At 35.5% G+C, this 237,076-nt stretch overlaps 10 protein-coding genes and 1 long non-coding RNA gene across 31 annotated transcripts; 5 read left to right on the top strand and 6 right to left on the bottom strand.

The window, feature by feature from the left end:
• Window positions 1-4,647: 4,647 nt before the first annotated feature.
• Window positions 4,648-66,099, bottom strand: LOC117331130 (protein FAM13B-like). 6 transcript variants are annotated; one of them, XM_033889734.1, is made up of 30 exons: window positions 65,985-66,099; window positions 61,167-61,294; window positions 57,835-57,944; window positions 46,843-47,038; window positions 46,398-46,607; window positions 45,817-46,000; window positions 44,651-44,774; window positions 43,808-43,906; window positions 30,598-30,749; window positions 29,740-29,793; window positions 28,931-29,043; window positions 28,314-28,389; window positions 27,842-27,998; window positions 27,376-27,440; window positions 26,828-26,894; window positions 26,163-26,538; window positions 25,732-25,864; window positions 24,478-24,552; window positions 21,512-21,574; window positions 12,962-13,023; window positions 12,687-12,745; window positions 11,975-12,056; window positions 10,793-10,968; window positions 10,405-10,488; window positions 10,187-10,270; window positions 8,333-8,416; window positions 7,093-7,340; window positions 6,559-6,660; window positions 6,067-6,121; window positions 4,648-5,855 (listed from the first exon to the last, which is right to left on the bottom strand). In XM_033889734.1, the coding sequence occupies exons 3-30, from the start codon at window positions 57,904-57,906 to the stop codon at window positions 5,787-5,789; spliced, it is 3,321 nt and encodes a 1,106-aa protein (XP_033745625.1). In that variant the 5' UTR covers window positions 57,907-57,944; window positions 61,167-61,294; window positions 65,985-66,099; the 3' UTR covers window positions 4,648-5,786. The 6 variants fall into 6 exon arrangements, with proteins under 6 accessions (XP_033745625.1, XP_033745619.1, XP_033745631.1 ...); XM_033889728.1 differs by having other exon boundaries at window positions 61,178-61,294; XM_033889740.1 differs by lacking the exon at window positions 24,478-24,552 and having other exon boundaries at window positions 61,178-61,294.
• LOC117331194 lies at window positions 19,335-20,304 on the bottom strand. Its single transcript, XM_033889795.1, has 2 exons — window positions 19,958-20,304; window positions 19,335-19,800 (listed from the first exon to the last, which is right to left on the bottom strand). Exons 1-2 carry the CDS (start codon window positions 20,229-20,231, stop codon window positions 19,619-19,621), a joined length of 456 nt encoding a protein of 151 aa, XP_033745686.1. The 5' UTR covers window positions 20,232-20,304; the 3' UTR covers window positions 19,335-19,618.
• On the top strand, window positions 20,683-21,179 carry LOC117331203. The gene is made up of 3 exons (XR_004533446.1): window positions 20,683-20,723; window positions 20,778-20,921; window positions 21,084-21,179. It is a non-coding gene; the product is annotated as an uncharacterized LOC117331203 (long non-coding RNA).
• Window positions 66,100-66,410: 311 nt separating the features above from the next.
• Window positions 66,411-77,587, top strand: LOC117331119 (STAM-binding protein-like). Its single transcript, XM_033889717.1, has 10 exons — window positions 66,411-66,765; window positions 67,720-67,951; window positions 68,367-68,442; window positions 69,065-69,157; window positions 69,484-69,923; window positions 71,375-71,564; window positions 71,768-71,905; window positions 72,030-72,142; window positions 74,673-74,775; window positions 75,195-77,587. Exons 2-10 carry the CDS (start codon window positions 67,725-67,727, stop codon window positions 75,255-75,257), a joined length of 1,443 nt encoding a protein of 480 aa, XP_033745608.1. The 5' UTR covers window positions 66,411-66,765; window positions 67,720-67,724; the 3' UTR covers window positions 75,258-77,587.
• A 2,096-nt stretch (window positions 77,588-79,683) lies between these two features.
• On the bottom strand, window positions 79,684-107,239 carry LOC117331028 (target of Myb protein 1-like). Of its 9 annotated transcripts, none has more exons than XM_033889627.1 (18): window positions 107,170-107,239; window positions 103,488-103,572; window positions 100,775-100,859; window positions 99,942-100,088; window positions 99,010-99,144; window positions 98,422-98,481; window positions 97,599-97,628; window positions 96,060-96,392; window positions 95,429-95,507; window positions 94,890-95,080; window positions 94,419-94,506; window positions 92,008-92,149; window positions 91,596-91,671; window positions 90,632-90,658; window positions 89,562-89,582; window positions 88,287-88,352; window positions 87,728-87,773; window positions 79,684-84,853 (listed from the first exon to the last, which is right to left on the bottom strand). In XM_033889627.1, the coding sequence occupies exons 1-18, from the start codon at window positions 107,222-107,224 to the stop codon at window positions 84,705-84,707; spliced, it is 1,815 nt and encodes a 604-aa protein (XP_033745518.1). In that variant the 5' UTR covers window positions 107,225-107,239; the 3' UTR covers window positions 79,684-84,704. The 9 variants fall into 9 exon arrangements, with proteins under 9 accessions (XP_033745518.1, XP_033745533.1, XP_033745552.1 ...); XM_033889623.1 differs by lacking the exon at window positions 79,684-84,853 and adding an exon at window positions 86,920-87,277; XM_033889642.1 differs by lacking the exon at window positions 89,562-89,582.
• A 160-nt stretch (window positions 107,240-107,399) lies between these two features.
• On the top strand, window positions 107,400-114,827 carry LOC117331085 (dynein regulatory complex subunit 3-like). Its single transcript, XM_033889685.1, has 11 exons — window positions 107,400-107,506; window positions 108,184-108,373; window positions 109,199-109,315; window positions 110,404-110,570; window positions 110,723-110,869; window positions 111,249-111,368; window positions 111,475-111,587; window positions 112,191-112,365; window positions 112,500-112,631; window positions 113,173-113,367; window positions 114,109-114,827. The coding sequence occupies exons 2-11, from the start codon at window positions 108,214-108,216 to the stop codon at window positions 114,358-114,360; spliced, it is 1,578 nt and encodes a 525-aa protein (XP_033745576.1). The 5' UTR covers window positions 107,400-107,506; window positions 108,184-108,213; the 3' UTR covers window positions 114,361-114,827.
• Window positions 114,828-116,356: 1,529 nt separating this feature from the next.
• LOC117331097 (ATP synthase mitochondrial F1 complex assembly factor 2-like) lies at window positions 116,357-125,247 on the bottom strand. The gene is made up of 8 exons (XM_033889695.1): window positions 125,111-125,247; window positions 123,831-123,875; window positions 123,135-123,280; window positions 122,692-122,789; window positions 119,422-119,502; window positions 118,984-119,096; window positions 116,980-117,095; window positions 116,357-116,580 (listed from the first exon to the last, which is right to left on the bottom strand). Exons 1-8 carry the CDS (start codon window positions 125,244-125,246, stop codon window positions 116,446-116,448), a joined length of 870 nt encoding a protein of 289 aa, XP_033745586.1. The 5' UTR covers window position 125,247; the 3' UTR covers window positions 116,357-116,445.
• Window positions 125,248-125,348: 101 nt separating this feature from the next.
• LOC117331108 (glucose-induced degradation protein 4 homolog) lies at window positions 125,349-129,157 on the top strand. The gene is made up of 5 exons (XM_033889706.1): window positions 125,349-125,521; window positions 126,444-126,611; window positions 127,064-127,165; window positions 127,633-127,763; window positions 128,159-129,157. Exons 1-5 carry the CDS (start codon window positions 125,381-125,383, stop codon window positions 128,220-128,222), a joined length of 606 nt encoding a protein of 201 aa, XP_033745597.1. The 5' UTR covers window positions 125,349-125,380; the 3' UTR covers window positions 128,223-129,157.
• Window positions 129,158-137,747: 8,590 nt separating this feature from the next.
• On the bottom strand, window positions 137,748-151,571 carry LOC117330996. 8 transcript variants are annotated; one of them, XR_004533438.1, is made up of 4 exons: window positions 151,239-151,566; window positions 149,562-149,594; window positions 139,936-145,945; window positions 137,748-139,815 (listed from the first exon to the last, which is right to left on the bottom strand). XR_004533438.1 is itself a non-coding variant. In XM_033889592.1 (3 exons), the coding sequence occupies exons 1-3, from the start codon at window positions 151,493-151,495 to the stop codon at window positions 145,762-145,764; spliced, it is 474 nt and encodes a 157-aa protein (XP_033745483.1). In that variant the 5' UTR covers window positions 151,496-151,566; the 3' UTR covers window positions 137,748-145,761. The 8 variants fall into 8 exon arrangements, 1 of the variants encoding a protein (XP_033745483.1); XR_004533437.1 differs by having other exon boundaries at window positions 137,748-140,741; window positions 140,956-145,945; XR_004533441.1 differs by lacking the exon at window positions 149,562-149,594 and having other exon boundaries at window positions 137,748-140,341; window positions 140,374-145,945; window positions 151,239-151,571.
• A 583-nt stretch (window positions 151,572-152,154) lies between these two features.
• Window positions 152,155-214,083, bottom strand: LOC117330984 (regulator of G-protein signaling 6-like). The gene is made up of 15 exons (XM_033889583.1): window positions 213,869-214,083; window positions 200,944-201,049; window positions 184,124-184,299; window positions 173,254-173,308; window positions 172,531-172,595; window positions 171,251-171,327; window positions 171,045-171,126; window positions 162,975-163,076; window positions 161,948-162,009; window positions 159,344-159,463; window positions 158,715-158,918; window positions 158,393-158,491; window positions 157,858-157,992; window positions 152,988-153,224; window positions 152,155-152,206 (listed from the first exon to the last, which is right to left on the bottom strand). Exons 1-15 carry the CDS (start codon window positions 213,935-213,937, stop codon window positions 152,170-152,172), a joined length of 1,626 nt encoding a protein of 541 aa, XP_033745474.1. The 5' UTR covers window positions 213,938-214,083; the 3' UTR covers window positions 152,155-152,169.
• A 2,735-nt stretch (window positions 214,084-216,818) lies between these two features.
• Window positions 216,819-228,095, top strand: LOC117330974 (THO complex subunit 4-like). The gene is made up of 6 exons (XM_033889573.1): window positions 216,819-217,146; window positions 219,515-219,664; window positions 220,707-220,854; window positions 222,096-222,219; window positions 225,579-225,708; window positions 226,151-228,095. Exons 1-6 carry the CDS (start codon window positions 216,913-216,915, stop codon window positions 226,163-226,165), a joined length of 801 nt encoding a protein of 266 aa, XP_033745464.1. The 5' UTR covers window positions 216,819-216,912; the 3' UTR covers window positions 226,166-228,095.
• Window positions 228,096-237,076: the final 8,981 nt, after the last annotated feature.

Genomic DNA, 237,076 nt, shown 5'->3' with positions numbered 1-237,076 from the left:
AGTCAATTAAAGATTTCAGCCTATTTCACCCTTGTGACCTTGAATGTAGGTCTAGGTAATTCCTTTGAACAAACTTGGTAGCCCTTCACCCAAGCATGCTACAGGCCAACTTTTTTCTTTTGATATAAGTCAATGGTCAAAATTAGATCAGTGACCAACTTTTGATACTTGACTCACCGCCTCATCTAGGCAAACCCACAACCCAAGTTTGACGTTCCAGTGACAAGTAGAGATAGAGCTTGGACAAGATAAAGTGAAGGACAAAATGACACCTTGAAAAATTATAGTCCCCTTAGGAATCAGTGGGAGATTGATAAACAATAGGCCTTTTCATGTTATTCCAACATTATCAAGATCTTTTGGTCAAAGAGCAAGTTTGGTTTATGTATCTTCTGTTTAGCATTTTATGACATCAAATGGAAATATTGTAATCAAACCATGATAGGTCAATGTCATTGAGTCAAGGGTGAAATTAGGTATCATTTTGGATTTTTAACTACTTATAAAATCCTATTGTGATTTTGACGCAGGTATGATCTCTTGTGGTATCTTTCCACGAACATACAAAGCTAATTAAGCTCAATTATAACAAGATTGAATAGTAAGCTGACTTCTACGTAATGTAACACAGGCCGCCATTTTGTATACAGTACGGAAACAAGTCTGCAGTCGTCGTGCTGGTCACAACTTTTATATCAATGAATTAACATGTGTAATGGATAAATCTACAGTGCAGACGAGTAACCCGGTAGTTTTCACAGTCCTATCGTATTTTATAAGGCCAGTTGGTCAGTGACTGCCGCACGAGATCAAGGCATTAGTGTTACCCGAGCCTAATTGCGCATGCGTGCTGTTACAGCTTCCGTAAATAAACAAGTTGAACGTTATCAGTTTCTGGCAACATTCTGGATTTATAAGGTGATTAATTTAGAAGTATGAAATAACTAAGTTCTGCTATATCATTTCAAGTTTTGTTTGATGTTAATTGAGATGTTATACGTCGTTTTGGACCTGAATACGGGAAATCCTTGACAGCCAAACAATGCTGTTATAAAATTATTCAGATTCTCAAGAGCTAAATATACTTGTGCAACTTCCAATTGTGTCCTTACTTATCATTTTAATATGAAACTCTTTTGAACAGAAAATTAGTAACGTAGCATACTTCCTTAAATCTCCATGTCATAGGTGTCTTACAACCGTAAGTTAAACAGCTGATGCTGAAACAGTTCCTGGTCCCTGTCAATTCATTAGCTTGTTTTTTTTAGAGATCCTAACGTAAACAACAACAATACATAACATCTTCAGAAAAGGCTTTTTATTAAGCTTTCATCTGTAAATCAACAAAATTGGTCTCTCCCTTATAGTTGGGGAAAGACATACATTATCATCTGTTGTATACACATAGTTAACAATCATCTGGGAGCTGTAACAGGCAGCAATTCTACTTAGTAGTCTACAGCACTTCTTGGCAAATAACTATACAAAAAATAAGCTATCTGGTATTTGTCTATGAATAGTGGTGAAACAATGGACGCAAATAAAACATTGTAATAAGAGAGGTACAAGTTGTGTTCATTCAAAAAGGTACATATCTATTCTCTCATTCACAACTGGGAATGTTCTCCCGGGTTATTTCTGAATATCATCAAGGAGAGTAAACACTTGTCTGAATATATTATATGCTTTGTAAGAAACAAGGAAGTTTAATCTAAACTATCGATAATTATTGTTTGTATGTCAATTGACTTCCTTTCTTGTGATATTATGATCTGTACAATTGGCTACTGGTACAAGGCAAATGTCTGCTGTTACTATGGTGCTATTGTATGTGTGCTGTGCCACCAGATTGAAAGATAATCTTTCTTTTGTACATATTTCAGCCATATTTTTATCCACAAAATTCTGATTTATTACAAATAAATTAAAAAAAGTTCTTACAAACTGTGTTGAAGAGTTTTTATAGCAAATGGAGTCGTGACAGTGTTGTGTATATGATGTCACTATAGTGTTGTGCATGTGCATAATTAGTTTCACAGAATTGTAATCTAGCACAACAAATGGCCTCCATTATAAAGAGGTATATTGGATTTACCTCATCAAACTGAGCTCTGGTGTTGCATATAATACATAAAAACAATGTTGTTTAACTTGTCAAAAATTAGGAGTTTAACATAACATGATGTAGAACGGAAAATTTGAACTCTATACAAAACGAAAATCACAAAAAACAACATAATCACCATATCTGTAGCATGTTGTTCATGACAAGGGTGCCATGATACTTATAGAAGTGATTAGTTTAGCACAATGTGGCATTCACTTGGTAATATGTAACAACATGGCATTAACAGTAATCTTAGTAGCATTGTAGGTGTGTGGGTAAAGCATTCATGAAGCTTGGTATACATTTTATCACCAGAATATTGAACATTAGAACACTGCACATCTGAACCACTGGGGGTGGAATTTGTTTGGTTATGTAGGTGTTCGGGAATGCGTGAACAATGTTCACATCAAGTAGTCTATTATGAGGGACAGAGAGTTCAGATAACTGAAACTCATATGTATCATTCAGATGTACAGTATTCTACTGTACTAATCACAGGGATAACATATAAGCAGGTGTGGGATATATGGACGAAGTGTGATAGGTCACACAAACATCTTGGAAGCTCTGTTAAGTGCAGAACTACATTATAAAGACTACCTCCTGCCTGGTGCTGACATTATCTATACCAACATGTGGATCAGAACTACATTATAAAGACTACCTCCTGCCTGGTGCTGACATTATCTATACCAACATGTGGATCAGAACTACATATAAAGACTATCTCCTGTCTGGTGCTGATATTATCTATACCAACATGCGGTTTATACAAAACTGGTCTCCTAATGTCTCCCAAGAAGTAACTGAGACAAAATGTATACCTATGAGATCAATTAAGTATATTTAGATATACACACTATCAATACAAAATATAATGCTAACCACATATGTAGTACCCAGACACATGTATACCATACCCGTACACACCATTCTCATGGTATACCACATTTGTCACTTACCATACAATTATTTATACTCAAATAAGCCCAGGGAGCTAACACATTAACTAAGGCATGAAGTATAGAGTAGGCTTATTGTAGATCAATTGAAAAGGATCTATTTGCATTTTTACTAAACTGAAATAGACATGAGTGGGCTTATTTCCAGACATGGAAAAGTATGTAGACTTTATAAATCATGTTGTCCTTGAAAACACATACATATATACATTAATTTTAGTTTTGATATGGTGTTGCATATAGTTATCTGACAGAAATACTTTGATCACATCTGCATATACTTTGAAACTCTAGGATACGTTCCAGTACACTTATACTTTGAAACTCTAGGATACGTTCCAGTACACTAAGTGCACTACCAAAAGGGACTGTAAAATATTAATGGATTTCAGTTTTTTCATGTGTTAATCTCTTCTCATCCCGTATACACTCACTCAAATATATACATAAAGCTGTATGTACCATCATGTCCTTTTGTTCAGTGATACTGATTCAGGTTCTGGGGAAATACATAAACATCAATGCTGGAAACCAGATAATAATAAATGAATTTGTGTCATAACTAACTGAACATAAAAGTTTTATCATATCTGCCCTCAATTTAGAAGCAGTTCAACAGAATTACCTTTCAGTGTAGTTTTGCAAAAGTGCAAAACAAAATAGATAAAAAAAAAAAGAATAAAAGTTATATTTGTCTCATGAATTGCATGATCATATATAGACATGTAAATCTTAATGAATGAATTCTGCCAAAAAGGTCACTTACGTGTGAACAAGTTTTTAGCTGTGAACACATGTATATACATGTACTCAAACTGTGAACACGTGTATATACATGTACTCAAATACTCTCATACAATACATTATAAGGAATATTTTTATTGAAAGTAAATATAGACTTTTCATATGCCCTAATACATAAAATGCAAAATGCAAAATGCAAAAAAAAAACACAAAGAAAATTAACTAACAAATGAATGACTACATACATCATTATCTACAGTTTGTAGTGTGTATTAAACAAGAAAAGTGAAAAGAAAATTATTGGGGATTCTAAAGGGGAGATAACTGAAGTGGGATCAAATTTTGATGAAATGATAAATCAAAGAGGCTAGACTAAGGAATATTGTTACATTGTCTCTATCATGGACGATGTGGACGTTGCCCACTTTCTCCTTGGCCTCCTCGTTCTGCTGCCTACTGAATATAACTTAAAGGAAAATATTCTGTAACTCAACCAAAACACATCTGCATTACTGGGTAAGCAATAGCCAGCATCTGGTCTTTCTTGAAAAGACAGTGGCCAAACCAAAGTTCTCCCTGCTGTTCCAATAGACAGGGCTATTTCCTTATAACCCTTGTATTAACACAGTCTGTTCCAATAGACAGGGCTATCTCCTTATAACCATAACTTGTATTAACACCAGACTATAAGTGTTTTGGTAAAAGTGACAGAAAAAGATCCTTTAGGTGTCGATCACAGCCATGTAAGCTTGTTACATTCATTACTATCTCTCACAACACTTCCTCTTTCAACAACCTTACACAAATACTTCAAAATTAAAAACATCATCATGAAAATATACATATAGCACACATGTAGTTATACATATGTGTTACTTACACAATGCATTTCTCAATGTCATCTGGTATGTGATATGATCACTCTAGTTTGTCAACTCCAATAAATAGAACGTGTTTTACCTCCTTACAGGATAACTTAATTTTACATCCTTCAGATGGCTGGCAAGGTCCCAATTTTGTCTGGTAGTCTAACCTGGCTATGAACAATCAAGACATTTTTGCTACAAACAACAGTGATTTCTTTGGGTTTTTTCTGTAGCTGAATTGTCTTTGTTTATAAACTTTAGTAATGTTTTATAATACATCATGAACAAATAGAACCTGGATCCAATTGTTGTTTTCCAATCTATGAAATGAACAGGAAATTAAGATGGAATTGATGTTTTCCTGTGACAAATACTTGCCAGGGTGCAAATTGAATTCTTGTCTTCAGCAAATTTTTTACCCTCCAACAAAATGACATGTTATTTTCTATATCAAAGACCAAATCAGCAGTCTAATTTCCCTATTAAAGCTGGGATAGTATGCTATGTTCTATCTTGTGAATCACTCCTAGCTGCATACATTCAGTAGGACTACAAATTTAGTCCAAGGACCAAGATGCCAAAGGACAAAGAAACCCAAATACTAGCTGGACCAACAAAACTTTGTCCTTATCAATGATCTGCTTACAACAGCCGGTTGTGTAGGATCTTCAAGGTAATATAAGGTAATAGTTCTATATTACACCTCGTAAATTGTTGGACTTCACAAAAAGAGCTTAGTTTTACTCCTTAGCTGTCACATACTGAGCAGGATAGCGCCACTGTAATGGTATTCACAGAGAAAGTAGAGAAATCCAGTGTTACACATTCCTGAATCGCTGGGTGTCCCACATAGAGTTGAGAGTTTTTCTACTATGCTTTCACATGCTAAGCAAGATAGTGCAATTTGTACTGGTATTCACAGAAGCAGCAACTGTTTCAGCCGAGAAAGGCTTTGTTAGGTTAGCATCATCCTAAGGAAATGTCTCGTGAGATCTGTACCAGTTCACAGGAAATAGCGTGGTCAGGCTGGTACCACAGGAAATGGCCACATACGGAAAATACACTACAATGTTTATCGCATGAAAAGGGGAAAGAACTCCTTCGCTACGCATCTGAGGACTGTTGATATTTAGAGATCAATGCTTCTAACAACTTTAATCTGGCCTTCGTTTGCTGAAAATTAAAAGAAATTATTAATATAATTTGTTCATAAAATGAAATTACACATTGAAAAACTGTCTGTGTGTCTATATAACTAGTCTTTGCCTTCATATTCAGTACTTCATAATAAAGGAACAGGTTAAAATCTAATAACAAAACTTCATATTTTACTAATTTTCCTGTGTACATAAAAAGGTTTCTTGATAAAGGGTTGTAAAATTACCTTGTAACCTTGATATTCTGATTGCAAAGGAATTCTGTCCTCTCTCTGGACTTTTCTATAAAAGAAAAAATATTTTACATAAATATGACTTATAAAATTACATATACAATGCATTATACTAAACACTATAAAAGCCAGTATCAAAATATCCATTCTAAAATTTACAGCATATTTGATAGTACAGCTGTACTTGTGTAACATTTGGAAAAAATAATGAACTACTGGATCAGACTACCAGTCATAAACTTCATCAAGTTATTGTTAGGTATCATCAAAATACCAGTAGAAACTCTCAACCAGAACTTTTGTTGTTGTTGTTGTTTCATTTTCTGTAAGTAAACTGACATAGATGTCCAAAACTGGAATTCATTATTACTACAACTGATACAGCGGTACCATTCATCTTAAAATGCTAAATACTCCACTACTGTAAACAACAGTTTCAATTAATACAATTATTACGAAACATTTCAATCAAAATATCCAATATACCTATCATTTTTCTTTAAAAATTCCTCTTCAAAATTCCTGAGTAATCTTCTTAAACGTTTTTTCTCCCCTCGGGACCTAATCAGTTCATCTTGAAGTTCTGGCCTGTAATGAAAAAAGTCATATTCAAAATAAGTCAAATGTCAGTGATGAAAATTAAAAGCAATTATTTTAGTGACGTGTCCACCTAATAGGATATTTATCAAACAATCTGTTCTTACAATCAGGTATAAATAAACATGTTAACACATGTAAACATGTAAACACAGATCATCAGCTCATAAGACACAGATTCTACACCTCTGATATGTATTCAAAGTAATTTTTGGTCTTGTCAATAAAAACCACACCTTACCAGTAGCCATTCATGTTCTGCAATAATCTACATTAGAAAATGACACACTACCTCTTAACTTGTAACTATGATCATGGATTTTGTATATGTATTCCAATTTCATTTGAAAGAAGAAATTTCATTGCATGGCAGAATAATAACTTAGCAATAAAAAGCACTTCTACTGTTCTCAGCTGACTTACACAGACATTTCATGAAGGTTTGACTCTGCACTTTTAGAAATGATATCTTCATCTGAGAGGTCAAGTTTTCTTTTCACTTTTGGAGAATGACCATTCCTTTTCTCATTCGCTTTGTTTGTTGATCGTAGTGGATCCGTTAAGATGGAGAAATCCCGAGTGACAGCAAAGTCCATGGTACCTAGTACCTCTAGTCCCCCACCATCCTCCTCCTCCTCAACATCTGCCGTCGGCACATGGATAGGATTTATCTAGTCATAAAAATGATCAGTTACATACAGAAACTAATAACATTGACATTTTTCATGTTGAGATCCCACTTACCCATCTGATATTTTAAGCTGAAAAAATCAAGAGCATATTGATTTGAGACAATAAAATTGCTGATGATGTACATGTACCTGGTAATTACATAGGTCAATAATGCAGTTACATTATACACAGCCAAATTGTACAGCATACAGTCAAGCCTTGACAGGGTGCATAAGTTCTGGTCTAATCATATTCAAGGCCATCTCAATGCTTAATTCAATTTTATAAGGAACTTTTTTTTATATACAATTCACATAAAAGAATTTTGAAATGTGCAATGTCTCATACTTTTCAGATGTCAACATTTTATTTTCTTGAAGTCTATAAATTTTCAAAACAAATTTCAATGCAAGTATCTTTTAAACCGTCAACTTCGAACTAATTGGCCAAAGAGTTAAATAAAGAGTCATGTTACAAAAATATTGGATGTACATTTCAACATACTCTTGTTAAATAGCAATATACAACTAAAGGACTTCAGTATCCACCCTACTTGAAAATCGAGCTCTGAATGATTTAAGCAACTGGAATAGTTCATCCGTAGCTGGTTGTGACAACAGCCTCTCCTTATTGATAACACACATTAACTCCTTATTGATAACAAATATTAACACAATGTATCAAACAAGACAGTAAGCATTATAATCTGATTACACTAACACTTGGGGGAGAAAGTGCTGCCATGCTAAGATAACTTAAGAAGGACAAATCAACATGATTAGTATCAACTCAGTTATTTTGTAAAAAAAAAAAAAAAGATTAAAATGAAAACCAAATCAATTTCGACTGTTGTTCGACAAATTGTTGGTTCTATTGTGATCATTCTTTGTTTAAAAGTAAGAGTTCCATATATTAAAACAATAAATACTATTTCCTTATAAAGTTAGTTTTAACAATGCAATGTGTGACAAGCTACAGAAACATGACTTACAAACTTGGAAGAGCGGGCATCAGCAGGATTGAGTTCAAATGGTTGGTCCTCCGGTACGGTTTGGAGCTCACTTTTATCTCGTGGCTACAAAGTAAAGGTTTCAAACACCATGCTTACAAATACTTCACATGCAAAGTTCAGCCACCACTTAAGTTATGAGTATGAATAACAAAGGCTATCCATACTGAATTTATTGCTTCTTTTCCAAGTTATCATAACTTTATTTCTAAGTTATCATGTCTTAATTTCCAAACTTTGATTTCAATGGCACAGCTAAAAAAATATCAAGAGTTCTTAAAATCTCATACAAGAAATACCAATTTAATAATTTCATTGATCATGCAAAAAAAAACCAGTGTAATCCAAGGGACACAAACCATTCTTTTCAAAACAAGGAATGGAGGAAATTGAATCTGGTTGGTTGTTGTAAAAAAAAATCCATAATGCAAAAGTATAACAATGTTGAATGAATGCTTTAAAACAAACTAGAGACATATTTGGAGAAAAAATTGAGCTGATGATTGTGACAATTGTCAAGAGATTATATTACACTGTACCACCTTATTCACACAAAACTACATGTACATACTAGAATATATATATAACCACGAGGGTGAATTAAAAGTCCAAGTAAAAAGGCCTTGAAATCATTCGTAAAGTTACCATATTAGTCCATGTTATGTTTTAAACATTTTAAAAATTGATTTTGAAAAGTATGTTCAATTCTGATAAAAGTAAAAGAAATGCCAGGTTATTCCAACATTTTCATGGTTTGAGAAGGTAATAATTTGACCAAGAGCAGTTCGAGCTGATGACTGCATTTAAACTAATGATTGAACAAGAGGCCAAGAGGGCATGTATCACTCACTTGGATTTTACAGTGATTATGGAAAAACACTACAATTCTACAGAAGAAGGATTTCAAATAATTTGCTCAATTACCCCTATCATTTGGACCCTAAGTAAGCTTGGGCTGGGTAAGGTTGGGTTCAAATCCATCGTTCATAAAAATTTGGTTCTTCTTCATGCAAGGATGGTTCATATCAAACTTGGTCAAAGTCCATTATGTTGTTCATGACTAATGGTGTTTGAAAGGAAATACCACTATTTCCAATCCTGGGCCTGGCCCCTTCTGCCCTTGGGGGCCAGAGACATCTTATATGCAAAATTTGTTCCCCTTCCTCAAATTACCCTTTTCAATGAATTTGATCAAAATCCAATCAGTTCTCTATGTCTAGTAGCAATTTAAAGGACTTTCCTCTATTTCCCCCATCAGTCCCATGCATCTGACCCAAGGGGCACCAATTACAAAAACTTTGTTCAACTTCCCCAATTATGCTTCTAACTGAATATGGTCAAAATCCATTCAGTTCTTTATGCCGAGTAGCAATTTAAAGAAAAAGTTCATGGACGACAAAGGCCACACCATGGCACAAGCTCCTTCAAACCAGATGAAAATGCAATCTGAAAAGGTGGCACACCGATGGAACATTTAGCTGGGGAGACTAGTACAATGCATGCCAGACTGAGAATCAGCTGTTCATAACTGGTATTACTTACTGACAGAAGAAGTTTTTTTCCCTAAGAAATGTTGTTTACTGAGGAGGGTTTTGACATCAGTTTTTACCGTAGTGTTACTTACTGAGGAGGGTTATGACAGCAGGAATACTTAATGAGGAGCTAGAGGATTTTGACGATAGTATTTAATTATGGAGGAGGCATTTGACAACAGAGTTACTTACTGAGGAGGGTTTTGACAGCAGATTTACTTACTGAGGAGCTGGAGGGTTTTGACCATAGTATTTAGTTACTAAGGAGGCTTTTGACATCAGTTATTGCAGTAGTGCTACTTACTGAGGAGGGTTTTGACAGCAGTCTTTTAATAGTTCTGTATCTATCATACAGTGGCCGCATGAGGTCTTTATCATCCTTTGTCCGCTGTGAGGAAATAGATTTATATAAATTTTCAAAAACTTCATATACATCTTAATTCACAATCCACACATTTCATCAATTAATTTTCATGGATATATTTCTTAAGGTATTTAACATGATCTAAATAATAAACTTACTGGTCGGCCATGAATGCTTTCAAAGTGTAACAAAGCTTTCTGCACGGACAGTTTCTCATCCTGTACTTGTTCTCTGTTCATAATCTACAACAAAATACAGGCACTTGTAGCAATCAGGCAGTAGAAAACATAAACTGTCAAATATTATCCCCCTTCAATTTTACGAGTAATAACTATACAGCATATATACATGACATAGGAAACAAACTTTCAAATCAGAAATGTAATAGCGTTATCTTTATTGCAATAATCCCTTAAACATACTGTGCAAATATTTAGTTTACGTCAGTAGCTTAAATTCCCGACATCACCACCATGTCCTAAGAATATGGGCAACTGTTGTAGTCTGACAATTGTCTTTACATGACATGTTGTTCAGTCTACTTACATTGACATCCTCCGGCCGTTGAACCTCCTTGCGTTTTTCCTGCAGTCTCTGTAGAATGGCCATCAGAGTCTGCTCCATGGTGGGAGGGAGATCTGGGGGCTCACCTCTCTCACCGCTGGACGAGGTACCACTCCCATGTCGACTTCTACTACCCATCTCGGCCTCCTCTTTCAGCTCTGACAAACAGGAAGGAGTTGATTTATATAATAGCAGTATAAGATAAAACAAATTTTCCAGTCTGATACTGAATTACGTTGACGATATATATGTGCATACCAAGTCAACAGATCCTCTTAGTAACATTCCTGTTACAGATGTACTGTAGTATATGTTTTATGAAGCAATATTACTTTGGACACCTCATGAATGATATACTTATATAAAGCGTGAACAAAACATATCATGGATGACACAAAATACAGGCGATTGCATTCATAGCTCATAGCTGCTCACTCAGCCAATAAAATATTCTAAGGCAGCTTACACTAAATACCTAGCTTCCTAAGACACTTGACCTGACAACTTGTTTTTACTGCCGTTTAACCCTATCTGTAGAAAATGACCAGTGTTGATTATATTGAATGTGCTGACACAATCAGAAAGCCACATATTCCCACTGTACAAGGCGGTGGCGATTGGCTATACCGGTACTTTAAGTAGGTTATGTTCAAATATAATGTTAACAAAACCAGAAAATGAAATTCGGCACATGATTTTGTATTCACACATAAAGTCATCATCAAAATAGTGACAGAAATAGAAATATGGAATATCTAGTGGATCAATAATATCGACAGTGCATATCGTTTGTTGTTCAGATTACAGATAGAATATATTTGTGTATTGCCATGATCAGGCCACTGATTGTACCAGTACTGTTGTGACTAAGTCCACAATCTTTATTGGTATGGTTATTTATTTTGCATTCAACCATAAGTTTGAATTCTCCCTACATGGTTAAACCCATGTACATAGCTGGACACACAAGCACATAGCACAGCAAGATGGTGTCGTTCAAAAGGCCTAAATCCTGCCTACTTTTCTTCCAGAAGCCATGGTTTATTTGTATGGGATAATGTATAATTGATACTGATCACAAATGTGTTACACTTTTATCGTCCACAGATATAGTTCAATGGCAGTAATTCAAATTTGGACATGCAATGACAATTTCCCACTTACTTTTGATCTCTTTCTTGGCCTTTGTGATGTCTCCCATCCACCTCTTCACCTCAGGTTTGTTCGTTTTGTCCACGTGGGATGGCTGAGAGTTAAAAATGTAGTTTTAAAATTCTCTCCACTTTTGCTCTACTTTTGTGAAGTCTTTTCAAACTCATCATTGCAATATATTTATGACAAATGAACCTGAATTAAAACACCACCTTTAATGGAAGACCACTTCAACACATCCTTAAGGTGGTCTCCATTTTAAATATCAAAATACTGATTTCTCTGTACACATAAGTTAAAGTAAGGAAGTGTTTTAATGATGAATTACAGTTCTAATTGAAACATTTAACAAAGAATTTCTCAAACTGGAATAATGAATCTATGCTACAAACAATCTGTGCCCAATTGGAATAATGAATCTATGCTACAAACAATCTGTGCCCAATTGGAATAATGAATCTATGCTACAAACAATCTGTGCCCAATTGGAATAATGAATCTATGCTACAAACAATCTGTGCCCAATGGTCTATTCTAGGCAATAATGATCCTTCAATTTATTCAGCAAAAACATTTGATGAATTAATCCATAGAAAATTATATTTGAGGTATCTGACAATCAAATCTCAAGAAAAAGATCTGGTTTCCTTTAGAGTCCAGTAGGAATTCTTATGGTAAGGATAACTATGCTCTGTTGAAGATATAACTTGCACACTTCATATACCTTGAAGCCATTTTCTCTTTCAAAGTTTTCTTCATAGTGCCTAATTTTCTTCTTTAGACCTGGCAAATAATGAACAATGATTCCATTAGTTATATTACTACATGGTATATATATTATTATAAGAAGGTAACTAGGTATGTTACATTAATAAAATTAATGTTCTATATAAATTTAAGATCTTAAAATCAAATATTTTAAATTATCTCAATAGCACATCTGCCTTCAGTACATAATAGTGCTGAATGTGGCCATAAGCAGTTATTCCTTGTACTCACCTTGGATTTTCTTAGTATACATTCTAAGTTTGACTGTATATTCATCATCTGCACTGCCAGTACTGAAACAGAAAACATACATTTTTTTGTAAAAAGATTTCTCAGTGAATAAAAGTGAAGTGGGTGGGATATCACATGGATATGATGCCACCTCCCGCATCAGTAAATGGTGTAGTATGATATTAACATGGCACTGAGGAGCAGGGGGCCTCGATGGCTGAGTGGTTAAGGTGTCCTGACACTTTAACACTAGCCCTCCACCTCTGGGTTGCGAGTTCGAAACCCGTGTGGGGCAGTTGCCTGGTACAATGTACTGACAATAGGCCGGTGGTTTTACCCCAGGTATTCCGGTTTTCCTCCACCTCCGAAACCCAGCACGTCGGGTGGCACAGTGGTAACACACTTGCCTTTCACCTAGGCAGCTGAGGTTCAATTCCCCAATAGGACGTGAAAAAGTATGGGGTCACCTGCCCGACCTCGTGGGTTTTCCCCAGGTTTCCTCCCACAGTAAGACCCCTGGTGCGCTTCCAATCAGGCAAACAAGCATGATTAATATATGTTAATATAACTTGTTTGCAATGGTTGTAAAATAAATAAAGTTTACATTTAAACCCAGCATGCCCTTAAATGACCCTGGCTGTTAATAGGACGTTCAACAAACCAAACCAAACTGAGGAGCAGTTTAGTTCAAAAGTTGTCAAGTAGGACCTTTGACCCTTTAATCTTAATTGGTGACCAAAGAAATCAAATAAATTGTTGAGTTTGGTTTGATCATATGTAATCATGTATGTATATGAATTAAATCAGTTGAGAGGTACTTAAGAAATCCATATAAGGTTTTTTTTCTACAACAGGCAGATGCAGATAACTATATATCCCACTTTATTAGGTGGAGCTGTATAGCAATTACTGTATACCCCACTTTACTAGGTGGGGCTGTATAGAGAGGTGTGGCTGTATAGAGATTATACCACACTTTACTAGGTGGGGCTGTATAGAGATTATACCCCACTTTACTAGGTGGGGCTGTATAGAGATTATTATACCCCACTTTACTAGGTGTGGCTGTATAGAGATTATACCCCACTTTACTAGGTGTGGCTGTATAGAGATTACTGTATACCACACTTTACTAGGTGAGGCTGTATAGAGATTATACCACACTTTACTAGGTAGGGCTGTATAGAGATTATACCACACTTTACTAGGTGTGGCTGTATAGAGATTATACCCCACTTTACTTGGTGGGGCTGTATAGAGATTACTGTATACCACACTTTACTAGGTGTGGCTGTATAGAGATTATTATACCCCACTTTACTAGGTAGGGCTGTATAGAGATTATACCACACTTTACTAGGTGTGGCTGTATAGAGATTATACCCCACTTTACTTGGTGGGGCTGTATAGAGATTACTGTATACCACACTTTACTAGGTGTGGCTGTATAGAGATTATTATACCCCACTTTACTAGGTGTGGCTGTATAGAGATTACTGTATACCACACTTTACTAGGTGGGGCTGTATAGAGATTATACCACACTTTACTAGGTGTGGCTGTATAGAGATTATACCCCACTTTACTAGGTGTGGCTGTATAGAGATTATACCCCACTTTACTAGGTGGGGCTGTATAGAGATTATACCCCACTTTACTAGGTGTGGCTGTATAGAGATTATACCCCACTTTACTAGGTGGGGCTGTATAGAGATTATACCACACTTTACTAGGTGTGGCTGTATAGAGATGATACCCCACTTTACTAGGTGGGGCTGTATAGAGATTATACCCCACTTTACAAGGTGTGGCTGTATAGAGAGGTGTGGCTGTATAGAGATTATACCACACTTTACTAGGTGGGGCTGTATAGAGAGGTGTGGCTGTATAGAGATTATACCCCACTTTACTAGGTGTGGCTGTATAGAGATCATACCCCACTTTACTAGGTGGGGCTGTATAGAGATTATTATACCCCACTTTACTAGGTGTGGCTGTATAGAGATTATACCCCACTTTACTAGGTGTGGCTGTATAGAGATTATACCACACTTTACTAGATGGGGCTGTATAGAGATTATACCCCACTTTACTAGGTGTGGCTGTATAGAGATCATACCCCACTTTACTAGGTGGGGCTGTATAGAGATTATTATACCCCACTTTACTAGGTGTGGCTGTATAGAGATTATACCCCACTTTACTAGGTGTGGCTGTATAGAGATTATACCACACTTTACTAGATGGGGCTGTATAGAGATTATACCCCACTTTACTAGGTGGGGCTGTATAGAGATTATACCACACTTTACTAGGTGAGGCTGTATAGAGATTATACCCCACTTTACTAGGTGGGGCTGTATAGAGATTATACCCCACTTTACTAGGTGGGGCTGTATAGAGATTACTGTATACCACACTTTACTAGGTGGGGCTGTATAGAGATTATACCACACTTTACTAGATGGGGCTGTATAGAGATTATACCACACTTTACTAGGTGAGGCTGTATAGAGATTATACCCCACTTTACTAGGTGGGGCTGTATAGAGATTATACCCCACTTTACTAGGTGGGGCTGTATAGAGATTACTGTATACCACACTTTACTAGGTGGGGCTGTATAGAGATTATACCCCACTTTACTAGGTGGGGCTGTATAGAGATTATACCCCACTTTACTAGGTGAGGCTGTATAGAGATTATACCACACTTTACTAGGTGTGGCTGTATAGAGATCATACCCCACTTTACTAGGTGGGGCTGTATAGAGATTATACCACACTTTACTAGGTGGGGCTGTATAGAGATTATACCCCACTTTACTAGGTGTGGCTGTATAGAGATTATACCCCACTTTACTAGGTGTGGCTGTATAGAGATTACTGTATACCACACTTTACTAGGTGGGGCTGTATAGAGATTACTGTATACCACACTTTACTAGGTGGGGCTGTATAGAGATTATACCCCACTTTACTAGGTGTGGCTGTATAGAGATTACTGTATACCACACTTTATTAGGTGTGGCTGTATAGAGATTATACCCCACTTTACTAGGTGGGGCTGTATAGAGATTACTGTATACCACACTTTACTAGGTGGGGCTGTATAGAGATTATACCCCACTTTACTAGGTGGGGCTGTATAGAGATTATTATACCACACTTTACTAGGTGTGGCTGTATAGAGATTATACCCCACTTTACTAGGTGTGGCTGTATAGAGATTACTGTATACCACACTTTACTAGGTGAGGCTGTATAGAGATTATACCACACTTTACTAGGTAGGGCTGTATAGAGATTATACCACACTTTACTAGGTGTGGCTGTATAGAGATTATACCCCACTTTACTAGGTGTGGCTGTATAGAGATTATACCACACTTTACTAGGTGGAGCTGTATAGAGATTATACCACACTTTACTAGGTGGGGCTGTATAGAGATTATACCCCACTTTACTAGGTGTGGCTGTATAGAGATTATACCCCACTTTACAAGGTGTGGCTGTATAGAGATTATACCCCACTTTACTAGGTGGGGCTGTATAGAGATCATACCCCACTTTACTAGATGGGGCTGTATAGAGATTATTATACCCCACTTTACTAGGTGGGGCTGTATAGAGATTATACCACACTTTACTAGATGGGGCTGTATAGAGATTATACCCCACTTTACTAGGTGTGGCTGTATAGAGATCATACCCCACTTTACTAGGTGGGGCTGTATAGAGATTATTATACCCCACTTTACAAGGTGTGGCTGTATAGAGATTATACCCCACTTTACTAGGTGGGGCTGTATAGAGATTATACCCCACTTTACTAGGTGGGGCTGTATAGAGATTATACCCCACTTTACTAGGTGTGGCTGTATAGAGATGATACCCCACTTTACTAGGTGTGGCTGTATAGAGATTATACCCCACTTTACTAGGTGGAGCTGTATAGAGATTATACCACACTTTACTAGGTGGGGCTGTATAGAGATTATACCCCACTTTACTAGGTGGAGCTGTATAGAGATTATACCACACTTTACTAGGTGTGGCTGTATAGAGATTATACCCCACTTTACTAGGTGGAGCTGTATAGAGATTATACCACACTTTACTAGGTGGGGCTGTATAGAGATTATACCACACTTTACTAGGTGGGGCTGTATAGAGATTATACCCCACTTTACTAGGTGTGGCTGTATAGAGATTATACCACACTTTACTAGATGGGGCTGTATAGAGATTATACCACACTTTACTAGGTGGGGCTGTATAGAGATTATACCCCACTTTACTAGGTGTGGCTGTATAGAGATTATACCCCACTTTACAAGGTGTGGCTGTATAGAGATGATACCCCACTTTACTAGGTGTGGCTGTATAGAGATGATACCCCACTTTACAAGGTGTGGCTGTATAGAGATTACTGTATACCACACTTTACTAGGTGGGGCTGTATAGAGATTATACCACACTTTACTAGGTGTGGCTGTATAGAGATTATACCCCACTTTACTAGGTGGGGCTGTATAGAGATTATACCACACTTTACTAGGTGTGGCTGTATAGAGATTATACCCCACTTTACTAGGTGTGGCTGTATAGAGATGATACCCCACTTTACTAGGTGGGGCTGTATAGAGATGATACCCCACTTTACAAGGTGTGGCTGTATAGAGAGGTGTGGCTGTATAGAGATGATACCCCACTTTACAAGGTGTGGCTGTATAGAGAGGTGTGGCTGTATAGAGATTATACCACACTTTACTAGGTGGGGCTGTATAGAGAGGTGTGGCTGTATAGAGATTATACCCCACTTTACTAGGTGTGGCTGTATAGAGATCATACCCCACTTTACTAGGTGGGGCTGTATAGAGATTATTATACCCCACTTTACTAGGTGTGGCTGTATAGAGATTATACCCCACTTTACTAGGTGTGGCTGTATAGAGATTATACCACACTTTACTAGATGGGGCTGTATAGAGATTATACCCCACTTTACTAGGTGGGGCTGTATAGAGATTATACCACACTTTACTAGGTGAGGCTGTATAGAGATTATACCCCACTTTACTAGGTGGGGCTGTATAGAGATTATACCCCACTTTACTAGGTGGGGCTGTATAGAGATTACTGTATACCACACTTTACTAGGTGGGGCTGTATAGAGATTATACCACACTTTACTAGATGGGGCTGTATAGAGATTATACCACACTTTACTAGGTGAGGCTGTATAGAAATTATACCCCACTTTACTAGGTGGGGCTGTATAGAGATTATACCCCACTTTACTAGGTGGGGCTGTATAGAGATTACTGTATACCACACTTTACTAGGTGGCGCTGTATAGAGATTATACCCCACTTTACTAGGTGGGGCTGTATAGAGATTATACCCCACTTTACTAGGTGGGGCTGTATAGAGATTATACCACACTTTACTAGGTGGGGCTGTATAGAGATTATACCCCACTTTACTAGGTGGGGCTGTATAGAGATGATACCCCACTTTACTAGGTGGGGCTGTATAGAGATTATACCCCACTTTATTAGGTGGGGCTGTATAGAGATTATACCCCACTTTACTAGGTGTGGCTGTATAGAGATTATACCCCACTTTACTAGGTGTGGCTGTATAGAGATTACTGTATACCACACTTTACTAGGTGGGGCTGTATAGAGATTACTGTATACCACACTTTACTAGGTGGGGCTGTATAGAGATTATACCCCACTTTACTAGGTGTGGCTGTATAGAGATTACTGTATACCACACTTTACTAGGTGTGGCTGTATAGAGATTATACCCCACTTTACTAGGTGGGGCTGTATAGAGATTACTGTATACCACACTTTACTAGGTGGGGCTGTATAGAGATTATACCCCACTTTACTAGGTGTGGCTGTATAGAGATTATACCACTAGTGTTGGGAAATCGGTTGAAAATCATAATCGATCATCGGTTGGAATCGGATACCCTATTCGATCCGATAATCGGTGAAATAATCGGTTTACTTTTCCAATGCATTTATAACTTTAATATCTTTAAAATTCCATTGAATATTAGTAACTTAGCATGGAAATAAACTGTTTTCAGTTATCTGCCTTTGTTTACTTTATTTTGTGTTGTATGTGTACTGTATGCTTCAGCCCCTCTGTAGTATGTGAAACATAACTTCCTGTTGAACATGATAAAGTCTCTAATATGTTAATGCCACTTAATGAATCACTTAACCAGTTCCTTTAAGCACTATAGAAAAGGGGTGTTCCAACTTTATATGTTTTTGGGATTTGAGGATTCCTCAAAATAATTTTAATTACTGATCATGAGGACACATCAATCACAAAAAGCTACAATCAAGAAAAACAATATTTTTATTAACAATGAAAACAGCTCAATTGAGCTATTAAACTGATAAACAATATCAATTTAGTATAACAGACCAATAACTAAACATTCTTGACTAGACAATTGACAGTTTTTGACACACCATTTTTTTCACTAGAAAATAATAGTTAACATTTATTGAACATGAACAAGGGTGAAAAACTCACAAATGCAAATACAATACATGCACTCAAATCTCCCTGGAAATGATTGTTTTTGTTTTTGTCTTTGCAATTTGGCTACTGGGGTAGCTAGATACTAGTGGATAGTAGATAATGTTCTGTAAAATCCTGATACAACATCACATCTTTTGACAAATGCAGCCGATATTGTTGGTTGAACTAATTTTGTTTCAACTTTGTCTGATCGTGATTGTGTGGAATTTCCCGACGGTAATTTGTGTTCCCCGTCAATATGGGCTCTGAAATTCGTAGTATTTCCTGAAAACGACGGAAGAAAACATTAAGTTGATACTTGTTCAAAGATAATAAATATACAACTGACAAGCGTTCTAAACGTCTGATACAATTTTGAGTTTACAAATGAAACACATGTTACGTCTGCCGTACGAGTTTGTTAGCTTGGTCTAGAACTTACCTGTATTTCTGTAAATCTTGCGGCATAGACGGCAAACAGCTTGCGTTGTATCCAAATTCTTTTTTGATGGTGGTTCATTATCATTAATTTTATAAAATCCGAAGAATTTCCAAACATCTGATTTCGTTTTGGAGCCTGGGTTTGGGTATATTTCCCTTAGATTTTCTTCAGCGGCCGCCATCTTGGTACGGGCGCGTTCGATTACATATACTGAGGTTCGTTCGTTTCGGTACCTTTTTATATTTGCCGATGATCGATTGTTGATGTTTGCCATCGATCATCGGCATCGAGATGCTATAAACGATCGCTAATCGATCTTTACCGATCATCGTCCCAACACTATATACCACACTTTACTTGGTGGGGCTGTATAGAGATTACTGTATACCACACTTTACTAGGTGGAGCTGTATAGAGATTATACCCCACTTTACTAGGTGGGGCTGTATAGAGATTATACCACACTTTACTTGGTGGGGCTGTATAGAGATTACTGTATACCACACTTTACTAGGTGGAGCTGTATAGAGATTATACCCCACTTTACTAGGTGTGGCTGTATAGAGATTATACCACACTTTACTAGGTGGGGCTGTATAGAGATTATACCCCACTTTACTAGGTGAGGCTGTATAGAGATTATACCCCACTTTACTAGGTGGGGCTGTATAGAGATTATACCCCACTTTACTAGGTGGAGCTGTATAGAGATTATACCACACTTTACTAGGTGGGGCTGTATAGAGATTATACCCCACTTTACTAGGTGAGGCTGTATAGAGATTATACCACACTTTACTTGGTGGGGCTGTATAGAGAGGTGTGGCTGTATAGAGATTATACCCCACTTTACTAGGTGGGGCTGTATAGAGATTATACCCCACTTTACTAGGTGGAGCTGTATAGAGATTATACCACACTTTACTAGGTGGGGCTGTATAGAGATTATACCCCACTTTACTAGGTGAGGCTGTATAGAGATTATACCACACTTTACTTGGTGGGGCTGTATAGAGAGGTGTGGCTGTATAGAGATTATACCACACTTTACTAGGTGGGGCTGTATAGAGATTATACCACACTTTACTTGGTGGGGCTGTATAGAGATTATACCCCACTTTACTAGGTGGGGCTGTATAGAGATTATACCCCACTTTACTAGGTGGGGCTGTATAGAGATTATACCCCACTTTACTAGGTGGGGCTGTATAGAGATTATACCACACTTTACTAGGTGGGGCTGTATAGAGATTATACCACACTTTACTAGGTGGGGCTGTATAGAGATTATACCCCACTTTACTAGGTGTGGCTGTATAGAGATTATACCCCACTTTACTAGGTGTGGCTGTATAATCATAACTTACATAATTAATACTTACATCAATACAGTTATTGCTTTAAATAGTGAATTAATAAAGGGATATATCTAACTCTAAACATGGTCATTTAAAGTACATTTTGTATTTCTGTCAGATATTTATGAAGCAGTTAAAAGAAAGGTATGGAGTGGTGAGCTTCGACTGACCATCAACAACAGAGTATGGGACCTACCTGTGTTTCTTGTATTGTTCCTGTCCAACAGGGGGTGAGGGTGGAATGTCTGTATTAGCAATACTGTCCAAAGGAAACAAAACAATTAGTATCAAATAGATAATGTCCATCTTGAATGAAAACATGTTTTGAAATGATCCACACAAGTTTACTGATGGCCTGTACCACATACACAGTACTCACACAGGATCAGGCAGTACACAAGTACAGACCTGTATGACAAAGGAGGACGATAGATAATCATTCTTAAGGTTTGGATCACTCTCAATTAAGTAGTGAAAATCAAATGATGTCAATTACAATATACTTTATTTTAATTAAAACATATAAAGCAATTACTATCGTTTAGCATAGTAACCTGTGACATATTTCTTTGTTTACTGGTAGTAAAGAGTATACATTTAGCATAGTAACCTGTGACATATTTCTTTGTTTACTAGTAGTAAAGAGTATACATTTAGCAAAGTAACCTGTGACATATTCCTTTGTTTACTGGTAGTAAAGTATAGCGTTATAAACTCAGATACCTTATGGTAAAATTAGTTTCAATTACCCCATGCACCTATTTAAATATCAGCATGTAAGCAGCAAGTAATGACCTCTGACCCTTACAAATGCTGACCTTCCCAACCTCCACGACCTCTGACCCCAGGTAAGCTGTACACTTGCTTTTTCCTTTTTTGTCTTTGTGTTTTTTTCCTTCACATGCTTTATACTTAGAGTCGTACATCACTTGTGCTATACATAAGTTAGTATTTACTCATCAATATTTTGTTGGATTACAAAAAGGAGTGTAATAATAATAATTAAAAAAATCCCAACAAAGCATGTGTTTAAATATGTTTACAGGTGTATTAGAATATAATGTTTCCCTCTTACTTACTTGTATCAAAAATACTGTAAAAACGAATTATATCTGATTACAATCATGGAGGTATGAACAAATCACTACGGAAGGTGTATGGGTACAATTTACTTATCTAAATGCAGATTTAAATATGTTCATCTTAGATTATTATAAAACATAAGAAAACCTCTATTTTCGAAGCACTCTGGTACTGAAACTGTTTACAACCAACGTTCAAAGCCTACATGTAGTGTGTAATAAGCAGGTGATATTTTCCTTAGCAGTGTCAATATGTGTCGGCCAGGAAATCATCTACAAGCATGGATGAAGCAAAGGAAATTGTTTTTGTGATTGAAGACATTTAAATGTGCTATTGTTATATCCTAATCATAAATAAGCAATGCTAGACATCTTGTATGATGTTATGGATAAGTTATTGTACAGTCACCAGTTTATAGAGCCAAAGCTGCTGGAGCTTCAAATACTGAACTACCGGTAAACCAAAATGGCATCATACATGTCACAATGATTTTAAACTTCCTGTGATACATTATAGATGAAAAAAAAAAAAAAAAATTGGGTAAAAAATGACAATAAAAATGTAATAATGACAGCCCGAATATCTGGATATCTTCAAAGACTTTTAACCAGGGCAATAAGGTCCATTTCCTGAATATAAAAATACCCCATGAAGATTAAAAGATTGTGTGTATTGAACTTGAAGAGGGTAAATAACATCACTAGTATGAATAAAAACAAATGGTAAGCAAATCAGGATACTAGAAACTAGAAAAAAGTACAATAAAGAAAAGAAAGAAAATTAATAAAAGTATAATATGAAAATGCTAAAAGATAAGAATTATATTGTATACACTTAAGTGGATGTGTTGCTTATGTGGTCAACAGTAGATAAACCAATTTTCTATTTATGGTTACCAGTGACCTTGACCTAAGACTGTCAGATCTAGAAAGCAAGGTTAAGCAAACACTTTCTGTAACTAGGCACTGAACAAGTTTGACCTTTATACAGAATTTAGTTTTCTATATATAATAAGTGACCCTGGCCTTTGACCTCCAGACCTGAAAAGCAATTCCAAGCAAGCACTTTCAGTAACGAAGCACTGTATGATGTTACGAGTCTTCCAGGCCTAGGTGAACGCCAGATATTACATAGAAAGCTTTGTTTTGGCCACCAAGGGACACCACTGACATTTAATCCCTGGGTGACACAAAAACATTGATTTAAAATTCTTCCCTGTTTGTCCTATTGATCTATTTTATAGTGGGGACTTTTTTTAATCTGAGACACAATGTCAAAATAAGGAGATACAAAAACATGTGGTTTAACATAAAATACATAAAGTTTAAATATCTAGGGTATACATTTTTTAACATTAATAAAATGTTGTCTTAAGGATTTCAGGTTGAGTACTCTGGCTTTCCAAGACTTTGTTATAATGGGGTATATGGGATGGTATGGCAATTAAAGTATAACAGTATTTCAACAATTAAAAAAAAAAAAAAGAAATCAAACTGAAACTTCTGGCCTAATTGATTGCAAATCATTTTAAAGCATCCATGACACATGTATTTTGTAATAGTTTTGCTTAAATTTTAATTGTGTCCAAATAAAGTAGAATTTATACTGTGTATCCAAATCACCAGGAGACATGTATTGCTTTCCTAATTACCCAGTGTGCACATGTTAAAGCATGCGCTTTTTTTAACAACATATTTGTATAAGCTTTATGTATGTTGGGGACATTGGAAGAGTTAGCATAATTAAATATATGAGGAATTCTATTGTCTGCTAGTAAGTATTATAGTTTCAAATCATTTATATGGAATATAATTTATAACTTTTAATATCTATATATTTCTTATGTATGATACAGTAAATGATACACCATAAAAACAAGAGTTTTTAACCTATGGCTAATCACCACTCCCAGTAATATATAATATAGTTTTGTTACACAAGTGTTACTAGAGTGTAACTACTGTATACATAACTATAGATGTCTAGGGTTGGCACAAGTACAGCATATCACACCACACAATGTTAGGAGAAAGTGCTAGAAAAATAGGTGCATTAAACAAAAAATTTAATGAGTTTCACCTCGTGGAAAGACCAGTCTGACAAGCACTCGGAGAAAGCTGGGCTTCCAGGTCAGCAAAATGATTGTCAGGCACACTAGATAGTGGATACAACATAAATCTAGGTCAATTCTCATAAAACAGTTGTCGTCCAAATCAACCACTGACCCGTCAAATGTATCAAATGTTTGAAAACCAGACATTTTCTAACTGCTACACACAACTGTTAAAAGCATCAATACACAACTCAAAAGAAGAACAAAATGGCTGTATGCAAACACAACGACCATACTGCTACTATTTAGTGGAGGGTACAATACTGCTATGTAAAAGCTATCATCGGCTATATATATATAGATAGTCATGGAGTTAGTAAATGTTAATGGTATAGATGATTTAGAGGAGGGTTTAGATACATTTTACAAGTACATTGTGCTTGGTATAATTACACCCCTGTTTATATATCAGGATGATAAAATTTTACAGTGTAACTTTCACACCTTGTGAACACAATGATTGAAACCTGCTGACAATGACACCAAAATACTCAATATCTTTGCATTGCCAATGAATTTCTTTTTAAAAATATTTTTTCAAGCAGAAATTGATTAGTTGAAAATATTTTACATTTCCAGGAGCTTTTCTTCTCATTACAGATTAGATAAACTTGTGTTTAAATCTCATCTTTCACACTTTAATGTATAGTGACCTATAACAAAGTCATTATTACCCTCCAGTAAGGGTGACATTGAGATTTATCAACCTTCAGGATTTCTCAAACTGTAGATAACTACATAACAAGAGGTTGATTGGTACTGTAAAAAGAATTACACATTATCTTTCTTAACCGATCTGAGAAGCAATCTTCATCTATATGAATACATGCCATTAAATTCAATATTTGTGGTTTTTTTTTAAAAATCAATTGCATTCATTTTTTAAACAGAAATGCAGAAAGACAGAATAAAATGGACGTTCTACACACTCAAATGGATTAAAACAAACATCTACGAACTTAACTTGCTGACATAAGACAAGGCTGTACTGAATTTAATCACCTACAGAATGATCTGTCTAAGAATTTCGATATGAGAAGTCTATCTAACCTATCCAGGGTAAAGATAAACATACTACAAACTAAAAGCTGTAAAAAAACAAACCTCATTTACCTAACTTCAGACTTAATATTCCCCCACTTTAATATGAAGCACAACAACACCGTTTTTTAGAAGCACAATACACACTGCCAGAAAACCAACAGGGAAGGAAATCTTACTCTGATTTGCGTTTGTTGAGTTTGCCTGAACGTGGCGAAATGACAACATGAGTGTCGGTGATGTCATCACCATTAAGTTGTGATTCTGCGCGCAGGTATGACACCGATTGCCCCTTATGGGCCAGGATAGCATCTGTGGAAAAGAAATCAGACAATCAACACATGCCGTCCCTGTAATCAAGAATACTCTGACTTCACTAAATCTTATAAGTACAATAAAATGTGATTTGATATTGTTGTAAGTGATTTCATAAAAATCTGGATGTTAATCAATATATCATATCTAACAAAATAACAAAATTCCAGTATCTTGTTTCCACTTATTTCCTAGTTACCTAACTGGAAAGGTAAAACAAATTTTATATAATGGAAATCTATGGTAATTTGTATGACTCCTCCCTAGATACAATAGTGTGCTGAAAATAGCTAACCTGAGCTGTCAATATGTTGATGGAGCGTGGAGAGATCGAGAGGAGGAATAAAGGGCTTCCGGCTATTTGATGGTGAATCGTTGGGGGATCTGTTTGGAGATCTGTTTGGAGAGCCACCATTGCGTCTAATCTCTGTTGCGGCCAGTTCTAGAAAAGCAACACGAGGCTTAGGAATGCCCCCATTGACAAGAGCTGCCTCCTGCCTGGTGGCAGCTGCGTTCTGAGTGGAGTTATGAGGTATGGTCTCGATCACTACCTTAGTTCCTGTATCTTCCAATAGCTGATCAATGTCCTCATCAAAGTCCACTTCCTCGACACTGGTGCGATGTTTGCGGGTCGGTGAGCGTCGGTTAGCTGGTCCGGCAGGCCTCTTAAACTGTAACAGAAATCAGTCAGTTTCATAGTAAAAAACAAAAGAAATTATCCATGAACAGATCCGAAAAACAAATTTAGATATCTACAAAAATATTAACATAAATATCCCTGAAATATAAACTTAACATTCAATCACCAACTGGAATCTCATCAACCCAAACTGATATAAGATGATCCATCACTATTTGAAAACTGAAAACCACTGTACACAAACAGAAATTCACTGTAATGAACATTTCTATACCCCACCCCGATACCATTACCAAACCACTTCGTAGATTAACACTTACACTTGAAAGTGTTCCAGAGTTCCTCCTGCTCACAGTTTCAAAGTCATCATCTTTGTCCTCGCTGCTCCTTCGTGGAAAAAAAAAAGTTAAATGCAATGTCATCAAATAGGAAGAAAAGATACAATAAGATCAACCATCCATGTGTTGGTATCAGATAATGCTTGGGAAACATGTATGCTTCCATTCTCACTTTAACGGATAAAACTAAATACGAAATTCAAAAATGTCAAATAAAAAAATCAACTTATCCAATGTGACTATACAGCAATATGGTTGGATCCTAAAACAATTTTCTTGTATAATATCAACATCCTATCACTATCGATGAGTGTATGTTAAACTCTCGTCATGAGACCAAATGACTGTCTGTACATGTACTACGAAGAGTGTATTTTGAACTCACGTCACCAGACCATTGGACTGTCCTGAACTATCACAATTAATGAGTGTACGCTGAACTCTCATCATGAGACCAATAGACTGTCTTGTACTATCACATATCATGTCATATATAAAGCTCAAGATTTTTTTTTTTTTATCATATATACCTCATTGCTTTATCACCATTTTCTTTTCCATCACCAGCGTCTTCATTATCAGCATATTTGGGTCTCTGATGATCAAAACATACAACTCTAAAGTGTTTCATTATTTTAAAATTTATTACAAACTTGAAATATGTTTACATTTTAATTTTTTTGCCAAACCAATCAAAGTCAGTTAAGAAGAGTGTAATTCAGTTGTCTACTTACCTAGGTAATGGCAATTTATGATAAATAAAACAAGATTTGTTCTTTAAGGAGGTATGCTACCTTTTAACAGTGTTTTGTATTAGAGTTATCCTCCTTACACTATTTAGAGATGAATATTAATATTTGATAATTGACGACTACTACAATTTCATCAATGAATGCAATGTCATGCACATTTTATATATGTTGTGTTGTTTTCAGTGGGGAAATCAGTTTCTAAACAAGAGTATTTTCTATTTCTGAAAACTTCTGACTTTCCAACCTGTGAGATAATGATCCCCTTCTCTTCAAAGAAATTGAAGGCAGAAGAGCTTGGCCTCTGTTTGCTGACTTTGGTAATGTCCGAACCCTCTGATGGCCTGTCCTCAAATTGTTTGATCCTGTCCCGAACAGCAGGAACAGCCTCTTCATCCATCCGACTGAAATAGTATTCAAGTGTTCAAATAAAACTACCAACTCTATCAGATGGTGTATAGGTCTGTGTGCTGTCACAACCTGTCTGGAAACCAGTCTGGAAACAAATCCCATTGACCACATATGTAACAACATATGCTAAGTCTTGTATTATGGTTTTCAGGAAATATTCATTCATTGAATTTAATATCAAGTGACTTTAGTCAGAAAACTTAACAATAAGCCGATACAAATCCTCAGATAAATTAAAATGAACATGGAATTAAACCAAGATCTTTGAGGTTGTCTTGAAGATTGATTTGTTATGATAGTAAGCTGACCTGTTACCACTGGAGTCCTCCTGGGTGTCCATCCCTACACCTCCTGACTGGCCTATTGATGTGTCTGTTGCTGTATCTACAAAAAGAACTTTAATCTGACAGATGTGTCTGATGTACCCAGAATCCCTTACAATGTTAATCTAAGCAATTGAGAATTACAGCCAAGTTTATTGATAAATGTCATTGTGGACTTACGAAGTCAGAAATAAAGAATAGGACTATGTTGTAAAACTGTAACAGTAGACTAGTTAATGGGAAAGATTGCTGGGTACATGAACAGGTCATGTGTTTGACAAACCTATCTACTGTAATGTCTGTCTTGTGACAGCCACAGGGAATCACGTAATTACATACACTTATACAGTCAGCAGAAATCACCTATATTATGTAGATCATAAGGAAATCTATTTTAGTGTCACATCAACTGAAGAACTGAGATGCATAGTATAACAAAGATAAGTTTTTACAAACCAAGGGGCCAAATGGGCCTGTAGTGATAATGGAATTTAAGTAAGAATTTCTGACCACCTGAATGGTTACAAAATGTACAAAATATATCGCAATTTCTAACTAATGTAACAGGTTAAAAAAATGATGTAAATTGTGCTGAAACTCACCTTCCTCTGTGTTAGGCTCTCTTGGGAAGTCCAGACTATCCCGGACAAAGGATCGGTCCTCGTCACCAAATAGTGTGTCTGTAATGGTCTGTGTGATGACTTTCTCCACCGTCCTAAAATGTCAAAGTCATTCACAGTCAACATTTTGTCATAAGTGTAATATGAACAACAAGCATTTATATCCAAATACACCATGTAAATCCCGATTTTCTTGAACTTAATCCATTTTGATAATCAAAATTTAATATCTTCTTAATTTGTAAATTTAGCATAATTTCAATAATGCAAATTTAATGAAATTCTTGAACTATTAACATAAATTGAGCGTATTCCAACAGACATTCTAGCATATGTAAACATACAATGTTATTACAATAAATTCCTGTAAATATCTCTACACTTAAGATCCAAACACCATAAACATCCTTGGAAATACAACAAAAACATGCCTGATTCAAAAGTCCTGTTAAAAAAACTGCTGTGTCTTCATCAGTTTGTGTGACAAACAGTATGTAAAGGATCTAAAAATTTATACAATCACTTCATGAACCCCGATACAAATATTTTGTTTTTACTTCCAGGTTATCGTATTACGATATGAAGAATAACTTTGAGTTTCCATTCGAATGATTCATCCTGGTACAAACAAGTGGAGATGATGACCCTACTTAACTTATATGCTCAGTCCAATGTAAAAATAACTGACATAAATACACAACACAAAGAAAAGCATGTCACATGTCAACCATCAACATGATGTATATTTATAAAGGAGATGAAAAGGACTGGAGATAGAGAAGCAGACTTACTCTGATGTCCTGGCTGATGGTATAGGGGATTCTATTATACTGTATCCACCATCACTGCAACACAAAACACAGTCATATAAAACGTGTCATACACATATCTATCAAACCCAAGGTCTCGGACCCCGACAGGTATAATTAATTCAAGGACTTTTAGTGATTGTTGTTGAGAAGATTTAAAAACCTGAAAAAAGTATCACTTTCACTTTGCAATTTTGAGTTGACTGGAAATTTTAGGAATTATCACCAAATTTTTCAGACTTTGTAAAGGATTTTGTGATTTTAATGAAAGTTTATTATCAGTACTTTGGTATTGTTGATAATAATTTTTTTACAATTATTCATAGCTTCAAATATTTCAGATGTTACATGTCATTTTTTCAAGGCCAAAGACTGAATTGAAGACTTTAATTAAAGGTAGGTGCCAATATTTCAAAGGCCTTTCCAAATCACCCATATACATCCAAGTTAATAATTGATATAGTCCACCAAACTAAGATTCGTACTGCCTTAAACATCTAATTTTGTTTTAAATCATCAAGTGATCCACTATATGACCTTTTATTCTGTAGTCTATGAAGTCTAATTATTTATCATAACTAACATAGAAGCAACTCCATAAGATATTTTGTCGATGAGACTTCATCACGACACGCTATTTCAAAAAAATTTATTTGATAACTTCCATTTATTTTGCCTGGACTGGATACCTCAGAAATTTTTTTTTGCACCTGTCTAAAACAAAAAGATAAATGACTATGTACTGTTATAAACAACCTCACCATGCCTGCTACATTAAACTTGACCAGCAATTCTTTTAACAATGAATAAAAAACACACAAACAAGTTGACAAGGTTTACCTGTCAAGGATGAATGGCGAGGCACGTCCAGCGACCAACTCGTCGTCACTGAAGCGTGGACTTACAGGCCGGAGATTAGTTGAGGATGAACCCTCACTGTGATCCCAGTCATCATGGTCCTGGTAATGGGTGCTGTCATAATCCAGTTTGGACTGCAATACAATGTACACTGTGCTTTACCAAATGTTTACTGAAGTCCTAGCTAACATCGCACAACTGTAGCTATCACTGTCTGTACCTGTAGTACTGTAGGTGAGGAATATCAAGGAGTACCGACCAACTCTACCGATCACCGAGTTCCAACAGGCTTGACTACCTGTTCTATATACCACTGATGGCATAATCGAAAGATGTTTATAGCAAAACAGTTTATTACAATGTTGTTTTGTACAGTTGTCAGTTATTTGGCAATTGGTCAATTTGGTCTGCAGACCACCAAAGTTATACATAACAGTGGATGTGACTTTCCTGTTGAGATATAAGTCATTTTCGTTTCTAAAGTTTTATCACAATTCCCTGCAGAGATCTAAGTTTACATTTTTTAAAGTATTTATAACAAAATCTACATTTAAAAAAAAAAAAGTACTTATAACAAAGACCAATTTAAGCTCACTACAAATATATCCGATGTGACCTCTACCCGACATTACACAACAAGAGGCCCAATGGGCCTGTATCGCTCACCTGGCTCTACAGCAACTTTGAAGTTGATTGAGGTCATTTCTACAGATACTATGCTGATTATCATAGAAAGCTAGGTTTATTCATATTAATAAATTTTCTAGTCCTTCATTCCAGCATTTTATTGGCCTAATATCTGGTCTAGGAGGCTCTTGGCTATCGCAAAATTATTGTTTACAGATTTAAGCCGATTTCACCCCTGTGACCTTAAATGTAGGTCAAGGGTCATTAATTTGAACAAACTTTGTAGCCCTTCACCCCAGCATGCTACAGGCCCAATATAAAGTCCCTGGGCCTTTTGGTTATTAAGAAGAAGTCATTTGAAGAATATAGCCTATTTGACCAATATGACCTTGAATGAAGGTCAAGGTCATTTATTTGAACAAACTTAGTAGCCCTTCACCCAAGCATGCTACAGACCCAATACCAAGTCCCTGTGCCTCTTGGTTATTGAGAAGAAGTTGTTTAAAGAATATAGCCTATTTGACCCATGTGACCTTGAATGAAGGTCAAGGTCTTTTATTTGAACAAACTTTGTTGCCCTTCACCCAAGCATGCTACAGGACCAATATGAAGTCCCTGGGCCTCTTGGTTATTGTGAAGAAGTCGTTTGAAGATTATAGCCTATTTGACCCATGTGACCTTGAATGAAGGTCAAGGTCATTTATTTGAACAAACTTTGTAGCCCTTTACCCTAGCATGCAACAGGCACAATACAAAGTCCCTGGGCCTCTTGGTTATTGAGAAGAAGTTGTTTGAAGAGTATAGCCTATTTGACCCATTCGACCTTGAATGAAGGTCAAGGTCTTTTATTTGAACAAACTTTGTTGCCCTTCACCCCAGCATGCTACAGGCCCAATATCAAGTCTCTGAGCCTCTTGGTTATTGAGAAGAAGTCGTTTGAAGATTATAGCCTATTTGACCAATGTGACCTTGAATGAAGGTCAAGGTCATTTATTTGAACAAACTTAGTAGCCCTTCACCCAAGCATGCTACAGGACCAATATCAAGTCCCTGGGCCTCTTGGTTATTGTGAAGAAGTCGTTTGAAGATTATAGCCTATTTGACAAATGTGACCTTGAATGAAGGTCAAGGTCATTTATTTGAACAAACTTTGTAGCCCCTCACCCCAGCATGCTACAGGCCCAATATCAAGTCCCTGGGCCTCTTGGTTATTGAGAAGAAGTCGTTTGAAGATTATAGCCTATTTGACCCATGTGACCTTGAATGAAGGTCACAGTCATTTATTTTAACAAACTTAGTAGCCCTTTATCCCAGCATGCTACAGACCCAATATCAAGTCCCTGGGCCTCTTGGTTATTGAGAAGAAGTCGTTTGAAGATTATAGCCTATTTGACCAATTTGACCTTGAATGAAGGTCATGGTCATTTATTTGAACAAACTTGGTAGCCCTTCATCCCAGCATGCTACAGGCCCAATATCAAGTCCCTGGGCCTCTTGGTTATTGTGAAGAAGTCGTTTGAAGATTATAGCCTATTTGACCAATGTGACCTTGAATGAAGGTCAAGGTCATTTATTTGAACAAACTTTGTAGCCCTCCATCCCAGCATGCTACAGGCCCAATATCAAGTCCCTGGGCCTCTTGGTTATTGAGAAGAAGTCGTTTGAATATTATAGCCTATTTGACAAATGTGACCTTGAATGAAGGTCAAGGTCATTTATTTGAACAAACTTTGTAGCCCCTCACCCCAGCATGCTACAGGCCCAATATCAAGTCCCTGGGCCTCTTGGTTATTGAGAAGAAGTCGTTTGAAGATTATAGCCTATTTGACCCATGTGACCTTGAATGAAGGTCACAGTCATTTATTTTAACAAACTTAGTAGCCCTTTATCCCAGCATGCTACAGACCCAATATCAAGTCCCTGGGCCTCTTGGTTATTGAGAAGAAGTCGTTTGAAGATTATAGCCTATTTGACCAATTTGACCTTGAATGAAGGTCATGGTCATTTATTTGAACAAACTTGGTAGCCCTTCATCCCAGCATGCTACAGGCCCAATATTAAGTCCCTGGGCCTCTTGGTTATTGAGAAGAAGTTGTTTGAAGATTATAGCCTATTTGACCCATGTGACCTTGAATGAAGGTCAAGGTCAATTATTTGAACAAAGTTGGAAGCCCTTCACCCCAGTATGCTACAGGCCCAATATGAAGTTCCTGGGCCTCTTGGTTATTGAGAAGAAGTTGTTTAAATGAAAAAGTTGACGCCGGACGGCCGGACGGCCGGACAGACGGCCGGACGACGGACGCCGCACCATGGCATAAGCTCACTTGCCCTTCGGGCAGGTGAGCTAAAAATAAACAGCCTGAAAATATTCTTGGGTAGGGATGCCTAACTTTTCATGTTTTCTGTTTAAACCCCAACATGACAATTTTGAGATAAACAGACAGCCTGAACATATTTTTGTGTATGTCTCAAAAATATTTGTCTTATTTTCTCTTACTTTCCATGACAATACTTATTCTGAGATCAACAGACAGTCTGTACATGTTTTGTGTATGTTGTATCGGTTTATTTTCTCTTACTTTCCATGACAATACTTATTCTGAGATCAACAGACAGTCTACATGTTTTGGTGTTAGCTTCGTTTTATTTTCTCTTACTTTCCATTACAATACTTATTCTGAGATCGACAGACAGTCTACATGTTTTGGTGTTAGCTCGGTTTTATTTTCTCTTACTTTCCATGACAATACTTATTCTGAGATCAACAGACAGTCTACATGTTTTGGTGTTAGCTTCGTTTTATTTTCTCTTACTTTCCATGACAATACTTATTCTGAGATCAACAGAGAGTCTGTACATGTTTTGTGTATGTTGTATCGGTTTTATTTTCTCTTACTTTCCATGACAATACTTATTCTGAGATCAACAGACAGTCTGTACAAGTTTTGGTGTTATCTTCGTTTTATTTTCACTTACTTCCCATGACAATATTTATTCTGAGATCAACAGACAGTCTGTACATGTTTTGTTGTAAGCTCCGTTTTATTTTCTCTTACTTTTTGTAATTTCAGGGTAATGCCCCTACATGACAATAATTCTTGTTGAGTAGACAACCAGAACATATACCTATGTACATCAGGGGATATACAAGGTCCTGAGGTTATGTTTCTTACATACAAACACAAAGTACATTCAACCTGAGAAATGTAGCTCTACGTCGACCAGCTAAGAAACAAAGGTCAACAAGATCCTTTATCCTTTGTATACTACACTGTAAAAGGTATACTACCAACTTTAATGAATGAAATATATTTCCAAATGCATTTTTCATTAAAACAATCTTACCGCTGACTAAATTAGTCTAGATATAGTCATTAAACCAATATAATGATTATGTATAACAAAGTCAGTAAGTAGAGATGACTGTAACAGTCCCCGAGTGTTACTTTCACTCTTAAAACAGCATTAAAGCATTCAATGCATGTCAGCCAAAATAGTTCTACTAGCCTAAGGCAACATTTGTATTTCAGTAAAAGTGGTGTTCTTCCAATTCTGTCATATGGTGGTAAGGCCACAGCAATTCATGTTTTTCGGAAAATGATACTTTGAAAATGGGAGCGAACAAGCAATTCTTTTCTTTTAGATTTCAAGATTTTGATAACTGAAAAGAGCATTAAATGTTTTCAGTTGTTGGCATTTGTCATGGTATTCTTTTAAACTATAATAAATCTAATATCTAAACAAGCAAACTTGTTATTACCAGTAAAATGGGAATAGGACTGTTAATTAAGCATGCATGTCGGAAATATTCATGAAATTCAAAGTACAAGTATAAGGAAAAAATAAGCAGCTTGGAGAGTTGATTCCGAGCTACTCAACCCATTTCTGTTTACTTTTCAATCTGGATTTGATTTGTCATCAACATGAAATTCACTGTAGCATCAATAAAACAGCCACTACACCATATCTTATGCAGAACTGCTGGTAAAAGCCTTCTGTCAGAGGAGAATAAATTTAAATGTCCATGAGACGATGTGATATAGAATTATAAAAGTATCTGTATCTACTCCTATAATAACAGGAGGCTGGTTAGCCAAATTATTATTGGACATTCAAATTCTGACTGCAACATCATAAGAATCTGTTTTAAATAGCTTGTCATGACTGTGTTTATCAGCCTCTAATATGACTGTCTATCAGCCTTTAATACGACTGTGTCTATCAGCCTATAATACAACTGTCTATCAGCCTCTAATACGACTGTGTCTATCAGCCTCTAATACAACTATCTATTAGCCTCTAATACGACTGTGTCTATCAGCCTCTAATACGACTGTGTCTATCAGCCTCTAATACAACTGTGTCTATCAGCCTCTAATACGACTGTGTCTATCAGCCTCTAATACGACTGTGTCTATCAGCCTCTAATACGACTGTGTCTATCAGTCTTTAATACAACTGTATCTATCAGCCTCTAATACGACTATGTCTATCAGCCTCTAATACAACTGTATCTATCAGCCTCTAATACGACTATGTCTATCAGCCTCTAATACAACTATCTATTAGCCTCTAATACGACTGTGTCTATCAGCCTCTAATACAACTGTGTCTATCAGCCTCTAATACAACTATCTATTAGCCTCTAATACGACTGTGTCTATCAGCCTCTAATACGACTGTGTCTATCAGCCTCTAATACGACTGTGTCTATCAGTCTTTAATACGACTGTGTCTATCAGCCTCTAATACAACTGTGTCTATCAGCCTCTAATACAACTATCTATTAGCCTCTAATACGACTGTATCTATCAGCCTCTAATACGACTGTGTCTATCAGCCTCTAATACAACTGTGTCTATCAGCCTCAAGGATCAAGAGGAACATCCATAGGAAGATTGAGAACTATCCTTGAGAAAAATCTATCACAAACTTCAACTGTCAAAATCCAATATGACTGTCTGTCGGCCATTTTGTCTTTCTGAGTAGACTCAATATCAAATGGGCACAACAAGGGACCAAACGGAACCTACATGCAAGTTTGAGAAATATCCTTCCATCACTTTTCAAGAAATAGCCATAACAAACTTCAACTGTCAAAATCTGAGATGGCGGTCTGTTGACCATTTTGTTTCCCTGAGCAGACTAAAAATTGAATGGGCACAACAAGGGACCAAGTGAAATGTGAGAAATATCCTCTCAGTACTCCTCAAGATATAGTAATAACAAGAATTTTTTAACAACAAACCACAAATTCAGGGTGATTTAAATAGCCCACCATCTGATGATTGCAGGCTAAAAATTGAAGAGCCATAAACAAGAAATAAAATTGGCATTGCCTTATGAATTTTTTTGGGTATTTAGGCGATTGTGCTCAGTGTTTGGTTAAATTCGTTGTAAGCTTGATAGTCCCCAGTTACCTAAAAGCCCTTCCATTACTGCCTCTACATGTATTGAGGTCTCTAATTTGACAGCTATGTTCTACCTTGCAGAAAGAGAGTAATAGGTACAGGGCAAACATATATATCTCTGTACTAATGTGTACAAATTGCACAGTCAGACTTTTTTCCCTGCCACCTTCCCAAGGCTATGTTTCCCAATATGTGCATTTATACACATCAAATCTGAAGTCAGCCTATAAAATCAGTCTATTTTTGATTGGCTCTAACTAAATCTGGCATGATTTGTCAACCATCAAAAGAGTACCACTATCATACAAACATCAAATGTGTATATAGATTTGACAGAAGACCAGGCATTTAGTTCTAGCCAGTCCTGGAGCAGACAAGGAAGTCCATATATAAGTGTAGATAGTCACATCACCAGTATTGTAGCAGGTGTTTCCCAAACTCACCTTCCCTACCTTCCCTAACTTCTACACACACCTGCTAGTAGCTGAGCAATGGGTATTAATGGAACCAATAGATTCCACATAGCGTACTGCAATAAGCCATAGAGGCCAAGACAATCTGCCGCAAAGAAGGGGGATGGGCTTATCACAAGGCAGTGAAAATTGCATTTGTTGGCACTGCAAATGAACATTTATAAATCAAACTGGGCTTATTCCAGGGTAGTGAAATTGCACTTATTGACATATTGCAAATGAACAGCAATATAGATAAGGGTGGGACTATCCCCGGTACATAACTTGGATAAACACAATAATAAGACTGACAGATGGCTCTATACATAAACAAGGTATCTGATATTATTACAGTCAGCGGTCTGATATTTTATGATATTTTATATAATATGTGTAGGCTTGAGTATGTTGACATATCGTAGATATAACATGTTTTATATTGTCATAAAACATGATTTATATCAGCATTATTCTTTATCTGTAAAAGGTCTTGCTAACCTATCTAAAATATCTTTTTCAAAAGGGATGAATACTAGCAGTATGGTTCAAGGCAGAAGTCATCAGACCACACTGACAGCCATATACGAATGGAATAAGAACATATGCCATTATCAGTGGGAAATGTGTTTTATACCAAAAATGGGATGTTTTGTTGATAAACATTTAGTTGCAAATCATCCTGTGTATTTTCCAAACTCTCTTTTTAAACACAATTTTAAGTGGCTTATATTGATAATAAAAGAAATATTAAACCAGAAGTACGTACATGTTTTAAAAGCCATAGGTTGATGTACTCTAGATCATAGTGTGGCTTTACCGAACTTACAATATAGGGATTTATCAGACACACTTGACCTTCAAAGTGATATCTATCCAAATCTACCATACATGTAGTACAGACATCACAAGGGTTCACACATTCTAACCCATACATGTAGTACAGCATCACAAGGGTTCACACGTTCCAATCCATACATGTAGTACAGACATCACAAGGGTTCACACATTCTAACCCATACATGTATTACAGACATCACAAGGGTTCACACATTCAATACATGGATTTGAAAATCTTATGGTACAGTAGTGATCCAATCTTGTTCCTAAACTTAATCAGGAACTGTGATGAGTATTGTTTGTTTTTTTAAATCCATATTTTTGCTGAAAATAGCACTGAAATTTTCAGAATGTACTTCATGACATAAGAAATACTAATCACTATCTTCAAAACCAAGAAATTCGTTATTCCTGCCTCTTCATATAATTGTTGAATGCCGATCAGACAGACAAAAACAACTTAAACAAAGTTTAATCCGCAGTGAGCTAAAAGAGAGTATATAAATATATATATGTCAGTCCAGTACTGAGTATATATATATGTCAGTCCAGTACTGAGTATATATATATGTCAGTCCAGTACTGAGTATATATATGTCAGTACAGTACTGAGTATATATATATGTCAGTCCAGTACTGAGTATATATATATATGTCAGTACAGTACTGAGTATATATATATATGTCAGTACAGTACTGAGTATATATATATGTCAGTCCAGTACTGAGTATATATATATATGTCAGTACAGTACTGAGTATATATATATATGTCAGTCCAGTACTGAGTATATATATGTCAGTCCAGTACTGCATGAGTATATATATGTCAGTCCAGTACTGAGTATATATATATATGTCAGTCCAGTACTGAGTATATATATATATATGTCAGTCCAGTACTGAGTATATATATATGTCAGTCCAGTACTGAGTATATATATATATGTCAGTCCAGTACTGCATGAGTATATATATGTCAGTCCAGTACTGAGTATATATATATATGTCAGTCCAGTACTGAGTATATATATGTCAGTCCAGTACTGAGTATATATATATATGTCAGTCCAGTACTGAGTATATATATATGTCAGTCCAGTACTGAGTATATATATATATGTCAGTCCAGTACTGCATGAGTATATATATGTCAGTCCAGTACTGAGTATATATATATATGTCAGTCCAGTACTGAGTATATATATGTCAGTCCAGTACTGAGTATATATATATATGTCAGTCCAGTACTGAGTATATATATGTCAGTCCAGTACTGCATGAGTATATATATGTCAGTCCAGTACTGAGTATATATATATATGTCAGTCCAGTACTGAGTATGCATATGTCAGTACTGAGTATATATATATATGTCAGTCCAGTACTGAGTATATATATATGTCAGTCCAGTACTGAGTATATATATATGTCAGTCCAGTACTGAGTATATATATATGTCAGTCCAGTACTGAGTATATATATATATATGTCAGTCCAGTACTGAGTATGCATATGTCAGTACTGAGTATATATATATATGTCAGTCCAGTACTGAGTATATATATATGTCAGTCCAGTACTGAGTATATATATATATGTCAGTCCAGTACTGAGTATATATATATATATGTCAGTCCAGTACTGCATGAGTATATATATGTCAGTCCAGTACTGAGTATATATATATATGTCAGTCCAGTACTGAGTATATATATATATATGTCAGTCCAGTACTGAGTATGCATATGTCAGTACTGAGTATATATATATATGTCAGTCCAGTACTGAGTATATATATATGTCAGTCCAGTACTGAGTATATATATATATATGTCAGTACAGTACTGAGTATATATATATGTCAGTCCAGTACTGAGTATATATATATATGTCAGTACAGTACTGAGTATATATATATATGTCAGTCCAGTACTGAGTATATATATATATGTCAGTCCAGTACTGAGTATATATATATATGTCAGTCCAGTACTGAGTATATATATATATGTCAGTACAGTACTGAGTATATATATATATATGTCAGTCCAGTACTGAGTATATATATATATATGTCAGTCCAGTACTGAGTATATATATATATGTCAATCCAGTACTGAGTATGTATGTCAGTCCAGTACTGAGTATGTATATGTCAGTCCAGTACTGAGTATGTATATGTCAGTACTGAGTATATATATGTATATGCCAGTGAAAAAATATATTAAATCAAATCTACTGGCTATAACATAGCCTGTTTTATTAAATACATCACTAACAATTCTATGTGAATGATCAGACTCCCTGAATGGACAAGTCACTCTGTAAAGTGTGGCTATTTTTCATACCCAATAAACTCTCACTTTCAATAGAGATCACTCCTATCAAATCCATTCAGCAGCTCAGGTCAGGCATGAGCAGTGAGTTATCAACTGTTTGAAAACATCTGAACCCTCCATACTGATAGAGCTTGTAATTCTATATCAGGGTCAAATCACCCAGTGCCAGTCCTTTGGATAGGCTCTAAAACAATAGATAACTTATAATTACTGGGAGGAAAGTGACCAAGGCCTAGAATATCCATTCCGGCCATTCTTAACTTAGTTTTTATCTACCTATCTATTTATCTATTTACTTCAAGGTATCTATTCTCAAAAAATAACGAGTCGTAGAACTCTGTTAGGTAGCTACTATAATTGTCATTAAAATGTAACCAATTCATAATCACATTACTAATATTGATTGTATTATCTAGTGTATTTGCTGGACTCTGTGTAGCATGTTTAACCTTATTCCTCTCCATACATATGTGATGTATTATGTAAGTGTCCCTGACCCCAGTTAAGCAGGCTTGTTTTATCGACACTCAGTGGTTTAGTGTGACCTTCCTCTCTGACCTTATCGAGGAGCTAAGTACTGGTATAATCAGTCAATGGTATACCTACACAATCAATAGAACTGTCTTGTCAAGTCTGCTGGCTTTGTTATGTACAAATTTACACCACAACAACAGTAACTATTAATGAGGGAAATCGTCTCTCCACTGGTATAGCATTTATTAATCAGGATTAGACTCATTCAAGTGTCAGTTCACAGGGACAATACACACATTATCTAAATCAGTTCTCGTGGATTTTTCTTCTTATATCAACAGGAATGTCAACAGGGCATAATTACTGCTACATGTACACAGAAAAATTCTATTGTATCTATAAGAATTTCAAATCAGGTAAGAAGCCTGACAGTGAAATTGAACACTGCATGTCTACATTAGCAATCTCAAAATATTATATATATGGCAATAATCAGTTTGGAAACAAAAAGGGGATGGGGTGGGGTAGCTGGTAATATGCCGAGCTGGAACAAATTTAACCCCTCCCCCAATTTTAAGCCTCTGACTAAATGCCTAGGACAGGAGAAAGTCCTGGCAGTTAACTAGAATATTGACTATAATAAATACAATGTATATGACCAATACAAGTGGAATCATCATTTATCAACAAGTGGCTATTCCTCAGTAATCTGTAGTGGTAAATATCACAAAAGCACAAAAGCATGATACTTTATTGTACATGTACATTGTTCTGTTCAGATGTCGAGACCCATGATCATTACAACTTAAGCTGCTTACAAGTTGATATCATGTAGACATTTTTTCCTATAATGGAAAATCTCGTGAGAGTATGGAAGAAAAACCTGTATATTTCTGAAGTTTTCATTATACACAATCCTTCCATACCTACATCAGCACATATTGAAGTACAGGCACCAGTATATAAGGCTATGAACAAGATTACACTTGGAGACCTGCCATTTACAGACCAATGTGTGTACACCTATATCTGGGTTATATACCCCACGAAATGTCAAGAATGTCCGGGATATAAAATGTTCCAAGAGTGCATGTATAATAATACCCCTATTTGACCAACAAATGTGAGTACCCCTAGATAGGATGAACCTTGATAGAATGAATTTCTATAAATATTTACTCAAGAGTACTGTGAATGCAATCATTTACTCCTCAATATTTTCCTTAGCTTGAAATGTGAATCAGTAAAATAATCACTTCCTTATTTACTTACATAATCATAATCCGGCAGATCGAGAGAATGTAAAATACTAATATATCTTTATTGGAGAAATAAGTATAGGTAAACAAAACTGATATATCTCCCAACAACTAGTAGTATTGTTTACCAAACAAACTGGCCTGATGTAAATCTGTGTGTCTATAACCTATAATCTCTATGATACACCTGACCTTAAACATCGTTCAGATCAAAGCATCACCTAAATAATTTATTAGCCAGGAATGAAAAAAAAATTCTTACATATAATTGACTTGATTCATTAACCGATATTTTTCATAGTAGAGTTTTTGTATCCCCTAAAGTAGAGGAATGATATACATACAAATACAAAAGATGCTAAAAATAGCTTGTAATACAAGTAATTAGTGTAAGTATGCACTAGGGTTACAATGGTACTAACAAGCACTGTAAATAAACATCAAAGGTGATCAAGAAATAAGGTGAGTGGAAACTGTTCATCAGCCTACAAGATTAAACATACTAGCACCAATTAGCATGAAGAGAATAGCACAATCAAAGTTAATACTGAGTATCAAACCTCAAAAGCATGCAGTACATCACAAGATAATTGGACAACTGTACTTTTAATTTAAGGGTGTATGTTACATTAATGTGAAATGTTATTTTCTTTACCAAAAGAGTTCGAACCTAGATGACATAGTCGTCCATATCCCAAATACATGCACGAATTTAGTTGTTTGCATTAAGTGTGATATTAAGGTTTTTAACCATTTGTTATCATGGCTACAGAAAAATATCTTGGGGAAAAGCAAACCACTCCATATCAAAATTAAAAGGCACCACTAGACTACTAGAGCAATGCATGTACAACTACCTGGTTTGTGAATTTATCTTTAATGGTTTTGGAGTTCGCATTGCAAATGGTAATATTTAGGGTTTTCATTGAGTGAGGTGTAGGGAAAGAGCCCAGTTTCATAGCCCCACAAATGTGTTTGTGGCAGATAATTAAGAAAGCTGTATATTATCTTATCTGTTATAAAAGTAGATTTGATCTTCAGTTAATTTGATTGAGAATTTATTTGTTGGTTTCCTAAGAATGCTTGCATTGATAAAACGTGGTAATTCTGAATAAAAAATATTGGAAATTGATTTTCAGAAGAAAATTCTCACTTTGCAAGGACAATAAAAGGCAGCTAGCATACACCCTTAAAATATTGTTTCATATACAATGTATTTGTTTCAGTTATTACTTCATTGAGCTGATTAGTAGACAATGTCACCTAGATAAGGTGTAGCCTTACTACTAAAATCATTTTTTAAACTTGTCATTAACTTCATTAACATCTACTGATAAATCTACTTTCTGTCCATCACAAGTCTTTTTTTCTTTGTTTACAGATAATACAGCACTGTTGATACTATTAACACAATGCCAAGACAATAATCTATCCAAACATTGATGAAAAAGCCCCATGCTCATTTAGTATTAAGTAATTAGTCACAGAAATATACATGTAGTGATAGACTGGGAGGCGAAGGTAGTGTTCATGAAGGCAAATGTGAGACAGGTACCGTATTTATCCTGTAATAAGCCCAAGGGGACATTATCATATATATAAACACTGAATCGAAGTAAGAATAAGGTTTACTGCAGGACAATGAAATAGTTAGCACTTTTACTGAAATGCAATAGCTATGGATGGGCTTACTAGACATGCCCTTATTGCTGGATAAATACGGTAAGCCAGAGAGAGGTGAGGTGATGGACATCAAAACAGTAGCCATGGCCATCACAGTGGATGCCTACCTTTCTAGGAGTGGCCACGGGTCGCGCCTCTACGTCCACGACCTGAAGCTTGGGAGGGGGAGGGCGTGGAGGGGGAGTTTTCTGTTTTCTTCTGTGCAGCTGTCAGTTAGGAAACATGTATAAATATTGCGATATACTGAGTTTCTGTGTGATTCCAGCTAACAAATATGATGTGCATTATTGAAAGATGTAAATTAGCTAACTAGCTGACACAACACTGTATATAAGAAAGTATTCTGTCTTCCCTACTTAAGCAAGAACTATTCCACCTAGATGCGCTCTTTGGTCCTCATTTTGGTAATCAACTTTTCCATCTTAAGTCTTAAACTACAATTTTCAAACAATTCTGATGTTAAGTACCATACAATTACGTTTGTTGATGTCTGAAATATGCCATCAAAATAATAAAATCATTGAGAAAATGCTGTGATTTTTTTGCAAATATTTTTAATGTTAATAAACCGTTTGTCCAACAGCTTTTCTCTAATATGATCATGGGGGTATTTTATGTGTTATCTAGAAAATTTACTAAATTACTAAAATTTAATGAAATCCATATAATATTCAACAGAAAGCAGCTAAATAGAATCCATAGATATACACAATCTCAAATAACAATACCAATTTACAAACTGAATATATTTACAATTCTTAAACCATGCATTATGCATCACCAATCTCTATTTGAAATATTTGTGACAGGGATATATATAATATTACAACTAGGCTACAACACTGCTGCAACTTCAACAAAATCATTAACTATTAATACAATCCAGATCACTATAAAGCTATATATCACATCAACATCTACGGTATATAGGTTATATAAAGTATCCTTACCCAGAAATCCTCTGGACTGTTCTCCTGTTCCAGCTTAAATATGGCGTTGTAATGGAAGATGAACTTGTAGACAATCTGGTTGACTGTTCCTTGGTCCTTCAGACCCACCACTCCCATTCCACACCTGTAATGACGAAGGTATCTAATATAATACAGTCACACGTAATAGGTGAAACCTGTACAAATCTACTTGCTACAGTTGTGTATTAATGTGTATAATTAAATTTTTGCTGTGTCTCAACATTTGTGGTTTCCGTGGTTAATAAGAATCTCAATAATAACCAGAACAAATTAAACTTCCTTTGTACACAGGGCTATCTATAAAGCTTCAAACTTTTATATTGTACAGAACAACACTTCACTAGAATCTAGCTCAGAGTATGTTTTATGAAATGACAGTTATTTGGACTCCTGATAATGAGGAAGGGCATAAATTTGACAAGGAATATATTTTATGACATAAGGCTGTCAATTCACCTTGATTCTATACTGACAGTATGACGCATGACATTATGTTGACTGAAATGTCTACTTAATGACAAGACACCAAGCTGACTAGGTTACTTGGTGATAGGAATATGACATATAACATTAAGTTAACAAAGGAATCTATAATATGACATATGACATTTTATGACCAAGCCGACTAGGTTACTTAGTGATAGGAATATGACATATAACATTAAGTTAACAAAGGAATCTATAATATGACATATGACACTTTATGACCAAGCCGACTAGGTTACTTGGTGTTAGGATTGACATATAACATTAAGTTAACAAAGGAATCTATAATATGATGTATGACACTTTATGACATTAAGTTCACAAAGGAATCTATATGACATATGACAGTCACTGTACTAGGATGCTGAACTATGACTTATGACAGTGGAGATTTATACAGAACCATGCCCAGTAATAAGCACACCCACATATTTTACTGTATAACAGTTGTATTTGTCCTGTTACCAGTCTGCACTCCTATTTTGAGTCAGAGATGTTTACCTCTCAGGCTTATTGCAGGATACATACAGTAAGTTGAGAGTAAGTTAATTAATTTGATGTCTCAAATAGGTCACATATGAGAGCAAAATTATATGATTTAGTAAAGCATGGCAGAATATTTATTACATCATACAATTCATCACAGGTAGGATACCTACTTAAATAGATTTGGCCCAAACACAATGGCCAAAGCCATAGGACTCATCTTGTTCTGTTTCTCGTACGAGGCTACCACGACCAAGAAACTCATGATGTACTTGAGCAGGTTGTAGTTGTCCTTGGGCAAGTTTATGACAGCCATCTTTAATTTGTAGATACAGGCAGACGTGTCATTCATACAAGCTGTACAAAGGACAAGATTAATTAATCTCAAGACCACACACTAATGCAGTGAAAGCATGCCTCAAATGTTACCTGGCTTTAACTGCCATCTACATGGAGAATTACGTACAAAACATGCATAAGTTATAGATTTGCATTTTTCCTTTGAATTCATATACAGGTTTATTTAGTTCTGCAAAGTAAAACACAACATAATTAAGTTCATGATGAACAAATAAAAAACAAAAATAAAGTACAAAAAATAGAAATTCTTAAATCGTTTTTTTTTTTCAATTGTTTCCTGGAATTTCAAATGACAAACTTGAAATATAATGAATTATCAGGGTTAGGTTCATGTTTAGGTATATTTCTAATGGTTTCAATTATTTTTCATTTTTATAGAAATTTATGTACACACCTTCCTGTATACTGACAAATTGCTTTGTAAGTGAAGAGGGTATCACAGCATCAGGTAACTCTCGGAGGAAAAGCTTCAACAGGCCTGCAATGGCCATGATGTCATTGTCTTCTTCCAGGTCAGCATTTCCTTGACTGTCAAAACTGGCACGCAGTTTCTCCACGACACGGGCACTTCCATTGATACGAAAAATACCCTCATGATCAAAGCCTGCATCACACAAAACAACGATAGCTTCAGACATGTTATTAGCAATCAATTGGTGTTAGTCAAAATCAATTTTCTTTATAAAATATATTCATTAAACAAGAATTTATTGAAAGAAAAAAAACTCATTAATATAAGTTACATTTATTATTGTCACATAGCATGCATTTTTTTTTAATTTTTCTAGATATTCATAATCCACAGATAGTATTTTTTTAACACTTTTGCAAAAGCTTACCTTTATTTTGGATATGCTCGCACACTCGAGTCACCAGGAAAGGCACAATGGATCCCGTGGGAGCTAGCTGAACAAGCTCATCCAGGGGAACTCGAAATGTTTTACGGGCATTTGATGTGATTTTCCTCCTTGTCCCAGGACTTTGCAGCAACTTTCTGACCTTCTCCATAGAACCATCAGTGTTAAGTCTGTTAGTCTGTAAATCCATATTAGTATACATGTCAGGCTAACACAATAATGAAATTATCTACAGAACATACAGAGATACCAGAGTTTCTACTCTCTGTTATATAGGTCATCAAGCTACATCGCCTGGACATATAAGGAAGACAAACTTAACCTGGACACTATATATAAGGAAGACAAACTTAAATGATAAAACATATCTTTCCCACCTGACAACGTAACTATCTACTGCAGTGTTTTCACAAGGCAGCCCCCTATCTAACTACTACAGGGACAGATCAAAGCTTTCCTGCATACCTTCCCATCCATTTTGCTTGGTAGAACCATTATGATAAAATGAAGAGAAATGAGCTACAAATGACTATATCAGCTGCCCATCTCCACATGGTAATAAGTGGTTCAAGGCTAAGACTTGAGGGCAGCCGGACCTATCTGTCTGCCAGTCCACAAAAAAACACAGACACATGTCCTATCCATCTTCAATAACCTCATCTTGCTTGGATAGTGATGGACATTTATCTAGCTACACAGACCAATGTGTGAAGATGCATGTCCATTCATCTGTCTTTTGGCCACTCTACCTCTTTGTGATTGTTTTTCCTATATTTCCCCATGTAGGCCGGACTAGAGTACAACACCAAGTCACATGTACCTCAGGGGTCAGAAATATATAATTATATAAAGAATGTATTTCCAGATATAATTACATAAGACTTTTTAACTAAATAAAATTAAGGTCATTTTACAATTATTTCACTTTTAGATTAAAAAGAGTTCCATTTCAATATTACTATTTCATGTCTAAAATGAGAAAAAGAATCCCATTTAAAACCAGTAAAATTGTACATAAAACATGTTTTAAATTAGAAAATCATTTTCAAAAATTAATTATAAGCGTTGATGTCAATTATTTTTTAGTTTCATCGGGGTATGCCCCGATGAAACTAAACAAAAATGACATCATGATCAATGCTTAAATAAATATATATAATTACTTTCATCCTAAAATTAATTGCTCTGCTATTAAACTCATATGTAATCATAAAATTTTAATGCTATAGAGCCATCAGATATCATTTAGCAGGTGTGTGAATTCAGTTCATAAATATATGAGCATTAAAATTGTTTCAAACATCAATATATATCAGGTACTATATTTAATATGTAGAAAGATTAGACCTATGTACTTACGGTATGTCACTTCTAATTGACAAAATACAAAAATAATAGGATGTCTTGGGTAAAATAATCTACAGGTAAAAAACAAAAATTCCAGCTACATGACATTATATACATGCTTCTGAAAATTTTGTGAAGTGTCTTAATTCCTTTACTTTGCGTGAAATGTTACATGTTGTTTTTACACTTATAGCATCAACATTATTACCTTCATCCCACTGGTGACATGGATGGATAGGATATCATAAATTTTGACCTTGACTTTGTGTATAATTTCAGATAATTAAGATTGATGCTGACAACCTCTAAAACGGGTTCATTGATTACCACGGTATGTAAAAACAATGTATGTAAAAACAAAAACAAAAGATGAAAAGAATGAATTGTTCAAGGTTTCCACTTTTCAAAAGGATGCAAGGGAACAGAAGTATGAATATAGCTTGTGAAGTGTATATACACACACACAGTGTTGGATGTACTCTAGTGATACAGACATTTATCTCAGGTGGAACAGAGAGAAAACAGACATACAAAATGATTGTAACAAGCTGCTATAATGGGACATCACAACAAATAAAAGATAAACTAATGAAAAACCAAATAGTCTTTAGATTTTCTTTTTGTAAGAAAAGACATAATGAAATCTACTTGTTGCCATTTTTTTTTTCAAAATACATATTGTACTATATTTCCAGCTATTCTTAATCCAACTGATAACCCAGCTACTAAAAGGTTATTTGACAGTTTAATTCTGATGATTTGTTGTGCACTGTACCTATGAGCTGATGTAAAACCAGTGCCACACCTTACAGGGAGTGTTGATATCCTTCAAGTGGATATAAACGTCACATTAGTAGTGTTTACTAATTCAATATACTTTGTGAACAGCAGTGTTCAATATTTTTTTCCATAAAAACAGTATTTAATATTTTTTTAAAGAAAAGTTATTGTTTTTCTCTCAATGATAATGTTATTTCTGTTAATACTGCCTAATGAAAACAAATTCAATAATATATGTAACAAATTAACAGTTATATTACATAATCTTATGGTAAACAGTTAGTCTCAACCCACAAGAGAGTTATTGGGGAGTGTCTAGTACCACGTATTTACCTCAAATACACTTGTGATGTATGGCCACGATCTGCACAAACACATATATCCATGCAATAATTCAGACTATAGCTGGCATTCACACACAGAATACAACATTTAATTACTTTGATGTCATTGATCTAAAGACAAAAACATTTTTTGTAGGTTTCATTATATAAAAACAACAACATAATGATGAAAGAATTTAATGAGATGTACTTTGAAAAATAATTACAAGAAAACACTTCAACAAAGAAAATCAACCAATAAACTCTCTCTGTAGTACATGATTATACTGTCGCTTCACTTATGCCTGTTTTTTTTGTATCTAGGATACTTAAAACAAATTCCTTAAATCACTAGATGAAGCCAAACAAGTAATGGCAATGATTATTACTTATATTATAGTAACAGTGACTTTGACCTGATAACGATTATACCTTATATAGTAACAGTGGCTTTAACCTTACGATGATTATTCCTTATATAGTAACAGTGACTTTAACCTTACGATGATTATTCCTTATATAGTAACAATGACTTTAACCTTACGATGATTATTCCTTATATAGTAACAGTGACTTTGACCTTACGATGATTATTCCTTATATAGCAACAGTGACTTTAATCTTAGATCTTAACTCTACAAAGTCAACTCATTTATGTATTGAACTTGAATTATTGTTTAAAAATTGGAAGAAAAATTTAAACAGTAAAACCATTTTTATTTTATATAAGTGACCTTGACCTTTGATTAACAACTCTGAAAAATGCACTCATTTGAGGTATTAAACCAGGAGATTGGTATATTCAAATTACCTAATTAAAATTTCATATAAATCAAAAGAAAAATTAAAACAGAATTATAAGTGGTTTCGAATGATACTTACTAGAATACAAGAACTAGAAACTACGGATATAAAAGAAACAGTACAGAAGCATATTCTATTTATAGTAACAGTGGCCTTGACCTTGGATACATAGCCCCACCCCCACCCCCCAAGCGAGATGACCTTGTATTTTTCTACCTGTGTAATGAGGTGACAATGATTCAATGTAGGAATTGAGGAAGCATGGAGTTATGTATATCAATCTTCATTTCTCCTACATTAGCAAGCCTAAATATACACATTCACTTCAGTTGTATTTATCAGACCACCATCTTTGACCAATACTGTAACCGGCACTGTCAATATATAACTAATTACATATACTGACCATTGTCCAGATCTAGGTCAGATAACCACCATAGGAATTAAGCCAATTTACACATCTATTCCTGTTTTCTCACAGGGTATTGTCATCTTATTAGCTCATTTGGTACAATGAATATTGTTGCATTACCATTTCGAAAACATGATTTGTGGTGGATCTGTGCTCCATTCTAATTCACCATTTAAAAAGGCTGGCTAAGAAGTAATTAATTGACTGTATAATGAGTGGGTTAACAACATCTTTGTCTATTACAGATGTTGACTAAACAAACCAGTACTAACAATCTTTCAATGTCACAAACTTAGAACATACTATCTATTTACAGCACCAATATACAAGAAATTCATTGCAAGCCATGCAGTACTTTATAAGCTAAGCTAGCATCTTCACAATTACACACTGCAGCTAGCCCGATGTACGCCTTGGTCAACATGATGAGATCGGGAAATTGAGATATTTTGTAGGCATGCCATTAAAGTCTACACAATATATATATATGAATGTGTAAATTTTAAATGTTACAGTTCTGAAATATCAAAATTAATCCAGGATCTATACCAAAAAAGGATTAAAGTAAAGTGCCAGTGTGCAGCCATGCATGAAACGACTTTCTGTTGACTGGCTGATCTATGAACATATGGCTATATGCAGTGTTAAAAAGCTGATCATGTTGACAAATTTAAAAGTTGAAACACAAATTAGGATTACAGGATACACTTAGCACCAGATGATAAGACCAGCAGGTATGAAACCTACATCCCCACAGAAACTGGCACTACAGGTAGATCTAGGCAGGTTAATCACCTATTCTGTACAACATGCCATCCAACCTTCACATCCAATCAGAGGTCTTATGGTATAAACAATGTGAAACACAAGTGTATGCACAGGGTGCTTTCAAAGTCATAGTGTGTTTGGTACTACACATGCTACAAGTATTAATCTCTGAATAAATGTCACTGTAAAGGTGAAGTAACATTCTCTTTACCAGGCATGCAGCAATATACATTCTACTTGGTCCAGATCTATATACACCTGGGGAATGGCATTGTGCAACAAAGGGAATTCAAAGCTTGCAGCATAATCATAGCTTGATAAACAATACAGACACATGGGTCAGACACTATATTTGCTTGGCAGATATATCATGACATCAACTACATGGCTACCGGCATGCTTGCCAACCCTCCATATTTTGGTAGGGAGACTCTTGATGTTTTACAGAAATTCTATTCTATTTTAGGTTATTGTTTTTATTGCGTGTGATTTAAATGTTAACACCATTTCCACGACTATAGCAAGTGAAATATGTTGTTTTAATTAAATGACCTTATTTTGGTAAATTTAGAACAAATGCGAATCTCCGAATGGAAATTCCAGTGATTGGCGTGGACATACCAGCAACTAAATTTTTGCAAAAATTGTACATGTCCAACTATAAGACAAACTTATTTAATTATCTCTAAATAGTCTGAAACTTAAAATCCAAAAGACAATTGAAAATTGAAGTCTCATTTCATCTTGACAAATTCAAGATCAGAGATGTCTAGATCTCTTATTACAACAGAATTTTGATAAAGCCAATCAACATGCCAAATTCCGTCATCTTATACAGTTTTGGAAAGTATTATTTGCATTTTGATTTTAAATTAGATTAGAAACAAAAGACTATTTGGGTTTACTGATCAGTATTATATTGAAATCTAACAGTGACTGTGTATACATATATGACTAGCCAGCTAATGTAGGTGTCAGACCCTGGCTATACAAATACATGCAGGAATATATCTCAACTCCAACATGTAAACAACATATATACTGTGATAGGAGCGATCTCTCACATACAAACATACTTCTATATCAAAGCATGCCCACTGACCTTGTGATAGCTTAATCTGACCCTGAAATAAAATGTTTTGTTGATACTGAGCCAATATGGTTTGAATTACTAACATTTTACATATTAACATTAATAAGAAGCTGTCAAGAATCAACAGATAATGGATAATAATTATAGCACTTGTCGATGTGAATCATTATCGTGGTGAACAATTATCTTATTTGTCCTCTTCATGACCAACGTATTTCCCACATGTGTTACAATTTCACCTCGTATGTTCCCATTCAGTGTGATTCAATCATACCATGAACATCAGAAAAGATCCAATCTTCTCACTACACACTTGCCCCTACACCTCATCCAACACTTTTTGAGACATTACAAAAAATCTCTCCATAGCCCCTGTTATCTTCCTCAGTACACCCTACGACAAATGACCTTTGCATAGTGCAGCTCCTTCTTCATTCCTTCCACTCCCTTTGTTCCCCTACACCCCACCCCCACTGAACATCCCACCCCTAATACTACAACCCATCCCCTCATATAAATCCCATCCAACACTACACCCAACTCTACTGTACATCCCACCCCTAACACTACACTCCACCCCTACTGTACATCCTACCCATAACACTATACCCCATCCCTACTGTAATCCCATCCCATCCCTAACACTACAACCCATCCCCTCATATCAATCCCATTCAACACTACACCCAACTCTACTGTACATCCCACCCCTAACACTACAACCCAGCCCTACTGTACATCCCATCCCTAACACTACAACCCAGCCCTACTGTACATCCCATCCCTAACACTACAACCCAGCCCTACTGTACATCCCATCCCTAACACTACAACCCAGCCCAACTGTACATCCAACCCCTAACACTACACCCATCCCCTCATGTAAATCCCACCCCTAACACTACATTCCACCCCAACTGTACAGCCCACCCCTAACACTACACCCCACCCCTACTGTACATCCCACCCCTAACACTACACCCAACTCACCTGTACATCCCACCCCTAACACTATACCCCACCCCTACTGTACATCCCACCCCTAACACTACACCCCATCCCCTCATGTAAATCCCACCCCTAACACTACACCCCACCCCAACTGTACATCCTACCCCTAACACTATACCCCACCCCTACTGTACATCCCACCCCTAACACTACACCCCATCCCCTCATGTAAATCCCACCCCTAACACTACACCCCACCCCTACTGTACATCCCACCCCTAACACTACACCCCACCCCAACTGTACATCCTACCCATAACACTATACCCCATCCCTACTGTACAACCCCTAACATTACACCCACACACATACTGTACATCCTATTCCCACCCCTAACACTACAACCCACCCCCACTGTACATCCCACCCCTCACTGTACACCCCAACCCTACATCCAAACCTCTCCCAGTACACCCCACCCCCTCACTGTACACCCCAACCCTTCATCCCACCTCTCCCAGTACACCCAACCCCCTCACTGTACACCCCAACCCTACACCACACCTCTCCCAGTACACCCCACCCCCTCACTGTACACCCCAACCCTACATTCCACCTCTCCCAGTACACCCCACCCCTCACCGTACATCCCACCTCTCCCAGTACACCCAACCCCCTCACTGTACACCCCAACCCTACACCACGCCTCTCCCAGTACACCCAACCCCCTCACTGTACACCCCAACCCTACATCCAAACCTCTCCCAGTACACCCCACCCCCTCACTGTACACCCCAACCCTTCATCCCACCTCTCCAGTACACCCAACCCCCTCACTGTACACCCCAACCCTACACCACGCCTCTCCCAGTACACCCCACCCCCTCACTGTACACCCCAACCCTACATTCCACCTCTCCCAGTACACCCCACCCCTCACCGTACATCCCACCTCTCCCAGTACACCCCACCCCTCACTGTACACCCCAACCCTACACCCCACCTCTCCCAGTACACCCCACCCCCTCACTGTACACCCCACCTCTCCCAGTACACCCCACCCCCTCACTGTACACCCCAACCCTACATCCCACCTCTCCCAGTACACCCAACCCCCTCACTGTACACCCCAACCCTACACCCCATCCCTCACCGTACACCCCAACCCTACATCCCATCTCTCCCAGTACACCCCATCCCCTCACTGTACACTCCACCTCTCCCAGTACACCCTACCCCCTCACTTTACACCCCAACCCTACATCCCACCTCTCCCAGTACACCCCACCCCCTCACTGTACACCCTAACCCTACACCACACCCCTCACCGTATACCCCAACCCTACATCCCACCTCTCCCAGTACACCCCACCCCCTCACCGTACATCCCACCTCTCCCAGTACACCCCACTGTACACCCCAACACTACATCCCACCTCTCCCAGTACACCCCACCCCCTCACCTGTACATCCCACCTCTCCCAGTACACCCCACCCCTCACTGTACACCCCAACCCTACATCCCACCTCTCCCAGTACACCCCACCCCTCACTGTACACTCCACCTCTCCCAGTACACCCTACCCCCTCACTGTACACCCCAACCCTACATCCCACCTCTCCCAGTACACCCCTACCCCCTCACTGTACACCCTAACCCTACACCACACCCCTCACCGTATACCCCAACCCTACATCCCACCTCTCCCAGTACACCCCACCCCCTCACCGTACATCCCACCTCTCCCAGTACACCCCACCCCTCACTGTACACCCCAACCCTACATCCCACCTCTCCCAGTACACCCCACCCCCTCACCGTACATCCCACCTCTCCCAGTACACCCCACCCCTCACTGTACACCCCAACTCTACATCCCACCTCTCCCAGTACACCACACCCCTCACCGTACACCCCAACCCTACATCCCACCTCTCTCAGTAAACCCACCCCTCACTGTACACCCCACCCCTCACCCTACATCCTACCCCTTCATGTACACCCACCTCTACATCCCACTCCTTACCGTACACCTCACCCTTATCTGTACCACTCTCTCCTAACAACAAGACATGATGAAATTACATCCTGTAAACTGCTGATAGCTGCTGACTGGTAATGTCATTTGTTTTAGTGGAGAAGTTTCAACAGGTATCATATGGAAATAATTACTACTTCACATTTCTAGAAGAACCTCTGAAACAGCACAATGCCTGTTGTGGGGTACATAAAGTACAGTGTGAAAATCCTACTGAGCATCACAGAGAAATCAAATCAATGATTTTTTAACAATCCAGAAATGTGTTACTATTACATATTTAGTTTTACGAGATGATTTCCCCCCAGTTTTTGTTCTTCATATATATTATTTGGAAGCTTACCAGTTCAGATGGATATGTTACAAGCAGCTGATCTAAACACTGGGTTTCTCAGGTGTAAATCTGTTATTACAATGGCATTTTGCCATTTCTATCACTTTTGTACATGAACAGCAGAAATCTTGTCAGAAACAATATTTGCCAGACAAAAATTATTTCTACTTAGGATTTACACTCATTATTGTAAACATATGGAAATCACCCCGATGGGAAAATCACCCCGATGGGAAAATCACCCCGGTGGGAAAATCACTCTGGTGGGAAAATCACCCAGTTGGGAAAATCACCCATTTGGGAAAATCACCCCGGTGGGAAAATCACCCTGGTGGGAAAAGAAAATCACCCTGGTGGGAAAAGCACTGTTAAGTTCATGTTATTTGATTTCCTGCACTTTTAAAATCGATCCATCCAATATTTCATTTTAATGAGATTTTATATCAGCTATAAAAGTCATTACTTGAAGCAATAAATGAAACAATGCCATTTAATTTGAATAGCAATTTCTACAACTGTTTCAGACAATCAGAAATCTGACACTTAGCATGTCTTTATTCACATGCCAGTATATATATATAACGTAACTAATTATATATAGCAATAAACTAATTAACTAAATCACCCTGGTAATTAATATCAATTAACTAGATAATATATAGTGTTCAACACACTGATTTTGAAATGAATCAAGAATATTTTGTCTTTCAACAAAGAAATTTGTCAAACCAGTAGATGAAATGTAACAATTTGCAGTTGTAGTAATTGATCAATAAATGATTTTATTGTGAATCACGAAGAAACCTTTGTCAGAAATAGTCATGGCTGCATCTGTATCGTTTGCCTCATAATGCAGTCGAGTGAATTTACATAAAACATGCTTATTGCAAAGGCATTTTAATAACAAAGCCATTCTTGTGATTCCCGAGTATGAATTTGAACCCCATCACTACATTTCCTAACACTTTTGGCCTGTAATAGTTATTTTATCTAGATTTACACACACACCCAACCCTTCTCACAAGGACATACACTTAACTTTAATACACACTATAAAGGCACAAACACCAATAGTCTATCGTACTAAAACTGATTTCTGATACAGTAATACAAACTCGTCAACTGATATCCACAATTTCTAACTCAAAGAAATTAAATCTAAGATTTTTTTTAACTGAAAGTGAAAAATAACTCTTCTATTTACAGTTAGTGATACAATCAAGTTCTACTGTTTCCTCTTTTGTACAATATTACTGTTGTTGCATATAACATAATCTTATATCAGCAGATGTTTTCATTTCCAAATGCATTTTTCAATAGATTTATCTGGGTATTATTAATTCTTATTTCTTGAAACTCAGCAAATACAATAAAACAAGATTAAAATCTCTTATCAATTAATGATTTTGTCTCAAATGTTGTGTACTGAGGGAATTATCTCAGATAAACAAATTCAAGTTGAGTCTATAAATGTCCAGTGATCTTGCTGTATTATCTAGAACTGTGATACATAATCTGATACCTATGGTATATATTTATCTAGTTAAACACTTGTATTAATGATGGTAAATATTTACATCTAAATATAGATATCTGTGTAACTAACTGTCACCTATTTCTTTGATTGTAAGAACCTCTCAAGGTCAATAACAGTGTGTTATTTGATATATCCATTATATATCCATGAAGAATATCACTGGATGTTTGTGAAACACCAGCTTTGACAGACATGGAGCTATGATGTCTGATCCCACAAAATATCAGCATCCTATATTCCTAGCTCTATTGTAAATGTCAAAACCTGCAATATTTCTAAACAAACTTTTGACAAACATTAAAAGTCGAAACCTGACAAAACTTGAGGGGAAAATATCCAATTTGATATCAAAGCATAAGATGTCATCCCTTTTATACAGACTTTAGTAACAACATATAGAGTACATACAAAATACCAGTATACTGCAGTAGATTGTTGATGCTGATCTTTCTATATATACCAGTTCACAATATTGATTCATGATGGATAATTAACATGAATTTACCTGAAATAAAATCACATTAACTATATATATATAGCTAGTAATGTATAGTACCAGTAATGTCATCACATGCTATATACCTACCATGTTTGTAATGTCTGATATTGTTTTCATGTGGTTCTCTTGGTATCCTCTTGAGTTGGTATGTAGTTTCATTTCCTTGTATACTTGAACATTGGCTAGAGTTGGTGTATCTGCAGAGCAAAAGACACAAACTTAAGGGCACATGTTTACGTTATATGTCTAACAGACTGAAGAGCACTGGCCTGCATGTATATTACAGTACATCATATATACGAATTGTAAATAATCAAGTGGGCGTCTATACTTACAATAAACTCGGTTATAGATATACAGGTGAAAGGTACCAGGCAGGACCAGCACAGGTAGATATAGAGGACAGAATGGTAGTAAATGACAGAAATGGAATATAGCTGTGTACATTCTAACAGAATTACCTCACTCAGGAAGATATCTTATCATTATTTCAGTTAAACCTTGTTAATCTCAGTGGACCTCCAAACACAGTCCTACAAGGTTCTTACTGATTATCTATATAGACTAGAAATGTGAAAGGCTTAATAATGCTGTAATATCGAGTAACAAATGGATTACATTATAAAGTCTGTATAGACAGTAGCATTTTCCGCTTGTATATACTATATATGAATAATTGCAAGCAGCGAACAGTTAAGAAAATATAGATAAATGCCTCTGCTGCACTTTGATGAAAACTAAGCTAATTAGTCTAACTAAATTATATCTACAACTAGTGATGAGAACTGATTTCAATTTCATAATCAAATGCACATTACTGATCAATTATAATCAATGCTACAGCTGTTTAACCCTAAGTTGGTAGTGTGTTAAGAAATATTTTATAATCAAAATTACTATTTTCAGAAATTTTCAAAAATGTCTCCTTATTGTAATATATCTAGATATTCCAGTCATCGTTTCTAAGGAGGCATATAGGTCTAGATGTTTTGGTTGAATCCTTGTTTGGTAACAATTATGAACATCCAAAGGTATAAAAGATGTGCAACTGGTCAAGCCATCTAATGTAAGGTTCAATACAGTAGTGCACAAAATATGAAAAATGTTTTTTTTTCTAATGATAACTTACTTCTTAATCTTTTGAGATTTTATCAGTTTTTCATTCAAACTTTGGTGAAACAGCAAAATCATGAATCATTGTACATGAGGAAACAAGCAAACAATAAAACTTAAGGACTAGAGAAAGCTTAATCACAAAAAAGATTGATTTGAAAACAAAATAACATATTTTCACATCTAAATTTTATGATGGGTGATCAATCAATATAGCCTAGCCATGACCAGACAGTGGCAATTATATGATGAACCATGGCATGAAGATGTCGTAAAAAAACATTGAGCACACCTATATATTTCATCATGTTTTATTTACTGCTATCACAGAAGTTTAATGATGTCTGCTGGAACTAGCTTTGGCTGTGTACTGATTGTGTGTATTAGTTTTTAACCGAGATTTTCAAATGTTGATCAGAGATCAAATTACCTGCATGTTTGAACACACAACACTTGTTTCCAGTTGACTGCTCTCCCTGCCCAACACCTTTTTGTTGACAAGATTAGAGACCAGATCTGTACTACACTACACTATATACTTGTAACAGCTTAAAACACTCTCTGTGAATCCACTATATCCTACATTTTAACTTTAGTACATACTGCCTGGTATATTAATGTTTTAAATAACAAAGTGTCATACCATTTTACAATGCAGGATTGTTATTCATAAACAATATGCATGCTCCAAATTAAATTGAGAATGCTATTTTATCTTACTCCAAATATTGCATTTATTAAAAGTTAAAACTGTTATGTCATACAGTAGTATTGTTGATATTATGCAATTCCATATCAATTATCATTTACTGATTTTGAATATTACACATATAATATACGACAAGTTGGAGATGTTATGAAATTATTTGAATTATTGAAATTCACGTTTGTACTTTACAAATGTATGAATGACATATGTATACAAAAATTATGGTTTTGATGGACATCATTATAAATATAGGAGAATGGATTCCATTCTTACATACTTCTATTAACAACACCTAATGTGAGGAATTCCTACACAAATGTACTGTATATAAACATGTATACATGCATGAGAGCAGACAGCTGACTGCTGGTATCATATATATATACACATTCATCCAATCACTTAAACTGATCAATTGTAAAAATGGACAGCTTATCTACAAAATTAAGTGCCTGGTATCAAGTTCATAAGAGATTAACATTTTAATATTGTGAAAAGCTAGAGCATTATCAGGTCAGAATTAATGGGCCCCATAGAATGTTCAGATGTATAGTGTGTATGATAAAGACCATATAGGAATGATAAAATGAATATAAGAAGTAAAAGAAGGCATGGAGATATCGTTTATAATCAAGAGGCCATTTATGTAATGACTGAAATGAACTAGATTTGAAACTAGGAAAATGACTTAAAAGTTATACCATAATTGGAAGTTAGAATTTGTTTAGAAGAAGTTGAATTTCATGAAAGCTGTGACAGAAACATCTGTTTTGACTTGTACGTAAACCCTCAAAAATGAGAGAGGCCTTAGCGATGATCAGTTTGAAAGCAACTATGAGAGCTGAGATATCTGGATAAGAACACTAACTAGCTAAGCTCAAACATTTGAGATTTTGAAAAATTATGTTTATTCTTTAAACGAAATTCTCCATTCTTGAGATAATCATTTATACTGATATATATATTGATGATCTCCCCCCACAATAGATTTCCTTCTCAATCATCCATCTGTAATGTAATTACTGTTAGACATATATGCACATAATTTATATTTTTCTGTGGTCATGACCTGTACAACAGTATGCTATGTTTTTTGTAAGAAATATATACAGTGTATATACTATCTGGGTATTTGTAGTCACATCAATTTTTAAAAGTACAAATCATTATGGTTTTAGCAAACCAATGACTTTTCATGCAGGTGTGTGCAAAATACATCTTTCATCACTACTGTTAAGAGAAAACAAATTTGACCACTTAGGAATGAAAAGGCAACTAACTACCTATTAAGGATTAATAAAATCTTTAAAAAAGTTATCATTTATCAGGTAATTATAAGTCAAATAGAGTCAATGAGTCGTTATATTCACAAGCATAAGTACGGAGGTACTATTATCAGAATTGATTGCAATTGGAAACACCTTGTGTGTATCGGCAGCTTTACGTTATTGCAAATATTTCTTCTAAAATGAAAGTTGCCCACACAGGAATTTTCCAATAAAATCATTCTTTGAACCGTCGTGTTCCCTGATCAGTATAACCCGAATATATAAAATCTGTCCCATGTACACATGTATATATACAGGTAGGTATTTACCTGGAACTTACCTGGTTGTACAGGAGCAGTGGATGCTGACTGGTTATGGCTGCTTCAGTGACCTACAGGACAGAATGCGTAGTCCCAACATCCAGACCAATCAATAAATCCAGACACTGCCACCAAAACTGCCAACAATTAGAAACAGTTTTAGACCAGCCAATATATCCTAAACGAACATCTATCTTCCTTTTCTCTACCGACTGTCAGACCAGTGGCTAGCTGTACTGATGACCTGTCAGACCAGTCACTATTATTAATATTAGCATTATCTTTATGAGCATTTGGTGATAAAAGTACCATAAATGTCCTCCAATTATTACACACCACCAACAGAACTAATTATACTGTACCATTTATATCCTACACCATATATGACACTAAACTTTAAAGCTACTCTTTCTTAGGTACATACCTGTTGTGATATGAGATCCTACATCACATACACATGATACAGTTCATCAAATGTACAATGCACATGCATGGAAATTGAAGTAATCATTTCATTTGAAAAAAAAGGTATCTTCTAGATTTCCAATCCTATTTGTATTTAACTCAAAGAACATGAAGTACATATGTATTGTTGAATACTTAAATTCCTATATATATACAGGAAATAAGTTGTAAGATGACAGAAGAATCTTAGCTGCACAAATGCAAATGCATGCATTTTATACTATATGTACAGTGGTGATAATTACAGCAATCATAGTCCATGATAATATGTACATGTTCAACTCATCAACATATAGTTTGTGAACCAATTTGAAATAGCTATAATTATATATGTTGTTATAGCACTGTGATATAGTGGCATAATATATAACACCAAATTATATCATTATTATTATTATATATTAATATAGTCTATCATTATATTACATATATATATATATTATTTGTAGATGTATATATATAAACAATCCCCCTTTGATAGAACCATACTTAAACATACAGCCAGTACATGGAATACAAGCATACACTTAATTATCATACAAAATGCATGGCCAGTATCACATATCTTTTGCTTCTGAGAACATCATATGGGTGTTTATTAACATCTAAAAACATAAAATATATATAGGAAATACCTGCCTACAAAAGGATCACATCTTTAATATGTGTACTGTAGAATGTTTACTGAGCCCCCATAGATAGATGTTGTTGATGTGATAAGTGGACTTGAATGACTTCCAATCCCAAGCTGGACTTTGTCCAACTTAACAAAAGGTCTGCACTAAACCAATTTGCCAAAACTAACTATTTATAACTCTAGATCTGGGCTCAAGTCATCATTTAAATACTTAATGCATACCATAGCACAGTCTACATCTATTTTATAAAAATCTCTTCAATTTCTCTGTCCGAAGCTCTACAAACTGATCAATACTATGGCAGTTCATTTTCCTTAAGGGTTACATATATATATATACAGTCTACCCTCGTTATATCGCCACATTTTGTCCGTGTCAATTATGGCGGTATAACGAGGGTGGCGTTAGTATCGAATCATGAAAATTACAACAGTAAAAGATAATGTTGTACCAACGTTTTAATAAATACACAATGAGTTAACATATAAGACACCATGGTATTGACCGTACATTTCGTAGCTTACAAATACACATTTACATATGTAATTTCTGAAAAAAATCATTAAGTTGCTTTTGTCTCACGCCATCTGTTACAATCTGTCGAATTTTATTGGAAATTACGCGGCACTGGATCAAGTCCGATTCGGTGGTTTTATCCGATGTTTCGAGAAATCTTACAACGATTTCCATAGCTGCCTTGGCTTCAGCAGCACTGGGTGGTACAGGTGGTTCATCGTCATCGTCCTCGTCATTTTGATTGTCATCGCCTCAACTTGTCACCGTGTCCACAATTACGTCCTCCGTCAAAATTTCCGAAACGCCCGTCTGCCTGTCAATGTCAACAAATTGTCTCACAGTCAGTCGGAGGTCCGGGTTGAGATCAAGGTCGTCTTATATTCTCGTCAGTAGTCTCGCGAGATCGGAATCATTATCATGGTCACCTGACGCAGCTAATTCTTGTGTGTCATGTACGTGTGGGATAAGTCCGCTATGCTTCCAACAATTGTTGATCGTCTCCGCCGTTACATCGTCCCATGCCAATTTTACGCACATATATAAACATTGATACATATATCTACATGAGCAATAGAAACTCATTCAAGCGTATAACTAAGTTACCTATGAAAAAGGAAATACCATAATTCTATAAATAGAACACTAAAGAGTTCCTCGATCGCAGAAAAAACGGACCAAGATGGCGATATTGTCGAAGGTAATATACACTGATTCGGGACGTTTGTATTGTTATGAATGTGGCGGATGACGGTATGCAAGGGTGGCGAACTTAACAAGGGAATTATATAGAAGGGAAATCCGTTCTAGGGGTGTAGGTGGCGGTATGCGAGGGTGGCGGTAGATTCGGGTGGCGATAGGTCGAGGGTACACTGTAGTTATAAGTTAGTTTCTGGTTACCCTTTATATGTATTGCACTATTGCTAGGTTTCGTCTCACTAACCATATATATCATGTTCTGTTGGCATCACCTATATAAGGATGGACACTGCCAATGTAACAACTGCCGGTACTTCTATCAACTGATGAATATATAGTGCTAGAGGTCTCAATTCCATGACAGTTTTTAATAATGGCAGCATCATGCATAAACATTGCCTAAAATGAATCAGTTGTCCTATCACTCATATCATGGTATATTAGCTCTCAGCAACCTTTTTTTCGCTAAATATTTTTGATACTTCTAAATAGAACACTAATCATACATTTGCATTCGGTTTGCATTCTAGCTTTAAGCCTTATTTAATTAAACTAAAATTTGAAATTATATAATTATTAGTGGTGCAACAATTCACAGGTGCAGCGATGTATTGAATCACAGAGTGGTGCATCAATGTATCATCTATCCTTGATTTGCATCACAATACCTGAAAATCTGTAGTAATCTCCCTGACATAGCTGTCAAGGCCATTCCTGCGGCTTATAAAGCTGCCTGTTGGAGTTCATGCAAATCCAAATTATCTAAATTCAAGAACAGTTTGTGGGAAACAGACAAAAGGTATGCTTTTTGTAACAGATGTAGACAACGACTCAAATATTCAGGAAATACCACAAACAGTCCAGTTTCCCAAAACAAAGGTTCCAACGTACCCCAAAGACACAAATGAGACCCTTTGCCACCTGTGTGGGTATATATTTAATTGGGTGCAAAATGTAACAGAAGAGGCAAAATGCAATGACAAGACCAGGAGTCTAACCCAGAATCTCTAAACTATAGACAGATGGCCTAGCTTCAACCATTTGAGCTTTACCAGGCCACAGACGTTCAGCTCAGTTCAGCTACAAACAAACATACAATATTTAATTTGTGGAATTTAAATCTAGGTAGATTATTTTACAAAAGTAAATGTGGCCCTGATAGCATCACAATAGGTAATCGTATATGTGTTTTATTTAGTCACCAACAGTATGAAGACAAGAATTAAGCATATCATTAGTGAAGCAATACAATTGTGATACCAGCAGAAATTGGAATCAAAAAGTGTGCATGCTAGGGCTGGATATTAGAAAAAAATATATTTGGTACAATACAATATTTTGAAAATCATTATTCAATAACCAAAACAGTAACTGAGGTGACAAGACTTTCTGCGTATGCATGAAATACCTGTAGCATGTGCACGCATGCATGAGCGCACCTTCATATAGGTCAGAAGTCATGATCATCTATAGCTATTGACAGGCAGTTATGACTTTCATTGCATACAAAGCCATGTCACCTCATTTACTGTTTTGGATATTATATTGATATATGGAAATGAATGTGTTTTTTTTTTATTTTTCTCACCAGTTTTTTCCCAAGTACAGGATAACACATGTATGTTATCTTCCATTAAACATGCAAGAATACTGCAGCCCATATGCATGAACGCCAACAAAGTATTGATAACTTAAAATGAAAACAACAAATTTCACTTTTGCCAACATTTCCCCATCATTGTAGCCTCTATTAACGTAGGTGAATAACTATTTTTTTTGCGACAACAAACATTTCTATGCATGTTTTCTGAATAACCTGTTTTCACTTGATAATGTGGGCACTCGGCAATACCCCATAATAACAGCCAGATGCAGTTGAGTATGGAGTCAATAATGTAATGAATATTGAAACAAAAATATTTCAAAAATGGTTTGTTTTTGTGTCTCCGTGTACATGTAGATTAAATGTTTGTTTATATATACATATTTGACTTCTGATATCACATTAGAGTAGTTTTCTATGTAAAGGTATGTGTATTAGAAATGAGCCTTAGTTTTGTAGACACGCCTTTCCTTTCACAACAACAATAACACACTGTTAAGTGCATTGCACATTCCCAAATATTTAAACTGAAACGGTCAAGTGTTGTCAATCATAAAAATGGTGCTAAAATGAGAAAAAAGTGTATACTAGAGTCTAAGGCTTAAATATACTGCAAAAATTATATCAAGATAAAATCAATACAATCCTTTTCCAACAAGAAATACTCGATCAAAGACAAAAACTGTAGGTATAATCCATGCTAGTCAATGTAAATAATAACTTCAAAGTAAATGAACGATGCTGTAAATTTTCGCGGTTTCATTGATTCGGCTAACTGACAGTTCTCATGTAAACATGACTCAGATTTTCACCGACTTTTTCAGACATTATTCGGACATTTTCGTTAGTAACGGTAAATATTATTAATTTTCAATCTTGACAATACCATGTGCACATCTTCATACATACCTTCAATGTTGATATTCCTTGTAATCACGTAAATGTTATGCGGTCTATATCGACTGTTGGTATCCACAGGCACAGATATTTGTAACTTTGCAAATCAGCAAACGCAAGGTCAAGACCTATCCTGTTTCAGCCAATCGAAATCGCTGAAATCCGAATATTTTTCGTACCGATGCCATTAAAGGTGATAGGCCACATTAGCAAAATCAATTCGTTTAATATAACAACACAAAATGTTTTCCTATAATTTTATTATGTTATTCACAATGATTTGTATTTAAATGAATAAAATAGATAACACTAAATCATTTCTGGTGGTATTAATCTGTATAAATTATCTACGAGGTCATCACATTATAGATGATAACATTGATAATCCAAACGCAATCATTTGTAAATGTAACAGACTTTCAATCTGAAGGCGTACACTTTTGGGGTTATTCTCCAGGAAGCATCACCATCACAAGGCATATTTTTGTGAACCATTGTCATCGCTACATTTATTGCCATTGATTAGATATCGTGTGTTGTCATTAATGCGTTACTGAATGCATATGTAATTTATCTTGTATCTGGTCTTCAGAAAATAACAACGCGGGTGTAGGACACACGGGTGTTTGAACAAACCTATCTAAAATATTGTAATAGATATAGACTAGTTCTCATCATCATTTGAGTCAGAAGGTACTGACTTTGACAATGTGTAATATTTTTATATAAATCATGCTAATCAAATAAACACAACTAAGATACTACACATAAAGGACTTGGTAATATAATAAAGGTAAGTTCTGTGTATAATTCATTTTTAAAATTATTGGATTATAAAGATTAATTCTACTTGAAAAGGAACCACTTGGAAAGGTTTGAAAGAGTAGTGGCCAACTGACATGTTGATATAAAGATTCTTAAAACATGCACAAAACATTATTTTGAAAATTTATAAAATACTTAAGAGAACAGTGGTCATTTCCATGATAACATTAAAAGTTCATCTGGACATGACATCTGACAGGTTTGATTTTCGTCATGATCAGATCCTTCACACTATTTTTATCAAAGAAGTTTTAGATGATGTGCAAATGCCAAAATATCTTTTTGAAGTACGGAAATGATTTTGTGAAATACTCTATATATATATATATATATTTCTCTCGGTACAACTACGACAGGAAATTCAAATCTATATCTTCGGATCACCAACACATGGTGCATATGATACATTGTGCTAATAAATAGATATATAGCTTAGAAACACAAATGACGAAGGAAGACAACTTTTTGACTCATACCCTGACCGGGCCTCGAACTCACGATCTACGGCACCCAATCGCCTAGCCAGAAATACCCGCAGCTTATACCGCTGCGCCACATCGGCGTTCTTAAAAAAGAACGTTTCAATGGTGCAGTGATGGTCGGCCCGATACCCTGACATGATCATTGTGGAAGTCGACTATAAGATGATATGAATACCTGGATCGCAATGTATTTACATACATGGATACGAATTGTACATATATTATATATATTTCTCTCGGTACAACTACGACAGGAAATTCAAATCTATATCTTCGAATATACATATATCATGAAAGTAATGCAACATCTCTGTCCAAGTTATAGTCCGATATTTATTTAATTCTCCATGATACTGTTAAGGACTAATCTAGACACTTGAACATTGAAAAAATATGGATTACTTAAAATATTTGTTAAAATGATAAACTTGTTTTTCCAGTAATCATGGCATTAGCAATGCATGGTGGTGATTCGTCACTGTTTTCTGACATCCGAGACCCAGGAGCCCGTGTTCGCAAGCTTTGTGATTATGCATGTCAGGTCGAGGTTGACACGGCTATCCCTCCAAAACGTTACCTTAGATCTGGTCTAGAGATGATCCGAATGGCAAAAGTCTACGACGAGGAAGGGAATATAGAAAGTGCATTTGTCCTGTACACAAAGTTCATATCGTAAGATTTATTCAAGGTGACATGCAAAATTGAAATATGGTTGTCAGCAAAGTTGTTCACTTGAGTATAACCTATATTAGCCCAAAAAATGGGTAATTAATTTTATGGGTAAGAGTATAATATTCCAAATTACTTATCAAACCATTTAAGACTATACATATATTAAAATGTGTAGTGTTTATTTCTTAAAAGAAAAGTCTTTTGACTTTTTGATATCTTTGATTCGTTGTGTATGTAGTAGCAGGTTTTGTTTTCAAAATGTTTGTATTTTTGAAAATATACTTTTTCACAAAATTTCCATATGAAAATACGATGAAATGGGGTTGACTTTATTAAAACTGTAAAATTCAAGATATCTGTTTGAAAAAAAAAATCTTTTGATAACCTTCAAAAATAATATTTACTCATATTACAGATTGTTTGTTGAGAAGCTTCCAAAACATCCAGAGTTCAAAAGTGCTCCATCAACTGATATAGCAGCTGTTCGCCAGGTAACATGGAAATAATTTTGTACATCTTTTTCAAACATCAGTAAAATAGGGCATATCAATGCTTTGTTTTTTAGGTCATCTGACCCAAAAGTGTCGGAACACTTAACCACTCAGCCACTGCGGCCCCTCGGTGGAATTCAGCTCTAACTTACCTGAAATGATTCCAAGATAATCCTTACCAAATGTTGTAATTTTTCAGGTCAATCTGAAATCCATGGCAGACATGGTTGCCATTTTGTAACATGGTTATGCAATCATTGTTTCCTTGAACAACACCTATTTCAAACTTCTTAAGTTCCACTAATGGGATTCAACTCAAACCTGCCTACAATGATATTGAGATGGTCCTGACTTATTTTTTTTTCCAGGTTGTTAAAAGTCTAAGTTGGCCGCCACGGCCAAAAGTACTACTATACTTGTTAATGAATATGTTTACTACAATAGTACAAGGGTTTTTTAGTGTCGGATAACTGTTACGGCCCATCGGCCTCTTGTTAGTTTGAAATTTATATCCAGATTTGGTAGAATGACAATGATTTCATTCTCAAAAAAAAAAAAAAAAAAAAAGGCTAAACTCTTCTAGCAGATTTGAAGACTGATTTGCATGTTGTTTCATTTGTAGAAAGTGAAGTTAGCTTTCCCAGTTGCTGAGCAAATTAAGGGAAAACTAACCAAGAAATATGCAGAAATTGAACGAAAACGCCAAGCAGAAGAAGTAAGTGTATTGTTTAATTGCTCCAAAGAAGTAAGATGTTGAATCAACAGTTTTTCACTGTACAGTTTGGCTATAGCTATCTCATTACAGCTTCATAATTGTTCTAAGGAATGATATATATTTGTTACCTGGTTGATTCCTAATTAAAGTTTATTAAATTGTCTGTTTAAGGAAAAAACATTGTAATTTGTTTCTTGGGACTTAAGTAACACTTGAAGAATATTTTCTTTAAGATATATTGATATATTACATAAAATGATAATTACGATATACTTCTAAGCATACAATATCAGAGAGTTTAGAAATTTATCTTTTTATAATTTTAGAGGAAAATTCAGGAAGAATTGGAGAGACAACAGGACAAAATTCGCCAGGAGGAGGAATTAAGGCGTCGACAACAAGAGGAGGAAGAAAACTGCCTTCGTCTGGCATCTGAAGCAAAATGGATGCAAGAACAGGAGCACAGGCTGCTGGAACTGAAGGAGCAGGAAATGATGAAAAACATTGATTCCCAATCCCAAATCCATGGTCCTGCTGTGGCCAACAATGCTGACAAAACTGGGCTGAACAATCAGAACACCAAACCAAGTGCACCACATGGAGCCCTTGGACTGGCCTTCATTCCCAACAACCTGGATGATGGTCGACCTAAGATTGAAAAGAACCTTCTGAATGACCCTTCAAGAATTTCTTCCAGTGTGCCAAATATACCAGACAGAGAGCTGAAGAAAAACCTAGTCATAAGTGATTCAGATTCACGTCTTGGGTGAGTTGGTTTTAAGGTTTGGACAAAGTTGAAATTAATTTAGCCTCCTGATCCCTCCACCAGTTATTGCATGAACATGTTACGATTTTCACTAAATAACAACAACTTTTATCTGGGTACATCTTATAAAAAGTTAGCGGGGCCACAGTGGCCGAGTGGTTAAGGTGTCCTGACACTCTATCACTAGCCCTCCACCTCTGGGTTGCGAGTTTGAAACCCATGTGGGCAGTTGCCAGGTACTGACGGTAGACTTGTGGTTTTTCTCTGGGTATATCAGCTTTCCTCCACCTCCAAAACCTGGCATATCATTAAATGACAAACAAAATCAGCCAAACCAAGCTAAAAACTTAGCAGTATGATATGAAACTGGTGCAGTTGGAAAAAAACTAGAGCTTTTTAAACAATATATATATCTATCAAGCTGTTATCTTGCTTCATCACACTCAATGTTGATGAGATGTTGTAATTTGTTATTGTCTTACTTGTAAGTGTACAGTGTGTGATTGACAGGAGACATGGTACTGGTAGATGTTATTGTTTAAATGAATAATGACAACTTCATATACTTAGGCTCCGGATAAAATTGCCCTCCTATTATAAATACTGGGTATATTGATACATATTCTTAACTAATTTCTGTGCACTAGTTTTGGTTTTTAAATGATAGAGTTCCCCAAATGAGGTAGATGACTTGTTAGTTTTCTGCTGTTTCTTTTTTTCTCTTATCAACCACTTATAGCTTGTTTGGCTGCCATTTTTCCATGGAAAGTACTTTTCTGTCATTTATGAAACTCAATAAATTTCAACTTCATTTGGTATATAGGTATTTATGATTCTACAAACATGACTACACCTATATATAGGTATTTATGACTCTACAAACATTACTACACCTAATTTGGTATACATAGGTATTTATGACTCTACAAACATTACTACACCTAATTTGGTATATATAGGTATTCATGACTCTACAAACATTACTACACCTAATTTGGTATATATAGGTATTCATGACTCTACAAACATTACTACACCTAATTTGGTATATATAGGTATTTATGACTCTACAAACATTACTACACCTAATTTAGTATATATAGGTATTTATGACTCTACAAACATTACTACACCTATATATAGGTATTTATGACTCTACAAACATTACTACACCTAATTTGGTATATATAGGTATTTATGACTCTACAAACATTACTACACCTAATTTGGTATATATAGGTATGTATGACTCTACAAACATTACTACACCTAATTTGGTATATATAGGTATTTATGACTCTACAAACATTACTACACCTAATTTGGTATATATAGGTATTTATGACTCTACAAACATTACTACACCTTCCATTGGCATGATTTATTTACCAATGTGGGGATACTGGTACAAATGGGATGTGTAATGAAAGTGTGTATTGTGTTTATTTCAGACCTCCTGGTGTTGACAGGACATCTAAGCCAGCATTTGACCACTTCACCAGTATAGGTGTACCAGGTCATAACAAAGGAGGTCTTAGGGATGTCTTCATACCGTCAGATCTTGTCAGAAAGTTTCTTGGCATGGCAGAACACAACACAATGAAAAACATAGAAACATGTGGAATATTAGCAGGAAAACTAGTAAGTAAACAAACTGATCAATAGTTCATCATGAGATTGTCTTTTTATGTGTGGTAAATTCAGTTAATGTCTTTTTGAAAAAAATTGCAAAATCATTTATTAATATCATTGTTCTGACATGTTTGATACAATGATATATTTTTGTGATTTACCCACGTATGAAGTAGGTAATGCTAAAATTTGGATTCTGTTTAACTTTACAGTCCAAGAATGCGTTTTACATATCAGATGTACTGATCCCAAAGCAAGCAGGGACATCAGACTCCTGTGTGGCTGAGGATGAGGAAGATATCCTCATGTATCAGGACCCTCGGGACCTCATCACCTTGGGTTGGATACATGTAAGTAACTTACAAATGTCAGGAAAGTCTAAAATGAATAAATAAAAATTAAAAAACCGGAAGTAAATAAATTTGAAAGCTAGAGTTTGATAAGAGTTTGATATGTTTCTGATTTATGTTACAGACTCATCCGTCACAGACTGCCTTCTTGTCTAGCGTAGACATGCACAACCAGTATGGTTACCAAGCCATGTTACCCGAGGCCATAGCTATTGTTTGTGCTCCAAAGTTCAATGAGTATGTAAAGAGTGAATTATGTGGATTAAAGTATTTCTGTAGTAAAACATATTAAATTTTCAAATATTCATAAGTTCATAAAATTAGTGTAAATAAAATCTGTGACATATACATGTTAATGAAGTGAGTGGGTATATGAAATTTTTTTTTGGAAATATATTATTCTTTGTGAGTGATAAATACATAAACTACCATGATCATGATGATATAAGTAAAAAAAAAAATTATATTTGAGCAGCATGTTACTACATGTGTTTCCTTCTCATTAAAGAAGAAGTTTACCTTATATCATAAAACAGTAACAGTTTACCTTGTCTCATACATCATTTACAGTTTACCTTGTCTCATACAGCATTTACAGTTTACCTTGTCTTATACAGCATTTACAGTTACAGTTTACCTTGTCTCATACAACATTTACAGTTTACCTTGTCTCATACAGCATTTACAGTTAGTTTACCTTGTCTCATACAACATTTACAGTTTACCTTGTCTCATACAGCATTTACAGTTTACCTTGTCTCATACAACATTTACAGTTTACCTTGTCTCATACAGCATTTACAGTTTACCTTGTCTTATACAGCATTTACAGTTACAGTTTACCTTGTCTCATACAACATTTACAGTTTACCTTGTCTCATACAGCATTTACAGTTACAGTTTACCTTGTCTCATACAACATTTACAGTTAACCTTGTCTCATACAGCATTTACAGTTAGTTTACCTTGTCTCATACAACATTTACAGTTTACCTTGTCTCATACAGCATTTACAGTTTACCTTGTCTCATACAACATTTACAGTTTACCTTGTCTCATACAGCATTTACAGTTTACCTTGTCTTATACAGCATTTACAGTTACAGTTTACCTTGTCTTATACAACATTTACAGTTTACCTTGTCTCATACAGCATTTACAGTTAGTTTACCTTGTCTCATACAACATTTACAGTTTACCTTGTCTCATACAGCATTTACAGTTTACCTTGTCTCATACAGCATTTACAGTTACAGTTTACCTTGTCACATACAACATTTACAGTTTACCTTGTCTCATACAATATTTACAGTTTACCTTGTCTCATACAACATTTACATTTTACCTTGTCTCATGCAACATTTACAGTTTACCTTGTCTCATACAGCATTAACAGTTACAGTTTACCTTGTCTCATACAGCATTTACAGTTTACCTTGTCTCATACAACATTTACAGTTTACCTTGTCTCATACAGCATTTACAGTTGCAGTTTACCTTGTCTCATACAACATTTACAGTTTACCTTGTCTCATACAGCATTTACAGTTTACCTTGTCTCATACAACATTTACAGTTTACCTTGTCTCATACAGCATTTACAGTTTACCTTGTCTCATACAGCATTTACAGTTACAGTTTACCTTGTCTCATACAGCATTTACAGTTTACCTGGTCTCATACAGCATTTACAGTTTACCTTGTCTCATACAGCATTTACAGTTTACCTTGTCTCATACATCATTTACAGTTAGTTTACCTTGTCTCATACAATATTTACAGTTTACCTTGTCTCATACATCATTTACAGTTTACCTTGTCTCATACAACATTCACAGTTTACCTTGTCTCATACAGCATTTACATTTTACCTTGTCTCATACAACATTTACAGTTTACCTTGTCTCATACAACATTTACAGTTTACCTTGTCTCGTACAACATTTACAGTTAGTTTACCTTGTCTCATACAACATTTACAGTTTACCTTGTCTCATACAGCATTTACAGTTTACCTTGTCTCATACAACATTTACAGTTACAGTTTACCTTGTCTCATACAGCATTTACAGTTTACCTTGTCTCATACAGCATTTACAGTTTACCTTGTCTCATACAGCATTTACAGTTTACCTTGTCTCATACATCATTTACAGTTAGTTTACCTTGTCTCATACAACATTTACTGTTTACCTTGTCTCATACAGCATTTACAGTTTACCTTGTCTCATACAACATTTACAGTTACAGTTTACCTTGTCTCATACATCATTTACAGTTAGTTTACCTTGTCTCATACAACATTTACAGTTTACCTTGTCTCATACAGCATTTACAGTTACAGTTTATCTTGTCTCATACAGCATTTACAGTTTACCTTGTCTCATACAGCATTTACAGTTAGTTTACCTTGTCTCATACAACATTTACAGTTACAGTTTACCTTGTCTCATACATCATTTACAGTTAGTTTACCTTGTCTCATACAACATTTACAGTTTACCTTGTCTCATACAGCATTTACAGTTACAGTTTACCTTGTCTCATACAGCATTTACAGTTACAGTTTACCTTGTCTCATACAACATTTACAGTTTACCTTGTCTCATACATCATTTACAGTTTACCTTGTCTCATACAACATTTACAGTTTTTAATATTGTGGAAATAGTATTGTCAGGAAAAAGTTAAGAACAATGTGAGAGAAAAAATGTGCCATGCTTAGTCGAATTATATGCAAAGTTATTTAGAGATATTTGTTTTACAGGACTGGTATATTTACCCTGACTCAAGACACAGGTATGCCAGATATTGGTAATTGTAGAGAACGTGGATTCCATGACCATCGTAAAACACCTCCTTTATTTGAGGTAAGATCAATTCAAGATTTTTGTCTTGCCTTTGACGAAAAGTTGTAAAAGAAAAATTATGGCAAACGTTGTGAAAGAAAAATTATGGCGTTGATTTTTGCTGGTGGGGATGGTAACATCTTAAACATTTCACTTTAATTTTGTGTTCAGATCCTTTGCTCAATCTTAAAATCATCTTGTCATAAGTTTAAGAAAAGCAGAGATAAGTGACTCTTATATTTCCACAGTTTTTGTTTGAGGGTTATAGCATTCATATCGCTTCAAAACACAACTTTAGATGAGTGGTAAATGATTTAACAATAGTGTGTCTCTTGTTTCTTTAACTAAACAAACTGGGTGATGCAGGCTTGGTTACAGTTTTTATATTTCAATAATTCTCACATATTGCTTGTACAAGTATGCAATGATTTTTCTTTCAGAGTTGTAGTAACGTGAAAATTTTAGACGAAATGAGGGTAGAAATGGCAGATTTGAGAAAGTGAGTTTTAGAAATCTTGAAACTGATACAGCACAGTATTGACAAGGATCTGAGGAGTTTAGGAGGACGTCACACGGCATGTTAGTGTGTATTAGCTGGTCTTCTGGTGGACTTCTCCATACAGAGCCTGGATATCTAAATTAAACCCTGTGTTACATGGAAAACTTCTAAACCAGTCCTTTGGATCCTACTCCTCACCTCTACAATCCAGTAGTTGTTCCTTCTAAATATCATGAGGAATCATTTCCTTTATTTGGTACGACAGGAAAATATCAACCTACAGCTGATCTAATGAAGGACTTCTACATGCAGAGCCTATAGATACCTATAATCCATCTAAATCAAACCCTTTGTGATGTGTCACTATTCAAAGATGTAAAATCATTGGGCATTGCTGAAAACTGACATTTCTGAATGTTACCAGAAGTGCATATTTTACTTCAAATCATCTTAAATATCAATTGCTTTTTATGACATGCCACGTTTTTGTTGAACAATGTGTGTAGCATGTTTTTACCTTAACGTATGGATGAAATACCTGGTAAAATGGTATGTCCATCTTAAAATGATTTTTAAAATTTTGCATTTGTTTAAATGTTAGTTTGACAGACTAGACAGTAGTAATTCTCTCGACATGATGGTTGTAGTGCTGTATTTTAGAGACCAAGCATTTGTAGTTTGTTTATAAGTAAAGTCTTCTATAGAGTATAGGGACCCTGCCTGATGTAACCTAGATATGATGTCCTGGCTAAATACAAAGAGAATCACAATGTTAGGTGTCAAGTGGTGCAACATTATTTTATAGTTTAAGTGTACTGTTTTGTGTTTGTTGGTAATGAAATTACATCGGTGTTGTTTGTAGATACATTTAACCAATGTTAACCTCAACCTTGCGTTAACTTTACCCTTTGTGTGGAAGGCTAGGATCTTCTGAGAGTCTTCCAGAAGATTTTCAGTAACTTGGTAACAGAATCACATGGAAAAGGACTGCCAGTCGTGTCATGCTCTTGATGTAGAACCTCACTTAGATTGCAAAATAGCACAGTTCATTGCACATGTGTTAGCCTTTTTTAGTGATGGCCGCATGCACCTGTTGTAAAGTCATGACATCAAATCCAAACAAAGCTATTCTAGGTGTGGATTATCTTGGTACAATGTCCTGACAATATGTTTATCAGTAGGTTAATAAGGAAAGTATGTTAATTGTTGTGCTGAACACATTTTCCTTTAAAACCTTCATTTAACTAGTTGGCTATGATTTGTTAAGACAATGTTATTAACTTTGATGTATCATAAATCATGAAATATCTTTTTTGGGGAAATAATTTACACCATTGTCCAATGTTAAAAGTAAAGTTGTTTTTTTTCTATTAAGTTGTACATCTTGTACCATATTCTCTACATGTTCTTATTAAAACCAGTCACTTATATCCATAAGTACATCACATGACAGAATACTGACTTCCCATTGGCTAAACACACAGATACTATGAGGCAGTAGTCAGGCACTTTCATTTGGCACAAAATTGAATCTGGTTACTAGTGGCTTCATTTTATGTGTTTACATTGTCACCAACGGAAACATGACACATTTACGCATATTGAATGTTTAAAGTTTCACCATGTTGCCACATACTCGCATTGGCATTTTAAAGATTTTTGGCAATACAAACAAAAAAGTTTTCTAATACAATGCTATGGAAAAGATGAGCTTGTACCTGGCAGTATCCACAGTGACAAGTTAACATGGAGTGATATATTGACTTGACTATCCTTAACATCCTTGATATATATGATCATTGTAGCTATAGTCATATTAAGATTCTATATAGAAGTATACCTGTTTATAGATTTATCTGCTGATTGATATTAAGTGTAAAAAAAAACCCTTAATCATGATGAGAAACCTGCTTAATTTAGCATGAAATTTATAAATTACAACACAGTTAATCCCGTAAATTGTCGGGTAATTTGTATGCAATTAATGCATTTCTTTACAGTTAATCGCATAAATTGTCGGGTAATTTGTATTTAATTAAGGTATTTCTTATTGTTGCTAATTATTATGCATTGCTTATTCTGTGATACAAGTGTTTAAAGTAATAAACTGTAAATGAAATGTTTAACTATTACGTCCTTGAATTTGACACAAACTTGTACATACTCCTGGTAATACCAGGACATGGGCCAATTTCTTTCTGCAACAGAGAAGTTTATCTGATGTTCTTAAAAAAGTTAGAGTAAATACCCGGTAACAGTGAATGCCAAATAGGGAAGATAGATATCACTAGGTAAATATTTAAATGTGATTTAATAAATGGAAAAAGAAACTTATTAATTGTTCTGGTTGTTAATCTAATTTGGTGAAGGTAAACATATAAATCAGGGTCATTCATAATTCTGTACAATGACTTGAGGGCCGATCCAGTAAAATATGTATACCCCATCAACAGGGACCATCAAGAGAAGCTGCATTTTCTCCAGAACCCAATGTGCACAAAATTTCTTTATTTCTGAATTCCCTTGTGAGGTAGATACTTTACTGAATAGCCCTTTCTTCTTTTGTAACATTGATCACACTATTTCTCAGTACCCTATGTAGAGGCAAGTACAACACTTTATTGCATTAGATAAATAAATTGGTTATTTTGCTGTATTTCTGAAATATTCAGACTAGTTTTTGACAAAATATTCAAAAATTGCGTTGATCATTCCTTTCAAAATGGCACTGTCAAGTTGACATGGAGTAACGTCACAAAGAGATGACATCATGAATTATGTTACTGATTCCCACACTTTTTGACACTATTAATTTTTCAATGTTTTTGATTTGTTTTTAAGTATATGAAATGCAATTATTAGAAAATTGAATGGTTTCCCGTTTAATATAACATATATTTCACTCATATGACAGAATATTTAGATATTTTTCACTTGTGCTTTGAACTTGTGAAAATATTGATAGTCTGTCATACTTATGAAATATGTTACCCGGTATATTAAATGGGAAACAATTTAATATCCTCTATGAACTTGTCTCCATAATTTTTCAATTCCATCTGAAGCCAAAGTTTGGGCTGAAATTTTGTTGTCAATTTTTATCACAAGAGCTTGGCACAAAATCCATGAAAAATACAATCATACCATATATATAATCTTGATATACATGTATAAGATATGGATCATGAGTTGGAAATAAGTGTTGAGCCTTTGTGGATTTAATTTTTAGCTCATCTGTTCCAAAGGACCAAGGTGAGCTTACGCCATACCGTGTCAACAATTGATTCCACTGATTAGAATTCAACCAAATTTGGTAGGAAGCTTGCCAGGGTGGCTTGTATTCAAATTTATACATATGATGGGGCTGACCCCCAGGGGCCTGAGTGACGGGGCCAAAAGTGGTCAATTTGGCAATATTGATATTAACAACTTCTTTGAAACTAAGCAATGTATGACATTGATATTTCAGTGGTACCGTCCCTAGGTGACTGGGATTCAGATTTATACAACTGATGGACCCCCGCAGAGGCATCAGGGGTGGGGCAAAAGGGATCAATTTGACGATACAGTATTGCTATAAAGGACTTCTTGTATTTTTGAAACTTTTGAGATCCCTACCCCCTAATCATATATAGCATTGCTAGGCATCAAAAGATAAACATATGCATGTTGTGAAAATAGGTTCTGGGGTCTTCCCAACCCTTGGAGACTTATTTATTTTGTTATTTCTTTGAAACCATTCAGATCCCCACCCGATAACCATAGCATTGCTGGGCATCAAGAGATAAACACAATCCTGATGTAAAAATAAGCCCAGGGGCCTTCCCCACTGTCTTGGGACTTTAGTTTTCTTTAAACACAATCATGTTGAGTCTTGACTTCGTTTCTGGTTTAAGTTCACCTTTCAACCACCTAGTGTCAAAAATGAGGTCACTGTTGATAAATATTTTTTGATTTCCTCAGTCTATCAACTTTAATTAATGATCAAATTGTCCTGAACTTTGTAAGTAATCATATACACTGTACTTATAACCATCATCTCTGGTACAAGTTTCCATTTCAACCACCTGAGGTCAAAATTGAGGTCAATGTCACTATAAAAATTTTTAGACCACTATTACTATAAATAGATGGTTGACATCCTCACTAACGACTTAATTACCACGTATATCTAATTGTCCCGTAAGTTCATACACTTACAACTATGACCTCTGCATTCTCCAGGGATCCAAATTATTGTCGTCCTTGCTCTTCCAATTCTTACAATCTTTTGTTATGTATTGGTCAATGTTAAACAGTAATGGATTTTTATTCCACGAGATGCCATGTTAAGAAGGCAATGTCTGAATTAGAATGAACGACAGACACCACACCACAGCATTAGCTGTCCTTTACACAGATAAGCTTAAAACAAGAATGGACACAGAAAATATAAATCTTAGTTAATATTTATTGACGATAGGTTTACATTAATATACAGTATTATCTGCATATATACACATTTTCACAAGAACCTGCAGTGTGATTAGATTGTGATTTATGGGCTGATGCCCAGCAGTGTAATTTGTTCTGAACAGTGACAATCACATACTACAGGAGCAATACAAACAGTCATTGAGGATTCATCATACACAGCACTTTACTACGATTAACATTACAACTGCCTCAATGGTTTTCTGTGAAACTTCTGTCTCAATGTCAACCAAGAATCAAGCAAATCTGTAACAAGTCCAAAAGGTAAATTTGTCCAAAAGCAACATATCATCAACATCCATCTGAAAATGTACTTTTTAAACAGAATAAATATTTGGGCAATTCTCCCAAAATTATTATACATATATACCAATTCATATTTAAAAAAAATTACTATTATTTGAAAATACTATACACGATAGTGGCGTAATAAAACTAGCAGAGGTATGATCGATATACTGTGAGCATATTGTGCTAGCCAAGTGTTATACACTTAAATCACCACGGTTCTAACAAAATGTTACTAGAAACTACAGGGGTCCACAATATGTGCATCAGTCAAGTTTACCGTGTATAACGACACACTGCAAAACAGGCCAGAAACTGAACAAGTTACCGATCTTAGTTATCTATTTTGTATTCAGGACAACTTCCCAAAAGGTAGACCGGAAAACCACCCCACTCCTCAGTCAAACTCCAATCACAAACTACAGTAAGACATGCTTATTCCAATACAGGTTCTATCACACCCCAGAATTGTAAGTAAATCACATCAGTTATATATCATTTATATCAGTCATCGGCCTTTTATCAGCAATACGTTTCTAGGCCTCCTTAATTATGTTTCTCCACACCCTGATGGAGCTCCTTAATTTCTTAAAATCTACAATAATTCCATTATAGATTTCCCATGTATGAATTTATCTAAATATTATAAAGCAGGAGTGGAAACCCCTTAATGAGATGATGGAGAAGATAGAGGTGTTAATGAAGAAGCCCTGGAAACAAACGTCCTTTGTGCCCCAATGCAAGTAACATTCTTATGATAAAACATATGTAACAATGTATGTTTTCTACAAACTAATTTCTTTGGTTGACAGGACCTAATAAACATGCTGTAGTAATTACTTTACTGAACCTACAGGTCCAGGGGTATATATACAACACCAATAAATTTAACAATTTAACGTACAAATTGATGTGACCAACAGATAACCATATATGTATAACAATAGAACAGGTTCTGTAGTGACCCCTACAGGAAACTAAATATGAATCTCCAACCTTTGGGGATGACAGACCAAATATCACAACAAGATACCTATCTGTGTACCTACACTCACAGACTTATACTCAGGTGAAATGTTGATGTAACCCTCATGTACACTGAATTCTATAAGTCATTTAAACATACAGGAGAATAAGATATCAACTACTCCAACAATGTTAAGAGGATAACAGGGCGAGAAAGTTAGGACAGGTACTGTCAGTACCGAAAAATAGCCAGAGACCTTTAGCTAGCTGAAGTAGATACCAACAAGCTTTCCAGAGATTTGTACTGTAGTCCACATGACCTTTAACCTTATTTGATTACACATGGATGATGTACCAAATACAATGTAAAACTGATTGAATCAGTAATTCAATATTAAAGATTTCAGACAAAATAAGGCAAATTAATCTTAGGTTGTAGTAAAAAAAAAAGAAGACAAATCTAACAACTATTTAAATATATGCCGTTAACTCCGTATAGATGATCATTCTACATCATAAAACCAAACTCGATAATTTATCAGCACTGCTGGACATGTATTAAGTTCCACAGTTTCAAGGAAAGGTTACAAATATGGGTTTAAACAGTACAGGGCACTTTAATAAAGGCGGAGTCGTGACCTAGTACAATGTACTAAAAAAATACCAATAAGGATTTCACAGCTATAATAGGAAAGGTACCTTATCAAAATGTTCTACTGAAACAGTCATATTGTAACCCTTTGTAGAGGTAGGTGTTATACATCGTATTTGTCATGTTGAAATTCTAGCTAGTATCAATAATCATTATACTTTAGTATCATGAGAATCTGGCCGCTGTGATAATAGGATAGATTGGAGTAAACATACATTGTAAATTGTGACAATGTATATACTTCAAGTGTGTATTTAGCCAAAACACTCAACATGCTTTTTGTTTGATAGAAAACAATGTCAAAACAGCCCATTTTGAACACTTAACTATCTGATCAGTCAAGTGCCATTCAGATCAGATACTTTGTATACCACCTGGACTGTTCCAACCAAATAAATGTATGCAGCCCTGTTATCTGTATGAGTACTTGTGTACAGATAAACTACCATGTGTTTCTGTAAAATATTCTGGTTTAATATGGAAATACCATATCCATTAATGTTGTGCTTGGCTGAAATTTGAAGATGAGAACATTTTCGGCACTGTTGTCATACAAGTTAACAGAGTGGGAATAATATCATAGACAAAATTTAGACAATAAATGTGTTAGCTACATCGTAAATGATGTTGTTGATTCAAAAAATACATATTTTTTGTATTCCCATATACAGAACGGAAACCAGAAGTATAGAAGGACATGACCCAACAATGATTCTGAATATGTTCCAATTAGCATGATTTTGAGTAACGAGAACAACAGAGAAAACACCTTTTACGATAAACAGGAGATTTGGATGTATACACTTTGCGACAGTATTATAATTGCTTGATATAATAACATCCTTACCTTATTGATAAACAATAACATTGTATTTCGAAAATACAAACTGTACAAAAATATCCATACCCAGCTTACAACTTTATAACACATCAAATCAAGATAAAGTTGTTGTAAACAGTCCAAAGCCACTCATCTCTGAAATATCTTCTATATAAAAAATTAACAATGGTCAAAAACTCTGTAATAGTCTACTGATTTTAGTATGGGATTTTCCCATCTTCCTAAGTTGTACACATAAATTGAACAACAAGTGAAATTGTATGTGTTAGGTCCTTGTCATAATGATGTTTGGTTAGCTAAAGGCCATATAAAACACAACAATGATTTCAGTTTGTGACACAATAATACTCCAAAATATTCATTAACAATGACATACGAGACCAGAAGAGGTTACTCTCGGTCATCAAAGGGCCATAATTGTTGTGTGTGAAGTAAGTGTAGTCACCAATTTCACTTCTCACCACTCTCCAATATGAAGAGGTATTTGCAAACAAAACTTGAAAATTGTAGGCTACAATGTCACTTTATGTACACGTAACAGTAAAACTCTGTATACATGTAAGATTGGACACTATGAGACCAAATCTTAGTATACAACATTTTGCCAGCCCAAGAGGTACATTTATTGCATGCAAAATTTGGCAAATGTAGATGAAAAGTATTAGCCAAAATAAGGTAGGCAGTCAGCATTCAAACCTAAGATAATTTTTAATGGGCAGGATATACTAACCTGATGTAAGCTAAATAATAGAGTATATAATTGTACCTTCTCTGGATCTAATATCATATGATATATATGTAAGTTGAATTTTGTTTACTTTCTTTTAATTTAAAAATAAACACTTTAAATAGAATAATGGCACCAACATTATTTGATTGCTGTACCTGCAAATCTGATGGTTGATGAATGCAGACTATTTTGTAGTTGGCTGTAATACTTTTCACACTGTAAAAGGTTTTGTAGCCACATACAAAATGACACATAAACAAAAATATCTTAGACAAACTGATTACAAAGCAGAGTACATGACTACATATTAAATAAATGAAAGCTTAAATGTTTTAATGCAGAACTTTAACTTTAATTTCAATTACAAGACCTCGAGAGCATGACTGCAGTTTATTCATAATATACCATAGTGAATGCTTGAATGCAGAAAATCAGTAAAATGAATCCATGGCCTCGAGAGCATGGTTACAGTACATTTTTAGTACAATGAATGCAGGACCATTGCGAGCAGGGTTGCACACACTTGCAGTATATCCTTTTTTCAAGACTATTTTTCTAGTACAATTGATTTATAACTGATCTAATTCAAACACTACCTATTCTACTGGGTAATAATATCACATATAACAAGAGATTTATCTAGGCACTCTGAGCTGATAAAGACCACACACTGTCTCCATCCTGTCCATACACTCCCATCACTCACCCTAAACATAGGTAGCAGATGTGGATGATTTCAATATATTGCAAAACTCATTATTTGCATCATGCAATAGAAATTCATTACGGGATACATGTATAGTCTTAAATAATTTATGACACTTGATTTATGACAAGATAAATAAAAAACAAACTTCCTACACATTTATGTGTGATTATTATAGAATCAAAATAAACATAAAAAAAAATAAACAACCAAGAGATTGTCCTACTATCAGGACATGATATTGCATGCTTGTTAGATAAGCAGCATTTGATGCCCAGCTAGGACACAAAATCTCTCTACTCACACACCGGTGGTGACAAGACAGACCAAAACACAGACAACTGGACACAGACACACTCTACTTCCTTCATCCCTCTCCTTCCACTTCTCATCTACTACTTTCTTCCCACACTCCATGCCCCTCCCTCCTAGGCCTATCCTTGCCTAATTATAGTAACTATAGACAATCTTGGTATATCTATCTATGTTTCCTTCTAGAAGTCTTTCTTTTTTCCTGATATTTTGAATAATTCTATGTTTTACATTTTGATTGGTGGAGTAGATTCAGTGACTATGAAAATTTCAGCACACTGATCCACACATCTTAAGTAAGATATAATGTTTCTGCCAACAATACAGGCTTTCTTATATCAACATTCTTACCAGTTTCAAAAAATAATAAGTATACTTATATATCAGTTCATGACAGTATTAAAATTCTAGATTTTTAAAAGGAATTCCAGGGAGATTTTACAATAAGTATTTACATACATTCTCATCCACACAGATATTTAACTACAGAGCAAACAACGGATTCTCGTCCTCGTCCTTCTGTTTTAGCTGGCGATTGCGGTTCACAGAGCGCGGCTGTTGACCAGTTTGTGCCGATATGCTGGGGAGGGTATCAGCGGCTGCCGCTCGCTCTGCCAAAAACTCATCAAATTCTGAAATATCACATAACAACTACTTTCATTGTGTTAATAATTGGAAACAAGAGGCCCATGGGCCTTAACGGTCATCTGACAAACACTTACACTTACAGCAGGGACACACCCCTCAATCCAGCATTATTAAATGTACCATAAATTATTTATCGCAGCCAGTTATGTTTTGGATCAAATTTGGTTTTTATCCATTTAGCTTGTCCAGGAAGAGCAGCATCATAAAGCAAAATTTTAGCCAAGTTCCCATTTTTGGGGCATGCCCCTCTGTCCCAATGGGTCAGAAAAGACTCATTTATATCAATTAGGATTGCCTTTCCCCAATGATGTTTCATACTAAATATGGTTGTAATCAATTAAGGCATTAAGGAGGAATTGCATTTTTAAGAAATGTTTAACCTAAGCGCTCCTTTTGCCCCATCTTTTTTTCCCCAGGGGTCAAACCTGTCTCATTAAAAAATATGATTGCCGTCATCTTATGTTTCACATCAAATTAGGTTGTAATCCACCAAAAGGTTAGGGAGGATTAGGATTTAACAGCAAATATTCACCACCCTTTTGGGGCCCTGCCCCTCAGGCCCCAGGGGTCACACTAGCCTCGTTTATATAAAATATGACCACCCTTCCCAAAGGATGTTTTACACCATATTTCGTATTAATCCACCCAAGGGTTAGAGAGAAGTAGGATTTATAGCAAAAATTCACCAAAGTTCACCTTTTGGGGCCCCGCCCCTCTGGCCCTAGGGGTCAAACCAGCCTCATTTATATAAAATATGATTGTCCTCCTCCAATGATGTTTCACACCAAATTTGGTAATAATTCACTATGGGGGTTAGGAGGAGTAGTATTTTAAAGCAAAATTTCATCAAAGTTCCCCTTTTGGGGCCCGCCCCTCTGGCCCCAGGGGCCACACCAGCCTCATTTATATAAAATATGACCACCCTCCCCCAATGATGTTTCACACAATATCTGGTTGAAATCCACCAAAGGGTTAAGGACGAGTAGGATTTTATAGCAAAATTTCATCAAAGTTCCCTTTTTTGGGCCCGTCACTCTGGCCCCAGGGCTCACACCAGCCTCATTTATATAAAATATGACCACCCTCCCCCAATAATGTTTCACACCAAATTTAGTTGTAATCCACCAAAGGGTAAAGGAGGAGTAGGATTTTATAGCAAATATCCACCAAAGTTCCCTATTTGGGGCCCGGCCCCTCTGGCCCCAGGGGTCAGAGGGGCCTCATCTATATAAAATATGATTGTCCTCCTCTAACGATGTTCCACACCAAATTTTGTAATAATCTACTTTTGGGTTTTGGAGGAGTAGTATTTTAAAGCAAAATTTCATCAAAGTTGCCCTTTTGGGGCCCCGCACCTCTGGCCCCAGGGGTCACACTAGCCTCATTTATATAAAATATATGACCGCCCTCCCCAAATGATGTTTCACAACATATCTGGTTGAAATCCACTAAAGGGTTAAGGAGGAGTAGGATTTTAAAGCAAAATTTCATCAAAGTTCCCCATTTGGGGCCCCGCCCCTCAGGCCCTAGGGGTCACATCAGCCTCATTTATATAAAATATGATCACCCTCCCCAAATGATGTTTCACACAATATCTGGTTGAAATCCACCAAAGGGTTAAGGAGGAGTAGGATTTTATAGCAAAATTTCATCAAAGTTCCCCTTTTGGGGCCCCGCCCCTCAGGCCCCAGGGGTCACACCAACTTCATTTATATAAAATATGACCGCCCTCCCCCAATGATGTTTCACACCAAATTTAGTTGTAATCCGCCCAAGGGTAAAGGAGGAGTAGGATTTTATAGCAATATTCACCTAAGTTCCCTTTTTGGCGCCCCGCCCTTCTGGTCGCAGGGGTCAGACCAGCCTCATTTATATAAAATATGATTGCCCTCCCCCAATGATGCTTCAAACCAAATTTGGAAGTAATCCACCCAAGCGTTAAGGAGGAGTAGCGTTTTGAAAGAAAAAGTTTACGGACGGCGCACGGCGGACGGCGCACGGCGGACGACGACGGACGAAACACGATGACTATAGGTCATCCTGATTTCAGCACACTGATCCACACATCTTAAGTAAGATATAATGTTTCTGCCAACAATACAGGCTTTCTTATATCAACATTCTTACCAGTTTCAAAAAATAATAAGTATACTTATATATCAGTTCATGACAGTATTAAAATTCTAGATTTTTAAAAGGAATTCCAGGGAGATTTTACAATAAGTATTTACATACATTCTCATCCACACAGATATTTAACTACAGAGCAAACAACGGATTCTCGTCCTCGTCCTTCTGTTTTAGCTGGCGATTGCGGTTCACAGAGCGCGGCTGTTGACCAGTTTGTGCCGATATGCTGGGGAGGGTATCAGCGGCTGCCGCACGCTCTGCCAAAAACTCATCAAATTCTGAAATATCACATAACAACTACTTTCATTGTGTTAATAATTGGAAAAAATACAACACATGCAGTGATTTCAATCTAAGGAAGGCTTCAGTGCAATATGATGTAGAAAGTGGTAGCCTAAAATGTAATGTCCTGGTCATATGACACTGTATAGTGGAAATTTTACTGAACGTATGTACACTGAGATCATCTAAGTTTGGTATTACTATGAATATATCAACCATCCTGACCATTACTTTCATAAGGTCCACTTCTTACAATTTTTGTCAACCTCCTGGATATACCTCTACAAAACATTATTTTAGAGTAGCATTGAATGGCATTTTGTCCCTGTAATTTCTTCTCATTCCAATGTGACAACAACTTTCTGTACTTTATTTTGTATAAGCTTGCTTGCCCTACCTCAGCATACAATGGCCCATTACAATACCACAGTATTACTTAGCATTACCTGAACTAGTGATGGATTCTTGTGGCTTGCTTCTTGTGTTTTCTAACTGTAAACATAAAATTTTGATTAAAACTGATGCTATGAGGTGAATATCTGTATTGTCTGTAATCATGCTAAATGAACATGCTAAAACCTGCATCAATTTACAGATACTTGTACTGCAAAGGTTGTTATAGGTGAAGGGATCTATTTTTCCATTTAATTTTTCAAGGAAAGATTAAAACTTTAAAAATTTGAATTTTCATACTTTTTACAAAAAAAAAAAAATATCCATTTAAATTCAAAACATTTTGCAAAACCATGAAACATTGTATTCATTATAAGAACAACCTTTGCACTAACACATCACAATCAATCAAACAAGAATTCTCAAAGTAAAGTCATGGAAAATGGACAATCAAAACACATGATCTTGATTAAAACATGCTTAAAAACCATGGAATTCAAAAATGCAGAAGAGCTTGGCAACAGAATAACTCCATGCAGTCCTGTTTATGTTTGTGTGTATAAGTTTTATCTACAAGGAACAGCCTGTCTCAATACTATCGCTATAACTTACATCTTTCCTCTGTTCATCAGTCAACCATTGTTCCATTTCATCATAATCATTTTCCCGATCTTGCAACTACAAAACAATCATCATGGGAAATTCAAATTCTATTTCCTTACATACTTTTTTTAGGTACATATATCTACACAAGAAAGTTGTTTATGTTTGTCTATTGATTATCACAGCAAGTGATCCTGGTTTCTTTTCTATAGATAACATACAGTATTATAAACCCTTTTTAATCTTCACCGAATTAATTACAGTATTAAGTAATTAGCTCAAATTCATAGAATCAGCACTGGCTTATAGAATATTGTTAATTCTGTAACACAACTTATAAGTTTGTAAACACTACAGGCATTATTATACATTAAATACAACCCTTTTTAATCTTCACCGAATTCTCTGTCGTCATACATTCTCGGTAATGTATGGTGATACATTTACAACTTTATATATACAAAAATGTATAGCCATTTTAGCTCAAATTTTACAAAATGTTCTAACGGAGATATAAATTCTACCATATACATAATTAATGTATATAAATAGGTTTAAGTATCTAGTCTAATAAATACAAAACCAACACCATACACAAGGATATGGCAGACATCAAAACCCAGGTTTGATGACAACCCTAACACAGTAAAAGCATCTAGGAATGGATAACCACATCACAAACAGCAACTTGGCCATATGTTTGTATATCACATTTTGTTATTCATGTTTAGACGATTAAACAAATCTGAAACAATGCCACTCTTTCTACATACACGTGTGTCACATCTATCCTAGCCAGACAAGTGTTTTAATTGCAGAAGTTGTCCCAAGAATTCTATTGGTCCACAAGCACACTGACAAAGCATTGGGGTATGGAAGCATGCATTTAGTGTTTGTGTGTTAGTGTGTCGGGTACGGAGTGTTTGTGATGGATAGGTGCATTGTTATTGAAAATTTAACAATGAGTAGCTAGGACAATGCAATTACTTTGAGTCAAAATTATTGGAGTATTGAAATGTATACGGTACATGGCAAGCTTTTTTCATTGCATTTGATCCTACTTAATATTTCTTTAATATCAAGTGTCAAGTTGGAACACTAAAACAAATATGTTTACAATTTATAATACTCAATGGAAGTCTCATTAGTTTCTGGGGATCATAAGACAAAACATCTTTAACCTATATCATTACCTATGAAAATGTAAATGTCATTTATTTGAAAATACAGACAAAATCTACGGACATTGTGAGGGAGTTGTTTGGCAGACAAGATAAAACCAACCTTAGACGATGGATTAACAGGCTTCGGACAAAAGTAAACACACAGAAATTAATAGACACTAAGCATAAACATAAAACATAAATTAATAGATGTTATTAAAGCTAAAAAGACTGAGTGCATGCACTGGTTATTTTTTTTTATCTGGACCCATGCTCTTTATCTTCATACATTGTAATAGGAAAATATTTCATACCAAGTTGAGGATTTCAAAGAATTTTGAAAAGTATCTTTTCCAAATCCAACTCAAACGCTTTTAAATTACATAAATGTTATACTGTATTATAGGGTTATAGAATATATTTACTTTATTTTCAAAAATATGTCCAGAAATAATAATTATACAAGATGTGTTAGAATAATGATATTGTCTAATCAGGCATGGTAGACCTACAATTATCCTAATTTGTTAATAAATCTAATTCTACAACTGATTGTGACCGTTTTTTCAAATAATTATTCCCTTCAAATTTGAGATACAACTGGGAGCTACAGATTTCATTATACCATATTTCATTTCTGATCCCTTCCTGAGAAATAACGATAAATGTTAATTCCTATCTCAATGCCTGATAACTATTTTGTTTTTTTTTCTTTTCTGAGTTATCTTATACAATCTACATGTATTGGAGCCTGAAGAACAACCGTAGAATCAAAGGTGATCAGGCATGCATACCAAAAGATTTCTGAGATAATTTATGAAAAAATAGTGTTTAACAAATATTTTGAAGACAATGGCTAAAAGTGAGAACTGTATACATACACATTTTGTGTACTCAATTTTTTGCACATTAAAGTAAAATCTTAAAGGTTGGTATTAATGAATTATAATATCCACTATATTTGTAATACAATGAAATGAAATTTTGATTCGTGCAATCATAATTTAACATCACAAAATCACTAAAATAAGACAAAAATACAAACATTTACAGTATATTATTATTAGTTCCACACCTAACATACACCAGTGATATATAACATCAGTGTGATCTACAGATAATGATATAACAGAACATGTCAGTAAGGCGCTTGTGATCTACAGATATGTATCAGTAAGTAAGAAATGATACCTTCAACACCTCCTCAGCATCATCTAGCTGTAATGTTTAACACAACTTCACTAACACATGCTTGTACAACATCAATAATATTTTAAAGTAAAGTTGTTAAAGTGGCCTAAATGTCAAATCACAATTCCCTAAACTGTACAGCAATAAAGCCCAGGGTGTGGATATTAACGAATCTTATCCCTTGATTCAGATTTCTTTATCATACGCTCGTCGAAGTAATGACTTCAACTTCTTTGCTGTTGGGGACAAATTTTTACCTTGGCACATTATAATCGCCATATTTAACAGCTTTAAATACTGAAGTTTTCAAATTGATAAATACACAAAAATAATAATCGTTTTGAACTGATTTGATGTACTAATTTAATATATTTGATCATAACATATACTATCTACTGACTATATTTAAACCAGGAATGGTTTGACAATTATCATTTCTTAACATTTTGGGAACACAATCATGATTATTATATAGAGTACATAATAGACTTTTTGTCTGAAACTACACCTGTCTGATTATGTAAACCAAGTTAATAGCTATTGCTTATCAGTAAACAGTAATCTGTAATTAAATAATATCTGTAAGGTGAATGGAAGGACTTAATCTATCTTCTATTAATATATGGCAGCCTTACAGATTAATTCTTATAACAAATTCAGATATAAAGCACCTGGACTTTGATGAGCATTACATTGGAACATTGGCCCTCAAATTATCCAGAATTAAAGTTTTTGAATCTTGATTGGTCCCTACATCACTATTCTGATCTGTTGGTGACTTCTATTATTAAATCAAAAATTTATTTGTATAATCATTTTAGTTACATCAAATGAACATATGTAATTTTCTACTTAATTGTAAAAATAAAAGTAGCCTGACTATATTTTCTCCTCTATAAAGTCTTGATAGTAAATTTCACATGTTGTATTTATAATACACCACGACAAGCAGATAAGTACATACCCCAGGGGCTACTTTGGCATTGACAGCTTGGCTAAGTCCTCCTCCATACTGATCATCTCTCTGGTTGGAGTATGTTCTATAACATATGATAAAACAATCAGTAAGCATGCTTTCTGTGTCTACTCAAAGGAGACATGTTGACAGGATATTTACCAGGGGTGAATTATGTATTTCAGACTATGAAACACCAAAATTACATACTTTCTAATGTAAATTTGATTCAAATTTCAACAGAAATTATTAAATGGACGAATTGTTTTCATGACTGATCTGATTTTAAATATAATTGATTTTCCTGGTATTATTCTCTCCTCAAAATCAGTGAAAAATAAAACCCCTTAAATACAATCTTTACAAGTCACAACTGGACCATATATCAAACTAGTCACACAAGGAAGTAATGCATACATACCCCACTGCTTTTTTATTCTGGTCGAATGACTGACGTGATTGGGCAAACATGTCAAAGTCGTCGGAGGAAGGATGGGTACTGTTGGTGGTTGCTGTTGTGTTAAGTTGGCCAAGGGTGTTGCTTACACTTCCAGCTCCTAGTCCTGAACCAACACAAAGTTAAACGACACCCCTATATCACTAACTGGTTTTATATTGAAGTAATATCGGTTAACCATTTTATTCTGGTTCAAATGCTGAATTTAGTTTTCTTCTATACTCAGGATAAGGCAGAGCTATTTTCAGTTCTCTACAATGATTTTTGCAAGGAAATATCAAGTCCAAATCAACTACCATCTTGCTTTCTGAATTTCTGTAAAGTGACTTGACAATCCGCGATCATGTTCCACTAAAAGAAAGTCATCAATATGGGAAGTTATGAGGCTATTCATGAAATAACTATACTATTTTTAACTTTTATCTTGGGTGTCATTTTTTATGTTTGAGGTCTCTATAATGGCACTGAAAAATCTTAATAGTTACTCATGTATATGATATTATATCAGCAACTGACAGTGCAAATGGAATCCAGGAAAATCAAACGAGTAAGCCTTTAAAATCATGTTCATAAAAATTGAGGAAAAAAGGGTTAATATAACTACAGTGGAACTTCGTTAACTCGAAGTCGACGGGACCACGAAAAAACTTCGAGTTATCCGAGTGTTCGAATTAAGCGAGTTATCGTTTTTGGTGAAAAGTTTGGTCAATATTTGTCAACATTATATAATCATTATAACTTCGCTCTGTCGCTCATCAGTTTAGTGTGAAGACTGGTCAATACATGTAAATATATATGTAATGTTTCGTTATGTCACTTGTAATTTGGTGTAGTTTTGCCGATATACAGTCACGATAAAGTTTCTTTCACTTAGTCACTTCAATAACGATCTGATGTGAAAGTCATGTTTGCGATAAAACCTGCGATAAAACGGAATTCGACAAAATAACAAGTTATTAATGTCAAAACAAATAACCGTTTAAGTTTAACACAGATTGCATACAAAACGTAACAGAACCATTACCTTTTATTGGACATATATAAAATACTGTTTGATCGGCCTAGATAATCTACTTACTTTTTATTGATAACCACGCCATTTCCATGTGTATTAGCACCGGAAGTTGGGCTGCGCATGTGCGTATAAAATGTTACTGTAACTGAGTTGGCGTTTTACCCGATTTAATAGACAGCACTGACCGTTACAGTTGTACTCTGAACACCTCGGCAGTAATAACGCTATTGTTTCAGCAGTTTAAAGATTTAATAGGCGCCGGTGACCGTGTCATTTCTACACCTGTAAAAACATCAGCCGGGTAGATCTACCGGTGTGTCAGAGATTAGATCCGCTTGAGCGAACGGGTAGATGAGTTGTTGACTATCGTGTGTACTGATATCGGCGACCGCCTTGGGAAATTACCTGATGTAAGTAAAGCAGTACTTTTTATCACCAAGACTTGTTGTTATAAGATTCAACCGACAATTTCTTTTATGAATTTATGAAACACTTATAATAGCATGTAGGTTAGTAGTGCCGATATGTTCAGTATTACAAACGGAATTTAGCTCTTAAAAAATGTCGGCGTTTGCCACCGATCGACGAAAATTATACTTCGAGTTATTCGAACATTTCAAGTAGGATTTTTATTGTTGGGACCAAATTTTTACTTCGTATTATCCGAGTTTTTCGAGTTATCCGAATTCGAATTATCCGAGTTTATTTTACTAAGATAAAGAGAGAATTCGGCCGGGACCGGCGAGGTACTTCGAGTTAAGCGGGGTATTCGAGTTATCCGAGTTCGAGTTAACGAAGTTCCACTGTATATTAGATTGTTTGTTTCTCCTTTGTTGCATGACCTTATTTATACCATCTGTCCAACAAGAAAACTGATATAAGGACTAAATGAGCCTTTATACCAAAACCTGTGTATATTGACCAGATCACCATGGCAAGTAAAATTTCCACCAAAAGTAAAAGGCATACATATATCTATATATGGTTCCTAATATTCCTATGTAGTTAAATTCTAACTAGTTCACAATAGGAATTAAGTCTGTAAAAGAATTGTAGAAAATAGCAATTCTATTGATTACCATGGTAACCAATTGTTTTTCCAAAAAATATTACCATTGTAATTGCGATTGTGATTTTTACGTCATTTTGATCATGCGCTACAAATGAATCAAACTCATCGAGGATTCTGATCACCCACAGAGAGTACTGGTAATTTGATTTAAAGATACTATTCTTCAAATTTTAAAAATAAAGGATGTATTCATTTAAGAAAGACAGGTGCTATTCTATTTATCACCCAGATTGCATTTATATTGACAACAATACAATCAAACAACTGTTAAATTGTTAAATATATTACCCATGTCAGAGAACTGAGAACTGAGGCCTGTTGATGAACTCTCTGGTCCAAGGTCGATGAGGTTAGCAACACGGGGTCCCGCACTTCCCTGTACCAAACAGGAAATATGTTTAATTTATCACAGACAGAATGTGAAGTATTCTCTCAGCCTAAATAATTGATATATGATAATAATAAATGTTTTATGATAATATTGTAGATACGGGTCCTTATTCTAACAAGAGAAAGTTTGTGAGACACTAACATATTTATGAATGCTGCTTATATAATTACTTACTGCAATAATAATGTCCAAGCCTGATAATAAATCCATTAATTAAATGTCTCTTGCAATTTAGAGAACATATCCTGTAATTTTCCCACCCATAATAGACGTAAAGGTTTTGGCCCTCCTGGACTATTACAGGAGATATATGTGTATATAAAAGCAGTTGAAGACATTATTTGGTCAGTACATCTGACAATGTGTACCTGGTTGGAGCCTCCGGTGACAATCTGGTCATAAGATGGGGGTGAGGTGGAGTCCTGAGGGGAAGGCTCAGGCGACACCTGGCTACCAGGCTGACTGGCTTGCTGACCAGTTTGTCCAGTCCGATATTTTTCAAATCTTTCATATCGCAGGAACACATTATTGATGTCATCATTAATCCGAAGAAGTTCATCTTTAAAAGCAACAAATGGTTGATTGATTAATCCGAAGAAGTTTATCTTCAAAAGCAACAAATGGTTGATTTAAAGATTTTATTAAACCAACTTCACAAATCAGACCACAGAAATAAAATATCTACTCCTGTAGTAATGAATAACACAAATATTTAGCGTAAATTTCCATGCTCACAGTTTGTAGACTTGCATTTATGACTAGAGTAGCCAGAGACAATTTGTTATTTGGCTATATATATGTAATATAACAAGGTGTGTTCTCATTACCTGTCTAGAATTTCTAAAAGAAACATGCATTGAGTAAAAACTTTACTAGTTTGAGTTTTGTCATAGCAATGTATACATACTTGTTATTTCTTCATTGGCTATTTTATCCAGGAGATCCACCAGTCTTTGTTGCATTTGTCGATTGGTGCGATTCAGTTCCTGAAGAGAGAGAGAAAATCAATTGCTTAATGTAAACTATTTACAAGCTAGTTACTGTCATATTAATGCATGAATTCATAAAACGTCTCTCTAATATTTATTTGGGTACAAATTATAAGGAAATGTTATTGTTCCTATAACAAATTTAAATCCTCTCAAGCATTCATTCCATTAAACAACAGGATCTAGACAAAGCCTAGTCATTCCTTACATACATTGTAAGAAAAATGATCACCAAAATTCAGATGTATATTAAATGTCAGTAATTTACATAAACTACTATAGAGTTTTAGTAAGTGTTGCATAATGCTGCGCTTTAGATTGAATTTAGGTGTGCTAAAAATAACACAATGGCCCAGTTACCTTACCCTTATTAAGAACATCGTAAACACTTACATTATCATTCAAATCACTTTATATAAACCACTGTGGGAACTTTCAGGATAAATTTTGTAATCAAAATGTCAACACACAGATACAGATAGACACTGGGATTATGGGAGCCTGCCCACAGAGGTGTAAAATATGTTGGGAGATACAGCTGTGACAGACCTGTAGAAGTTCAAGGTCAGAGGGGTCGACATTGGTTGGTGACAGTTCACTCAGCATCTCGCCCATCACACGAATGTTACCCTGCACCACATTCAGCTCGCTTTTTAACTTTGTCATCTGGTCTATGGTGGGATTGATAGGCCCTCCTGTCTGTGCTGTGTGTACAGGCTGAGGGGGCATCTGGGGAGGCATTGCCGGCTGGACAGGCACTGGAGCCATCCCTGGAGCCATCCCTGGAGCCATTCCTGGAGCCATTCCTGGAGCCATTCCTGGAACCATTCCTGGAGCCATTCCTGGAACCATCCCAGGATTCATTCCAGGAGCCATTCGAGGCTGAAGAGAGAAAACATCTACCTTTCAAACAATTCTCTGCATTTATGTGCATATCTTCATCCTTTGATAACAATAAACTAGGTATATTCAATATAACAAGATATCTTTTACCAACAACAAACTGATGAAGCATATAAATCATGTACATTATTCACTTTGCTTCAATGATACATTCATAAGTGTAAATGTGCCTAACCATTAGTGACCTGATGTCAATCAAGAAACATCTTCAGCTTCCTACACATAAATCACACTGCAGGTTCACTAATATATTTTTTTTAATACAAGCAATATTGGAGTTGAGGAAAATCCTTAGCAAAAGAATTCCTCAATTTCATTTGTAATTTCACACTAAAAATCATGAAATGTTCATTTAACTAAGTAAGATATCCCTGATGTAATACAACTGTCTAGTAATCTTATTAAATATTGTACATTTGAACTGAGCATTACAAACTTTAAGCATTTTGGAAGCAGGCATGTCTGTGTTAATATATTAGTCTACTGATGACAGGAACAGACACATAAACAACACCAACAGGATGCAAACAGCAATCTGAAAGTTTCCTTCAAGTACACAAATAATCTTTTTTTTTTATAAATAAATATTGCAAACTTGTTCTATTATATGAAAGTATACAGTTCTGGTGAAAAGTCATTGAGCTTGATTTGTGACATTCCAGTAAATTCTGTACTTCTACCATCAATCCAGCGCCCCAATTCTAGACTACGTGGTACATAAACATGACCTCCACCTACCATTCCACCCCACCTAATGTGAAAAACTGTTTCATGTTGTGAAGACTCTGCTTCATTTTCTTATCTGCTATGAGTGGACACTCAGCATATAGTAATGTAACCATATTTGAGCAAGCACGGCACAGAAGGAACCCCATAAATTTTTAACAGCACCAACACCTCTCTTGGAATTTAACAACATGGAAGGCAGAACATTAATACAGACATTATATGACATGCACAACTCCCAAATCACAGTTCAAGGGTACATTCCAGCCAAGTCAAAAGCTTGATTTATGAAGTGTTTGATCCTTATAATGTCATAACGTTTATTCATACAACAGTACTTTTTATATTATCATACAAAAGGAAAGACTAGGAAAAATGGGGAAGTTGACAGTAATTGACATACAGATATATACTGGAGTAAACTAGATAGACTCATGCATATATTAAAACAAAGCCAACCTCTAGATCATCAGCTACCATATATTTGGCCTGCAGTGTAATGAACGAGTGTCAAGGAAATAAAAATATACATACATCAGCACAAGCCTCAGTAAATCACTCATATCTACCAAACATGACTAATAGTATTTTACATTTTTGTATTTTTGGTTTAGCTATAGGTACAACGGTAGTGCTATTGACATTTTCATAAAATGAATGACAGAAAAAAACTTAATTACAATGCTCAGATTTTTTTTTTTTTTGGAACTAAATTAATTACAACAGCTGAAAGTATTGAAAGTACCTGCATAAAAATTTACAACCTTGCAATTTTCTGTTTTTGTTGAAATATTAAGAATATCCCTCCCTAATATGTTATCTGCACATTTTCTACTGTATTTCAATGAAAATTAAAATATACAAAAAAAAGTACAGGGAAAGTTTGTATTGTATCTATAAAATAAAACATTGTGATTTTGGTTTTGCAAAAAAATTACTGGTGACTGAAATTATTGGTCTGGCAATATGAATGATTTACTTATGTAACAGACTATATTCATAAAGTATAATCACATTCCTGGTATGATATACTGATTATTACAAGGTTACATTCTCTGAATTTATGATAAATAAATGGGTTATATGAAAAGAATGTGAATTAATTTTGCTTTGGTGTAAACAACATGGAATTGATATATTACAAAAGGAATGGATAAAGAAAGATGAAGTATGATAAAAGAACATTTTATCAACTATTCAATTTGTATACTAAAGTAACAAGGAAAGGAAATCAATACTCTGAAGAAATCATGTTGAACAAGAAGAAATCCAGAATACTTACAGCTCTTGTACTACTGGCAGGCCTCATCCTGTTGAGTCCTGGATCTACATCACCATGTGTCTGTTTAAATAAATAAGGTTCAAATTTCATAGCCACTATCTTTAGCTTATTTTATCTTAGAACTGAACTCTTTTACAAGGCTCACAGGTATACCCCCTTCCTCTTCCCTCATCAGTCAAAGAGCCTGTCACTCACTACCTCGCTGGAACTAAACTGCAGCAGACAATGGTGAGAAATTTGGCACAGAAAAACACTCGAAAAATCCCAATTGGTTGCAGTAATACCAATCTAGTACTGACTTTCCTGTGATACCATTTTTCTAACTATTCCTATGCAAAATGCACAACGGTAGAAATAAGGTAGTACTATAAAGTACTACAGTACATTTAGTCATATCATCACATTGCCAAGAACAGTAGTGTATCAGAAGGACTACATATTCAGTTCCAGTACAGTATGCATTGAGGTTATGGGAGATGATTAACGAGTCCTTAAATGACCTTGACCTCATTGGTAACAAGACCAAAGGAAACTAAGAAAACCAATTCTCTATGTCCAAGCCATGTTTGTGGTCCCAGGTAGACTTACCCTTGCTGGAGTATGGATGGGAGCCATGCTATCCAGGTCAGTCATGGGAAACTCTATACCCTTACTTTTCAGGTCGTGGTATACCTTCTCCACCTCTCTCAGCTCAGGGATACCACGGAAGGCATCCGCCCAAGTCTGTAGGGTTATAAGAAATCACATAGGTATCAATTATATGCAGATTGGTTGAGGTAATACCAAAAAGCAAGTGGAACCTCCGATGTAGTCTGAGAAAAATCCATGAACAACTTTCCAAGAAATAACTAACATCAGTTAATTCCAATATGACTGCCTGTCAGTCTATTTGTTTCTCTGATCAGTCTCTAAATTATATGGACATAACAAGGTTCTGAGTAGAACCTACATAATTGTCCAGTTTGAGAAAATTCCTCCCAGTACTTTGCCAAAATCATATGGCCAACTATCACCCATTTTGTTTTCCTTGATTAGATAGACTGCAAATTGATTACACACAATTAGAGACCAAGAGGAACCTTCACATCAAGTTTAAGACACAGTGATAACAATCTTTAACTGTGAAAATCCAAGATGGCTGCCTGTCGGTTATTTAGTTTCTGTGATCAGTTTCAAACTCGAATGGACGTAACAAGGGTCTGAGGGGAACCTACATATGAAGTTTCAGAACAATCCTTCTAGTACTTCTAAAGAAATTGCAATATCAAAGATTGTTTACGGACAGACTGCAGACCACGGACATAGAACAATTTGAAAATACAAGTTCTATTAAAAAAAAAAGATTAAAATCATCAAAAATAATCAGTTATTATAATCCAACATGTAAACTTTAATGAAACTGATTGGAGTTCACTTGAAAATGTTTACAATAATCAAAAGCCTATCGAAAAGAAAACCTTTGTAATGTAACGAGTAAAAGATAGCTTCCTTAGATAGCGAGCTTTGTGTAAGCCTCTCACCTGTATCAGACACAGGACCTTCTCCTGGAGTGCCTGTGGAGGGTCGTACTTAGGACCAATGATTTTGACCATGTCTCCAAGAAAATCTTTGTTGGCCACATGCTGGTGGAACCTCTTACCACAGTTCTTTACACATGTCTCCAGACACTGTTGAGAAAATGGCAGTAAAACCATTAAAAGTCAACATAATTAAGGGTAGTTATGTAATGGGTGTTATGACACTGATAACAGGGTAGTTATGTAATGAGTGTTATGACACTGATAACAGGGTAGTTATGTAATGAGTGTTATGACACTGATATCAGGGTAGCTATATATGTAATGGGTGTTATGACACTGATAACAGGGTAGCTATGTAATGGGTGTACTGATAACCGGGTAGTAATTTAATGGGTGTTATGACACTGATAACAGGGTAGCTATGTAATGGGTGTTATGACACTGATAACAGGGTAGTAATGCAATTGGTGCACTGATAACGATAGTTATGTAATGGGTATTATGACACTGATAACAGTGTAGTTATGTAATAGGTATTATGACACTGATAACAGTGTAGTTATGTAATGGGTGTTATGACACTGATAACAGTGTAGTTATGTAATGGGTGTTATGACACTGATAACAGTGTAGTTATGTAATAGGTATTATGACACTGATAACAGTGTAGTTATGTAATGGGTGTTATGACATTTATAACAGGATAGTTATGTTATGGATGTTACAACTTTGAAAAGAGACAGTTATGCAAATGTTTTTTTCTGTAACACAATAATCACATGTGACATTACCTCAATGTCAATAGAGATTATGAATATTTCTCATGGTCTTACCGTCAAAGTATATATGATGGCGACATTGTTTTTACCAACGTTTTGTGAAAGTCTCTTCTTAATGGCTTTGATAGCATCCTTAGGACTGAAAGCAAAAGTTAAGAATTTTAAGCATAATTAAAAATATGACACCATCAAAATCACTAGGATCTTCATCAACTAGGACAGTATTGTGTCCGGATTCAAACATCAGTGCAACTTCACAAAACCGTTCATTCTCAAACCGATCACCTCTTGATAACCATCGAAATGGCAATACAACAAATTGATCCTTCTTTATTCTAGTAATAAAAATCTTCCCAATACCAATCTGAAACGGTGAAGTCTGTTTACTTTAAGAAATTAAGAATACAAGTAGAGCTACAAAACTGGAGCTTTGTAACTAATTTGCATGAGGCTTTGAACACTTTATTTTTGTAATTGACAAATTTACATACAATAAGGAAACTAATACATAGACCAGGCTTCATTTTAAAATGCACTATCAATGTCCTTAATAAGCTAGGTTGGTAGGAACTGGTTGATGTTAAAAATAATGTTCTTATTTTTATTTGCAAAACCATTCTAGTTTTGAATGAAATCAATACCACTTATTGTGCCCCATACGTACAGAGGTGTAGTGATAGACAAGTCACTATGCCAATGACAACATTGTGAGATACAAGTATCTCCCAGGTGCTGTTATAATATCTTATGTACTTGGAGAGAAATTTAGATCAATGTGGAGCTTAACAGACAACTTTAACATGGTCAAATAATTAACAAAGTCCAATTAACAGTAAATCTTTATTGAAATTCTTCATCCGAAATGGTTATATATAGATACAAGTATCTCCTAGGTACTGTTATGATAGTGTATGTACTTAGGAGGATTGATATTAGAGTTTAACAGAAATGTTGACACCTGAAAAAGTAACACCTTTGTCTCGCTTTGTGACTCAGTCTCACACGAGAAAATTTTTATATAATTGCAATAGAATTTCTGTTATGAACAACTATTTGGTGTAAACTTGTACCATGTGGATAAGGAAAATTAAACCAGCCACAAACACACTGGTACCTTATCTAGATTTACAGCATGTGTATGTGTATTACATAAATGACTCACATTCTACATCATGGCAACACAACATTTCCATCATATAAGACTATCCACAGCAGATGCAGTTTGACACATTATATTGATCTTGTTTGTAATACGATATTTAAGGGTTTTTTTCTGGGGTCTTTTTGGGACAGTAATGAAGTTTCTCGAATGAAATTCATATTTCATATAAAGCCAAATTTCCCGAATTTGCAGCTTCAATTACTCCTGGATACTTTCTTCCAATTTGTCAACTTTCTCCCAAAATAGGACAAAAATTAAAGGATCCCTATATATACTTCCAGACAAGTGAAAAACAGCTGATGCAAAAGATTTGTAAGATTCTGAGACAGATCATTTCTGTACATAAGTTGTAATGTACAATGTAAGACCAAAAATGTTTGTGAATGAAAACATTAGGGTAGTAGCTGATTTAAAAAACATTTTTACTGGGGTTAAAGAAAGGTATGAATATGCCTTTTAATTCAACTTTTCCATGAAATCTTGAATTGCCATAAAAAGTTTCGGATAGATTAAGGACCCTGTTGGGGAAACAGAGAAAACTTTTGTTTAAGGCATAATAATTATAGTATATATAAGTTCATCTCGAGATTTGAATCATAACACTAGCATTAGCATTACTCCTTTTTTTAGACATAAAATAATAAATAGTATTACAGGTTCATTACTAATAAGATATGTTAGCTAACATGTTGGTACTGATCATTAATAATTGTTTTTCTCCTTCTTTATTAATACAGTCTGTAAAAGACCATAAGTGTACACACATACATGCGAAGGCATAGTCGTTACGAAAGATGTATATTTTGTATCAGAATATATAATAAGAAGAATGCATGGTACATGTACTGTATGATGAAAACTGATTTCTGAAACATCAGCAAAATGTTTTATTGTATATTTTTAGCTTACTATTACATAGCTAAATGTTGTGACTAAAGAATTTCCAATTATCTAAATAAGAAATCCTGCAAAAATCTGTTATAAGATATATCTATGTAGTATCTGTGTAATAAAACATATAAATATTTTATGAAGTTAATTGATTTAATACAAAACTAGTTTCCAAAATAATCATCAGATAATCAAGATTGATGTCTTACAACAAAACCATATAATTATATATATCCAATGAATTATTTATAGATTCCCAACATAAATGATATGGATTTATAAATATTATAATGTTTTTTTATTTTGCAATACAGGCATTTCGACAGCTGTCACTGGAAAAGCAGATAAATACATCAGGTACATATGTATTGTGTTTCCATATAAGGAGTTATATGGACAAAAACGGCAAAAATCATGAAAAAATCCATGAGATAAAAAAACAGTTAATTGATTGAGAGGAAGCTTATTATAGATTAATAAGTAACATTACTCCTGACAAACATGTGATTCCAGCTTACCCCAAAATCCCTGTAGAGTAAGATGGAAAGTAATAGCATATATATATATATAGCTGTACAGTAATTTGTTTCAAGGATTAGGTGTATACAATTACCCATGATAATTAAGAGTTGTCCTAGACTTCCTTTCACATAAATGACACAGACATTTGTATAGTCATCTGAGACTTCCCCTAGTGCTAAAGTCATAACTCACCCTTCATCAGTCTCATTGATCATATCACAGACTTCCATAAAGAGTCCCCAATTTTCTGATGCCTGGGATCCATCTGTAGCTCGCTCTGAAACAGCAAACATATACCTTATAATCAATGTATCATGTTCATCATTTATAAAAAATACCTGTGGACGAAGGACGATTTGAATATCCCAGACTAAAAACAGTAATGACTACCTTCATAATCAGAAGAGTTAATTAGCAAGACAGTAAATTAATGCCACTTATGCATATGACAAATGAAAACCTTTTTCTAATATCATTTATAATTTGATATACACGTGTATATCCCTAGAAGCTTTATAGCTTTCTGCCATTGTATAGCACCTTGGTATACATACATAACTGCTGGCAAATATATAATATAGTATTACTATTTCATAAGGGCAAGCAAATAATACTATTTCACAAAATTTCTGATGTGCCTGGTATATTTATCAATGCAGGGCATCCTATCTATATATAAGGTGAAAATAATATTACATATAGAATACTTATCAACTGTCAAAGAAACTGTTATAATCTATATATCTGAACACAATTAAAACTTTTAGCAGGGCTACAAGATGTAGGAACTGCCAATTAATCAATATGTATGCTTGAATATCTACTGTAAATCCTCTGATTATTTCCATGTAAAGCAATAAGATATATAAAGCTAAGCTTGGTCTTTTCGCTTAAGTAACTTTGGAATTTAGGCTAGTAATTAGTGACTAACAGTAGTATTTCGAGCAATAGGATAACACCTGGTTCTGCACTACTGTAATACTGAAAATGTCAAAGAAAACATTTCTGGTATGGTATTGTACCTTAATTAGTCCAGGAATATAATGGATAAATCAATTTGTTGTGCTAAGTGAGTCGAAATGCCTCCACAGCAGCAACCTGATAGACTTAGTGACATTATCAATACGTTTCTGAACATGGTCCATATAAGACAAGGAATTTAATGCATCTGTACATGTACAGCCTGTAATTTCAATGACTTCTGCTCCAATATAAAACTTTAAACATTATTTTATACTGTGCTTGTTGCCTCATAACCACCCATCTGTTCAGTATTACATATACATTACCCAGGGGCGTAGCTGGGCCCTTGATGAAGTGGATTCACGAGCGCCATAGGCGCGAGTCCAAAAGTTTTGAAGTTTTGAAAATATTAAAATTGAGTTCAAACAAGTCGATGGTACGGCTTTTCCCCCCAGTAAACTTTAATTTTCATTTCTGTTCCCGATGTGTCAGTGTCACTATATGGTTCTACTACGTATACAAGGTGCATTTGACTTCATATTGATACATTTAAAAAAAAATAAAAAAATATGAAAAATTAAGTGGATTCACCTGCGTACCTGCATACAGGCAGCTACGCACCTGACATTACCTACAATTGTAGGCATATGTGGACTCAATATGTTAAACAGTTATGTCTGAATTCAGTGTATGTTATTCTTTGATCCAATGTATTGCTATAGAATGGTTTACAATTGTTATTCAGTACAATTGTTCTGCAGTGTCAACATCTATGATCTAATTAGTAAAGATATTTAGGTTCCAATTCTGTTGCAACAACTTTATTCATATTTAGACAAAAACAAGAAATGGAACAGTATTCTGTCCTTACTTATATAAAAGCTTAAGCTTGTTTGAATTGAATTAGCGTTGATAGGCTGGTACATTTCTTGTTCTTGTGTTGCAACAGAATTTGAATTGCGAAAATTGTTCCATGGCTCCTAGTCTGAATTGTCTGATGATCCATCTATGCCCTAAGGCAATTTTAAAAAGGTGTTATTAACATCAGAAGTCAGAACCCTTTGGTTTAACATAGTACATGACTTATAGAACAAATATTTATACCCTGTCTACCACTGTTCTCTGGCAAGGTATAAAATCGGTCCCATTACCAAATGTGTAGCAAGCCTTTTTTTTTTACATGGATATGGATATGTAAAATCAGTAAAATCTCTATTTGCACTAATTATCAAGTTTATATATGTTTGCTTTCTTCTAGACCTTGTTTACTTGGTACTTAATGATCAATATCAGTTGCTCATAATTTGATAAAGAGTCTAGAACAGCTACTATACATTTCATTATAAACCTCATTATTTACCATTACAAGTGTATTTCAAAGAACTTAATTATTGGGGACAATTTGGGAAGCAGTACAATGTCAAGCTATATGTTGTAATAATTGTAAATAATGAAGAAAAAACATAAGAAACAAACAAACTGAGGATCTCTTGCTTCAGTTTCTACCGACCATCATATATATGGTTCTATTTCTATTTTGAATGTTCACTGCTACATTGTAGTTTCGTATTTTTCATATTACCTGGTAAGTTAATTTTATATTATTTTTTAAATGAAAACACAATATAAGCAATCTAAATAGATATTCATTTCTGATTTGACTTTTCAACACACACATACAACAAACATAAAACATTTGGATATGAAACTTACAAATAAAGCGAGGATCGATGTTTACATAGAAATGGCTGGGAAATTGCTACACCTTTTGGGGGGAAGTGTTTGAAACATGTATAGAACAAAATAACAGATTTTGTCAGTTTTTTATGTCAGATTTTAATGTTTTTATTCTTGCAAATACCGATATGGGTTACGGTACCAGTATTTTTTTCAAAACAAATATGTACCAGTATTTTTCAAAATAAGTATCAGTATGGTACTGATACTGAGTACCAGTATCCAACCGTATTAATTCATCATTTCTTTGACAATAATCGAAAAACGAACAAGACACACAGAGTAATCAGTTCATAAAAATTGCCATCTTTGATTCTAATTGTAAAGGTCAAGTTCCTTATAAGGCAATCAAAATAAATTGATGCTAAGATGTAGGAAATGTGGCTACCAAATATGGTTATATTTCTCAGTCTAGTTCTGGGTTGCAATAACCGAATATTACTGTTCGCTTAAAAATGGTTATAAATAAATATCTCTGATAATGTTTTTTATCAGAGTGGCTTCATCATATATGGTCACAGATACTATATTTGGATCAGCATCCTTGTGAGAATTCCCCAAGAAGAATCAAGGCGAATGCCTGAGACAACTCGAGTAGTATAATATATAGGAATGTGCAAACTCAAGGTTTTCAGATGTGACGGTAGGCATATATCGCTAAATTGCATAAGAAATGTTTAATAAATTATTGTTGCAAAATTGTACGACTTCCGCTATTTATAGCATTTTCGAGGTTCACGTTTTACAACACTACCGTCAATGGAAAGGATACGTTATCGAAGCTTCACGGCTCCTGAAGAATAGAATACAAAATATCAACAATCAAAACTTTGGTCAGTTTGGCTAAATTACCGGTTCTTTATTACGTTTTGGATGATTCACCGTGTGTATTCATTATTACTAAATACACTTTGAATCACATCGGATATGTGAATTGACAATAGAATAATATCCGTGTATTTTGCTGTTGCGAGAAACACGATAAGTTCACTAGCACCAACCATTCGCCCGTTGTTTACTTCCAGGGCTTCGTTTACAGCGCACTGATCCTCCCAGGGAGGGGTCTTATGGTGGAATGCAAATGGATGACTAGTTTATCATTTCTAACCCGAAAAGTTAAATGATATTGCAGATGGTCTATGTTTCTAAATTACGATGATATAATCAAACTTACCTATCTTCTGGCCTATTTGTGTGACCAGAGGATTTCCTCCGAAGATAGCGGCCATTTTGCCAAAGATGAAATGACGTCACTGTCCCGAGGTTTTCTATTTATAGAAATACACAATAGTCGTTAAATAAAAAAACACAAATATTTTTAGGGTTACATAATAAAAGTATGAAACATTGTAGCACAATGCTGTATTGAAAAAGATAAAAGATATATTTTCACAAATTAATCATTATCACTCACCGGAAGTGAAAAGACGGAAGTTTACATCTCTGTGGTAACAGCGTCCATCTTGGCACACTTCGACCAGAAGCGTTCAATGTAAACAAGTTTGATATAGGTAAGTTCGTGTCTCATATTGTCCTTATACGACAGTTAGTCGGAATCTGGTAGGTAAGGACTTTTCTAAAAGGTCTAAAAGGATAATTTAAGTGACCAGTATCTCTGACTGCAATATGGTGACAGCTGACTGATACTCACCATACTGACAATGCATAATCGATCATGTAACTGAACACGTAACATTGTAAAAATGTCAGTCGGTACCGTTAGACCAACTATTGTACTAAACAAAAATGTATTAAGTTGATTTTTCGGCTTATAAATGACTTCACTGTCACTATGCCAGTGCTTCAGTCATTCAGCACCCAACAGATTTAACAGCAATTATTAAAGATAAAGTTAATAATAATATTTATTCAGGTAATTAGCATACACAGTGTAATATTATCACATATATGTTATACAATATTTACATCATTTCCTTATTTTCTTAATTTCATAATATATAAAAATGATGAGTGATTAATGAATAATATCACAAATATTGTTGAAATATCACAGTTGACATAAGTATCACATTATTTATTGCACATTATAGTTATGGATACATGTACATGTGACACTTGTTATCCCTAGTTTCATTGGGAATGAAATAAACTCCCACATTCCAGCAAAGGAACGTACCAAAGATGAATACAATTTCCGCCTGAAACTTTTCAAATTCTTTTTTTTTAGAAATTTGTAGGCTGTGTTCCACCGACCACAATGAGTAGATTGTATGACACGGTGGAGCCGGCAGTGGTCGACGAAGACATGCTAAAGAGAGCAGTTGAGGAACAAGGACCAAAGGATGAAGCAGGAAAAATCGCCAAGTCAGAAGGAATTGATTTTGGAGATGTGTTATCCCTGAGACTGGATTTTTTAAGTTAGTGTCTTAATATTAAAGTCTTTAAAGAAGCATTGTAGTATACAGTGACATGCCAGATGTCAACACATAGGCATTTTTAAAGCTTTAATCTATAAATTGTAGGTCAAATGTCATTTGCAGGTCCGCAAATGTAGTATATGTACCAATAGAAAGGTCTTGTGACGAGGAACACACATCAAGTATGAAAGCCCTATCTTGATATTCCAGGGGTGCATACAATCACATAAGTTCTCTTCACCCCTGGAATATGTCTAAGGCTCCCAATGTGATCATAAACTCTGGAACCCCATCTCGTACTGTTAATATACTGTGAGCGATATTAAAGGTTTTAAAAGCAGGCCAAAGGTCATTGTCAAGATCAATAGGTCTGCAAATGTAGTACCAATGAAAAGATCACCCTCGATACTCCATGGGTTATGATCACATAAAAACATTACTTTTTCTTGTTTTAACTTATATGCCCATACTTCAGATAGCTTAAAGTCTCCATCTATACATTGTTATGAAGGCACCCATCACATGTTTTGCACTGTGTAATCGTTTAACACATAGATCTCTGATACCCAAAGAGCTAATGTGATTGCAACAACTGGAGTATTGTGGATATCCTCTAACATTATTAGAATGATGATTTCTGTTTCAGATGTTTATTTGATATCAGAATTGTTACTTTTAGTTTTGGAAATATCATTGATACATGTACAGTATTTACAAACAACTCATGACGTTTTATCATTTGTTTGATTAACATATCTTGATGTTAATGGTAGAAATGTTCAGACTATGGTTTTTTTTTTTAATTCTTGTTATTTTTTATTTCAGATGTTTTAAAGATTGACAATCTCTGGGAATTTACAGCATTAACCAAATTGCAGCTTGATAACAATATCATAGAGAAAATAGAAGGTTTGGATTGTCTAGTGAACTTAGTGTGGCTAGGTAAGTTTCATGTTAATACCAAGTGTAAATGCAACATGTTTTCAAATGTTTTGAACATTTTTCCCCCCACATTTTCTTGCAATTAGTAAATATCTTATATCCAAATAGATTTGAAGGAAATATACTTTTAGTTATTTCTCTTTTGCACAGAGAAGGAATTACTCATATGTCTGAAAATGGGCATAGCAATTATTAGGAGTACTGAGAATAAAAATAAGGCTTGATTATACATTTGTACATGTAATCCAAAACAGATCAATGGCAGACCATTTTCTGGTGGTCCCAAGTTGGCACTTACGACAGGTTTGAGTGTATCATTAGGCAAGAACAATTTAGTAACATGTGTAATGTTTACTGCCCCTTGACCCTACCAGCTAATGAATTACCATAATTGATATCTAAATGATTAATACGGGCCATCAAACTATTAAGATTCTAAACTAAATTGGCCAAATGTTATGTTTTTATATGCATAGTTAATAATATCTTTTAGTAAAAGTCATGTATGTCATTATCATCAGTCTGAATAGTTTGTCACCACACTGTCTCAGTGACAGGTTCCTGTTTTAGACATTTTTCATTCTAATCCTAATGTCAAGGTTACAGTTAAATAGCATTTGAAGTGTCATCACTATTCAGCCATTATATTACATAGATTTTGATGAAATATTGCAATTTTGGTAAGGTCACCACATCAAGGGTCAGGGTCAATGCATCAAAGGTCAATGTCATAGAAGTAATCAATTTTGTTTCTTTTCTTATTACATGTTGAATCATTTTTTCAGAGTTGAACAGTAAATGATATGACCAAAGGTCAAGGTCTCGAGGTTAAAGTCATTGTCACAGGTCAAGACCACATTTGTATATACATCTTGTACATGTACCTTGATTCTGAGTGCAAATGAAACTGAAAATATCTATTAGTATAATGTTCGTATCAAAGGTAATTACTATCAACATCATGTTTTTTCCCCATGGACTGTTTAAATGATCATCAATTACGATATTGTCACTGTTGGTATAAAATTAACAATGTGAACAGGCATATAATGGCCTTTGTTTTGTAATTATGTTGATTTTTATTCTAGACTTGTCCTTCAACAATATTGAGGTGATTGAGGGTCTCAATGCACTCACCAAGCTGGAGGATTTAACATTGTACAACAACAGAATTGCTACACTGGAAAACATGGACACCCTCTTAAATCTCCATGTCTTTTCCATTGGAAACAACATGCTCACAGAACTAGGCAATGTAAGTTGTTGAGCTTCTCCCTTAAGTTATAAGCAAAAATAATAAATCAAGTCTTATATCTGATCAAAATTCAAAATAAGTCATTATTTAAAATGATAATATGATTGTTTTTTTGACATTAAAAGTCATTTATTGAATCTTTCCTATTTCAGTTGTTATATCTGAGAAGGTTTAAGGAAATGAAAACCTTGAATCTTGCTGGCAATCCCTTCTGTAAGCAAAACGGCTACAAGCAGTATGTGATTGCCTTTCTGTCTGGTATCGACTTCCTAGACTATCGTTTGGTGGATAAACAGTCGGTCAGTTGATATTAGTAAACATCAAATTGATGATTAATAGCTAGGATACTGTTATAACAACTAGAAATATTACATATATGATATATCTATATACATATTTGGAGTTTATTTTTAATATACATGATATATCTATATATATATTTTTGTCAACAAATTGATCACTTACACAAAATCAAGATATTTTAAAGCAAGCCATGCTCCAATAATCCTGAAATAGTTGGGAATAAAGTATGATCTTGATTGTGACAATCACATAGTATCTGTACATGGTTTTCACTCAACTCTAAATTGTGATGTCTGTTGTATGTAACTAAACCTTCTCTATCCAGTGATTATGAACACTTTAAACTAAATCATTCATTTTAACATTGTGTAACAGAGAGAAGATGCTATGGAAAAGCACATGATTCAAAGAGAAGAAATGTTACACAATGAGAAACAGGCTGAACTGAAACAGGAGGAGGAGGTCAGGAACAAACAACAACTAGAACTCCACAAGGTAAAGACAACCGTAATGTCACACCACTGACAATGTTTCTGTTACTTATATTTGTATGCCAAAATTTAGACAAAGAGATTAACTGTATCCCGATTGTTCTGTACAGGCAGCTTATGTGGAGCTGATGGATGGACCACACCTGTTTGAGATGATGTATATGGAAGATTCGGAGGGACAGAAGTTGAGCGAGATGCCAGGAATCGAAGATCTCTTACAAACATATCCTTTTGTTTACATTGCTGTACGCATTATCAATTGACATATTGTCAAATGAATAAACTATTTTCTACTTAAATATCTAAGCTATCAAAACAAAACTTTTAAACACAAAAAACAGAAGAAAGAATAAATTCTGCATTAGGGCAGCTAGTACCAGGGTACATGGAACAGTTTCCCCAAGGATGTAGTATCAGCAAAATGTGTGAACAGTTCCAAAAACAAACTCAATAAACACTGGGAAAACCAAGAAATATTAAACAAATATAGAGTTAATATTAAATTATCTGTAACCATAGGTACATGTGTTATATTACTTCAACCAGGTATAGAGGATTTCCATCCAGCACCAGAAATAATAAATCTAATTCAATAAAAAAAAAAAAACAGCAAAAAAAACCCCCAAAAAAACAACATTTCCACAAATTCTTCATGGCAGTCAAGTACCAATGGCAGGATGTTGCTTTTTCTCTTTTACATTATCTCTCAAATTGGTACCATTTAGTAGGTATAACAAATGTCATAGAAATACTAATTTTAGTTGATGTTTATCAAAATGTTTTGAACTCATCAAACCTTTTAGTTATATTCCTTGACAGTGTTTACTTTTAAGGATAAATTTGTTGCCATCTGTCATCAAATGTTTGAATACGGCTTGAAGGAACATGAAAAACGTGACTCCGAGGTGAAACAGTTCTGGGAATGTGTGGAGGATGCTGAGCAGGAGAATAAAAACTTAGGGATGCAGGCCATCAACAACTTCATGGTTGTTAAAAAGAGGGTAAGGAAATTAAAGGATACTAGCTTGGCATGAGATGTAATAATAACATTTCTGAATTTCTGTAAATTGTGGATTATGACTTCACTAAATATTTGTTTACAATAACAGGTTATTGTTCGCCCTATGTTTTGTAGACAATGCAGGAGCTAGCTCAGATCAGTGACCAAAAAGTGCTGGAGTCTGTGGTGGCCGACTACAACAAACAAGTTTCAGAGCTGTGGGACAAACTCATGGGACTTGAACTTCAGCTTGTCGACCAGCTAGAGGTACACTCTTTGCTAAAGAAGATTCATTATAAACATTACAGGTCCTCCATTCATTTTTCGTTGGTGGGCATCAATTGGATGAAATAAGGAGATTTTTCATTACAATTTTGACCTCTCCTTCAGATTAAAGAAATCATGTGTTCCTTAAATCTATAAATAGAGCTGTTCATCAAAACTTGGTTATAACCTGAATATATTTTCCAGATTCAGAGATTAGAAAGGAACATTGTTGAAAGGAACTTGTCTCGAGAATATTCAAATTATCAATAAAATTGAGCTTGATTAATTTGGACTCTTGGATATGTCTGATTCTAAAGATCCCAAGTTTCAAACTAGGGGGGATAAGCTAGTGTTCGAATTTAACTGGACAATGATATCAAAACCTTCAGCACTGGTATAGCCAGTCTAGGAGCATGGATCTCCCTCATGTAATCCCAAGAAAAAACGCCATTTAGTGGATGGTTATATTCCTAGTAGAATAATTTGGACTTTTCAAATATACCAACAATTGTAAAACTAATATAAAACTTTACCTATATAGGATGTCATCAAAGACTTTGAGCGGAGCATGCAGGACCTGGTAGCCTCATTCCAGGAGAACATCCAGGCTTTCCTAGCACAGTGTCGGGATCTGGAGACATTCCACCATGAGAAAATGATGGAAATTGCCATTGTCACACTGGAAAAGGTCCTCAAGAATGAACTAGATGACGAGATCAATGAGGACTTAAGAATGGTGAGATTCTAGTTCTTTGTTATCAAGAGGTGGCAGGTCTCCTGTAGTTACTTAAGAATGGTTAGATTCTAGTTCTTTGATATCAAGAGGTGGCAGGTCTCCTGTAGTTACTTAAGAATGGCGAGATTCTAGTTCTTTGATATCAAGAGGTGGCAGGTCTCCTGTAGTTACTTAAGAATGGCGAGATTCTAGTTCTTTGATATCAAGAGGTGGCAGGTCTCCTGTAGTTACTTAAGAATGGTTAGATTCTATATTGAGAGGTGGCAGGTCTCCTGTCGTTACTTCTCTTTTAGAGATTTACAATAACATAGATTACAATATTGCTTGTCTCATTTATAGCATCATGATAATTTTACTATCTCTCCAGAGATTCCTAATAACATTGAATTAAGTTATTTCAGTAGATTAAATAACAAAGAATAAAAGTCAATATTTGAAACACAATTAGTAGATAAAATAGTGTTTCACAATAGATTGTCATATTAGTTGACCAAATCAACAGTAAAATTGGTATTGATATACTTGTGAATGTACTTTCAACATTATTTTTGAGTGGAAAAGATGAGTTTTTTTCTTATTAAATTGTAAATCTGTACACCATGCATGTAGGCATTGTGGGTGAGAGGGTGTAATTTTTTATTTTTCAAATTCGTGACCATTAGTAAAAAAAATTAACATGTCATGAATTAATTACAGTATATGGCTTACACAAGTGTCAATTGTATTGTCTTATTGTTACAGCTATTTGTGGACAAGGACACAATCATGAATGCAGTTTCATCATCACATGATGTTCATCTCCTTAAGATAGACAACAAGGAAGACGACATGGTGACCAGGATCAACCAATGGCTAAAAACGACGATTGACAAAATTCATGAAGATGAGGAAATTTCCAGAAATCGTATGAGAGTTACAGAAATTAACAATCTTATAGACCACTTACGAGACGAAATAGACAATTTGGACGTGTTACAAGCTGGAAACTACTGAGTCCTAGTTGGAAGCTGATAAATTTTCATTTTGGATTGTGACAAAATAATATCTGTGCTTAAGATGACCATTCAACATGTGCCACTGGACAATTGTGGAGAACTGTGATCGATGTCATTCTTAGATGGATATTTTTGACTAGATCATAGTCATATAAAAGCTTTGAAGTATCTGTGATAAATGTAGGTCACTCATCATCACCTGCAACAATATTTGTATGATAGTGAAACTTGTCTAAACTGAAAACTCTGTATTCTGTAAGTCTGTATATAATGCCCAGTACATTCCTGTTGTGTTTGGGTTTAGTCAAGTTTTGTTGTACAAAGATACAACTTCTATTCATTGTAATATAGACTGATTCATCAGAGTCAGTTACAGACCTGTCAATCATTACTGGCAACTACATGTAATATATTCCATTGTCATATAAACATGTACAGAAATAAATGAAAAGGCTACACACATTGTCATAATATTGCAGTCTTTGAATTCAAATGCAACATTAACCAATAGGTACATATTTTGGCATAATTAATGTGTACTCTGATTTATACAAGAGTACTGCGGGGTAGAAATATATATGACCATTAACGCTGTATAGTGTTGTATACTATCTTACATTGAAATAGAATTTTTATCGCCTTTCACTGAACAAGTGGTCAGATGGCATTCTATAGTCCCAACCTTTCATGACAAAGTCAATGTTTAATCATCAGCTTAAGGAATACAAGTAATCAGGAATTAGTCTCAAACTCAATAAATACAACAAGATATCTCAATCATAAAGTTTACCAAGTTTCAAAGAACTCAGTAGAAAACTAAATCTCTAGACAAGATAAACGAATTGCAATTGATAACTTTTGCAAAAATAGTTGAATCAGAATGCCTATGGGAAAGACAACTATATAAAATGATTATAAATCCTATCAAGTTTCAAAGAAATCAGTCGAAAATGAAGATCTCTAGAGAAAAAAATACATGTACTGAAATAAATAAGGGGCAATAGTTTTGCAAAAATAGTTGAATCAAAATTCCTTTCAGGGAAACAACTACAGGGATCAAAGATCACATAACTCACCTCAACATGGTGTAATCAAAGATCATATAACTCAACAGGAAGTAACCAAAGATCACATAACTCACCTCAACATGGTGTAATCAAAGATCACATTTAACTCACCTCAACATGTTGTAATCAAAGATCATATACCTCAACAGGAAGTAACCAAAGATCACATAACTCACCTCAACATGGTGTAATCAAAGATCACATTTAACTCACCTCAACATGGTGTAATCAAAGATCATATAACTCAACATGGTGTAATCAAAGATCATATAACTCAACATGGTGTAATCAAAGATCATATAACTCGACAGGAAGTAACCAAAGATCACATAACTCAACATGGTGTAACCAAAGATCACATAACTCAACATGGAGTAACCAAAGATCACATAACTCAACAGGAAGTAACCAAAGATCACATAACTCAACATGGAGTAACCAAAGATCACATAACTCAACATGGAGTAACCAAAGATCACATAACTCAACATGGAGTAACCAAAGATCACATAACCCAACATGGAGTAACCAAAGATCACATAACTCACCTCAACATGGTGTAATTAAAGATCATATAACTCGACATAGTGTAATCAAAGATCAACTAACTCACCTCAACATGGTGTAATCAAAGATCACATAACTCAATATGGAGTAACCAAAGATCATATAACTCACGTCAACATGGTGTAATCTAAGATCATATAACTCACCTTAACATAGTGTAATCAAAGATCATATAACTCAACATGGAGTAACCAAAGATCACATAACTCAATATGGAGTAACCAAAGATCATATAACTCACCGTAACATAGTGTAATCAAAGATCACATAACTCGCCTAGCAGAGGCCATGCATGCCAACCTCTTATGAATTCCAAATGATGAAAATGAATCAATGTTCGAAGTAGCACACAAAATCATATAATAATTCTATTGATTTATTAACTGTAAAGTCAATATAAATTGTGGTTTTACAAGAGAAAAAGTCTTTGATACTGGTTTATAAAGCCATTATGTTTTTGACCAGACCCGAGTACTACTTTTCTCGCTTGACCAGTGAACAAAGAGAGCTGCGGCAGCTACACGGGCTTGTAGGTCGTACTTATCCAATTCATGGTGCCATTCAACGCTGCCCCAAGTTTTTAACTGAAAGTAAAATTAGGTTGGTTTTTTAAACACATATATATGTTTTTATCAGAAAAAGCTTGAACTTATTGTCTGAACAAGAATTAAAAATCACATTTATGATAAATAGACCCAAAGCTGTCAATCCTTGACAATCAAAGCCCTAGACTTTACCTGGACAAGACAGGAAAACAATGGCTTTGATTTAATTCTACAATAATACCATAATCTTTCGTATTCCAACAGATTAATATTATTATGAACTATGGAACATGTACCTGTATGGGTAAAATGTTCAGCATCAATACTGAATTCAGCATTTTAGAAATATTTTCCAAAAATAAACATGGTTTCTATGTTAAATTTTGGTGAAACAAGCTATTTCAGTATTTTAAGATTCAGTCACTTTCAACCACGTACCTGATACTGGCTCTCAAGTGTGGCCAGATAGACAGCTCGCTCCACAGATACTTGCTTGTGGACCACAGCTAACATCAACAGCAGTGACTTCAGGGCCTCAACACCAAACTGGTAACCTGTAAAATAACAATGAATTATTCTATACAACAAACAATAGTCACACAATAGCCTACAACAGGTTAGAACTATCAATAGTCACACAATCACCTACAACAGGTTAGAACTATCAATGGTCACACAATCACCTACAACAGGTTAGAACTATCTATGGTCACACAATCACCTACAACATGTTAGAACTATCAATAGTCACACAATCATCCTACAACAGGTTAGAACTATCAATAGTCACACAATCACCTACAACAGGTTAGAACTATCAATAGTCACACAATCACCTACAACAGGTTAGAACTATCAATAGTCACACAATCACCCACAACAGGTTAGAACTATCAATAGTCACACAATCACCCAATCACCTACAACATGTTAGAACTATCAATAGTCACACAATCACCTACAACAGGTTAGAACTATCAATAGTTACACAATCACCTACAACAGGTTAGAACTATCAATAGTCACACAATAGCCTACAACAGGTTAGAACTATCAATAGTCACACAATCACCCACAACAGGTTAGAACTATCAATGGTCACACAATCACCTACAACATGTTAGAACTATCAATGGTCACACAATCACCTACAACAGGTTAGAACTATCAATAGTCACACAATCACCTACAACATGTTAGAACTATCAATAGTCACACAATATCCTACAACAGGTTAGAACTATCAATAGTCACACAATCACCTACAACAGGTTAGAACTATCAATAGTCACACAATCACCTACAACAGGTTAGAACTATCAATAGTTACACAATCACCTACAACAGGTTAGAACTATCAATAGTCACACAATCACCTACAACATGTTAGAACTATCAATAGTCACACAATCACCTACAACAGGTTAGAACTATCAATAGTTACACAATCACCTACAACAGGTTAGAACTATCAATAGTTACATAATCACCTACAACAGGTTAGAACTATCAATAGTCAAACAATATCCTACAACAAGTTAGAACTATCAATAGTTACACAATCACCTACAACAGGTTAGAACTATCAATAGTTACATAATCACCTACAACAGGTTAGAACTATCAATAGTCAAACAATATCCTACAACAAGTTAGAACTATCAATAGTTACACAATCACCTACAACAGGTTAGAACTATCAATAGTTACACAATCACCTACAACAGGTTAGAACTATCAATAGTCACACAATCACCTACAACATGTTAGAACTATCAATAGTCACACAATCACCTACAACAGGTTAGAACTATCAATAGTTACACAATCACCTACAACAGGTTAGAACTATCAATAGTCACACAATCACCTACAACATGTTAGAACTATCAATAGTCACACAATCACCTACAACAGGTTAGAACTATCAATAGTTACACAATCACCTACAACAGGTTAGAACTATCAATAGTTACATAATCACCTACAACAGGTTAGAACTATCAATAGTCAAACAATATCCTACAACAAGTTAGAACTATCAATAGTTACACAATCACCTACAACAGGTTAGAACTATCAATAGTTACACAATCACCTACAACAGGTTAGAACTATCAATAGTCACACAATCACCTACAACAGGTTAGAACTATCAATGGTTACACAATCACCTACAACAGGTTAGAACTATCAATAGTTACACAATCACCTACAACAGGTTAGAACTATCAATAGTCACACAATCACCTACAACAGGTTAGAACTATCAATGGTTACACAATCACCTACAACAGGTTAGAACTATCAATGGTTACACAATCACCTACAACATGTTAGAACTATCAAGTAACTATAGATGGGTCTTGAGTTACATTAAGTTTTACGATTCTGGACATCATATGACATTGATGAAAAAACAAATTGACAGTGTATTCCTACCATGTAATGCCCATTCATTATTGTGGATCAGGTACTTTTCTAAAGTGTTTCTTGTGTTGGTTGGAATCACAAGGCTCTGTAGACCAGTAGTTGAACCCAACTCTACATTGTATCTGCAAATAACCAGAGATATTGATCACATGATAATCCCTAATACATGTAGTTGCATGCAAGTTACATTTAAACTTGCATTTAACTCAAACAATTATGGTAGAAATAGTTTAGATTCAGGAAAGTTTGGACACGGTTGTTACTAGGAATCAAGATACACTGTAATAAGTAGCAATATCTGTTATTCTCTAGAATGGTATGAATGGATGATTTGGGGAAGTTGAGAAATTTCTATCATTAATAGCTTTCCCCCTAAAATAATAACACCAACCCTGATACATCAATGACATTATTTAAGAAAGCCATCATTATTTGAAGTTGACCGACCTGTCACTTGCCCATTTGATGACTGGATCCCATTCCTGCTGCTGAAGCTCTGCTAAATCCTGTGGCTCTGTCAGTCTGTAACTGTGATTAATAAAATACACTCACTGTTAGTCAATCAAAACTTCATCAATCCTTCATTTTACTGTCAATAATTACTCGACCTAAGATCTTGACTCCTGACACTAGTTTACACATCTTTACACTCACATAGATACTCTGGTTACCATGACTACTGACACTGGTTTATACATCTTTACACTCACATAGATACTCTGGTTACCATGACTACTGACACTGGTTTACACATCTTTACACTCACATAGATACTCTGGTTACCATGACTACTGACACTGGTTTACACATCTTTACACTCACATAGATACTCTGGTTACCATGACTACTGACACTGGTTTACACATCTTTACACTCACATAGATACTCTGGTTACCATGACTACTGACACTGGTTTACACATCTTTACACTCACATAGATACTCTGGTTACCATGACTACTGACACTGGTTTACACATCTTTACACTCACATAGATACTCTGGTTACCATGACTACTGACACTAGTTTACACATCTTTACACTCACATAGATACTCTGGTTACCATGACTACTGACACTGGTTTACACATCTTTACACTCACAAAGATACTCTGGTTACTATTCAGTATTTGAAATGATGAACTAAGACCCACACAAACATGTCAAAAAGTAACCATCCCAATAGAACAAATACACTGTAAGCATTTTTGCTAACAAAATTTAGTGAATCTGTGTGTCCCCACTAGTTAGTATGTGTGATAGAGTATTAATGATGACCATTTTCATCACTGTTTAACGCCACACCAAACCATACATCTCTACCAAATTGTGTCTTTAATCCAGCATCAATCCTAAACGTCACACGTCTTTAATCCAGCATCAATCCTAAACGTCACACGTCTTTAATCCAGCATCAATCCTAAACGTCACACGTCTTTAATCCAGCATCAATCCTAAACTTACCATGTCTTTAATCCAGCATCAATCCTAAACTTACCAAATTGTGTCTTTAATACAGCATCAATCCTAAACTTACCACATCTTTAATCCAGCATCAATCCTAAACTTACCACATCTTTAATCCAGTATCAATCCTAAACTTACCAAATTGTGTCTCTAATCCAGCATCAATCCTAAACTTACCAAATTGTGTCTTTAATCCAGCATCAATCCTAAACTTACCAAATTGTGTCTTTAATCCAGCATCAATCCTAAACTTACCAAATTGTTTCTTTAATCCAGCATCAATCCTAAACTTACCAAATTGTGTCTCTAATCCAGCATCAATCCTAAACTTACCAAATTGTGTCTTTAATCCAGCATCAATCCTAAACTTACCAAATTGTGTCTTTAATCCAGCATCAATCCTAAACTTACCAAATTGTGTCTTTAATCCAGCATCAATCCTAATCTTACCACATCTTTAATCCAGCATCAATCCTAAACTTACCATGTCTTTAATCCAGCATCAATCCTAAACTTACCATGTCTTTAATCCAGCATCAATCCTAAACTTACCAAATTGTGTCTTTAATCCAGCATCAATCCTAAACTTACCTCATCTTTAATCCAGCATCAATCCTAAACTTACCAAATTGTGTCTCTAATCCAGCATCAATCCTAAACTTACCAAATTGTGTCTCTAATCCAGCATCAATCCTAAACTTACCAAATTGTGTCTCTAATCCAGCATCAATCCTAAACTTACCAAATTGTGTCTCTAATCCAGCATCAATCCTAAACTTCCCAGGTCTTTAATCCAGCATCAATCCTAAACTTACCAAATTGTGTCTCTAATCCAGCATCAATCCTAAACTTACCACATCTTTAATCCAGCATCAATCCTAAACTTACCACATCTTTAATTCAGCATCAATCCTAAACTTACCAAATTGTGTCTCTAATCCAGCACCAATCCTAAACTTACCAAATTGTGTCTCTAATCCAGTATCAATCCTAAACTTACCAGGTCTTTAATCCAGCATCAATCCTTAACGTCACACGTCTTTAATTCAGCATCAATCCTAAACTTACCACATCTTTAATCCAACATCAATCCTAAACTTACCAAATTGTGTTTTTAATTCAGCATCAATCCTAAACTTACCAAATTGTGTCTTTAATCAAGCATCAATCCTAAACGTCACACGTCTTTAATCCAGCATCAATCCTAAACTTACCAAATTGTGTCTTTAATCCAGCATCAATCCTAAACTTACCAAATTGTGTCTTTAATCAAGCATCAATCCTAAACGTCACACGTCTTTAATCCAGCATCAATCCTAAACTTACCAAATTGTGTCTTTAATCCAGCATCAATTCTAAACTTACCAAATTGTGTCTTTAATCAAGCATCAATCCTAAACGTCACACGTCTTTAATCCAGCATCAATCCTAAACTTACCAAATTGTGTCTCTAATCCAGCATCAATCCTAAACTTTCCAGGCCTTTAATCCAGCATCAATCCTAAACTTCCCAGGCCTTTAATCCAGCATCAATCCTAAACTTACCACATCTTTAATCCAGCATCAATCCTAAACTTACCAAATTGTGTCTTTAATCCAGCATCAATCCTAAACTTACCAAATTGTGTCTTTAATCAAGCATCAATCCTAATCTTACCAAATTGTGTCTCTAATCCAGCATCAATCCTAAACTGACCATGTCTCTAATCCAGCATCAGTCCTAAACTTACCAAATTGTGTCTCTAATCCAGCATCATTCCTAAATTTACCAAATTGTGTCTCTAATCCAGCATCAATCCTTAACTTACCAAATTGTGTCTCTAATCCAGCATCAATCCTAAACTGACCATGTCTCTAATCCAGCATCAGTCCTAAACTTACCAAATTGTGTCTCTAATCCAGCATCAATCCTAAACTTTCCAAATTGTGTCTCTAATCCAGCATCAATCCTAAACTTTCCAAATTGTGTCTCTAATCCAGCATCAATCCTTAACTTACCAAATTGTGTCTCTAATCCAGCATCAATCCTAAACTTACCAAATTGTGTCTCTAATCCAGCATCAATCCTAAACTTACCAAATTGTGTCTCTAATCCAGCATCAATCCTAAACTTACCAGGTCTTTAATCCAGCATCAATCCTAAACGTCACACGTCTTTAATTCAGCTTCAATCCTAAACTTACCACATCTTTAATCCAGCATTAATCCTAAACTTACCACATCTTTAATCCAGCATCAATCCTAAACTTACCAAATTGTGTCTGTTTCCAAAAAGTGCATCAATGCTGTTATCATTCCTTCTTTGGTTTTCCCAGTGGGGTTATCCAGTGCTGTATTAGACAACCCATTCTGTTAAAGACAAGATATATCCTCAAATAAGTGCTCTGTCGGCCCCTTGTGTAAAAGTTTTGTATGAAAGTTTGGGGAAGGTCTACTCATGAAACGCTTCCAGCTTATTATCTTAAAACAGATGATTCTGAAAATATGTGAAAAAAAAATGTCCTGGATCCCTAAGTTTCAGGTCATGATATATATATATATATACTTACTGTACATAAACCATGATATACCCCAATATACTGTATACAGTGTATATACCATGATATACTGTACATATGCCATGATATACTGCCTGCAACTTATATCTAAATAACCTAACCAGCATATTTTGATGGGCTATGTAAAATATGTTACCAGGTGCATGCTGTGTCTTTTTATTGTATCTTTCTGGGCATTCCATTCTGTAGCCACTGCCATTGCTAAAGTTTCATTAGGAACACGGAACAGATTACCTGTTGGCGTTCTTAGTTTTCTGTTATCCAAATTGATTTCAAACCAACCTACAATAAGAAATATAGTAATAAGAAATATACACTGCTTTAAAACAGGTTGCAATACTGGGACATGCTTTGAGATTTCCAAGCAAGATATAATTTTCTATCTTGAAATAAAAATTGTCAGATGAATTTGAAAAAAATGTGTATCATCCACCTTTAATTTAAGTCACAATGAGAGAATTCTAACTTCCTATGTAAGTAATATAGCCCATTTTTGCTTTGTTTCTCTTGACAACAAAATCATATCTCATAATATTGCAATCAGTGTATGTTTTTATTTACTGCTTTGAATTTAATTATATATATAAACATAACCATAAACAGCTCACAATTTGTAAGTAATTGCTATAAAGAGGTGTTTGACATTTAAGGTTTAGCTTTTAATGTTAGAAGAAGAGCAGACACTTGTTTCAAGGACTCTATGACTTTAATTTTGATAATAAAGAAATGCTTTTACATGCAATAACTTTTAATTCAATACTTTCATGAAATACTTCTATTTGTTATGATGGCTTTTGATGATACAAATGTACCTCCAATGTAAGGTACTCACCATCTGCAACGACAACATGAGCATTCTTGTAAAATTTCTTCAGCTCTGTAAATGGAAAATAAACACACATGAAAACTCAATGACCTTGAAATAATAGTAAAATACATATATATGAATTAACCAAATTTCAAATTCTACTTGAGAAGAAAACATTTGAACAATATTTCGACTGCACAACACATGAAACAATGTCATCATCAATGGAAAGGGTATATATAAACATAGTTATCTAGACTGTGATTCCAAATACTGATTTCATGCAGCTCAGTCCTGCAGTACTGAATATTTCCAGAAAGAGTGTCATGTTAAAAAACATGTACAATTTTACAGAGAACATGTACATAGTCAACTTGATTCATGATTCATTCCAACAAACCATTGGAAACATCCTCTAAACTGGTGATGCACTGGATCTGCAATATCCTTTCAAGTCAGACTGGTTGAGACACATGCATGTTACAGGTACAATTTACATACAAAAATACAGAGACGTTTGTGATATATATGTCTCTGATGTAGATATATATGTGTAGTAGGAGTGGAAAAATGCACGGCCAGACCGGGGTTCGAACCCGAGACCTCTGAACACTAGCCGGATGCTCTACTGATTGAGCTATCTGGTTGTCGATGATCGACCCGGTCCAGTTCCGCTACATATGTATATATTTATATAAGCATAAAGTCTTATTATTTAAAAAAAAAATTACATAAATTATTAATGAAATATTTATATCTGCCAAAATTGATACTGAATGTTATAAATTGCATTGAGGAAAGCAAAAACATTCAGTTTATTTACAATCTAAAAGACTCTAAAATATTTAAATGGATAGGGTGCATAAGTTGATGAGGTGGGATCTGTCTATTTTTATATTGTATCTTAAAGTGTGACTGTTTCACTGACAAGTATTTGTTCAAACCAGACAACATATATTGGTCAATGCTAACATGCTAATTTAATCATTTAGTTATCTAAACAGGAGAATTTTATTATTCAATGTAGCCCGAGTTTTCTCCGATTCCAGGCATCAGCCATTATAAACCCAAAGGCTTGGTACTCCAACAATAAGCTTTGACAGGCGCTCCCTGCAGTCGCAGATGTAGTCCGAATTTTTTGACGACCTTCCTACGTAGAATCGCCACAAGGCAGCTTTAAAGGAGATATTATCATCAGAACCCTTCGGATTATCGCAGATGGTGCGGAGACTGGATGCTCTCCATCTGTCACACGTTTTTGCAGAACATCGAGTTCGATCGGAACAACCACATGTAATGCATACCACGTGAAGGGGAAGCTGTTTGGCGAATCTGACTGAATGTCAATCCTTCTGTCTTCCTTTCTCTGATAATCCGTGATATACTTGGTTTTCCTTCAGCAAATAAGCATCTGGTGAATAATCGCATGGGCGCAGCCATCTTGAATGGCAAAAAGTTGTTAGCCACTTTTTGATTGGTCGTATAAGGAATGAGCTCGATTTTGACGAATCAGGGACGGTGTAACAAAATAATAAACTTCCGGCTCAAATCAAACACAGGATAGACAGGTAACCATGCCTGTGAAGTTGGATCCCCCTCCTCCCGCAAATTCCAAACAACTTGGAGTAACCACAACTTTATTATACAATGGGTCACGGTTTCAGGGACATCAAAAAAGCAAAGGAAATTGTTACGATGTGGAAGTCGTTTTACAGGTAACAGGTTTGAGTGACTGTCGCCATGTCTGTCTTGACACATATTTCAGAGACATATATTTGTTATATAGGACTCTGCATATTTCAGTACAAGTTGTCACACACCCTTAAAGTAAGAACACCAGTTCTTAGCTGAGGTCAAATACAAAAGCAACTAAGTACTGGAGCGTTGTTTACACAGCTATAAAATTAACCAATTCACAATAGCTGCTGGACCAAAGAAATAAGCATCGTAGTTCAGCCTATATTGTGTATCTAACACAATTACCTGTAAAATAATCATTTCTATGACTATTATACCATGCTGCCTAACTAGTTGGTATATATGCCATTGAACCATAACCACTGCAATATAATTATAATTTGACATTAGTCGGGGATATATAATTTGATCGGAAACTTAATGGAAATATCTTCTGTATCTGTAGAACTAAACAAAAGTGGTGTAGCAGGTGAGAGAGAGGGCTAACAGTTCTTAGATTTTCTGTATTTGCGTGTTCTAATTGTGGTGGTGGTGGTTGGAATTATCAGCTTGTGTTGCACACAGACTTATCAATGATGTTGGTTTGTTGAAGTCTTCATAGTTAGTAGCTCTGATGTTGCATGTCGCATTGTCCCCTTGTTTCTGGAAGCCCATTTTCGAAAAAAACAAACATGACATGAGTAATTTATAGGTATAGTATAAGTTTATGGAAATCATAAAAATAAAGTAAATTATACTGTAATGTAAAGTTTGTCCTTAGTAGATCATATTTTTTACAGGTGTAACAGAGTGCGTGATTAATTAAATTTAAATCACTGCCTCCGCTAGGGATCAAACACAGACCTACTAGCCTTTCCTCAATTGATTGAGCTAAAGAGAAGATCTCTCTAGTCTAGTGATAATACATGTTTACTGATACCTTTCTCCCTCTCTGGGCAGCATGTGGACATGGAAAGCTCCTACCTGTGTGGATATTTGAAGATTAAAGGACTAACAGAAGAGTATCCAACTTTGACAACATTTTTCGATGGGGAAATAATCAGTAGAAAACACCCATTCCTTACAAGGAAATGGGATGCTGATGAGGATGTAGACAGGAAACATTGGGTAGGTATTACCTCTACATGTAGGTCATACAACAAATCCACTAGAATCAACAATGTGTCCAATAATTATATGTTATTACCAGGCATGGACTAATGATAAGAAAGTAAAACATACATGTTAAGGTACCATGAAATACATCTATTTATGGAGCTAAACGTAGTAAATGCAATTTTATGAAATGTCCACTGTAGTAGTACATGTACTTGAATACAAAGTAATGATCTTTTAAAACAAAAATAACTGTCTTTCATTTTCAGTGGTTGTTACAAGCTACTGTATTATTTTTCATGGTAAAGTGAAGACTGTGCTACCAATAAACAACATATGATTACGATCTCTTGGTTTCTTAAACTTTGAATTTCATAAAATTGTAAAATTGATTATTAAGGAATTGAATTGTTGCAAAAATTCAAATGAAATGAGTTATCTAAATGCTGTATTTTTATTTCCAGGGAAAATTTTTATCATTCTACCAGTTTGCAAAGACTTTTAATTCTGATACATTTGATTATGAAGATTTAAAAACAACAGATTATGTATTCATGCGATGGAAGGTGAGTGTGTTTTTGATAAATAGATGATCAACTTTCATCTTTGTCTCTTCAGGGTTAATAAATAACTTTTTTTTTCTAATGTTAATTTCACAAATCTAGAGAATCAATCACAACAGGCCTGAGGCAGGTTCCTATAATTTAGTAGGTAGTATGTCTACCAGTTTCATCCACAGCATTGGGCTTCATGAACCCACCTCCAGCCTGCTGTTACTGATTCTCTAGCTTACCATAATTCATCAATCCCTTCTACCTTCAAGTATCCAAGCAAAAAGGAAAGGACTTATTTATCTCCTATACAACCTACAATGGTGTTGGCTCTACTTCCATTATACTTGTTATAATAATTTCAGAAATTAATTCAGACAAAAGTCTTACTGTTTTATAAGTAAAAGTTAAATTGAAGTTGTCAACCTTCATTGTGCTAATGATGTTGTTACATATTACATATAATCTGTATTTATTAACAGGAGCATTTTTTGGTTCCGGACCACACAATAAAAGACATAAATGGGGCATCATTTGCTGGATTTTATTATATCTGCTTTCAAAAGTCCACATCAACGATAGAAGGCTACTACTATCATAGGAGTTCTGAATGGTAAATGAAACTATTGGTAGTAAACAAATGTTGTTGTGCTGTTGACAGCAACCCAGAACAATTTCTGATGTAAGAGTATGTTGAGGTTGGGGAGGGATGGCATTTTATGATCCCATCACCCACACTTATTTAAATATATTTGTGAAATATTTTGGTCATATTTAATTGATTTTCTATGTCAAATATCCATGCATTCAAATTGTATATTAGTGTTTTTTATATTAAAACAACATTTTTGCATGTGTAAACCAGTCTAAGTAAGATACATCCAATCAAATCTAATTAACAATTTAGGAACTAAATTGATATTTTTCATGGATGCAAACTAATTTATATTTAAACATATATATATAAGACTGTGTATAAACATTAATCAACATCCTTTTCTATTGCAGGTTTCAGTCACTTAACCTTATACACGTGCCAGAACACAGTATACCTGTGTATCAGTTCAGATGATGTCATGTGACTTCCAACTCGCTGTGATACCTATTTATTGTGTACATAATAAATCGGAGTATATGCTTTCATGACATGTACCCTAACCTATCAATTATTTTTGCCTTGAAAAAGATCAGTAGGAAAATTAATTAACACTTAATACATAATTACCAACTTTTGTCGGGAACATACTTATTGTAGCTGTGTTTCAAGGCATACAGAAGTATTCTTCACTGAGCTGGACTTGATGGACAATATAAGTGCTAATTTGGTGCTCTGAATAATTAAACAGGGTCTCCCAGTGAAAAGACCTTTGATGTGGCGGGGAGAGAAGCATGATTGGACAATGAAACTCTAGAATGTGTACAGTTATTTAATAATAATACGACGTTCCATTTCACCCTCTACATGTATATACATGTATAGCATCCAAATTGATTTGCACAATATTTTTCTTGTTACTGTTGTCAAAGTTTATGACAGGACAAAACATTTGATACACTGCATGCCAATAAGTGAACAGGAAATGTGCTATATGTTATATGTGTGATTGTTATTAGAGTTAATCAAAGTGGTACAAACAATATGTTTATTGTTTTAACAGTATAACCACAGCTTTTACTGCTTTGGGTATCAAACATGATTTTTAGTCGGTGATGTTGTGTCCTATCATATAGAATGTATTCCTGGAATGCTATGCAGTGTGCAACCCTGTCTGTCAAATACATTGCCCTGTTCCGCCAATGTACAGTTACCTCCCTTTGTGGTCAGAATGCTGACACAATTTTATGGGTTGGTATATGCTATATTTTGTATGTTACAGTGTGCAGGCAGTGTAGTAGTGCATATTGTACCTTACTTGGTGTCTGCGCATTGTCAATGGCTTTAATTTTGATATGTAAATTGCAAAATAACATGTTTCTGTTTTTATAAAAGATGCAATTTTCCTTGTTTTCCATTGTCCTTTTTTAGCTCACCTGCCCGAAGGGCAAGTGAGCTTATGCCGTGGCGCGGCGTCCGTCGTCCGTCCGGCCGTCTGGCCGTCCGGCCGTCCGTCCGGCGTCAACTTTCCATTCAAGCAACTTCTTCTCAATAACCAAAAGGCCTAGAGACCTAATATTGGGCCTGTAGCATGCTGGGGTGAAGGGCTACCAAGTTTGTTCAAATGAATGACCTTGACCTTCATTCAAGGTCACAGGAGTCAAAAAGGCTAAAATCTTCAAACAACTTCTTCTCAACAACCAACAGTCCCAGGGAGTTGATATTGGGTCTGTAGCATGCTGGGGTAAAGGGCTACCAAGTTTGTTCAAATGAATGACCTTGACTTTCATTCAAGGTCACAGGAGTCAAAAAGGCTAAAAAAAAATTAGACGACTTCTTCTAAATAGCCAAAAGACCCAGGGACTTGATATTGGGTCTGTAGCATGCTGGGGTGAAGGGCTACCAAGTTTGTTCAAATGAATGACCTTGACCTTCATTCAAGGTCACAGGAGTCAAAAAGGCTAAAATCTTTAAACGACTTCTTCTCAATAACCAAGAGTCCCAGGGACTTGATATTGGGTCTGTAGCATGCTGGGGTGAAGGGCTACCAAGTTTGTTCAAATGAATGACCTTGACTTTCATTCAAGGTCACAGGAGTCAAAAAGGCTAAAATCTTTAAACGACTTCTTCTCAATAACCAAGAGTCCCAGGGAGTTGATATTGGGTCTGTAGCATGCTCGGGTGAAGGGCTACCAAGTTTGTTCAAATGAATGACCTTGACTTTCATTCAAGGTCACAGGGGTCAAAAAGGCTAAAATCTTTAAACGACTTCTTCTCAATAACCAAGAGTCCCAGGGAGTTGATATTGGGTCTGTAGCATGCTGGGGTGAAGGGCTACCAAGTTTGTTCAAATGAATGACCTTGACCGTCATTCAAGGTCACAGGAGTCAAAAAGGCTAAAATCTTTAAACGACTTCTTCTCAATAACCAAGAGTCCCAGAGGCCTAATATTTGGCCTGTAGCATGCTGGGGTGAAGGGCTCCCAAGTTTGTTCAAATGAATGACCTCGACTTTCATTCAAGGTCACAGGAGTCAAAAAGGCTAAAATCTTTAAACGACTTCTTCTCAATAACCAAGAGTCTCAGGGAGTTGATATTGGGTCTGTAGCATGCTGCGGTAAAGGGCTACCAATTTTGTTCAAATGAATGGCCTTGACCTTCATTCAAGGTCACAGGGGCCAAAAAGGCTAAAATCTTTAAACGACTTCTTCTCGATAACCAACAGTCCCAGAGACCTAATATTTGGCCTGTAGCATGCTGGGGTAAAGAGCTACCAAGTTTGTTCAAATGAATGACCTTGACTTTCATTCAAGGTCACAGGAGTCAAAAAGGCTAAAATCTTTAAACGACTTCTTCTCAATAACCAAGAGTCCCAGAGAGTTGATATTTGGCCTGTAGCATGCTGGGGTGAAGGGCTACCAAGTTTGTTCAAATGAATGACCTTGACTTTCATTCAAGGTCACAGGAGTCAAAAAGGCTAAAATCTTTAAACGACTTCTTCTCAATAACCAAGAGTCCCAGAGAGTTGATATTGGGTCTGTAGCATGCTGGGGTAAAGGGCTACAAAGTTTGTTCAAATGAATGACCTTGACCTTCATTCAAGGTCACAGGGGTCAAAAAGGTTAAAATCTTTAAACAACTTCTTCTCAATAACCAAGAGTCCCAGGGAGTTGATATTGGGTCTGTAGCATGCTGGGGTAAAGGGCTACCAAGTTTGTTCAAATGAATGACCTTGACCTTCATTCAAGGTCACGTCGATCAAGTATGCTTAAATCTTTAAATGACTTTTAGTGAAAAGCCAAAGTGCAGAGAGACATTATATTGGTCCTGTAGCATGCTTTCAAATAACTGCAGGATCCATATATGAAAAGATCACTGCATTGCAGGTGAGCGATTTGGGCCCATTGGGCCCTTGTTTATTGTTCTACTTTTTTGAGTACACACAAGGTTCATTTAAGGTGAAGTTTTCTTTGTATTACATAAAAGACATAATGAGGAGTTTATTATTGCAAGTTAAACATCTAACAAAAGGCCAGAAGGCCCAACAAATAATCTTTGGCTGAAAAGAGATGGTTATCAAAGGACAAATCTGAATATGTCTGTGTATAGCATACAAGAAATTCAGCAAATCACAGTTCCCTACCAAATGAGAAATTGTACAGTTAATAAATTTGTGTAGGAGCAAATTTTATGCTCTGAATGTTTGACAGACCCACTGTATTTAATAATTCAATACATTGGTTGTATAAATGTGAATGAATAAGAAAATAGTACTAATTTTAGTAGGCGGTATCAGAATTTCAATGCAATGGAATCTATGCTCCAGGTAAGAAGTCGGTGAAAGTAGTGAAGGAGATGAGACCCTAACAGTTTCTATCTCTCCTGTGATGAAGTTTTCCAGTGGCGACAGCATTATCAATTCAAAAGTTTTGCTTTTAGATTCATTGCTCAAAAAATATAAGTTCAACTTTAACCAAACTTGGTATATAGCTAGTCATATATTTGACATCTCGGCACACCATTAATTTATGGAATATCATCTATAAGTTATCGTTCAGGGACTGGAAGTTCGGGATGTTGTGAATCTGGCTGTTAAAGTTTTGTGTTTAGCCTGGTTTCAATGTATCAATGTTATTATAACCAAACCTGTTGTATAGTTGCATTGTAGAATGGACATCTCAACAAACCCTACAGATTACTTGAATTTTTAGCTCACCTGGCCCAAATATCTAAAAATTTGTATAAACTAGTCATGTAATACCAAAACGTTTGTCTGAACATCTAGTTTCTTAAAAGTACCAATAATTACCTGCAGATCCTAAAAGTTTCTTCTGTAGAGTTACTTTGTGGTAAGGTGTAGCATGGAATAATTCTAAGTCACACAAATACCCAAACCTGAAAACTAACCTAGCTGTTATGCTCACAAGTATCTATAGCACAGGGTAGGAGCATTTGCTTGACTGGATTTGACTTTATGCACATATAAACACCTATTTTGTTTTGACCTTGAAATGCAATTGGCGGCTGTGAATAATATTACACAAATATGGCATAGAGGCATTTCAATCAATAAAAATGCTCCTATATCATACTTTTAAGACATCACATCTGATCACAGTAAGAAGGAACTTTTCAAGATAAATTGTCAAAATAAAAATGGCTTTTATACATATGATAAAGACAAATCTAGTCAAACCAATGCTCTTATTTTGTGCTTTAGACTCTATGAGCAAAACAACATTGCTGTTTATGCAGTATATGGATACAAATGAGCTAATTACCAGTATTTCCCCCTGAAACATGCATTTTTTAAATGTTTTGTTGAAATTTACAATCAGCTTAACAAACTACATGTGAGCAGCAAGTCCCACGGTTTGTAATGATACATACTAATCGTTCATCAAGTTACTTCTGTTAATTACACCATAGGAGGAATTTATAGCCTTGTAAAATATCAGTTTTGACTGAATTTGCTATTTAGATGCCCCTTAAATCACTACTAGTCAAAAAGTCCTGAATGGTTGAACCAAATTTAGTCAAAAAGATCTTTGGGGACGGGGAACATATTTTGCATAAATGGTGACTCGGACACCCTGATGTGGCTAGAATGAAATATTAGTGTTTTGAGGGCTAATGTTTGAGCATTTAAAATTTATATGCACCTATCACCTAACAGTTAAGAACTGGACAATCAGACGGAAGCCTTGGTTGATACCTCATCATTGGACGAGTCCGTCTACTTCCCATTGTAGAATTTAGTTAGGTTTGTATTGTCAGTGATAAAATGTAGAGTGAGAGTTAGTTTTACTACGTGCAGCCGTACATTGTCACGAGGAACATTTAACAAACATGTAATCTAGATGTGTTCGATACCTCCGGGTAGTCCTCATATGGAGTATAGAAAGTCAAAATGAACCTGGTCTGTTGAAAATAGAACTATATAAATTTCCAACTAACTGAATAGCATTCGGTACTGAAAAATATCGGGCATTGAAGATTTTGTTTTTATTTATTAATATCCTACATGTACATGTCTCACAACATTTTACGTGATTGGCCATCTATAGAGTCGAAATGTTTGAGAAAACTTCACGAAATAGCTTTATTCTGATAACTTAGGAGATACTTTAGATACCCATTGATTCCATACGAGAATTGTTTTACTGAAAATGATATTTAGAACAAAAACGCAAAATTCGTCACCTTGAACTTCACCTGTCGCCCCGGGGTCGTGACCTCACGTCAAACAACCGCGACCTTATAAAATTACATTTGACGATAAACATGGTGATGTAGGTCATTAGAGGATTCAGAGAATTCAGAATGTTGATTTATTGTTATTTTAAGCACAACATGTGTTAACCAAACCATCTGATGAAAGGTGACTCCAATTTCACAAGTAGACCCCATTTGGTCCGTAATTACGCATGAATAAAACGGCCAAGTGGCCGTTTTGAATTTCATAGCAATCTTATAAGGCACTGAACCTATTGTTCTCAGCGTTCATATGTAGGTCTACCCTAAACCCTAGTTGTGCGTGATTAATTCTGAGACTGTCCAGATTTGCAAAAAAGTCGTAAGATGACATCTTGTAATAGAGTCTCAATGCAGTCCATTTTCTTTTCAGTATGTTCCTTGTCAAGTATCGTAAACCTATATTTCTTTGGTTTTCAGTGTGTTCCCTGTCCTTTCGCGCGTGCATTGCAGATCTTTCCGATCATGTTCAGATCTATACTGATGACTCAAATGATGGTGAAAAGGTCTCAGCAGCATGTTACACCGAACACCATTGTTCTTTAATCCGTTTACCAGATGGTGCCTCTATTTTCTCTGCGGAAGCATGTGCCATCGGGTTGGCCCTCGACCACATGATGAACACCACATACGAAAGGCAATCATATGTTCCGATTCTGTCTGTCCTTCAGAGTTTACAATTCCGAGATCCTGAAAATACACTCGTACAATACCTTGTCTTTCGAATATCTCATATCTTAAAAAATGCAAAATAATATTACTTTGGATTTCGATCCATATCGGAATTAAAGGAACGAACTTGTTGATCGGCAAGAAAAATATGCTCTAAATCTGCAAGATACAAATATCAAAATACCATACACAGATTTCAAACCTGTCATTTGTACTGCCATTCGGAGTAAATGGCAGAAAGCAACAAACTTTTTAAAGTACAACCGAAACTTAAAACATCAATTCCAAGTCGGAAAGATCGTAGAGAGGAAATTGTCCTCTCTCGGCTCCGTGCGGGGCACATATATTTTACGCATTCGTTCCTTTTTAAAACGAGAAGATCCGCCAATATGCCATGCATGTGACGCTCAGTTCACAGTGGAGTATATTCTAATAGAATGTTCCGATTTCAATCACATTCGTGATAAATACTTTCCAGCCCCGGATTTGGAAACTCTTTTCAATTCTGTGGATTCGAAAGCACTATTTAGCTATTTGAAAGAAATCGATCTAATCAATAGACTTTGATGTCCTTTTACCTTACGCTCTTTGGCGTTATAGATACATCACAAAGTTCACATAATCTATTCGTTATAAACTTTTTATTATTCTAACCCACTTTTTATCATAGTGATCTGAATATACCATATGAACCTTTTTAAAAATATCTTTATCTGTTTTTAAACTCAAATGAAATAAATTAATAGTATTTTGTTTGGCCCTAAATGACCGTTACTGTCAATGGGCCGTAAAATCTAAACAAATAAACAAACAAACTGTCGTAAACCTAGATTTCTTTGGTTTTCAGAAGGTCAACTCAAAGAAATGTACGAAAATTTCCACCAAAGTCACAAAACTCCTGCAAATAACTTGAGCTTCATCTGTTAGCCCAGTCAACTCTACTATTTTGGATGACATCACCACACTTCACTGGAATGTGTTTTGAAAAAGGAGGATTTTTAAAAACTAATTTTCGAAAAGTAGTTAATTGTGCATTCCTTGATGGTAACAGATACTGCTTATGTTGTTTTCACGAACTCGACAAGATTTTCACACATTCATACTACATTTGTTAATTGATTAATTTTGTTTTCACTCTTAAATGACTTTTTTCCGTAAATATCTTTAAAAACAGTCCCTAGAGAATTTGTGAAATATCACTGCTAGATAACTTTGCAATTTTACACATTCAAGATGGCCGTTCCAATAGTCCTTCAGTAACTCGGTCGGAAACAATAGAAGAGGCTAGTTCAGACAGCAAAAATCGTATCAAGTTTTTTCACGCGGGAAAAGTTTTCGTCTAGAAGTTGTATACCGCGAAAAGTTGTCCATAGCAACATCTCTATGACGAAACCACAAGTAAACGGCATACCAACATGTTGATGAGAGACAATCTGATTAAAATCAGCTGTTACATGAGAGAGAAACAAGAGACCAGTTGGTACTGGGAAATGAAATCTACAGCGGTCATTTTAAGTGGGTCAGGATGGATTTCGCCAGTCAAAACGAAGCTAACAAGAAAGACGGCCAACATAATACATTAACCGGTTTCTGCAAGACGGCATTTATTACTTTCGATGGACCGTATGCTGGACAGAATCCGTCACAGACATCTTTCAATAATGTAAAACACAGACAATCACATTCGTGGCATTCTGGATTCGATCGCTTCTTCGCGAAGTCATCTCATTTCGGCGAATATGCGTTGAAATCCTCCGATATTTCGACTGAATCCCTGGAGGCATTTTCGTCTCCGGATAAATTGGTGAAAACCTTTGCATCGTTGACACCACCAGGACATTTCTGCGCTAACAGGTCTCCCATGTTCATCAATTCCCACACGAAATCTGGTCATTTTAAAAATTCGAGTTCAATCCAGACGAGACTATCGCTGGAGATGGACACCACGGATCCCCAGACTGACCAAGACCTTTTGTACCCGATGTTCTCTCCGAGATTGACGTCCACTCCTGTCGTGTCTCCGTACCAAGAACACTCGTTTGCTTCTCCACTGCCGCCGACGCCGCGGCACATGGAAAACAGCTACGTATCGTCTCGCCGGCAGAGATTGGGGAGGCGAAGACTTTTGTTCCCATCGGAGGACGAAGAGGCTGTTTATTATCTTATCACTAAATATCTATTACCAATAGACGATGTATAGAGCGTTTATTGATTAACAGACGCGGGTCAAAATAAACTCTTTAACTCCATTGTATAGCGTTTTCTGACTGCGACACGCCAATAGCGTTTTATCTTCGTGACACACCAAACTCATACATATAGCGTTTTATCTTTGTGACACACCAAACTCATACATACAGCGTTTTATCTTTGTGACACACCAAACTCATACATACAGCGTTTTATCTTTGTGACACACCAAACTCAAATATGGATAGCGTTTTATCTTTGTATCTCACCAAACTAAAATATGGATAGCGTTTTATCTTTGTGACACACCAAACTCAAATATGGATAGCGTTTTATCTTTGTGACACACCAAACTCATACATACAGCGTTTTATCTTTGTGACACACCAAACTCAAATATGAATAATATTGATAGCGTTTTATAACTGTCCGACACACCAAACTCAAATATGTATTCAAGATTCAAGAAGCTTTATTTAACGTCGCATATATATAGATTAAAATCCCAACCTCAAAATATGTATAGCGTTACACGGCTGACACATCAAACTCAAATATGTATAACTTTTAATGTTTATGACACATCAAACTCATGCATAGCGTTTTATGTCCGACACATCAAGCTCAAACATGTATAGCGTTTTATGTTTGTGACGTACAATGTACCAACTCAAATATGTATAGCGTTTTCTGACTGACACGTCAAACTCATGTATAGCGTTTTATGTCTGTGACATACCAACTCAAATATGTATAGCGTTTTCTGACTACTATATATTGGGAAGTCGTGCAGGTGAACGACTAACAGATGATAAGCGAGAGAGCTTGGTGCTAGTGGATGCAGAGTTGACATGCTATTGAAGTAACTTGAGCAAGTTTGTGTTTCAGGATGTCAAGGTCATAATAACTATTCAAGGAAAATCTTTGCAATCGTTCCAGTGACTTAATATAAAAAAAGATTTGGTCAAACTTCATGAATTGGTCAAGTATGAGAATACATTACCTTGAAAGAGTTCCTGTTTTAGGATGTCTACGTCAAGTATAAGAATACCTTAAGGTTCATGGGTTCATACTAAGAGTCCTGTTTAAAGGTGTTAGTGTCAAGGTCAATGTCACATGTATTTATAGAAAATCTTTGTCATTGCTCTAAAGACTTTATTTGTGAACAAATGTTGATCAATCTTCACATATTGGATGTGAATTTTCCCAAATGTTTTTGTGTGTTAAGGTGCCAAGGTCTGGGGCACGATTACATATATAGGAAATCATTTCTTAATGACAACTGATGTTATTTCATTAGCTCATTATTATTACATTATTCCACACTTTGTGTCAGTATAAATGAGGACGGAAGCAGGTACCACTCTAAATAACAACAAACTCTCAGTGAAATTGTGTAACTGACTAGATTTTATTTTACCAAATGTCTTAACAAAGAAAAAGATTCACAAGAAATGAAAATAGAAAGTAAAAGATGAAAGGTTATATACTATTCTATATACACCAACCATTCCTCCAGTCATATAGAGCAGTATAGTTGTATGGTGACCCCAGACATATGGTCCTTATACATATATATACATTGTATATATACTGTGTACATTATAAACTAGAGTATTTATGAATTATTGGTCTTGGTGCTAATTATAAAAATCTTGTTTAAGTGAATGAAACAAACATAGTATTTTGTTTTATATACTGTATATATAAAAAATGGTATGGCTTATATTTATTTCTGAAAAGAAATTGTATTTTCATGTTTGAAAGACATTTATAATAGCAGCACCAATAACTATACTATCCCTATAGTTCAATGATTTTTGCTATTAAAAGGATTTCCTACAAGTGCAAAAGGTCATGAAAAAAATAAATAATGTTCTGTACAAAGTACAAAAAATACATTTGATTGCAATGAATCTAATAAACTTCTGCAGAGTAAGTTCATTAATTAGTATAAAAATTATGTTAGATAATTGGATAAAATATATCTTGGGGAATAGTTAAAAAAATAAAATTGAGTTTGTTGACATTGGAACACTGTCACAAGAGTTTGATTACAAAATACACTGATGTGCTGATATTTATTTGTACAGATAGAGATATGTCTTCTGTTTCCGTGAAATCAGATTCTCATAATGTTCGTCAGGAAAGGATCAGTAATACATACATTGCCGAATGTGTTCTTCAAATACTGTTCAAACTATGCAATGAATATACATGTACCCATGCCTGGCAAAACCTGGTAAGCTCACCCTCTTGTGTAATTAAAAGTGTATCAAGCTGTCCTATATCACTGGTAACAGCCCCATGCCTGGCAATAAGCTCACCCTCTTGTGTAATACCGTTTCCTGTTTAATATTCAAGTACAATACACAGTGAATATGTTTTGATATGATACTTTTTTCTAGTCACAAATAATGTATGAGTGGATTATATGTCAATTGATTGCGAGTAATTTATGAGTTTTAGTGTTTCATAGTGTCTCAAAAGTCAAATAATTATGGCTGGGTATTGATCACTTTTACTTGTACATTTTATAATTGCAATTGTATTTTACTGTTGATCAATGCGTGACACTTTAATAAAATATTTTATTATTATTATTATTATTACAGAGTCAAGTCGTCACATACACGTGTAAATAGAATCAATCAACCAACTGTAGCATAGACAAAAGTATCCATCAGAGGATAGACAGAGGATAGACAGATTGTTTAGTACCAGAGTTCTGGACACTGAAAAGTGTTGAATCAAGAGTTGAGAGAGATGTCCATGGTCATAGCATATAAATACAAATCTGTATTTTTCTTGTAATTTTGATAAATCAGCATTATCCTACAACATTAATGGCCATATACTTTAGTGAGATATCACATCATTATAATTAAACAAATCAAATGGCTAGACACAATATTTTAGCACTCATACAAATTTTAATCCCTATTTGATATAGGCAGTTTGTAGTTCTCAGGAAGCCGAGATCACCGACTATCCAGAGCTGTCATGGTGGAATCCTAAGCCACTTTAGTCCACTTTCTTTTGATAGATCCTGTATATTGTAAATGAGGTAGTCACCAATTACTATAAAATGACCACCTATCAAACAAAGAAATCTTTCTCAAATATTTTCTCACACAAAGTGTAAGTGACTAAGCCCCATAAGAGCCCTATAAATGATTGCCTACTATCAGTTATGCATGACATATTGAGTTATAACACTACCTAACTCTACCTATTCTCTATATATCAATTTCATAACTATCAATCAAACACATAGATTAACAGTTGTATTCAGATTCATTGAAAAAATTCACACATCTCCACAATTTTAAACCTGACACAATGAAAGAGACACAAGTAATACAATCGGTATTACCGCATACACTGTACTTAATAGAAATTAAATCATGTTAGTTCCAAAATCTGATGGTGTCCTTAATTGTTAACACCAATACCTGTGTGGCCATACCAGTTCACCAAAATACCTGTGTGGCCATACCAGTTCACCACAATACCTGTGTGGCCATACCAGTTCACCACAATACCTGTGTGGCCATACCAGTTCACCACAATACCTGTGTGGCCATACCAGTTCACCACAATACCTGTGTGGCCATACCAGTTCACCACAATACCTGTCTGTAGCCATACCAGTTCACCACAATACCTGTATGTGGCCATACCAGTTCACCACAATACCTGTCTGTAGCCATACCAGTTCACCACAATACCTGTCTGTAGCCATACCAGTTCACCACAACACCTGTCTGTGGCCATACCAGTTCACCACAATACCTGTGTGGCCATACCAGTTCACCACAATACCTGTCTGTAGCCATACCAGTTCACCACAATACCTGTCTGTGGCCATACCAGTTCACCACAATACCTGTGTGGCCATACCAGTTTACCACAATACCTGTCTGTAGCCATACCAGTTCACCACAATACCTGTGTGGCCATACCAGTTCACCACAATACCTGTCTGTGGCCATACCAGTTCACAACAATACCTGTGTGGCCATACCAGTTCACCACAATACCTGTCTGTGGCCATACCAGTTCACCACAATACCTGTGTGGCCATACCAGTTCACCACAATACCTGTGTGGCCATACCAGTTCACCACAATACCTGTGTGGCCATACCAGTTCACCACAACACCTGTCTGTGGCCATACCAGTTCACCACAATACCTGTGTGGCCATACCAGTTCACCACAATACCTGTGTGGCCATACCAGTTTACCACAATACCTCTGTGGCCATACTGGTTCACCACAATACCTGTCTGTAGCCATACCAGTTCACCACAATATCTGTCTGTGGCCATACCAGTTCACCACAATACCTGTGTGGCCATACCAGTTCACCACAATACCTGTGTGGCCATACCAGTTTACCACAATACCTGTTGGTATCCATACCAGTTCACCACAATACCTGTGTGGCCATACCAGTTCACCACAATACCTGTGTGGCCATACCAGTTCACCACAATACCTGTGTGGCCATACCAGTTCACCACAATACCTGTGTGGCCAAACCAGTTCACCACAACACCTGTCTGTGGCCATACCAGTTCACCACAATACCTGTGTGGCCATACCAGTTCACCACAATACCTGTGTGGCCATACCAGCTCACCACAATACCTGTGTGGCCATACCAGCTCACCACAATACCTGTGTGGCCAAACCAGTTCACCACAATACCTGTGTGGCCATACCAGTTCACCACAATACCTGTGTGGTCATACCAGTTCACCACAATACCTGTGTGGCCATACCAGTTCACCACAATACCTGTTGGTAGCCATACCAGTTCACCACAACACCTGTCTGTGGCCATACTGGTTCACCACAACACCTTTATGTGGCCATACCAGTTCACCACAATACCTGTCTGTGGCCATAGTGGTTCACCACAGTACCTGTCTGTGGCCATAGTGGTTCACCACAATACCTGTCTGTGGCCATAGTGGTTCACCACAATACCTGTGTGGCCATACCAGTTCACAACAACACCTGTCTGTGGCCATACCAGTTCACCACAACACCTGTCTGTGGCCATACTGGTTCACAACAACACCTGTCTGTAGCCATACCGGTTCACCACAACACATGTATATGGCCACATCTGATCACCACAATACCTGTCTGTGACCATACTGGTTCACTAAAATACCTGTCTGTGGCTACACCTGATCACCACAATACCTGTCTGTGGTCATACTGGTTCACCACAACACATGTATGTGGCCACATCTGATCGCCACAATACCTGTCCGTGACCATACTGGTTCATCACAATACCTGTCTGTGACCATACCGGTTCACCACAACACCTGTATGTGGCCACATCTGATCACCACAATACCTGTCTGTGACCACTGGTTCACCACAATACCTGTCTGTGACCACTGGTTCACCACAATACCTGTCATTGACCATATTGGTTCACCACAAGACCTACTATTGTTTAGAACAATTGTTTGACTATGTATGGAACACAGGGGATAACTTCTCCAGGAAACAATGATGTTAGTACAATTGTCTGAGGAGAAAGTTACATCAGAATCGTACTTTAATGACAACTTGTGCGATATGTAGACTTGTACAACAAATAGACATTACAATCTATAAAATGTACTTCAGTACACCTGTGCATAATTCTCAGATAGGGTAAAAAAGAAAAGCAAACAGCTACTAGTACACATATTCTATTTTTTATATTTGATATCAAAGTCAATAACCGAATACTGCCCTGAAAAGAAAGACAAAAACAATTCTTTTTTAATATTTCAAGACATAATTGGATGAGCTGACAAGTTATGTCTAAATGTACATATTATGTATTTTCAATGGTTAACGTTTTCAGTTTTACAAAACTTTTCATAGAAAGCATGAAATGATCCATTCTCCAGTAATTACATTTTCAAGATACAGTATCTAATTTTATGCAATTTTATTCTATTTTCCAAAATAGTAAAAATGAGAACCCATTGAAAACAAGATTAACAGTGATCTATAAAGGGTCTCCTGTTGTTCTAGGAATCAGACATGTTCTTGTTAGTTATTACATTACTCATAAAACACACATGACAAGAATTGTGATTTTGTGATATTTCTTGTATCAACAAATGTGTTATTTACACTGGATACTGACACTAATTCAGATGAAAGTTCAACAAATGAATAAATGATATGGTTTTTGTCGAAAAAATGAGAAGCATTCTGTTAAATGCAGGGACATGGCATAACAATCATATCAATGTCATAACATCATCAATGTTTAAAAACAGTTTATCTAGTATTGTTGTTATACTAGAATATATCAACAAAATGTAACAAGGTAAAGAGGAGATAACTCCTAATACTAATGGTTATCTAGTAAACATTGATTCCATCAGATAACAGTCATCAAAGTCACTCAGCCATGACAGGACCGCTCAAATAAAATATTCAGGAGTACGTGAGTATAAAGAAAATTTACAATAATTTTTCATTAAAAAAGAAGAAAGGAAATGCTAGATTTTTAAATCTAACTTACTGTAATATTTCTATAAAAACATTGCACTTTTAGACGATAAAATTAATAGATGTATCTTGACTAGAACAACATAAACAATTCAGTGTTTTTGTAAATATGTATCAAGTTCAAATATATAATCATAGTACCAATATCGTGATTCTTCCTCGCACAAAACTTCAACATATTAAAATCATATATAAAAAAAAATGCTCAAAACATCCTTCTGCCAAATGAAATAACGGTTGCAATAAACTTAACAAATATAAAAAACCTATCAAAAGTCATGGTGATTACAACAACATGCTGTGGTGATGTCCTAGTAAACACTGGAACATCAATACGGAATGATCATCTCTGGAAATGAGACACTTTATCTTACTGTCTCCATGAAAACAACTGAATATCCGAGACAGACTTCCCACAGGGGCTTGAAGCCTGTTATACTGATAGGAGAATTTTTATATTAGATGGTTCATATTGCACAGGGATTTGTAACAATGTGTGTAGTTGGGAGAGATTTACAATAGATTACGCAGGGACCTGTCATATATTAGTGTATATACTTAGGAGAGATTCATAATAGATGGGTCATATTACACAGGGACCTGTAACATATTAGTGTATACACTTAGGACAGATTCATAATAGATGGGTCATATAACAGGGGCCTGTGACAGCACATTTAACTACTATTATAAAAGCTTTGTCTAAATTTCATTGATCAGAACTATCAGTGGCATATGCTAATCATTTCATGTCATAATTTTTAATAATTAATAATTTAATAATTCCAACTACTGTAAATGCAAGTTGATATATATTTTTCAAAGACTCTACAATAAACAGTTATTATATTCAAGTCTTAATAGGAATGCTGTCCACATGTATATCTTAATACTGTTATGTTCAATGTGAAAATGTAATTAACAATTTACAAAAGTGACTGACACATTTTAAGTGATTTAGATATGTGAATATATTTGATTTTTTTTTTTTTTTTACTAAAAGTGATATAGGGATTTGATTTTGTACCATTAAATAAGCTTTGTCAGCAAAAAATGACCAGAACGTCCACCTAGAGAACTTTGTACTAATAGATGTTGGAACACTTTGGAAATATTAACTTGTGCTAAGTATCAGTAATATACATAGTAGCCATGTATCAAAGGAGTAACAATACTTCAAGTATACATCCTCTTTGTTCTGTTTGTATATGAATTGGTAATTCAGGTTAAGATAGCTTACCTTCCATAATATATTAAATGCTTATGGCAATAAATGTACATATCCCCATTTCTCCTGTACTGAGTAATACTAATAATAATTAAAAAATAATAAAAAAAAAAAAACCCAACAGTATCTTAGTTTTTTCTAGGAATACTTCTGGTTATATAACAATTTAGTAGCATAAAAATCCCACATTACTCAAAAACAATTTACATACATGTTTTTTACAAGAGAAGACCAAATAGAATTATGTGTATATCGTTAATAAAAAAAATTACTTGATTGTGGACATCTATTGCGTCAACATCAAATATGAAGTTTATTTCACATGATCCATGCTTACTTTGTATGATCCAAGTGATACATGTAATATTCCCATGAACATTTAAAGTTTACTCTGAGGTAAAACTTTCATTTTAATGGATAGTGATTGAACTGCTATATATAGATAAAGTCAACACCAAGAAAAAATGATGCTTCTTCAAAAATTATGCTGCAGATTAAATTGCTGTACAGAAATCTAGGTTGGAGAATATAATACAGAGCCATAGCTGTTTTCTATAGGATAGAGCACTAAATATCTGGATATGGGAATATAACACAGAGGCCAGATCTACAACCAGAGAATTAGGTCAAATATCTGGGTACAGGAATATAACACAGAGGCCAGATCTACAACCAGAGAATTAGGTCAAATATCTGGGTACAGGAATATAACACAGAGGCCAGATCTACAACCAGAGAATTAGGTCAAATATCTGGGTACAGGAATATAACACAGAGGCCAGATCTACAACCAGAGAATTAGAAATTAGGTCAAATATCTGGGTACAGGAATATAACACAGAGGCCAGATCTACAACCAGAGAATTAGGTCAAATATCTGGGTACAGGAATATAACACAGAGGCCAGATCTACAACCAGAGAATTAGGTCAAATATCTGGGTACAGGAATATAACACAGAGAACAAGAACCTGATAAAGTTTACAGGTCAAAAGCAGCCTGTCAACAAACGAGTCTGAGTGAAGGTGTGTTATCACTCAGAGCAAATGTAATATAGACAGAAGTTTCTTCTGAGTGTTTTTGATATTTTTATAAAGACACCAATGATAGGAAAGCTTGAAATAGGAGATACCAGTCCACACAACTACATAATTGCTAATATTTGCGATGGTCCTAATCTAAATTTTACCCATGCATCAAAATCCTCAAATTTTAAACCTTGTGTGTATTTTGAGGTCCCAGACATAACCATCTTCATTGCTGGCTTATTTATTAAAACCATTACATGACATTTAGAACTCCACCCAAGGTGTCCTGAAATATTTAGATATATTGTGGTTCATAAAATGTGAATAAGTTTCAGACAGAAAATCAAGACAATTTCCACCCGTGAAATTGAACACCTATGCACTTTAACATAGCTGATACTTAACAAAGAGAAGACTAATATGGCGGTGGGCAATCAGAGTCAACAAGTGCAAGAAATTTCATTTCTCAATAAGGAATAATAATAAGAATGTGTTGAAGGGACAAGTTTTAAAAATTGTGTAAAACATGAAAGATTTCAAACTAAGTTATAGTAGTACTTTGAATGTGGAGAAATACAATTGATACACATAATATGTATCAGCTAGATCACTTCTCCACCAGGGGAGCAATGCTGTTCGTCTTGAATGGCACACTCTCAGATTTGCGTTTGTCTGTTGGTGCGGTGAGTGGGTATTGCCTCGGTACTTCCAGGTTGCTACGTCGTTTATTAGCCAGTGCACTGCCACGCCCAGGATCATCAGACCTACGTCTCACGTTGGGGGAAATGGCCCTGAAATACATTCAACATATTGGATTATTCACCTTAAATAATATCTATTACTTCTGGTAGAGATAGTGGATTACATATACCTTGACTTTCCCCAAATATTCATTACACCTTATGAAGTTATCTGATGGTTTGTACCTAGTAATAATACTATTAGCAGTAAACAAATTTAATCTGTAAATATGGTTTTTGAAATCTACACCAATCCAGTATGTCGTTGAATCTTGTATACATATAAACTGATTCATTTCAGTGAAAACCCTCCATCTCTTTTGACTTTACTTTCTCAACCAATAAGATATTTGAATATAATTCAGTTTATGACATATACAAATGACCATGGATCATTGTTTTTAAAATTAAAACCTGACTACTCCCTCATACCAGGTACATGACTGTACATGTTTTGGCCACTATACCTGATGTTGTATAAATACATAGTCCATAAAAACTGACCGAGGAAATCTGTTGCATAAGTATAATTTTTTTATTTGTGAAATATACTTGGTATCCTGTTTTCGTTCAATATATAGAATGTCCTCTAGCTTAACTGTACTAATAATGTCAAAACTGTTATTTCACTGGTAACGAGTCCAGTACAGCTGGTACAGTAGTCATCTCATGGAGCAGACTGGTATATATCATCAATTTAAGTTAAGAATTACAAAAATTACAAAATTAAAAAAAAAAAAAACTACACACAGATTAGATATAAGATAAAAAGATATAAAGATGAAATACATATATTATGTACATTTGAAATAACATCATGATATTATGAATGCATGGGTACAAACAGGAATTTCTATTTATGAACATTGAAAGTAGAGCATTAGACAACAATACTAGGCTGATTAGGAACAGGTAAATCACAGGTAAATTTCAGATAGATATAGTATCCATAGACTGTGAATATCTATAGCATAAAAAGGTATATACAACAGGTAAGAAAATCAATCTCGGACACTCAAATATATCGTATAGATATTGATTACAAAATAATCATAAGATAAAGCATACTTTGCTCACAACCAAAACTCTTCAAAACTTAATTTAATTTCTTCATCTATTTAAAGAAACAGTTGTGATAACAGGAAATGATTATCATTTTACAACTGGAGGAACTTCTCAGGCTCTGAAGAGTTTTGTCTGAGGAGACTTCTGCCTTCAGCCAGGTGTTTTGAGCTATCACCTGATTTTTTACTGACTTGGATTCCATCCTCCACATATCTAGGCTAGACGAACGCTGAAACCGTGTTCTGAAGAGGTGCAACATATTACCATTAATTAAAATGAAGAATGACAGGTGACGACAGTCTACCAGGAGAACAGAAGACAGGTGTACCAAATGTTTATAGAATAGATAACAGCAGAGGTGCAACATAATAAAGCAATCTTAACACCGCTTAAATGTTATTTACTGTCTACATGTTCTGGACTGCTATGTAGCCAGCATCAGGTCCAAAGGTGCAACAATACAATATCTAATTCTAATCAAGTGTGATGGGCGAGAACAGACATTGACGACAAAATCTATAAGTTGAAAGAGGGCATATTAGACAATAGTTTACCATCTGGTACATGAAACAGAACAGAAAGCAGCTAGCTACAAATGATGGAACCAACACAAGGACCTGGGTATAACAATGATCAGGACGAATCCACAAATTCTTAGAATAATGTAGAAAATTACTACAATGAACAAAACATTTGTCTGGGAATGGTGGTAATCCTGTCAACCTTGTTGTAATTCCCTTTATCAATGAATAGCAGAGTCTACCTTGGTTACTTAGGGTTGAGAGGGGTTTAACCACAGTGTGACATGCATTAATAAATATCTATGTAAAAAGTGTTTTACTATTACAACTGCAATTTAACCAGCACGATTTTGTAACCTGTTTGTACAATATTTTATCTGTGATAACACCTAGCCTATGTGTCTGTATAATATTATAACTATGACAACACCTAGCCTATGTGTCTGTATAATATTATATCTATGACAACACCTAGCCTATGTGTCTGTATAATATTTTATCTGTGACAACACCTAGCCTATGTGTCTGTATAATATTATAACTGTGATAACACCTAGCCTATGTGTCTGTATAATATTATAACTGTGATAACACCTAGCCTATGTGTCTGTACAATATTATATCTGTGACAACACCTAGCCTATGTGTCTGTATAATATTATAACTGTGATAACACCTAGCCTATGTGTCTGTATAATATTATAACTGTGACAACACCTAGCCTATGTGTCTGTGTACAATATTATAACTATGACAACACCTAGCCTATGTGTCTGTACAATATTATATCTATGACAACACCTAGCCTATGTGTCTGTGTACAATATTATATCTGTGACAACACCTAGCCTATGTGTCTGTATACAATATTATATCTATGACAACACCTAGCCTATGTGTCTGTGTACAATATTATATCTGTGACAACACCTAGCCTATGTGTCTGTGTAAAATATTGTATCTGTGACAACACCTAGCCTATGTGTCTGTGTACAATAGTGTATCTGTGACAACACCTAGCCTATGTGTCTGTGTACAATATTATATCTGTGACAACACCTAGCCTATGTGTCTGTACAATATTGTATCTGTGACAACACCTAGCCTATGTGTCTGTGTACAATATTGTATCTGTGACAACACCTAGCCTATGTGTCTGTACAATATTATATCTGTGACAACACCTAGCCTATGTGTCTGTGTACAATATTATATCTGTGACAACACCTAGCCTATGTGTCTGTGTACAATATTATATCTGTGACAACACCTAGCCTATGTGTCTGTGTACAATATTATATCTGTGACAACACCTAGCCTATGTGTCTGTACAATATTATATCTGTGACAACACCTAGCCTATGTGTCTGTGTACAATATTATATCTGTGACAACACCTAGCCTATGTGTCTGTGTACAATATTATATCTGTGACAACACCTAGCCTATGTGTCTGTGTACAATATTATATCTGTGACAACACCTAGCCTATGTGTCTGTACAATATTATATCTGTGACAACACCTAGCCTATGTGTCTGTACAATATTATATCTGTGACAACACCTAGCCTATGTGTCTGTACAATATTATATCTGTGACAACACCTAGCCTATCTGTACTTGTGTTTGAAATTGGTCTCATTTCATAAGTGATGATTGGTTATAATCGGTTTGAATATTTTGATTACCCATTTGTGAGCAAGCCTGAATTCAAAGTCAATGGTTTTGCATTGAAAAGAAAGTTCACCTGAAAGTTCATCTATATTTCTAGAAACTTTCAGATTGAACATTATTCTACTACAAATCCAATTAGGTATGAATATGCCTCAAAACTACAGTCTATGTACTTATGTATATTTGAGGTCAAGGATAAATGGAATATAAAATTACACAATATAATGAGCAATTTACAATTATTAACAAATTATAGAATTAATTGGTTAATTGGAATAGGTTATGAAGCCAAACAATTTTCGGTTATAACCAATCATAGAGATAAGACCAATTTGTACAGAATGATACTATTATGTAGCATAGCGCAGTGAGAACCAGCAGAGCTACACCAAAGCCCGTCTCTTACCTCATAGAAAGGCTGTTGTCAGACCCCTTAAAGCTGGAGAGTCAACAGAAGTGATACGTTGTAACAAAAATAAATTTACAGACATACATTCATTAAAATGGACCAATGTGTCCAAAACCACAGTCAACTAAAGGGAAATAAAGTAGGTGGAAAGGGAGGTAAATGAAATGTCTACAGAGATTGGAGTTGGACCTTATATATACCAGTAGTGGGGTATACTGTATACAGCCTAGAATTCAGCCTGTGTTATTTTTTTACGATTTCACCACAAAATTGCATAAATATGTATTTTTAAGATGGTATCATAGGAGATTAGCATTTACTAAGTGCTTCATGAGCTGGAACGTCTAAACTCGATAAATCAAGAAATTGATAATTACATAGATTTCACAGAGAACAGTTTGGTCCACGTCTGTGTTTTTTTAAATGATTAGTTCTTATTGCCAATATTGTTTACTCTTCAAGTAGCTGCAAAATGTCTGAAACTGAAAATGGTTTCGCTGCATTGTTGAATTTGTAGTTAAAGGGACATCACGGTAAAAACGTTGTAATTTTCAATGAATGTACGTGTTTTGTTCCTTTCCAGTTATATTTCTGTGCTGTCCCAATGTTCACAGTCGATCCTCATGTCCAGCTTGACCACTTGATTTAGTTGGGAATCCCCCTCTAAATTTAGCGCGGAAATTATTTTTAAATCATCACGTAATTGTTTTGAAATCGTGGCAACACAAACACACGATAGTTTACAAGGCGAATTGGATTAGTTGGACAAAGATATTATACAGTGGTTTAAATGTTAAATAACACGTTCTGTATATATTCCGGCACATATATTTATGTGTAAATAAGTGTAAACACCGTACATATAGTATAGTGACAGTAGCGATGTACTGGTACAGACTGTATAAATATTACCGAGTTTGTGTAAATATTACCGAGATTGTCATGACCTACTATCCAGCAATCAAGCAGAATACGAGCAGCGTCCGTATTACGTACTGCTGTTTTCATGTTTGAACTGCATTGTACTGCTTCCCCAGTTTAATTCTAGGATTGTGTTTGACCCATTTTCCAATTATTCTCTTCATTGCGGAAGCTGTTATCGTTTTCAACCGCAGTCGATTCACATTGGAAGCCATTTTTGTTTTCAGGTGTTTTAGTGTGTTGTGTGCATGCGTGTTATCGTATAGGTCACAAAATTTGCATATTCAGACTATTGATCAACGAATTGTGATAACCTTTTTATAATTAATAATTGATGTTTTTTATATACATATATCATCAAATTCGAATGGTTATTGTTCATAAGGATATTTTTTTTAAAGATATACCCTATAATATGAAAAAATACAAAATAAAAATTGGATTACCGTGATGTCCCTTTAAGTACGACTGAAAAAGCTCAAAAATAACACTGCCCAGAAAATAAATGGGTAAAAAGGTTCTTAATTAACTGGACCAAGGGAATCACCAACATGTCAAAACTAACAATATGATATAAGAAGTGAAGGTGAAAATATCCATAAACTAAACTATCCATAAACTAAACAAAGTATGAAAATAAATCATTGCATTCGGATACAATAATCAACAAAATTCAATAATGCATGATTAAGAAACACAAAACTGTGATGCTCAGATTTTTGTGACAAAGATTTACACAGCTAGGCAACTTACCCCTGGGAAAGGACCGATTTGTGGGTGTTGCCGAGTTCCTTTAGGTCACTGGTGCTGTACGAGTGATGAGGTCCAGACATATGTACTGGGGAGTCACCACCACTCACGTCGGAGCTCACATCACGTGATCGGTCGCTGGAGTTACTGTCCCGGCGCCTCGCCACCTTGGGACTCGGAGTTGTCGGTCTCTGCTGGGGCTGTGCCTGTTGTTTACTCTTGTTACTCCAGCTAAAGAATCTATAACGGAATGAAAGCATGGCCGTCACATAATGGTACAATAAACAGGAGGTTCCTGACCACCCAGGAGTTTAGTTTGTACGTCACATATACAAATGTATATTACATATATTACAGATCCAAACAACACTGATTTCACCTAGCCTATGTGTCTGTACAATATTATATCTGTGACAACACCTAGCCTATGTGTCTGTGTACAATATTGTATCTGTGACAACACCTAGCCTATCTGTACTTGTGTTTGAAATTGGTCTCATTTCATAAGTGATGATTGGTTATAATCGGTTTGAATATTTTGATTACCCATTCGTGAGCAAGCCTGAATTCAAAGTCAATGGTTTTGCATTGAAAAGAAAGTTCACCTGAAAGTTCATCTATATTTCTAGAAACTTTCAGATTGAACATTACTCTACTACAAATCCAATTAGGTATGAATATGCCTCAAAACTACAGTCTATGTACTTATGTATATTTGAGGTCAAGGATAAATGGAATATAAAATTACACAATATAATGAGCAATTTACAATTATTAACAAATTATAGAATTAATTGGTTAATTGGAATAGGTTATGAAGCCAAACAATTTTCGGTTATAACCAATCATAGAGATAAGACCAATTTGTACAGAATGATACTATTATGTAGCATAGCGCAGTGAGAACCAGCAGAGCTACACCAAAGCCCGTCTCTTACCTCATAGAAAGGCTGTTGTCAGACCCCTTAAAGCTGGAGAGTCAACAGAAGTGATACGTTGTAACAAAAATAAATTTACAGACATACATTCATTAAAATGGACCAATGTGTCCAAAACCACAGTCAACTAAAGGGAAATAAAGTAGGTGGAAAGGGAGGTAAATGAAATGTCTACGGAGATTGGAGTTGGGCCTTATATATACCAGTAGTGGGATATACTGTATACAGCCTAGAATTCAGCCTGTGTTATTTTTTTACGATTTCACCACAAAATTGCATAAATATGTATTTTTAAGATGGTATCATAGGAGATTAGCATTTACTAAGTGCTTCATGAGCTGGAACCTCTAAACTTGATAAATCAAGAAATTGATAATTACATAGATTTCACAGAGAACAGTTTGGTCCACGTCTGTGTTTTTTTAAATGATTAGTTCTTATTGCCAATATACTCTTCAAGTAGCTGCAAAATGTCTAAAACTGAAAATGGTTTTGCTGCATTGTTGAATTTGTAGTTAAGTACGACTGAAAAAGCTCAAAAATAACACTGCCCTGAAAATAAATGGGTAAGAAGGTTCTTATTTAACTGGACCAATTAAGGGAATCACCAACATGTCAAAACTAACAATATGATATAAGAAGTGAAGGTGAAAATATCCATAAACTAAACTATCCATAAACTAAACAAAGTATGAAAATAAATCATTGCATTCGGATACAATAATCAACAAAATTCAATAATGCATGATTAAGAAACACAAAACTGTGATGCTCAGATTTTTGTGACAAAGATTTACACAGCTAGGCGACTTACCCCTGGGAAAGGACCGATTTGTGGGTGTTGCCGAGTTCCTTTAGGTCACTGGTGCTGTACGAGTGATGAGGTCCAGACATATGTACTGGGGAGTCACCACCACTCACGTCGGAGCTCACATCACGTGATCGGTCGCTGGAGTTACTGTCCCGGCGCCTCGCCACCTTGGGACTCGGAGTTGTCGGTCTCTGCTGGGGCTGTGCCTGTTGTTTACTCTTGTTACTCCAGCTAAAGAATCTATAACGGAATGAAAGCATGGCCGTCACATAATGGTACAATAAACAGGAGGTTCCTGACCACCCAGGAGTTTAGTCTGTACGTCACATATACAAATGTATATTACATATATTACAGATCAAAACAACACTGATTTCATGACTGGGTTTTGGCATTCATAGAAACATATTAATATAATCAGTCACATGTTAGAATCATAAAAGGGAGGTAGATTGTATATGTATATATACACAAACATTTACAACATCATCTTCATCGATAAATATGATTAAATATTTCTCCACATATTACATTTCAATTACAGCATGCATACTGTTAATACCATCTTACAGTACATACCCTACTAACATGTCTTCTGTATAATGCATGCATTCTCTTATTGAGGGTGGCCTTTGACAGACTTAAATTTTATTTTGTTATTTCAAGTTATAATTAATCATATTAGTCATAATAAGTACCTTGCTAAGCTTTCCCAATGGAGAATGCTGACCAAGATTTCTACCCAATAAAGATAGAATGACTCAGCACTTCTCCATTGGAGAGGAGTACCTACCAAGTATTAGTTAGGGGTTTCATACCTCACTGCTCCAATACTTAGATTTGATCTCAGGGCATTTGTATTATAAAAAAAAGAAAGCTTATCTACTATATTATTGCTAGTTATCATGATACTTGTATTCATAAATTTTTCAAAATTACTGAGAATATCTTCAAAATGTTCTGTCTAAAATTGAGAGCAACAATTGGTTGCTTTATTATATAATGTACAAATACAGAAGAAAAACATAATTTAAACTTAAAAAAGACAAACAAAATCTTATACATAGTAGAAAAGTGGTGGTAGAATCTACCTTAGAACTACATCTACAATGTACTATATAACACAAACAAACTGTTGTGTCTAATTTGTTTCCCTTTGTTTAATAGTGTATCTACAACCATCAATTGCACATTTCTCCTGGAAGAACATCCAAGTTTATTCATAAAAACTTAATATAAAGTTTGAATAAATATTTTCACAAGCTATACTTTAAAGGATCTGATCACATGTTCTGGACTAGAAGTGTTTTGAAGTAAACGTTTGATGGACGCTGTACAGCACACCAGGATATCAGCTCAAAGGCCCTCTAAACCAAGTGAGCTATTTAAAGGAAAGAAGGGGTTTCGAAAACTATAAAATATGTTTTCAATTACTTGTGTAAAATGTGTTTTTTTTTAAATATGTCTAACCTTCTCGTGTAAATAGCAAACTTAGCTTACTATCAATACATGTACATGTAATACCAAGACTCTCATGAATTTGAGGAAACTGGTTTGATGTTATAAGTCAAATGTACAAATAAGCTGATAAATTTGATATGTTAAATTTAGGTAACTTGAGTTCTTTCAACCTCAGTTTATAATTTCTTTAAATGCATCAATAAAATGAACATGTAATAATCAAAAGATTTATAGCTGCTGTCAAGATGTGAAATATCTGTAAATATGATAAAGATAAAAGCACATGAAGAAAAAAAATCAAATTTGAGTAAAACATTTGTGTTTCTAAACATGTCAAATAAAAATGCATCCTAGTGCCTCACACAAGACAAAAAAAACACACTAGCCATTACTTAAATCAACAATAAATGCAGTAAAATTCAAAATAAATCAGTGATTCATTCAAAGTCTCAAAAACATACACATCTGTAGAGTGGAGAACTGTATAGGTGGCACAAAAATCGATCACAGGAGAAAGTTGAGATCACGCGACATATCAGGTACAAAATGGAACGAGTTTGAATGAGGCAAAAAATGCACACAATACACACGGAGAAGGAAAACATTACAAACATGATCATTGTAATCAACTAAAATACAGATTTTTTAACACACGTCCACCAAGAGGTGGCTACATAGGAAAGACTTGGTAGTCAGAACCACACACACAGGTGACGGCACACATTATGTGGCCGAAATGCTTACATCCTTTTTAACGTTGCATAATCGCCACTGTAAATATTGTCAATAAAGCAAATTAAATTCTGTAAAATATTCATGTTTAAAGTTTAGCTTATTTGTGGAATAATACAAACATTTTCTAAGAGCCAACATGGAAAATCTATGACTCTTTTTTTTTCATTTCACAAAGAAATTAATAAATAATATACATTCTATAAGCACTAGGCAACAGGCAAACGCCTACATAATCCTTCTCCTTAAGGGTTGACTAATAAATTATGCAACAAAGATTTGCAAAAATGAATATCAGATCTGCAGTGACCTATACACAGTGAAAGTTATCTCCCTTACAACCGTTTGAAATATTCAGATCGTGAACAATGATTGTACCAAACTCTGGTATTCGGTTGCTGGGATGTAGACCTCCTGTTTGATTGGCTTCCTTGATGTTACTACAGTAAAACATTTCTTGGTTGCTTACACCGAAAAATACTTTCTTCGTGTTAATTCTGAAAACTTTATTATTTCTGAATATGATTTGTCGATTAAGTACTGTTTCCAGATGTAAAATTTTCCAAATCTCTTTCAATATATGAAGCTTTCCCGTTGGACAATAACAAGAGAAACTCCCAACATTTAAAAGGAAAACTCAACTTCTAGATATGAAAACAAAATATTCAATATCCAGATACTTTTCTGGAGAACTCATTCTTACAGACTAACATTTAGATGTCAACTCAAATTTACATATACCGATGTTGTTCTGTGTCTCCATAAGAAATCCCAATTCTACTGACAAATTCTGGATGAATACCCCAAAATACCAATATATCTGGTTACATACATACCATATTTATCACCCCCTAGTCTAAAGTATTACAGTTTGGAGAGGGCTTATTTGTGAATCACTTTTAGTTCACTGTTTTAAAACTGATTAATCTGCAAAAATGAAGAAGGGGCTTATTTGTGGGCAGGGGTTTATTTGCAGATAAATACAGTATGCAACTAAGCATTTCATGCAAGCAGTAGAGTATAAAATAACAACAAGTCTGAAATAAACTTTTATCTAGTGAATTTCTACTCTGGTGGCTTGATAACAACTTGTGACATTAACTAACAACAAGCATGATGTTGTTTTCATTAAGATTGATCTCCTAAAATGCTTTAAAATTTTTTTTTTCAAAATCATAATCAACTGATAATTCTTAATTTTCAACGGAGGTATTTTTTTTTCAAATTATGTAACCTGAAAGATATTTAGCATGTTTCATAGCACAAAGCCGATTTGGAAAGAAGACAAATGTCATATTTATAAGGTAGCATATATACTAAAGCTTAATACATGATGCATCATAGTACACAGCACACCTTAAATGTCAAAAGCGAGTTTATAAATTATGAAGCTTTGTTATATGACCTTGATTTTTGCCATTTTCTTATTGGTCAAAACTCTCCGAGAGGTCTTGACATAATGCATTGTTGATCTGAAACTGGCGAATTCCTGGACGAGAGGTTAATATCATAGAATGATAACCTGGACTAAAATAGTAACAGGGAATTTCCCGAGTCTTAAGTAATTTTTCAACCAATCCCACTAAAGTATTATTGATCACTGGGCTTTAAAAACTGTATATAAATGGCAGTCGCAACTCTGCCCGGGCTTGATAAACATTTTAACTTGGATACTGATCTACAAAATATTATAAAAAACATACATTGAAAAACACCAAAATCGGCAAGTACACGTAGTCTAATAGACGTTGACTAATCTAACTGGTAAGATATCATAGCCCTTTCAGTGAAGCTGAGGAATGTGATAACTGGTATGTATACTCTTAGTCATTTTGGGTAAATGAAAAGCTTCAATTTAATGCCAATAACTCAATATAATTCACATGTTTCTTGTTTTATTAGATCTTTTTAATCAATACGAATAATGCTAATCTTAATTACTTCATGTGTTAAAGTCAGAATTTATATAACAAAACTGGTATTATAAAGTATTGTTTCATATAACAAAACAGTTACTGACTTTGGTTAGTTAGGTAAGGAGATATTCACCAAGGCCAGAGGAAAGGGGAAATATAACATTTCGAAGGTCAACTATTCCTTTTATTAACCTAAACAAAGTCAATCACTGCATAATATTACTTGTAAAAGATCTGCAGCCAAATTCATGCTCCTAGGAAACTTTCATGCATATCGCCTCATTATATAATGATACAAATTTGATGGATAATTGCCAATACACTTCCTGATAAGGATATTTATAAACCTACCAAGAACTATCTTGCAGACAAGATGCTTTTATTTGGCCATGAATACCATAAATCAATGTATGTATTATATATAGTATAAATTGCTGTACACATTATGGAATAACCAGTCTGACATCCTTACTTCATTGTAGCCGAGTATGGAAAACTGCAAATAGGTACGAAATTTATGAAAATTAAGATTACTGAAAACAATACACAAGGTCTCAGGATAAATGGTACCAAACTGAAGAGGTGGAGAAATATAAAGTTGGTGATTTAGGAGCCAGAACCAATGAACCTACCCCATCATTACTAATGGTTTATCATTTTTAAGTGGATTAACATTTGTATGTTGGAAACACTCGATAGTTCCATATAGATCTAAAAAGTCACATACAAATATGAATGAGTATTGACAGAGGAACGGTACTCACTTTCTCTTGGTAAATGGGTGTTGCTTAGCCTGAACCAGTAACTGTTTGTAATGATCCGATCTTAGGTAACGTGCATAACTATCCTTCTTCATCAAGTTATAGATATGTTCCTGGGCTGGGTCATACGCGTAACGACTACAAAGGAAAAAAGGTTTTTTTCTTTTGTTTCAGTATTATGCTTACATTTCAGAGATTAACCCATGGTTATATTTCAGAGATTAACCCATGATTATATTTCAAGAACTGATTTTTTTTCTTTCTAATATTGCACTTAAATGTATCAAGTAGTTTTCAAAAATGCAAATTTTATTCCATGGATTCATCTACATAATGTATATCCAGTAAAATTGATTATCATTTGTTCATTTTTATACATAAAGACAGTTAACATTCACTTTTATATCATAATTATTCAATCAATCAGAAATTAGTGTACATAATTATAATGCATTTAAAAAAAAGTGGCCGATTATCTAGCATTCAATTGAAAAAGATAGACTTAAATACAGGTATTTGATGAAATTAATCATCTAACCTTCGAGGCCCAAACTTTTCCTTTAAATTTTTATGTACTTGCTCCATGGTTTTAGAATCAACATTAACCTCACAGTTAGCTCCCTTCTCTAGGAATTCTCTGAGAAAAGAAAGCATAATCTGTTATCAAGTTTACTCACATAAATATCTCAATAATATCTCTAAATAAATATCATTAAAACATTGAATAATTTTTTGTTAAATAGATATCACACATTATACTATATCTACACTTTCTAGCCATATTCATATTATCATACAATACATAATGAGAATTAACTTCACTACTACACATATAACACTTTCTAACACGTGTTACATACCTGTAGATCTGTTCCATGCGCTCCTTGAGTTCTTTATATGGGCAATCCTTGAGTTTTTCTACTTCATTCCAGAAGCGTATATTTTCCTGACTGTATTCTTTTTCTAAATACTTCTCAAATTCTGACAATCCAGTCTGATCAGAGACAAGTTCATAGAAGCTAAAGCTCCACTTCTTTACTCGCAATTCTGTCGGAATTGGAACCCTATGAAAGCAACATAAATACAGGTAACTCTGAACAAACAGTAAACATATTGTAGATACTGGACCCTACAGATAAAACACATAACTCTATATCATTACTAGCTTTTGGAGTCAGCTGACTAATAATATGGAAATAAATTAATCTGAAAATTTGACAGAGTGCCTTTATAATAACTATTTCAGAGTATAATTTCATATCAATTTCAACATTTTTAATCAAAGAATTCAATCAAATTGCTTGCTTTTACAGAGTGTGGTTATCAACTCAATGTTGTGTGGTAGTAGTGTTTGGAGTTATATTTTCACTTGCAAAACCCGTTATTTTGATATTTTTGGACACATGTTCAATACTGTAACTTTTAGTATGTCAAATTATCAGTTATAATTATGTTGAATAAAAATTTTGTTAACATATGTGTATCTTACAGGGTTTTATTTAGTTCCCACATGGTTGGGTCGTCCGTGATCCAAGGGTTACTAGGCTGTGCTGCACTCGGCTCAAGAAACGGGTCATACTCATGATACTGGGTCCATCGTGTACAATAACTGACAAACAAAATCATCATATCAATCCAACGCACAATTCATGTTAATTTTGTTTTTACTGATATTTTTTTTATTATAAATTTGAAGATACAAAAATATATATATTTTTGGAAATCATGAAACCAAAGTATTTTTTTTATATCGATAATTGTATATTATTTTTAAGGTATGTATTCTTAATCAAAGGGCCAAACGTCAGGGTCTGAGGTAATATAATAATAAATTTAAAATTGGATTTTATCGTCAGACAGCTACATTTGTATCAGATGAAATATCTTAATCTGGTTATTCGTATTCTATAAATATTCAAGAAAACATGTATAACATATTTATCTGCTGACAACTTTCCAATAGCTGAGCATAGTTCTTTCCCTATTTCTTTAATGCTTGTGGAAGATTATTGATATACTCCTGAATCAGTAAAGCTGCCTGTAAATTCTGAAAAAAAAAATTAACTGAAGGACAAATCGGTCTATTAACAGTTACATATGTACACAGCCTAAGTTTTTTATCTATACTATAAGATGTGAATTAGGCCTAGCAAACATCTATTTTATGACCTCTTCTCTAGTAACATTGAAAATGCAAATATTTTAACTCCAATAGAAAACTGCGGTCGCGTTGTTGGTCACGCTGTCCGACGAGACATATATAGGCCTACAGTTTTGACAAACAAGACACCAGTACATCAGTCACGGATCATAATCGTTTGTTTCTTTTCAAATAAACAAATAATAATCTTATTTAATAAAATCCTCATGTAAAACAGCAATGTAGTTTGTTAGAACTTGCCTTCAATTCCTGTTGATATTTCTTGCGTATTCTAGCGACATATAAACAAATATGAAACTGCGAACAGTCCCTGTTTAGTTACATTAGACATAACCGCCATATTGGCCAATTAGTGATGATCACGTGATTAGTCACGTGACAGCTGATCTGAAGTTATCCTGTGGAATGTTTGGCTGCAAAGCTATTTATAGAATTGTAAACATTTGACTACGTAAACACGGTTGGTTTTAGGCTTATATGAAATATTCCTGCATATGAACTCAAGATTAACATATGAGTCTAAGACATGGATAGTTTCTCTGTGAACGCATGTAAATTTCCATCAGTGTTTCCACGACGATCAAACTGAATTTTTTACTTTAGTTTTCAATGCATGATTGAGACAGAACTACGTAATCCTATGCCAACAAAATTGCATATACTGGTGAGGAAAAGGTTTTTATATGTATAATTTAAAATAGTCTAGAACACCAAACATTCATATTTCATTTTAAATAATTGCAGTAAACACAGGGAACCATCAGTTAAATCGTGTTGATAATAGCAGTCAAAATAGGAACTATATTAGGCTGCGGATGTATATCATTTGTATTACAGAAAAGAGAAGTTGTTAGCCGGAAACAAAAGTGTGACTAACAAAATTTACCCACCACGACTATAACGGCAGGTGCCAAAGGCATCCTGACGTTAAAAATGTCATTCTATTGCGAATAATATTGTAAAAATAGAACTCGTTGAAATAAAATAAGAAATACAAACATCTTAACAGTTTTAGTTACCACACAGAAAAGAACAACAACAAAGGGAAGATAAGCATGTGTCAAGGGCAGCCAGTGACAGGAAAAAGCCAATCATAGAGGTTATATTGTCTGAAATAGGGGCCAGTCATAGAGGTTATATTGTCTGAAATAAGGGCCAGTCATAGAGGTTATATTTCTTAAATAGGGGCCACTTCATGTAACCAAATTATTTCCTTTTTATCCCACAGCAAATAAATTAATTCATCAATTAATTGTTATCAGACACAAGTCACAGTGGTGTAATTAAATAAGAAAAACTTGACAATGGTAAAATCTAATATACAGACATGAGTCAGACACTGATTAGTTTATCCTTCTAGGTTGTAACAAGCAGGCTCATGCACCACCAGATTACGTACACCTCATTCAATGGTTATAGATCTCACGCCTGAGAAAATACTTCTTGTACAAAAACTTCAATATATAGAGGATATCTAACAGTGTCTTCAGTAATACCAAATATATTTCACGAGTGGGGCTAATATTTTGATATTTTTCACGAGTGCGCAGCACAAGTGAAAAATATCAAAATATTAGCCGCACGAGTGAAATATATTTGGTTTTACTGAAGACACTGTTAGATATTCTGTTTATTACATTTTTTATCAACGAAAACCCTACCCTGTATGCTAACTAGGACTACAGCGATAATTTGTAAACAAAAAAGTAGTTTCCCCTGTCCAGGTGCTGACATCTATGTCGGGCTTTCTGATTGGTCAATTATTTTGGTATTTTCTAATCATTAATTTGATTGGTCAAATCAGCAAAAGTGATATTCTTCACTAGTGAAAAATATCACTTTTATAGAATGAATAATTTTTGATATTTCACTGGTAAAAATGTAATAAAATAAGCATAATAATCATCTGTTTATGAAACAAAAACTATATACCATTCAAATGCCTTTGAAAATTTCATCCTTGGCCTGTCCATGGACTTTTTCAGGAAAGTAATCTATAAAATAAAACAATAAAGGCTAAACAGCTTGAATGGTAGATAGAAGGATATCTTGCACAAAGATGAAATGGTTCTTTTTTAAAAAACAATTAACCATATTTATCCATCAAATATTAGCTCACTCCTTTATGTTAAAATTCAGTATTAAAGTTTGAGGGATTAACATTTGTGAACTACTTTTAGCTTTAGTTACTATCTTAAAATTACCAACTTACTATATCAACTCTCACCTCTTGTCTGTACCAGTCCTTGTTTGTACACCTAACTATATCAACTCTCACCTCTTGTCTGTACCAGTCCTTGTTTTTCTGTTCCAATATAACTACAGATGTACACCTAACTATATCAACTCTCACCTCTTGTCTGTTCCAGTCCTTGTTTTTCTGTTCCAATATAACTACAGATGTTCACCTAACTATACCAACTCTCACCTCTTGTCTGTACCAGTCCTTGTTTGTACACCTAACTATATCAACTCTCACCTCTTGTCTGTACCAGTCCTTGTTTGTACACCTAACTATACCAACTCTCACCTCTTGTCTGTACCAGTCATTGTTTGTACACCTAACTATATCAACTCTCACCTCTTGTCTGTACCAGTCCTTGTTTTTCTGTTCCAGTATAACTACATATGTACACCAAACTATATCAACTCTCACCTCTTGTCTGTACCAGTCCTTGTTTGTACACCTAACTATACCAACTCTCACCTCTTGTCTGTACCAGTCCTTGTTTGTACACCTAACTATACCAACTCTCACCTCTTGTCTGTACCAGTCCTTGTTTGTACACCTAACTATATCAACTCTCACCTCTTGTCTGTACCAGTCCTTGTTTTTCTGTTCCAGTATAACTATAGATATACACCTTACTATATCAACTCTCACCTCTTGTCTGTACCAGTCCTTGTTTTTCTGTTCCAATATAACTATAGATATACACCTTACTATATTAACTCTCACCTCTTGTCTGTACCAGTCCTTGTTTTTCTTTTTTCTAGCTATCATTTGGTTTGGTTGTATGTTTCTCTTGGGTCCCTCCTCCAAGCAGTTTACCTGGGATTTCTGAAACAAAGCCAGGACATTCATATAATTTATCTCTTTAGCTGAGTTAGTAGGACATACTCCACTTCCAGGAGAGTCTAACTGAATCAGTAGGACATACTCCCCTTCAATGAGAGTCTAACTGAATCAGTAGGACATACTCCCCTTCAATGAGAGTCTAACTGAATCAGTAGGACATACTTCCCTTCCATGGGAGTCTAACTGAATCAGTAGGACATACTCCTTTTCCATGGGAGTCTAACTGAATCAGTAGGACATACTCCTCTTCAATGAGAGTCTAACTGAATCAGTAGGACATACTTCCCTTCCATGGGAGTCTTAACTGAATCAGTAGGACATACTTCCCTTCCATGGGAGTCTAACTGAATCAGTAGGACATACTCCCCTTCAATGAGAGTCTAACTGAATCAGTAGGACATACTCCCCTTCCATGGAAGTCTAACTGAATCAGTAGGACATACTCCTCTTCCATGGGAGTCTTATTCTTCTTCCATGAAAGTCTAACTGAATCAGTAGGATATACTCCCCTTCCATGGGAGCCTAGCTAAGTCAGTGGGACATACTTCCCTTCCATGGGAGTCTAATTGAATCAGTAGGACATACTCCTCTTCCATGGGAATCTAACTAAGTCAGCAAACTATCTTACAAGACTAACACTTTCCTGAATGAGCTGTTTTACAAGACTAACATTCTCTTGAATGAACAAACTATCTTACAAGATTAAGACTCTCCTGAATGAACTTACTATCTTACAAGATTAAGACTCTCCTGAATTAGCTATCTTACAAGATTAAGACTCTCCTGAATGAACTTACTATCTTACAAGATTAAGACACTCCTGAGTTAGCTATCTTACAAGATTAAGACTCTCCTGAATGAGCTTACTATCTTACAAGATTAAGACTCTCCTGAATGAGCTTACTATCTTACAAGATTAAGACTCTCCTGAATTAGCTATCTTACAAGATTAAGACTCTCCTGAGTTAGCTATCTTAAAGACTAACACTCTCCTGAATGAACTTACTATCTTACAAGATTAAGACTCTCCTGAATGAGCAAACTCATTTACAGTATAATGTTTAATCAACTCTTACATCATCAGCCTATTCGCTTGCATTTATTGTTGTGTGGAAACGTAGACCTGACGACCGTTGAAAATGAATTCATTTTTCGAACAGTTCAAAATTTTATTCAATTTAGTGACCGTTTCTAATTCATGCATTCGTGTGAACATCTATATCTCTATGTTTATTCTAACTTTAACCTATGTCTTACTTAGAATATGTAATTTGATAATGTTTATATTGTAATATGTTCATATGATGATATGTTAATTCACCAGTATAATTAATTTCGAATGCGTGGTACACGGACAAGAAACCTAGGAAGGAAAAGCTTGATATAAGAGAATGTTCCATGGATTGTGTTTACTACGAACAATTGATAAGTGACCTGTTTTGAATGTGTAGCTAGATAGTGCCACGTATTATTATTTATTATTACTCTGGCCTAACAATTAATAATTTGTGCACATTATTCATGAACATTTCACTTAGTAAATTTATAAAAAATATCAATTTTCATCTTCTCATCCTGATTTCTTTACAACTGTCCCTTTTCCTTCCAACTATTTGCTATCTTTCTATATCAATCAATGTAATCATTTTGTGTCGTTATCACACTTTCTGTAACATATATTTGTGGAGAGGGCTTTTTCTAAGTTGTAATAACTTGTGCCCGATCCTTTTGTTTATAACAATAAAATATTTTCAAATCAAAAAACTCATTTACAAGATTAAGACTCATCTGAATGAGCTCTCTTATAAGACTAATGCTTTCTTGAAAGAGCTTACTATCTTACAAGATTAAGACTCTCCTGAATTAGCTATCTTACAAGATTAAGACTCTCCTGAATGAACAAATTATCTTACAAGATTAAGAATCTCCTGAATGAGCCAGCTATCTTGATGAGCTTTGGTGGCTAGCAGTTTTCCAATGTGAAACATACATAATGCAGACACAGTATTTGACTATGTTTGGACTCTGTCAACATTTTATTACACACTCAATTCTTATTAACTTCAAAACTTCTAAGCAGAGCTAACAGTAATGACCTCTTTTTTGTAAAATCTTAATTATGATAAACCACAGAAATCCAAAACAGAATTTTTTTTCTTATTAGAATAATTAAATCCAAGTCATTGAATAAGGAGAGTTACTGTAATGAACAAAACTTTGGAACAAGCAACAAACATTTGTTCCCTGACCTGACTGAGTTGTATACAGATTTTTAGCAGAAACACTTCCTCAAACTGACATACATGTAGATACCCAAACATTGCAGCCACTGTTTCATTAAAACCAGTAGACCATACTGAACATGTCTTTTATCACATTTACAAAATTACATTGAAGGCGATTTTTTTTGTTAGATATATACAGACAGTCTTTCTGTGATGGGCAGACAACCTTGTACATTCTCACATATGACCTAGGAATCAAACCCTGCTTAGCTTGGTGAAGGGCCAGCATGCTATCCATTGTGCCACCCAGAAACCCATGAAAGATCATTAAACAGTATACAAAGCTAGGCTTGATTGTGTTTATACTAGGATACAATTGCATGAGAGTATGGGATGGGGCCACAGTGAGGACTACTGGGGGCTAATGTTGTATACATGTACAGGGCCACAGTGAGGACTACTGGGGGCTAATGTTGTATACATGTACAGGGCCACAGTGAGGACTACTGGGGGCTAATGTTGTATACATGTACAGGGCCACAGTGAGGACTAGTTGGGGAGTACTGTGTATACATGTACAGGGCCACAGTGAGGACTACTGGCCATGGGAGTACTGTGTATACATGTACAGGGCCACAGTGAGGACTACTGGGGAGTACTGTGTATACATGTACAGGGCCACAGTGAGGACTACTGGGGGGGGGGGGGGGGGGGGGGGGGGTACTGTTGTATACATGTACAGGGCCACAGTGAGGACTAGTTGGGGGTAATGTTGTATACATGTACAAGGCCACAGTGAGGACTACTGGGGGGGTACTGTTTTATACATGTACAGGGCCACAGTGAGGACTACTGGGGGGTACTGTTTTATACATGTACAGGGCCACAGTGAGGACTACTGGGGGGGTACTGTTTTATACATGTACAGGGCCACAGTGAGGACTACTGGGGGGGTACTGTTTTATACATGTACAGGGCCACAGTGAGGACTACTGGGGGGGTACTGTTTTATACATGTACAGGGCCACAGTGAGGACTACTTGGGGGTAATGTTGTATACATGTACAAGGCCACAGTGAGGACTACTTGGGGGTAATGTTGTATACATGTACAGGGCGACAGTGAGGACTACTTGGGGGTGCTGTTGTATACATGTACAGGGCCACTGTGATGACTACTTGGGGGTGCTGTTTTATACATGTACAGGGCCACAGTGAGGACTACTTGGGGGTGCTGTTGTATACATGTACAGGGCCACAGTGAGGACTACTTGGGGGTGCTGTTGTATACATGTACAGGGCCACAGTGAGGACTACTTGGGGGTGCTGTTGTATACATGTACAGGGCCACAGTACATGTACAGGGCCACTGTGATGACTACTTTACAGGGCCACTGTGATGACTACTGTACAGGGCCACTGTAATGACTACTTGGGGGTAATGTTGAGTTGTACATGTACAGGGCCACTGTGATGACTACTTTACAGGGCCACTGTGATGACTACTTGGGGGTAATGTTGAGTTGTACATGTACAGGGCCACTGTGATGACTACAGTGGCTAATGTTGAGTTGTACATGTACATGGCCACAGTGATGACTACAGTGGCTAATGTTGAGTTGTACATGAACAGGGCTGATGATTACTACAAGGGCTAGCTATACATGCAGTGATGGCTACAAGGGCTAGTTATACATGTACAGGGCCAGTAATGATTACTTGGGCTTATGTTATACATGTACCATAGTACTGTGCAATAGTACTGCATGAACAAGGGCCCAATGGGCCAGAATCCCTCACCTGCAATGCAGTGATCCTTTCATATAAGGACCCTGCAGTTATTTCAGGATTCTTTTAAGTCTGTTAGTGTATTAAACTCTTGTGAATTTAAATCACGGTTTATTTGACCCCTATGACATTGAATATAGGTCAAGGCTATCATCACAGTATGCTACAGGGCCAATATTAGGTCTCTGGGCCTTTTGGTTATTCAGAAGTCATTAAATATTTTAGCCTATTTGCCTGCTGTGAACTTGAATGTAGGTCAAGGTCATTCATTTGAACAAACTTGGTAGCCCTTTGTCCCAACATGCAACATACATAATATCAACTCCCTTGGACTCTTGTTTATTGAGAAGAAGTTGCTTTTAAGATTTTAACCAATTTGCTCTATGTGACCTTGAATGTAGGTCAACTTAGGTCATTCATTTGAACAGACTTGGTAGCCCTTCATCCCAGAATGCTTCAGGCCCAATACCAGGTCTCTGGGGGTGTTGGTTATTAAGAAGAAGTCAATTAAAGATTTAATCCTATTTGACTCCTGTGACCTTGACTTGGTAGCTCTTAATCACAGCATACTGCAGGCTCAATACAAGGTCTCTGGGACTATTGGTTGTTCAGAAGAAGTTGTTTGAAGACTTAAGCCTATTTACCCCCTGTGACCTTGAATGTAGGTCAAGTTCATTTGAACAAACTTGGTAGTCCTTCACCCACGCATGCGATAGACCCAATATTAACTCCCTGGGACTCTTGGTTATTGAAAAGAAATTGTTTAAAGACGGGCAGGTGAGCTAAAAAAAAACTGGCAAAAAATTATTTTGAATAAAGACATTTATGTTAGTTATTATTTACTATGATGCATGACACCTGTCTCATACTGAAGGTGGTGTGTTGTGTTTATAAAGAACTTCATAGACTTGTCAAGGAACTATATAAAAGCAGTATTCAATGGATGCCAAGAGTTTCAGGGCGACTACAGTGCTGGTTACAGGTCACCCATACTTAAAACAACACAGATTGCCAAAATGTCTTTGACTCTAATTCAGAACAATAGAGATTATTAAAGAGTCTTTGTGGCCAAGAGTTAAGACAGCAGGAATATTCAAATATATGTGTAAATCAGAACATTACAATGGGATCCAATATCTGTATGAACCACAAATCTTCAGCACAATTAGAGTAATCGACAATGTGGAACAGTCTTTGATTTAGTATCAGACAAGATAGATTTATATCAAATAAATGATGTATCATTCATGTTGAACAAACACGTAGTGCTTGACCAAACCAAATATTCCTGTCCAACTCCCACAGCAAAACTAGGATTTATTGAAATAAATTTGTCTGCTGAAAAATAAGTAGTGGTAAGGGTGTTAGAATGTCTATACTTATCAATGGAAACCATCATTGTTCTTCATACAGATTACAGGAGGATGAACAGTATTCATTTCTCAAAAGACCAGCAATTCCTCAGAATCAATACCCTAACCATGTGAAAGCCAAAAAGGAATACAGCGTCTAAATAAACAGCAAAAACTCTCCATACTGGTACTGGCATATCTTCAAACATTGCCCCCCTACTTAGGCTCCTGTCTGAGCAAAATCTTCAATAATAGGGACAACAGTGTGCAAAGTTGTAAAACTGATTTAAATTGAAAATCTTATAGTGATTATAATGTCAGAGACTTTGCATTATTCATTCGTGTGTATATTGCCAGTTACATTGAAACAAAGCTATTTTAATGTACTTTTCAACTTTTCCCCCCATATAATGCCTCATGAGGACTATATACTTGTCCCCCCATATAATACCTAATGAAGACTACATACTTGTCCCTCCATATAATACCTAATGAAGACTATATACTTGTCCCTCCATATAATACCTAATGAAGACTATATATACGGAGGGTTTTTCTGGATCATATTTTTGTTGCAGTTGTCAGTATAAGGAGGGTTTGCTGGACCATAATTTTAATGCAGTTTTCCAGTGTAAGGAGGTTTTTCTGAATCATAATATTGGTGTATTGTCAGTATGAGACAGGTTTTACAGTGTGATTTTGGTTTAGTTTAGTGAGTCTGTAAGAATAGACTGCACAGCTAGTGTATAATTAAGCATTGAACTGTTACCAGATGCTAGTATACAGTCAATATGAATGCAATTTGGGTGACAGAGAAATATAATGTCGTACATTCATATACCCGGTAGATTTTTTTTTGCGGCTGAAACAAAAATACGTTTGAGCAGCCAAATTTTCCACAAGAAATGATATAGTTCCTCATGTCATCATAAACAATCTGTTTTGTGTCAATGTGTGTTCTTTTCACAATATCAGGTGTGGTGTAAGGATATGACCTAATTTGAAATGCCGCTAATTAATATGCAAAACTGACAAATTCGGAAATGTATGGAGATATTTCCTTTCTTTACAATTTATTACAAATCATAACAAAACAAGAGGCCCAGAGGGCCTGTATCGCTCACCTGGATTTCATGAGATATGAAACAAGAATGATGATTAAGTATATTTGTCACTAATATTGCTATGTCAATATAGCATAGGCACTTTATATGGGAAAATGAGGATTTGATGTCAAAAAATGCATTAATCCATGAAATGAAATTAACTTTTGGCACAACCCCATAGGGATGCTACCACACAAATGTGAGTGATATCCATTGCTTAGTTTCAGAAAAGAAGTTGTATAAACCAATTGACCCCTTTTGACCCCGCCTTCTGCACCCCGGGGGGAGTGGGGGTCAGTTCCTTACTTTATAAAATTTTGAATCCCTACCCAATACGATGCTACCAGGCAAATATGAGCGATATCCCTTGCTTAGTTTCAGAGAAGAAGTTGTTCATATCAATTCAGCCAAATTGACCACATTTGGCCCTGCCCCTAAGGCCCCAGGGGGGTCAGCTCCATCATTTGTACAATTTTTAATCCCCACCCCATAGTGATGCTACCAGGCAAATATGAGTGATATCCATCGCTTGGTTTCAGAGCAGAAGTCGTTTATATCAATTCTGTAAAACTGACCCTTTTGGCTCCACCCCTCACACCCCAGGGGGTCAGCCCCGTCATTTGTACAATTTCAAATTCCTACCCCAAGGTGATGCTACCAGGCAAATATGAGAGATATCCATTGCTTGGTTTCAGAGAAGAAGACAATTATATGAATATAGCCCGATTTACCACATTTGGCCCCGCCCCTCAGGCCCCTGGGGGGTCAGTCCCATCATTTGTACAATTTTGAATCCCCACCCCATAGTGATGCTACCAGGCAAATATGAGTGACAGGCATTGCTCGGTTTCAGAGAAGAAGTCGTTTATATCAATAGCACAAAAATGACCCCTTTTGGCCCCGCCCCAGAGGCCCCCAGGGAGTCAGCCCCATCATTTGTACAATTCCGAGTCCCCTACCCATAGGGATGCTTCTGACCAAATTTGGTCAAATTCTGATGTGTGGTTATGAAGAAGAAGTCAATTGTTGACGGACGGACGGACGACAGACGGACGCAACAGTATGGCATAAGCTCACCTTGGTCCTTCGGACCAGGTGAGCTAATAAAAAGTAGGTTTATTCTTTCATTAAATCAAGGCAATAAATTGATAAAAATCAATTTTTCAAGAATATAACAAAACAACTACAAACTACTTCTTATGCGTTATCATTTCCATGACATCGTAAAGTGGCCTTCAAGTGTTAGCCAATCAAATTGCTTTGAACCACGTGATTAAGAAATAGTCCTGGTCAAAGGTCAACGTGTCAACCAATCAAAATGCTTTAGAGTTTATTTCACGTGTGGTATAAACTTAATGTTATTCAACAATTGTAATGATTATTTCATGCCTTGGGAGTTGAATAACACCAACCTTTTGTGGAAGAAATATATTTACATATATTCAAAATCAAAGAATAACACAACCGCTAGTTTATTTACCGGAGGTCGATGTATCCTCCAGAATGCTCTCTCTTGTTGGTCACCTAACATCTTATCTTGACGCTGTTTCTTCTTCAGCTCCCTGTCAGATAAAAATAAGTACATTATACAATTCTTTATCAAACAGGCAAATCTACAAACATCAAGTATCTGTGATGTTCTCCGGTATTTATAAAGTAGAATACAACCATACATATATTACTTACTTGACCTGTTCTTCAGCTTGAGCTTTAATAAAGTCCTTCTTATCAGAGAAAAATTTCAACAACTTCTCATGTGCTTCCTGTAAAATAAAACAAAAAAACAATGAATTCTTCCTTGTTTTCATACATACTAAACTTCCTTTTGTCAACGTTTAAGTTTTCCTGTCAGACAGTAAAAAGAAAGCTTCCCTCACAGGAAATAACACTTCTTACTGGACCCAAATGACCTTGACATTTGACCCAGTGACCATGATCTTTGGTCAGTTTTACTCCTTGTTTAATTCCAATCAACAAATATTCATCAGTGAAAAGATGAATTTTTTTACAACCTTTTGACTAAAGGACCTTGATTTTTTACCTCAGTTTGTATTTCTGTGAACAGGAAAACCTAACAAAATTTCATATAAATCATTCGAGGAATAATAAATTTAAAAGCCGGGAAATTAAATTTGTGGAAGGACAGACAGACGGCTGGACGGACAGTGTGATTGCTAAAGAGCACCTGTATCTCCGATATGAGGACCTCGAATGAAGACAAAATCCTTTCATTCCTATGAAAGAAAGATTTTTAAGAATTAGCTTCATTTCTTCTATTAGGCCCCATCCCTCAGGGGCCCCACACCCACTGTTCATACAAAATTAATTTCTCTTAACCCAACGATGGAAGACTGAATTTCAACTGAATCCTGCCATTGAAACAGAAGGACTTGAAATATTTCCCCTATTTAGCCCTATCCTTCAGACCCCAGGGGTTCAAGCCTCGCCATTTATACAATTTAGGCTCCCCTTTACTAAAGCATGCTGCAGACCAAATATGGACCAACTCATTTTTACACCTACAGAAGAATGATTTGGAAGAATTTGCTATATTTCCCTTATTGAGCCCCATCCCTCAGGCCTCTGTGGGGTCAGAAAAACCTCTTGTACAATTTTGAATCCCCACCACCTAGGTATGCTTTCAGTAAAATATGAATGACATCCAGTGCAGTGCATAGTTTTAGAAAAGAAAGAATTTATAGTAGTATAGCTAAATTGCTTTCTTTTGGCCCCCACCCCTCTGCCCCCTGGAGGATCAGCCCAACCATTTGTACAAACTTGAATTCCCACCATGGAAACTGGATGCTGCAGTATGGCATAAGCTCAACATGGTCATTAGGAAAAAAAACAAAAAAACAAACCCAAATGCATTAATAAATTGAAGAGAAACAATTCCATTTGGATTAAGAGAAACATGTACAGCTTGTAAGGGTAATACTTTAATGACTGAGAAGACAAAAGCTTACCTTTTCATATGGCTCTAGTTCATGCTTACTCTTGTTGCGCATATTCCTCTTTTGTAGGTAAATTGCTGAAATATTATGATGAGATATGTAAATAAGGTGCTCTTTTTTAATGTTTTAATGAGATTTATAAGTAATGGCTGTAATCTGTTACAGTTCAGAGTCATTAATACAAAAAGTGACTTTGGTTTCAATCCGCACTTTTGTATCTAAAGTTTGATGATTGTCATTGTAAGGAAGAAGTGGAACAGGATGGCTGACTAATACCCTCCACTCCCTGAGCCACCTTAATTCCCAGTCTGCAGCCAGTAAATAATGACTTACACCCTCCGCTCCCTGACCCACCCTAATTCCCAGTATGTAGCCAGTATAAAAAATGACTTATACCCTCCACTCCCTGACCCACCCTAATTCCCAGTATGTAGCCAGTATAAATAATGACTTACACCCTCCGCTCCCTGACCCACCCTAATTCCCAGTATATGTAGCCAGTAAATAATGACTTATACCCTCGACTCCCCGATCCACCCTGATTCCTTCTCGGTAGTAAGGATGGCTGACTAATACCCTCCACTCCCCAATCCACCCTGATTCCATCTCGGTAGTAAGGATGGCTCACTAATACCCTCCACTACTATATCCACCCTGACTAATACACTCTGCTCCCCGATCTACCCTGGATCCCACTCTGCCCCAAATACTTTTTAATTATACAGGATTTCTTACCATATTCCATACTGTCTGCAGCTTTCTGCTTGCAAAATGGCCAATAGAATGGAGTCTGAAATGAGAAAAAATGTTCAATTTTCAATTTAAGAATATTTCTTACTTTTTCATTACAAAGTTTTGGCATATCATTGTTCACAGTCTATTGACAACATAGCCCTTGGATAAATTGTAATCAATCATTTAACAACATGGCCCTTGGAACATTATTGTTCCCACTTATTTAACAACATGGCCCTTGGAACATTATTGTCCCTCATCATTAGACAACATGGCCCTTGGAACATTATTGTCCCTCATCATTAGACAACATGGCCCTTGGAACATTATTGTCCCTCATCATTAGACAACATGGCCCTTGGAACATTATTGTCCCTCATCATTAGACAACATGGCCCTTGGAACATTATTGTCCCTCATCATTAGACAACATGGCCCTTGGAACATTATTGTCCCTCATCATTAGACAACATGGCCCTTGGAACATTATTGTCCCTCATCATTAGACAACATGGCCCTTGGAACATTATTGTCCCTCATCATTAGACAACATGGCCCTTGGAACATTATTGTCCCTCATCATTAGACAACATGGCCCTTGGAACATTATTGTCCCTCATCATTAGACAACATGGCTCTTCAAGTTAGGAACTTTAATGTCCCTAATCATTTGACAACATGGCCCATGGAACATCATTGTACGGAAACAATTAGTCAAAGAAATGTGAGTGAGTACATTTAACCAAATTATATAGCCAATGAATACATTCAACATGATTAACGCTACACCAGGCCAATGACCAAATTCTAATAACATGATTAACAACACACCATGCCAATGACCAACTCATAAATAAAATGCAATCATACTTAAACACTTTGTAGAGTTTTCAGTAAGCTTTAAAACAAGTGGTTGACTTCATCTTCTAATAAAGTTATCCTACATATCAATATGTACTGAAACAAGAGTTGTCAGCAGACAACATAGCTTTAGCTTGCCAAGTGGGTTGAAATTTAGAATTAATTTTTTTGAAGGTAGGTAAGAAGTCGCAACCAAGGTCAAGAGGTCTGCAAATACAGTACCAATGCAAAGGTCTTGTCACAAGGAACACCCATGTCAAATATAAAACCCTATCTGATACAGTTAACATACTGTAGCCAAGGTTAATTCTTTTAAAAGTAGGTCAAATGAAAGGGTCAAGGTCAGCAGGTCAGCAAATGTATCAGCAATTGAAAGGTCTTGTTGAAAGGAACATACATGTGAAATACCCAAGCTGCATCCTCATTAGTATTGACACCATTATGTTTCATAAAACCGACCCGACACTACTGACATCTACATCAGTGGTATGGCAATAGCTCCCTTGGACTTTGTACCAGCGAGCTAAAACTGAAAACATTCTCCTTGCTAGGTAATAAACCATGTTTTCATGTTTAAAAAAACCCTGTATGGTTTGGTTAAGTGGACTATATAGTTGTATTGTTGTAATTATCTACGACCAGTATCCTATTGACTGATGTATCAAATGTACACTGTTTAAGTGTGTTGTATGGTACAATGACCTACACATTGGTATCATAACAGCTGATCATCTATAGGATAGAGATAATTATACTGACACAGCCGATATAAGGACTAGTGGCCACTGACAGTAATTACAATGTAATTATATCTATAATTAGTTGACGACCAATTACCGTTCTACAATGTTCTCCCCTAACACTACTAACTTTCCTTAACTGGTATAGATATTTCACTGAAAGTTATGTGTACTACGCAACATTGATGCTGCAGAAATCATACAAATGTATTGTTTTAAACTGAAAACCTTATTAAATTTACAATTTATCCAGTACAAAAAGGTCCAGAGAGCTAACACATAACCTCTAACACAAAGAAGGGGATTTGCCTCATCTGATACAAGTTTTTTTTAAAGACCTGATATTTTTTTCTGTATCAAATCACTAAGAAATTATGTAACTAATATTACCAGGCATGAGGTTATTACCAAGCATAGGGTTTTTATATGACCAGGCATGAGGTTATTATATGACCAGGTACAGGGTTATACTTTGAACAAGCATGGTGTTATTATATGACAAGGCATGGGGTTATAATTTGAACAAGCATGGGGTTATTATATGACCAGGTATGGGGTTATTATATCACCAAGTATTTATGGGGTTATTATATCACCAGGTATATATGGAGTTATTATATGACCAGGTATATATGGAGTTATTATATGACCAGGTATGGAGTTATTATATGACCAGGTATATATGGGGTTATTATATGACCAGGTATATATGGAGTTATTATATGACCAGGTATATATGGGGTTATTATATGACCAGGTGTATATGGAGTTATTATATGACCAGGTATATATGGGGTTATTATATCACCAGGTATATATGGAGTTATTATATCACCAGGTATGGAGTTATTATATGACCAGGTATATATGGGGTTATTATATGACCAGGTATATATGGGGTTATTATATCACCAGGTATATATGGAGTTATTATATGACCAGGTATGGAGTTATTATATGACCAGGTATATATGGAGTTATTATATGACCAGGTATATATGGGGTTATTATATGACCAGGTATATATGGGGTTATTATATGACCAGGTATATATGGGGTTATTATATCACCAGGTATATATGGAGTTATTATATGACCAGGTATGGAGTTATTATATGACCAGGTATATATGGAGTTATTATATGACCAGGTATATATGGGGTTATTATATGACCAGGTATATATGGGGTTATTATATGACCAGGTATACCTGGGGTTATTATATGACCAGGTATATATGGGGTTATTATATGACCAGGTATGGAGTTATTATATGACCAGGTATATATGGGGTTATTTTTTGACCAGGTATATATGGGGTTATTATATGACCAGGTATATATGGGGTTATTATATGACCAGGTATATATGGGATTATTATATGACCAGGTATATATGGGGTTATTATATGACCAGGTATATATGGGGTTATTATATGACCAGGTATATATGGGATTATTATATGACCAGGTATATATGGGGTTATTATATGACCAGGTATATATGGGGTTATCATATGACCAGGTATGGGGTTATTATATGACCAGGTATATATGGGGTTATTATATGACCAGGTATATATGGGGTTATCATATGACCAGGTATATATGGGGTTATTATATGACCAGGTATATATGGGGTTGTTATATGACCAGGTATATATGGGATTATCATATGACCAGGCAGAGGGTTATTACTGGATGAATGAAGTATCTTAATGGTGCATCAAATTATTGTCATTAAAACACTAATTGTAATTGTTGTGTTTTGCTAATTGTTTTCAGCAATTCACTTATCGTTTAAAATGTGTCCAAACATGTATGCTTATACAGTTATTTTCTCAGACTATTATACACTCCCAAGCAAATATTTGCGAAATCAAAGCATAATCAATGTTTATATATATGTATATATAGGTAAGGTAAATAACTCAACACAAAATACAGATATCTGATTAGCAGTACAACAATACATGTTTTCGCATATATACATTAACCACCCGCAAAGTATTATAAAACAATTGATTTTTAAAAAATGCTTTAAAGGTGGCTGGTATCCCATAATTGTTTTGAAGCTGGGTTTACAAAAAAACAGTTACGATACTAAAACAATTCTTTAAACTTACAGAAATGAAAGTCAATCACCTTTGAAGGAATAAATGAAAACTTAAGTTTATGAAAATTATGAGTATATAGAAATACTTGTCCATATTATAAGTAGTCCAATTCCTGATTTTTGTGTGTGTCCATATCTGTTAACAAATAGGTTTAAAACACTGTTGATTGGTGGTAGTGTATGATTTAGACCAACAACTTCCTGTTATGTATTACAAGTACCCAATTAAGTCAATAACCCTTACAAGTTCTGTCAGGTCATAATCTATTTATGAATCCAGTGTTTTGCTAAAAATGTCTGTGAAAGGCAATACTACATCATTGTATTTCTCTATTTATATAAACTGACTTACCATGAAATTTTACTGCTACTTCATTCGGAAATATTTCATTGTTCCAATGTTAAATACATATGGTACTTTTAATTGTTTTGAGTATGACATGGTGCTGGCTATATTTCAGGTAGGTACTGAAGGGTACGTTATTGAAACACTATTGATAGTTATACTCAAGTAGTATGAAGGGGGAACTAGTGATGGGCAGACATATTAACCTATCATTACACAACAGATTCAATAATTGATCCTAATTTTCCCTACCTGATCTTTCACCAGTACATAACTTTTTACTTATGTTTTAAATTAATAACTTACAGAATATACATTTTAAAGGGAGTTAATTGGCAACTAATTCCAATCATATGCAAAGGTGTTTTTGTATCAAAATTTTATACAATATAATTCGACTTCAACAGGAAATGTATTTATATTCAGCAAACAGCTGATTAAATAAACAATATAGTTAAATTAATTACAAAGATGATCCAATTATAGCAGACAATTGATGGATCTTTTACTGACTATATACCACTAAACCTGTTGACATTACTGACTATATACCACTAAACCTGTTGACATTACTGACTATATACCACTAAACCTGTTGACATTACTGACTATATACCACTAAACCTGTTGACATTACTGACTATATACCACTAAACCTGTTGACATTTCTGACTATATACCACTAAACCTGTTGACATTACTGACTATATACCACTAAACCTGTTGACATGAACATTGATTTAAATTACAAGTTATTACTAAATGATGGATGCATCCATAAGTACTGATAGTGTCCATAATATCCTCAGTGAAATCAATAATTCTTGAACAGCATAATATATAGTTAAAATATTCTTTTGTTAAGGTCTCAACAGTGCTTGTTTGATTGGGATTAGTTTGGTTAATACCCACACTACAGCCAGGGGTCATATGAGGACGAGGGGAGGAGAGACAGGGTCATATGAGGATGAGGGGAGTAGAGAGGGTCATATGAGGACAAGGGGAGGAGAGCCAGGGTCATATGAGGACAAGGGGAGGAGAGCCAGGGTCATATGAGGATGAGGGGAGGAGAGACAGGGTCATATGAGGACGAGGGGAGGAGAGACAGGGTCATATGAGGATGAGGGAAGGAGAGACAGGGTTATATGAGGATGAGGGGAGGAGAGCCAGGGTCATATGAGGATGAGGGGAGGAGAGACAGGGTCATATGAGGATGAGGGGAGTAGAGAGGGTCATATGAGGACAAGGGAAGGAGAGCCAGGGTCATATGATGACGAGGGGAGGAGAGACAGGGTCATATGAGGATGAGGGGAGGAGAGACAGGGTCATATGAGGACAAGGGGAGGAGAGACAGGGTCATATGAGGACGAGGGGAGGAGAGACAGGGTCATATGAGGATGAGGGGAGGAGAGACAGGGTCATATGAGGACAAGGGGAGGAGAGCCAGGGTCATATGAGGACGAGGGGAGGAGAGACAGGGTCATATGAGGACGAGGGGAGGAGAGACAGGGTCATATGAGGATGAGGGGAGGAGAGCCAGGGTCATATGAGGATGAGGGGAGGAGAGACAGGGTCATATGAGGATGAGGGGAGGAGAGACAGGGTCATATGAGGACAAGGGGAGGAGAGACAGGGTCATATGAGGATGAGGGGAGGAGAGACAGGGTCATATGAGGATGAGAGAAGTATCACAATTATCAGTAAAGTTTTAAGCAAACTCAAAAATTCACTAAAATATCAGTATTTTTTTCCAATAACCACCAAAACATCTTTACTTCCTAGTATGGAAGTACCCTGTATACATTATAGACAAGGGCCCAATGGGCCCAAATCGCTCACCTGCAATGCAGTGATCTTTTCATATATGGATCCTGCAGTTATTTGAAAGCATGCTACAGGACCAATATAATAATGTCTCTCTGCACTTTGGCTTTTCACTAAAAGTCATTCAAAGATTTAAGCATACTTGATCGACGTGACCTTGAATGCGAGTCAGGGTCATTCATTTGAACAAACTTGGTAGCCCTTTACCCCAGCATGCTACAGACCCAATATTAACTCCATGGGACTCTTGGTTATTGAGAAGAAGTCGTTTCAAGATTTTAGCCTTTTTGACTCCTGTGACCTTGAATGAAGGTCAAGGTCATTCATTTCAACAAACTTGGTAGCCCTTTACCCAAGCATGCTACAGACCTAATATCAACTCCCTGGGACTCTTGGTTATTGAGAAGAAGTCGTTTAAAGATTTTAGCCTTTTTGACTCCTGTGACCTTGAATGAAGATCAAGGTCATTCATCTGAACAAACTTGCGAGCCCTTCACCCCAGCATGCTACAGGCCAAATATTAGGTCTCTGGGACTGTTGGTAATTGAGAAGAAGTTGTTAAAATTTTTAGCCTTTTTGACCGCTGTGACCTTGAATGAAGGTCAAGGTCATTCAATTGAACAAACTTGGTAACCCTTTACCGCAGCATGCTACAGACCCAATATAAACTCCCTGGGACTCTTGGTTATTGAGAAGAAGTCGTTTTAAAATGTTAGCCTTTTTGACTCCTGTGACCTTGAATGAAGGTCAAGGTCATTCATTTGAACAAACTTGGTAGCCCTTTACCCCAGCATGCTACAGGCCAACTATTAGGTCTCTGGGACTGTTGGTTATTATACATATATGACGTACATTATATATGGCCAGGTATATATGGGGTTATTATATGACCAGGTATATATGGGATTATTATATGACCAGGTATATATGGGGTTATTATATGACCAGGTAAATATGGGGTTATTATATGACCAGGTATATATGGGGTTATTATATGACCAGGTATATATGGGGTTATCATATGACCAGGTATGGGGTTATTATATGACCAGGTATATATGGGGTTATTATATGACCAGGTATATATGGGGTTATCATATGACCAGGTATATATGGGGTTGTTATATGACCAGGTATATATGGGATTATCATATGACCAGGCAGAGGGTTATTACTGGATGAATGAAGTATCTTAATGGTGCATCAAATTATTGTCATTAAAACACTAATTGTAATTGTTGTGTTTTGCTAATTGTTTTCAGCAATTCACTTATCGTTTAAAATGTGTCCAAACATGTATGCTTATACAGTTATTTTCTCAGACTATTATACACTCCCAAGCAAATATTTGCGAAATCAAAGCATAATCAATGTTTATATATATGTATATATAGGTAAGGTAAATAACTCAACACAAAATACAGATATCTGATTAGCAGTACAACAATACATGTTTTCGCATATATACATTAACCACCCGCAAAGTATTATAAAACAATTGATTTTTAAAAAATGCTTTAAAGGTGGCTGGTATCCCATAATTGTTTCGAAGCTGGGTTTACAAAAAAACAGTTACGATATTAAAACAATTCTTTAAACTTACAGAAATGAAAGTCAATCACCTTTGAAGGAATAAATGAAAACTTAAGTTTATGAAAATTATGAGTATATAGAAATACTTGTCCATATTATAAGTAGTCCAATTCCTGATTTTTGTGTGTGTCCATATCTGTTAACAAATAGGTTTAAAACACTGTTGATTGGTGGTAGTGTATGGTTTAGACCAACAACTTCCTGTTATGTATTACAAGTACCCAATTAAGTCAATAACCCTTACAAGTTCTGTCAGGTCATAATCTATTTATGAATCCAGTGTTTTGCTAAAAATGTCTGTGAAAGGCAATACTACATCATTGTATTTATCTATTTATATAAACTGACTTACCATGAAATTTTACTGCTACTTCATTCGGAAATATTTCATTGTTCCAATGTTAAATACATATGGTACTTTTAATTGTTTTGAGTATGACATGGTGCTGGCTATATTTCAGGTAGGTACTGAAGGGTACGTTATTGAAACACTATTGATAGTTATACTCAAGTAGTATGAAGGGGGAACTAGTGATGGGCAGACATATTAACCTATCACTACACAACAGATTCAATAATTGATCCTGATTTTCCCTACCTGATCTTTCATCAGTACATAACTTTTTACTTATGTTTTAAATTAATAACTTACAGAATATACATTTTAAAGGGAGTTAATTGGCAACTAATTCCAATCATATGCAAAGGTGTTTTTGTATCAAAATTTTATACAATATAATTCGACTTCAACAGGAAATGTATTTATATTCAGCAAACAGCTGATTAAATAAACAATATAGTTAAATTAATTACAAAGATGATCCAATTATAGCAGACAATTGATGGATCTTTTACTGACTATATACCACTAAACCTGTTGACATTACTGACTATATACCACTAAACCTGTTGACATTACTGACTATATACCACTAAACCTGTTGACATTACTGACTATATACCACTAAACCTGTTGACATTACTGACTATATACCACTAAACCTGTTGAAATTTCTGACTATATACCACTAAACCTGTTGACATTACTGACTATATACCACTAAACCTGTTGACATTACTGACTATATACCACTAAACCTGTTGACATTACTGACTATATACCACTAAACCTGTTGACATTACTGACTATATACCACTAAACCTGTTGACATTTCTGACTATATACCACTAAACCTGTTGACATTACTGACTATATACCACTAAACCTGTTGACATGAACATTGATTTAAATTACAAGTTATTACTAAATGATGGATGCATCCATAAGTACTGATAGTGTCCATAATATCCTCAGTGAAATCAATAATTCTTGAACAGCATAATATATAGTTAAAATATTCTTTTGTTAAGGTCTCAACAGTGCTTGTTTGATTGGGATTAGTTTGGTTAATACCCACACTACAGCCAGGGGTCATATGAGGACGAGGGGAGGAGAGACAGGGTCATATGAGGATGAGGGGAGTAGAGAGGGTCATATGAGGACAAGGGGAGGAGAGCCAGGGTCATATGAGGATGAGGGGAGGAGAGACAGGGTCATATGAGGATGAGGGAAGGAGAGACAGGGTTATATGAGGACAAGGGGAGGAGAGACAGGGTCATATGAGGATGAGGGAAGGAGAGACAGGGTTATATGAGGATGAGGGGAGGAGAGACAGGGTCATATGAGGACGAGGGGAGGAGAGACAGGGTCATATGAGGATGAGGGGAGTAGAGAGGGTCATATGAGGACAAGGGAAGGAGAGCCAGGGTCATATGATGACAAGGCAGGAGAGACAGGGTCATATGAGGATGAGGGGAGGAGAGACAGGGTCATATGAGGATGAGGGAAGGAGAGACAGGGTTATATGAGGACAAGGGGAGGAGAGACAGGGTCATATGAGGATGAGGGAAGGAGAGACAGGGTTATATGAGGATGAGGGGAGGAGAGACAGGGTCATATGAGGACGAGGGGAGGAGAGACAGGGTCATATGAGGATGAGGGGAGTAGAGAGGGTCATATGAGGACAAGGGAAGGAGAGCCAGGGTCATATGATGACGAGGGGAGGAGAGACAGGGTCATATGAGGATGAGGGGAGGAGAGACAGGGTCATATGAGGACAAGGGGAGGAGAGACAGGGTCATATGAGGACAAGGGGAGGAGAGACAGGGTCATATGAGGATGAGGGGAGGAGAGACAGGGTTATATGAGGACAAGGGGAGGAGAGACAGGGTCATATGAGGATGATGGGAGGAGAGATAGTGTCATATGAGGACGAGGGGAGGAGAGACAGGGTGATATGAGGATGAGAGAAGTATCACAATTATCGGTAAAGTTTTAAGCAAACTCAAAAATTCACTAAAATATCAGTATTTTTTCCAATAACCACCAAAACATCTTTACTTCCTAGTATGGAAGTACCCTGTATACATTATAGATAAGTGTCAATATTGATGGATTCCAAAATAAATATTAAATTTCGCAAAATCACTCATTCCTAAAGTTCATCTAAGCATGTCATTTTTACCATAAAAACCCCTCTTTTCTGAAAAATGAGAGTAAAATACATCTGATGTATGACAGAATTAATTCCAATTCTGCTATAAACTACAAAGTAATTTGTAAACCAATCGTAAATAAAAAAAAATTCTCAAACTCTGAGGCTTAACCCAAAACCAGAGCAAAAAATGAAAATGAATGTAATCTGTAGGGTATGTTTAGATGTTCATAATACAATGCAACTATATTCCAGGTTTGGTTTAGATAACATTGATACTTTTTGAGACACCGAGCTAAACATAAAACTTCCAGATTCCTTGAGTCACTAGACCATAAATTCTGGATGATATTCTGTAAATGAAGGCTGTGTTGATCACTGTGTGATCTAACTTTATATATGTGTTAAGTTAAAGTTGGATTTATACTTTTTGCGAAAAGGATATAAATACAAAATTTTTAAGTGAAATGTTGAAGACGCTGTTGATGCCGCCCGAAAAGTAATAGGTGCAGGCGAGACATACATTACACTGATCCTAATGTATTCATAGACCTATGAATGTCATTTTATGGAAATAACCAGATTTTCTAAATTTAAACATACAGGCTACAGCTGAATAAGTTTACACTGGATTTCATGGGACTAAGATAAATACTAAGACAAGAGCATAAGACATTTTAAAGTATTTCTAAGTTAAAATAAACAAGACCATGATCTGTTGTAATTTTTGCATGAAGTAACAGCTTTGAAACTTACAGGGTAAATTGAGATATGCAGAATTTGTAATAATGACATTTGGACTTTTTCAGGACATACATACATAATTAAAAGGGATTTGAATCTAAATCTGAATATCTTCAAAACTATGTGATATCAGACATCTAATGTAGTCCTACCTGGAACCTGTACTCAGTCGACCTGTCATCCTTGATGGTGAAAGTTTTCAGGTCAACTGGATAGATGTAGCCATATTGACACAGGAGGTTTGCTAAGTGCAGCGCCTCTTTTGGAGCCATCTCCTCTGTCTCAGACTCAGGGAACCGTCTCCTCAGCCATTCAATGATGTCACTTCCTACAGCACAACAATAACAATCATGTATTACTATAGCCTACAGTACCATGGCAACAAATTGTAAAATATCTCAGGACATGTTGGTACCATATATCTAATATCAATAGCACCTGGTATACAGTTATGATTACAGAAGATCAAACCTGAGAAGTTATGGAAATGATTATATGAACTCTGAAGGAGCAACTAATTGTAAAGGTTGCTATATTATGGTTGAAATTTTTAACGTTTATGAAAAGTTAAAATGGATGTATGTTTGCCAGAACTATTGACGTTAATGGAACTGGCTTCCGGACTTCACTAGACTTTGTGATGATATAAGACAATGTACCAATTGAGTGGACAGACAACATCACTTCCTACTAATTTAGGGTGGAAATTTTTTTTCTTGACTGGTGTCTAGGGGGACACCAATAGTCAGGGTCACATGAGGACTGGTGTCTAGGGGGACACCAATAGTCAGGGTCACATGAGGACCAATGTCTAGGGGGACACCAATAGTCAGGGTCATATAAGGACAAGTGTCTAGGGGGACACCAATAGTCAGGGTCATATAAGGACTGGTGTCTAGAGGGACACCAATAGTCAGGGTCATATGAGGACTGGTGTCTAGGAGTACACAATAGTCAGGGTCATATGAGGACTGGTGTCTAGGGGGACACCAATAGTCAGGGTCATATAAGGAATGGTGTCTAGGGGGACACCAATAGTCAGGGTCATATAAGGACCAATGTCTAGGGGGACACCAATAGTCAGGGTCATATGAGGACTGGTGTCTAGGAGTACACAATAGTCAGGGTCATATGAGGACTGGTGTCTAGGGGGACACCAATAGTCAGGGTCACATTAGGACTGGTGTCTAGGGGGACACCAATAGTCAGGGTCATATGAGGACCAATGTCTAGGGGTACACAATAGTCAGGGTCACATGAGGACCAATGTCTAGGGGTACACAATAGTCAGGGTCATATGAGGACTGGTGTCTAGGGGGACACCAATAGTCAGGGTCATATGAGGACTGGTGTCTAGGGGGACACCAATAGTCAGGGTTATATAAGGACCAATGTCTAGGGGGACACCAATAGTCAGGGTCATATAAGGAATGGTGTCTAGGGGGACACCAATAGTCAGGGTCATATAAGGACCAATGTCTAGGGGGACACCAATAGTCAGGGTCACATGAGGACTGGTGTCTAGGGGGACACCAATAGTCAGGGTTATATGAGGAGCAATGTCTAGGGGGACACCAATAGTCAGGGTCATATAAGGACAAGTGTCTAGGGGGACACCAATAGTCAGGGTCATATAAGGACTGGTGTCTAGGGGGACACCAATAGTCAGGGTCACATGAGGACTGGTGTCTAGGGGGACACCAATAGTCAGGGTCACATGAGGACCAATGTCTAGGGGGACACCAATAGTCAGGGTCATATAAGGACAAGTGTCTAAGGGGACACCAATAGTCAGGGTCATATAAGGACTGGTGTCTAGGGGGACACCAATAGTCAGGGTCATATAAGGACTGGTGTCTATGGGAGACACAAACAGCAGAAAACAAATAACAAAAAGAAACAACAAAGATCCCAAATGTGGTAATGTGGACAGCAGATCAATTTGGACTCAAGCTCTTCAATGTCCAGTAGAAGACAGCAGAAAATCGCTGATTCTGCAGGGTGTTTATTACAGGAAATACTGAAGATCATGGCTACACTTTGGTGTCCGATATTCATTACCATTACTACATATCTCACAGCTTTACTAGAATCAGTAGTGATGAGAGGTAAGGTCAACGACTCTGTAAGCATGGCTAGCTGATTTGATTGGCCAATAAGTCAGGTATGACAACGTCAATGTTACGGGTCATTCTGTCGGCCCCATAACACTTCACATATATCAATATTAATACTGCAGAGGAACTTCAGCTATATACTATACTACACAATACAGAATCACATTTTTATGTGCACCTCATTCAGATCAAACTTTAAATAAAACTTTCAGATTAGACCTGTTTAAATGTTTCTGCTATACATGGCAGTTAATGCTGTACTACTAAAATGAAATATTTTCTTGTGGTCGTCACTAAATATAGATGTAACACACATCTTCTCCCAATATCTGGTGGTTACATACCAGTCTACAATGCATAACGCCGTTACCATTCCTTTGGAGAGGTCACACGATATCAAATACGTGCAGTATTAACACTGCTTCAGAAATTCTCACAATGCAACTTTTTCCTGTATATTAACTGCCAGATTTCAAGTTTATTTTGTAAAGAATTCAAAATAATGCACTTCAACATGTGGGACCAGTTTCACATCACAATGGATCAGTTATAAATAACAGAAGAGACAAGCAGATCTCTATGGCGCGGGAAGGATGTCATAATTAAATATTTTTGCCTAGGCACAATAATTTATTTCTGCCTAGGCAAAAATAATTTTGCCTAGGCAATAATCGAAACAAAATTACTTTTGCCTAGGCAGAAATAATTTTGCCTAGGCAATAATCGAAACAAAATTACTTTTGCCTAGGCAGAAATAATTTTGCCTAGGCAAAATATTTAATTATGACACCCTTCCCGTGCCATAGGTCTCCAAACTATTAAAGCACCAAGTCACCAGACAAACTTCACATGTTATTATATTTTGTAACTACTCCCACACATAACCGTTCTTTAAATTGACTACAGTTTCCATTTAAGTAACTAATCTAATCACTTAAATTCTGGAAAAGGTTATGTTGATCCCTTTCATAGATGGGGAGTTCTCCTGTGTCGCTGAATACCCCATAGCAACAGTCACTAAGGCCTAAATAAAAATATAGTTGGTTTGGCATAACCTGCCTGACCCAGAAAAAATGTGCCTTCTCAGAAAATTTTATTGGGAAAAATACAATGTTTTTTTGTTGCCTTTTTTTTAATGACTTGACCATTCCGGATATTTATGTCCATTAACACAATTTGCACCAATCTTTGCCACAATTCACTTTCTAAAACTGGACATGATATATGGAAAATGCCTTTTTTCCCATATCCCATTTTGGAATCCATAAATTCATGCTAAATAAAGTTTTAAATAATTCTGAATAACTTTAGAATTACATTCTTTAATATTCCTTGCTTACGAAATGATTGAGGTGTAGAGGCTGGAAGGGGTTGGTGGTTTAGAGGAGATTGGGAGTTAGAAGAGGTTGGAGTTTAGAGAAGATTGGGGGTTGGAAGAGGTTGGGGGTTTAGAGGAGATTGGGGGTTGGAAGAGGTTTGGGGTTTAGAGGAGATTAGGGGTTGGAAGAGGTTGGGGGTTGGAAGAAGTTGGTGGCTTAGCGGGGATTGGGGGTTGGAAGAGGTTGGCGGTTTAGAGGAGATTGGGGGTTGGAAGAAGTTGGGGGTTGGAAGAGGTTGGGGGTTGGAAGAGGTTGGTGGGTTAGAGGAGATTGGGGGTTGGAAGAAGTTGGTGGTTTAGAGGAGATTGGGGGTTGGAAGAGGTTGGTGGGTTAGAGGAGATTGGGGGTTGGAAGAGGTTGGTGGGTTAGAGTAGATTGGGAGTTGGAAGAGGTTGGTAGTTTGCGCGGCATTCGGGGTTGGCGGGGTTGGTGGGTTCGGGCGCTTGGGGTTGGCCGCGGTTGGTGGGTTCGCGTCGCTTGGGGTTGGCCGGGTTGGTGGTTTCGCGGGCTTGGGGGTTGGCCGCGGTTGGTGGGTTGCGGCGCTTGGGGGTTGGCCGGGTTGGTGGGTTCGCGTCGCTTGGGCGTTGGCCGCGGTTGGTCGTTTGGCGGCGCTTCGGGGTTGGCCGCGGTTGGTGGTTTCGCGGCGTTGGGGTTGGCCGCAGGTTGGTGGTTTCGCGGCGTTCGGGGTTGGCGCGGTTGGTGGTTTACGCGGCGCTCGGGGGTTGGCCGCGGTTGGTGGGTTCGCGTCGCTTGGGAGTTGGCAGGGTGGTGGTTTTAGGGCGCTTCGGGGTTGGCAGCGGTTGGTGGTTTCAGCGAGATCTGGGGTTGGCGCGGTTGGTGGGTTCGCGTGACTTGGGGGTTGGAAGAGGTTGGTGGGTTAGAGTAGATTGGGAGTTGGAAGAGGTTGGTGGTTTAGAGGAGATTGGGGGGTGGAAGAGGTTGGTGGGTTAGAGTAGATTGGGAGTTGGAATAAGGTTGGTGGTTTAGAGGAGATCGGGGGTTGGAATAAGTTGGGGGTTTAGAGGAGATTTGGTGTCGAAATGGTGGTAGGGTTTGAATGGGGATGTGTGTATGGCAATACATGCAACAATGAATTACCATTTAAAAGTTACATCTGACTTTAAGAAAGTCTTGGACACTTCAGCACATTTTCATTATTTAGAGCTGACAAAATGACTGAACACCATATATAGCCATCTAAGTATCATGTGTATGCTGTGATCTACATATAGACATATACTGCTATATCAGTGTGAAGATTGCTATATATGGCAGATAATCCTTGTGTGTTTTTTAGAGCCTGATGCTTGTGAGCGGTACTGCTGAAGAGAAGATCCCAGGCTCCCTGATCAACCCCAATCAGGGCCAGCGTTGATGTCTCTGTACAGGACCTTCAATCAATAATGCCTATTTTGGCGCTGGCTTCTATGTGTCAAATATATCACAAATGAAATGAACATACATGAATTACTTATAATGTTGGGTACTACACGGAAATTACACTCTGAGGACTTGTGTAAAAAAGTACAGCACATGATAAATAGACACCAAAGTTCTATAGGAGCTCTTTTAACATAAAGGTTAAAAAGAAACAAAACACCAGAGTTGTAATTATCGCTTGTTATAGATATATAGGTTTCCGGACCTCTATGATTGCCTAACAAATTGACATAGCCATCTCGGTTACTTACCAAACAATAAAAGACCTTCACTTTAACACAAAAAGATGATAGACATTGACTGCAAAACCATCAAATTTGGCAATATTGATAAATAAGATTCTGTCTCAAAGACTAATTCAAATCTGACTGTTTTTTGTACCATTGCTATTTCTTTTTCCCTGAGGCAGACTAGATCTTTTCATATTTGTAGACCTCCCTTGTGTTCATCTTTGGGGATCCCCTTCTTGAACACTTCAGCACAATTCATTATTATATTTGTAGACCTCCCTTACTTTTATATTTGTAGACCTCCCATGTAAAAATATATATGTAGACCTCCTTGTTTAGATATTTGTAGACCTCCCTTGTTTAGATATTCGTAGACCACCTTGTTTAGATATTTGTAGACCTCAGGAAAAAAAAGATCATTGTGTACGATTTAAGCTGTTTTTCTATTATTTATTTAAATTCAACAAATGTCTTCAAACATATAAAAGCGTGAATCATATTACTTAATCACAAACTAATACTTCACAGAAGGAGACAAGATGGTTAAGTGTGTTGTTAGCGTTTTTTGGGAAAAATTATTTCCGGTCCAATCCTGAACTCATCGGGTTTTATCATTGAAATAAGCGACATCATTGCCAATCCAAAAACATTACAGTATTACTTATACCTGAAATTTATGACAGACTGTGCCTACTAAATTTGGAAAATAGAATAGTTTTTTTTCTTTATAATCAGGGATACGTTTGTGATTTTCCCTCATTTTTGTGAAATACTGGTAAGACTTTTTAGCCAGTGGGAAACAGGGCAAAAACTTTTACTGCCTTAGACTGCTCTATTAAAGTGCAGAGTACAAGGTTTTTTTAAGTTTCTGGTGACAACTGTGTAGGTGAGAGGCTGGAATATTTAACTTTGGTGATCTTTACTTAGTGTGAATGTTTAGCTGGAGCAGCAGTTAATCATCAACAACTTAATGGCTGCTTTTTCTTAAAACAGAGGAACCAATTTACTGGAAAGACATTCACATTTCACAGTCGCAATATTACCAGTGGTTTTATGTTTGAATGATTGTCTGAATTTCCTGGACAAATTTTATGTGAGTATCATACAACAGTTGCCGATTGGCATTCCAGGCGACAGATTGCCTTGTTGGACCCTCAGAAAATATAACCAAAGACTTAGTAGATTGATGGAATAGCTAGAATGAGTCCAGTAAAATGTTGGTACAAAATAGACAGTGACCCTCGCTGATTACTTTGGTCTTTAGATTCAGTTATATACATGTTAACCTCTTAATTAAAATTAAAGGTGTTACTTCACTGACAGTGTTTACACTGCTTCTCACAAAAATACACCGCTTCTCACAAAAATACACCGCATCTCACAAAAATACACCGCTTCTCACAAAAATACACCGCTTCTCACAAAAATACACTGCTTCTCACAAAAATACACTGCTTCTCACAAAAATACACCACTTCTCACAAAAATACACCGCTTCTCACAAAAATACACTGCATCTCACAAAAATACACTGCTTCTCACAAAAATACATGAAATGTCACTATAATCAACATCGACAAATGTCACTCAGAGGATAGAAACATATTTAAGTAACACCAACATATATACACATATATACCAACAAAAATAACGGCATCCTAGTAATGATCGCCTTTAGACTGTTACACAATGAAGGTGGAGCATGAAAGAAGATCTTTGTGATATAATAACCTGGTAATATTTATCCGCTTCAAATTTTAAAAGATATATAAAATCAGAAACTTAAACATTTGGAGGGTGGTAAAAGTGTAACAGTCAGACACTTCTGTCAATAGACAATTTTATATTTTCATTTTTTTCTTTTTTTTCCAGAGGCAGAAACATCACTGCCTCATTAATTCCATATTATCCTGAAAGACTGCACATATATATATATTTATAATTGATAATTTTATTTTCTGTAACTAACATTTACAGCTGATCCTAGTTTAACAAATCTTCCTAAACTTAACAAAAATAATTCTACTTACTTTTCAGTTGGCCGTACGTAAACATATCAATTGGGTAAAAATCTCAGTCATGGCCATTTTGTTTTCTGCAATTAGTGATGAGAATCATTTCCACTTTCAGTATTGATAATCGGAAACTCTAAATTGATCGATATTGATTATAATAAGTTTTTAAAGAGTTAGCAAAGAATTGCCCTTCTGCAGAAAATTTGTGTACAAACTAAATCTCAAATATATTAATTACACATCTTAGCCTTTGCTATCATTTTTCTAATACTAAACACATACAAAGCAACAGTTGTTAATATATTTAAATCTCCTTAATCACTTGTAAATGGCCAATGAATATACATCGGTAAAATATAAGATCAACTACTAATTGGTTTGGTAACATTACAAAAATACAAGAAGCCAAAGACTTTCAAATACATGTACATTAAAAAATTTCTGATTAATTGCCGTTTTCAAAATCCTCATCAATGCATATAGGTTTTATTTTCTTTTTCGAATAATTTTTCGATTATTTTCGATCATTGACTCACCACTATCTGCAGTACTTAAATATAAACAAGAAATATCTGTAAAAAAGATAAACGGCATAGTTTTAATGCTGGTGGTTATAATATAAAACTACTGGTGAAATAAGTTAACGAACTACATTGTAATTAATAAATGCGCAGTTTCAGCACGGATAACAAAATTATATCAGTTTGAATCATTTTTGGTGATAATAAGACTGCAAATGTGTCATTTGAATAGATGCATCCACTTATTCAGCTTGCATTCAATTTAAAAGGGACATCAAGGTAAAAACGTTGCAATTTTCACTGAATGTACGCGTTTTGTTCCTTTCCAGTTATGTTTCTGTGCTGTCCCAATGTTCACAGTCAATCCCTATGTCCAGCTTGACCACTCGATTTAGTTGGGAATCCCCCTCTAAATTTAGCGCGGAAATTATTTTTAAATCATTAGGCCTACGTGACTGTTTTGAAATCGTGGCAGCACAAACGCACGATAGTTTACAAGGCGATATATATATTCCATCTGGGTTAGTTGGATAACGATATTATACAGTGGTTTAAATGTTAAATAACATGTTCTGTATATATTACGGCACACATATTTATGTGTAAATAAGTGTAAACATTGTTCATATAGTATAGTGACAGTAGCGATGTACTGGTACAGACTGTATAAATATTACCGAGTTTGTGGAACTATTACAGAGTTTGTGGAAATCTTATCGAGTTTGTGGAAATCTTACCGATTTTGTGTAAATATTACCGAGATTGTCATGACCTACTATCAGACAATCAAGCAGAATACGAGCGGCGTCCGTATTACTTCTGTTTTCATGTTTGAACTGTTACAGTCTATTGTACTGCTTCCCAAGTTTAATTCTAGGATTGTGTTTGACCCATTCTCCTATTATTCTATTCATTGCGGAGGCTGTCATCGTTTTCAACCGCAGTCGATTCACATTGGAAGCCATTTTTGTTTCCATGTGTTTTAGTTTGTTGTGCGCATGCGTTTATCGTATATGTCACAAAATTTTTGCATATTCAGATTGTTTGATAACCTTTTAATAATTGATAATTGATGTTTTTATGTACATAGGCCTACATCATCGAATTCGAATGGTTATTGTTCAGAAGGTTATTTTTTTAAAAGATATACCCAAAAATATGATAAAAAATAAAAAATAAATATTGGTTTACCGTGAGGTCCCTTTAACTTTGTTTCGTTTTTAACTGTATATCTGCATTTTGCATTGACCGCTACATTGACCAATCACATACTTCATCTTGACCAGAACGCCACCTGTCGCGTCATATCCGGGGCCAAAACAAAATTAGACGGCTATGCCGAAAAACTTCTAGTTAGGGCATTAAGTTCCAATTAAGATAAGGAAAGTGTGTGAAGCTGGGCTAGGTACCCCTAATACATTAAATACAGTATATACAATTGGTACTACACTGTATTAGTATATAAACATCCTAAGGAACATATGACCAGCAACATCTATGTAACATGACTACACTGTTAACAACTAACTACTATTTCAATGATTCCTCCTCCAGGGCCATCATAAAACCTCTTGACATTTGATCCTCAAATAACTTTCTTAAGATTTCCATGTGAGAAGATACGTACATATATTTAACCTTGACCTATATTTCTGAGGTCAGAATAAGAAAGTAGAACATTATTTTTGACCCTTCTTCTGTGGTAACATACAATTATAGATATTGCACAATATAAGAGGAGACTTGATTATATATTCTTAATTCTCAAATGATGGTGATCAACGGTATATCCATGAATCACACGTTTAGTATGTCACTCAGTTTAAACAAAGAAATGTTATTACTATGTTATTTACTATTCTACAGGGTGTCAGTAACGTATCCTGTGGATCCATGCACCTATACATGCCTTATAGCATTAAGAACTTAACAATTCTATATTGATCTATAGAATTTTAATTCTATAAATCTGAGAACATTACTCGTTTCTTACACGCGTACAGATATATAAAGTATGAACAACTATACATCACTAATTAGTTGACACAGATTAGCTATAGTGTAAAAGTTCAGTTTTAAAAACATTTTTGGAATAATGATTTAACTCTGAATTATATAGAAAAGATTAATGACATCAGTTAATTACATGATAGTACTACAGCACATGCCTAGTAATAATCCTATCCATAGAACCCTGTGCTTATCATAGGATTAACAAGTGCAATCAATGACTGCAAAGCTCACCGGCAGCAGCAATCACACTGTGCACTCATTTTTTATTTTATTTTAATGTATGTATAAGCATGTTATTTTGAAATAGTACATCATATAACATCACTCATAGATCTCTAATGGATGTATAAACCAAATTGGAAGGGTGTGAGGTGTATACTTTTGGACTTGAATGCTTTCCAAAAACTTACCCCCCAAAACTTTAAAGTCTTAGGGTGGAACACCGACCCCAGGGGTATGCTCATGGCTCCCCCCTACCCCAATACCACCACCCCCCTCCTCCTCCCCCTACCCCAATGCCACTTCCCCCTCTTCCTCCCCCCTTCCCCAATACCACTCCCCCCTACCCCAATACCACCACCCCTCCTCCTCCCCCTACCCCAATACCACTTCCCCTACTCCTCCCCCTACCCCAATACCACTTCCCCTCCTCCTCCCCCTACCCCAATACCACCACCCCTCCTCCCCCCTACCCCAATACCACTTCCCCTCCTCCTCCCCCAATACCACCCCCTCCTCCTACCCCTACCCCAATACCACTCCCCCTCCCCCTACCCCAATACCACTCCCCCCTCCTCCTACCCCTACCCCAATACCACTCCCCCTCCCCCTACCCCAATACCATTCCTCCCTCCTCCCCCTACCCCAATACCACTCCCCCTTCCTCTTCCCCCCCTACCCCAATACCACTCCCACCCCCTCCACTGATCTCCATAGTTGCCCACTGTTTTCTGTTCCTTTATATCTCCAACCCCCTCCTATATAATTAACACTCCCAAACCTCACCTTCACACCCTCTCATTACTGTTTCAAAACCTATCCCTCTCTGGACTAACCCCATTCCCAATTTGATCAGCTAAATCTCAACACCCTCATGACCAGTCCTTCTTCATCCAACAGCCTCTACCCACATATGTACATTAAACCTAGCTTTCAATAATGAGATTTGACTAGCTGTCATTTTAACACCAGATAGTCTATTAATGAAGCCTATTTAACAGTTGTATACTCCAAACAGATATATATTGGATTCAGTAATATTGTATACATAAGGCTTACAGACGAACCCTTCATTTACAGGTATCAAATCATCAGGTTGATGTAACGAGGTAAGCAATTGAATTAATTAGCTTTATTGATGAATACGGACTGGAGTGTTCGGTCCAGTTATCAATTACAAACTCTACGCGCCCTCCCATTTACACTAACAGTATCCCTCAAGATATTCCTGCGATCAATGCTTTTATTGTCCACAAACCAATATCTGCTGACTGACACTGCTCAGCCAGCGGGTTGTCCCCGGTTACCTGTCGACCAAGTAGATCCTCTGACGTCATTATCCACTTAGTCACAATTAAACTGTTGTGCACAAACACATTTTCAATAAATAAATAATAGTTATATTTTTAGCACGAAGCAAATTCCCCATCGGGATCTACTATCTATCCTTGTGTTATATATTAGCATGAATTAACATGTCTTTCTGCTGTCAAAAATTAGTTTCAATAATGCATTCTGCTTTCTAATGAAATATACGATTCCATTAACATTGATTAACTTAATGCCATCACACTAAAAGTTTAAGTCAAGTACAATTATACATCTTTGTTAGTATTTTTTCTATATCCCAATAAAGTTATAATATGTACACCTCAATTATATCTATCATTATATGATCAAAACTGACCATCAAAACCCTGTAAGTATGTTACATGTCCAATCAGCATGTTAAAACTCTATTGTATTACGGACAGTAATAAGTCCAGGGAACCAACACATACATAAACTACCAACACATACATAAACTACCGACACATTACATAAACTACAAACACATACATAAACTACCAACACATACATAAACTACCAACACATACATAAACTACCAACATATACATAAACTACCAACACATACATAAACTACCAACACGTACATAAACTACCAACACGTACATAAACTACCAACACATACATAAACTACCAACATGTACATAAACTACCAACACGTACATAAACTACCAACACGTACATAAACTACCAACACGTTCATAAACTACCAACACATACATAAACTACCAACACGTACATAAACTACCAACACATACATAAACTACCAACACGTACATAAACTACCAACACGTACATAAACTACCAACACATACATAAACTACCAACACGTACATAAACTACCAACACGTACATAAACTACCAACACGTACATAAACTACCAACACACACATAAACTACCAACACATACATAAACTACCAATATGTACATAAACTACCAACACATACATAAACTACCAACACATACATAAACTACCACTACATACATAAACTACCAACACATACATAAACTACCAACACGTACATAAACTACCAACACATACATAAACTACCAACACGTACATAAACTACCACTACATACATAAACTACCAACACATACATCAACTACCAACACATACATAAACTACCAACACGTACATAAACTACCAACACGTACATAAACTACCAACACATACATAAACTACCAACACATACATAAACTACCAACACATACATAAACTACCAACACGTACATAAACTACCAACACGTACATAAACTACCAACACGTACATAAACTACCAACACGTACATAAACTACCAACACGTACATAAACTACCAACACGTACATAAACTACCAACACATACATAAACTACCAACACATACATAAACTACCAACACATACATAAACTACCAACACGTTCATAAACTACCAACACGTACATAAACTACCAACACGTACATAATCTACCAACACGTACATAAACTACCAACACATACATAAGCTACCAACACATACATAAACTACCAACACGTACATAAACTACCAACACGTACATAAACTACCAACACGTACATAAACTACCAACACATACATAAACTACCAACACACACATAAACTACCAACACATACATAAACTACCAACACATACATAAACTACCAACACATACATAAACTACCAACACATACATAAACTACCAACACGTACATAAAATACCAACACATACATAAACTACCAACATGAACATAAACTACCAACATGTACATAAACTACCAACACATACATAAACTACCAACACATACATAAACTACCAACACATACATAAACTACCAACACGTACATAAACTACCAACACGTACATAAACTACCAACACGTACATAAACTACCAACACGTACATAAACTACCAACACATACATAAACTACCAACACGTACATAAACTACCAACACATACATAAACTACCAACACGTACATAAACTACCACTACATACATAAACTACCAAAACATACCTAAACTACCAACATGTACATAAACTACCAACACATACATAAAATACCAACACGTACATAAACTACCACTACATACATAAACTACCAACACATACATAAACTACCAACACATACATAAACTACCAACACATACATAAACTACCAACACGTACATAAACTACCAACACATACATAAACTACCAACATATACATAAACTACCAACACGTACATAAACTACCAACACGTACATAAACTACCAACAACAACTACAAAGACCATACCAACAACAACTACAATACATAACTACCAACACGTACATAAACTACACACACATAAACTACCAACACATAAATACCACACTACATAAACTACCAACATACATAAACTACTACCAACACATACATACAAACTACCAACATACATAACTACCAACACATCATAAACTACCAACAACGTACAAAACTACCAAACTACATACTACCAACACGATAAACTACCAACACTAACATAAACATACCAAACTAAAACTACCAACACGTACATAAACTACCAACACGTACATAAACTACCAACACAATAACCATAAACTACCAACACATACATAACTACACCAACACATACATAAACTACCAACACGTACATAAACTACCAACACGTACATAAACTACCAACACGTACATAAACTACCAACACATACATAAACTACCAACACATACATAAACTACCAACACGTACATAAACTACCAACACATACATAAACTACCAACACTTACATAAAATACCAACACGTACATAAACTACCACTACATACATAAACTACCAACACATACATAAACTACCAACATATACATAAACTACCAACACATACATAAACTACCAACACTTACATAAAATACCAACACGTACATAAACTACCACTACATACATAAACTACCAACACATACATAAACTACCAACACGTACATAAACTACCAACACGTACATAAACTACCAACACGTACATAAACTACCAACACATACATAAACTACCAATATGTACATAAACTACCAACACGTACATAAACTACCAACACATACATAAACTACCAACACATACATAAACTACCAACACATACATAAACTACCAACACATACATAAACTACCAAAACGTACATAAACTACCAACACGTACATAAACTACCAACACATACATAAGCTACCAACATATACATAAACTACCAACACGTACATAAACTACCAACACGTACATAAACTACCAACATATACATAAACTACCAACACATACATAAACTACCAATATGTACATAAACTACCAACACGTACATAAACTACCAACACATACATAAACTACCAACACATACATAAACTACCAACACATACATAAACTACCAACACGTACATAAACTACCAACACGTACATAAACTACCAACACGTACATAAACTACCAACACATACATAAACTACCAACACATACATAAACTACCAACACGTACATAAACTACCAACACATACATAAAATACCAACACGTACATAAACTACCACTACATACATAAACTACCAACACATACATAAACTACCAACACGTACATAAACTACCAACACGTACATAAACTACCAATATGTACATAAACTACCAACATGTACATAAACTACCAACACATACATAAACTACCAACACGTACATAAACTACCAATATGTACATAAACTACCAACACGTACATAAACTACCAACACATACATAAACTACCAACACATACATAAACTACCAACACATACATAAACTACCAACACGTACATAAACTACCAACACGTACATAAACTACCAACATATACATAAACTACCAACACATACATAAACTACCACTATATACATAAACTACCAACACATACATAAACTACCAACACATACATACACTACCAATATGTACATAAACTACCAACACATACATAAACTACCAACACATACATAAACTACCAACACGTACATAAACTATCAACATATACATAAACTACCAACACATACATAAACTACCAACACGTACATAAACTATCAACATATACATAAACTACCAACACATACATAAACTACCAACACATACATAAACTACCAACACGTACATAAGCTACCAACACATACATAAACTACCAACACATACATAAACTACCAACATATACATAAACTACCAACATATACATAAACTACCACTACAAACTAACAACACATACATAAACTACCAACACATACATAAACTACCAACATATACATAAACTACCAACATATACATAAACTACCACTACAAACTAACAACATATACATAAACTACCAACACATACATTAACTACCAACACATACTAAAGGCTTGTGGCATATAAAATTAATTGAACTTGTTTAATAAACTCTATATGACATATCCACTCATGTAAGATCCTCTTATATATAGTGTGCATCCCGATAAGATAATATTACACTTGGTATATCAACAGATACATTGTCATTAGATTAGTACATCCCTATTAGTTTAGCTACGCTATGTCCTAATTAAGTTGTTAAATCCCTAATACAAAGATTTACATACCTGTATTTGTAGGCAATGTATCTCACATCAAGGACCTTCAAAGTAGGTCAACATCAATTTCAACAAAATTGTAGCAAGCAAGCCAGTAGAGGACCAGGGCCTGAGGTTGAGAGGGGGGTGGGGATATTGGAAGGGAAGCTGGAATTTATAAGTACTGTGTCATGTAGATAGACCAGGTGATGGTACCATAAGTTATGAATGGTTTTGATGAGTCAGTCTGTGCATCTCTATCATAAACAAGTAATCTCTGATATCCAGATACACTGGGACAACCATATCATTTGTGTATAATTGAGAAAAATATCTCTTTAATCATTTGACTGCCTTAGCATCTACAAACTATTACAAATTGATTGTATCATTAAAACCCAGTATTAAAAATTTTGCCCAGAAAAAAGCAGCCTTCTCCCAACCAATATTTCTTATTAAGAGAATAAAAAGTCTGTATTGGGTTATTTTGATAATGATCCAAACATGTATTTATGATCACAGCTGCAAGGTTTATTAGAGATAATATACAGTGATGGATCCTTTCATGTTTAAAAGCATTGTTGCATCATACCATGGCCAGCAAGGTAGTCTATGTCAAATTCTGAGTCAATGGTCCAAACAGAGCTGAATATGGGGACTAGACTCAACAAAACGCAAGTAGTACTTGCTACTTAGATATATTGGAAATATTGAAATTAAGAATTGTAATCCAAACACATTCAGAATCAGACAAAAGTTAGCTGCATCATTTGACGTATGATATTCGTGTTGGGCATTTTTATTTTAGGTATTATATATAAGCCCACCTGTTCAGAAATGTTGAGTACAGTACAATAGTCTGGGACACCCTAATAGTTTCATTTTTGATTCAGGTAATCATATTTTGCCTTTGCTCCATACAGCAATATGGATTTGCTTGGCATCAGAACAGTAATTTAAGGTCAATACCCCAATTCCTCTAGGTCTAACTAGTCAACTTACCTGTAAATATTTTCCTATCCACCACAGGATGTGTGGCAGTATTCTTTCTGTTCTTACTGGGGATGTCTAACTAGTCAACTTACCTGTAAATAGTTTCCTATCCACCACAGGATGTGTGGCAGTATTCTTTCTGTTCTTACTGGGGATGTCTAACTAGTCAACTTACCTGTAAATAGTTTCCTATCCACCACAGGATGTGTGGCAGTATTCTTTCTGTTCTTACTGGGGATACCTCGGTCATCATGTTGCATTTTCTTTATAATTGCTTCCATCTGAAATGGTAAATCACGGCTTGCAAGTACAAATGACGATATGTTTTCCATTTCAAATGATAAAAATGGTGTTTCATTCCCTTCTATTCTAGACTTCGTTGAAGAATTTACACTTTCAGGTGTATTTTCAGAAAGTGACCATTCAAGTGTATCCAGTTCTTCATTTGTAGATGATAAATCTTTAGGGCTCTCCATACTATCTATTTGAGGTGATGAGATTGAATTTTCCATTACTGCAACAGTTCCCACTAAGTTGTTCTAACCAGGAGACTAAGGCGTCATAACATGACGTTCCACATAGATGTCCCAACAACCTTCAACTTAACCATTACATAATGTCGCTCTGGGCAATCGACTAGGAGAAACTTACGCAGAAAAAGTTGGCACACCTCATAATACCGTGTCAAATATTGTCAGGTGTTCAAATTCATCAACACATCAAACAAAGCACATAGAGTATTCCAACACCTCTGTCATCAATATTAGAATATAACATGACAAAAACATGATATTCAGATTTATTTGGCATTATACAATTTTTTTATCTATTGCAATTAAGTAGAAATGCCAGGAGATTTCTTTATTTCATTGTCCTGCATTTTAGAAAAACAAAAGCATATCATAACAAGAGTATGGTGGGAAAGAAATCAAGAGTCCCAGAGGGCCTGTATCGCTCACCAGGTTGGATTTTACCAAATGTCAAAATGATGTTTATGTTCAATTCACTAATAGCTTTATCTGGTGATATCAAACAATGCTATACATGTTTATTTCATTGGGATCTCAACTAATTTTAAGATATAAACCAGAAACAAAGTCCAGACTCCCTAGGTGTGGGGAAAGACCCCTGGGTCTATTTTTACATCAGGATTGTGTTTATCTCTTGATTTTTGATGCCAAATAAAGCTATATAAGGTTATGGGGTAGGGATCTCAATGGTTTCAAAAACATAACCAGGAACCTAAGTCCCTAGTGGTGGAGAAGCCCCGGGACCTATTTTTACAACATGATTGTATTTATCTCTTTATGCCCAACAATGCTATATATGGTTATAGGGTGGAGATCTAAATGGTTTCAATAATATATCAAAGAAGCTAAGTCCCTAGGGGTGGAGAAGACCCCAGGGCCCATTTTTTATAACAGGGTTGTGGTGATTTCTTTATGCCCAATTTGCAACAATGCTATGGTTAAAGGATGGGGTTCTCAACAGTTTCAAAAATACAAGTAGTGATTAAAAGGACTGCATCACATGATTATGCAAGCCTTCTATGTTTCAAAGAAATCAGTCAAAAACTTAAGAAGTTTGTTTTTTTGTTTGATCAGGGGTCACTTTGAGGCTGGGTCTCGTTTTAGTAGTTGGTAACTACCTCACTGAACAAAATACAAGAGACCCATGCCATTGCATGCCATCCAGAGCAAATTAGGGTGAAGTGTCTTGCCCAAGGACACAACCATGACAGCAGAAACTGGTCCATTTCTCAGCTTCCTAAGAAACACAAACCACCAAAGGTAGAGAGTGTCAACCCATGCACCTCTAACCTCCAGCTGAGGTTACGTGGCCAGCAAACTAACTGATCTTTTGTGGCCAAGAGGACAAGATTAAAATACTAAAGAAACAAAAGGCAGTTATTAATATTTAAAATTTTCTGAATCAAGAATTATTGCCACTTAAGAAAGCACAACTTAAGATCATGATCATTTTTTTCCAAAGCCTACAAATTTCAAAACAAGACTTTCTGACACACAAAAGTTAATGCTATAAGGATGGACATATTTTCTTTATTAAATTTAAAAGGTTTTTCATGTTTGTTTATTTATTGGAAAAGCTTACTGAAAATCATAATCATATAAATGTTTGATGCAAATCTATAATATACATGTTATGTTATCTGATAATGTGTGAATTAACTTCTAAATAATGTTGTTATAATGAAAAATACAAAGTGATGATGCATTTAAACTCCTGTGAACACAATCCAGATTTACATAGAAATTTGCATAGAGTCTATGTAAATTTATAGAGCTGATATATAGTGTAAAACTATGCAGTCATAATACACCTATCAAATATAAGAGATTTTAATTAATACAATGACCCCATTGTGTTAAGTGATCACTGCCAGGAAGATATATCCAGACCTTTACTACCATGTTTTTATCATACAAGGTCATCTGTTCTACACTCAAGCTTAAGAAGTTAAGTACTTTCATCCCTTTCAAAGTATACCTGGTTTGCCTTTTTTTCAAACATCAACTACACAAATATAGCAGTAATCTGTACCAGTAAGAAATAGCAGTCTTATACACACACGAATCCAGAATATTTAAACATAAAGCGGGGATCTGGGGACAATAGCTACATTAGGTGAAGATTGGAGTGTGTGCATGGTTCAAGTCCTACCCGGGGCAGTTTGTGCTTTTCAGGGAGCCGAGATCACAGGCCATCCTGAACAAGACATTTAACTCCATTTGCTTGGAACTGGGATTGCATGTAACATGCCTTGCATATGGTGTTCAGTGAGGTAGCTACCAGCTACTACAAGAAAAAGACCGGCCTCAAACTAACTCAAAGGGCAATAAATCCAGCAAACAATGTTCACATATAAGCATTTAAAGTGACATGACAGTATCTTCAATCCATTGAAAACGTACAATAATGTATGTTTAAATTACCTCATAGATATCACACATGTGTGGTCAAATCAATGCCACACACACATGTACACAGTAAGCTTACAGGTATCATACAGGTACATTTTACATGTATATCTATTTACCCCATCACAAGATGCCTTCAAGTCTCTCTTAACAGTAAATGAAACATTGTATCAGAAACCAGTTCAAAAATACTTTAGCTATTTGACTTTGAGAAAGTGTAAAATCATACAACAGCTATATAGAGATGAGAATTTCTTTGCACACTGTATTTTGATGCATATTACTGTCAGACACCAGTTTTATTCCTAGGAAAACTTATGTCACAGGCCTACTCACTCTCAAAATATATACTTATTTGTATATATTTATATATTTATCAGATAATCTTATTAATTCAGTGTTCAATCAGATCAATGGATTCAAATTCTGTTCACGCACATCAATGTTATTTTCATGTAAAAGCTACAAATTGGCTCCAGGGAAACTTTGGCAAATTCTCAGTGAATCCAGGGAATTTTCTCATATATATTTAGATTTAACAAGACTAAATTTGCAATGTTGATTAATTGGAATGAATTTTCAATGTTTTAACTTAAAATGATGTTGATGTTGGAACATTTTACAATATATTGTTAAATTAATCTAATAATGTGGATCAAAAGTTTTCATTGTATTAAGAGATTCTCATATTCTTCTTGCATACAGGTTACATACAGCATGATATCTGTAATTTTTTAACATATAAGGTAATATCTGTATTGTTTTAACATACAGGGTGATATCTGTATTGTTTTAACATACAGCATGATATCTGTATTGTTTTAACATACAGGGTAATATCTGTATTGTTTTAACATACAGGGTGATATCTGTATTGTTTTAACATACAGGGTGATATCTGTATTGTTTTAACATGCTGGGTGATATCTGTATTGTTTTAACATACAGGGTGATATCTGTATTGTTTTAACATGCTGGGTGATATCTGTATTGTTTTAACATACAGGGTGATATCTGTATTGTTTTAACATACAGGGTAATATCTGTAATTTTTTAACATACAGCGTGATATCTGTATTGTTTTAACATGCTGGGTGATATCTGTATTGTTTTAACATACAGGGTGATATCTGTAATTTTTTAACATACAGTGTGATATCTGTATTGTTTTAACATACAGAAAAGGATATCGATTGTTTAACATACAGGGGGATATCTGTTTGTTTTAACATACAGGGTGATTGTATCTGTATTGTTTTAACATCCGTGTGAGATCTGTAGTGTGTTAACATCCAGTGTGATATCGTATTGTTTTAACATACAGGGTTGATGATATCGTATTGTTTTAACATACAGTGTGATATCTGTATGGTGTTTACATAAGGTCGATATCTGTATGTTTTGAACATACAGTGGATAACTGTATTGTTTAAAACATCGCTGGTGATGATCTGTATGTTTAACATTGCTGGGTGATATCTGTATTGTTTTAACATACAGGGTAATATCTGTATTTTAAAATACAGGGTAATATCTGTATTGTTTTAACATACAGGGTAATATCTGTATTGTTTTAACATACAGCGTGATATCTGTAATTTTTTAACATACAGGGTGATATCTGTAATTTTTTAATATACAGGGTGATATCTGTATTGTTTTAACATATAAGGTAATATCTGTATTGTTTAACATACAGCGTGATATCTGTATTGTTTTAACATACAGCGTGATATCTGTATTGTTTTAACATGCTGGTAATATCTGTATTGTTTTAACATACAGCGTGATATCTGTATTGTTTTAACATGCTGGGTAATATCTGTAATTTTTTAACATACAGTGTAATATCTGTAATTTTTAACATACAGCATGATATCTGTAATTTTTAACATACCGGGTATTATCTAATATTTTTAACATACCGGGTAATATCTGTATATCTTTAACATACCGGGTAATATCTGTATATCTTTAACATACAGGGTAATATCTAATATCTTAACATACAGGGTAATATCTGTATATTTTTAACATACAGGGTAATATCTTATATCTTAACATACAGGGTAATATCTGTATATTTTTAACATACAGGGTAATATCTGTATATTTTTAACATACAGGGTAATATCTGTATATCTTTAACATACCGGGTAATATCTGTATATCTTTAACATACAGGGTAATATCTAATATCTTTAACATACAGGGTAATATCTAATATCTTTAACATACAGGGTATTATCTAATATCTTTAACATACAGGGTAATATCTGTATATCTTTAACATACCGGGTATTATCTAATATCTTTAACATACCGGGTATTATCTAATATCTTTAACATACCAGGTATTATCTAATATCTTTAACATACCGAGTATTATCTAATATCTTTAACATACCAGGTATTATCTAATATCTTTAACATACCAGATAATGTCTGTATTTTTTAAAACAAACTCCTCCCCAGCCTTATATGTGACAGCTATATTACATAGCTTGTAATAGAGGATGGTTTAACCGTGTTAATGCTTCTGTGACCTTGTATCATGCACAATCAATTAATATTGTGAGCCAGATGGCGATCAGATGTTGCATTTGACCAAAAGGCACCAATACAAAGAACATCAGCTTTAGTAAGAAAACAATAAGAACAATTGATTGTATCCTAGAACTGAGTGTTAATATTGATTAAAAAAAATCATTACTATCGAGTACATACAAATATGGGTGGTACAAGGTCTATTTTAGTAACTTTATTGATCGATAATAGAAAGCATTTTACGTGAATTTCTCTGTCCCAGGAAAAATGTTGACATGTATTCCAAATTTTACAAGATTACAAAAAAAAAAAAAAAATAATAATAATAAAAATTGCAAAAAAAAAAAAAAAATAATAAGGCAATAAGACGAATGCATTAATAGTTTGGGTCCAGAATTGAAGTTGTAGTGATTTTACTCACTGATTATGTGCCAGCTCTGTGGTAGTGTATAGTTAACGTTGTTATTTTCTGTTTGCTTTTTTATCATATGTTTGTCGCCAAAATAGCATTACAGCCCAAACAATTCTGTTTGATATCTGCAACATAAGTTTCTTGTATCTTGTACAAGTATATTTCATAAAAACCTGTAATAGTGACATGCTACCAGGTTAATGTTTTCTATGTTCCTATCGACACCAGCTGTCCTCATCCTGACCGTTGAGATGAACAAATACTCTTCTGTATAAAGTGTATTTAGAGGTATATTTTTACTGTGAAGGTTGTTATCTTCAAAGGGTTATATTTTTCATTAACTTTATGAATATAGATTAAATCACAAAAATTTGCCTTGATTAGAAGAATTAAGTAGTCACAGGCTAGTAGTCATTCAATACACAACAAAATGTTTTTTTTTGTCTTAACAAGTGAATCCACTTGAGTAGCATATTACAGGTAGATTCAACACAACTTCATATCATAATAATAAAGCCTAACAAGTTTCAAAGAAATAAAGTGAAAAATGTAGATCTTTGGGCAAAAAATTTGAATACTGGAATAAACAAAGGGCAATAAATATAAGTTTTGCAAAAACAGTCAAATCAGAATTTTTTTCAAGGAGAAACAACTTCAAATCAGGATCATAATGTACAAATTCCAAGTTTCAAAGAGATTGGTTGAAAAATGGAGGAGGAGATTAAAATTGCCACAAAATAATCAAATACTGAAATAAACAAAGGACATGCAATTATATAACTTTTGCAATAATCAATGAAACAAAATTCTTTTCTGGGAAAGACAATAACATATCATGATTATAAAGCTTACAAAGTTTTTAAGAAAACAGTTGATAAAATGCAGGAGGAGATCTCCGGACGAAATAATCAATACTGAAAAAACCAGTAGAATCGGAATTCTTTAACCCAACTTCATATCATGATCATAATGTATACCAAGTTCGAAAGAGATCGCTGGAAAAATGGATGAGATTGCTGGAAAAACGAAAATTTACACTGGATGGAAGGGCAGACGGACAGACAATGCCATACCATAATACTCCCTGTCAAATTTGATGGGCGTATAACAATATAAGTTATTTGTAGAAAATTGATGCGAGTATATATACACAGCATACTTTGAGTCCTCAATTTAAAATTGCACCTCCATCCTATAATATGTCAGTTTAAAGTTAATTAAAGTACTAAATTTATATACATATTATTTTCCACATAAAAATGTCTACCGGGTGAGTAACTTTATTCCATCATATATTTGTATTACATTTTTGACAACACAATGTATACCAGTAAGAAATTTTTGTTTGGGATGCAAATGGAAGTATGTCTTTCTAGAATTCATGATTTCCCTATACTTGATAATAATAATACAATGTATTGATACCAGGCATACACTCCATCATATAAATGATCAGTATAACGCCAGGATATTACAGGTACAATTGTACTGAGAGCTTGTCTAATCAATGGATATCCCACACAGCTACATGAAAATAGTGAAACTGACGCCTCATCTTCCTGCAGAGACATAACAAAACCAAAATTCCTGCCCCAATAATCAATGTTATTGTCACGTTTTCTTCCCAAACAACAGGACTTTGTCAAAAGAACAACATCTGGAGGTAGCAGATTATTCCACTCCCACACTCCCATTACTCGGCATTAGAATGGCTGCCAAATTACTTTCAATTACAAACAATAGATACAGTTCTATTGTCTATTACCACTGCATCTCCTTCCGACATTGAACATTAAATTAATTTATTATTAAAGTTCTTGACAAGGCATAGGCACAGAAAGGTCAAATCACAAAACAAAGTCAGCTAAAAATGTCAGAAGTCTACAATTTACTCTCCCTATAAAGTACTTATGATAACTTTCACAAACCATAACTGTAACTATTTTCCGCCATACTTGTATACAGGTGTGTCGTAATTACTATGGCACATCCACACAAAAAATCATCTCCTGTAACCTAAAGACCCTTCTCTTAGTGTCTACATATAATACCCTAAACCATTGTTGGTGCTGTACAGAATTAGGATTGTAAATCTCAGATATTTGTGACAACCTTATATATTTGATCCCATGTAACCATTCCTCATAACCACATTTATCCCAAAATAAGTCCCTGTCCACAGATAAGTCCCTTGTTCATTTTTGCATAATCATCAATTTAAAAAAAATGCCAGCTAAAAAAGTGTTCACAAATGACATATAGCCCTCCCCAAAATTTAACCGATGAACATTCACACTAGGGGAGGGGGCTTATTTGATGATAAATATGGTAACTAGCAGTCTGGGTCCATCAGTCCACACTAGAATAATTTCGTTAAACACACCAAGTGAAGCTCTCATTGTCTCAAAAAATCTTTACTGACTAAGTTACCTGTAAACTTCTTTACTTGAAGAATTAATTAAATTTCCGGAATTTCATGAAGATGTGTTAGAAATTAACTGCCACCAAAAGTCAATATAAATACCTTCTAATTCTCCCTGGTAAAAGAGTTAAACTTTCTTTTTAAATACAAACATAACACTGACATTAAAACCAAGAACATTTCAACTACCGGTAAGTGTTTTTATTGATAACACTTTGGGTTGATAGTTATATAAAAAAGAATTGGTTGATGTCTGACACAATGAGGATTGCAAGTCTCACACCTTATTGAAGTTAGGCTTAGTTTCTTCCTTTTGCAATGCAAGACACTTTACCTCGATTGCTCATTGTTGTTCCCTGAGGTAGCCACCAACTACTATAAGGCAACCCTGCCTTAAAATGGTCTTGGCTGTTCATGGGGTAATACCAGCAATCAAACAAATAACATTAAGATTAACAATAAATTTAAGTCAAAAACTATGCAATAGTAATTTACACTGCAGAGGTTACTGGTATTTTAAAATATTATGTCCTGTTTTTTCTTTTTTTTTTCTTTGTAAATATAAGTACACGGACTAAGTCTTAGTTAATGCAGAATTTAGACAAAGCCACATGCTTTTCCTCTGAAACATTCAAATTTTGAGTACCCACCTTATTACTTAGTAATAGGGGATTCAACAAAATTTTGGAAATGCATGTGCTGGACTTGCCTGAAAAATATCCTTCAAAATTTACTTATCATTAACTCATATATACAATTACTGTTGCAGGGACAGCTGATGTAAACTTTAGGATGTGTACTTGTTGTCTGACACATACATAGGTCGTTGTATGAACCCGCAGTTATAGGAGAACAACAACTGGTACCAGTCACCCCAATCAAACAGGATCTTACCACTTTCCATATCACAAATGTTTGGTACAGTAGTTCATCAACAAAATCAATTTAACTGATGTTCTTCCTATGTGAAATAGCAACTAGTTTTATTATTGCTTAATGTGATTTGATTTTACATGAGCATGCCATACACAGGTAACACTAAAATCTAATTAATACTGCATTCAATTTTACCTCTATTTATTTTCTTGATGAAATATTGCCTAGTACTACTGCAATGTACATATCAAATTTCACCTATATAGTGTTGCAGAACCTTTTTTAACCAAATGATTGAAATGTTATTATAATCACTCTGACATAATCATTTCAGAATAACCTTAAAATCAATTATTCAAGCAGGTGACATGATAGATATTGGTAGATTTAAAAGTAATCATGTTATCCTACAGTGAATGTAAGGCGCAATACCATTACAGCAGATTGGGCCAGGAACTTCAGTTCTAGGACTGATCAATGCCTCCAGACTGGAGATGCTTATAATTACACAGATTCAGAGCAAGAATAAATGCATTATGTTAGGCCTGCAGTATTAACTTTAATCCTGATATCTAGCAAAACAATTATATGTAAAACTGAAAGAAATGGTAAACAGATACATTATGATCATTAGTGATCTATTTGTATGATATGATATCACAATACTCAGGAACTGTTTGAGAACATAAACCAGAGTATACAAGAGTTGCGTCATAGAGGATGTCGCATAACAAAGGGGTTTTATTAGACAGTGTGTCACATTAAGATTTAGTTTTCTATTGTTTAATGTCATATCAACAGGACGGTCACATTAAAGAGACAAGATGAGACAAGATGTCAAAATGTTATAATAACTATAATGGCTGTATTAGACAGGATGTCAGAATATCCAATGGTTTGATTATATTTGTCAGAATACTCTTGTTGTATAAAACAGAATATCAGAATAGCCAGGGATTGTATATACATATTAAGAGAGTTAAAAAAGGTGCCATATATAATAAGTAGGGGTTGTATTATAGACAAGAATGTCAGATTACTCAGGGGTTGGATGGAACATGTAAAAAACTGTAATTAATTTACTTAAGTACTGTAACCCAACCATTCTTCCCGATAATAATGAGGTTATATATAGTATATTATAGTGATACATATTTTAAAATGCTTAAATTTAATTACATCATCAAACTTTAAGATTAGTTTTTTTTCTGGATGGGAGAACCTTCAATTTTAATATATGTCATACTGCAAGAGTGCAGCGAAGATATTACATGAACAGCAACCTCAGAACCATTGGATCTGGAACATGCATTAGTGGTGGTTTTATCTTTTTTATCTGAATATTATCTAATTCCCAAATCTACAAAAGTCTTATCTATACAGAAGAACAGAGTACCCATTACAGATTAAATATTTAGCAAGAAACTCCTTAATGTCAAAATATAGTTCAATGTTGGTGTATCAAGTAAAACACACATCGGATCAGTACTGAAAACTGAGCGACATCCTGTCTTAGCTACCAGTTTTATATATGCATTATAAGATCTCACAAAAATGTTGATTCAGAGCTAATTAGAATTTATAGATTTTCTTTGTACATTTTATAAATATTTATATCTATAATGCCCAATGTACAAATGTATCAGTTATTTATACAGTCATAATGGCTGTAGACAAATTCAAAACAGTTTGAAGCTGTTACGAAAGCAACAGAAAATCCATTACTAAATGAGGTTGGTCCTCCTAAGTCACCAATGTGACGGCACTGAGGTGTGACTTGATATATTAAATATAAGGAAACAGTCATATCTGAATGGGAATGCACAGTTACCATTAGACATGATGGTGTATAGGGACATTAGGAGTGTACAACCAAACAATCTGGATGTTTCCTGGCTGTCAGGACACAACACTTAGGTTCAGTAATACATGTACTACAGACTTGTAAATCCGGAAGGAAATGTTATACACATACGAACTTCCTGTACAGAAATTGTATGAATGTTCATAGTATAATTTTTTAATTCATACGATGTATCAAAACATTTTTAGGCAAATCTTATAAATCATACACAATTATTTAATCACATAGATTGTTGGTTAAATGTTTCAAATTCCTTTATACAAAATCTAGAGTGTGACAAGAAAAGTTTTACATTAGGGTACTTAAAGTACTGAAAAAATATACTGATTTATGTTTACATTTTAGTAAGGCTAACAAGGAATGTCACCATGTCTGATGAATAGATTATGACCCATTTTGTATAAATGTTAGATCTGCATGTATATATACACTTGTACACTTTCATTTTCTGATAGAAATTAAACATCATGGTGATGTCTTGGTAAGATACTACTGGCTGCTTCCTACAAACTCAGCTCGAGAGGATTTCTCTTTAGATCAATTGGTAAAGAGTCAGACTAATAAGCCAGGGGTCCCTGGTTTGATCCCTAACAGAGACAATTATATGAACAAAAATAAAGACATCTGTTTCAGTAATAATGATTATAGTTTAATTAAGAACATACTGAGATCTATTTCTTAGTAACAACCACAAATCAATGCTAGTCCCTGCCCATGGTAAGGTCTAGATAGACTTTGACTCCAGATACAGTGATTCGAATAACTTGTGTTAAAAGATCAGCCTCTAGTAAAAATGTACTATTAATTGGTTAGCCATATATGTCAACTTATTTTATTTGTTAATCATTCTTAGCTGATGTAATGCATTTTAAAATTGATGATTCTGAAAGAATGAATACTAGAAGGGGCTTATTTTTTGGCATGGGTAGGGACTTACTTGCAAATAAATACAGTATATAAGTATAAATAGTATTTCAGCTAGCTTACAAAATTAATAGAAAAATAACAACTTCAACAGATGAATCATTTATAAAATGTCATAGCCCATTGACTGAAACCAAAAATGAATTATAATAGATCATTGAGATACCACACTCTTTGTAATGTATTCAAAGTATTGATCATTCAAATACTAAATTTTCAATTAAATTAAAATCAGCAGGAGGGAAGGTTAAAATAATATGTCTCAACATTAGAATATACTGTAACTTAAAGTAATATACATGATCAATCCTACAGAGCAATGCAGTAATAATTATAATGTTCTAGATCAGAAATTAAAGTTCACCATTTTACCTTTTAATTAGTTTATCAACATACGGTATTAGTTAATTGTATCTGTCCATTGCTATCCTTACAATAACTAGTTGTACTTCATATTAGCATATTCAGTTTTTTAACAATGTCATCTGAGTGAATTCGAAGATAGAATATGCTGTAAAAAGTAGACTCACATCCATGCAATATTATCAAAAGTTTTAAAACCAACTTATTTTATAATCTACCAACTCAGTTTGAACTTTCAGGTTGAAAAGGTAGAATGACGGAATCTTTTTGGGATGAAATAAGTGGTGCAATAGGACTATTGCTTATAGAAACTATTAATGCATCAAAGATGCTAAATTTAGTTCAATATTGATTACATGTACTGCATATAACATGATCTAAAAATAAATTTTGAGAGAAAATTAGGGAGGATAGAACAAAAACGGATAACTGACATGTATGCCATATGCATGAGACCTCCACCATAAAAGAACTGTCTTCCTGATAAACTGACAATACAGCAATATACCGTTCCATATTGTCAAACTGTAGCATTGAATATGATCTGAACCAAAGTCATTAGAAATGGCATTAACAGTTATAAAGCCGAACTTAAGTATACGAGATATATACTGATGTACAAATCTAACGGGTTTTTGAATATGGGGGTTAAATGTACACAAAGCATGCAGTTTACATTAGTATATCGAAGTGTCAAATCTCAATGTCATTGGAGCATATCGTGACATTCGATCAGTCAGCCCGGCAACTCACCTTCGTGAAAACAGCATGTCGTGGTTTAGAATCGTGATCCAAGTCCATGGTCTCTTGACAAATGGTCATTCTTGGGATCAAAATGGTTCCTGTTTCTTGTTTATTTTAAATAAACATGTACAAAGTTATTCCCGTGCATGACTTTTGTGATAGAGAAGCATCTCTTCGTCTGATGCGGAAGTACAGCTGTCTGCTTCTGGTCGCTTACATCAAAGATTAGGTTTATTCTAAATAAAGCCAAATGACGGACAAGTTCAAATCCGGTTTATGGCTCAAAGCAGCAGCAGTCACTCATTACCCAAATGTTAAACGGGTGTCATTCTATTCAGCCAAGATAGCATTTAAATTGACAATTAATACAATCTAATAAGCGTTAGCCGGGTAGCCATATCGGTTATTGAATATAATTATCAAATACTTTACTGCAATGGATGTGTGTTAAATATGTTACAAAAGAATACATTCATAAAATGATGTACTGTTATTTAAATCACATGTACAGTCGTGTGTAAATGTCATAATTAATTTCTTTAGCATTTTAATTTTACAAACGCTGAAGAAGATATATTTCAATCGTTTTACCGTCCTGAAAACTTGATTGTGAGGTGCGGTGTATTAGTGATTGCAGATTTTATAGTTTAAAAAAAAGTTTTATTTTTATTATTATATCTTATTATCATACCCTGGTTGCGTGTATCTGATTAATACTTAGATATTGTTTTCTCACATCCGTTCAGTGTACAAAAATGTGCAAGAAACACTAGGACTCTTATGAGATGACGTTGATCGTATTAGGCCCGGTCTAGATTGTATGGCAAGTTGTCATTTATTCAGGGAGCAATATTGATCCAGTACTTCACCAAATTATAAGAGATATCTTATTCATTATAAGAGATATCTTATACGATATGTAGGATATTTTATATGTTTGTGAAATATCTTGTTTCTTCATAAGATATCTTTAAATATGGTTATAAGATACCTTATTTAAAGTTTATGAAATATCATTATACAGTAGTAGTGTATATTAGACATCTTATATAATCTGATTGATTACTGGATAAACATTGTCCCATGAATAAATGATAACTTGACATAAGATTAGGATAAACGGATTTTTCACTCATCACAGGTACTTGTGGACATGATTATGATGTTTTTAATTAAAATGTCACATTACAGACGAGTAAATTATTATATTACAATCGCATGCTTAATTTGTAAATTTAAAAAATAAAAAATACATCGTACCTTGGCCTTATTAATACTAGATACCTTAGTATTTAAAAGGCCAACGTACGATGTATTTTTTTATTTTATTTTTTACAAATTAAGCATGCGATTGTAATATAATAATTTACTCGTCTGTAATGTGACATTTTAATTAAAAACATCATAATCATGTCCACAAGTACCTGTGATCTGAGATAACGAGGTTTGACTGTTATTATAAGCTCAGACACACGTTAGATGTACATGTACTTAGTGTTTTCCGGGCCACACAGTCTTAGAAATAGAAAAAAAAAGTAACAGATGCAGAAAAGAATCAGTAAGTAATCAAAGTTACATAGAAGGAAATGCTGCTCTCTGAATTTCTTAATAATTAATACATTTGTATATTGGATACACGATTAGAATGAATTAGACAATCGCATTCGTAGGAATAGTATGATTTTGACAAGATCGAGGAGGAATAATGTTAAAAAGGTTTTTTTTTCTTTGAATAGATTATTGTCGATTCTGTGTCAGTACATATTTACAAACAAATATTGTTGTAGAGCCAGATTTCTCTCTTTTTTCGAGTATTTCTTTCCTAGAATATATGCTTGGTCCGTTAATATCTACACAATATCACACCTGAGTATATATGGCTCTCAGTTGTCATGACTAGAATTTCGTCGTCAAAAGAGGATGAAGAGATTAATTGATTCTTGAGTTATGAGCAATACTTTTTCTTGTGGTTTGAATAATAAATAGCGTGGGTTTAATGTCTCTGATATTGGGCCAGAGACCTATATAGTATATAGGTCTCTGATTGGGCCAATCCCGATACCTTTTATTAAGTCTATACAGATCCCCTTGGATAGTCACCTCAACATTAGAAATGGGAGAAACGTATACAAGAAAGACTTCAGATTCAAACTGTCAATAATAACAGCTTTTTTTCTTCTTCTTTTTTGTTTGTTTTTTGTTTTTTTCTTCTTTTTTTGTGTGTGTGTTTATTATTATTGTTGTTTTAATTATTAATTAGATTAATAGAACCAACTCTACTACATTCCACTGACATGTATACATACTTGTTGTTTCCATTCTAATATAATTCAGTAAAAATCAATCCTAATACCATATCAATGCACTTCAATATTGAAAAGTTCGTTATGCTCCGTTTATAGATGTACTTAACAACTCTGCTACCAACATAACAATATAACACAATAATGATATTGAAGCTGAAATTTTTGAAATAGAGTAGCTCCCGTGTGCATTTTCCACTCGCTATATTTTCTTCTGTTTGCAATATATCTTATAAAGTAAACCATTATTATCATTTTGTTATGACCACTAGTGCAACCTCAATTGGGAACTTCAGCAAGTCTAAACGATAAATTATATATTTTTTATCAAGGATTTAATGATTATATAATTTATCATTCTAGAAATTGGTTGAGGTAACTAAAATTGTAGAAAGAATGATCGATATTCAAAATAAACTCATCGATTTTTTTTTTAATATTCACATACATTAATAAACGGACTTTCCGTCCGGATCCGCTCATTTATTAGTTTATTTATGAAATTTTATTCGAATATCATGCAATTAAACTGTCATAAACTATTCATTAGATTTACACATAATTTTATCTTAGATGGACTAGATATAGTTAATGCAGTTTAATCAGCAAAATATCAAATAAAAAAAAATACATTTTCGCGATTGATTTCCCATCATGCCTCGCTCATGCCGCCATTTCCTCAAAACCAAGCCGGGAACACGCGAACACACGAGAATCACTTGTTTGATCGATTTCTGACAGTCATAAAAGATGGGTGATAAGATTGATATGAGTTTAGATGATATCATCAAGTCTACCAAGGGTTCGAAAAGAGGTGGAGGTCGTGGAGCGCGGAGAGGAGGTGGCCGAACGTCAAATCGAGGGGGTAACCGGGGTGGACGACGCCAAAGTGGAGGAGGTCGTGGTAGTGGTGGAGGAGGTGTCTTCAGGGGTGGTGTACAACGCAGGGGGCGAGCAGGAGGCAATAGAAACAACTATTCAAGAGTAATTCCAATGATTTGTTAATCTTTTCAATATATATATTTATTATTGTTAAATGCATTCAAGATGTTTGATTGCCTTGCAAAACTTGCTTTGTTTTGATTTTTATTTCATTTGAATTTCTAGAGCGTCGAGTTGGTTACTACGTTGTTTTGACTGGAATACTCTACAAGTCCACATTTTGGGAAATATTATTATGTGTTTGTTTATGACCAGGATCAAATACTTTCAGTAAAAAGAAGGCATGAACAGCAACGTTAATTAGTTCAGTTCTATATAAGATTATACGACTTTGAATTACCTGTCCTAACTATACTGTTTGGAAAATATATTTATACCGTATGTGTATAATTCGCATCCATGAAGTAATCTAGATATTCATATATCAAATAGTTGATTTAACGCTATAATCATGTTGGGGTACATACCGACCATCACTGTTCCATTGAAACATTCTATATTTTAAGGAATGAAGATGTAGTGGTGATGTTAGTTGCAGGGTATTTCTGATAAGGCAATTTGGTGCTGTAGATTGTGAGTTTGAGGCTCGGTTGAGGGCATGACTCATAAATTGTCTTCCTTCGTCTTTTGTATTGCTATATGTCATGTTACATAATGAACTAATAATCTATGTAAAATCATAGGTGTTTCAGAGCCCGATCTCAGCAGGGTGCCAGGGCTGAATGACTGAATGAAGCAATAATATCCTGTTCTTAATTTTGGCCCTGATTTTGTGTGTATGTTGTGATCCACTCCCTGGTAGCAATATATGCAAATTTGGGAAGGCAATGTCGGTCTGTCAGTATATATATATAATTGCTCTACATAATATAAGTAACTGTTACAATGGATAGTAGGCACAGTCTTCCACAGTTATCGGTTGAGGCACCATGCCCTGTGGATCAAGGGAGGTAATGTTTACTAAACACCTCATGTAACTGCCAGTGGCGTAGACAACATGCATGATCATCAGTTGGTAGTTTATCATGATCATTACATTAAGACCAACAAATGATAAGCAAAGCCAAAAGTTTTGTCTGTCATAATTGTTTTACTTGCATAAACAACTGTATGCTAATCTCACAGGCAACTGGCATACACATAGCCACCATTTTCTTTGGACTGCCAATATTGGGAAGCAGCAAAGTGTTGACGATTTCACAAGCTTTAATGGGGATCTGGGTATGCGTCTCCAAGCAGAGCACAAACTAAAATGTCAACACTTCCTAAGATACAATGACTGGAATGTAGTGTAATAATTAGAGCTGAAACTAATGTTTGTGAATGAATACCAATTCCCCAAATATTCATATATTGGAACCATATTCGGTACAATATTTACTTCCCTTTAGTTCTTTGATCTGAAAAATGGACAAACTTTCCAGTTGAGTTTGGATTTCCAGCTAAATTCCAATAGATTTAAAGCAGAATGTAAGCTATGTTTGGTAGTTTTAACGTACAAAGCTACTTCATCCAACAAAGTAAATCATCTCCGGGCCAAATTCATTGAAAACGTGTTCAAACTTCAAAATCCAGCAATCAGTTTAACATAAAAATACATGTATATTGCAAAAATTTTTGACATGAATAAGTTCCAAAACACATGAATGATAAGATATAAACAATTTTCTGACAGGTCATCGTAAATAAGGTGCAATGCTGCCATCTTTGATATCCATACTGTGTACTGTCAACCATGTGGTGCGCCATACTGTAATGTACATCAGTGTCAATAAAACGCTTTTAAACAATAGTGACATTCCTGGTTACAAGTGCTCAACTGACACAGAAAAAATAACCATGTGGACAGTTCGCAGTTGTTTCATTTCATGCTATTTTGCCAGTACATTGTTTATGAATGTAGAGCATTAACATACAGACCAATGGAGTGAACATTAATTTTTTATTATTTATTGGTCTTATTAAGCAAATATTCCTTCTCTTGACATTGAGAATATGACAGACACAAGCACGTCAATTGTCAATTTTAGATATCACTTGGACAATTTTTAAATTGCACTGGCAGCTTTTTAAAAAAAATCAGTTACATACTTCAATAATTTTATTTTCAAAACTGATTTAAAAAACCCCATGGAGTAAGGTCTAATATTTTATGCTAAGAGCTAGAATGAACCAGAAAGCAGTTAATGGCAGTTAGAATTCAGATATTTTTTTCCAACATTTGGGTTGGAGGACATTCTCCTAGATACCTCTTTTCATCTTTGGCTGGATGCATAAGACAGTCTGATCTGCCTCATTTCATAACCTGGCAGCCCAGTAGTCTTGACAAGGTGATGAAGATAGTATCAACTGTATGGTGAACAAATTTTAATGGTTATTATTTTCTAAACATGTTTTTTTTTTCTTTCAGCCAAAGGAACTGCCAGATGTGTGGCAGCATGACATGTATGATGGTGCACCGACTTTTAAGAGAACGCTGGGAGGTACTGGTGCCCAAGGGTCACAAGGAAAACTACACATATCAAATCTCGACTTTGGAGTAAATGATTCTGATATACAGGTAAAGCTCTGTTTCATTGAAAACATTTTCTGCATATAGGTCTTTGTAGCCTGTTACCACTAGTAAATTGTTTTGTTATCAAAATTGAATTACTGTAAATATGTGTGTATAGTGGGCACTTATACGAACATCATAGACCCCAATTGGCAAGCTGACTAGGCCTAAAGCAGTGTAATGTTAACAACCTGTCAATCCAATGTGTAAAATCTTACCAGTAATTCCCATTAAATGTTTTAATGTTATAGCTTTGATAAGTTAAAGATTTCTATCTTCATAGTCATATGTTAAAGTTTTTTTTTTCCTCTGAAAATGAACCTCAAACATGTACCTGCGCACTACATGTGCAAATTTGCTGTATCTGTTGTTGTTATTTTATCTTTTTATTTTGATATCCATTTGTTTGTCATATATTTAAATGAAATGCAAAATCAACCTTTCCTTACTTTAACGAATGAACAACCTCTGACATATATACAAACATTGAAGAGACTGCCAATAACAGAATGTTTTTGCATCATTCATCCTGATGACAATATATCATGGAACAAGGCCTGTCCTTAAATGACCCTGGCTGTTAATAGGATGTTTAAAAAAAAACTAACCAAATCATGGAAGAGAATATATCTCTTTTGAAGACATAGTGTAAATGGCATAACCTTGATTAAATCAGTATCGTCAACTGACAGTGTGACTGATAAAAACCAAATGTCCTGTATATGCAAGAACTAAAAATTTAGAGTCTTAGAATCTTGTGTTCTATTAAATAACACTCGTGCCAATGGGTTTTATAAGAATAAAAATGGTATACATATTTTCAAATGGGAAATGGGTTTAGTCATTATTTATCCAAACCTGCTTCTGGTTTCATACTAACATAATGAACTTTATTGAGCCAAACCCTCTTAGTTACAGCATTGACTTTTATATATTACCTTCTTCTAATATAATATGAATGTATTTTTAATGATTTCAAATAAGTGCACATTAAACTAATTCTGATGTGATTGTTATTTACTTGACTATGGTTTCTTCATTCATGTAGGAATTATTTGCCGAGTTCGGCAATCTGAAGAAAGCAGCTGTACATTATGACAGATCGGGCCGGTCCCTTGGTACAGCAGAGGTTATTTTTGAGAGAAGAGCAGATGCAGCCAAAGCCATGAAACAATACAACAATGTGCCCTTAGATGGTAAATATTCATTCAGGTTCATACCTCCTTTTGTAGAGCTTTTTTAGTTATGCTACCACAAAAAGTACATTTGTATAAGATAATCACACAGTCATTTTGTATAGTACAAAAATGTAAAGCGACATAAAGAGAAGCATATATTAGTCAGGAGTGGAATTATATAAAAAAAAAAATGGGTGCTGGCCTAGGCCAGTTCAAGTCTGAATTCACTGGTCCAGTTGCAAGTGCACTGGTCTAAATGTTACAAGCTTTGTAAATTGAAAAGCAAAATTATCATATGAAAAGCAAATTATCAATGTACATGTATGTGGTATTTTCAGCATGTCTGCAATAACTTATAAGCTTTTATCCAGCTCAAAAATAGTGGGATTATAGCTTTAGTTTTGATAATTGAATACCACATGATTTATACCCCATGTTTATCTTCACTGATTAGCATTTAAATCTGTCTTGATGTATCGTCTCTGAGATATGAATTTGTATGTTTTCTTGTAGTAATTATGATTCACGTTTCCAAAATTGGCATATTCAATGCCATTTCATTTAATAGGCGTTTTCCTGTGTAATCAGAATATTTTTTAATAACACAGGACACAAAATGACACGTTTTTCAGACAAGTGTTGTCATATAATACATGTACTCATATATTGGTGTGTGTTAAGTATATCTGTTTGGACAACAATACAAATTATGATGCATTTCAGACCGATGTGCAAATTACAACAATGCATGGCAAAATATGATGTCAATTTTTTTTTTAAACCTTTCCATGACTGTCAGTACATATATGTGGGGGCGGCCATGTTTTTAAAAGATATACTATCACATTCATGATTGGATCAACTGGTATAACATTAATCAGACAGTGAAGTGTTTTTATTCACATTGGACATGAACCTGATCTATGGCAAATTGGTGTCGTAATGATCAAGACCTGAGCAATCTATTTACCAATTGAGCTAAATTTGAGACTTTATTTTTCTCTTAATAATAGGGCCACAAATCTACTGGCCAGGCAGGAGATTTTGTTAAAAAAACTTAATGGTCTACCAGAAAGACTACTGGCCACGGCCCAAGGGAAAATTCCACCCCTATAAGTGTCTGTGTTATGTAGAATTGAGACAGGAGAGAGCCAGGGCAAGTTATTTATCTTCTTGATGAAACAGTGTTTTTTGTTGTTTTTAATTTGACCTGTTTTCCTTATAGTTGCATTAAAGTTTAAAAAAACAATTTTTTGCAGGGCGGCAGATGAGTATCCAGTTAATAGGAGCATCGGAAGCAAGCGCAGTGCCCATGGCCAACAGAATCAATATGAGTCAAAGGACTGGTGGAGGAGGTGCTCAGAGGAGCAGAGGAAGTGGCAGGTAAGATATTATCACCCAGGAAATGTGTCAGAGGAGTAGAAGGGGTAGGGGGTAAGGTATAATCAGCCAGGAAATGTGTCAGAGGAGTAGAGGGGGTGGGGGTAAGGTATAATCACCCAGGAAATGTGTCTGAGGAGTAGAGGGGGTGGGGGTAAGGTATAATCACCCAGGAAATGTGTCAGAGGAGTAGAGGGGGTGGGGGTAAGGTATAATCAGCCAGGAAATGTGTCAGAGGAGTAGAGGGGGTGGGGGGTAAGGTATAATCAGCCAGGAAATGTGTCAGAGGAGTAGAGGGGGTGGGGGTAAGGTATAATCACCCAGGAAATGTGTCTGAGGAGTAGAGGGGGTGGGGGTAAGGTATAATCAGCCAGGAAATGTGTCAGAGGAGTAGAGGGGGTGGCAGGTAAGGTATACTCAGCCAGGAAATGTGTCAGAGGAGTAGAGGGGGTGGGGGTAAGGTATAATCACCCAGGAAATGTGTCAGAGGAGTAGATGGGGTGGGGGTAAGGTATAATCACCCAGGAAATGTGTCTGAGGAGTAGAGGGGGTGGGGGTAAGGTATAATCACCCAGGAAATGTGTCAGAGGAGTAGAGGGGGTGGGGGTAAGGTATAATCACCCAGGAAATGTGTCTGAGGAGTAGAGGGGGTGGGGGTAAGGTATAATCACCCAGGAAATGTGTCTGAGGAGTAGAGGGGGTGGCAGATAAGGTATAATCAGCCAGGAAATGTGTCAGAGGAGTAGAGGGGGTGGCAGGTAAGGTATAATCAGCCAGGAAATGTGTCAGAGGAGTAGAGGGGGTGGGGGTAAGGTATAATCACCCAGGAAATGTGTCAGAGGAGTAGATGGGGTGGGGGTAAGGTATAATCACCCAGGAAATGTGTCTGAGGAGTAGAGGGGGTGACAGGTAAGGTATAATCACCCAGGAAATGTGTCAGAGGAGTAGAGGGGGTGGGGGTAAGGTATAATCACCCAGGAAATGTGTCTGAGGAGTAGAGGGGGTGGGGGTAAGGTATAATCACCCAGGAAATGTGTCTGAGGAGTAGAGGGGGTGGGGGTAAGGTATAATCAGCCAGGAAATGTGTCTGAGGAGTAGAGGGGGTGACAGGTAAGGTGTTATCACCCAGGAAATGTGTCAGAGGAGTAGAGGGGGTGGGGGTAATGTATAATCACCCAGGAAATGTGTCAGAGGAGTAGAGGGGGTGGGGGTAAGGTATAATCAGCCAGGAAATGTGTCAGAGGAGTAGAGGGGTAGGGGGTAAGGTATAATCACCCAGGAAATGTGTCAGAGGAGTAGAGGGGGTGGGGGTAAGGTATAATCACCCAGGAAATGTGTCAGAGGAGTAGAGGGGGTGGGGGTAATGTATAATCACCCAGGAAATGTGTCAGAGGAGTAGAGGGGGTGGGGGTAAGGTATAATCACCCAGGAAATGTGTCTGAGGAGTAGAGGGGGTGGGGGTAAGATATAATCACCCAGGAAATGTGTCAGAGGAGCAGAGGGGTGGGGGTAAGGTATAATCACCCAGGAAATGTGTCAGAGGAGTAGAAGGGGTGGGGGTAAGGTATAATCACCCAGGAAATGTGTCAGAGGAGTAGAGGGGTGGCAGGTAAGGTATAATCACCCAGGAAATGTGTCAGAGGAGCAGAGGGGTGGCAGGTAAGGTATAATCACCCAGGAAATGTGTCAGAGGAGTAGAGGGGTGGCAGGTAAGGTATAATCACCCAGGAAATGTGTCAGAGGAGTAGAGGGGTGGCAGGTAAGGTATAATCACCCAGGAAATGTGTCTGAGGAGTAGAGGGGGGTGGGGGTAAGGTATAATCACCCAGGAAATGTGTCAGAGGAGTAGAGGGGGTGGCAGGTAAGGTGTAATCACCCAGGAAATGTGTCAGAGGAGTAGAGGGGGTGGCAGGTAAGGTGTTATCACCCAGGAAATGTGTCTGAGGGGAGGGAGTAAGGAATTATCGTCCAGGAAATGTGTCAGAGGAGTAGAGGGGGTGGGGGTAATGTATAATCAGCCAGGAAATGTGTCAGAGGAGTAGAGGGGGTGGGGGGTAAGGTATAATCACCCAGGAAATGTGTCTGAGGAGTAGAGGGGGTGGCAGGTAAGGTGTTATCACCCAGGAAATGTGTCTGAGGGGAGGGAGTAAGGAATTATCGTCCAGGAAATGTGTCAGAGGAGTAGTGGGGGTGGGGGTAAGGTATAATCACCCAGGAAATGTGTCTGAGGAGTAGAGGGGGTGAGGGTAAGGTATAATCACCCAGGAAATGTGTCTTGAGGAGTAGAGGGATGGCAAGTAAGTTATGATACAATCACTTGGAAAGTATGTCAGAGGAGTATAGAGGATGGCAGAAAAAAAGGGTTTGTCAGTCTTTCACCGGGAAACAAAATAGATGACATCTATGTAAAAACATCATGTGAGAACAATTAAATAGAAATGAAATCCATTTTGTGTCATGTTACTATACAGATAAATGTGATGTTATATATATATAATTACTTTTGTCCGTTGTGCGTCTGTAACAATTTACATTTTTCGACTTTCCCAAACCACTAAACCAAATTCAATGAAATTTGGCAGGAAGCTTCTATGGCTTAAAGTCAACCAAAATTGTGAAATAGATGGTTCCCTACCCCCAGGGGCCTGAGGGGCGAGGCCAAAAAGGGTCAAATTGACTGAAACTTCAAAAATCTTCTTTACTCTCAGATATGGTGGAATCAAACACTCTTCATAGATGGAAGGGTCTTAATTATAAGGTGCTTTACCAAAATTGTGAATTTCATGACCATGGGGTCTCAAGTTTGTCTCAGGGGAGGGGGTAAACTTTACTGTAGTTTATATAGGAACATAAGTTTTAACATTTTTGACTATTATCTGTTGCATTTCTATTGGAATTCATTCTAATTTTGTTAACATTATCAGCATGGGATGCACATGTTGGCCCTGACTGACCCCTCGGACCGATGGGTGGGGGGGGGCAAAAAGTGTCAATTAAATTAACTGAAATATTTCGAAATTCAGGTGACCTTCAAAGCCCATGGACCTCTTGTCTAATTCCTAATGCGATAGGAAGTCAGACATGTATGATGCTTGATGATATGCCAAGTTGTTCCATTGAAACCTATAACTCTCATTCAGATTGTGTCTTGAACCCAGATTTCACCTAGATCTTTATGGCAGGTGATGTCGATGAAGCAGAAGATGCTTTCTGTTCCGGAGCACCAGGTTTTATTCTCCTTGTAATTTTTCATGAGTCTCCACGAAAATCTATATTTTTGTTTATAATTTGCCTTCATTTAATCCATTTTGAGTTTGTATTACGGTTTTGTTATTGTGTTGGTATTATTTGTTGTGTTGTAGATCTTTTGGTGGTGGACGTGGAAGGGGAGGTAACCGAGGAGGAAGAGGTGGACGAGGAGGTGGTCGGGAGAACAAGAAGACACCAACAGCTGCAGAACTTGATGCTGAACTTGATGCTTACAACTCAAAGGTTTGTCAATCATTACTGATGTTTTCAAACAGCTAGAGTACAGCGGATAATTGGCCTAGTAGAATTAATTAATTTTAACGTTGCAAGATTGAAGAGACAAATTAAAGCTGTCCATGTGCAAAGAACTTTTAAAGGACTATCAAAGTTTTTATTTCTAAGTTGATAACACTCCATGACATATTTTAATGATTGAATAATATAAAGAATATCTTTGCTTCTGTTGAAGTCAAGACCCTACTTTTATATTTTAATGCATGCAAAATTATGTAATAAAATAAATATCTGCTATGACCTTTTATTTGATCTTGATGGGGTGAAATTTTGTTTGTTTCAAGTTTATCATATTCTCAGGGATGTTAAGATTTTTTTTTCAAAACATTCATTCAGATGAATAAAAGATTTGATCCATGTACTGATCTGTGTACTTGTTTCTCTATTTCAGATGGAAACAGATTGAATGCACGTCCAAAGTGACATGGGGTAATGAGTCTTATGCAAGTTCTAAGACAAGGACAAGAAAAGCATATACATTATGGTAGCATTCATAATTGAAGAATATGTAAATCAACATCTGACTGTTTGAATAAAAGGACAAGGCCGCCTCTTGAAACCAGGACTGGTTATTACAATTCATACAGATCAAAGACTTCATGTGTATCATTTCGTCCTGATGGATCCCCCAATATGTAGACTCCACAAATTGTATTTTTCTAAAATGCCAGAATCTACAGGATGGGAATGAATTGAATGCTCCTGCCTCATACATTTTACAGATTTTAGAGGAATGATTGGGGAGTGGATCAGTGTTAGAATGGATCGTGTAGATGTGTGCAAGTTGTGTATGTATGCTGTTTGTTATTTTATGTAGTGTTTATTTCGTTTCTCATTGTAACAGTGTCATAGTATCTGCAGAGTATCATTTATCACAGTGAAAATAATATTTTTATCATTCTCATTGGCACATATTTATACATGTGATTAAATGATTTGAACAGTTGTTCTGAGTTGAGTGATGCATTTACAACCACTGGATGCTGGATATGTAAGCCAACGGCAACCATTGTTGTAATAAATTACAACAGATTTAATAGCATAATAGAAAAGTTGAATTTGAGGCTATACCAGATTACACCAGACCAGACAGTCATTTATAGGATCTTTTATGACTCTCCTGTTTTAATTTCTGTTTCAGTATTAATTCATAAAAATATATTTCTCAGCAATTAAATTTTTTTTTTTTTTTTTTTTTTTTGTGTGGAAGAGCAAGTGCAACAAGTTTATGTAAATAGTGTTGGTATGTTTCCTAGAACCGGATCATAGATAATATATATTTTTTTCAAAATTGAAAAACATGACTTGAAACTATGTTAATTGACAAAGTTTTTATCGGTTCTAAAAATCATGTTTTCTGTATCGCTGATTATGAGTCTCGGTTTTGATTACCATTCAAGGTTTTATATTAGTTTTAAACAAAGATATAAAGAATTTGTCTGCTATCCTTTCCTCTACTGCTGTTTTACCTGTTTTTAAAAATGGCCAGTTTCCACAATAGTAAGCACTCATCTGTGTACCTGAATGTCAATTGAATCGGTTGAACTAATATAGAGTTCTGACTGAAACCAATTTGGGACATCATGGTTTATCACAACATTGAAACCAGTTTCGGACATCATGGTTTATCACAATACAGTCTGAACAGCATTGTCTGTTCCATTATCATAAATATTAATTTGAAATTGTGTATATGTACATTTTTAAAAGTGCCAGATATACAAGAGACGAGTTGGAGATGAAACCTTGCCATTGTTGAGAACATTTATTCTGACATGATGGTTTAAAAAAAATGTGACATTTGATAGTTTTTATTTGGCAGTTTTCTTGTTTTCTAGTCCTTTGGCAAGGTGTTTGTAGGAATTTGATGTTGTCGTGATCTCTTTCTATGCTGGACTCTGTTCCTTTTTTTATCTGTGTCTAAATCTATAAAAAAAAAAAAAACATTGGATGTTTTCAGTGACTGTCCATTGGTTGTCATTTTGGACAGATAGATGTAGTTAACTACCTACTGATGACTTCAATTGTCAATTAACTAAGTTGTATTAAAATGATATTCAAAATATTAGTTTGCTCATTATGTTAAGTAAAATCACTGAATTAGTTTTGCTTATTAAAGATCATACTTGGTACTTATAATTAACTAAATATCAAATTTGTGTAAATGTGTTTTAAGCAAGATGTCCAGTCTAGGCAGTTGTCCATTATTGACAGAGTCCAAGCTATACAAAGATACTGCAACAACTGTTGGTAAATTTGCTTATGTATCATACTGAAGTGTCAAATGTTCGTAGAAATATCAAATGAAGTTGAAAAATACAAAATAGTTATCTCAACATTCTGTGTTTCATTTTCAATGCTGTTAAGTGTTTCTGGTGTTGTATTTTTCTGTGATTGGTAAAGGTATAATATTATTCATTAATTCATTGAGCAGTCCTTTCATCTTTAATATACTACATGGCATCTCTTCAAGCATATCAATATGATTAAGGTGGTACAAAGGAGAGCAACAAAACAGATACAAACTGTACCTGGATATCAAGATTTATCATAACAAGATCAACTGCAGAAACTCCAATTAGAAACTCTGGGCTTCAGAAGAGTACAAAGGGACATTATCAAGATGTTTAAAGTAACGAGCAATATTGACAATAACTCCACCAAGATGTTTAAAGTGACAAGCAATATTGACAATAACTCCACCAAGATGTTTAAAGTGACGAGCAATATTGACAATAACTCCACCAAGATGTTTAAAGTGACGAGCAATATTGACAATAACTCCACCAAGATGTTTATAAAGTGACGAGCAATATTGACAAAAACTCCAATTGGAAACTGGGAGCTACAGAAGAGTACAAGGGACATTATCAAGATGTTTAAAGTAACGAGCAATATTGACAATAACTATATAATGCAACAGATTTTACTTTTAATGAAAGTATTTCCACAGCATTCAATAAAAGATATTCGAAAGAAATTTTTTGTCTTGCAAATTGTATAAATACCAAATGTAAACACTTTTTACAATAGACAGGATATTGATAAGCACTGGAAGAATCAGACCTCCTATATAATAATATAGATCTGAGATAATGATCAAAATAATGTTACTTTCATCTATTATTAAATATTTCAATGTTATAATTTTCAGCCTGGTGAAGAGGATATTTATAGATTCTGTATCTAAATTTAGCTATGATGTCTTCTCATTTTGATCATAGCTATTTACATGCCAAGGACTATCAAATCTCACACACAAAGCCTGTAAGAAGTTGATGTATGGAAGCCAGACACTTTATAATACAAGAACATGTCCCACTTTGATTCTGAAAACAAACCCATTACCACTCTTGCACTAGAAGTCCCCCTGCAGTTGGTTATAGTCATAGTGGTCTGTAGTGTTCATTGTGGTTGCAATTGTGACCTTTGGCAAAATACTCAATCCAGTTGTTCAGTGAGCTTGCCATAAGCTACTACAAAAGAGACTGCCTCAAAATGACTCGTACTAGTACTGTAAAGGGGCAATAAATCAAGCAAATTGTACTGACTCTGAAAAACAGTTCACATGCAACACATGACCAGGTTTGATTTTCCCCCTTGAGCATTCTAGATACACAGGAATTCTGAATTGTAACTTGAAAACCATTATAACCTACCAACCAAATTCCTCTAGGTAGCTTTTGGCCTGTTATTATCCAACAATCATCAGATGGCCTATTGTCCATCCATCGATTAACAATTTTGATGATTGGTATTTCATGAGAAATCCTTAGAAGCATATTTCTCAATCTTGATGCGAAGGTTTGCCTTGGGCTCTAGTTGTTCAATCTTGAAGTTGATTGGGAGAATAAAAAAGACAACAGGTGGCCATCTTGAATTTTGAGAGTTGCAGATTGTTGTCACTCTTTGCTTAGAAATGCATTGTACCAGAAGGATATTTCTCAATCTTGATGCACAGGCTCCCCATTGTCCCTAATTTTGAAATCATCTGACTAAAAGGGTCACGATGACCTATATCCATTGTGTTTTGAGGTCATCCGCCTTGCGTTAACTTTTCACATTTCAAACTTCTTAAGTTCTTCCAGTCGGATTCAGCCCTTATATCTGAAATGTTCCTGAGATAGTCCTGACTAAGTGTTGTTATTTTTCAGGTTGGTTCAAAATCCAAGATGGCTGCAAACTAAAGGCAGCCATCTTGAAAAACACAGTTTAAACTTCTTCTCCAGTTCCACAGCTGCCATTGAGCTGGAAATTGGCGAGAATGTAAATGAAGGGGAACCAACAAAGAGTTGTTAATTTTTCAGCTTGTAAAAACTTTGACACGGCAGCCATGGTGGCCGTTTTGTAACATGATTGCACAATCATGCTTTTCCTGACCAACACCTATATTAAACTTCTCTCAAGTCAAGGGCTGATAGTCCAAAAGTAGATAATATTGTAACATGGATAAATGGTTATGTACATGTATGAATGATTTCCTATTGAGTTTAACATTTGTATCGCAAGTATGACAATATATTTATACAAAAAAAGATGAAATTAAAAACCGAATGAAAGAAATCTTTGTGTTAAAAAGCATGTTTTCTGACTTGAAAAACTGCCTCCAAGTGAGCATTAAATATAAAATAATATTGATATAAAGCAAAATACATGTAACCACATTTTCGATCATTGCTTATATTGGAAATATCCAATCTCTACCAAGATTTTTCGTTTCTTACACTCACGTCTTGACGGTGGGTGGTTAAAGGGCAATTTTTGCTTGCGATGCATTGAATAAAGAAGCAAGTTTAGCTTCGTCGGGCTACAGGAGCGATTGTTCACGTGATTTTTTTAAAAATTGATGTCCAATAAGATGCATTATAGCTTATTTTAATCAGACTGGACATTAATAAAATGCCAAAATAGATTGATTCTTTCATGCTAAGTCTTTATTTTTGTAAGTTTCCTTTGAAGCATTTGACATTTAATCTGTAATAAGCTGATCTTTGATTTTTAGCCAACGATCATCAGTTGGGCTATTCAAATCACCCTACATTCGTCGTGCATCGATCCATAAACAATTGTTATCGCCATTTCTTGGAGAGTACTGGAGAGATAGTTCTCAAACTTGGAGGTAGGTTCCCCTTCGTCCCTACTTGTGCCATTTGAATTTAGATCTTTGATCAGAAAAACAAAATGGCTGACAGGTGACCCATCTTGGATTTTGATAATTGAAGTTTGTTATCACTATTTCTAGAAAAGTACTGGAGTGTTATTCCTCAAACAAGATGTTGGTCTCTTGTTGTGCTATTTGCAATAAGATTTTTGATCAGAACAAGAGGCCCAGAAGGCCTGTACTGCTCACCTGGTTTATTTGAGTAAACATCAAAATAATGTTTATGTTCCATTTGCTAATAGCTTTATTTGTTGATGTATGATTATTAGCTCACCTGGACCAAAGGTCCAGTGAGCTTATGTCATGGCGCAGCGTCCGTCAACATTTGCTTCAAATCACTACTAGTCAAATAGTTCTTATTGGATTTTGACCAAATTTGGCCAGAAACATCCTTGGCAGAATGGGAACATATTTTGCATAAATGGTGGCTTTGACCCTAAAGGGGCGGGGCCCAATAGGGGAAATAGAGGTAATTCCTTTAAATCGCTACTAGTTATAAAGTTATGAATTGATTTGAACCCAATTTGGTCAGAAACATCCTTGGGGGAAGGGGAACAGATTTTGCATAAATGGTGGCTCTGACCCCGGAGGGGCCAAAGGGGTGGGGCCCAATAGGGGAAATAGAGGTAATTCCTTTAAATCGCTACTTGTCATAAAGTTATGAATGGATTTGAACCCAATTTGGTCAGAAACATCCTTGGGGTAAGGGGAACAGATTTTGCATAAATGGTGACTCAGACCCCAAAGGGGCCAAAGGGACGGGGCCCATAAGGGGAAATAGAGTTAATTCCTTTAAATCGCTACTAGTCATAAAGTTATGAATGGATTTGAACCCAATTAGGTCAGAAACATCCTTGAGGGAAGGGGAACAGATTTTGCATAAATGGTTGCTCTGACCCCAAAGGGGCCAAAGGGGTGAGGCCCAATAGGGGAAATAGAGGTAATTCCTTTAAATCGCTACTTGTCATAAAGTTATGAATGGATTTGAACCCAGTTTGGTCAGAAACATCCTTGGGGTAAGGGGAACAGATTTTGCATAAATGGTGACTCTGACTCCAAAGGGGCCAAAGGGGTGGGGCCCAATAGGGGAAATAGAGGTAATTCCTTTAAATCGCTACTAGTCATAAAGTTATGAATGGATTTGAACCAAATTTAGTCAGAAACATTCTTGGGGGAAGGGGAACAGATTTTGCATAAATGGTGACTCAGACCCCAAAGGGGCCAAAGGGACGGGGCCCATAAGGGGAAATAGAGTTAATTCCTTTAAATCGCTACTAGTCATAAAGTTATAAATGGATTTGAACCCAATTTGGTCAGAAACATCCTTGAGGGAAGGGGAACAGTTTTGCATAAATGGTTGCTCTGACCCCAAAGGGGCCAAAGGGGTGGGGCCCAATAGGGGAAATAGAGGTAATTCCTTTAAATCGCTACTTGTCATAAAGTTATGAATGGATTTGAACCCAATTTGGTCAGAAACATCCTCTGGGGAAGGGGAACAGATTTTGCACAAACGGTGACTCTGACCCCAAAGGGGCCAAAGGGGCGGGGCCCAATAGGGGAAATAGAGGTAACTCCTTTGAATCGCTACTAGTCAAAGTTATGAATGGATTTGAACCCAATTTGGTGAGAAACATCCTTGGGGGAAGGGGAACAGATTTTGCATAAATGGTGGCTCTGACCCCGGAGGGGCCAAAGGGGCGGGGCCCAATAGGTGAAATAGAGGTAATTCCTTTAAATCGCTACTAGTTATTAAGTTATGAATGGATTTGAACCCAATTTGGTCAGAAACATCTCTGGGGGAAGGGGAACAGATTTTGCATAAACGGTGACTCTGACCCCAAAGGGGCCAAAGGGGAGGGGCCCAGTAGGGGAAATAGAGGTAACTCCTTTGAATCGCTACTATTCATAAAGTTATGAATGGATTTGAACCCAATTTGGTCAGAAACATCCATGGGGGAAGGGGAACAGATTTTGCATAAATGGTGGCTCTGACCCCGGAGGGGCCAAAGGGGCAGGGCCCAATAGGGGAAATAGAGGTAATTCATTTAAATCGCTACTAGTTATTACGTTATGAATGGATTTGAACCCAATTTGGTCAGAAACATCCTCTGGGGAAGGGGAACAGATTTTGCACAAACGGTGACTCTGACCCCAAAGGGGCCAAAGGGGCGGGGCCCAGTAGGGGAAATAGAGGTAATTCCTTTAAATCGCTACTAGTCATAAAGTGATGAATGCATGTTCTAAAAACAATTCTTGAGGTCTTTCAGACCTTAGAGAGTCTGGACTTCATTAATGTAAAGCAGTTCGGATTCCCACACTATAACCATATATAGCATTGTTAGAGATTTACAAATAAAACAAATTGAATATGAACATTATTTTGACATTTGGTCTAATCCAACCAGGTGAGCGATACAGGCCCCATGGGCCTCTTGTGTTGTGAGGATCTCAACTGCTTCAAAGATATAACTCAGAAACAAAGTCAAGATTCAACATTATTGTACATGTATTTAAAGAAATTACAAGTCCCTTGGGGTGGGGAAAGACTGTTTTTAGCTCACCTAGACCAGTGCTGACTGTCAACTCTTTTTTTATATATTGCTTCTAGTCCTGAATGAATTTTGATCAAATTTGGTTTGGAGCATTATTTGGCAAAGGGGATCAAACGTTGTTTAAACAGAGGGTGTGGCTTCCCTACTAGTTAAAACCCTTGAGATCCCCACCCCACCCCATAACCATATATAGCATTGCTGGACATAAAGAGATTAATAAAATCATGATGTAAAAATAGGCCCTTGGGCCTTTAACCAACCCTAGGGACATGGTTTCTTCGATATATCTTTGAAACTATTGGGATCCTCACTCCATGTGTAGCATTGTTAGGCATTAAGAGATAAAACAAAAGAAATAAGTCTTCTGGAGTGAGAAAAAAAAACCAGGAGGTGGGGTTGGGGGGTACCGGTGGCGGCCCCATTATTGTATAGTGGTGCATAGGAGGGCTAAATCGGCCCACGGCGATTTTTTTCCCGGAATCATATTTTTGTCAAAAGCATAATATCCCCGATTATGTGGGAGGAATTAATTTCCATTCCTCAATGTATATATTCTGTTTTTTGGTGATTTCATTATTTCCCCATCAAACTGCATAAGAAGCTAATGTTTTGACCACTAATTATTATAGAACACATTTTTATTTCCTATTTGTGAAACAAATTCACCCCATTTGTTTAAGGTTTAATTTTGTATATGAATTATCACGCTCTGTGACACTAAAATTAAATTTCAGCCTAATTTGATGTCTTCTTTGTGAAAATCATTGTTTTTAACTTTTCATTTAAAGTCTAATACCACAAAGTTATTAATGGAGTACTATCAAAATTTCCGGTTAGAAATAATCTATGGATATTCATAAACATTTAATGAAACAAATTTATTTTGTGAATTACTGGATATGCCAAGATTTTATTGTGTTAAATGCATACACCCCACATTTTGGACAACATATCAAAGTACCGAAAGTACTGAAAAATAGAGGCAAATGCTAAAAAAGGTACATCAAAACGTTCGATTAAACATTATTTTATTACTTTACTGCTTGTGTCAGACAGGGTGCTCCTTTTTAACCCTTGGTTTTTTAATAAAATTTACTTCATGACCTTTCTTTGTATGCAAAAATCTTTTGTTATCCAGTAGTTTTTGATGATTTTTTTTGGTTGTGTATTAAGATTGATATGCAAAGATGTTTTTTAAAAGCAAAATTTGATAGTACTCCAACAATTATTACATTTTATCTACTTAACAAATAAAAGAAAATTTCAAGAAGGTAATTGTTTTACTGATAATTTTGTTAAAAAAGCTGTAATTTCACTTTCTATTATACAAATTCATACTAAACACACGTTTTTTATAAAATATAACATCACATGAGACTATCAATGCAATATAAAATTTATCAAGTACTTTTGTGGGAGAAATATATTGAATTTAAAAGGGAGGGTACACATTTTTAGGTCACCTGAGACAAAGTCTCAAGTGACCTATTCTAATCCCCTTTTGTCCGTCGTCGTCCGTCGTGCGTCCGTAAACAATTTACATTTTCGACTTCTTCTCCAAAACCCCTAAACCAAATTCCATTAAATTTGGCAGGAAGCTTCTATGGCTAAAGGTCAATCAAAATTGTAAATTATATGGTCCCCACCCCCCAGGGGCCTGAGGGGCGGGGCTAAAAAGGGTCAAATTGACTTAAACTTCAAAAATCTTCTTCTCTACTCTAAGATATGGTGGAATCAAACACTCTTCGTAGATGGAAGGGTCTTAAGGTGCTTTACCAAAATTGTAAATTTCATGACCCAGGGGTCTCACGTTTGCCCCTGGGGAGGGGGTAAACTTTACAATAGTTTATATAGGGAAATCACATTTTTGACTTTTATTTGTTTTATTTCTATTGGAATTCATTCTAATTTGGTAAACATTGTCAGCATAAGATGACAGTTTGATGGCATGCACATGTTGGCCCTGACTGACCCCCAGGGGCTGATGGGCGGGGCTAAAAAGGGCCAAATTGACTGAAATTTAAAAAATCTTCTTCTCAAGACGGAAATAAGGTGGAATCAAATACTCTTTATAGTTAGAAGGGTCTTAAGGTGCTTTACTAAAATTGTGAATTTCATGACCCTGGGGTCTCAAGTTTGCCCCTTGGGAGGGGGTAAACTTTACTATAGTTTATATAGGGAAATCACATTTTTTACTATAATTTGTTTGAATTCTATTGGAATTCATTCTAACTTAGTTAACATTATCACCTTGTGAAGGCAGTTTGATTGTATACACATGTTTGCCCTGACTGACCCCCAGTGGCTAATGGGCGGGGTTAAAAAGGGCCAAATTGACTAAAATTTAAAAAATCTTCTTCTCAAGACGGAAATAAGGTGGAATCAAATACTCTTTATAGTTGGAAGCATCTTAAAGTGCTTTACTAAAATTTTGAATTTCATGACCCTGGGGTCTCAAGTTTGCCCCTGGGGAGGGGGTATACTTTACTATAGTTTATATAGGGAAATCACATTTTTCACTATAATATGTTTGATTTCTATTGGAATTCATTCTATTTTGGTTAACATTATCAGCTTGGGATGACAGTTTGAGGGTATGCACATGTTGGCCCTGACTGACCCCTAGTTGCTAATGGGTGGGGCTAAAAAGGGTCAAATTGACTGAAATTTCAAAAATCTTCTTTTCAGACTGAAATAAGATAGAATCAAATACTGTTTATAGATGGAGGGATCTTAACGTGCTTTACTAAAATTGTGAATTTTATGACCCTGGGGTCACACATTTACCCCTTGGGAGGGGGTAAATTTTACTATAGTTTATATAGGGAAATCATGTTTTTGAATGATTTGTTTGATTTCTATTGCAATTCATTCTAACTTGGTAAACATTTTCAGCATGGGATGAAAGTTTGATAATATGCAAATGTTGGCCCTGACTGACCCCTTGGGGCTTATGGGCGGGGCCAAAAATGGTCAATTAAATTAACTGAAATATTTTAAATCTCAGGTGACCGTTAAGGCCCATGGGCCTCTTGTTTACAGAAATCATGTTAGGTGGCGCTGCGTATACAGCATTTGCCAATTTTCGTTTTAGTGTCTAAAATGACATGTATTTGGTAAAAGTCTATCATAATATCATGCATAAAATAAGATTCGGCCGTGGGCCGCCATGCACCACCTCCTTTTAACCCCAGACTCCTAGGGATGTTACCACTGAAATATCAATGTCATACATTGCTTAATACAAGAGAAGAAGTCATTAATATGAATATTATCATATGGACCCATTTTGGGCCCCCAGGGAGTCAGCCCCACCATTTGTACAATTTTGAATCCCATAAGGATGCTACCAATCAAATACCGTATAGTATAGTGCCAAATAAAAAGATGCGAAAATTTCAATTTCCCAAATAGTTTCCTTTCTGACCGCCATTTACCTTTGATAACTCAAGAGAGTAATGACTTGTGCGTAACGTTGGTTGTTGCCTGGCAATTGTCAGCCAAAATGCCGATAGGTACATGTAATACGAATAGTTAGTGAACAACTACTCACGATATATGTATAGCAATACAAGTATGACATATATCGCATCATAATTATTTT

This window comes from Pecten maximus, chromosome 1 (assembly GCF_902652985.1).
Source record: "Pecten maximus chromosome 1, xPecMax1.1, whole genome shotgun sequence".
Classification (NCBI taxonomy): Eukaryota; Metazoa; Mollusca; class Bivalvia; order Pectinida; family Pectinidae; genus Pecten; species Pecten maximus.
This window is presented reverse-complemented; position numbering and strand designations above follow the sequence as displayed.

Excerpts from the sequence above, each read along its gene's own strand:
- LOC117331194 (XM_033889795.1), bottom strand. The coding sequence starts at position 20,231 with ATGGCAAACATCAACAATCGATCATCGGCAAATATAAAAAGGTACCGA. Across the intron at positions 19,801-19,957 it reads CAAGATTTACAGAAATACAG|GAAATACTACGAATTTCAGA; the intron begins GTAAGTTCTAGA and ends CGTCGTTTTCAG.
- LOC117331130 (XM_033889734.1), bottom strand. The coding sequence starts at position 57,906 with ATGAAACTACATACCAACTCAAGAGGATACCAAGAGAACCACATGAAA. Across the intron at positions 12,057-12,686 it reads AAAGAGAAAATGGCTTCAAG|CCATCCCACGTGGACAAAAC; the intron begins GTATATGAAGTG and ends TTTAACTCTCAG. Across the intron at positions 6,122-6,558 it reads TTTTTAAAGAAAAATGATAG|AAAAGTCCAGAGAGAGGACA; the intron begins GTATATTGGATA and ends TTTCTTTTATAG.
- LOC117331119 (XM_033889717.1), top strand. The coding sequence starts at position 67,725 with ATGGCATTAGCAATGCATGGTGGTGATTCGTCACTGTTTTCTGACATC. Across the intron at positions 69,924-71,374 it reads GATTCAGATTCACGTCTTGG|ACCTCCTGGTGTTGACAGGA; the intron begins GTGAGTTGGTTT and ends TGTTTATTTCAG. Across the intron at positions 72,143-74,672 it reads TGTGCTCCAAAGTTCAATGA|GACTGGTATATTTACCCTGA; the intron begins GTATGTAAAGAG and ends TTTGTTTTACAG.
- LOC117331028 (XM_033889627.1), bottom strand. The coding sequence starts at position 107,224 with ATGGCCGCTATCTTCGGAGGAAATCCTCTGGTCACACAAATAGGCCAG. Across the intron at positions 96,393-97,598 it reads TGGTAGCTGATGATCTAGAG|CCTCGAATGGCTCCTGGAAT; the intron begins GTTGGCTTTGTT and ends TTCTCTCTTCAG. Across the intron at positions 90,659-91,595 it reads ATGCCAAAGTAGCCCCTGGG|CTAGATGATGCTGAGGAGGT; the intron begins GTATGTACTTAT and ends TAAACATTACAG.
- LOC117331085 (XM_033889685.1), top strand. The coding sequence starts at position 108,214 with ATGAGTAGATTGTATGACACGGTGGAGCCGGCAGTGGTCGACGAAGAC. Across the intron at positions 109,316-110,403 it reads AGTGAACTTAGTGTGGCTAG|ACTTGTCCTTCAACAATATT; the intron begins GTAAGTTTCATG and ends TTTTTATTCTAG. Across the intron at positions 112,632-113,172 it reads AGCTTGTCGACCAGCTAGAG|GATGTCATCAAAGACTTTGA; the intron begins GTACACTCTTTG and ends TTACCTATATAG.
- LOC117331097 (XM_033889695.1), bottom strand. The coding sequence starts at position 125,246 with ATGGCTGCGCCCATGCGATTATTCACCAGATGCTTATTTGCTGAAGGA. Across the intron at positions 123,876-125,110 it reads AACAGCTTCCCCTTCACGTG|AGCTGAAGAAATTTTACAAG; the intron begins GTATGCATTACA and ends TTCCATTTACAG. Across the intron at positions 119,503-122,691 it reads TTGGAAACAGACACAATTTG|TTACAGACTGACAGAGCCAC; the intron begins GTAAGTTTAGGA and ends TATTAATCACAG.
- LOC117331108 (XM_033889706.1), top strand. The coding sequence starts at position 125,381 with ATGCCTGTGAAGTTGGATCCCCCTCCTCCCGCAAATTCCAAACAACTT. Across the intron at positions 125,522-126,443 it reads ATGTGGAAGTCGTTTTACAG|CATGTGGACATGGAAAGCTC; the intron begins GTAACAGGTTTG and ends CTCTCTGGGCAG. Across the intron at positions 127,764-128,158 it reads TATCATAGGAGTTCTGAATG|GTTTCAGTCACTTAACCTTA; the intron begins GTAAATGAAACT and ends TTTCTATTGCAG.
- LOC117330996 (XM_033889592.1), bottom strand. The coding sequence starts at position 151,495 with ATGCTTTCATTCCGTTATAGATTCTTTAGCTGGAGTAACAAGAGTAAA. Across the intron at positions 149,595-151,238 it reads AAATCGGTCCTTTCCCAGGG|CTTTAAGGGGTCTGACAACA; the intron begins GTAAGTTGCCTA and ends TTGACTCTCCAG. Across the intron at positions 145,946-149,561 it reads GACAACAGCCTTTCTATGAG|GGCCATTTCCCCCAACGTGA; the intron begins GTAAGAGACGGG and ends AATGTATTTCAG.
- LOC117330984 (XM_033889583.1), bottom strand. The coding sequence starts at position 213,937 with ATGACCATTTGTCAAGAGACCATGGACTTGGATCACGATTCTAAACCA. Across the intron at positions 159,464-161,947 it reads TTTTCAAAGGCATTTGAATG|TTATTGTACACGATGGACCC; the intron begins GTATATAGTTTT and ends TTTGTTTGTCAG. Across the intron at positions 152,207-152,987 it reads AAATCGGTCCTTTCCCAGGG|CTTTAAGGGGTCTGACAACA; the intron begins GTAAGTCGCCTA and ends TTGACTCTCCAG.
- LOC117330974 (XM_033889573.1), top strand. The coding sequence starts at position 216,913 with ATGGGTGATAAGATTGATATGAGTTTAGATGATATCATCAAGTCTACC. Across the intron at positions 217,147-219,514 it reads ATAGAAACAACTATTCAAGA|CCAAAGGAACTGCCAGATGT; the intron begins GTAATTCCAATG and ends TTTTTCTTTCAG. Across the intron at positions 219,665-220,706 it reads TAAATGATTCTGATATACAG|GAATTATTTGCCGAGTTCGG; the intron begins GTAAAGCTCTGT and ends TCATTCATGTAG.